Source organism: Pleurodeles waltl, chromosome 12 (genome assembly GCF_031143425.1).
Source record: "Pleurodeles waltl isolate 20211129_DDA chromosome 12, aPleWal1.hap1.20221129, whole genome shotgun sequence".
In the NCBI taxonomy this organism is placed as follows: domain Eukaryota; kingdom Metazoa; phylum Chordata; class Amphibia; order Caudata; family Salamandridae; genus Pleurodeles; species Pleurodeles waltl.
This window is the reverse complement of record NC_090451.1, coordinates 148228324-148472116: the sequence shown is the minus strand read 5'-3', so window position 1 is coordinate 148472116 and position 243793 is coordinate 148228324. Positions and strand designations below refer to the sequence as shown.

The following is a 243793-nucleotide window of genomic DNA, read 5'->3' as shown; positions in this document are numbered from 1 at the left end:
CGTTATACACAGTGTTGTTCTGAGTCCTTGGAACGCGCCTCCCAAGGAGCCTGTTTTCAATTTGGGGATGGTAAGCCTGTCTTGTTGCACCGTTTTTGACATGTTTTAAGACCCATCACATATATAATTCTCATACACACCTCTACAACCACAATTGGGGTATATTTTGGTGTATGTCCGTTTATTCTTTTTGTCTTCTAGGGCGACCTGACTTTGACCTAGCCAGTTTACTTCAATGTAAGTGACCGGTGTTTCTACTTTTATATTGAGATTTTTTCTTTAATTGGAGAAGAACTGATTATTCTTTAGATTTTGGTCCTGATGAAGCGTCATTGGATCCCTTTGGACCGCACGGTGCGAAACATGTCGACCCTATTCTAGAGGCACTATAATAGTTATAGACCTCTGACATTTGTTGCTATTGTAAGAGTAATTGAGCATCAACACTCAATTTGTTACTCTCCTTTTGTTTTTAATTTTGGTCTTCATCCAACCACATTGATTAAAATTATGATATATGTGGTGATGTATAACCAATTTTAGATTTCCCTCCTTTTTGTTCTCTCCTATGTGCGCTGGTGCCGGAATACAGGCATTTCTGTCCAGACAGTTTGAACCCACCAGTCACTATCAGAACAGCACAGCTTAGAGCCCCCTTACGGGGAGCCTGTCAGGCGTTGCAGCGCTGGCCTGACGAGGGGAATTTCCCGATGATGATACCAGTCATCCATTGTGATGCTTGAGGGCTCTTGCTCCTGAGACTTCAGGTCCCCTAGGCCATTATAGAACACGTGGAACAGTGTACCTTTACAAGTATCTCTATGGGTGAATGGTCAGACTTCGACAAGAGTGGTCCTGATGCAAGGGATACAGGATGCTGATGATGCTGTATGATGCTGAGAATGTTGTGTGGTCAACAGGGGGCTTCTTGGTCCATGGTCCAGGTGAGGTGACTTTGGCCAAAGGGGTCAATGCCCCTTGAAGTCCTCTTTGGTCCAGCAAATGTCCAATTGCCACTGAAGTACTGGTCTCCAGTCACAGCGAAACCAGTGGTTCCCTTTATGAAGGCTGGTGTCCATCTTAGGCAACCAAACTGCACTACAATGACTCTCAGCCTCCCAGGTCAATGACGATCAGGTGAGTATGCATACTGACTGGCCAGAACGGTGGCCCTGGAGCAGTAACAAGAAGCCATTTTACTGACTCTTTGAGTTCACAACTTCTGTCCGGGGCTCGGGAGTGACTTTTGTCATGAGCCAGACACCACTGGTACACTCCTTTCTTTGCTAGCCCAAGGATCAGCAGCTGCAGTCCACTGGTTGGTGCAACCTCTCTTGCCCAGAAAGTGCTATCAGGGAATGCAGTGGCTACAAGCCAATGGGCTGCTAGGACCTCTGCCACCTGATGATGACTTCCTGTAATGTATGGCATCCAGCTATTCCAGAGTGCACTATTCTGCCAAGTCTCATGATAGCAGAACCCCTTTCTTAGTGTGCGATCTTGGTAGTACACTGTAGGTGTGTGGCTACGTGAGAGCTACAAGCTCATGGAAAAAAAATGGTTTGGCAACTGCTCTCCCTTCTGTGTCCTAGATGCCAAACTGTCTACCTGAATAAAAGAGCAGCACCTCTTGTGTGTGACCACCTTTTGCCTCTCAAAGGTGACTTCCCCTTTGAAGCTCTCTTTTTGGGCTCACACCCTGTTTGCTTTCCTGCCAGGGAGAAGTATCACTTCTTGCATCAGCAGGCCGCTAATTTTCCCACTCCTGGTTGTCATCCACACTTCTCCCTAATAGGGCAGAATGCTATCTGGTGGGCAGTATCTGCAAATGTACACTGGAAAATTTAGGAAACAGAGTGGCAACGAGTTAAAAGTTGCATTTCTTTAAAAGTTACATTAAATTCGACTTGAGCATCAAGTCGGGTTACATTTAACAATTATTTTGATTCCTTGAAGGACAAAGCTTAGTAGTCTAATTCAGAAGTTAGCACAGCTGAGTTGTCACATTTACCCTGTGCTCGCCAATGGGGCTACTAGCTTTTCTGCAGTAAAAATAACAGTATGGGTTTTTACTGTTAGGACATCAATAACTACATGTCCTACTTTTTAATATACAAGTCCTGCCTGAGGTCTCGATAGGTCTGCTGTAGGGGTAACATATGTATTAATTAGGGAGGTTTAGGTTTTGCCATCAGTTTAAATGGCAAAGTCCTGCTAACAGTTTAAAACTGCTCTGCCAGTCTGCAGTGGCAGGCTAGGAGACATGTTTTTATGTTATTACATCCAGGGTGGCACAATAAATGCTGCAGCCTTGGAGGAATACTTTAACTTACAGGCTCTGGGTACCCTGATACCATCTTCTGGGAACTTACAAGTAAGTAAAGTTATACCAACTGGGTATAAGCCAATCATACATATACTTTTAAGGGTCAGAACACTGGCACTGAGGTCTGGTCAGCAGAGTTGAGAAAAACAGCAGCATTGGTCAATAACTTTGAGGGGTGGAGGGTTTTCATGCAAAAATGGCATTTCCTTACAATCCTCTAATTAACCTTTACATAAAAACTGTTGTAATTGTAAGTAGTGCTTTGTATGTGAGGCAATGTGGAAACACGCATGTCATGCATTTTGAATATAGTCCTGCGTGTAGAACAAGACAAAAGAAAAGGCAATTTATACAGTATAATGTTAGTATTAAATCCTTATTTTGGCTTCTATAAACACGTGAATGCTTTCTGGACAAGGATTATACCTCTATTTTACCACTTTAACACCCAAATAAAGAAATAAGCAACAGAAAGGTGACCAGTCATCCTTTGCAAAAGGCCATTCACTGCGCAGCAAAACGTGTTGCTGCGCTTTCACTTACTTTTGATCAGTTTGAGCTGAAACAAATTTATTTTGACTTTCTGTTATATATATAGATGGTGTTTGTGATTGGATTGTGACCACAAATGTCATATGTTTTCCAACTGTACACATTGTAATGAATTGTCTACATAACTTGAAACAGTAATTGCATAGTGGACTTTTTCCAGGATTGTTCTGTGATCTTCTAGTGGTTGTGTATAGCAGACTTCTTCAACAAGTTGCTTGTGAGCTACTGATAGGTCTTCAGGTACCTGTCAGTAGCTGGGCTGTGTGTAGACCAGCGCATACAATTAGAGGCTTTTGCTTGCTCGAATTAATATATGGATACCGCAGTTGAAACATATGGAGGCAAGATGAAAAAGTGTGCATTTTTAGAATTCCTAAGCTAATATTTGGAGAAAAATTGTTGTATTTCCAAATATAGTTAGAGATGATATTTGATCAATCATGCAGCATTGGAGTGACTGATCACTAATATTATTTCCTTGTTGTCACAGGCATTGCAGCTATGGCTGTTATGAATTACCCGTAATGCACTAAGTTGACCACAGGGGTAATTTTGCACATTACTAATGTAATCTTGTCTGATGTGGTCACAATTATAACACTAGCATTTATTTTATTTATTGTTTTGTACTGTTGTTGCATTTATATAGTACTTACTACCCCTGACAAGGCATTAATGGTGTTTTATGTCAGCAAGCAGGTGGCTCAAGAACCTCATGTTAGTGTTTATTCCAATGGTTATTCATCAGTTCATCATTGTTGGTTATTGGGATTAGGTATATGCTCTCAAGGAAAACCCTTCCATGCATTTACTTCATTTTTAGCAACATTATGTTAATAGTAGTTAGGTGTGTTGATTAGTGGGACCTATGTGAGTTCACGCAGATGCCTGCTGGGACTAATGAGCTAGAGGATATTGGGTATTAATAGGTTGCAAGGTTTGACTTTCAAAGGAGGAGGGTTGTGATCTTTGTAATGAGGTATTTAACAATTTGCAGATATAGAATAACAGAGATTAAGACCTACTTAAGGTAATATGGAGCGTTCTAGGTTGTGCTTGAAGGAAGCAATACGCTTGTGATCATAGCAATGCGAGAGGATATAGGGGGTAAATAATGTAAACATCGCAAAGGAGAGTCTGGGAATACTTCATGGAGATTGGAGAATAGCCTCACAAGTGCTTAAAGATTGGCAGGAGTATCTTTCCTTAGATAGGCTTGAAGGTGTAAGTTCAACAGTTCACAAAACATTTCTCCATCGCAGACATGCATTCAGAGTGTGTCTATGGCACCAATCTAACAAGGCGGTTCTTCATAACAACTCATGGAAGCTTATTTACTTAAGATGACAGCACTAAATGCTCCCTTGGGGATAGTTCAACCATAGAGAATGTCAGACAAGACAGAGTAGAGAAAAGCCAAGCAAAAGACCCTTGTCCGTGCAAAGTTTATAGTATTTCGAGTGGCACAGCTCTTGCATCTTGCATGAAGGTCTCTGCAAGGCTCTAATTCCAGTAATGTTTTGTTTATGTCTTCTATGACTGCCAAGATCAAGAGCTTAAGGTTTAAGCTTCTAGTATGCCAGTTTACTTTGTAGGCCACAATGTATTAAAACATAGCATGTTTCGTCCCTGTGTCCTTCCACATTTTTGGAAGGTAATCGAGTTGTTGGCACTCTTACCTGTGGTTCCTATGTCCGTGGCACATAGTGGATGTTAATGTCATTATCAAGTGATGTGTAAAGGACACAGAGTCCCTGGTAGAAGCTGTTGTATGACATATTTCACCCATTGGATGGGAAAGTGTCATCCTTGCCAAGTGTGAAATCCTACACCATCCTCATAAACTTAAATTGGATTGGGAAACATTCAAAATGGAGTGTCGGATATTGTGGATGAGTGGACTAATGCATTCACTGCAGATATGTGTCTTTCACCCCTACAAGGTCTATTGACCATTGAGCTGGGTGACAAAAACATCTGTTATTTGTCATTAGCACCAAGACAGACCTCTGGTGAATGTGCACTCCACAAATACTCCTGAGATATATTCAAATCTGAATAAATCACTGTAGTGAAATATGTGTTGAAAAAAGTGTTTTTGACCACTGACGTTTTGTTGCACCACTTTGCACCTGGATTAGCTGTCCAGTGTTCACCAGTTGCAGACTACATTTTGTATTCAGTTTAGCTGCCTATTGACTTTATCATAGCATCAGACGCTGTCATGTTAAAGCTGACCATACTTTTCCACATTGTAAACTGTGCTTGTTTTTGTGCTTTTTCTTACCAAGGGCTTTGGTTGATAAGGATGTACTCAGACGGCAGGGAAAGGCCTTGTTTTGATTTGACATCTTGGGATTGTGGCCAAACCCCAGCGTGTTATTTTCAAAGCAGACCTAAACCAGCCAGCATGTTTGGATTGCTAAATGAGGGGAGTTTTCCAGAAAGCTCCTTTTGGTTCTTTAAGATATAAAAAGACGAGGTCCATATTTATACTTTTTTAGCGCCCCATTTGCGCCGTTTTTTGATGTAAAAGCGGCGCAAACTTACAAAATACAATTGTATTTTGCAAGTTTGTGCCATTTTTGCGTCAAAAAATGATGCAAATGCAGCGCTAAAAAAGTATAAATATGGGCCCAAGTGCGAAAGTGAGAGTGGCCTCAATCAGAATTCTTGACGTCAGATGCCTGATATCTGCCCCCTGAGGGTGGAAATCGCTTTCTCGCAGTCGAACGGGGTTCTTTTTACTGGCATGAGAAAGATGAAGATCTTGGCAGACCCTACGGTGATTAATTTTTACTTCATTATTTGCTTTGCATAATATCATATAAATACATATATTTGCTGTGTACATTGCAGTGGAGAGTCATTTTGGTATGTTTTCCTTTCATTGCTGTGACTATTTTTAAACGTGTGCTTTCAACATGCTAATCTCCTTTTAGGAACCTTGTGGTGAAATAATAATAAATGTCTTCTTTGAAGCGAGAAGTGCATTCCAGAGATTTTTGTCAGCTCAGTCATTAGTGGAAAGCAACACATTTAGGCGTAGATCGGACAGTCTAAAAAAGAGAGGGTGGAGGTTGAAAGTGCAAGATTTGAAAATGTAAATATGTTTTTATTCAGAGAGTTAAAGGAAGCACCGCAGACCATGTTTGAAAATGCATGTGAAACTAAAATGCCTAATGATGTCTTGGCAAATGTGTTTTCTTGTTTATCAGCACTTTCTAAATTTTGTGATGGGCGCTTGGATAAAAGAAGAGTACTAAATGTGTTTTCATGTTTAGAAAAGGTGCTTTTTGAATGGGATGATGCCCCTTTTGTTCTTGACAGGAAGGTTTTAATACTTTTGTCTGCTTACAGAAAAATGCATGAGAGATGTAAACAGTTAGCTTTTTGTCAGCTCGGTCATTAGTGGAAAGCAAAACAATCAACTTATTTGATTTCCCTACAGTGCCAACAACATCAGCCCCCTTACCTGGGAGGAAACCACAAACTTCCTCAAATAATCCTCCTCCTCCAAGCTGACAGCAGTACCAATTACAGCACCCCATGGTCTGCTTAAGCCTTCCACCTTGAGGATCTTACAGTCTTTCAGCACATGGTGAGTACCACTATGTACAGCCCCTAATCGATTTTTGTTCAGGAGAATGACACCACCCGATCAGTCCACTTTGGGAGGTATGATTGTGTGCTACTTCACATTGGACTTCCTGTAAAGCTTCCTTCCAGTATCTCATTTATGGTCACACATGAGCATTTGGTGTCTACCATTTATTCTAAGAAACGATTTGACTGGTACTCATGCAACCACGCAGCTCTGCATGCCTCGCACATCTCTTCTTTTGTCTGTGGGTATGGTGCATTTACCAAAAACACCTATGGAAAATCAAGATCGGCCCCATCCCTTCTGCCATTACTCTTGTTCCCTCATATCACCATCTCGGTCATTTCTTGAAACACCCAATCATAAAACATGTCCATGCTCAACACAAGTGCAGTGTGGTTCAGGTATGTCAATTGTACGATCTTGTGAAACACAGCTCTCTACAAAACCACGATCTTCTGTTTTTTACAACTTGCTCTCTCCACTAGTGCCTTCACTTAACTCCTTGGTCTCTCTTTTCCTACCCATGTCTTATGTGCTGTTGTCGTGGGCATCATTGGTGACTTTCAGCTGACTCTATTACTCCTGGACACCAGCAACTTCAAATCATCCCTTGCAGTGCCCATGTCACATTTATTGCAATGTCAACAAATTGCAGAGTCTGTGGCAGAAATCTCCAGGATTAGGCAATCGTGCCAGCCAGTAGCTTTTTTTTGTCTCCCAGTTTGTTACGTTGCAACTGAGAATTATGGGATAAATTATAATAAAATAATTTATTGCACCTATGGATTCCCCCCCCCCCCCTTTTTATATATATCTTACCTTTTTCTATAACTTTTTTCCAATGTGCAAAGAAGTGAACATGTATTGGCACTGGTTGTTTTCCCTTCATCAGACTTAAGGCAGATTGGCCTGTGCAACCTTTCTACTTTGCAACATCTGTAATGCATGTCTACAGTGTGTCATTAAGAAGATGAGAGTCCAACAGTATCCCAATTATAATAATATTGTTTTGCTGATCACCTTTTAGGTCACAGCCTATCAGACAGTGCAGTTCTCTGGTTTGCTAAAGACATAAAGATATATTGACAGACATTCAGAAAGAACTTTACCTAGGAATGAATTCTGCTCATTGCTTATCATTGGCTCTGTTGTTTGCAAGTCACATTTTCTTGCTTTCCATTAGCTTGCTTTATTTGTTTTAGTCTGTCAAGCTTGAGTTTGTACCTTCCCTTCCCAAAACCTTATTTACAGTATCCTTCTGAGTGCTCCCTTTCTGTAAACAGGTATTTAAATCGTGTCCTTATCTTGTAACATTTGCTGTGCATTCAAAGGCTTAGTTCAAATGTTAGGTGCTGTCTTCTGGGCACGCTTGTTTACATTTCTTTCTCTGACTTCAAGGCGAGTGGATTTATGTGACAATCTTGCTTGATACTGAGGATAGGAAAAAGGTTTTTTCTAGCACATGACAACATTTTAATGAACTGAAGTATTACAGAATATATCAGAAGTGTGTTCAAAACAAATACTTTAATATGATCACATCTGATCTACATATTTTTATCTGTGCACTGTATAGTTTTGTTAGTAAAACTGTTTATCTGTGCAAATGTGATGGTCATTTCAATTGAAAATGTGTTGTTGTAATGGTAGTGTGCTACCACACCATGAATACTCAACGTTACACCTCTCCACTGCACTTTGCACCACTCCACTCTACGCCACTGCACTCAATGCTACTTCACGCAATGCCACACTACTCTATGCCAATACACTCTTCACCACTCTACTCTACACCACTGCAGTCTAGGCAAAACCAATTTACTCAGCACAACTCTACTCTCTCCCACTGTACTCTATGCCACTGCACTCTATATGCCAATACACTCTACACCAATGCCCTTTGCTCTGCAACACTCATCTATATGACCCTGCACTCTAGGCCAATCCACTGTACACCACTCTAATCTGTTCTGCACCACTGCACACTACACCACTTTACTCTATCGCCATTACACTCTATTCAACTACCCTCTACCCTGCACCACTCCATTTTACGCCACTTCACTCTTCTCTGAAATAATGAAGTCTACACCACAACACTCTAAGCCACTCTACTCCACACCACCCCCTCTATGCCACTGCTCTCTGTGCCACTCTGCTACTAACCACTGCATTCTATACCAATGTATTCTACACAACTACACTCTGTCACTGCACTCTGTGCCACTGCTCTCTACTCTGCATCACTGTAGTCTGTGCCACTGCTCTCTAAGCCACTCTACACCACTGCACTCTGGAACTCTACTCTGCAACACTGCACTGTCTGCCACTGAACTCTCCACCACTCTACTTTGCACTACTGTACTCTATGCAACTCCACTCTACGGCACTATATTCTACTCTGCACCACTCTATGCCACTGCACTGTTTACCACTCGTATACTCTGCACTCTATACCCCTGTAGTCCAAGCCACTCAACTCTGTTCTGCACCGCTGCCCTCTGCATCACTCAACTCTATGCCACTCCACTATCCAAAACTCTATGGCACTCTACTCTACGCCACTGCACTGTATGCCACTGCACTGTACACCACTGCACTCTATGCTAATCTACTCTGCACCACTCCACTCTGCATCACTCTGCTCTGTGCCACTGCACTCTAGTATGCACCACTCTAATCTACACCACTGCATTATACAATACTGCATTGCACGCCACTGAATTCAATGTCACGGTCCTCAATGCCACTGCACTCAGTGTCACTATACTCTGCAGTACTCTATGTCAATGCACTCTACACGAGTCCACTCTATTTTATGCCACTCCAGTATATGCCACTCTATGCAACTCCACACTATGCCACTTCAATATATAACACTCTCTGTCACTCCACTCTACAACACTCTACTCCAATCTTCACCATTCCACTCTGCGACAGTCCACACCACTCTCCTATACGCTACTAACTTTTAGACATGCTGAACAGCAGCCACGCTGGTGTACAACATGGCTAAAACACATTGGCAAAGCAAATAGCTCTTGCATAGGCGAGGCCTATTGGCTTTGCGAATGCTTGCTTCCAAATCTTTCTTGGTTCAGTGGAATAATGTGTCAGGGAAGTCTGCGCGGCCAGTGGGCAAAAGACAAATGGTTGGTCCTTCAAGGACTGAGTAGAAAAATCCAGTCATTCTTTTGGAATTGTCAAAATGAATGTTTATAAAGACAATTTTCATGTAATTGATTTCAGTGTATGTTGTGGGTCTTAATGATAACCACAATACATCTTACTATTGCATGGTTTGATGAATCCAGACCTGCAAAAAAATGTCACTTTGCCTAGAGCCGCACAATCCTTTGTATCAGACGCAGGATCCACATATCATTGTGCAATCAGTGCATGATCACATTTCCGGGGCAACAGCATCAACACATTGGTTGGAAGATCACCTGATGAAGGATTGTCTTAAAAGTGCTCCAAAGTGAAAGTCAAACAAGAATCTAAAAAATTGAGTGCCTGAGCAATAACTTAATTTAAATACAGGTTCTGGTCATCTTATTTTCTAATCCCAAGTTTGACAAGTGACTGATCTGTCCAAAGACATGAAGTATTTGCAGGAAAAGATCAGAGACGACTCAGAGGTGTGAGTTAAAGATGTGCTATATGCAGAGGCATCCTATTGGGGAGGTGTGTAGAAGATGTATATAAAATTTATCTGAGGACCAGCCCATGTCAAAAGGCCCCAGATGACCAAATTCTGTTAGGTGGAGAAAATGACTGACCCAAATTCACACAAAACAGAAATGCGTACAACAGTGCAGCCCATATTTATACTTTTATTACGCCTCATTTGCAAACTTACAAAATATAATTGTATTTTGTATGTTTGTGCAGCTTTTGCATCAAAAAGTGATGCAAATGTGGCGCAAAAAAGTATAAATATAGGCTTAAATCACATATACAGGCTGTGAAAAAATGAACAAGTTCAGAGCTAGTAAAAATCTAAACTGAGCAGATGAAGGGATAACATTGGATTAACGTCATTGGGAGAAACCTGAGATTTTACCTGGTAAAATAAATGCCAGGGACCTCTTACAATATGTCGCCCAGTGAGCTACATAGACAAGCAAATTCAACAGAGAGGAAGACAAAATGATCCACTGTATGGAGAACATAACTGTAATGACAATAATCTATAAATACAAGACTACAGTAAATATGCCATGCAGTGTACATGCAGCAATGACTTTAGCAAAGCTACATCATAGTGACAGTAACAGAAGATATACCTGGAACACACATGCATACAGCATCACTAAAGAGTGCAGAGTCAGACATGCCTGTAGCACAGATGACCTGGCAAGCCTCCCGCACACATGCACTGTGCTGAGAGATGCACACACACAGCACAGAGTCACAGTGCTGACAGACGTGTGCATGCTATACTTTCATTGCATATCTAGATAGTACAGACTGTGACTCAGACACAGGTCTCGTGGGGTTGTAACAGTTTTATTGGACTATGCAGAAACATCACAAATCAGGGCCTGTCCATACCTGAGGCTGAACATGTACAGCGTTTACAGAAAAGATCACAAGACTGCCTTTAGAGATAGGAAGGCGGCTGGGTGAAATGGGGACTAGGAGGAGAAACTCCAGGGAATCAGCAGAGACCGAAGAGGTAGAAAACACCCTGGGGTCAGCAGACAATGAGGGGAAGGACAAACATCAGAGTAGAGGGTGACGATGCAAGGGAACGCCAGAAGATTAGTGGACTTTAAATAAATGCAATGGCACTAGAGGATCATCAGAGGAAAGGAGAAACACAAGCAGATCAGAAATGTGTGAAGAGGCAGAGAAAGAAGTGGATCTGAAGAAAATCAAATGGCAGAGAAATAGAGTGTGAGCAGAGAGTAAGGGGGCAAACCCTAAATGATTACTAGAAAGTGAAAATACAAACACAAGGGGATCAGTAAAGAGGGGCCAAACACCAAACGATCGCAAAAAATGCACTAACAGAGAGTAAGAGGTCAAACACAAGATGCCATCAGAAGATGAAAAGACAAAGAACAGAGGATGTGTAGAAAGTAAGGGAACAAACACCAGCTGAAAATAAGAGGATAAATGTTAGGAGATCACCTCAAGAATGATCAGCAGAGAGTAGGAGGACACCAGAAGGTCATCAGAAGATGAAGACAATAGAGGATCGGCAAGGAGTTAGGACAGGAAAAGCAACAAAAGAAAGGGGAAAACACCAGATGATCAATAGAAGGTGGAAAGACAAACATCAGAGGATCAACAGAGAGTAAGAGGACAAACACCAGAAGATCATCACAAGAAAAATAAGAGAGTAAGATGACAAACACCAGAAGATCAGAAGATGAAAATACAAACAACTGAGGAAGAACAGAGAGCAAAGAGAGGAAAAACAACAGAGGATTAGCACAAGGCGAGGAGCAAGAAAAAATAAAGAGGCCGACAAACACAAGGGTCAGCAGAGCGTGAAGCGAGAAGAATGGAAGAAGGAACATCAGAAAATCACAAATGTACTGAGTGGCAGAAAAAAACACAAAAGAAACAGCAGACAGTCAGGGAAAGAAAAACAATGTAGTATGATCAGAGAAGGGAAGAAAGGAGAAACGCCAGAGTATCAGCAGGAGGAAAGAAGCAAGGTAAAACTAGATGCTCAGCAGGTGGTGGGAAAGGGCTGAAAAGAACACCAGAGAATCAAAGAGAATGAAGAAAGAGAGATAAAGATGTACCAGAGAATCCGCGGGGAATCGAGAAAACAGAGGAGTAAAGAATCAGAAAACAATCGATCAGTGAAAGGCCACTGGAGTATCACAGAAGAAGCGAAAACACACACATATCAGAGGCTCAGCAACAAATGAATCAAAGTGCTTTAGCTTAGAATGAAGACCCGGTGAAAAAACAAATATTCAGAAAAGAATGGAGGTGGTAGGGACACAGAGAATCAGCATAGAAGGAAGAAGCAGAAAAACACCAGCAAATCAGAAGAAAGGTGAGGGAAGTAAAGCATATTAGAGTTTCAGCAGAGGGTACATGGAAGGGAAGACAGCAGAGATGAATGGGGTAGGAAAACAACAAAGAATCAGGAGTCTAGCAAGAGAACACAATCAGCAGAGAATGAAGGGGTGGAGAAAGAGAAGAAGATCCTCAAATAATAAGACAACAAAGAAACACTCAAGCATCAATAAGAGTAGCGGGTCGGGAAACACTAGAATACCAACAATGAGCTAAAACACAGAGAAGCTCCAGACAGCCTGCTGAGAGAGGGAACACAGAAACAGAAGAGTGACAGCACAAATCAAGAGGCTGAAGAAACATCAGAGAAACAGATGCATTTTATTACAGATTAAGGACACAGAGAAAGACGTAAGAAAATCATCATAATGTGAAAAAAACAGACAAAGATTAGTAGGTAAGCAGAAAGTGAGGGGAAAGAAAGTTAAGAGGATTAACAGATAGGTAGAGGAAAACATCAGAGGAGCGGATGAGAGCGGGTGGCTTCCAAACACCATATCACCAGATGAGGGGACAGATAAACACCAGAGGACTAACTTAGATTGAGGTGACAGGCAAACACCAAATAATCAATAGCAAATAAATGAAACCACCAGATGATTGTAAGAGTGAGAGCGAACCGACGGACACCAGAGGATCTACAGAAAGTGAGGGTCAAACAACCAGAGGAACCAGCAGACACTAAGGTGACAGATGAACACCAGGGGATTGAGAGAGAGAAAGAGAGCAAGCGCTGCGATAGGACAGACATACATATGCAAATCCACAGAGACAGTGGAAGCAGACAAACACTAAAATCTGAAGAAGGGTGAGGCGATAGATAGAGCAGGACAATCACTATCCGGAAGATCGTCAGAGAGTGATAGAACGTAAAAATCAAAGGACTGGTTGAGATGGCGAAGGAGAAAAACAAAAAAGGACAGACTAATGGTAGTGGCCTGATTCACAAAGGTAACATACACTTTTGAATACATTTACTACTTTTCTGTAGTCAGAATCACTGGGTGTAAATTTACTTCACAAGTGTAAGTTACATGTCGCCAACAATTTCCTTACGCTTGTCTGTGTGGGTGATGTCCCTCCTTAAACTGCTCCCCGGCCATTTCCAAACCCCTCTTATTCCTCCCTAATACTATCCATGTCCCTTTTTTAAGTCACTTCTGTGTCCCTTCTACATTCACTACTAAAAGAAACTAGGTGTGTGGGGACACAGCTGTCAACGTGTAAAGCTGGGGAGACATAAGTATAGGTAATGTTAAGGTGTAAACTCCACACGTAGTTTGTGAATAGCACTTTGCTGCACGTATTGCAGTACTACAAAAGTACGACAAAGTGCAGTTTGTGAATCAGGCCCACAGGTTTTAACAGAGATCAACAAATGGAGATCATCAGAGAGGTATACGAGGGAAGAATACTAGAAGAACACAGAAAGTGGGAAGAAGACACACGAGAGGTTAGCAAGGAATGGCAGGGGAGGAGGGGGAGGAGAAACAATATAGGACAGCACAAGAACATAGAAAGAACTGAGGATCCCCCCCGACGAAGGCATGGAAGATCACAAAATAATGGAGAAGAGAGTGTTAAAACACAGAAGGTACAGCCAAGACTACTGGAAGGGAGAATACCAAAAGATCATCAGAAACATAGCAGCCATAGAAAAACTAAGGGGCCCTCAGAAACTATGAGGACAGCCGAAACAAAGGATCAACAGAGACTGTCGAGTTACGCAAACACCAAGGGATCAGCAGAGAGCAGATGTCATAGGAAACAAATGATCAAAAGAACTGAGGGGTGGGTTAATACCAAGGGGTCCGAATTCATTGAGGAGACAGAGAAACAACAAAGGATCAATAGAAACTGAGGAGTTAAATAAAGCCCAAATAATCAATAGAGACTGGGGATCAGAAGAACCCAAAACCATGATCAGAGATTGAGGAGGGTAAGAAATACTAAGGAATCAGCAGAGATTTAGAGGTGAGAGACTCACCAAAGTATCAGCAGGGACTGAGCAGTTAAATAAATCATCAACATAGACTGAGGGATCAGAGAAAAAATGAAGGATTATCAGAGACGGTGGAAAGCATAAAACACCAAAGGGTCAGCAGAGAGTGAGGGATCACAGAAACACTAAAAGATAAGCAAGGACTGTAGGAAGCAGGGAACACCAAAAGATCAGCATCGACTGAGGGATCAGAGAAACAGTAAAGGATTAACAGAGACGGAAAGGTCATAGAAACATCAATGGATCAGCATGGACTGTACAAAAGATGCACTGAACAATCTGTACAACAGAGGGGTGGAGTAACACCAAAGGAAAGACAGAGGCTCAGGTTGGGGTTAGCCACAAAATGATCAGAGAGGGCAGGGAAAATGCGACACCCGATGCTAAAGAGAGAAAACATTTAGATCAGTACAAGGGGAGGAGCAGGAAGGCGCCAGATCAGTGTAAGAGAACATATTAGGACCATCCCAGATAAATAAGAGGGAAACCCCCCTGAGGCTTGTGTGTGTAGTGCATCCTGCGTGCAGAAGATGAGCATCCACACAAAAAAACGAGAGAAAGAGAGAGGTGTAGAAGAAAAAGAGTGAGAGAAAGTAAGGAAGAAAGAGACAGAACAAGTGGGAAGTTAGAGAAAGAGAGGAATAGAAGAGTAGCGAGGACTACAAAGAGAGAGAGAGAAAAGGAGTGAGAAGGGGTGCAGATGAAAGACAGAGGATGGAGGAGAGAGGGAAAGAGTGAGGTAGACAGAAAACAGACAGAAAAATCAAGGCACATGAAGAAAGGCAGAGTGAAAGAAATCAATGGAGAGAAAAACAGAAGGGGAAAGGAAAGCAGGGAAGAAAAAGAGAGGGGGGAAGAGGGAGAGCAAGAGAGAGGAAAGAAGAGAGAAAGTGAGGTAGGTGGAGATGGCACACAGGGAACTGCCTAAAGTACAGAGCAACAAATGGTTACTAAGAGAGGATCGAAGTCATGGAGTTGTGAAGGGTATCAAATGGAGATCATAAGATACATCATGCAGGGAAGCATTCCGGACATCAGGATTCAGGGTCCAGGGGGTTGAGGGAAAAATGAATTGGTCCAAGGATATCTGTAGCGAAGCAATGGCGAAATCAGAGAAAAACCAATGGGATCGACGTTAGGAATTAAAAAGATTTTGAGTGGGCTGGAGCCAGGCAAGTGCACAACAGGGGGATGTGGAGCATGGAAGGTGGAAATCAAGGAATGCATAGTGTCAAGAAGAAGGTGAGGGCCCGGGGCACTCAGAGAAATGGGATGAGGCAGTATGAGGGACAAAAAAGCCCTGGGATTGGGGAGAAGTGGGATGCCACTGAAGTTTAGAGAGAGGGTCTGGGTGTTCTGGGGTGCAGTGACTACTCACGGGCAGGAAGGAAGGTCAAGGTAACATGCATGGGTAACAAGCATGGGGCAAGACTGGATAATAGTGAGAGGATGGGAAGGTGTGGCTTGGAGAAGCACCCATTTTGGCGGAGGAACTACATCTGTAGAGAGGCACCATCACTGGACGTGAGCCTAATGGAACCCTGGCCCTACTTCCACCACCAGTGGTGAAGATGTAGGCATCATGACCTTCAGTCTGAGCAGGTGCTACGGTCACAGTGGGGTACGTGTGCAAGCCACCATCTGCAGTGTGTTTGCAAAAGTGACTCCTGTGTAAATAAGGGCCAGTCCATGAGGAACCTCTCTGCAGAGGATGTCAACTTCAAAGAAATCTTAAAAACTTCTCAAACAAAATACACAAATAAATCCATCCTAGGAAAGACCAATGAGAACAGCATAAACAGTCAATTAAAGATCCCCAAATAAATACACAGATATTTGGAGCTCCTCCATTTTATATATATATAATATATATTTATATAATTTCTCACACATCTTTTAAATCAACAGTATATACAAATAACCGTGCAAAGGGAAATAAAGAGTGCGATTGGCACCTCCAACATTTGGCGACACTGATAGCAACATGAGACAAGAGGAACCATTACATCTGGTGACAGTGAAGACAGCAAGAGGGAGTACAATAGTCAACCCTTGAAGGGACTAGTGTACTGAAAGGTGGGAGTCACCTGAACATACACAGAGTGCACAGTGTGCTGAGATCTACTAAGAACCCACATACTGAGACCACAGCATAAAGAGAACCAGGCAGCACCCCCCTACGGCAGGTCCAGAGCATTAGAACAAGAAACTACCACACTAGGTGCTGGAGTTGGTGCTAGAGTTGGGTAGGGCAAGAAACCAGGATGCATCGCAACATGAGTGTGGAGGGATTCAGATGGAACCACACCATCTGCAGACTCTTAACAAAACCTACATCATGAAAAGCTTTTGTGTATTTTGAAACCAAGCTAAAGAAGAAAATGATGAAATCCAACATTCATTTGAGTTTGATCAACAAAGTGAAAGGATCTGCACATGGTCTTCTGAGGCCATGCCCTAGATAGGAGCCAAACAACAATGTACTTACTGAGGCTCTATTGAAACTCGACACAAAGATGAAAGGGGAACCTACAGTATAGCCAAAAGAACTCTGTTATGCCTTCTTAGTAGGAGAAAACATTGGCATCTAGTAGGTTTTTATAAACCATTGGATAGTTGATTCTCACCATGGCTTACTAACTGAACATAGATGAACTTATAAAGGCAGAGGTTGGTGCTTGGAAGCCTCCTGCTGCTGACCACCCCTTACATTTGAAGGGCGATATACTGGAAGGCATGGAATCTCGAGGTATCCACTGCCCCAAAGTTATCAGATAAAATAACCCAAATAATGATAGTAAGAGGGCCCATGACTGAGTTGAGTAAGGTTGCCTGCTCTTACCTATATTACCACAGTGCAGGTAGGACACATGGATAATGCATGGGTCCTATCAGAGAGAAACCAGCGTCTGGAATGATTGCACTTCTCCCATCCATAATACCACAGATCACCTACAGAGATGGTAATAGATAAATTGCACATCCACAGTTATAAATGAGTCTGGGATGGGAGACCTTCTAAACCATATTTGTTCTACCACAGAGATACCAGAACCTGCAATAAGTAACCCTTCATAATTACACATAGTGCCGCTGAGTATGATAGTGCATCCTTCTACCACAGAATAAACCGAGTCTACAGCAAGAGCTACCACCATCCCAGTCAATATTGCACTGATTTTAGGAACATTGCTAGAGCACATACTTAGCTGAGTATGGGGTGAAGGCCACCTCTTTCACAGCCAGCATACCACACAACAATTAGGAGGGTGGCAGTGGTGAGGTTGTTATTCCGCAGATACAACAGAGTCCAAATGCATGCCTCACAGCTCTAGTACCACAGGAAATATAGAACAGTGATGGTAGTGAAACTACAGTGCCACAGAGTAAACTAGTAAGCCAAGCCTGAATGCACACTTCCTACCTTTAATACTACAGAACATGCGTAAGGGGTGGTATTCAATCATCTACCACAGAAAAAATGATGTTGGGGTGAGTGCGTCCATCAGCATCATAGCTTATGCACTATCTTTGTGCAGATCTGCCAAACTGAACTCACCCGGTGTCCCAGTAAGAAAACCATTTTTCTGAAAGCACAAAAAATCCTTTAAAACACACACACAACTTTGGCATTTTCAAACAAATGGATCAACACAAAAATGTAAACAAGTTAAAAATACAAAGATGTTAAAACAAATCAATAAACAAGTGCAACATACATTTTCCTACTTCCTCTGGATGTTTTAGTGTATCTGCCTCATTCAAGTAGGCGCTTGGCCCATGAATGAAGTATTAGCTTAGACATGATTTGGAGCTAGAGGTCTGTCCAATACTCATCACAAATCCAAATGTGTGTGGTATTTATATACTCAGAATCCTTTCAGTCCCATGATTGTAACACAGAATGGTGAGTTCTACAATAGTACCTATGTCTCCTGGTGATGTGATTTTGACCCTCAAGATATTATCAGCAGATTGGTTGGCTATTCATATCAAAAGTTGGACAAAGACACAATTTCAGACTTATTCGAGAGAATGAGCTAGCCCAGTCCTCAGGGCCAGGGTTCTTGCAGACAAGCTATGGCCTTCGAAGTAAATAATAGCAGGATCGCAAAGCCTCAGAGTATTCAATATTTGGGCAGGGATGAGGTTCAAGGCCATGGGGCCAGCCTTGGAGACCTTAAAGGGTGAAGGAATGGCTGGTAACAAGGATGTAGACATTGACCAATAATTGGGCCCAAGACCATGCAAAGAAGCTTAACATAGTAAGGTTACCAGTTACTAGGGTTTAATTATTAGGCGCAATAGTAATAGCTGTTGGAAATTCATTGGGCTTGATGCCTTGAGAAGTAGTTTAGGAAACCTCTAAGGTTAATACAATGTATGTATGTATATGGTATATCTATACTGCTAACCTAGCCAAAAGGCAGCAGAAGACTTTACATGGTCATAGGCAAGCTTAAAGCTGGTGGGCAAGCTTACTTGAGTATTATGACCACCGTTTTAAGTGGTCGGTGATCATTAGGGTCAAGACCATGAAAAGAAGTTTGGGAACCCCTATGATTAATTCAAGCACTTACCAGGACATTATTACCATCAGTACTAAATGGCGGACAATTAGCAACTTCAAGTCCATGGAAGAAGTTTTGGAACTTGCTACAGTCAATACTATCCCTAACTGGTGTATTATTATCTTGCACTTGGGTAAGGCTCAAGGTAATGGGGAAAAGCTATGGAACCCATTTGGTCAATATTCCCCACACTGTGATAGATACTGGCCAATATTGAGGCTCAAGACCTTGAGAAGGAGCTTGGGCTTCCCCTACAGTCAACAGTATCACTTACTGAGGTGTTGTTACCAGTAATGCTAGATCTTGCACAATCATCAGGCTCAAGTTTATGAGAAGAAGCTTTGACGTCCTCTATGTTCAAAGTTATCACTTACTAGGGAATTATCAGGTGTTATCCACTATGTAGCAGGTGGTACTAGATAGTGGAACTGTGATCATTACTAGATATAGGATGATTCTGAGTGATCAGGGGAGCACATGTGACGGTCAGTTGACAGAATTTTCCAGGTAATTGGGAAATGCTGGGTAGTGTCCCAAAACTGTGGCTCAGACTTAGAACATTCTGGCTTAGAAGGGGTGTTGTCCTGCAAGGTATAAGTGCTCTTTGAGATAACTGTGGATTTGCTGGACAGCTGCAGGAATGGGTGACCACTTGGCCACTGTGAAAGTGATGAGAGGAACCCGATGATGGTTCTACTCCAGCTGAGTGTTGAGCAGTTTCTCAAAATGGCCTGCTTGCTCGAGAGATGCTCCTGGTTTCTTTGAAGACCTTCGTTGACTGAGTGTGAGCGCTGATAGTTTGCACCTCCTCCAGGGCTGAAGGTACACTTTGCTATGAGGGCTGCCACCAGGGAAACAGAAGGTAAAGAGGTTACCTGAGATCTGTGTGTGAGTTGGAATGGGAGGGGTTTGACCTGGGGAGGGGTATTGGAGCTTTGACCAGAATAGCTGTGAGAGGTCACGGGGTCTCCTCACAGATCGGAACATTTCTCTTGCTTGTAGTGATCAAATTGGTTCTTCCAGTGCATCATGTAGGCGCTCCAGCGGTGGAATTCCAGCTTCCACTGGCGCTCCGCCTCGTCAATGTTATCTAGGGAGGCAGAGAGAGAAAGAACGGGTTCAAGAGGAAGAGAGGGAGAGGCAGGGACATGAGCGCGAGATGGGACAAGGTGTGGAAGGCAAGACCAGGAGCGGTTGTGAGTGGAACAAAGATGGAATATAGCGGGAAAGACAAATTGGCACGAGTCAGAGAAGGAACAAATCAGGGGGATGCAGAACCAAAGAGGGTGCGAGTGGGTCAAAGAGATGAAATAAGGAGGGGAAGAGGAAATGAGTGAGAGGATGAAAGAGGGGGAGACAGGGTCAGGAGAGGGGGTTAGAGGGACATTTAGAATGGATGGAATAAAGTGTGTGTGGGGGGGGTGAATAAGAGACAAATAGAGGAAGCACGACCAGGAGAGGGTAAGACAAAGCGATGGAATAAAGAGGGGGAGATATGATAAATGAGTATGTGAAGAAACAAAGAGAAGGAGACAGGATCAGGAGAGGGAGTGAGTGGGAAAAAGAGATGGAATAATGAGGGACGGGGGGAAATTAGTGAGAGATGGAACAAATAGGTTGAAGCAGGCCCAGGAGAGATCGAGTGTGAGACAAAGATGGAATAAGAGGGGGAAATAGGTCAAATGAGTGACACAAGGAAAAAAGAGGAGGAGGCACCACAAGGCAGAGTGAGTGTGAAAACATTAAATAAAGAGGTTATGAAAGGGGAATTGAGAACAAGAAAGAACAAACGGGGAAGCGGGCGCAAGTGAAGGAGCGACAAAGGGATGGAATAGAAAAGGAATAAATATACAGGTGTAGGAGAGAGAAACAACGAGGGGATAAAAATTGAGAAACAGCCAATGTGCATGGGAGGACACAAAGCAAAAATAAGGAACAATGGCAGAGATGGGAGATTGACGAAGAGGGAGTATTGAGGGGAGATAAGGAGATGGAGGAATATCATGGAGAGACGAGAAATATGGCAATGGAATCAGAAAGATGAAGAAAAAAGGAATCAATGTGGGTGAGGATGAGAGGGCAGGTGCGGGCGAGCAGGTGTTTAGGTCAGATAGGAGGGATGCATGAATGAGTGGAAGGATGAGTGGGCGTTTGAGGTGAGATGAGAGGGCAGTTATGAGTGAGAGAGGAGGTGGGTTTTGGATTATGATAAAAACCAGTTAGTGTAATTCACTTACAACTATTAGTCCAACATACAGCACAACACAGCAACCAAATAAAGCTGACTTTAGAAAAATGCATGAAAATAAACACTTTTATTAACTCTTTAAATCTTTATAGTACAAACAGAAAGTAACTCACATGAGGAAATCAATCAATAAATAAATACTGACAACAAAAATATATCTGAGGAGGGGAAAGAGGCAAGATGGATACAGAAAACCCAGGAAAGAAGGGAGCGTAAAAGTGTGAAAAGTCAAGGACAGAGTGAATTAAATCCTGTGGCAATAAGCACATCAGAAGGGAGGGAATAAAGGGTGTAAAGCCAAGGATAGAGGGACTTACATCCTGTTAAGGAGGAATATAGCGGAAGGGGAAGGGGCTAAGGCCTTAGGTAAAGGGGCATTCAGGAAGGGGCGGGGCCATGCAGCCTAAGTGCTTCCCACGGAAATGGGAGGGACATATATGAAGAATAGGGACACACAGCATATGAAAGAGAGAGAGGAAGCAAAACCTGTAAAGGGGTGTGTGTTGTGGGTAGACAATGGATGGGGTGGTATCACCACTTGGGAAAGAAACAATGGAAGCAGGAAATGGGAAGGTACCACAGGCTAGGAAAGCAGGGTCTGGGAAATGGAGCAGTATATAGGGTGAGAAGACGGGGACTGCGGGAAACAGTGGTATCACAGGTTGGGAAGAAGGTGCCACAGGAACATGAGTGGTATTACAGGCCGCACAGAAGAAGAATCCTGCAGGAAATTGAGCCGTATCACATGCAGCGAAGGAGGGTCCTGCATTAAAAGGAGTGGAATTACAGGGTGGGAAGGGCAGTCCTGCAGGAAATGACACAATCGTGTAGAAAGAGGGGGCGTGGTATTACGCTGTGGCGAACAGGGAGATGCAGGAAGTAGAGTGCTGCCCCTAGCTGTGGGCAATGGCCCTGCAGGAAATGGAGTGAGACCACAGGCTATGAAGGAGTTGTCTGCAGGAAATGACATGCTGGAGCCACCCATCAAAGTTAGGCACCAGAACAGGGAATAGGCGAATCATTGCAGCAGAGGTTGTAGGGAGAATGCAGTGATGGAAGGGTTAGCGTGGGAGAGAGCGATTAGGCATGAAATGGATAAATGATGAGATGAACAATGTTCTCAGTGCAAATGGAACAGAGCCTGTCTACCTGAGGTTCCTTGTGTCACATTATGAAGTACATTAGTGATACAAACACAGAGGACACTCTGCTGGTGCCCTTGTGCTAACTAATCGGCACTAGTGACAGAAGCACAGAATCACATCATTGGAATCTCCTCCCAATCCTTGCACTACTGACAGCGTCACAGAGTTCACATTACTGAGATCAGAACCTACCTAAGCACGCCCACTAGTGGTAGAGTCACAGAAGTCACATTATCGCTATGAGGATCTCCTCACTGATGGGCACGGGCAAAGTGAACATTACATTGGCACTGGTGACGATATCAGAGTTCATGTTATCGGTGTCAGAATCTCCCTAGTCACTGGCCCTAGTGATACAATCACATAACTCACATTATTGCTATAATAATCTACCCACTTATGGTCACTAGTGATACTTTTATACAGATTACACTGGCACTAGTGAGAACATCACAGAGTTTGTATTATTGATGTAAGAATCTCCCTACTCACTGGCACTAGCGGCAGAATCACGGAAGTCACATTATTGCTAAAAGGCCCTCCTCGCTTATAGGCACTAGTGACAGCGTTACACGGATCACATTGGCACTAGTGTTAGAATCATACACACACATCATTAATAGAAGAATCTCCTCACTCATGGGCAGTTCTGATAGTATTAAACTGATTACATTGCACTGGTGATAATATCATAGAGTTCACGTTACTGATGTCAGATTCTCCCTACTCACTGGCACTAGTGATAGAATCACAGAAATCACATTATTGCCATAATAATCTATTTACATATGGTCACTAGTGGTATTTTTATACATATGACACTGGCACTAGTGATAATATCATAGAGTTCACGTTATTGATGTCAGATTCTCCCTACTCACTGGCACTAGTGATAGAATCACATAAGTCACATTATTGCCATAATAATCTATTTACATACGGTCACTAGTGGTATTTTTATACATATGACACTGGCACTAGTGATAATATCATAGAGTTCACGTTACTGATGTCAGATTCTCCCTACTCACTGGCACTAGTGATAGAATCACATACATCACATTACTGCCATAATAATCTATTCACCTATGGTCTCTAGTGATAATTTTATACAGATAATATCATAGAGTTCACGTTATTGATGTCAGACTCTCCCTTCTGATTAGCACTAGTGATAGAATCACACGTCACATTATTGATATCCCCATCTCCTCACGTATGAACTCTGTAGTCTGCTTTCCTGGATCCCAAGAAAGAACACAACCCCCCTGTTTATACTGAAAGGTGTTCTACAGACTCTGCAAATTCTTTCTTGTACACTCACCCCTGTCACCAGACCGGATGAACTGCTCAGCTTATTGTGACTCTATTCATCACTTCCTCAACACTTAATCAAGGTGTCAGCAACACTGCCTGGGTGTCCTTATAAAAACCTGATGCATTATGGGATTTGAGGTTCTGTGGTATTAAAGCAATTGGACTGAAAGTGCAAATGGCAATGAGATGTAGAAGAAAACATTGGACTGGGACACCGTGAGTGACGGCTTAATTCACAGTGGCTAGACAGAAGCATTTCATGGGTGATTAACTGTAATTACTTATGTCCCCAATCCATTAGCCACAATTGCTTGCATGTTCACTTAGCCAGGTTATCCATCAGCGTTGTCTGAGGGCACTCAAAGATAGATACTGGGGAGGGAGCAGAATGGGACAGCGCGAGCTCGGGCCACGAGGCGCGTGAGGCCGTCTCCACACGGTGGAAAAGAGGAGTGAGTTCAGGGGCTTGTGCTTTGCACACTCTGATTCCTATGGCGTCGGGCAATGTATCTGGGCACTGAATTGACACACTACATAACTAGTTAGTCATTGGCGCCATGGCACGTCTCACACCTCCAGCTAGTCCTGCCTTTTACCCCTACAAGCACTGCATTGTGGGACTTGTAGTTTAACTTTAATACTGAAATAATTGACTCACAAATCCCAGCTTGAAGAGTTCTACTGCAGGAAAGTCCAGTTCTTGTGAGTTGGGGGCTCTAGGCAGCTTTAAACACGCCTAGAAGACCTCGGTTTGATCCATCGTTCTAGAGCATGGAGACAGCGTGGTATAAACGTGAAATCTGAAGAGAGATTCTCGATCATATCTTGCTGCTCGAAAAACAACTTTCTGTGACCCCAGGATGGCAGGCCATCCCCGGTTCAAGAAAGGAAAAAACCTTTACAGCTGCTCTGTTCCCTCATTGATTGCTTGGTATTTTATTGGTATGTTTTAATTCTCGGACAGTGCCACTTATCGGACTTTCCTTGCTATAAGGATTAAAGCATATAACATAGAAGTTTAAGAATACAACGATCCCTTTACACGGGGCGGGCTAAAGTTATCACCCACTGGGCAGATTTTAAGCCACATCTTGAACATGTTCCTCTGTTTTTAGCGCAAGAGTTGAATTTCTGGAACTATTGGAAGAAATAAAATAACGTCAGACAAAAAATAGTAAACGCCAGTATATAAACTGTACTAAATTGAGCAGTGGAGTGATGCAAATGAGTTCCACCTGTGCATAGACGGTGAACGTGCGCCCTCTAGTGTTACTGTAACAGACGGCAGTGCCAGAAGTTCTGCTCTCAGTAGGATGTCAATAGGGCACCATGTCACGGGATCGCTACTTGCTTTTACTATCCGAAGATTTATTTTAACAAGCAAGTGCATCCAAAGGAGATGTAGCCTTAGTTGCTTTCAATTCAACCAATTAGAATTAGGTTTGCTCATGGAAACTCCACAACTCGTAAAGTGGTTTCTCAGAGAAATAAAGTCATGCTCGAAGTGAGATCAGGCCAGGCAGCTTTTACGACTCCATTGTACATTTTAGTAAAAGCTCACAAATCCTTGCCATGTCCTCGATATCCGGTGAAAAAAATACAGAGGAAAGATGTAGGATGCTAAAGTTCTGAAGGGTCTATAAAGGCTCTCGGTAAAGTGACAAATAAAAGACAAGAACTCTGCCAACAAATGTTTATCCGACTGAACTTTAAAATCTTCCATAATTTCTCCCCAATGGCCAATTCCTTTGTGCATAAAGGGCTTTTGATTCATAGTGTTTGTAATGACATTTAGTAACAAGCATTTAAAATGCAATGGGTCTCGCGTTTGCTCGAGTTAGAGTTATTACCATTGTAAATTCCTAACTTTCATTTTCTTGCCACATAAATTGAAAATGAAAAGTAAAACAGTTGAGCTAAGCATGTCACTTCAAAGCGCCACGGCCGCCATGAGTGTGAGCGCCAGATTTACTGGCTCCCAGTGTGAATGTCTAGGAAGGATCATGGCTGAGATGAAAGGGAAACCAAAACTGGAGGAGGGGCCATCACACGCAGTAACAGGAGCGTGACGTAGTGTAATAGCCAACAAAAATGTTCACTTAGTGAAATCACCTGAGGGGGAACTCAGCCCACAAAGGAGGGACATTTCACAAAATGCACCAATAAAAATGAAGCATTTAAGACAAGCACAATAAAGAATGAATAGCAGTAGTGGGCGTTCTTAAAAGCCCACAGAGAGATTACAACTAGCCAGAGCTTGTGCACTCCACCCTAAAAAACATGGGGGGTATGACTATCAAAGGGGTCACATCAAACTCGAAACCAAGTGATGAAGCATTCCTTAACCGGTCAGGTTCCATCAATCGTGTCTCGGGAGTTAGGTGCCAGACACCAGTGAATCGAGTCTGGGATAGGCATATGAGCTGCTTAACTTTAAAGCAGATGCACCTACCTGCCACTACAGCTTTGCTGCTTGGAGGGCTTCTGGATTCACATGCTTTGCATTATTCCGCCACACAGTGGTTGGGTCCATAAATATCCTCAGTGAATAAAGTTTTTTCTTTTGGATGTGATCCATAGGCAGAATCTATGATATCTATCATAAGCTCCTGTGCATTTCCTCCACCTTTAAATTCTTTGTTCTGTATATAATTCAGTTCTTCAGTTATCTTTCTTGTCACCCTCTTCATTTATTTGGTATTCACACTCCACTCGCCAAGGAGGCGGGAGGGGTGCATGTGAATCTAGAAGAATTCCAGGCTGAAAAACTGTTATTACAGGTGAATAATTAGCTTCACATGCAGTGCCAGAGTCTTCTAGATTCGCATTGATTATTTAGCAGTTTCCCTTCTTTAATGGTGAAACGTGGGAAGGGAATCACTGAATATGTGTTTTGGTTGTCAGTAATGCGTGACGATGATGTTGCTGCCGTACATTTAGTCACATACAGAGACACATTACGCACAAACGCTAGGGTTTCTCCCCCTCCCCTTTCCTTGTAGATTGTCATTAAAGTTTGAATTCTAGTATTTTCCTGCATTTGAATAGCTCTTTGGATAGTTTACATTGTGGGAGCGTGATGCCACTTTTGGGATACATTCTGAGTTAGTCCTTACTTCTTCTGTATCTAAATTCATTTGAAAATTATGGTTCCTTTATAGAAAGTGCTTGGAGTTCAATTACCGTGCGTAGTGATGTGACTGCTATATAAGACTGTCTTTATGTTTGTGTGGCCTTAGCCATAGGCTCAAGGGAGGGGCAGATGTTCAGTGGGTGTGTTAGAACTGTGCTTGGGTTGAAGATGGGTGGTGGATTCAATCTTAATAAAATATTTGTTTAGCCCCTTGAAAGAATCATTTGATTGCTAGCAGTTCTCTGTTATTGTGTCTGCTGGCATATGCCACGATTGTGTCAACTTTACTCAGTGTGATGCCTTTGCCATCCAACAAGCACATTAGGATTGTACTATTGGCTTTATTGGTTATGGCATTCCTAGACCCATATTGCCTGTTCCAAAATAGAAAACACAACCACTTTGCAGTATAACATTTGCTTGTGTCTGGGCGTCTGGCCTCCTGTATTACTGCTAAGCACCTTTCAGGGAGATATTGTTGTTCAGATTCCTTGTCTTCAGGAGCTAGGCCACTAGAGCTAGTTGGCTTTGTCTCATCAGTAGGTTGGTGAGGTTTGGCATCTTCCTTACCTCTCCCCTGCACACTGTCATTAGGCGGGTGTAACACAGCTTTCTTACCCACAACAGTGCTACTGGAATCATCTGAATTGTCGATGCTTCACACTTGTTGGCTACTGCTGATAAAACTGTAATTAGGTTAATACAATAGGCAAGTGTCCCTTGAGAGAGTGGGTGAGGATATCTGGATGAAACGCTTCGGAGTCCTGCATTTCCTGCTGTTGTGAGAAAGTCTATTTTGGGGACTGCACAGCTTTGTCCTCTAGGATTTTGCTTTTGAGGTCTATTTGTGAGAGAGGCCTTCCTAACTGTTTAGACTCTCTGTCGCTATGCTTGCTAGGTGGACCACTGTGATTGCGACATGGTTTAATATTGCCCAGTTCCACATTTTCTGAGCCAGTTTTATTGGGTGTATGAGTTTGTCCACTCTGTTTGTTTAGGTAAAACTTGCTGTAGCGTTGTGCTTCACTATTAGTCCTACAGTCCTGCTAGACTGTGACCCGACTGCCTTCAGTGCCATGGGGAACAGTTTTTAACTCTAAAACGTGTTTGTGCTTTACAGCCCTCTCTATTGTCCAGTCCCCTTATTTGTAGCTTTCCCAGCATAATGCACCCAGGGTCCTGGTCGCAGAAGGAAGAGGTGTTTTGCATGGTCCACCATGTTTCTTTTGTCCACCATTTTTTCTTCTTTTTTAATTAGTCTAGTAGCAGCCATTAGTTTATTATACTTGCCTTGGTATGTGACCATTCTCTCATTATTCACTCCTGTATTGGTGTCGTGTGGAGTGTTGCACGTGGCATGACTGGTATACAAGGGTACAAATATGTATTAAAACTCTTTAATTAAAATAATTGCATTTAAAATCAGCTTACCTTACCATGGCGAGAGTTATTTATAGCAAACACAGGTCAAAAGGTATTTGGTTAAAAGCCCTTTTCAGACTTGTTATCCCATCTCCTTTTCAATTTCTTTTCAGCAACAATTAGGAGTTTCAGAAAGCGGGCGCTAAGCATGGCGTTAGTTCCGTGCATGGATACCACCACTGCCTTTCTACAGGAACGAGCGCCCAACGTGATAAACAGCTGTTTCAACCAGCGCCTTCTTTCATGTAGCAATCCTGGACAAGTGCATACTAAGGGCCTGATTACGACCTTGGCGGATGGGATACTCCATCACAAACGTGACGGATATCCCGCCTGCCATTTTACAAGTTCCATAGAATATAATGGAACTTGTAATACCGCGGACCTGATATCCGTCACGTTTGTGACAGAGTATCCCACCTGCCAAGGTCGCAATCAGGCCCTAAGTGTTCAATGGATTCCCTTGCATAATCACAAAGCCTGCATAGCTATCCAGGGTTGCTGTTTAAACATTTTGGTAAGAAATTAATGGATGGAAGCCCTCCAAATCGAAACTGCATAAACTTCATTTTTACGGCCTTGGAAGAGTTTAAGCCTGCACTGCGACTGCACTGTGTACGAACAGTAATCCCATTCGAAGCATCGCCCACTTTGCTAATTTAATTTTCTCTTCCAGGAAGGAGAGAGCACACACATTCCTTCTGTGGAGGTTCTTGAAACTCCCAAAGCCCACCGGTGTTTCCCAAAGGCTCCTTAAATCAAAGTAGACATGGTTTGCTCCAGGAACTGCCGAACCGCAGTCTTCTTGCATGTAAATGTTATTTCCAGCACAACAGGTGGCCTAGAGTATCTGGCTGGGCTTGCCGTATTTTGAAACACATCCTCAGAAAACGCCCTGCTGAGCAATGGCTTGATTGACCAGTCCAAATTCAAGGTGTATCTGAGCAAGGGAGATGTGGCGCGGGAGGTGCGATATCCTCCTATGTGTTTGAAATTATGGTATCTAAATATTTAGGGCCTGATTACGACATTGGCGGATGGGATACTCCGTCTCAAACGTGACGGATATCCCGCCCGTCGTTTTACAAATTCAATAGAATATAATGGAACTTGTAATACGGCGGATGTTATATCTGTCACATTTGTGACATAGTATCCCATCCTCCAAGGGTGTAATCAGGCCCTTAGTGTCTCTGCCCAGTAGAATTTCAGAGCTGTAAGCAACAGTTGGAATTAGTTTTGCTCGATTTTTGGTATATCGCTTCTGGGGGAATAAAAACAGCAGTGATTGTGTGTCAAGACTCCTTGATGTTTACACACCAGTTTGCTCTTAATGTGGTTGTCATTCAAACACCAAACACCATCTTCTTTGGTTTTGTTGCCCTTGATTAAGATTTTGTTTTTTTTAAAGATTCACTTGAAGGTTATTGGAATGTGCATACTGGACAAGTGCATTCGGCATGCACTAATTTCTGTTTGGCTTATTAGTAAGATGCCATCCACGCAGAAAGGGCTAGAGATTACATATCTCCCCTATATTTGGGGGATGAGTGGAATCAGGATTTTTTGATGTTGACAGATCTGCCCAAAAAGTTTTGAACAAAGACGGAGATAGGATGCATTCTGGTTTTAATCGCGAAGTGGTCGGGATGTTTCTTGAGACTGTACTTCCATCCCTGATCTTACCTTTTAGCCATGCATTGGGATGTAAACGGACTTCGCCTCTTCATAAGGGTGATGGAATGCTCAGTCTTGATACCGTGGCCCACAGTGCTGTTCGGGGATCAGGTTGAAAGCGGATTTAAAATCCACTAAACACAAGAAAAGTAAGGAACAGTTGGTTTTATTTTTGTTGATTGAAATTGAAAGGGCCAATAAGTTGGATACATAGATCATGCCTTCTCTAAATCCAGTTTGATTCATAGGAACTATTTTGTTATCAATTGTCCATTTCTTCAGGTCCAGGGAGATGGAGACCTCCAAAATATTTGGCTTTCATGTTGAGAGAGGAGATCAGTCCATAGTTTACCGGATCTGCACTATCCTACCCTCAAATACAGGGTGAATTATCACTCCAAGCCATGAATCTCACAGCTGCTCATTTGTTAGTGCACTGTTATACAGTGGGGTTAACTGATTCATCCAGAACCTATGGTTTTGTTTGAGCAGAGCTTGAGGGAGGCAATTTGGACCTAGAGCACCTTCACACATGATTTTCTCCACCTGCGACTCAGGTTAGGGATGGATGGCTATTGACTCATCATTAGCTTAATCGCCTGGGGTCCCTGCAACAGAGCTAGGTGCATTCATTCCTTTCAACTGCGCCCCCACACAATGTTTACATATAATTAACGTGCCAATGACCGGGCCTCCCTGAAATCCTGGCCCAGAGTATAGTACATTAACTAAGAAACCATAGACACAGAATAGAGTGTTGGCCTCGTCAGAGTTCTTTCGATTGATAGAAGTGGTGAAGAAAGGGAACCCTTCACTTTGACTAATATCTGAGTTATTTGCTGCTAAATTGCCCTTCTGCAAGTTATTTACTATTGACTGGTATACTTGAGGCCATCAAATCCAACTACCGCCTCACTAGGCTCACTGCCGGAGACTGATATCTGGGACTGACAAATTTGTGACTGTAGTGACAGAATTCCTTTCTCTATCCGTAGCGCTAGAGGCAATTTGGGATCTGCGGGACGCCCTCAGGAATGTTTCCTGCTGGGTCAGCACATGGGAAGACATTTAATATACTGACTGTAGGAAAGAAATCTCCTTTCCTAACTAAGTTTCTTGATGGTTATACATGGATCAACTGCATCCTCAGATAGACAGCTATCGTCGCAAGACACTTTCTGAATACTTGTGGGCTGATTTTATCCCAAAAGGTAACACTTTTAATTGATAATGTGTTCCCCCCATTACAGCCTTAGGTAATCGAGGTGATGATGATTCAATAGGCATCTTTTAAGTCAATTGTTGCTAGAGAGTCTCTTTCTAGCAGCAAAATTACTGACAGCAGCGCTGTCATCTTGAAAGTTTACGTCTTTACAAAAAGGTTCAGGAATCTGAGTTCCAGTATGTGTCTAAGTGTTAAATCTTGCTTTGACATGAAGAAATAGAGTATACTCCTGAGTTTCTTTGTGAAGGGGATACAGTCTATATAGCATCCTTCTCTACGTGTTATTGCTCTTTCACAGCCTTTTGTGAGTATTGTAGGCTTGTCATTTCAGAATACATTGTTTTGATTTGCTTGCTATTTCTATGCAGAATCCATGTTTGATGACATTTAAAACCAATTTGCTTGTTATGATTTCTCTCCACTTTGGGAGGGAATACTGAATTCTGCCTCTCTCATATCTCATGCTGTCAAAAGGCAATTTGATAAGTCACTCGTCTTAGACACCTTTGCTTGATGGCTGACATCTTCCTCTGGCACTTCCCCATTGGGAGCAGCTGGTTATGCTGCCATTGTGAGGTTACCTGCAACATACTCTGTGCTTGAACTGTGTTTGGGTTTGTATAAATAAGTGTGTCTCACCATTGCCCCCCTAGTGATTTCTACTCCCTGATGAAAGTTTACCCTAGTCTGTAATGAGGGCCACTGGAATTATACAATTCTGCAGCTTTTTTTCGCAGTTAAGGATGTGCCACATAAACTATCACCTGTTGCATAATCTGCACATTTTAACAAAAAATAAGTTTCTAGCTCAAATGGATCAAAAGTTACTAAAAATAAGGCAATATGTGTTTGTGTACATTGAAGGGCCCTTCAGAAAGGTTAACTGGCCATCTTTCAGTTGCTAAGTTATGTATTTGGTTTTTAAACTGGTACTAATAAGGTAAAATCTTTGCCCAGACACTACTACCATGTGTAAAAATTACAAACTAATGAAGGAGTGCTAAAAAAAAAGTGGAGCATTACGCCACATAATTTGCCTTTTCTTGCCACGTAATTTAATCAACTATACCACATAATTTGGCACTCCCCTGCTGCATATTTCCAGTGGCCCTATTGTAAAAGACATGGGATGTACTGGGAAATTGATTTTGCGTTTCAAAGAATAGAGAGACTCTATAAAGAACATGATTCATCCTCTTCTTCCCCAGCATGATTCCTTCTCTTCTTCACCAGCTGTACTCCAAGGGCACTGGGTTGCAAGTGGCATGTACGCCTGCTTTACGCACCCCAGGCACACTTTGGGATTAGAGAAGGGGCAACAGTCACTTGTGCAGTCTCTTCTGTAATATTGATAGAGCTGGTGCACATGTAGATCCAACACTATTGTAAGAGGGTGAACCCTCCACTGCATTGGGGGGCAGCCCCATGCACATGATGGCATTACTTTGTGGTCTGTGCTCCACAAAAAGGAAGAGCATTCTTAGTGCACCCACTGAGGGCAGCCCTCTGGGCTCCTCAGACTTCCCCTTGAAGATAAGTCAGTCACGCACTGCACCCCTGCAGGGGGATCTCTAGCCCCTCGAAAGTGCAGGCGGGTTGCCACCTGCACACAGAAACACGAAGCGGCTTGGAAGCAAACACTCCGTATTTCAGTGAAAGAGCTGCCCTCACAGCAGAGCAAGCTTGCGGCTTCTCTGGGGGCAGTGCGTTCATAGTAATAGGGTGCACCATCCCATCTGCACCAGGTTCACCTTTTGAAAGGCGCGCCCAGGTACAAGCAGGGGAAGTGCACCCGATGCATAGCGCAGTCACTGCCTGAATGCAGATATCAACAGCAGAGGAAGGGCCGGATGGAAAGGTCTTTCTCCTATTGAAGAAATGGGGTCTTCTTGGACCCAGATGTCATTACCCGGGTCTTGGGTATTTTCAAGTAGTAATCTGTGTTTGCCTGTATATTGTAACTGAGGATCATGGGTGAGTATTACTGGTTTTGGAGCAGAAGATCTATCTAATTCTTCCCATTTTATTTTAACCTTTCTATGCTGTTCCCTGCCAGTCTTTGTTGTTATTTGAAAGGAAACCAGTATGGCATAAACAAAATGTCTTTTGAAGAAGAGCTGCCATTTCGCTTTCGAGTCCAGAACTCTTTTTTTTTTTTTTTTGGTATCAACATCGGTTCTGATTTTGTTGTCAATGGGTTTTGGACCTTTCTATTTATGGTGGGGTAAGTCAGGCACTTTATACTGCCCTTTCCACTATCCCCATCCTCTTTTTTAGCGTATCAGTATCTTTTATTTTCTATCTGTGTGCTGAATCATTTTGCTTTTTGGTCATCATTTGTTTTAAATGTCGAAAGGCACTGGTTTGCCCTGAAGTCTGATATTTTGACTGTGAGGACTATGACTGGGAGGCCTTGTTGGCTTTAGCTTTTTCAGCATAAAAAATATTTCAGTAATGTTTTGTGTGTCTCCATGTATATTAGTTTGGAAGTTATGCCTTTAATATCCAACCTATGGATTTATTCGGTTTGTTCCTCCTCTGTACCCTCCAGAATGAGCGAGCCTTCATCACCGGACAGAATGTATTCAGTCAAACTCTGGTGCATGCCTGGGCCAGAGTGCCTTGTGCCTACTGCTGTTTTTCTCTTTTCCTTAAAGTATTCGGTTTTAAGTGAGTGCAGGCTCTACAGGCCTCAGTCTTATGGCCCTTAGGAAGACTGAGATCACAGATCTTCTAACCATCAGTTTCAGCAGATTATCAATTGCAATTTGGGCAAAGATTAAATGGAGTGTTTTATATGTCCCTTAGATTGAAGGTGTTGAACTGTCCCAAAGATCACCAGAACCCATGAAATGTACATTCTCTGATCCTGCTAACGTTGAAGCTCCATAGAAAACCTGCCTTCCTCATAGATTTTGTGGTGTTGTCTGCACTGTTCATGCACATATTTCTTCCTGGTTATGGCCTTCTTTCCTCAAACGTCTCCGTTAAATCCTGACTCCACCTGCACAAAAGGATCTTTTTTCTTCAAACACAATAGCGGAAACAAGAATCTGAAAATAGAGGTGCCACGCAGGGGCCTGTGGGCTTATGCTCAACGCTATAAACTCCACCCGTGGTCAACCCTAAAAAAAATAACTTTACTTACTCTTTAATTACTCTGGATATTTCTGGGTGCAAGCACTAGGTGGTGGAGTAATGCAAAACAAGTGAATTTAAAAGATGAACTGACAGAGTAACTATGCCAGCCTTGCACTAGGCCACATAGATCACATCATTATCTAGATGCTGTGATCATGATAACAAACTTTTGAAAGGGACTTCAAATCCTAGAGGTATGATGAGATGATTAGGATTTGATGAAAGACACATGGTTTCTCAACATGGTCTGTTTGCAGTAATTCGAAAATACTTCCAATTCAAGATGACCAACACAAAGACATGCTGCTATTAAGAATACTGTCATCCCATTTTTTTTGTGCATTAATGGCACCTTATATATAGAAATGTAAATCCTGTTGATATGGTCAAAGAGTAAGAATGCAGAGGTCCACCCCACAGAAGTATTTGCTATCATTGGACAGTGCCAGAGATATTGTGACTTGGACCAAACAAACACATCCTTTGATCCTCTTCATAGAGTTATTTGCCTCTATTTAACATTGCTATGGAGTGTACCTGTCTAGATCAAAGTATACAGCCACTGTGGCCTCCTTCCCCATGGAGGTCTTCACTTCTACGAACAAGTGTCACTGAGGCCTCCTGACAAAATGCAAAGGATGGCAGTCCTGTGATCGTGTCCACAGAGGACTTTACTACTATTGAACAATGCCACCATGCTCACCTAAGGTCAAAGGATAAAGGGGCAGATGTATCAAAGGGTTTTACCCATTCTATGCCTATGGGAAAATATGTTGGTACATATGGCCCATAGACCCCAGGGTCTTGCCTGTAAACCACTTTGGTACTATTAACAAAGCCACCAATATTACTGACTAAGGTCTGCAGATACAAGCCATGTAGTCTACCAACAGAGGCAGAACATTGCGACTGGGATGACTTAATTATGACTGAATCATATAAACATGTTTGTTTTCCCTATAGAGGGCTTTGTTATCACTGAAAATTGCCATCTACGTCAAGTGGCTAGAGGTAAATCATATGAGCCATGCAATATTCCCCTTAGAGGGCTTTGCTGTCCCTGGAGAGTGCTAATGAGAGCCGGATAAAGCGGCTTAAATGTATGAGCGCTGTAGTTTACTCTAGAAAGGTTTTTTCTAATACTGGATGGAGCACCAAGTACACAAATGTGTTTAGGAGTAGAGGAAACAAGTATACTGCTTTGATACAAAAGGGCACCAAAAATGTACAAGTACAGTCAAATATGGTGTATTATGGTTTCTATATTGAAAAGACAATCTTCTCTTCAATGGTGTTTTATCGGTTATAATCAATGTTAATGGAGTACCTGAAACCCTATGCATTATAAATGTCTATTGGAAAAGTGACTCAATTCAAAGGGTATGGGCCTTGTGGTCTACTACACAGAGGTCTTTGTTAACATTATATTGTGCTGGAAATCATGATGCTCATGTCACAAGACCTTTATCTGTGCCTTGCCGCATAGAGCTCTTTGCTTTATACCGACAGGCCCATATAGATCTTCAGATTGTGGTCACAGTGTACGAGCAATGTGGTCAGTCCCAAAGAGATTATTGCTATCACTGGGCTGTGCCACAGAGATCATTCAAGTGAGGTAAAAATGTAATCTATGTGGTTTGCCCTTCAGAGGTCTTTGTTACCATTGCACAACAAGGGATTTCAAGTTTCTGACACACCCTAGGGATTTTGCAGTTATTGTGGGACAGCAGTGTAGAAAACACAACTGTCCAAAGGGGACTGTCGAGTCCAAAGAAGTCAGTGGAGCTATGTGACACTTCTTTAGACACCACACAAAAAAGTAAAAAGGTATGAGACCCGTGAACTGCCCTATAAGGGCCTTTGCTACTGTTGTGCAAAGCCTGAGGTAATATGCTGAGAAATAAAAGGTATACATTATCTGGGCTGTTCAGTAAGAGTGTTTTCCACAAATGTGCACAACCATAAGTCAAAGTATTTCAGTCATGTGTTTTTAGTGGAGGTCATTGGTACTGTGTGACATTACTACAGAGACCATGTGAATGTAGTCAAAAGGTAATAAACAAATGATCTGCCCCATGTAGCAGTGTTAGCTACTATCCTGGGCTGTCTGTTACCCTATGCTGAATATTTTAAGGTGTAAATTCTGTGTTACATCCAATAAATGTCTTTTCTACCACTAGACATGACCATTAGTCAAAGTCTGCACCCAGAGAGGCCTCTGCTTCTAGTTAACAGAGCCACAAATGTGATAGAGGTAAGTGTGTTTCTCTTTGGACACCTTTGTTATAGCCATAGAGCACTTTGTGGGAACGTCTAAATGTCAACTTTTACTGCTGGTCGCGGCGCTGTTTGGGCTGATGAATTTTGGAGGAGACTGATATTTTTTTTTTACAGCCTGACATTTCAAAGGAGTGATACCAGAGAGGTGAAAGTGGTATTTGCTACTGTCACTCTGGGAAAGACCGCGCAGTTGCACCCAGGGAGCTGCACGGTGTCAGCCACACATCCCTGGGGACTCACTGGTCGAGCCAGGTGCCATTCAAGTTTTTTTGTTCATTTAAAAGTCTTCAGTGCATTGCGAGTCCATTTGGTTCTTAGAAGAGGAACCAAAGAAAGAGCAGCATGAGGAGAGAGGAGAGTGCCAGGCAGCTGCGCCCCGGGATGCAGTTCAGGCAATGCCTGTCAGTCTCTACAAAGGAGCAAGAAAGAAACAAAGGCATGTTACAAACCCGCCTGTGCACCACTGTCACAACAAGCCAAATAGCAGGAACCAGGTGTAGGTTGGTCTTGAGGGAGAGCCCGCTAACTGTGAGGGGAACTCAGGGCTGAGAATCAAGAACACGGGAACTTGACGGTAACCCAGGGGCCTGTACTGCAAGCCACAAGAAATGTGAGGGGCTCCCAAGGCTTTGAGGAGGAACGTTGAGGTGTGAGTAGGAAGGAATATTTACAAAGGGCGCAAACAACCTGATTTACAGGTGAGCAGTAATGGACCATCCTAAGGATTCTGCAGGAAGTGCTAGATCTGTAGGATATACACTTGTGGATTTTTCTCCCCATGAGCCTAATACTCACCTCTGGATTAGCACACCGTTCACGAACCTTTTCCACTGCAAACCAACTTTGAACCAGGTTTTACATTTGAATTATGAAGTCTGTTAAAGAGCTCATGTCTACTCTTGTCATCTGTTGGTTGGATAGGGAATAGTTTGAAAAGTTTTGTAAAACAATCTTTTAAGCCATCAGGATCCCAGGTGCAGTTGAACCAAAGCCTAGTATTCCCTCTGAATCAACAACATCCTCAGGACGATTCTGGTGTCTTTGAATAAGGTGAGTAAAGGCTTTGTTTTACTGTAGCATCCCGCATACAGGGGCCGCGTGGAGGGTGGGGGGAGGGAGGTAGAATGATAGCCTTTGAATCAATAATAAAGCATTACACTACAAAACTGGAGTTACTTGTAACTAACTAACTTTTTTGCAGCATGAATTTACTATAGCTTTACTTGCAGGCAATAAGTAACAAGTACTATATCACAGAACTCACAGATTTCATGTATTGAGGCATGCACTCTGAAGTGTTTCTAAGAACACGTTTTCACTTAAAAACGGCGTTGGCATGACAATCGAAATAGTTGTGCTTACTAACCACATTTTTTATCTTCTAAACTTTTTATTAGGATTTTATGTATTGATGCGTATACAACAAAGGAGGGACTGAAAAGAAAAAGGGGAAAGTGCTATCATAGCAATCACGGCATGTACACTGCTAAGGAAGGTAAAGAGACCAGATTATACGCGAGAGATTATACTCAGGTATCAGTATCAGTGGATTACACATAAATGTTCCAGTGGATTCTGTTGAGATAAGTAAAATACATTTAGGGTCATAGAAAAGATTAGATAAGACTTAACTGTGAGGTAATTACAAAGGAAAGTGGGTCGCAGTGGGCACAAAGAGCCTGTGATGAGGGTCGAGAATTATTGACCTAGAGTTTAGGTTCAGTGTTTACTATCAGTTTTGTACACGTCTCTGGGTTGGAGATATGGCCTGTACATGTCGTGGTGAAAATGGCTCCAATGTGGGTTTCAAAGCAGAGTGGGGGTTGGGGGAATAGGGAATGGGGAGGGTACTGGAGGAGGAGTCATGCGCTAAATATCAGAAAGCCGTGCTATAAATTCAGGGGGTGAGGATTATAGCTAAATGTTGGGAATCAGCAGCGTGTCCTATCATGCGGGTTGATTGCAGATGTACAGGTCTAGTGTGTCTCATGTGCACTGTGAGGTTATGTGGTGGCCTCTGGCGAGGGATTGTGTGACATGTGCTTCTCTGGTAAGTGACCCAGGCCCACCAAGCATTGAATGAAACGTTGTTATTAGACTTCCAGTCTAACAAAGTCAGTTTGAGGGCAATGGGGAGCAGAAGGTCAAGTAAATTGAGGTCTGACGCAGAGAGATCGGGGGGAGGGTCTGCGATATGCGGTCCCAGGATGATAAGTAGGTTCTTTAGTGGAATGGAGGACTTGAAAATGTAATGTAATTGGTGAGGTGTTTCACAGCAGCAGGAAGCAGGAAAAGAACATATGTTTTTCACTGCCAGGTGACAAGTTACTGGTCAAACAGGCGTCTAATCTTCAAGTTTTAGCTCGAACAGTTTAGCGGGGGTCCAATATAGAGAGTGGGCAGCGAAGAATCTAGTTTGCTTTAACAAAGGGATTCATTTCTTCTGGTTTACGTTTAAGCCTATTTTGACCATGTCTCTTCATTGGGGAGGGTGTTAGGAAAAGGAAGACCATTTGTATGTTAGTGGGGGGCAGCGTGGAGTCGTAGCAGAAAAAGTAGTTTGTAGAGTTTAAAGGAGGCATGACCTCTTGAGAGTATCATTTGCAGGTTTTGAATTAGTGATGGGTTGACTAAATGCCCCAGTGTTGCCACTAGCTAGACGCCATTTAATGACGCCCTTTAATGAACCCAGATTGGGTAAGGTGGATAAGTGTAGGAATTAGGGGGGCAAGACAATTGGCAATAATTGTGGCATGTATTTTTGCATCCATACTTATGAGAGAAATGGGTCTGAAGTTTTTAGGGTCGGTGTGGTCTTTGCCATCTTTAGGTATAACCACTATAGTAGCTTCTGAGGCCGTCCCTGATACTGAGTCAGAGGTTGAAAAGTGAGTTAAGGCCGGGTTTAGAGTATCTATGATTGTGTTTGAAAAGATTTTATAAAACTCAATAGACATAGTGTCGGGCCCGGGGCTTTATCAGGTGGGACACTCTTAATGGCGTTGTTGATTTCCTCTGTAGTGATTGGGATGGAGATAATTTGGTCACTGTTAGACAATTGTTTAATCAGTAAGGTTTGTAGAAATCATAGGCATTGCTGCAGTTGATATTTGTGATTTGCCCTGTTCATCTTTATTCGCTTGGATAAGGGTGGAGTTGCAATAAAATTTCAGGTAAACTGCTATGAATTTGTGGTTTTATTTAAATTGAATAATTTCTTGTTCCTGTTGTGTGTGAGCCCATAGGTGTGCAATCTTACTAATTGTGGAGTTACATTCACATGTAAGGCGTTTAAGGGAGGTCATAATGAAAGGGTCATTGGATCTCCTGTAGGTTGTTTCTATACATTCAATTTTAGCTGTTAGTTGGTCCAAGGTTGATTTTATTTTTCTAAGCTATTCAGCTTATGGCAAGTCCTCTAAAGTGACATTGCAAAGAGTCCCATGATTGTATTGGGGATGAGACAGATTCTTTATTTATTCTAATAAATTGGGATACATCTTTGTGAAGTTCTTCTGTTGAGTTTGGGTTCTCCAGAATTTCTAGGTTCAAGCACCAAGATTTCACTTTTGGGGGAACAGGTAAGATTTTGAGGATGATGGAGATGGCTGCATGATCTGAAATTATGATGGGTTCTATGGAGGAAGAACATGTGTGATGGAGATTGGTCAACTAAAATGTAGTCACCTCTGGAGGAGGAGTTGTGTGGGCAGGAGAAGAGTGTGAATGTGTAGCCAGTAGGACTGTGAAGTTTCCATACATCCAATAGTTTATGAGATGTGCACAAGGTGTACATTGCTCTATGTGATTTGGGGGTTCTGTATTTAAAGGGAGATTGTCTATCTAGTAGTTGGTCCATTGAGATTGAAATCACCGCCATGTATAATCCAGGTGTCAGGGGGGGGAAGAAAGCAATTTTTAGTGGATAAGTTGCACCAGAATTTGGGGTCATCGGATGTCAGGGCACATATGTTCACCGCATAAAGTTCAGAGTTATTACACTGTAAGCAAGTTATTATCTACCTACCGTTATCATCTGGCTCTGCTGAGATAATTGAGACACCAGCATTTTTAGAGACCTTTGCAATCACTCCATTTTTGTTGTTGATTGCAGCAGAAGAGGTAATGTCTGATACCCATCCAATGCATAGGGGACGAGGCTCTTTATAGCCAATTTTATGTCTACTATAGGAAAAGTAAGTTTCCTTTAAGGGAGTGCCAGTAGTCTTAAAAAATTCCTCCTTTTGACTGGGTGGTTAAGACCTTTAGCATTCAGGGAAACCACTTCAAATGTATTCATATTTTGGTCAGGCATTTATAGATAATATGTACATGGTGATAATACCATTATGAGTGCGTATCCGAGACGATTTAGTCAGCGAGTGTGAACGAGATTTACATGACTCAGTGTGAGGGGGGCGCAGTATCACATGAGAGGGGATTAGGAGAAGGGAGGGGATCATTAAGAGAAGGAGGCTTTCCATTGCTAAAATAAGTCTAAAAAAGACGAGGTGTGAAATACAGGGCATTGGGTGTCGCTAACAAGAAGCAATGAGTAGAACAGTAAAACAGGTGCGAGCCCATCGCATAAATAACTACTGCTAACGATTAGTGTAGGCCTTACGGGTCAATGATAATGTTATGGGGAGCTTCAAGAGCCAACTATAGAGAATGTGGTTCGAGAGGTAAACTTGCTTAGTGCCACAAGGGTTCTAGAAGTCACTCATGAACCAGTAGACTTGTACTGGGGAGAGAAAGGGCTATAATAAGAAGCCGGCGAGGCTGCAGGATGTTCTAGTGTCAATTCTGTCAAAGGGTGTAGCTATGAGCACAATGCATACTTGGGGTCCAGGGGCTCTCATCATAACATAATGTTCATAGTTCAGAATGATCAGATGGGTCATGAGTGAGAGTTGACATGCAGGTTAATAGTGTGAGTCTGATGCAGTGGTAAGTATTGAGTAGTGTAGGGAGCCGAACAGTGGGAGAAGTTGTCATGAGCATAGTACAGGATAACAATAGACTTTGCGTGTTACGCACCGCGTCTCACATTCAATCCATGTTGGCTGGTGAAATTGTGAGTCAAGACTTACATAGGTTAGGTCTGGTATGCTTGTTAGTGTGGTAAAACGTGGGACTGAGGAGCATATACCTGTATGGGTATATTCTGTTTATGGGTTGAAATTGTGGGGTAGACGACATTAATATATTGGACAATGGGATATGCATGTCATAAATGCAGCAGGGGGATGGTACCAGCCTTGCTCATTTTGTGAGTCTTCCATTTGTGATTCTGTGTTGTGGTCCAGAAAGTTTCTTAGATCATCTCGGTCTGTGAGTACATGAGTCTTGCCTTGGTAGTAAATTCTAAACTTAGATGGGTGAATAAGGAGTGCTGAATCATTCTGTCAATTAGAGATTTTCTCAGGCCTAGGAAGCCCTTTCTTTTCTTGACTGTGTCCCTGGCATAGTCTTGAAAAATGTTGATTTTGGCTCCTTGCTAGGAAATTGATCTGACTTTTGTTATGTGGGGTAAGATAATTTCAGTATGCTGGTATCACAGGGGTCGGAGGATGAGAGGACGTGGTGGGGACGAATTCTTTGGTTTATAGGTTGGGACCCTCTGTGTGCCCTCAAGTTCAAAGTCTTTGTTGCACGTGAATCCTAGGGTGGCTGGAATCCATAGGTCCAGGATGGCAGTAACGTGATGGAGATTTATTTTCTGTCTCTTCTGTTAGTTGAAAAAACCTTAGGTTTCCCCTCATGTTGTGATCTTTCAATTCTGTACTTTCGCGCTTGAGCGGAGATTGTGTGGTCGTTTTTGAGAAGATTGGGCTGAGAGTAGGTCTTCAGCCATACTTAAACGGCTTTCGGCATTTGAGACTCGTAGGTTAAGTTCTTTGAAATCTCTTCTAATTGCAGCCATCTCAGTTTGTAGGAGATCAGTGTTAGTTTTGGTGCTCTGGGCGATATCATGGACATCGTTTAGCTTTTTGAGAATCACTTCGAGGGTAGAATGATTTTCTTGTTTGTCTTTGGTAGGAGATTCTAGAAGCAAAGCCTTGTGCTTAGTTCTTCTCAATCCAGTTTTTTTGTTCTTTCTCCGTAAGGGGTTTGTGATCCTTTTGGTCTCCCATGGCTCTGGTAAGGAGGTAGTTGGTAGACGGTGTTTGAATTACCATATAGCAGGAGCACTTTAGAGTGTGGCGGAGACTGGCAGTGCGTCCGTATGCACTATTAGGTGACTGAGTTGAGGGCTTTTTGGTTGTTGGGGTAGGAATCAGGAGGCACTGATTGTACACTTAATGCACCACTTTGGCACTGGTTTGACACCGGTGCTGCACCCAGAGGCACTGACTGCACTGTTTTGGCGCTCATTCAGCACTGATGTGCACTTTGAAGTGGACTGCTGTGATCGCTTGTCATTGATGGGCCACCCGGGGGATTTCGAGATGCAGGACAGGTTTGGCACCGGTTTGGTACTGGTCTGGCACCGGTTCGGCACCCACAGGCCCTGACTGGGCTGATTGCGCTTTCTGCACTGATTCGGCGTTGATTCGGTACTGACGTGCACTTTAAGGTGGACGGTATGATCGGTCATCAGTTGAAAGGACAATCAGGGGATTTTGAGATGCAGGGTGCATTATAATGAGTGCACACTGATGCGAGGGAAGAGTACTTGAGAGTGTGCTAAAAGTGTGTTCGCGCCCGCGCGTCAGCTCCGCTCTGAAGAACTGGGTGAAGAGCCGTGCATAGATGTCAGCAGTGCATAGATGTTAATTCTGCATGGATGTTAACAGTAGGCCTGCACAGCTATCAGTGGACATGCACTAGTAGACTTGTGTCACATGGATCACAAGAAAGTCAATAAAGCTTTCCTTTCCCATTCAGATATTAGTGCAGGTTTTAGTTACCATTTATTTCATTTTATTTTGTTTTTTACTTTCCTTTTATTTCATTTAAGTCCCCTCTATGTGGTGTTTAACAGGTCAGGTGCTCCCTGTGGGCTAGTTGATATGCGAGAGACGTAGGGTACGATGGGGAGGGTCTGGGGGCCTTCCTTCGGGCAGAGGAGACACTGGAACCTTAGCACCTTGTGAGGTTAGCTCGTTGTGTTAAATATACTGAAAATAACACTCACCAGAGTTGGGCACTGCAGATGCCATGATTGCCAGGTAAAGCGTCTTCTCCATATCTGTCAAGTTTTGAGATGGGGAGTTGTGAGCGTACCTATTCAATTGCACTGTAGGGCAGTCAGACAACTTTTCAGGAGCTTCTGCTGGGTATAAAGTGAGCACGCTGTAGGCACCTGTCGAATGGCAGTAATAATCGGTAGAGGGCCTGTTGGTAGGGTTCATAAAGCAATGGTCTCCGAGGACCTCATAAAGAAGCCGCCATCTTGCGCAGTCACAAGCCACGCCCCCTCACTGAAAGCATTGATTGGTGACCCTGTTGGTGCTCTGCATATCTCTGTGATTGACATGTTTGCTAGGAATACAGCTGCAGTTGTCTTTTCTTTTTCGATATAAAGTACATACGTTCAATATCTTAGAGAAACTGACCAACTACACATAGCTTTCATCACTTGACCTTTAAACAGGAAGAAGTCAGGAAACCAACCAGCATCACCCATGTAGGAAGTGCGAGGATACTGACTCCTAAGACCCGGATTGCAAAGCCCGAAGAAAGCGGAAGGAAGACCTACATGACTTCTGGTCTGGACTGTTTACCTGCAGTTCTGTCATTAAAAGAAACACTAATGTCCCTAACCCTTTTCTACCGTGAATAACTTTCACCCCTCCCACCTTGTTCCCCCTCTTTTCCCCACAAATGGTTACACAGGCACATTAACCATAGCATTACCCAGATCAGTACCCTCTCACCGCCATATAGAGAATCAACCTGTGCAAAGGTGTTTTAAGGAACACTGCGTGTGTTCCATTTTCAGAGTTTAAGGCAAAGCTTGAGTGATACTAATGGTCCACTCACATAAGTTAACTGTGGTTAATTAGGAAGGAGTGCATCACTTTCAAGGCAGTCTTAGTTACTCCTGGCCAGCCTTTCTGGTTTTTATTACAGGAATAATATGGCCCGCAGTATAAAAGGCTGATGAAAGGTCAAAGAGAATGAGCGCGGTTTGCTTGTCTTTACCCAGGGTGGAACGGCATTCCTCTCCGGTATCCACCAGAATGATTTCAGTATCCCTTTCTTGAAGCCCGACCCATGCTTCTGTTGCCTTTTCACTTCATTTTCTACAATTTTGAGACCAGCCAGTAATTTACAATGTCGGCGATCGGCTTTGGTGGAGTTATGATTGCATGTCTGAGAGTGCTTGGGTCACACATCTGCAAGAGAAGCACTGACCATGCTTGTGATATCAGCTGCAACAGCTACAAAAAGTACTAAATCAGGCTGCAATGTACCGTGCTTTGGTGTTCTAAAGTCTTTGTTTTTTAGAGCGTGCCTATTAACATATTTTGTTTCACTGGCATGAAAATGGGAAGACTTGCAAGTATACATGACGAAGGAATAGGGCAAAACAATGATAGGTCTGAGTTAGACCTACAGCATTGGATGTTTGGGAAGGAGACCCTTACTTTGCTGATAGATTGAGGTGGGATATTCTCTGATGATGCTTGAGTTGGTAATTTCTCAGAAGATATTAGTTTTTCTTTTGTTCGATTAGAGCACTCAATGCTATTTCTGCTCTATTGGGAGCCCGTTTGTCACAGGTTTGCATCTGCTGGGTGAGTGGGAGGGACAGAGTTGTGCCTCTTCTGGAAAGTGGCTTTCTTTGTGGGTCTGAAGGAGTTGGGTTTAGTAGTTTAGATCTTCACAGGCTGTAGCTTGCGTCACATTGATTATGAGTATGATTAAGGTTTGAGCGTAGACCACCACATTGATTTAGCTGATGCTGAATTTGATGTTCAGGATACAGCTCAGGGCCAGCACTTGCCTAGTGGATGATGTGTTTTATGCCTTAGACATAAGACAGGTAAAAGTTTGGTTCAGACCCACTCTGCTCTTACCCACGTTCCCAAATTCACATTCGTTTCAGCAAGACTGATCTTTTTCTTTTCGCAAAATTTGAAGACAATGTTGATAAATTAGCTGAAAGATTTCTTTCTTCCTTTGCCCACTACTTTGCAACTCGCAGTTCATGCTCCTCCCTTGCTCCCCTTATTCTGCAACCAAATTTGTGTTCCCTACTAATATGAACATTTTGTTTAGAAAGTATTTCAGTTTGACACATAGAAAGGAAGGGGGCAACAGTTTTTCAAAGAAACCCCAGAGTCTTTATTAGTGAGTTAAACCCCAGATTGTCCAGCTTTTCTCTCACTGGCAAGGCCTATCTTTTGTCCTCCTTGCTCAGCCATGAGCTATGTGTTAGGCCGCTTTGTATCCTGTAGGTGTAATCTTCTTAGCACAGCAAATTGCTTGTTTATGAAAACTGCTTGCAGTTCGCTGAACGAAGGCGGAGATGACTGCAGCAACGGATGCCATTTTCATATAAGTTGACTGCAATCAGGCTTGAGAATGGTCGCAGAGGGAGGATCAGCGGGCAATATATCAGTGAGCTAAGCTCTTGAACTGGAGCAGGATATTCTGGTGCAGGAAGCTCCTCAATAAACCCTTCTAAAAGGTTTGCAATTCTGTCTCTCTGAATAACGAGAAGTGCCAGGTAATTTCCTGTGGTGGGCTGATGTTTTTAGGTGTGATCTACTGAATGGGAGCACAAAGCCCCGATTGTGTTAAATGAAGCCCATGCAACCACGCAATGCTGATCCCATTTGTTGTGTGACATTGTCTATGTACATGCCTTCTGCCTCCATCAGGACTGCCATACACTGCTATAATGTCTGGAGCTAGATGAAAGTGTAACTCTGGGACCTCTGGGGAAGCATCCTGCCATCCACCTCGAATGGGGCATGTCGTGAAGGATGCTGTTTATGGACAGAGAGGATGAGCAGACGTGCATGGTGTCTGAGAGCAATGGTTGTCTCATCCATGCTGAAGCAATGTGGATCAGCAACAGGTCACTTTTAGAGGCACACAGCAGCACTGTGTCTGCTTCTCATGCCCATCAAATTGATTGCCTTCCACCACGCGGGGGCGCCACATGAAGTATAAGTAGCAATCACAGTGCAGCTTACAGCAAGTGATTTTGGCTTATAAGCTGTTTCTTTAGTGTTTTTTTAACTCTCCGACGGACAGCATCTTTCATCACTGAAGCTATTCCATGGTTAACACGTTTGCCAAACAGCCTTTCCACGTGAAATTGGATGTTTAAGTAATGTACCTGCACCCATGGAATAAACTCTGATTCTCTTAGCCAAGAATGTCTGTGTAGTGTGACACCCGTGATAAGAGGTAGTGCGTGGCATTGGCGCCCATGGCTAATGTGGCTCTGAAACAGTCATTTGAGGTGCACCCTTTCTGTAAGAGAGCCTCAGCCGTTCTTGCTTTCCATCTGCCTGGAACTTTATTGGCCACGAAATGTTGTCCTTGGCAAGGGTCTTGGCTGTTTCTAAGGTGGGAGAGGCTGAGCTGTTGATTTTCTTTCTTGCATTTTTCATTTCCTCTTTCTTAGGCAGCAGTAGATACAGAGCTAGGGTTTAAATATCTTCTACATGCATTGAACTCTATTACAGAATTACATTCCTGCATGTCCTTTATCATACTGCAACCTTTTCGCTGTAAATGTCCATGTCTTGCCAGGTTTTATGCCAGTGCTTTGGCATCAGAAAGTGCATGGCAATCGCTCATTGTCGGTTCAGTGAAATTCCCAAGCACCGCAAAGCTGATGCGATTGAAGGCATAACATTCTCTAAAGACCTTATGAGGAAGCTCTTCTGTAGTGGAGCATTGGCTAAAACAATGCTAAGTGTCTCTGTTGAACCCTCTATGAATATGCCTTATTGCCATTGGTCAGCAGTGGTCTCAGATAGACCCTCCAGGATTTTGTGGCATTGATCTGAAAATTTCCAGCATCAAATTGTAGGTACTGTGGAACACGATTGTAATTATTTTGGGGGACATATAGTGAATGCAATTTCTATTTTTTTCTTGTTTTCTTCTTTGTGAAATAGCTCAGTGAGTTAATCAGTACCAAAGGACCCTTTCCGGGCATCCTGCATCCCAAACACTTTCCAGATGATGTACGCGGCATTCTGCCTTTTCTCACCCCTCATGACACAGCCACTTTTAGAGACAACGGTGTGCATTGCTTAAAAAGATAGCACCGCCAAGTCTAATCTGTTATTTTATTTATTGTATCTAGCTCTGGGTTTCCCTCCAACAAGCGGAGTTAGAAATGTCCAGCCTTCGTGGACTTCCTGCAATGGCAACCATACCCTGGACCACCACATTAGTCACAAGCCCTGTGATGTCATTTCATGCAAGGCCCTCGGGATGAGGGATGTCACCTCTGCTACCCGGAGATTGTGGTGAAATGGCATCACGGACGTTTTCAAGGGTTGGCAAGCATGGCATCTGTCCTCTTCCAGGGTACAGTGGACTCTGCTCTTGGAGGTAACATTGAGAGGCAAGTTTCTAGCTGGTGGGCCTTCGCCTGCAGCAGACAGTGCGCCGTCTCCGTGGCCCTCTGCGAACCTCTCAGCCTTCTGCAGCGCACTGGCTCTTGTGGGTCTCAGTCCTTGAGTGTGCAACGGGGGGGCGGAGGGGGGTCAGCTGCTCGTTGCAATAACTCGAGTCTGAAGTCTGCAGCGCATCTTTTTATTATATGTATAATGCTTGCAAGGACCTTGTAAAAATGGGCTTGCCACTAAAGCCACAGCCGTCCTCTTAGAACACACAAAAAAAGCATTTTACAGGAACTGCCACCAGAGAAGTTAAAAAAAAAACACAGGGAATGGATAAGAAGTTTGGAACGTCACAATACGTGCTATGTACTTCCGGGACTGCTCTGTTCCGAGACCTGTGAATCTTCGAAGCCGGCATAAGCCGTGCATCATTAAACCTGCATTCTTGCAACTTCTGTTGGCCCTTGGTACTGGGGGGGGAAGTCCCCTATATGGGGCGGCAGGGAGGGACTATTTTCCTATGCGCAGTACGGAATAGGCTCTTACTGCAGATACAGTGTTTTCATATTGACACAAGTAACACAGCAGACCGCGCCTGTGACAGCTGAACAAGTATTGGAGAACTCTGAGGGTATTCCGAACTCTTAACACTCAGGCTAACAATGTTTGGTGCCAGTGAAAATACCTCTTGCAACGGGGGCCTTTAATCCGGGGGCGCAAGACCTGCAGGGAGTCTGCGGATCATCACAGGGTCCCCTTCTGCAACCTGTGGGTTACAATCTCCCAATAAAAGCCAAACACCCGAGAAACCGAAAAAAAATGCTTTAAAAATACCGTAATAGCTGATGCCATGGTGCCATATTGTGTGCCCGGAACAAACATGGATGGCCAGGTTGCTTCGCCTCTGAAGTGTTTCGCCTCACTCGTGTCCTTGCCAATCCTAAGGGAAGTTCTTTTTTATTTCTTAAATTAGCATCTAAAAGTTGGCGTGTGTATAGCTCTTTTCGCTGTCTTTTGCCTTCATGTGAGTAAACTGAGCGCCTGCACTAAGTTCCGGTTTCTGTCACACGTATTTCCTTTTGGTGTTTTAGTGCAAAATGTACATAGGTTGGCGATGTAAGGGGGGCGAGCAGCATTAGACGCTTAACTGCTGTGAGAGATAATCTGATGCTTTGCATAGCATTAGCCCGTTTTGCTGAATAAATATGTTCAGACTTCAAGTAAGCTGGAGAGCAAATTGTCTTTAACACACACATCGGGAAGTATATTTATTGTCTGAACGCACAATATGGTGCGCAGATAAACACAAGCTTGGCAGGTGGTTGGGTTCCTCTTCACAGCTTATCCTAGCAAGTCTCTGAGATATTCTGCGTAATTAAGGAAAACGAGACCGGGATGACATCCAAAGACAGGCCTGGCAACCTCACTCTTCCCACTCACAAACGCTCTGCTCTCCCTTCCCACTCAGACGCTCTCTCTTCCCACTCACAAACTCACTCTTCCCACTCACATGCTTCAGGGAGGTGGGGAAAGGACAAGTGCAGCTGTCAGCCCTGCCGAGACCATACTTGCAGGCAGTGCTTAATTTGTAAAAGAATGAGGGCTGGTGCCCAGGGCTCAGCAGAGAAGCCTGGGGCTGGTGCAACTGAATGTCCGTGCATCGAATCCACCTTATACCTGGTTAATCCACTACCAGACACTCCCTGTCCCTTCATCTCTCTCTTGCAGGCCCCTCCTTTCTCCCCTTGTGGTGGTTGTCCCGTCATTCTCTTCCTACGTCTTTCCGTCTTGTTTTCACCTCTCTTGCTATCGGTAAATGTCTGATGTGGAAAAATAAGCGCCAATCCCCAAAAATGAGTTCTTGTGGCCCCCACTGGCTTAAATTAGGCACTTCTTGCAGAGAAGACCAACCCTGTCTTTTGGAAGACTGGTGCAACATAAGGTAATGCAGAGCAGAGATGTACAGATAAGAGTGTTGGACCTGTGATTGGCTACTTTGGCAGCACGCACAGCACGTTATGACGCACTGTGCACAGACCCAATAGTCAGTCAGTGAATGCACGTGCAATGGAATGTGGGGCATCATGAATCTCGGCCAATTTCACAGAAAAACAGCGTTTCACACAATGGCTAAGATCTGCGGGCGTCTGCGTGGAGGCGCTTGACCTACATCATATGGGCCAACTGTTCTTTGAAGTCCGTGAGCAGGATCTGGATCCAGGTCATCATGATGTATTTCGTCAGATGAACCTCCTCCGCTTCCATGAGAACCATTAAAATGAGGTTTTTCTACACCGCAGAAGTAGTTTTTTGATGCTGAAGTGTGTGGTATAAATAGTTCTGAACTCTAATACTTTCGAAGTCAAGAAAGTATGTCTTCAGTGCTCTCGGTTCATGCGCTGCTCTTTCGACTTTGACAATGATGTTTGGATGGAAAAGTTGCAGCAAATGCTGAGTCTGAAAGTACTGACAGATTGGTCCATTTCCTCTGGGAAGGGTCAAAAAATGTTCAGCTTTGGGTGTGGTCGAGGAGGGGCCTCGGTACACTGATGGGAGTGAGACAAAGTCACTGCTGGCCTCATTTTACTCCATATCCAGAAAGTTGGCCCTCTTGCATGTGCACCCGATTTCAGAATCGCCAAAGAAGTCTCCATGGCAGACTTGTGCATATCAAGCTGGTTCTTGAGATCCTTGTCAATGGCAATTCCTCACTGAGGTACAAATGCCACTCTATCCTTCAAGCCCGGCAGAGCCAGCCTTTGCTAAGACAGCACCCTGGGTATGGGCGGAGAGAAAGTTGGCACCCTTGCTGATGGTAGTGAATTAAATGAGGTAGCAGGGGGTCCCTTTTGTGTTCACTGGTCAGAACCTGGATGAGCAGTGACTGGCCCCTGAACACACACATCCCCGGACCTCCCCAGCTCACCTAAATCACCCATAGCTGAGCTGCTTCAGGCAGATGATGGTTTTGTTGATGTGTGTCAGCTGGGACCAGAGCATGAAGGGAGGGCAAGGAATGAGATTAAAGGGGTGTTAAAAACATTGCTGCGCTATGAAAATGAAGGACTAAAACCCTCTTTAAACTGGCAAATAAGACAGAAATGAACAAGTGGAGCAAGGACAAGGCTGGAGCAAGATGAGAAGGGTACTGCTGTTGGCATAACCATAATGAACATAGATCCATGCGCCCCTCGGAATATTGGCGTCCTGGGCCAGCTCATCGATGCTAAAGGCCGGCCCTCAAGCCTGCATTTCTTTGTGTCAAAATGATTCCTTTCCACTTAGAGTATCGATTGGGAACCTATCCTAAGTGTCGACATGCTCACCGTGATCTGAGGACAAAGCGCGGGCACTCCAGCTGACGTCAACGCTGATCTCATGCTTCTAACGGCGGCCATGACACACCGTGAAAGGTGTGCTCTCTGGCTCAACGCCCAGGCATAATCAGTAAAGAGAAAATAAACCCCAAAACGGCACTAGACTGAAAACCAAAATCAGCCCTAGCAAAAAAAGAAGAAAACCAGCCACAACACGGCAGGAGCCTGTGACTAGGAGGCCACAGTGTGTGGTTACGTTATGGTGACCTACCCTTCTATGAGAGCAGCTTCCAAGCCTGCCGGTCACTGCCAAGATGCTGGAGTGGCAGAACGGCCAGGTCACCTCTGATCAGAACATCATATACAATGGTACAGCCTATATCTGCCTTCAATGCAAGTGCAGTCTCTGTGGCCAATTCACACAGGCCTCGGTGTACGTGAACTGGTACTACAGGAGTTCTGCTGCACATAAAAGTGTTTGTGAATCGGCCCCAAAACATCCAACTATTAGTACAACTGCAGGGAGGGCGCAGACTTTTCTGTTTGTACTAATTGTATATGAATGTTCTCTGAATACTCTCGTTTTAGATGTTTAGGGGCCAATTACGAAGGCACATAAGAGCAATTGACGCAGTACTACGGACGTGCTACGTAACATACTCATGAATGTCTCTGTGAATCGCCCCCTCTGCACTCCTTTCAAAATTACATGTTGTTGTATAGGTAGTTTCAAAAGTCCAGTAGAAAACAATGACTTTTTGGAGTTGAAGACTCCTGGACTGAGAGGAACGGCGAACTAAGAACATGAGGATGCTTTTGAATCAGAGGGTGTTCTGGAGTTTCCATCAATTCTGCCGGGGCCAATGGTAGTTTTAGAGGAGCTTTTTGGCCTCTTCTTCACCCAGCCACTAGATGTCAGGAGTGCGTAAAGTATGTGAATCTGTAAAGAATGTGTGTGCAAAACTATGGCTGGTGCTAAAAACGTCCACAGTCGCTCTAAGGAAACCCCCTGGTAACTGTAAAAAAATAACCTAAAAGTACTATCAAGAGTTGACCATAGGATTTTTTGGGGAAACCGTGAACTGCTGAGAGGAAATATCCTATCAGGAAGCAGAGAAAATAAGGAGCCCGCAGTGCCAGAATCAGATCGTACACACTTAGTGCTGCAGGCAGTGTGCTATCCCATGAAGCACCTGTTCGGATACAGACACATTGAACATTATGTGTGATGCTCCAGGTAGCAGCTGTGTTCCCGTGTGTCTATCACAGAGCATTCACTCTGTCAGTCAGTGCCATGTTACCCAAAGATTATAGGCTCGACTCGGCCTCCTTTATAATGCACCCCTTTGCCCTTCACAGATCTCTCTTGTGCTTTCTTTATAGCAGCCGTCTCTCCTGCACTCAATGACTAGCGCTCTCCTGCACGCCTACTCCCTTGTAGCACTCTTCCTCTTGCGCTCAGCTATCCTACACCCTCTGACACCGGCCCCTTCTGTACTTCTTCCTCCTCCATTCCACGAATACATCGGTCCACATCCCTCGCTCTCACCTCTGCTGTCTAATCGTCTTCTCCCTGGCTCTTCTCTCTCCTGCACTCTGGCTCGCAGTCCTTTGTCTGCACTGCTCCATCCTGCACGCCTCTGCATCCTATGTCCTGCACGTCTGCCCTCCACTGCTCTAACGCGCACTGCCCGCTCCTGCACTGTTCAACCGCTCGACAGTCACTGTCTCACCCCGCTGCGCTGACCTATCTACCACTCACCGGTCATTGTCTCACCCGCACTGCACTGACCTACCTACTGCTCGCCGGTCATTGTCTCACCTGACCTGCACTGACCTATCTACTGGTCATTGTCTCACCTGTGCTGAACTGATCTATCCACCACTCACACGTCATTGTCCCACTGGCGCTACACTGATCTATCTACCGCTCACCGGTCACTGTCTCACCCGCGCTGCACTGACCTATCTACCGCTCACCGGTCATTGTCTCACCCGCGCTGCACTGACCTACCTACTGCTCGCCGGTCATTGTCTCACCTGACCTGCACTGACCTATCTACCAATCACCGGTCATTGTCTCACCCGCGCTGCACTGACCTACCTACTGCTCGCCGGTCATTGTCTCACCTGACCTGCACTGACCTATCTACCAATCACAGGTCATTGTCTCACCATGCTGCACTGACTTATCTACCGCTCACCGGTCATTGTCTCACCCGCGTTGCACTGACCTATCTACCACTCACCGGTCATTGTCTCACCCGCGCTGCACTGACCTATCTACCGCTCACCGGTCATTGTCTCACCCGCGCTGCACTGACCTACCTACTGCTCGCCGGTCATTGTCTCACCCGCGCTGCACTGACCTACCTACTGCTCGCCGGTCATTGTCTCACCTGTGCTGAACTGATCTATCCACCACTCACACGTCATTGTCCCACTGGCGCTACACTGATCTATCTACCGCTCACCGGTCACTGTCTCACCAGCGCTGCCCTGACCTATCTACCAATCACCGGTCTTTGTCTCACCTGCGCTGCATTGACCTATCTACCGCTCACCGGTCATTGTCTCACCTGCAGTGCACTGACCTATCTACTGATCATCTGTCATTGTTTCACCCGCGCTGCACTGACCTATCTACCGCTCATTGTCTCACCCGCGCTGCACTGGACCTATCTACCGCTCACCGGTCATTGTCTCACTTGCGCTACACTGACCTATCTACTGCTCACCGGTCATTGTCTAAACCACACTGCACCGATCTATCTACCAAACACCGATTACTGTCTCATCCGCGCTGCACTGACCTATCTACCACTCACCGGTCATTGTCTCACCCCGCTGCACTGACCTATCTACCGCTCACCGGTCTTTGTCTCACCTGACCTGCACTGACCTATCTACTGGTCATTGTCTCACCTGTGCTGAACTGATCTATCCACCACTCACACGTCATTGTCCCACTGGCGCTACACTGATCTATCTACCGCTCACCGGTCATTGTCTCACCAGCGCTGCACTGATCTATCTACCAATCACCGGTCATTGTCTCACCCGCGCTGCACTGACCTATCCACCGCTCACCGGTCATTGTCTCACCTGCAGTGCACTAACCTATCTACTGATCATCTGTCATTGTTTCACCCGCGCTGCACTGACCTATCTACCGCTCATTGTCTCACCCGCGCTGCACTGGACCTATCTACCGCTCACCGGTCATTGTCTCACTTGCGCTACACTGACCTATCTACTGCTCACCGGTCATTGTCTAAACCGCGCTGCACTGATCTATCTACCAAACACCGATTACTGTCTCATCCGCGCTGCACTGACCTATCTACCACTCACCGGTCATTGTCTCACCCCGCTGCACTGACCTATCTACCGCTCACCGGTCATTGTCTCACCTGCACTGCACTGATCTATCCACCACTCATAGGTCATTGTCCCACCCGCGCTACACTGATCCATCTACCGCTCACCGGTCATTGTCTCACCCGCGCTGCACTGACCTCTATTCCGCTCACCGGTCATTGTCTCACCCGCGCTGCACTGACCTTTCTACCGCTCATTGTCTCACCCGCGCTGCACTGATCTATCTACCAATCACTGGTCATTGTCTCAACCGCGCTGCACTGACCTATCTACTGCTCACCAGTCATTGTCTCATCCGCGCTGCACTGACCTATCTACCAATCACCGGTCATTGTCTCACCCACGCTGCACTGACCTATCTACCGCTCACCGGTCATTGTCTCACCCGCGCTGCACTGATCTATCTACCAATCACAGGTCAGTGTCTCACCATGCTGCACTGACTTATCTACCAATCACCGGTCATTGTCTCACCTGCGCTGCACGGACCTATCTACCACTCACCGGTCATTGTCCCACCCGCGCTGCACTGACCTATCTACCGCTCACCGGTCATTGTCTCACTCGCGCTGCACTGATCTATCCACCATCACAGGTCATTGTCCCACCTGCTCTGCACTGACCTATCTACCAATCACCGGTCATTGTCTCACCCGCGCTGCACTGACCTATCTACCGCTCACCGGTCATTGTCTCACCTGCGCTGCACTGATCTATCTACCAATCACAGGTCATTGTCTCACCATGCTGCACTGACTTATCTACCGCTCACCGGTCATTGTCTCACCCGCGTTGCACTGACCTATCTACCACTCACCGGTCATTGTCTCACCCGCGCTGCACTGACCTACCTACCAATCACCGGTCATTGACTCACCCGCGCTGCACTGACCTATCTACCGCTCACCGGTCATTGTCTCACCCGCGCTGCACTGATCTATCTACCAATCACAGGTCATTGTCTCACCATGCTGCACTGACTTATCTACCGCTCACCGGTCATTGTCTCACCCGCGTTGCACTGACCTATCTACCACTCACCGGTCATTGTCTCACCCGCGCTGCACTGACCTATCTACCGCTCACCGGTCATTGTCTCACTCGCGCTGCACTGATCTATCTACCAACCACCGGTCATTGTCTCACCCCCGCTGCACTGACCTATCTACAGCTCACCGGTCATTGTCTCACCCGCGCTTCACTGACCTAACTACCGCTCACCGGTCATTGTCTTACCCGCGCTGCACTGATCTATCTACCGCTCACCGGTCATTGACTCACCTGCGCTGCACTGACCTATCTACCGCTCACCGGTCATTGTCTCACCCGCGCTGCACTGATCTATCTACCAATCACAGGTCATTGTCTCACCATGCTGCACTGACTTATCTACCGCTCACCGGTCATTGTCTCACCCGCGTTGCACTGACCTATCTACCACTCACCGGTCATTGTCTCACCCGCGCTGCACTGACCTATCTACCGCTCACCGGTCATTGTCTCACTCGCGCTGCACTGATCTATCTACCAACCACCGGTCATTGTCTCACCCCCGCTGCACTGACCTATCTACAGCTCACCGGTCATTGTCTCACCCGCGCTGCACTGACCTAACTACCGCTCACCGGTCATTGTCTTACCCGCGCTGCACTGATCTATCTACCGCTCACCGGTCATTGACTCACCTGCGCTGCACTGACCTATCTACCGCTCACCGGTCATTGTCTCACCCGAGCTGCACTGACCTATCTACCAATCACCGTGCTGCACTGACTTATCTACTGCTCACCGGTCATTGTCTTGCATGCACTGCACTGACCTATCTACCGCTCACCGGTCATTGTCTCACCTGCACTGCACTGATCTATCCACCACTCACAGGTCATTGTCCCACCCGCGCTAAACTGATCCATCTAGCGCTCACCGGTCATTGTCTCACCTGCGCTGCACTGACCTATCTACCAATCACTGGTCATTGTCTCACCCGCGCTGCACTGACCTATCTACCGCTCACCGGTCATTGTCTCACCTGGGCTGCAGTAATCTATCTACCAATCACCGGTCATTGTCTCACCCGCGCTGCATTGACCTATCTACCGCTCACCGGTCATTGTCTCACCCGCGTTGCACTGACCTATCTACCACTCACCGGTCATTGTCTCACCCTCGATGCACTGACCTACCTACCAATCACCGGTCATCGTCTCACCCGCGCAGCACTGACCTATCTACCGCTCACCGGTCATTGTCTCACTCGTGCTGCACTGATCTATCTACCGCTCACCGGTCATTGTCTCACCCGCGCTGCACTGACCTAACTACCGCTCACCGGTCATTGTCTCACCTGCGCTGCACTGACCTATCTACCGCTCACCGGTCATTGTCTCACCTGCACTGCACTGATCTATCCACCACTCACAGGTCATTGTCCTACCCGCGCTGCACTGACCTATCTACCGCTCACCGGTCATTGTCTCACCCGCGCTGCACTGATCTATCTACCAATCACAGGTGATTGTCTCACCATGCTGCACTGACTTATCTACCGCTCACCGGTCATTGTCTCACCCGCGTTGCACTGACCTATCTACCACTCACCGGTCATTGTCTCACTCGCGCTGCACTGCCCTATCTACCGCTCACCGGTCATTCTCTCACTCGCGCTGCACTGATCTATCTACCAACCACCGGTCATTGTCTCACCCCCGCTGCACTGATCTATCTACAGCTCACCGGTCATTGTCTCACCCGCGCTGCACTGACCTAACTACCGCTCACCGGTCATTGTCTTACCCGCGCTGCACTGATCTATCTACCGCTCACCGGTCATTGACTCACCTGCGCTGCACTGACCTATCTACCGCTCACCGGTCATTGTCTCACCCGCGCTGCACTGATCTATCTACCAATCACAGGTCATTGTCTCACCATGCTGCACTGACTTATCTACCGCTCACCGGTCATTGTCTCACCCGCGTTGCACTGACCTATCTACCACTCACCGGTCATTGTCTCACCCGCGCTGCACTGACCTATCTACCGCTCACCGGTCATTGTCTCACTCGCGCTGCACTGATCTATCTACCAACCACCGGTCATTGTCTCACTCCCGCTGCACTGACCTATCTACAGCTCACCGGTCATTGTCTCACCCGCGCTGCACTGACCTAACTACCGCTCACCGGTCATTGTCTTACCCGTGCTGCACTGATCTATCTACCGCTCACCGGTCATTGACTCACCTGCGCTGCACTGACCTATCTACCGCTCACCGGTCATTGTCTCACCCGAGCTGCACTGACCTATCTACCAATCACCGTGCTGCACTGACTTATCTACTGCTCACCGGTCATTGTCTTGCATGCACTGCACTGACCTATCTACCGCTCACCGGTCATTGTCTCACCTGCACTGCACTGATCTATCCACCACTCACAGGTCATTGTCCCACCCGCGCTAAACTGATCCATCTAGCGCTCACCGGTCATTGTCTCACCTGCGCTGCACTGACCTATCTACCAATCACTGGTCATTGTCTCACCCGCGCTGCACTGACCTATCTACCGCTCACCGGTCATTGTCTCACTCGCGCTGCACTGATCTATCTACCAACCACCGGTCATTGTCTCACCCCCGCTGCACTGACCTATCTACAGCTCACCGGTCATTGTCTCACCCGCGCTGCACTGACCTAACTACCGCTCACCGGTCATTGTCTTACCCGCGCTGCACTGATCTATCTACCGCTCACCGGTCATTGACTCACCTGCGCTGCACTGACCTATCTACCGCTCACCGGTCATTGTCTCACCCGAGCTGCACTGACCTATCTACCAATCACCGTGCTGCACTGACTTATCTACTGCTCACCGGTCATTGTCTTGCATGCACTGCACTGACCTATCTACCGCTCACCGGTCATTGTCTCACCTGCACTGCACTGATCTATCCACCACTCACAGGTCATTGTCCCACCCGCGCTAAACTGATCCATCTAGCGCTCACCGGTCATTGTCTCACCTGCGCTGCACTGACCTATCTACCAATCACTGGTCATTGTCTCACCCGCGCTGCACTGACCTATCTACCGCTCACCGGTCATTGTCTCACCTGGGCTGCAGTGATCTATCTACCAATCACCGGTCATTGTCTCACTAGCGCTGCATTGACCTATCTACCGCTCACCGGTCATTGTCTCACCCGCGTTGCACTGACCTATCTACCACTCACCGGTCATTGTCTCACCCTCGATGCACTGACCTACCTACCATTCACCGGTCATCGTCTCACCCGCGCAGCACTGACCTATCTACCGCTCACCGGTCATTGTCTCACTCGTGCTGCACTGATCTATCTACCGCTCACCGGTCATTGTCTCACCCGCGCTGCACTGACCTAACTCCCGCTCACCGGTCATTGTCTCACCTGCGCTGCACTGACCTATCTACCGCTCACCGGTCATTGTCTCACCTGCACTGCACTGATCTATCCACCACTCACAGGTCATTGTCCTACCCGCGCTGCACTGACCTATCTACCGCTCACTGGTCATTGTCTCACCCGCGCTGCACTGATCTATCTACCAATCACAGGTGATTGTCTCACCATGCTGCACTGACTTATCTACCGCTCACCGGTCATTGTCTCACCCGCGTTGCACTGACCTATCTACCACTCACCGGTCATTGTCTCACCCGCGCTGCACTGACCTATCTACCGCTCACCGGTCATTGTCTCACTCGCGCTGCACTGATCTATCTACCAACCACCGGTCATTGTCTCACCCCCGCTGCACTGATCTATCTACAGCTCACCGGTCATTGTCTCACCCGCGCTGCACTGACCTAACTACCGCTCACCGGTCATTGTCTTACCCGCGCTGCACTGATCTATCTACCGCTCACTGGTCATTGACTCACCTGCGCTGCACTGACCTATCTACCGCTCACCGGTCATTGTCTCACCCGCGCTGCACTGATCTATCTACCAATCACAGGTCATTGTCTCACCATGCTGCACTGACTTATCTACCGCTCACCGGTCATTGTCTCACCCGCGTTGCACTGACCTATCTACCACTCACCGGTCATTGTCTCACCCGCGCTGCACTGACCTATCTACCGCTCACCGGTCATTGTCTCACTCGCGCTGCACTGATCTATCTACCAACCACCGGTCATTGTCTCACTCCCGCTGCACTGACCTATCTACCGCTCACCGGTCATTGTCTCACTCGCGCTGCACTGATCTATCTACCAACCACCGGTCATTGTCTCACTCCCGCTGCACTGACCTATCTACAGCTCACCGGTCATTGTCTCACCCGCGCTGCACTGACCTAACTACCGCTCACCGGTCATTGTCTTACCTGTGCTGCACTGATCTATCTACCGCTCACCGGTCATTGACTCACCTGCGCTGCACTGACCTATCTACCGCTCACCGGTCATTGTCTCACCCGAGCTGCACTGACCTATCTACCAATCACCGTGCTGCACTGACTTATCTACTGCTCACCGGTCATTGTCTTGCATGCACTGCACTGACCTATCTACCGCTCACCGGTCATTGTCTCACCTGCACTGCACTGATCTATCCACCACTCACAGGTCATTGTCCCACCCGCGCTAAACTGATCCATCTAGCGCTCACCGGTCATTGTCTCACCTGCGCTGCACTGACCTATCTACCAATCACTGGTCATTGTCTCACCCGCGCTGCACTGACCTATCTACCGCTCACCGGTCATTGTCTCACCTGGGCTGCAGTGATCTATCTACCAATCACCGGTCATGGTCTCACCCGCGCTGCATTGACCTATCTACCGCTCATTGTCTCACCCGCGTTGCACTGACCTATCTACCACTCACCGGTCATTGTCTCACCCTCGATGCACTGACCTACCTACCAATCACCGGTCATCGTCTCACCCGCGCAGCACTGACCTATCTACCGCTCACCGGTCATTGTCTCACTCGTGCTGCACTGATCTATCTACCGCTCACCGGTCATTGTCTCACCCGCGCTGCACTGACCTAACTACCGCTCACCGGTCATTGTCTCACCTGCGCTGCACTGACCTATCTACCGCTCACCGGTCATTGTCTCACCTGCACTGATCTATCCACCACTCACAGGTCATTGTCCTACCCACGCTACACTGATCCATCTAGCGCTCACCGGTCATTGTCTCACTTGCGCTGCACTGACCTATCTACCAATCACCGGTCATTGTCTCACCTGCGCTGCACTGACCTATCTACTGCTTACCGGTCATTGTCTCACCCGCGCTGCAGTGATCTATCTACCAATCACCGGTCATTGTCTCACCCGCGCTGCATTGACCTATCTACCGCTCACCGGTCATTGTCTCACCCGCGTTGCACTGACCTATCTACCACTCACCGGTCATTGTCTCACCCTCGATGCACTGACCTACCTACCAATCACCGGACATTGTCTCACCCGCGCTGCACTGACCTATCTACCGCTCACCGGTCATTGTCTCACCTGCGCTGCACTGACCTATCTACCGCTCACCGGTCGTCTCACCTGCACTGCACTGATCTATCCACCACTCACAGGTCATTGTCCTACCCGCGCTACACTGATCCATCTAGCGCTCACCGGTCATTGTCTCACTGGCGCTGCACTGACCCATCTACCAATCACCGGTCTTTGTCTCACCCGCGCTGCACTGACCTCTCTACCGCTCATCGGTCATTGTCTCACCCGCGCTGACCTTTCTACCGCTCACCGGTCATTGTTTCACCCCCGCTGCACTGATCTATCTATTAATCAGTGGTCATTGTCTCACCCGCGCTGCACTGACCTATCTACCGCTCATCAGTCATTGTCTCACCAGCGCTGCACTGATCTAGCTTCTGTTTACCAGTCATGGTCTCACCCGCGCTGCACTGACCTATCTACCGCTCACCAGTCATTGTCTCACCTGGGCTGCAGTGATCTATCTACCAATCACCGGTCATTGTCTCACCCGCGCTGCATTGACCTATCTACCGCTCACCGGTCATTGTCTCACCCGCGTTGCACTGACCTATCTACCACTCACCGGTCATTGTCTCACCCTCGAGGCACTGACCTACCTACCAATCACCGGTCATCGTCTCACCCGCGCAGCACTGACCTATCTACCGCTCACCGGTCATTGTCTCACTCGTGCTGCACTGACCTAACTACCGCTCACCGGTCATTGTCTCACCTGCGCTGCACTGACCTATCTACCGCTCACCGGTCATTGTCTCACCTGCACTGCACTGATCTATCCACCACTCACAGGTCATTGTCCTACCCACGCTACACTGATCCATCTAGCGCTCACCGGTCATTGTCTCACTTGCGCTGCACTGACCTATCTACCAATCACCGGTCATTGTCTCACCTGCGCGGCACTGACCTATCTACTGCTTACCGGTCATTGTCTCACCCGCGCTGCAGTGATCTATCTACCAATCACCGGTCATTGTCTCACCCGCGCTGCATTGACCTATCTACCGCTCACCGGTCATTGTCTCACCCGCGTTGCACTGACCTATCTACCACTCACCGGTCATTGTCTCACCCTCGATGCACTGACCTACCTACCAATCACCGGTCATTGTCTCACCCGCGCTGCACTGACCTATCTACCGCTCACCGGTCGTCTCACCTGCACTGCACTGATCTATCCACCACTCACAGGTCATTGTCCTACCCGCGCTACACTGATCCATCTAGCGCTCACCGGTCATTGTCTCACTGGCGCTGCACTGACCCATCTACCAATCACCGGTCTTTGTCTCACCCGCGCTGCACTGACCTCTCTACCGCTCATCGGTCATTGTCTCACTCGCGCTGACCTTTCTACCGCTCACCGGTCATTGTCTCACCCCCGCTGCACTGATCTATCTATTAATCAGTGGTCATTGTCTCACCCGCGCTGCACTGACCTATCTACCGCTCATCAGTCATTGTCTCACGAGCGCTGCACTGACCTATCTATCGCTCACCGGTCATTGTCTCAACCGCGCTGCACTGATCTACCAATCACCGGTCATGGTCTCACCCGCGCTGCACTGATCCATCTACCGCTCACCGGTCATTGTCTCACCCATGCTGCACTGATCTAGCTTCTGTTTACCAGTCATGGTCTCACCCGCGCTGCACTGACCTATCTACCAATCACTGGTCTTGTCTCACCTGCGCTGCACTGACCTAACTACCATACTGACCTATCTACCAATCACCGGTCATTGTCTCACTGTGCTGCACTGTCCTGTCTACTGCTTAACAGTCACTGTCTCACCTGCGCTGCACTGACCTATCAACTCCTCACCGGTCATTGTCTCACCTGCTCTACACTGACCTATCTACCAATCACCAGTCATTGTCTCACCCGCGCTGCACTGATCTATCTACCAATCACCGGTCATTGTCTCACCCGTGCTGTACTGACCTATCTACTGCTCATCGGTTTTTGTCCCACCCAAGCTGCAGTGATCTATCTACCAATCACCGGTCATTGTCTCACCCGCGCTGCACTGATCTATCTACCGCTCACCGGTCATTGTCTCACCCATGCTGCACTGACCTATCTCCCAATCACCGGTCTTTGTCTCACCTGCACTGCACTGTCCTTTCTACCGCTCACCGGTAATTGTCTCACCCGCGCTGCACTGATCTATCTACCAATCACTGGATATTGTCTCACCTGCGCTGCACTGACCTTTCTACCGCTCACTGGTCATTGTCTCACCCGCGATGCACTGATCTATCTACTAATCACTGGACATTGTCTCACCCGCGCTGCACTGACCTATCTACTGCCCACCAGTCATTGTCTCACCCATGCTGCACTGACCTATCTACCAATCACCGGTCTTTGTCCCACCTGCGCTGCACTGACCTTTCTACCGCTCACCGGTGATTGTCTCACCCGTGCTGCACGAATCTATCTATCAATCACTGGACATTGTCTCACCCGTGCTGCACCGACCTATCTACCGCTCAACAGTCATTGTCTCACCCGCGCTGCACTGACCTATCTACCGCTCACCGGTCATTGTCTCACCCACGCTGCACTGATCTATCTACCAATCACAGGTCAGTGTCTCACCGTGCTGCACTGACCTACCTACCAATCACCGGTCATTGTCTCACCTGCGCTGCACTGACCTATCTACTGCTTACCGGTCATTGTCTCACCCGCGCTGCAGTGATCTATCTACCAATCACCGGTCATTGTCTCACCCGCGCTGCATTGACCTATCTACCGCTCACCGGTCATTGTCTCACCCGCGTTGCACTGACCTATCTACCACTCACCGGTCATTGTCTCACCCTCGCTGCACTGACCTACCTACCAATCACCGGTCATTGTCTCACCCGCGTTGCACTGACCTATCTACCACTCACCGGTCATTGTCTCACCCGCGCTGCACTGACCTAACTACCGCTCACTGGTTATTGTCTTACCCGCGCTGCACTGATCTATCTACAGCTCACCGGTCATTGTCTCACCTGCGCTGCACTGATCTATCCACTACTCACAGGTCATTGTCCTACCCACGCTACACTGATCCACCTAGCGCTCACCGGTCATTGTCTCACCCGCGCTGCACTGTCCTCTCTACCGCTCATTGGTCATTGTCTCACCCGCGCTGCACTGACCTTTCTACCACTCGCCGGTCATTGTCTCACCCCCGCTGCACTGATCTACCAATCACCGGTCATGGTCTCACCAGCGCTGCACTTACCTATCTATTGCTCGCCGGTCACTGTCTCACCTGCGCTGCACTGACCTATCTACCAGTCACCGGTCATTGTCTCACTCGTGCTGCACTGATCTAGCTTCTGTTTACCAGTCATGGTCTCACCCGCGCTGCACTGACCTATCTACCAATCACCGGTCATTGTCTCACCCGCGCTGCACTGACCTATCTACTGTCACCAGTCATTGTTTCACCAGCGCTGCACTGACCTATCTATCGCTCACCGGTCATTGTCTCACCCGCGCTGCACTGATCTACCAATCACCGGTCATGGTCTCACCCGCGCTGCACTGATCCCTCTACCGCTCACCGGTCATTGTCTCACCCATGCTGCACTGATCTAGCTTCTGTTTACCAGTTATGGTCTCACCCGCGCTGCATTGACCTATCTACCAATCACTGGTCTTGTCTCACCTGCGCTGCACTGACCTAACTACCGCACTGACCTATCTACCAATCACCGGTCATTGTCTCACTGTGCTGCACTGCCCTGTCTACTGCTTAACAGTCACTGTCTCAGCTGCGCTGCACTGACCTATCAACTCCTCACCGGTCATTGTCTCACCTGCTCTACACTGACCTATCTACCAATCACCAGTCATTGTCTCACCCGCGCTGCACTGATCTATCTACCAATCACCGGTCATTGTCTCACCCGTGCTGCACTGACCTATCTACTGCTCACCGGTTATTGTCCCACCCACGATGCAGTGATCTATCTACCAATCACCGGTCATTGTCTGACCCGCGCTGCACTGATCTATCTACCGCTCACCGGTCATTGTCTCACCCATGCTGCACTGACATATCTACCAATCACCGGTCTTTGTCTCACCTGCACTGCACTGTCCTTTCTACCGCTCACCGGTCATTGTCTCACCCGCGCTGCACTGATCTATCTACCAATCACTGGACATTGTCTCACCTGTGCTGCACTGACCTATCTACCACTCACCGGTCATTGTCTCACCCGCGCTGCACTGGCCTATCTACCGCTCACCGGTCATTGTCTCACCCATGCTGCACTGACATATCTACCAATCACCGGTCTTTGTCTCACCTGCACTGCACTGTCCTTTCTACCGCTCACCGGTCATTGTCTCACCCGCGCTACACTGATCTATCTACCAATCACTGGACATTGTCTCACCTGCGCTGCACTGACCTATCTACCACTCACCGGTCATTGTCTCACCCGCGCTGCACTTACCTATCTATTGCTCGCCGGTCATTGTCTCACCCGCGCTGCACTGGCCTATCTACCGCTCACCGGTCACTGTCTCACCTGCGCTGCACTGACCTATCTACCAGTCACCGGTCATTGTCTCACTCGTGCTGCACTGATCTATCTAGCACTCACCGGTCATTGTCTCACCCGCGCTGCACTGATCTATCCACCACTCAGAGGTCATTGTCCCACCCGCGCTGCACTGATCTATCTACCGCTCACTGGTCATTGTCTCATTCGCGCTGCACTGATCTATCTAGCACTCACCGGTCATTGTCTCACCCGCGCTGCACTGACCTATCTACCAATCACCGGTCATTGTCTCACCCGCGCTGCACTGATCTATCTACCAATCACCAGTCATTGTCTCACCTGTGCTGCACTGACCTATCCACCGCTCACGGTCATTGTCTCACCCGCGCTGCACTGACCTATCTACCAATCACCTGTCATTTTCTCACCCGCGCTGCACTAACCTATCTACCGCTCATCAGTCATTGTCTCACCCGCGCTGCACTGACAAATCTACCGCTCACCGGTCATTGTCTCACCCGTGCTGCACTAACCTATCTACCGCTCATCAGTCATTGTCTCACCCGCGCTGCACTGACCTATCTACCGCTCACCAGTCATTGTCCCACCTGCGCTGCACTAACCTATCTACCGCTCATCAGTCATTGTCTCACCCGCGCTGCACTGACCTATCCACCGCTCACGGTCATTGTCTCACCCGCGCTGCACTGACCTATCTACCAATCACCGGTCTTTGTCTCACCTGCACTGCACTGTCCTTTCTACCGCTCACCGGTCATTGTCTCACCCGCGCTGCACTGATCTATCTACCAATCACTGGACATTGTCTCACCTGTGCTGCACTGACCTATCTACCACTCACCGGTCATTGTCTCACCCGCGCTGCACTGGCCTATCTACCGCTCACCGGTCATTGTCTCACCCATGCTGCACTGACATATCTACCAATCACCGGTCTTTGTCTCACCTGCACTGCACTGTCCTTTCTACCGCTCACCGGTCATTGTCTCACCCGCGCTACACTGATCTATCTACCAATCACTGGACATTGTCTCACCTGCGCTGCACTGACCTATCTACCACTCACCGGTCATTGTCTCACCCGCGCTGCACTTACCTATCTATTGCTCGCCGGTCATTGTCTCACCCGCGCTGCACTGGCCTATCTACCGCTCACCGGTCACTGTCTCACCTGCGCTGCACTGACCTATCTACCAGTCACCGGTCATTGTCTCACTCGTGCTGCACTGATCTATCTAGCACTCACCGGTCATTGTCTCACCCGCGCTGCACTGATCTATCCACCACTCAGAGGTCATTGTCCCACCCGCGCTGCACTGATCTATCTACCGCTCACTGGTCATTGTCTCATTCGCGCTGCACTGATCTATCTAGCACTCACCGGTCATTGTCTCACCCGCGCTGCACTGACCTATCTACCAATCACCGGTCATTGTCTCACCCGCGCTGCACTGATCTATCTACCAATCACCAGTCATTGTCTCACCTGTGCTGCACTGACCTATCCACCGCTCACGGTCATTGTCTCACCCGCGCTGCACTGACCTATCTACCAATCACCTGTCATTTTCTCACCCGCGCTGCACTAACCTATCTACCGCTCATCAGTCATTGTCTCACCCGCGCTGCACTGACAAATCTACCGCTCACCGGTCATTGTCTCACCCGTGCTGCACTAACCTATCTACCGCTCATCAGTCATTGTCTCACCCGCGCTGCACTGACCTATCTACCGCTCACCAGTCATTGTCCCACCTGCGCTGCACTAACCTATCTACCGCTCATCAGTCATTGTCTCACCCGCGCTGCACTGACCTATCTACCGCTCACCGGTCACTGTCTCACCCGTGCTGCACTAACCTATCTACCGCTCATCAGTCATTGTCTCACCCTCCCTGCACTGACCTATCTACCGCTCACCGGTCATTGTCTAACCCGCGCTGCACTGACCTATCTACCGCTCATCAGTCATTGTCTCACCAGTGCTGCACTGACCTATCTACCGCTCACCGGTCATTATCCCACCCGCGCTGCACTGACCTATCTACTGCTCACCGGACATTGTCTCACCCATGCTGCACTGACCTATCTACCAATCACCGGTCATTGTCTCACCATGCTGCACTGCCCTGTCTACCGCTCATCAGTCATTGTCTCACCTGCGCTGCACTGACCTATCTACCATTCACCGGTCATTGTCTCACCTGCTCTACACTGACCTATCTACTAATCACCGGTCATTGTCCCACCCGCGCTGCACTGACCTAACTACCGCTCACCGGTCATTGTCTTACCCGCGCTGCACTGATCTATCTACAGCTCACCGGTCATTGTCTCACCTGCGCTGCACTGACCTATCTACCGCACACCGGTCATTGTCTCACCTGCACTGCACTGATCTATCCACCACTCACAGGTCATTGTCCTACCCGCGCTACACTGATCCATCTAGCGCTCACCGGTCATTGTCTCACTCGCGCTGCACTGACCTATCTACCAATCACCGGTCTTTGTCTCACCCGCGCTGCACTGACCTCTCTACCGCTCATCGGCCATTGTCTCACCCGCGCTGCACTGACCTTTCTACCGCTCACCGGTTTTGTCTCACCCCAGCTGCACTGATCTATCTATCAATCAGTGGTCATTGTCTCACCCACGCTGCACTGACCTATCTACCGCTCACCGGTCATTGTCTCACCCGTGCTGCACTGATCTACCAATCACCGGTCATGGTCTCACCCGCGCTGCACTGATCCATCTACCGCTCACCGGTCATTGTCTCACCCATGCTGCACTGATCTAGCTTCTGTTTACCAGTCATGGTCTCACCCGCGCTGCACTGACCTATCTACCAATCACTGGTCTTGTCTCACCTGCGCTGCACTGACCTAACTACCGCACTGACCTATCTACCAATCACCGGTCATTGTCTCACTGTGCTGCACTGCCCTGTCTACTGCTTAACAGTCACTGTCTCACCTGCGCTGCACTGACCTATCAACTCCTCACCGGTCATTGTCTCACCTGCTCTACACTGAACTATCTACCAATCACCAGTCATTGTCTCACCCGCGCTGCACTGATCTATCTACCAATCACCGGTCATTGTCTCACCCGTGCTGCACTGACCTATCTACTGCTCACCGGTTATTGTCCCACCCACGCTGCAGTGATCTATCTACCAATCACCGGTCATTGTCTCACACGCGCTGCACTGATCTATCTACCGCTCATTGTCTCACCCACGCTGCACTGACCTATCTACCAATCACCGGTCATTGTCTCACCTGCACTGCACTGACCTTTCTACCGCTCACCGGTCATGGTCTCATCCGTGCTGCACTGATCTATCTACCAATCACTGGACATTGTCTCACCCGTGCTGCACCGACCTATCTACCGCTCACCAGTCATTGTCTCACCCGCGCTGCACTGACCTATCTATTGCTCACCGGTCATTGTCTCACCCGAGCTGCACTGATCTATCCACCACTCACAGGTCATTGTCCCACCCGCGCTGCACTGATCTATCTACCGCTCACTGGTCATTGTCTCATTCGTGCTGCACTGATCTATCTAGCGCTCACCGGTCATTGTCTCACCCTTGCTGCACTGACCTATCTACCAATCACCGGTCTTTGTCTCACCTGCGCTGCACTGACCTTTCTACCGCTCACCGGTCATTGTCTCACCCACGCTGCACTGATCTATCTACCAATCACCAGTCATTGTCTCACCTGTGCTGCACTGACCTATCCACCGCTCACAGTCATTGTCTCACCACGCTGCACTGACCTATCTACCGCACTGACCTATCTACCAATCACCGGTCATTGTCTCACCATGCTGCACTGCCCTGTCTACCGCTCATCAGTCATTGTCTCACCTGCGCTGCACTGACCTATCTACCATTCACCGGTCATTGTCTCACCTGCTCTACACTGACCTATCTACTAATCACTGGTCATTGTCTCACCCGCGCTGCACTGATCTATCTACCAATCACCGGTCATTGTCTCACCTGCGCTGCACTGACCTATCTACCACTCACTGGCCATTGTCTCACCCGGGCTGCACTGACCTTTCTATTGCTCGCGGTCATTGTCTCACCCGCGCTGCACTGGCCTATTTACCGCTCACCGGTCATTGTCTCACCTGCGCTGCACTGAACTATCTACCGGTCATTGTGTCACCCGCGCTGCACTGATCTATCCACCACTCACAGGTCATTGTCCCACCCGCGCTGCACTGATCTATCTACCGCTCGCCGGTCATTGTCTCACTCGCGCTGCACTGATCTATCTACCGCTCACCGGCCATTGTCTCACCCGCGCTGCAGTGACCTATCTACCAATCACCGGTCTTTGTCTCACCTGCGCTGCACTGACCTTTCTACCGCTCACCGGTCATTGTCTCACCCGCGCTGCACTGATCTATCTACCAATCACCGGTCTTTGTCTCACCTGTGCTGCACTGACCTATGCACCGCTCACCGGTCATTGTCTCACCCGCGCTGCATTGTCCTATCTACCAATCACCGGTCATTGTCTCACTTGCGCTGCAATAACCTATCTACTGCTCATCAGTCATTGTCTCACCCGCGCTGCACTGATCTATCTACCGCTCACCGGTCATTGTCTCACCCGCGCTGCACTGACCTATCTACTGCTCACCGGACATTGTCTCACCCGCGCTGCACTGACCTATCTACTGCTCACCGGTCATTTTCTCACCTGCGCTGCACTGATCTATCTACCGCTCACCGGTCATTGTCTCACTAGCGCTGCACTGATCGATCCACCAACCACCGGTCATTGTCTCACCCCCGCTGCACTGACCTATCTACCGCTCACAGGTCATTGTCTCACCCGCGCTGCACTGATGTATCTACCAATCACTGGTCATTGTCTGAACCGCGCTGCACTGATCTATCTACTGCTCACCGGTCATTGTTTTACCCACGCTGCACTGACCTATCTACCAATCACTGGTCTTTGTCTCACCTGTGCTGCACTGACCTATCTACTGCACTGACCTATCTACCAATCATCGGTCATTGTCTCACCGTGCTGCACTGACTTATCTACCAATCACCGGTCATTGTCTCACCCGCGCTGCACTGCCCTGTCTACCGCTCATCAGTCATTGTCTCACCTGCCCTGCACTGACCTATCTACCACTCACCGGTCATTGTCTCACCTGCGCTGCACTGACCTATCGACAGCTCACCAGTTGTTGTCTCACCTCTGCTGCACTGGCCTATCTACCGCTCACAGGTCATTGTCTCACCTGCGCTGCACCGACCTATTTACGGTTCACCAGTCATTGGTTCACCTGCGCTGCACTGACCTATCTACTGCTCACCGGTCATTGTGTCACCTGCGCTACACTGACCTATCTACTGGTCATTGTCTCTCCCGCACTGCACTAACCTATCTACCGTTCACCGGTCATCGTCTCACCTGCGCTGCACTGACCTATCTACCGCTCACCGGTCATTGTCATTCCCGCGCTGCACTGACCTATGTACTGCTCACCAGTCATTGTCTCACCCACGCTGCACTGACCTATCTACCGATCACCGGTCATTACCTCACCTGCACTGCACTGACCTATCTACTGGTCATTGTGTCACCTGCTCTGCTCTGATCTACCTACCGATCACCGGTCATTGTCTCAGCCACGCAGCAGTGACCTATCTACCGCTCACCGGTAACTGTCTCACCTGCGCTGCATTGATCTATCTACCGCTCACCGTTCATTGTCTTACTCGCGCTGTACTGACCTATCTACCACTCACCGGTCATTGTCTCACCTGCACTGCACTGACCGATCTACCGCTCACTGGTCATTGTCTCACCTGCACTGCACTGACCTATCTACCGGTCATTGTCTCACCTGCGCTGCACTGACCTATCTACAGATCACCGGTTATTGTCTCACCTGCGCTGCACTGACCTATCCACCGCTCACAGGTCATTGTCTCACCTGCACTGCACCGACCTATTTACGGCTTACCAGTCATTGTCTCACCTGCGCTGCACTGATCTACCGCTCACCGGTCATTGTCTCACCGGCACTGCACTGACCTATCTACCGCTCACCGGTCATTGTGTTACCTGCGCTACACTGACCTATCTACCGCTCACCGGTCATTGTCTCTCCCGCGCTTCATTGATCTATCTAACGCTCACCGGTCATTGTCTTGCTCGCGCTGCACTGACCTATCTACCGCTCACTGGTCATTGTCTCACCTGCGCTGCACTGACCTATCTACCGCTCACTGGTCATTGTCTCACCTGCACTGCACTGACCTATCTACCGCTCACCGGTCATTGTCTCACAGGCGCTGCACTGACCTATCTACAGCTCACCGGTTATTGTCTCACCTGCGCTGCACTGACCTATCTACTGCTCACCGGTCATTGTCTCACCTGTGCTGCACTGATCTATCTACTGCTCGACAGTCATTCTCTCACCTGCGCTGCACTGATCTAACACTCACCAGTCATTCTCTCACCTGCCATGCACTGATCTATCTACCACTCGCCAGTCACTCTCACCTGCGCTGCACTGATCGATGTACCACTCGCCATTCTCTCACCTGCGCTGCACTTATCGATCTATCTCTCACCAGTCACTTTCTCAACTGTGCTGCACTAATCTATCACTGCTCACCTGTACACCACTGCTCTAGCACTAACCAGTCATTCGCTCTTGAGTGCTGCACTGCTCTACCTATCATTTGCCAGTCATGCACTCACCTATGCTGCACAACTCTATCACTCATCAGTAACTCTCACACATGTGCTGCACTGCTATATCACTCACCAGTCATGCACTGCTCTATCACTCACCAGTTACTCTTCGAGATGTGCTCCGCTGCTCTATTTATCACTCATCATTTACTCTCTATGATGTGCTACACTGCTCTATCACTCACCAGTTATTCTCTATGATGTGCTGCACTGCTCTATCACTCACAAGTTACTCTCTCACAAGTACTGCACTGCTCTATCACTCACCAGTTACTCTCTCACGTGTGATGCACTGCTCTATCACTCACCAGTTACTCTCTCACAAGTGCGGCACTGCTCTATCACTCACCAGTTACTCTCTCACGTGTGCTACACTGCTCTATCACTCACCAGTTACTCTCTCACGTGTGCTGCACTGCTCTGTCACTCACCAGTTACTCTCTCACGTGTCGCACTGCTCCATCACTCACCAGCTACTCTCTCACGTGTGCTGCACTGCTCTATCACTCACCAGTTACTCTCTCACGTGTGCTGCACTGGTCTGTCACTCACCAGTTACTCTCTCACGTGTGTTGCACTGCTCTATCACTCACCAGTTACTCTCTCACGTGTGCTGCACTGCTCTATCACTCACCAGTTAATCTCTCATGTGTGATGCACTGCTCTATCACTCACCGTTACTCTCTATGATGTGCTGCACTGCTCTATCACTCACCAGTTACTCACTCACCTGTGCTTCACTGCTCTACCCACCACTCACCATTCACTCTCTCATAAGTGATGCACTGCTGATCACTCAGTAGTCTGCATTGATCTATCTGTGCTGCACTACGTTCCCTGTACCCTGACCTGGTTTTCGTCACCTGCCTCTGCGGTCCACTACTTGCGCCTGCCCACTGGGCCTCTCCTCTTTAGCCACTGAATCCTTCTTTAGTCCCAGCCTCTACACCACACCTCTCCTCTCCTCTCTCTACAGGCTCCTTTCCTTCCATTCCTTTGGTGACCTCTGGGCCATCTCAATCTGAGACACGATTGATGGCTGTGATGATGTCATGAGGTATGCACCAAGCGATGAGATTAGGTGCAGGGCATGGACCTGCCGGGCAGGTTTTGGGGGTGTTTACCTGTCATGTTCAGAAGTTTGGGGAGGAACCGGTTCCAGAAGGTGCACATTTGCACACGCAGTCCGCTTTGTATTTTGAACGGCTCGTTGTTGAGTTCAAGAAACTGCTGGTCATTCAGATTGTACAAGGGCCACCTGTTGTCCTGCTCGGTCACATCATTGGGATCCCTGTAGGGGTATGAAGCAAGTGGGTTCTCATAAGATTGATTCATGCCATAATATTCTATCTGCATCACAGTCTCCCTGGCCCTTAGCATATCCCCTCTACCTTAAGCCCCCACTTCCAAATCTTCTCAACCTTTTGTAAAGACAGCCTCTTCTGCCATCATCTGCCTCTGGCCCCAGCTTCATCCTGCACCAACATATCACAACATTGTTGTTTTGGTTTTATTTCTGTATTTCTAAAGAACTCTATTTCCTGAAGGTGCCCTGGAGCAAGTCAGGTTATTCACATTAGGCTGAGAAGAAAAAGTTACATACCTTTAATAACATATCTTCCAATAGATTCCTCACCTTATGAAGGTCCTAGAGGGCCCAGACTGATTCCCAGAAATCTTATCCCTAACAATAGCTCTCCATCACCACCAGGTGGTGCTATGCAACTCCACTCACAGCTTTGTCTGCCCCACATGAGATGACATCAAGCTATGTGTGGCATCAGCTCCTGTTTTTCCAATGCTTTATGGATGTGGGACCTAGTCATTGACTGCATGGTGAGAACAGAAACATTTTTGGTCTCTAGGGACAGGAAATGATCTGTCCTTTTGTTTTGCTTTCTCATTTAGAGGTTGGCCAAGGAGCATTTCCCTTCAGATATAAATGGATCTGTCAAGCAGTACAAATACAATTTTTCTGAATATATTTAGATTCTGTTGCATATACTGCCTGATGAACAATGCAGGATCTTTTAAAAAAGGGCCAAAGGAATTATGCAATTCTGCAGCTTTTTTTTCTCACAATTATGGATTTGCCGAATTTGCCATATAATCCATCATCTGCTGCATAATCTGCCCATTTAAAGAAAAAAAAAATGTTTCTAGCTCAAACTTATCAAACGTTACTAAAAACGCGGAGACAAATGTTCACCTGCAGTGTAAGGCCCTTCGCAAAGGTTAACCATTCGTCTTTCAGCTGTTTTTTTTCTGTATTTGATTGTTAAATTGTACAAATAGGGCAAACTCTTTACCCACACAGTATTACCATGTGTAAAAATGATACAATAATTAAGTAATACTATCAAAACATGTGCTGCATTATGCCGCATAGTTTGCATTTTCCTGTTGCACAATTTAGTCAACCCTGCAGCATAATTTGGTGCTCCCCGTCCAATAATTCCAATGGCCCTGTTTAAAAGCAATGCATTTGCCCACCATCGGCCAATGTTGGGGGGGGGGGGGCAGATGGAAATTTACAGGATCATGTTCCCTTAAATCTAGTAAGAGTTTTGCTGCCATATTTTAAATAATCTCAATTCTACCTATCGACTATATGGAAGACATTTCCAATCTGGGCAAAATTAATCCCAGACTAACCATTTTTTCTCTTCTTACTTTAGGAAAGGAAAGATTTCCCTTATATATTTTAATAGTATAGAACGGGAGGCAGTAACTTTATTAACATAGGCACAAAAGACAGCGCTGAACCAAAAATGAGTTGAGGCAGAATATACTGGTACCGGAATTGTCCCTAATTCAGAAGGGCATTAGTCAAAGTCACTTGAAGACAAAGAAATGCCTTTAAAGGATTCCTCTCTGTCTTGTTGAACGAAGTCTAAGTGAGTTTTCAAGCAATCTTGGCCTTCGCTGAGAGCACTTTTAGAAAATCAGAGGAAGCCATGGCAGTAGAGTTGTCCAATCATTCCAGAATCTGGTTATTGTCCGCATAAGCAAACACTCAAGACAGAAATATTGTATGAACATAGTTAACAATGCTGCATATGGGTCTAAGAGCACAGACCTCAGTGCAGATCCCTGGAGGGCGCCACATTGCAGGGCCTGATACTCCGGTTGGGATGGGGAAGGGAAGTGGCATGCTATCGGGTACCGAGACAGGAATGTATCCACTTTTGTACATTAGTTGTGATGCTCATAGAATCAAGCCTTGACAATGGTATGCACCCTGAATATCGACCCCAGAATATCGTTGGGACACAAATTTGAGGGAAAAATATGGAAAAAAAATATAGACAGGTAAGTAAGTCTAGATTTTCTATGGCTTACACTACATATATATATGTGCCCGGTACATAAATCTTCAAGGCACGTAGATGTAGAGTTATGATAGTAAATCTATACTGTCTTGTAAGCACTTCCCTTTTGAGATTTTGTCCCTCAGTATTTTGTCCTTAATAATTTGTGACACGATATTCTAGTGGTCGATATTCATGAGTACAATCCTTGACAATGGAGTGGGGTGGATGAAGGGCTTAAATGCTGTTGAGACATCTACCCTAAATTTTCCAGAACCCACCTTGAACAATATAAAGTACTAATCATTCTTTAAAAATGCTGCAAGTTGCTTGTTAGCACACTTTTAACATTTGAGAACCTAAAGGAAGATGAGAGATGGGCTTGCAATTCTGTAAGTCAGAGATCTCAGCTTTCGGCTTTTCTAAAAGAGGTCTGGCCATGTCTTTCTTAAATGCCTGAGGAAGTGTTGCTCTAGAAATTGACATAGTGAGAAGAGATGAGGCAGACAGCCAACTCCTCAATAGTTCTTTCCATTAGAAGACCGAGGAGCTCATTCAGTTGTAATATCGAATAAATCTGTGGCACTATTTGAGGTTTGGCATGTCCTATTCCGGCAGAATCAACTGCATGCCACAAAAACGGTCTTTTATATTACAGAATTAACTTGATTATTTAATTTAGTCAGTAAGATGGTACTGTTCCTCAATGTTTGTTTTAACTTTTTACATTGTTTTTTTTAATTTGGACCGCTAACTCACTTACTGAGGATTTGAGGGGAAGGCATGTCTATATAATAACCGCTTAAGAGGAAAAACAGAATGTAACCCTGATTGCTCTCGATATTCACATATTCTGTTGTGATATTAGGGTTGTCACAGAGTTGCAGTCAAAAAGTAGCTAAAAAATATTGGAATTTATCTGTCAATCTAGGTAGCATTGTTCAGAGCTGTTTGAGGGTTGCGGTCAGGAATCAGTTAAAATAGATTGGAATTTATCTGCGAGTCCAGGAACTCATGTTTTGTAGCAATATAAGGGTTGTCTGAGAGTTGTGACTAGGAATCGGCTCAAATGGCTTGGAATTTAGACCAAGCTCATTTGAAGAACTTAGGCTGTAGATCAGTTGACTGTGGAATCTCCACTCTGAAATATTCCATCAAAGCAACTGGTTCAGGTTTAGAAACTTTACAGGTCTAGTGGCATGATACAACATATTAGGAGGAATGTCAAGGGAACCAAACAATGATTTTAACTCCGGGTGTTCTGCTTTATCAGGTCAGTCATTACAATGTTCTTTGAGCAGGAATTCAGCTCTACATGGCCATAAAATGATAGAAACTATGGTAGTCAACTCTCTTCCAGCAAGATTTAATATGAAGTCTTCAAAACCTTCTTTGGCCTACAGGTCCATCAAGGACACGTTAGTAACTCTTACCACCATACCCATGACTTTCTCATATTTTCTCCAACACAACTGGTGTCTCAGGAGAAATACACCATTCTGTTCCTCTTTCCAACCAAATTTGTACCTCACTTCCTTCTCCATCCCTACCCAACCCACAACCTGAAGTTCTTGAATTCACAACCTCCCACAGAAAAAAGAGATCGTGTTCTTACCCACTTCTGGCAAAGTTGGCCCAGTAGCGCATCATCTTCCGGCTCAGAGTCTCCTCTTCTTCCGTGTAGTTAAGTGTCCTATCCAGTGGCAGGCCAAACACAAACTCGATCTCATAGCCATGAAGAACTCCCATCCACTTGGGCCACATCAGGTTAGATGCTTGATGAGAAAACAGGTATGTGTACACTTTATTGCCGTGCTCCGCATACTTTGATGCTAGTTGTACTACAGGACAGATGACATTATGGTCTCCTACAATGTCGTCCATGGCTTTGCGGTTCTTTAAGCCATTGTTCTCGTCTGTCCAGTCTGTATACTGGAGGACCACAGCTTCTGTAGCAATTTCATTAGCATGGGGAACACTCATTTTAACACCTCCTAAAAATTCCTCTCTTGTGATGAGGCTGTCATTGTCCTTGCTGAAGCCTGGAGCACCGTACACAAGGAAGTAAGAACCTTCATTCTGATTTACACCCACAAGGATATCCGTCTCCTTGAAGTTACCCAAGTTCAGCATTGAATCTATAGGCTCTGGAAAGAAATCCCCATCCACAACGGGGACAAATGCAAAACGGAAGACGCTTGGATGAGGTAGGACAGACCACTCTTCATCAATGAGCTCTTGGGGGTGTTTGCTCCTTAGGCAGTTCACTAAGTCAGTGTCATTGTTCCTCTCACACCCAACCAGCTTGGCTAGCAGTTTCGTTCTCCGCCGAATTTCAGTTGGAGTGAGAGTGGCCCAAGGAGCATTGGGGGCCCCGCTCTGCAAGATCGCCCGTTGGAACAAAGACCTGCTGTTGGGCGAAAGAAGGTGCATTCCCACCGATGCTGCCCCTGCACTCTCTCCGAAAATGGTGACTGATTTTGGGTTTCCTCCGAAAAACTGGATATTGTTTTGAACCCACTGCATCGCCATCCGCTGGTCCATCAGCCCGGCGTTCCCTGGTGCATCATGGCTTCCCGGAAGGGCCAGAAAGCCCAACGGTCCAACACGGTAGTTCATTGACACCACCACCACCTTTTCCGTAAAACTGAGGTACTTTAGATCATACACATCTAATGATGTGGTGCCACTGTAGAAGCCACCGCCATAAATCCAGACCATCACAGATGCATTCTTAGGTCTAGGAGAGGGTACCCAGACATTAAGGTACAGGCAGTCCTCACTCAGGTTTCTGTTGGGGTTCCACATTTCAGCACCAGAAAACCCCGGAAATAGGTTGTCAACGTACTGATAGCATGCATTGGAATATTGCGTCGTATCCAGTATCCCACTCCATTGCTTCTTTGGCTCAGCCGGGCGGAATCTCATCTTACCAATGGGTGGTTCCGCGAAAGGGATTCCCAGAAAGACAGAGAGGTGGCCATTAAGCAGAGGAACTCTGGCACCTCTCACTCTGCCAGATCTGGTGCTGACCACAAGCTCGCTGTCGGCCTGTGCCACAACCAGGGTGGTCGAGGTGGCTAGCAGGCAGAGCCAAAGCAGAGAAAAGGAGTAGTGTTCGGAGGCCACCATTGCTGCTCGTCCGTGGATTATCTGAAATGTACAGTGAGACCAGACGTTAGGGGTGAAGTGAAAGAAAAAACTGAGTACACCAAGAAAAATAGAGAACAACAAAGAAAAAAGAAAAAACCCAGAGACAAGAAGGGAAAGAAACAACGTTGTGTGTAGCAAAGGAGGGATGAAAGAGTATCAGAATAAAACACGAGGTGAAAGCACACATTACACTTACATCTGGGTTCCGCGAACAGCAGCATTACATGACACCAAGACTAAGCTGAATTTGCATGTGACGAATCAAACGGCAGGGCTAAGCATATGGTGCCACGAGATTAGACGAGAGAAGTTCTTCCATGCCTGCATTTAACCTTTTATGATTAGACAGCAGCCCTCAACGAGATCTCAAGGACCAAGATCTCAGGCCGGATTCGCAGAAGTTAGGGATCGTCTGAGAACACTCTAACTCCGCCCTATGTAACAAGAACTGGCAAAGCTAATAAGGCTGCTTTCTAACTAAAAGCGCCTGGATGTTTCCATCCATGCTGTAACTCGTTCATTCATTCATCCATTCATACATCCATCCACCTACACATCCACTTATCATACATGCACTCAGCCACTCATCTGTGAACTCATGCACCTATTCACCGGCTCGTTAACTCGTTTTTGCATTCACCCACTCACCCATCCATGATGCTATAAACACAAACACCCCAACCAATGAAGAGGCACTTTCAACTACCAGCCAGATGTACTGGCCTTGCTGCTAGAGTGTAAGGGGGTTGAAAGTGCTTCTGGGAGTATGTGACTGTAGTCTGTGAGAGTGCTTTGGGTGGTGTGTGACTACTAGGCTGTGCGAAGCATGAAAGTACCTCCAGTAGTGTGTGTGACTACTAGGCTGTGAGAAGCATGAGAGTACCTCCAGTAGTGTGTGTGACTACTAGGCTGTGAGAAGCATGAGAGTACCTCCAGTAGTGTGTGTCACTACTGCTCTGTGAGGGTGCCTGCAGTAGTGTGTGTGACTGCTGATCTGCGAGGGTTGTGAGAGTGCCTCCAGTAGTGTGTGACTGCTAGTCTACGAGGGTTGTGAGAGTGCCTCCAGTAGTGTGTGACTGCTAGTCTGCGAGGGTTGTGAGAGTGCCTCCAGTAGTGTGTGACTGCTGGTCTGAGAGGGTTGTGAGTGCGCTTCCAGTAGTGTGTGACTGCTAGTCTGCGAGGGTTGTGAGAGTGCCTCCAGTAGTGTGTGACTGCTGGTCTGCAAGGGTTGTGAGAGTGCCTCCAGTAATGTGTGTGACTGCTGGTCTGCGAGGGTTGTGGGAGTGCTTCTAGTAGTGTGTGTGACTGCTGGTCTGCAAGCGTTGTGAGAGTGCCTCCAGTAATGTATGTGACTGCTGGTCTGCGAGGGTTGTGAGAGTGCTTCCAGTAGTATGTGACTGCTGATCTGCGAGGGTTGTGAGAGTGCCTCCTGTAGTGTGTGTGAGACTGCTGATCTGCGAGGGTTGTGAGAGTGCCTCCAGTAGTGTGTGTGAGACTGCTGGTCTGCGAGGGTTGTGGGAGTGCTTCTAGTAGTGTGTGTGACTGCTGGTCTGCAAGCGTTGTGAGAGTGCCTCCAGTAATGTATGACTGCTGGTCTGCGAGGGTTGTGAGAGTGCTTCCAGTAGTATGTGACTGCTGATCTGCGAGGGTTGTGAGAGTGCCTCCTGTAGTGTATGTGAGACTGCTGATCTGCGAGGGTTGTGAGAGTGCCTCCAGTAGTGTGTGACTGCTAGTCTACGAGGGTTGTGAGAGTTCCTCCAGTAGTGTGTGACTGCTAGTCTGCGAGGGTTGTGAGAGTGCCTCCAGTAGTGTGTGACTGCTAGTCTACGAGGGTTGTGAGAGTGCCTCCAGTAGTGTGTGACTGCTGGTCTGAGAGGGTTGTGAGTGTGCTTCCAGTAGTATGTGTGACTGCTGGTCTGTGAGGTTTGTGAGAGTGCCTCCAGTAGTGTGTGACTGCTAGTCTGTGTCAGCTGTGAGAGTGCCGCAGCACTGTAACTCAGATAGGGGTGTGAGTGCTGTCGATAGTGGGGGATGACTAGTGCCTGAGGGGTGTGAGAGTCCTGAAAGCATGCGACTCTTACTGTGATGGGTGTGAGAGTGGTCTCAATAGTGGAAGATGACAGTGTAGGAATGCTGCTGTTAGTGGTACTCTGAGGAGTGTGAGATTGCTTCTGGCAGTGTGTCCACTTGTTTGAGAGACGCGAGAGAGCAGCCAGTGTTTAGTGTATTTTGCTTTTCCACTATAAGGGCTTTAAAAGTTCCCATGTTTTGGTAGAGGCCTTGGCAGAAGACAATACGGACGAAACTTACTCTCCACATAATGCTGCAAAACCCAGTCGTCTCCCTCTGCTTGTGAGCACTGATGGCATGTTTTACTAACGAGGCTTGTGAAAGATTGAGGTTTGGAAAGAGCCACAATACTCCAGTCTCTCAATGTATTTAGTTTTGAGGCTCATTTCTCAATGATCACTGGCAGACTCTGCCTCACCCACCAACCCCACAGATGGATCACTGACACAAGTACACAAGCACGTGTGTTTCCTGGCGTCTCCATGCACCAGTTACACCAGTAAACATAGCTGTGACCCCCTTCTCCCTGTGTGTGTTAGCAGGCACTCAGCCTCTGCTCCAGGACTCTGCCGCCAGCCTCACATGGTCCTCTTTTCGGTAGTTTCTAGCAGCTGCTCTCCATAGCTGATGCTGGTCCCAGTGCGCCGGCCGGAAGCCACTCCAGTTCCCTGAGTGTGCACATATAGGCCACAATCAGGCTGCTAGTCTCATTTTGGGTGAGGACTCCGGTTTAAACCAAAAAGATGATTACATTATTTCAGGTATTTGGTCGGGCAATTTGCAGCAGATGAAACCTGATGCAAATCACTGGGCTCATGCACGTGTGCATGTAGGACTGGGGAAGACCATGCGCTATTAGAGACATACTCCTCATTCCAAGGTGTCAAAAAAATAATTGGGTACAGATTGTGCACTCACTAATTTTCAAAAACTGCACAATCCGAAATCAGAGGGCGTAGATTTTCCATCCAATTTTAGTTAGACAACTGTGGACAGTGGTGTAATGAAACTTGAGGGGGGCCCTCTATAAACTCACTCAGGAGCTCTCAGGCCAGGGTACTGTGCCGAGCGGGGCCACCTGGGGCTCATTCCTCCCCTGCCACGGGGGATGCAGGGGCCTTTGTTATGCCTTTGATTGTGGTTGGACCCTACGTATCCAGATGCAACAAAGGAGGATTCACGTGCAGGGTACATGTGTAATACAGTGAGAGCTTGTTTAGAGTAGGTGGTTTACCTCCAGACAGGATACCTAAATACTCATTAACTGAAGAGCAAGTTCTTGTGTGTGTACCTAAGAGCACAATACTCGAGCACTAGATAAACAGGCGTAGCACAGAACAGACCCATTAGAGCGGCTACGAGGGAAGCTCAACAGAGTTTAAAACAGTACCTCACGCAATCACTTCTGGGGAAGAGTGGGGTAGCACACCATAGTTGTTTGGCTATTTGGTTACTGCAACATGCATTGCCCATTCCATGTACTGCTTAATCAATATGTTTCCATGCAAAGGACATCATAGGAGTAGGGAATCCGCATCACGTCAAGTATTATTGTACTGTCACTGGTGAAGCTTGCCAACAGGTCACCAGCAGGGCAGCTGCTGGAGCTTGTGGTACTAAAGCTGAGGGTGCCAGACAGTAGGAGGTCTGGTTACTTCAGGAGCAATAAGCAATAACAATGCATCTCCATTGCAGATCATGTAGGAATGTGAGAAGTGGTTCCAGGGGAGGAGAGGAGGTTTTCTGGTGTGATCAGGGTTTAATGTGTGCTAGACCTGTCAGCCTTAGGGTGGTCTTCCCCCAAACCTTTTGCCTGCTTGCCTTCAACTTTGCCGAGTTTGTTTTTGTTGGCCTTAGGACCTTTATGCACGTTACCACAGCTAACTAGTGCTAAAGTGCTTATGCTCGCTCCCTAAAACATGGTACCCAATTGGCATATTTGATTTAAAGGTCCTTAGTAAAGTGCACTACATGTACCCAGGGTCTGTAAATTGAATGCTCTAGTGGGCTTGCAGCATTGATTGTGCCACCCACTTACATAGCCCTTTAAACATGCCTCAGGCCTGACATTGCAGAGACAGTGTGTGCAGTTTATACTGCTAAGTGGACCAGGCAAAACAAACCTTTTGCCAGGCATAAAGCTTCTATTTTTATACATATATGTCACCCCTAGGGTAGGCCCTATACAACTCAAATGGCAGGGTGCAATGTATTTAAAAGGTAGGACATGTACTTTTACATTTTATATGTCCCGAAAGTGAAAAATACCCAAACTTGTTTTTCGCTACTGCAAGGCCTATCTCTCCCATAGGTTAACATTGGGATTATCTTATTACATGTTATAAGTGAAATTCACAATCTGGAAGAGATAAGTTTTTTGAGTTTGGTGTCTCTGGAATCCCAATTTAAAGTCACATCTTATGGTGAAGTGGATTTTAAATTGTAATCCTGAAAATGCCACTTTTCGAACGTTGACATTTTCTTACTTTAACCTTTTGGTGCCTGCTGCCTGTCTCTGCTTGCATGTCTGGGTTGAGGTGACAGCTGGGCATTGTGTATTTCCCCTAGACAGCCACATACAGGGGGAGCTTAGGTGTGACTTGATGGCCACCCTGACAGGATGGAAGGGAGGCGTTGGGCACAGCCTCACACTTACCCCTGAATAGGCTGTGTACTGTACACACACAAAGGGCTGCATTACCTCCTGTTTTGAGTCTGGAGCCAGGCAGGAAAGGCAGAATCTGTGTGCACTTCAGAGGTTTGTCTTTGAAGTCTCCCCCACTTCAAAGGCCAAACTGGGTATAAGTATTGGACCTCTGACACCACCAGCGTAGTACACTTCTAGACCTGTAACCACTCTGCCAGGAAGAAGAACTGCTGTGCTGAAGGACTGTACTCTATTGGAAGGCTGCCCTGGATGAACTGCTGCCTTACTGTGTTGTCCTGCTGCTCTCTTTTGCCTGGGTGATAAAGACTGGACCGACACCACCTGAACCCAGAGCGACTCCAAGGGCCAGCTGACTGATCTCCTGAACTGAAGTCTCTGGGACATAATCGACTTCCAATCACCCTGCTCCTGGACTATTAGAAGTGGACCTAAAGTGTTTGATCCAGCTGAAAGGACGCATCCTCTGCTGGGAGAGTAGAATCAACACATTGCTGCTGTTGCCAGAGCAGACTCAGTGCATCGCCTTCAGAACCAGGTCATTGCCCCGGAGCTGCCACTTCGGAACCAACACATCGCCACTGCTGCGTGGAGAAAAACCAACGCATCACCTCTTTTGCATGGAGGAACCCGGCACATCACCTTCAGAATTGCTGCACCTTGGAATCAGTGCATCAACTTCAGAGCTAACGCATCACCGCTGCTGCATGGAGAAAAGTGACACATCCCCTCTACTGTGGGATCAACAATGACGCATCGCTCGGCTGTGCCCTGCATCTTCATTGACGCAACCAGGATTAAGGTACTTTTTTCAGCGGGCCTCACTGGGTTCTTGTATCTGTCCTGCACTCCACCGTGGTCAGCCTAAACTTTTGACTTTGTCCCGATCTGGCACAACCAGATATCCCAAGTAAGCTCTTATTGCTTCTAGGTGCTATTTTACAGTTTATTCTTTAAAAATGTATATCTCACATTCTACTTATTTGATTTTTGTTGTTTTGATCTTGCTATATTTATTAAATTATGTTATGTTTTTCTAACTAGATATGGTTTATTTTTGTGTGGTGTTTCACTGTTTTAGCAACTGGACTATTCAATAACTGACTTATAAAACTGCTGCCCAATCAAATGCTCATAAAGGACATCAACATATTGGTGAGTCAAAGTACCTCTTTCTATACTGATTTTTTGTGATTATGTGGGCTTTGTTAGATGGCTAAAGCTGTTTTTACCCAGAGGTAAAAAGCAGCAGAAAAACACCCTTTAGCGGTGGAACAAAGAGGGGCATAAAACCATGCCTTGCACAGGAGACTCTGGCAAAAACACAAAGTGGCTCAGGAGCAATACGGAAAGCTTTCACCCAAATATAGGCTATCCAAAACCATCCAAGCAGACAGTAAATATATGAGAACAAGCGAACGCCAAACTGAGTAAAAGGAACCAGAAAAAACACCCAGGAGGGATAGGAAAAACTAAAAGAACCTAATGGGCTTCCAACCAGAAAGTGGGGTAAAAGGAGAAAAGGAGATTGCAAGGACCCAAAACTGTACTAAATGCATTAGAAAACCATCCAGTCTGCTAAGGCTCAAATTTGAACATGGTGCCCCCAAACTGAAAAGAAAACCAAAAGCACGACTACCTCAGCGGAGGAGGGAAAACACTGGTATAATGGTATAGGAGATTACGCTGGATTAAACTGCACAGAAGCACCTGAAAAACCTTACGAGCAATTAAGGAACAAATTAGAACAGGCTGGACCCAAAACTAAATATAAGACACCAGCAAAACCACCCGAGAGAAGGAGGAACAACTACATGCACAATGGTGATGTAAAAATCAGGGACTAAGGAGAAAATGAGCCAAAGTGTATAAAAGTTACCTATAACCACCAAACCTTCTAAGGAAAAAAAGAAAACATGCTGACCCCAAACTAACCAAAGGCACTATCAAACCACCTGGGCAAAGAAGAAATAATCAACAGATTAAGGAATCATAATGCACCATGGGCAACTGCAAAGTAGAAAGTGGATGAAGAAAAAAATATTATTATGTTGCTTTGAATTGTTAAAAAAGATATCACCAAAACCACCAAAGCATTTGATAGTGAACCAATCCCGCCCATAAGGCGCCAGTAAAATGCTAGCAGCTGAAAAACACATGAAGCTATCATTTGTCAAATTTACGTCAACTGAAAACCATAGAACTATACAATTTAAAGAACATATTGAATTTAAAAACAGGCAATGTATTCACTCGTGAAAAGAAACAAGGTCCATTGATCTGTACATTGTCGCACTTGTGTCCAATTATTACATGTGTAATGTTGCTCTAGTAAATTAGAATACAATGTAGATGGCACCTGTAATATATGCGAACATAATTTGGTAAATATATGAATTGCCACTGCGCTGACAGCACAGGTAGAAATACAATTCAATGAGAATTATTACTACAAAGAGCAATCTTCGGCAGGATCTCCAGGAGTATTTTATAAAAGTACAAACTGCATGGAGTAATAAGAAGGATGGTGCCAGTGTCAAAAAATCCAGGTCTTCTTATAGTCTGTAATTATAGTCAGTTTGACCATTGGTATTAGCCAGCATATTCGATAATTTTAACAATTGAAAAAAGGTGAGGCAAAATAGGAAATAGTGTAGAATGGGTTCTACCCAATTAAAAATTGGCAGAGATCAGAGAGTGAGTCCCACCATATGAATATTTTTGTTTTGAGTCAATCAATCCATCATGCAACATCAAAATCCTAGGAATGAATGGATGGATGAATGAACAGTGCAATTAGATATAGCAGAGATGTCACAGAGCTACACAGGCACAGGTCCGGTGACACAGCAGCTGGCAGCTACCAAGAGAATGTAAGTATTGAATAACAATCTTTTAATATCTTTCTGAATTTAGGAAGAAAATTACAAATTTTAGGGGCAAGAAACCAAAATGATCTACCACCACGTCGAGAAAACGCTGTGAAACAAGGAGTTAGCCAAAGAAATGTCAGACCAGCTGATGGACACAGAATATGCCAACTAATGGATTTGCAATAGCTGGGCTGGTTTTTGGCTGAACATCAGAGCAGCAGTGAGACTGGTTGCTGGGCACAAAGAATGGAAGCTTCAAAACTCGTTCTTTGTAGAGATTGACAGTTCTTATTTTGGGGATGAATGAAAACAACACCAATGTAAGTGAAAAGGAAGGCTACGAGTAGACCTGCTGTTGGTAAAGATGACTGACCACCTTAACCATGCTGCTGAGCAAAAATAACTATAGGTGTGCAGCCAACTATTGAGTGTGGAAGATGTGTCTTTTAGACTGATATCTAAGTATAAAGAGTGGTGGGTGAGTGACTGGCTCTTGGACATATAAGATTGTAGTTGTGTCATTGGAGACTGATTGCAGAGGATGGCTATTTTCCCATTGGTTCCGGAGCATGGCAACTGTGAGAATGGCTGATGGCCACAGAGGATGGCAGAGGAAAGGCTAACCGTTGGGCGCCGACGGTGGCAGCTGTAAACCTTGATGTTGGGCATGCATGCCCGTAGTCTTGTGGTTGGCTATTGGGTACGAGCGTTGGTATCATCTAGAATAGCTACTGGATATGTGCAGTGGCATTCAAGAGGATGCCTGTTAGGCATGGTGGGCATCAGTACTGGGAGTGGGTGTTGGATACAAAGAACGGCAAACCGCTAGAGTTCTAGGTAGTCACAGAAGATGGCAGCACTGCGACTTTGCTGTTATTCAAGAGGATGGCAGACATTGGACTGCCTGCTGTGCATGTGGGATGTAAGCCATGTGAAAGTCTGTTGGCAAGGAAGATGGTAGAGTGTAAAATTTCTGTTGGGGGGGTGATGAAATCTGGTACATCAGTCGCAAGGCTGGATGGTGGGCATAAAGTTTGGGAGAGGTAAGATGGATGATGGGACGGGGCAGTAGCTGCCACAATGGTGCAGAGATTGGCAGCTCTGCATCTCAGGGAAGGGCACAAAAGAAGACCAATGTTAAGGTGGCTCCTGGTCACAGCTGATGCTAGTGTGAATCAGGATGCTGCGTGCAGAGGATGGGAGCTGTGAACTGGGCAAAAGGAAAATGACAGCCTTGAGACTGGCTGTTCGCGGAAACCAAATGTGTCACTTCCTGTTCTTCATAGGAGTCAGCTAGGAGTTTACAGACATGGACTGAAAAGAAAATGTATAGAAAGTGTTGGAAACTGGATTAGAAGTAAGGAAACAGCGAATGTGGTTGATGAATGAACAGAGGGTGCTAAGAGGGCCTCCAGAGAGAGTGGTGAGTGTGTGTCGGGGCTCACATATTGGTCTCTGTTTTCTGCACCCTGCCAAGGGTAAGGAGACTGCTGCAAACTGCAGACTGCGGCCAGAGAGAGACGCACGCAAGAACTGGGCTGCAGAATAGTTGTTAAGCTGCTGTTGGACACAACCGATGGCTGCTGGGAATCCGGCTGTTTGGTGTGGATTACTGACATGGGTACATTTTACTATGGTGCAGAAGGAGCACAACAGACTGGTTGTTCTGCACTATAGAAAGCTGCAGTGAGACTGCGGGATGGCAGCGCTAATACTGGCTGTTGGGCATACCTGAAGGCATTTGAGAGACCAGCGGTAGGACACCGAAGATGATAACTGTGCAGCTGTCTGTTGGGATACAGTGGTCACTTCTGTCAGACTCGCTGACGGACGGGTGGAGTGCAGCTCTGAGAGGGACTGTGGGGATGGGGGATGCGATCACTGAGCCTGGCTGTAGGGCACAGACGATGGTAGCTGTGAGAGTGGCACAGAGCATGGCAGCGGCTAGACAGGCTATTTGGCACAGAGATAGCCAATTGTCAGTGTGGCTTCTGCTTGCTGGAGAAGGGGTCTGGTAGCTTTAAGACAGCTGTAGGGCACAGAGGATGGCATGTGTGAGAATTTCTGTAGCAAGGCACAAAGGAAGACTACTGTTAGACTGGCTGTTGGGCACAGAGATGCTAAATGTTACTCTCCATGAGTGCTAGAAGGTGAAAGCTATGAAGAGACGGCTATTAGGCACAGCGACTGCAGTAGTTAGACTGGTTCCTGTTTGACTGGCTACTGGGCACTGCAGATGGCACAGAGGATGCCAACTGCTCCGCTGGCACTCTGACGTGGAGGATGCTACCTGCTAGACTGGCCTTTGAACACAGGGGATGCAGCTGCTAGACTACTCGACAGTAAAGAGGGTGGCATCTGTTAGATTGGCTCTTGGCCATGAAGAATGACAGCTAGACTAGTTGGGCACAGAGGGTGGCACCCGAGAAACCGACTGTTGGGTACAGTCCAGGGCAGCTGTTTGCTTGTTAACATAAAGGGTGGCACAACATAGCGTGGGACGGGTTTTGGCCACTGGTCTTGACAGCAATACTGGATGTTGGGCACGAGGTTGGCAGCTGCTGGACTGGCAACTTCTTTAGTGGAACTGGACTTGGAAGATACTACTTGCTAGCCCGGCATCTGGGCGTAGAGTATGACAGCTGTTAAACCGGTTGTTGGGCACGTGGAGTGGCAGAGTCGACTGCAGGAGAGGCAGTGTGCGGTTTAGTTTGTGAAGGATATGAATGGAGTGTGGGCACCAAAGTAACCCAGGAGCAGCAGCTGTCCGCGGCTATTTATGGCACGGAAGACATGCCATATACATGGCCGCAGTTGTTCCACTATCAAAATACACAAGGACCAAAAGCTAAGCGTCTGGGGATATTAATATGCCTGAATCGGAAAGAATACATGTCGACCCGACATCCTAGCCACGCCGAAAATAACCCCTCCTCGCGCCCCTCGGCGCCTGCGCACTATCTGCGGGAGGAACAGCACGAGGAATCACTTTGACCCCTGACCTCAGACGTCTCGTGCTGATCCAGCAGCCGTGGGAATCCGTGTGTTATTACCTGCAGCCACGAGGAGTGGGGGCACAATAGGTACCCCCTGCAACAGGCCCGGGGCCTCTAACCTCGGGTGTAAGGCAGAGCTTTTAAATGGAAATGTCAAAGTGCGGGTGCCTTTGTGGCAGTGCTTAATTTGTAAATAAAAACGTGCCGGTACCCAGAGTTCTCCTCTTAAACACGCGGCTGCTGCTTTTAAATGTGCGAGCACGGAATACTGAGGCAGTGTAATCCCGAAGCCATCCGGGCCCCTTTAATTCATTTACAGCCACCCACTGCCCACTTCAGCTCACTCTTGCAGCTTTCTGCTTTCTCCCATTGTGACGCTTTTTCGTTTGTGTCTTCCTCTGTCTTTCCCATATGTGTCTTTTGCTCGGAGGCAGAAGATTAAGCGCCAGCCCTGAAAAATAAGTGCCAGTGCTCCGCACCAGAAACAACAAGCACAAATTAAGCACTGCTTTCTGACCTAAGGTCTGTAACCTCAGTTGTCCGCAATCTGTATCTTTCACTGGGGTGGAGGTAGAGGGGTCCTTCTGTAGGAGGGGCAGAGCTTCCATACTCTAAAGGAGGCTAATGAGTCTGTATCCACCTTTGGAGGCTCAGTATCCATAACCTCAACTGGTGGGAGTGCTGTCTGTATTGATGTATCACTAAGGTCGGATGGTAAATCATTTCAAAGTAATCTTCATTTGGCCCATCCATAGCTGCCAAGGTTTCATATTGCTATGTGTGACATTTTCATAATTTTAGTGTGATTATGAGTGACACTTTCCTGCACGCAAAATCAAGCGATGAAAACAAGGGAACCATATTGAAAATCCTATACATCCCGTTCTACACCACTGCCACCTTGTGGTATTTGATAAACACTACTCAGAGCTTACCTAGCAAAGTGAGAAACTGTAACAAGGTTTTACCGTACTTCAGGACTCGCGTGACAATCTTAGGCATTGCGGTAATGCGGGAAAATGGCCGGAAATGCGTTATTCTAATGCAAGATGCGTGGCACTTGGCAGGGTTGCCCATCATCAGTGGCCATTATCCCACTGAGAGGCCACAGTTTGTCACCTCTATTAAGAGCCCAGAGTCTGTAACCTTCAGTGGACGTCCATGGTCCGCAGCCTAGACTGACGATAGGTTCTGTGCCATCTGCTGATTTTTGAAAGCAGGGGTTGAAATGGTGGGCTCAGTCTTTAATCTCTTTTACAGGGACAGCTGTTACCGCTGGTTTTTGGGGGGGGGGTGCAGGCCAATAAAAAAACGTTTGGGCCTACTCACACCACTACTGCCCCCAACCCTGTCTTCAAATGCCACCTGCTCCCAAGACACAAACTGTTAAGGTTGTGACACTGGGACAATTAAGAAAATCACAATTGTGAACATCAAGGATTCACACATGGTCTGTCATCTTCCAGACTGGCTTTAAGTGTACCAAACACAGCAGGCGAGAAGAATACTACCAGGTTTGGTCTGAGGGGCTTAAAGATGCCGCCAGGCAGGTTTTCGCTCAAATGGCGCAATGGTTTAAATCAAATTTAGCATCCCCGCCGCACTTCAAATACCCCAGCATCATGTGTTGGGACATCAGGGGCGGACATAAGTGCGCCCCTTCTGAAAGACAGCACCCCGGGTATGGGCCCAGGTCTCCAAGCCAAAGTCTGGTCCAGCACAGTCCTCTGAGAACTTCTATAGGGTGACAGCTGAGGGGCTGAAGCAACTAGTGCTCCCAACACAAGACCTGCAGTGGAAGGTGGGCTTCGCTAAGGCCATTTACTCTCCAGGGATATGTCAACAAGTCAGGTCCTCAATCAAAAGAGCTGTATGGTGCAAGTCTACGTTGAATAGCCCACAATTATCACAGATGCACTACAGATGTGAATGTCCAGCCAGAGTTATGTGAAAACAGAAGGCACCAATAATATCTTAACACAGTAGTTTCGAAAAATGTAGATTACACAAAAAAACAGTCCACAAGACAATTCTCAAGGAACATAGGGATAAAGAAATACTGCAAAGAAAACCAGACAACTGGCTAAACACGGTCTTAGATTTAAAAAGTTCTAATGCTCAGGATAAACGTGGAACAGAAAGACAGAGAACCAAAAAAGAGCCATATAGAACCTGTAGCACAGACACACAGGGTTCACTAAAGGCTCCAGTTTGTGGGTCATGAATAATAACAACACAGACTAGTGAAGCAAAGGGACCATTACAGCCTTCGAACCAAATTGTTACTTTGTTACAAGTGTTTAACATTTAAGGTTTGCAAACCTGGGGACTAGGAAGCATTTAACTAGCACAAAGCGTACAGAAAAGTCACAATAATCCTTGTTACAACACTACACCTAGTACCTACAAAGTAAGTGGTCACTGTCTTGGACTCAGTGTGGACACCAGGGATGTATGCCAACTTTTGGGTGTAAGAATGAACAAAGGGTTGCAAGTCCAACGACACACAGGGCTTGTAGCCGGGTGCTGAACCACCACAAACAGCCAAGTAGAACACAAACATGAAACCTATATGAAAGTGTAGAACTTGCTCACCAGGTTGAGTCGCCACCCATTGAACCTGCAGTTTGCAGTGGTAAGTTTCTCTAGCAGCTTGCCTTTGGTACTGGTGACGGGCCTGGTGGCTGTCTGCGTACTCCAGCAGTTGTCGAGTTTGCCTATTCAACTGCATGCCTCTGGTCTCTTGGGCAGGCTTCAGCCTACGGTCAGCATCTCATGGCCTCTTGAAATCCCTCGGGGCTTCCACACAGTTTTGGTTAGCAGAAGCAGACTTTCCGGCTTAGTCCTGGTCAGGACGTAGTGGGCAGCCTGCATCTCCACACTCTGGATGCACCAAAAGCAAAAAGTTTCACATATCCGAGTACGAAATGACATGGACGGACTGCAAGTCAGCTACAGCTTTCATCAAGTTAGACAGGCAATTCGGCAGATGCCCATTTCCAATCAGGGTCTAGTGCATTCCTATAGAATAAAATTGCAGACAACCAAGCCGGATCAGAGTCTCGCTCCTTAGGCAGGAGACTGGGAAGGTCCATGTCCCAGAATGCAATGCGGTGGTATCCTCTCACAATGTACCGATACAATTAGAACTCCTACAGGGCTGTTCAGGAGTGTGTGTGGATTCCCCCAGGAAAGGCACACAAACAAACAGCACCAGGGGCCAAGAAGAAGCAGGAATGACATCCATTATCCTGTAAGCCACAATTTTAACTCAAGTATGTGACCAGGTAGGGGTAGCCCTCAGGACAGACGCACTCGTAGCCTTTGCAAATCATTTACTTTGTACATTTTATCTAACGTTTGCTAACAATTGCAATATTCCCAAGCATTATCGCCGAGGAATATAAAGATGTAGGGCTTCTCACCTGTCTAAAGCATATGTACTTAATTTACAGACAGGGGCCAGTAAGCAACTCCCTTACTTGGCACCAGGCACCGCAAAAAGCAATATTAAGCTGCCAACAGCTGGTGCTTGCGCCGGGCTTCTCAACACAGGGTACTCCTAGAGATCACAAGATAGGGAGATCTATTCAAGGGATCCTGTATCGGGGCGCACCTACCCTGAGGAGCACCGGTGTGCAGTTTGAGGGGTCCATGGGCTTTGATTCTGCATAAACATTCCCCTGTCCAGTGTGTCCTTTTCCCACTGACCTAGTGTGTCACTCCCAGTGCGGTTCATTTCACAATGGTGTGCTTGGTGACCGCGCACACCTTAAGTAGATGAGGTGAAGGTGCCAGTGGTTGCAGGTGCTGTGCAGATGTCAGATGGTGCCAGTGAACCTGCCAGGCAGAACCGGTGCCAATGCAGTGCAAATGCTAACAATGGCACTTTCAGTGTTGGTGCACAAGGGTGGAGGTGTGGGCGTTGATGTATGTGAAGTACAGGTAGAGGCCCACAAGAGGCCACTTGTGAAGTCAGCTGTAGTTGTTGAAGTTGGTGTTACGTCAAATGACACCCATCTGTCAGTGCCCTATAATGTGTTGTGGCCACGCAAACGCACTGCACGCAGGTACACTGACAGGCTCGCATTTTTACTGTCCCGACTTGCCAAATACAGTATTAGTACACTTTCTCAGATTTGAGGACTGGAGTACGGATTGTAAAGGTTCATCTTCTCGAATATGTGTGCAAATTTCTGTCTCTTTTATTTCCTGGCACGCGTAGAACTATGATCACTTATAGGAGGGACAGGAGATGGGGCGTTGGAAGTTAGAAACCCAGTCTCAGGTCAGAGGAGCTGTGGAAATGGTCAGTGTGGTTCTGTTGACTGCATAAGAGGAAGGCAGCAATGAGTAAATGCAGGTGTTAGGTGTACAGAAATAACGTCCCCTGCTTTGAGCTGTGTGAGGAAGGGGTAGAATGCACTCCCACCTACTCAAGGGGTGTGGGGGGTATGGATGGCAAACCTGATGGGCTCAGGACCTGTACAGCTTTACCAGCCCTGCCAAGTTTCCCAGATCCATGAGAGATGTGCTACTCTATTCTATGATTTTACTGTAATTCTGGGACTTGTAGTCTTGTGTATCCCATTATAAATCATGACTTCAAGTCCCATAATTCAAAGGAGAAAACACAAACTGGAGCAGCACATCATGCATGGACCTTGGCAGGTATGCTTTACGAGTGGGCCGGGTGAGGATTTCTTTTTATGCCAGCACACCAGATTTAGATGAAAAGATCCCATAATTTAAGGCAAACATTATTTTACCTTTTTCCCCTGTAAAACCTCCCATACCTCAAATGTACAGTAACAATGAAAATAAAGTCCCACAATTTTTCTCCAAATTTAACCCCATAGATGTTCCCTGGAGTTGCCATTCATAATCGGTAACCACACATGCCAGCAACAGTGATTTAGGAAGGAAACTCACTAAGTTTAGTTTACCTTTTATTCTGCTTAAAAAGTAATCTAACGTCATTGAATGTTAACGGACCAACTAAAGACCCCTATATTTACCATAAAGAGAATTTGACTGGTCCTAAATGTTGACAGCGGGATTCTATACTTTTCCGGGTTCGTGCACGATTGCTTCAACCACGCTTTGCATCGTGGGGCACGAAGTCCTGAAGTCATGATATAATCAATAAGACTATAGTTCCCACAATGCACAAAAAATACCAGGGCAGCGTCGGTTTATTACGCATGAAACGGGGAATTTTGTGAGATCCGAGCATGAATGTAACCACCCGTGGGACAAGTCCCCTGACCTGTAAAGGTCACACGCTTTTGCTCGATTGGGGTTGGAGGTCTGAAAGCTGAAATACCTCGCTTATGTATCCAGAGGCCCTGTTAGCTACTCGGGCCTAGGCCGCTTATCTGCTTCATCCATGCAGGGCCTTCGTGGAAGGCAAAGCCGCAGATCTGAGGCTCCTATTGGCGCAGACTGACGCACGCGCTGGCCGCCCCCTCGCCCACCCTCCCCTCGTGCCGGAGGAGATATGAGCCTTCAGGGTGGCGGCTAATGGCCCTGCGCGCGCGCGCTGGAGCTGCTCGTGGCACAGCACGCTCTCTCTCTCCTAATGAAATCCACTCAGATTGAAACAAATGATTGCTGGCAGTCGGCGGCTTTCCCAGAAAAGGCTTTGGTCTCCCTCGAAGTCCATAGAAAGACTGGGAGGTCTAAATGCAAGAGGCTTCCAAGGAGCCGGGCCACCCCCTCAGCGCTGCAGTCCCCCGGGGGGGTCTGTGCCACGGCCATGTACCATCAGAACCCAAAGATCCGCCATTGGACGAACGCAAGAGTTGGAACAAACCATAACCATATGCGCTTGAAAAAGTACCCTTTGAGCTGGCACAAACCATTGTAGCTGGCACGAGCCCCAAGGGCTTATTTACACGCCCCTTGCGCCGCCGGTGCGTCACTCGCATATAAAAAGATACGCACCGGCGGCGCAAGGGGTTTGTAAAAAGCCCCATAGTGTTTAGCGTTCATCTTATGAACTGGCATGAACCCCAGCAGCTGGCGTGGCCCTGGAAGTTGGACGAAACCTTACGAGCTTGGCAGAACCTCTGAACTGATACAAAACCTATTAGCTATAATAACTTGTTTTTAAGTAGCAATTAATACCAGGCTGCTTTACGTTTCTAATCGCTATAATTAATACACGTCACTATCACCCAATATAGCTTACCGTAATTGATGGAAGACTGACTGCCAAGCGGAGTGGCAAACTCCGCAGGCGGAGCGGAGTTTACCGCCCATCCTTAACCATTTGGTGTAGCATGCATCATAGGAATTGATACAAACCCTTGAACTTCACAAGAACCCAAGAAGGCGGCCCAGATCCCAGTTGGAGTGGTCATATTCACCCTGTGTGATTCACAAAACCCTGAGTTCTTAAATCAATTGGTTTTTCCCTTTTGAGCAACAATACATCTGGTAGGCAAAAAAAAACAAAAAACTTTGACACTGGCACTGTGTCTTAGGTGACTGTTTTTTTCTGATCCAACCTACCTAATATTTATTTTAGCTACCATGCAACATCACTATACCTGTTTCAGAATCTGTACTTTCCATGAACCTTGCACCCATCCATAAAGTGTTTCCGGAAAGCTGATGTTCAGGGTCTCCTGACTGTTCGCGGTCAGTCAAATCTCCTAAAGATTTTCAGTGAGTTCCATATGACTACATCCATAGATAATCATTCTCTGTCTGGCCTGCCCTCAGGCTCTGTGATGTCTACAATTTAGGGTACACACTGGCAGAAAAACCATAAAAACTGCAACATTATATACAAGAAAATCAAAGACATTCCTTAACCTGTTACTCAATATTAGCTACTGGTGCTCCATCATTTTTTGTTCTGAGCACAATGAGGAATTTGGTCATTCGCAGGTTATCTAGATCTCCACAGTACAAACAAACAAGCACTGACAAACCCTATGGTTTTCCTTTCATACAATGAAAAGGTGTTGACAAGCAAAGCAGTGGGGCAAGCTTCCATCACACAAAGAGCACCGGACGGACGCACGCATGCGCACACACTCTCTCTTGTTCTGATGGCTGTCTCTGTCAGATTGTGTTTAATTCTGGAGGCTACATTTGAAGTCATATTTTCAGTTCGACCCATTTCACCTGGGGTATTGCTGCAATTGTTAGAACCCATGTGTTTTTTTTGGTCTGGTTCTTAAAAAAATGACACATCAGGAATATTCTTATCAGTTTATGGCGGTACTAACTGCAGTACTGTCTCTTTCAGACACAGCTTCTGGGACTGTCTTGCATAAGGTGCCCCAGGGGTTTAATGGGCTTGACGCCTGCTTTCTGCACCCCCAGGGCACTTTAGTACTACAAAAGGAACCGCAGATGCTTGTGCAGCCTCTTCTGTAATACAAATCACACCAGGGCATGTTTAGCACCAACTTGAGTGGAAGGGTGTATTCCCACATTTGCATGGGTCATGGCTACATACAAATGAGGAAAACAATTCACCTGCACTGGCCCCCTAATATGGAATAGGCACAGAGGCAAAAAGACTGCCAGGAGGCGTACTGAGTGTGCACCATACAGAAATCATGCACAATCAGTGCACCACCCCCCAAGGGAGACCCTTGCAAGAGGGGGAAAGGGCCTCCCCAATACATCCACCTCTAAGTCAGTCGCCTGCAGTCTCTCACCAATCCCACCTGCAGGCAGATCTTTGCCCTTCTTTCAAAGAAGGCACGGATGGGGCATAAACTGTGAAAGATGGAGCAGCTGCTCCAAACAGCGGCTCTCCCTTTCACTGATGCACTGCCATGAGTTTACTTCGGCCCGGAGGGCTGCACGTTGTCTGTAATAGGGTGCACTTTCACTGTTCGAGCCCCAAGCACAGTTAAAGGTGTATCGCAGCACAAAAGCAGGCCTTTACATAATGTGGCCCCTGGAGTGTTGTTTTCATTCTCGATGCCTCTCCTGGAGTATTGCTGCTACTACTAAAATAGACAATTGACGCCTTGTGCCCAATTCTAGATGCAGCACTCTTGAGGACAACAAATTACACGCTTGCATAGAAGTGACTGCATTAGTAGTAGCACTTATTCTCTAGTTGTCTGTGTGATTTAGTCTAAATAGAATTCACTGAAATGTTTGTCTTGTTTACTGATTGAATTACATTTTCACACTTTGTCTCTACGCCAAATGTGAGTGCTGTAGCGCACAAAGTTCCAATGCCAACCAGAGCTGAAGCCATCTATGATGCCATCATTGTTTAGATGAAGGGGAATGTTAGTTGAGAGTTGCAGGCAGAGAGAGTTGTAGTCAGGAGCTAACCAAAGAAGACACGGAGGACAAGATTTGTAGTTTTTATGTATATAACCTCAAAGAAGCCTAAGCACAGATACCACCAGGATATCGCTAACATTTGGAGAGTCACGCTGGGTTTTCTCAGGCATATCCGGATAGAGGTTCCTGCAGTTGCGGCTCGCGGGAGAAAGAAGGGGCTGGGCGGGGCGGCAAGACACAAGTGGTGGGGTATAATGGGTGGGTGCGACCAAAAAAAATTAGTACCCGTTTCACCGCGCCACCTCCGAACCGCTCCTCATCTGCAGGGACAGGCTCAGGCTCCGAGCCTGCACTGCGTCCAATCCTACAGCTGCTTTCATGTTCTGGCAGCATGAAAGCAGCGGTGGGATTGGACAGAGCAGCCTGGCTGGGCGCTCCGAGACCTCTGCCTGCTCTCTCCAATCCGGGACTGGGTTGCAGGGTTGGACAGAACCTACTGCGCATGTATGTTTGTCCGGCCCGAGACAGCCGGCCAAACATACATGCAAACCAAGTGGAGCCCTCTGTCCCTGTCACACCAGTGGCCCCGCCCATTTTGCATGTCATTGTTTTCCAGCTGCTGCTGCGGGCTGGGGGCGACGCTCCTCTGCCGTGGCAAAGGAGCTGCCCCAGGGTTTCTGTGACATCACGCAGTGTTTCAGTGAACCAGACTGTACACCTCAGAGTGCTATTGCATGGGACATGGACACTGAGGTAAACAGAGCTCATGTGAACAGCCCAGTCATCCATAGTTTAGCAGCACTGAGGTAAGAGAATTGTTTCCTCTTTATCATGACTGTTTCAGAGAACTGTCAGAAAGTGCAGAGCGAGTGTCCGAGAGAGGATGGATGCAGAACGGGGTGCAGAATGCCCCTTTGCAGGTACCAATTCTTTCATGGAAAGAAGAGATAGTGTAGGAAACCTATGGCAGAAATCTAGGTCTTTAAAAGATGTGGGAGGACATTAACACTACTATGATCATTGGAGTCATAGGGAAAACATTTATTTACAGTGAGTGAGTTATTTACATCCAGAACTGGGGAGCTGGAGGGTTTAGGATGAACTAAGACATTGCATTTATTCAAACTGAGTTGTGATACACAATCCAATTATTACATGTAATCAAAGTATGTGTCATGACATGGTTTACTTTGTGATGTTGTTCTTAAATGCGGGAAGAGAAAGGTTTATAAGTTGGATCAAGTAGGGTTTTCGACCTCAGTAATACAGTTTCCTGTTAAACATATTTAATATACATGTATATAAACATATACAGTAATGTGAAACAAAAAGAACACCTTGTTATGATTCTGTGCTTCCTCACATTAACCCATATCTGACGTTCCCCTACTCCTAAACAACTCCTAACAATTCATAAATACAACCTTGTGACAAACACAGGTTTCACTCTCTCAACTTATTAAACAAAAGTGTCCGACAACATTGGATTGCCAATGTCTGCTGTGATTGCTCTTGTCCTCGTTTATAATAATAACCCCTTTCCCTTGTTCATGTCCCTGTTTGCCCAGACATCTCCCTCCATGGCCAGTTTTATTCTCACCCTACCTGGAGCTGGACGGACGGTCATTGCATCACAAACATAGAAGTTTAAGAGGTGGCAGCAGCTCAGCCACCACCTTAGTATAAATTCAGCCTGCAGTCAGGGAACCTTCACTCATACAATCTGCAGTGCAGTCCTCTTTGAACTACAACCAAAGACTGCCATCTTACCTGACAACTGGAAGCAGGAGCACTTCCTTTGCGAGGCAAAGAACACATCGAAGGACTGCAATTATTTGTGTTTTTGAGAGTCAACATTTCACACAATACTTCAGCCACCGCAACCGAACATTTTACCGATCTCCCATTCATCTATATCATCATAAACCAACATATTATTTCACTCACATCTCCATAGGCTCACACATACACCTGCCACATCCAATCTTTTATGTGGCATTCCTACTTATAAACTCAGCCCTTGAATTATCTATTTCTCCGCTAAATCACTGATTAACCTTCACTCATCCATCCACCCCCACACACATTCATGCATGGTCCTGTATGCTCATCCACCTATTTACAAGGTCTTTCTCACATGTGCAAACACACACCTATTTGTCTCACTTATCAAGAAGCAAACACAGAAAGGAGATATTCTGCTGCTGACCCGCGCTACACCACTTTCCCCACTTCCTGTGGATGGCCCAATGGCCATGGAATCACATCTTCCCTTATGGACTCACTGAGGAATCCCGGGATGTTCTGTGACAACAGGCTCTCTTGCAACCCCTGGGATGTAGCAGCAGTGCATTTCCATCTCTACTCGTTTTCCACAATGTATACATTACTCTACCATAGGAGCCAAAGCTGTTGCTTTAGGCCGTTTTGTTATTGTGCCTGCTGTACTGCTTGGCAGGGGACCTGAATATTGCAATTCCTCTGGCTTTCCAGAACAGGCTTGGTAGGATCTTTTATGGTCTAGAAAGGTGCAACAATCTTCCACCATGGTGGAAAGAACCAGGTTCATTGTTCCTGGAGTTCATAATCAACTCTTATTTTCTGATCGTGATAGATACATTGATCAATGGTTCTTCTTTGTTAAATCCTTTATTAATTGTATTTTGTATTATTCTATGTTTGTATTATATCTTTTGTTGGCTACTTTGAGTGTATACCAATCTTCTTGAAGACCTGTTCAGTAACTGTATCTCAGTAGAACAGGAACTATACCCAGTAGCTTTTATGAACAACTATAGGCATATGGTGGGTAGATTCCTTTACAAAATACACAATTCAGATTTTAGCCAATAAATCCGAGCACTTCAGAGCTGACTGGAGTATTACTTCAAGAAATCATCAGGCCACATGAAGTGTCATCTAACATTTTAAAAATGATTCTCGCTTTACTTCTGATTTCTGGGTCACACTAATGCAATTAATGGACATGGAATCTCATAAATCATCTACTATCCACAAAGAAAAAGAATCAGAAATCATTGAGTACTTAGTCTCACAAACCGTCTACTATCCACAATCAAAAAGACAATCAGAACGAGTTAATGGATGGTGAATTTCACAAACAATCTAGTATTCACAATCAAAAAGACAATCAATGAGGTAATTAAACCATAAAACAACATTTTCAGTTTTTCATTTCACAACATCAGCACTGCTAAGTCTCAGTAGCCACCCCAGCTAGGTTTGTTTACTAATGATGTAGTGGAAACACCACTCCATGTAAGTCATTTTTTGTGACTCTGAGAATCACTGTTAAATGTCTATCATCAATCAGCTCACTGTGACGCTTCTGTGAGTACAACAGTTGCTACTATGTTTTAAGGACATTTAGGTCCCTGCTATAAAAAATGTGGAAGAAGTCAAAGCAGTCCAGGATAATAGGAGTGTGTTGTATATAGCAGGTTCCTATATTCAATGTCTTATTGTAATTGTATTTATATAGTGCTTACTACTCCTGATGAGGCGTCAAAGCACTTTTTGACGAGTAGCACGCTACTCCGGAACCCAAGAGGAATTAGTTGTGGATAATTATAGGGAAAAATTAGTACAGTATTAGTATTATTATGATTTACTTTGAGCAGAGGATATGTGCGTTTGTTAGTTGGATCAACTAGAGCAGGGTTCTGCAAAGTCGGTCTTGGATAGCTGGGTCCATGCCAGATTCTTAGCATATCCACATTTAGAAAAATGTAGATTTCTGAAACATCTTTTTCCTAAATGTGGATATGCTAAAAACCTGGCATGGACCCGGCTCTCCAGGACAGACTTTGCAGAACCCTGAACTAGAGTAATGGAGGGATAGAGGAGGGAAGAATGCAGAAGTGTTAATTGGTAGTTTATAGTAATAGAGTTAGCCTTGGGATGAGTAAAGGAGAGATGGAGGACGGAAGAGTCTGTTGAAAGGGTTAGGGGGATCACAACAGAAGAAGGGGTTTTGGATGAGTCAAAAGTTAGTTAAATGAGGGAGAATTCAGTAGAGTTGTTTGGGAGATCATGGTTGTAAACTGAGGTTTGGGGTGAGCTATATGTGGTAGAGGAGGGAAGAGCTTAGGCAGGGATACTTTGGAGAATAAAGAAGTAGAATGGGTTTGGGATGAGTAAGATCTGGCTCTACAAAACAGCTTCCTGTAGTTCATTTTCAGGAAAACATTGTTTTTTTCAGCAAGAACTGGTCCCAAACTATCAATTATGTTACCCATTGTAAATTCTTAGTAAAAAGTGTAAAATCAAAATGCACCTGTCACTATTTAGCACTCCTTGAGTCAGCTAGTTATTGCTAAGAACGCAGGAACACCTCTGTTCTGGCATGGCAAATTTATTATGGGATCCTGCATCCTCTTTGAATGCACTGTTGCTGCATGGCGTTACCTTGCCTACTTCTTAAGGAACCTGGGACCAGGGCCAGTGTCATGTACTGTCAGCTCAGTGGCAGTTGTGTGATTCACTCTGAAATGCCTTAGGATGAAGGAGGATGGCAGCACCAGAGTAGGCTGTGTGAGTGAGATAGCAATTGAACTGATTTCAAGTTAAAGCACGTATTGGGTTTAAGGTGTTATCCTCAACTCTTCAAACATTAACAGCACTTCACCAGACTATCTAAAGAGGCGCACCAAGTTTAACAAGCCTCACACACATAACAGATGATTGGAAAATACAATCTTGAACTTGGCCTTTTGGTAAGAAGGATGAGCACAGGTGGGCGACGTCCCTTCAAAAACACTGTGGAAAATCTTTCTGACTTGATTACAAAAATAAACAATTAAGCCTTGTAAGATGTTAGACTTCTTTAGTGAAAACGCCATCTGTTATTTCATACCAGTACAGGAGTGTTAAGCGCCCAGATTTCCTTGTGGGTGTTGAATACAGTACCAGCCTGATTAATCTGAATGTGTGCAAGAAATAGGGCACTGGAAATCAAGACCTAAAATCCTTGATTTAAAAAACCTGTGGACTCGGAGGAACAAACTAGAGTAACTGGAAGCAGTGAACCATCAACTCCAACGGATATACACCTTCCTAGCAGTGAGCGTCTTACAAGAAACCGCAGCCCAATGGAAAGTTGCATTGGCCTTGGAAATACCTTCCTGCGGCTACTCTCTAACAACCACATTAATGCTGGAAGACACAATGGCCTCTGGGAGCAAGAACTGCCTCCTGACATGTACTATTCTCTTGCTGCAACTCTTCCTACCACTTTCACAGACACCAGGAACCACCGCCATACGCAACCACAGGGTGTAGCCATCAGGTTATAAGTTGAGGGTGTACGTGGGTGGAGTCCCTCCACTTATTTTAGAAAGCAGACGCGCCGCCCACTTGTCCCTCCTTCCCAAGGTAGGCTTGAGAATGCCCCTTCCGTTGAGGAGCTGCAGGGTGCCTGTGCTCTGGTGCAGCAAATAGGTTTGTCCCTTTAGAAAATTTGCTGTTCGAAATATCCTAATTACAGAAGGGCCACAGTATTTAGGTGGTGCTATGTGCAAAGCGAGGAACCCCTATCTTTACTCTTTTCATCATCCATTAAGACAACCATTTAAAATACCCATAATTTTGCTATGTGAATGATGAGAGTACTTTCAGGTTTCATTAACCCCAGTGCAAGCTTCCCTTGCATAAAAATAGGTACAGAATAGGTATCAGCCGTAGGAGATCTTAAATCACAAGTGTTCTCAACTGGGAAGCCATCGGTTTTTTGCATACAAAATGGTCAAATCATTCACCTGCTTGCTAAATGCGTTCTGATATGTTGATTACATGATTTATTTTGCACTGTGCCAAGACATGTGGAATGGAACATAGATGGAGTTCTTTAGTTTCTTTATTATTTTATTGCACAACATTTTTTCTCAAAATATACCAGCCTAAGTAGAACTCGGAGTTATGTATGAAGTTTCATATAGGTTCTTGTATACATATATATACAAGCAAAACACATGTATGTTTTAACTGCGTCCACATTGTTAGAGGGAGGGATTCTTTCTGTTTTGGCTAATGAGAGTCTGTGTTTGATAAGTCATATTTGACCTCCTCTAGAGTAGTTGACGTCTTTCAACCCGTATGTCATTCCTGGATCACCCTAGCATAGAGAGTGGTCCATTGTTACGGCTATGAGGTAATCGCTATTCTAACATTCCATTAAAGTGGGTCACGTATGTTTTTGATTTCCCCCCACTCAAAAGTCCGGGATAAGGACACTTAGAAATAAACAGTATCTAACACACTACTTTGTGCAAGGCAAAGAGTTTAAAACGCCAAGTAGTTCACAGCTGCGGCTATCAACAAAGCTGCCATTGACTTAGACTATGGATTTGCCTCCTATGATCTAAAAAGATGACCCTGGGAGAGATGGAGTAGAGCTTCGGATTCAAGGGGGCTTTTAATATGCAGCTGGTGGAGAAGCATAATCTTATGTCATGCACAACAGGAACACTGCAGCAACAGTGCCAGCTTCTCTTTGTCACAAGAAGTTCCCATCAAGAAAATCTCCCTTCCGCAAATCCTTCTGTGGCCAATGAGTCCATCGCCCTTGCTGCAACTTCCATTGTAGGAATATCCTGCTGTCTTGCCACAGGTAATGAATCTGCTGCTGGTTTACTTATGGATCTGTAACCAAATAGTTCATTGTTATTTGGATGTCATTGTTTTGATGTGAGTGTGCTATTTTTTTGTGCGTGCCCAAAGAGGTAACTCTGAAATTCATATGTAATCATTCTTTTGCATATCAGCATGGTCACCCGCATTCTGTGAACCCCAAGTGAAACTACAAGTATGCCTCCAGTAGTGACTCCCTAACCCAGATACATGCACCAATCCCCATCACCTTGAATAAAAGAGGGCAAACCTGGGCGAACAATAAGAGAATCTACCTTTCTATCTACCTCTGGCCCTTTTTTAGGCCTCTCCTCCGTACTACGTTTAGCTATCTATTGTTGAAAGAAATCTTGTGGACCAGACCAAAAATGTACTGTGAGTGTTGTGGCAGACCATTGTTTATCATTGGTTGGGTTTCTTGTTACTTTTACTTGCTTTCTTCTTATTCTATAGGTTTTCTTCCTCTTCTTGTGTTTGTCCCTCCCCTGAAGCATAGTTTCTTTATCATTATTTTTTACTGGATGACTAGTATCCTTCCACTGCTCACAATCAAGGAACTATTTTTTCTTTTTCATTCAGCACTTCATGGGAATGCATGTGACTTTTTGCTCTGTCCCTTGTGTGGACACAAAACCAAATACGCCAACACCATCTGTGCTCTCAGAGTTGGTCCTCACCAATCTGTCTGTAAAAGCACAGCAACAGGAATTTTTGCCAGGGTAAGGGTGAAACGCAGACCTTAAGGTCTCTTCTTGCTTTATTTCCTTCATTCTAGGTATTGCACAAAAGCCTAGGCAGTGGTATACAAAGGCTTAAGGCAGAGGGGAAGGGGCCGGCTGCATCTTACAGCGCTGGGTTTTGATGCAGAAGGTGCAATTTGCATAATTGAAAAGGAGATGTCTCTTATCCTGAAGGCCAAATAAATCTGCTCCTTCAGCTGCTGCGCAGGACCAAATGGCCAGAGTATGTTTCATTTCTCAGTGCTGTGGATAGTAAATTAGGCATTGGCAAATGTTCTCCTATAGGCTTCCTCAATCTTTTTTAATTCAGTTCAGAATTTGCCAGAGTGAAAACGATTTGAAAAATAACATGGGTAAAAACTGAAAATATAAAATTCAGTGTACAGTTATGAGACGCCTTAAAATGTGTGTTTGCTTTTCCTCCAGTATTTTGAGTTTATTTGTTTTTCAAACCATTCTTACAAACATGCATTGGCAAAGGAAAGAGCTTGGCACGCTCATTATAAAAGCAACACATATTGACTTTGTCAATACTTGTTGTTTACCTCCATTTGCAACTGTCCTGCATTTTGTGGCGGGCTGATGCAGCGCCCCAGGCCTGCGTGAACTTAACCTGATCCTCCATAACACCCTCTTTCGATTTGGCCCCATGGGTCTTCGCTTCACTTTCACTCTGCCTTCTCCAAGTTTGCACTCTCGCCTAATTTCCTCCAATCTGCCTTATCTCTCCCCTTCTACTCCTCTCTCCTTCCCTACCCCTTGGACTCCATTTTTTCTCTCCTCCTGTGCCACAGGATCCTCCACTCTCAGGTACCGCACAACAGGCAGCAGTGCAGGCTTCCCCGGCAGAAAAAATAGCTGCAGGATAGATGTCAGCAGCAGAAGTTCTTAAAATGCAGGAGACCATCAGCTTTTTGTGTACAAAATAGTGATATCAATCACTGCCCACCCTGGCCTTCTCTTGTCTGCTCTGCCCCTCTCTGCTCCACCCGGCCCTCTCTTCTTTGTTCTGTCTGCCCTCCCCCGCATTGTGCACATCTCTCCTGCATTGTACATCTCTCTCCACTCTGACCCTTTTAGTGTCTCTTGTTTGAATATCCTCAGCTCTATCTCTCTTTCTTCACGGTCTCTCTCTCTCCTTCTGTCGACTACACGCTCTCCTCCATTCTGCCCCTCTCTACGCCACACTTGCCCCCTTTCTTCACGTTTATCCCACTCTCCTTCCCGCTGTTGCTCTCATTCGTCCCCGTTTCCCTCCACTCTATCCTGCACTCTCCCCCGCGTGCATCTCTACGTTGTCCCTGTCTCTCCATGTTGTTTCTCTTGGCTGCCCTCTCCACGCAGTTCCTATTTTCTTTACCTCCCTCTTTCGCTCCTGCTCTCTCCCTCCCTCCTTCACCACGCCTTCTCCCTTTCCTCTGTCCCTCCCTCCTCCATTCCGCCTCTCTCTCTCCTTCCATTCCATATCCCTCCGCCCCCCCCCCCCCCCATGCTTATTGCGTCACTGGGCCGCGGCCTTCCAGCTTGAATTAGCTGCTCTATTTGGGGGAGCAGAAGGGGTGGGCGTGGGGGAGATTTAAGACCCCTCCACAAACACACAGCTGTTTACTCGGTTACCCCACCCTCCCTCCAGCTACCCTACATCAAAGAGATTCCACGTGAGACGGCAGCCAAGAGGGAGCCTGCGGGAGGTAAATGAGATGGAGCCGAGGGGGTGGGGGCCTCTCCTGTCCTAGGTTTCACCACCTTCAGAGGCGCAGGGACTCTCCACGGCTTAGAATATCTGCCTACTCCGCAGAGCGCCCTTCACACCCCGGGTGACCCTGCTCTCCGCATCCGCCTTCAAGGAAGCCCCTTCCTGTTGCAGATACTTGTCCACCCTCATGTCATCGCGGCTTCTGCCGACCTAAATCATCCGCAAATAAAGCACTACGGCCTTGTGTGCGGGCTCATTCCTCGCTAAATAAGGGCTTCCCGAGCCTTGCGGATAACACTCACAGGCAGCCGCAGAGACCGGCGCGGAGTGACACTGCAGTCAGGCCCCACCTCAAAAAAAGGCCGGGTCAGAGACAAGGGGCTCTTCAAATTCATACCTGTTTGCTCCTCCCTTTCACGCCCCTACTTCCTTCCGTCGGCACCTCTCATCTCCCACCACCAACTTCCCGTCACCCCATTCCTTCCATCCGCTCTGTCAGATGCTCCCATCCTCCCGCACCCCCCCTGCTTCTCGCCTTACTCTGCCACCATTACTCCCTTCCTGCCTCCCCTCCCACCCTCAGATACAGCCTTCCTCACCTCAGCCCCGTTTGCAGCATCTTCTTAGCTCCCAATACGTCCCTCTCTCCCTACCCCTAGCTCCACCATTCCTCCCTATCTTCATCTCCATCCTTTATCCGCTACCCCATACCCACCCTTAGCTGTAGCCCCAGTCTCCTCCCTTTCCTAATGTGCATACAGTCTCTATTATCTGACCATCATCAACTTCCCTACTCAATCCCCCCTTCTATCTGCCTGTACCCCTACTCCCTCTCTCTGCACTCCCTCAAGCTGCCTCCTCTTTCTGCATCTCCTTCTTCAGTCAACCCCCAACCAGCAGAAAAACATCTATAAAGCGCATAAGATTGAGACACTTGTTAGTGGAAGATAAGTAACAAGGCCTGATACACAATAAAGGAAACCTAACCCAGCAAACAACCTCCAACAAACCTAGGGCTGTAGACCCAGAAGCAAATGTCTTCACCTGAATAACACAGAAGATGCACACACATAAAGGTAGTGGAAGAACACAAAACCTGGCCCCACTACAGTGACCTTGTTTAGGGAAACCCACATACACAGAGTGGTCTGCGCACCAAGGATTGAAGGCACCAACTATGGTTAGTAGGTGGTCACAAGACTTGACCCTTCTTCAAAAACCCACATATTCAACCGACAGCAGGCCATACACCGAGACACCCAACACCATCTAGAGGCCAAGGAGCTGACAAACCATGATCCATACAAAATGTTTGTACCATAACATAGCGTTATGTAACATAACATAACAAATGCCAAGAGTTAACAGTAACAGACAATTTATTACAGAATGGGGGCTCATCAGTCGTGCACGACCATCAGCCTTACCCTTGCATCCTAATACTGGGGCTTCTATGTGGCGTCTACCAGAAGTAGTCTCACATTCACTACCCTTTCTATGAACAAAAATGTGCTCTAATCTTTACTTCTCCGTTGAGTACCAGCACTGGTCTTTGGTCTGGGAGCACATATCTTTGGTTGGAAAATTCTGCCTCAAGTACAACATTTATTCTGTTTGGAAATGTTAATGACTCCACCATTGTACACGCCTTAGAGCCTTGATACAAGATCCCTCTATATGATGTGATTATGCAGCTGCTGAAATATCGCATGACCACAGATTGTGGTATTTAGCCACTATCATAGTATCACACCTTTCAAAGTTCACATCTCTCGATGCAGAATAACAGTAATACCATGTATTTGCTCATTGCAAAGTGCAAATCATAGAATGCTTAGTTTTTCCCTGCAGAAATTAAATCAGAATTTTCCTGGTGAATATTGAACAGTGTAAAAATAGCTGGGCGGGGACTCTTTCGGACAGGGCCCATCGAAGACACCCCACACAACCATTTTGTGCTGTCTGGGTTCTGCTGTAGCTATCAGCCTGCTGGGAAAAAACAAGCAAATATATGCTGGAAGGAAAGCCTTCCCTGCTTTGACCAGCCTACACTCCCCACCCCCAGCCAATGCGTCACCTCCTCCCAATTTTGCATTAAAATGCACCTTCTGAATAGTTCAGCTACATTTATGACGATGCCTTTTGGCTTTTTATTGCACTGGTGTTTTGCCAGTAATTTTGGCCACCTTTTTGGCCCACAGCCTAAACAGGTGCAGTCATGATGACTCTTGTGCTGGGTCATGTCTGCATTAGCACCCTTACTGGTCAGCCTGAGTTGAAAACCTAGACGTCATTCTGTGCCAATGGCCCTAATGAAAGTAAAGAAATTACCCCCTTATAATAGTTTAGTGAAAAACACTCACAATTAAGCTGCGTGGACCCTTCAGACCTCTGAGCACTGGTGCCACTGCACCTATAGCACTAATGATAGCCAAGTTCTTAACTACACTGCAGGGTTGGAGAGACTTGGCTTGACCTTGATGCAAGGAATTGTGAAATTTAGGCCCATATTTATGGAAGGTTAGTGTCACCTTAGCGTCATTAATTTTGACACCAAAGTGGTGCTAACTTAACTCCATATTTATATTTGAACGCTTGACCCGTCTAGCATCAAAATATTGGAGTTAGCGCCATTTCTAGGAAGCGACAACCCACCTTACGTCAATGAGATTCAAGGTAGGCGTTCCCTTCCTAAAAACGACACTAGCCCCCCAGGCGCCATATTTAACTCCCGATGCTGAAACAACGCGCAAGTAGGAGGCGAACCGTAATAATGGCGCTAAGTCCGCTTAGCGCCATTGTTTAACGCCCGGTCAGACCAGGGCGTTATCTGTTAAATAATATTAACAGATTTAGGTCCCAGCAGTCAGTGGAGGGGGTCCCCAGATTCTAATAATGATTCAATGGATGTCCCCAGGTTCCAGTAATGATAATGTGGGGTCCACAGAAGTCAAAAGGGTGGGAACTACTGTTCTAGAGACAACATTGCTATACTGCCTTAACTGCCACATTTGGATTTGCCTGCCGACCACGATCATGAATTATTTAATTTTAGGATGTTCAGTCATTTGGCTGACACCTGCGGATATTTTCAAAGTCTCACCTTGAGCAGCTGTGGCGAGGGGCACAAAAAACACGGCGAAACAACCCCTAACAGGTGAAAGTGGCAGCCCAAGCAGGGTGAAAAGAAATGGCAGGGCTGCAATAATGTGGCCAATATGCATGTGAAATTACAGTTGGTACCTATAAGCACTTTGGTACTGCTATTTGGGACTGAACAGCATAATGTCACACAGACATAACGGCACAGAAATGGGACAATGAGCGTAGGATGGCTGCAGTCCTCTCTCTTTGGCTACAATTCAATCCTCCAATGGGAGAGATGTAACTGACTTTTAAACAAACGTAACATTGTGTGTCAATTTCATTTAATCTACATGCATTGATAAAGGCATTCTCCCGAAATACATCTGCTTTGAATAAAGATATTGGATGATACCCCGATAGTGCTCCATAATTTTTGGGAGGATATAATTATTTTATAGGTAAACAAACACAAAAGCTTTCATAAAAAGTGCCTTTAAACTTATCTAACTCTCCCAAACGAGTTGCTACATATGTCATAAATGAAGGATATGCTTTACACATCAAAGTGAAAAACAAGCATTGTTAAATTGTGTAACAATGTGGCTGGCTCTTTTGTGTAAAAAGATCTTATCCTGTGCTTGACAGTGAATGGGCCATAAACAGTGTAAATTGCCCAAGATCATGGTAAATTAGGCTGACGCTAAGACTGAATTGCAGTTTTAATCTTTGTTACTAAGAAGGCAGTTTCACAAAATAAATGGACTCAAAGAAGAAGAATTTTGCAATAAACGTGCAAATGTTTTGTGCAGATGAAGAACAAGATAACTTTTGAGATGGCTATGTCTTAAATAATATTTTTTTTAAATAACTTTGAAGTCAGCAGAAAGCAAAATAACAAGGATCCTAGGAAAACACAACTTGACATTTGACCTCGGTCTTTGAATGCCCAGCAAATGTGACAGATAAGAATAAGATTTGAAGACCTGTTGACAGAAAAGGAGTTTGTGGAAATATTCAGTGAACATAGCTTTCTCTTTGGGCAGGACGAAGTGAATCTGGTCAGCCTAAAACAAATAAAGCCAGCAAACTGGAAGCAAGAAAACATTAGTGACAAACCACAAAGCCAATGGCAAGCGACAGGCAGAATGCATCCCCAGGTCAACTTTCTGAAACTGGCTAGCTGACTGCCTGTTGCTGTGTAGCATCCCGAAGGGTCACTCTCCAAGGGCAGGTTGGCTTGCCCCCTGTTCTCTGAGAAGGTCTCAGGGACATCAAAGACCTCCTGAGAGGGACTTACATCGATGACCGGTAATATCTGGAGAGTGGTGCCCTCTGCTGTGTCAACACTGTATGCTGGACTTCATTTGGCAGCAGCGACCTTAGCGTGGCCTAAGTTTTGTCTGGAGACCGGAATTGCCTGGTGTGGAGCTTGTTAAGGACTGCCCGTACTTCAGGTGAGTGGCCCTTCATCGTGGGGACCTCTAGACACCAAAATGTCTTGTTGGTGTGAACAGGGTCACCCGGTGCAGGACCACGCGGGGTCCGCTATTGTTGAGTGTGTTGCATTTCTCTCATATGAGCCTCAGGGCATGCTCATTGTGTGTGTGGTGCCCAGTTGATCGGTTGTGAGCCTCGTATGGCACAACAAAACTTGCATCGAAGTGTGTGACCGAGGAGTCTGGTGCAACTACAAGTCATTGTGTACTAGACTGTGTGCCTCATTCCAGGGAGGTACGGAAACCAAGTTTTGAGTGTGACCGGATAGTCTAGTGTGCCTCAAGTCATTGTGTGCTAGACGTTGTGCCTCCCAGAGGGCTGCAGGATTTACATCCTTTGTGGAAGAGTCAGGGAGGGTCTGGTGCGATTCAAGTCATCATGCACCAGACGGGTGCCTCTGTCCGCGGAGGTACCATCTTGGGAATTGGCTGGTGAATGATCATACAGTCAAGGTGCCTCAAATCAGTGGACTCCTGCCGTTGTGCCTCCTTGTTGCGCACGCACAGCACAGCATTTTCACATGGAATCATAACCATTCAGGATCACTCAAGTCTTCGTGCCCCTGACATGACATCTCATGGTACAGGAGGTGATGGCCTAGTAACTTGTCATGTACGACTCACATCAACAAGCCCCGATGGCGCCTCTCCATTCCGGAGGTGCTGAAATTGGTAACTATTTGGTAACTTTGAACTGTCTAGCTGGGTGACTCATTGTTTAATGGTGGCCCCCAGAGACCCTCCACCTGTGTTTTGCAGACCTCTGAGTGAACCTCCTGTGGGGAGCCTGAACATATTCTACTTAATTGTTTACTGACTGTTGTCTTTCCTTTCTCCTACATTGACCCCGGAACCCTGAGACTTGTGACATAGGCACGAGCAACCCAGTAACCAGGAAAAGGTTGATGCAATCTTTGGCTCGTGGAGGGGCGGTATAGCCGAAGCTGGTTGGTGGATGAGGTGCGGTTTGGGACCCAGGGTGCTTGCAAACACAGTTGCATCCACCATAAGGATATCAGGGCACCCTATTTGGATGCCAGGAGTGAGTGCGTATAGGTGTGTGCACGCGCCAGCTAATACCCGTTGCGACGCACGGCAGTGCAGAGTGGATGTGCGAGAGTGAGTGCAGGTGATTGCAAAGGCAGTACAATGGTGGTGCTGGTCATGTTTATTCTGGTCAGGAAGTTCTAGCAGTGGGCATGATGACTTATTAGTGCAGCGTGAGCTGCAATGCTACACAAACGTATTGTAAACCCTGTATGTAAATTTTGCTACTAACGTTGGGAACTGGGGTGTACCCTGAATTTATGTGTTACACGAATTATGGGGATGTAGTAGGTTCTTTATCTCCGGTGGGAGAGATATTGGAATAATTTGATAGGCGCCGGTTTGGGGGGGATAAGTGCTTTATTTAAATTCAATTAAGGTTGAATGTTATCTTTCTCTATTTTCACAGGGTATCTTCCTGTTAGGGTCGTTCAAGTCCTTGTTCTCTCTTTCAGGGTTCTTGTCACGGCCCCACTGGGGAAGGATCCTGATTTGGAAAAGGTCCGGTCTTTCCAGTATGGATGTCGCCCAGATTCCCAGAAATAAAAAGGAGAACGGAAAAACAGGTAAGTGGATTTGTAAAGTAAGAACTATATAAGGTTAATAGGGGACGTGAGGATAGGTATACGTGAGGGATGTGTTGGGATAATTTTCACTCTAATGGTGAGCGTCGCCTTCCCGTGAGCTGTCTAGTCTCTCTCTCCAGTTGTGTTTTCTCTTTCTCTCTCTCTCTTTTCTCCCTTTACTGGGTTTCCCCGTGAGGTTAGGGAAAAGTATGGTTAATAGGGTTTGTTTGTATTATAGGGTTTCCCCTTCCCGACAGGACCTTCCCGCTATTCTCCCCGTATCCCTTCCTAGTTCCCTCATTCCCCTTAACCACTCTGGTAGGAATCTCCAGTCTCGGTACAAACGTACCTGTAGGGGCCACGCCCCTCCGGGGACGTGGCCGGCTGCTCTGCGGTCTCCCGACTTCACTTCGGTGGGGGCGGGAGGCGCCCTCTGGTTTCTCTCCTTCTCCCGCGTTGTGGTCCTCGCGTCGGACTTGGTTTCGTCCGGCCTCGTCTCCTCGTTTCCGTCTTTTCTGCTCCGCGTTTCGCTTGTCTCCTCGCGCTCTTCAGGGTCGCTCTGGTCGTTGGTTTCTCGACTGCACAAGATGCCTTCTGCGTCTGACGTCACGCCTCCGGGGCTCCCTCGAGTGCCCCGGGGGTATGCCCTTACGGCCCCTGGGGCCGTGCTTGGTCCGGCGTCGATGTACGTCCGGCTACACATCCCCTCCCTCGAATGGGGCTGTTCAAGACCCAAAGGGCCCGGGAACCGGGACAGAGAGTCAGCCTGACCCATAAGACCACCAGGGAGATGGCAGACCTGGAAGGAGAAAGGTTGAAGCTCTATGAACCATCTCAGAATTCTGACGTTAGTATCTTTATATCTCGAGAGCAAGGTAAGAGGAGCGTGGTCCGTATACAATAGGAAAGACCTTCCTAGGAGGTAATATTGTAAGCTTTCGATCGCCCACTTGATGGCGAGACACTCCCGTTCAATTATTGGATATTTCTGTTCCCGGGGAAAAAGTTTGCGACTAATAAAAACTACTGGGTGGCTTATGTCCTTCCTATCCTTCTGAAAGAGCACGGCCCCCAGACCCACGTCTGAGGCATCCGTTTGTAGGTGGAACGGGAGATCAAACTCAGGACACTTTAAAACCGGTTGGGTAGTAAGACACCTCTGTAAGGTGTGGTAACTATGGGACTGTGCTGGGTTTAGACTTGCAATATTTTTGGGCTGACCTTTCTTCAGGAGATCTGTCAGGGGAGCGGCCAAGGTGGAGTAGTGCGGTATAAATCTCCGATAGTACCCTACTAGGCCTAAAAATGAACTGATCTCTTTTTTTGTAGTGGGTGTTTTTATGCGTAGAATGGCCTCTACCTTATTCATTTGGGGTTTAATGATACCTCTCCCTATATAATATCCCAGGTAGGAGATCTCATTAAACGCTAATCGGCTTTTGGAGGGATTGGCTGTCAACCCCGCCGTTTGTAGGGCTGTAAGTATCTTGGTTAAATGAGACAGATGGTCATCCCAAGTTTCGCTATAGATAACGATGTCATCCAGATAGGCGGCTGCATATCTGGTATGAGGTCGTAGGATGGTATCTATGAGACGCTGGAAGGTGGCGTGTGCCCCATGTAACCCGAAAGGGAGAACATTAAAATGGTACAGGCCTGAGGGAGTAGAGAAGGCCTTTTTTTCTTTATCCTCTTGTGCCAAAGGAATCTGCCAGTACCCCTTTGTCAAATCTAGGGTAGACATGTATTTAGCTTTTCCCAATTTCTCTAGGAGTTCGTCTACCCTTGGAAGGGGATACGTGTCAAACTGGGATACGGTATTGACTTGTCTGAAATCGATACAAACGCCTATAGACCCATCCGGCTTTGGCACTAATACCACCGGAGAACACCAGGGGCTTTGGGAAGGCTCTATGATACCCAGGTCTAACATCTTCTCTATTTCATTTTCCACCAGAACCTTCCTAGCTTCAGGGATACGATAGGGCCGTAACCGGACTATCTTACCAGGTTGAGTTATGATTTGATGTTGTACCAACTTGGCTCTACCCGGTATTGGGGAAAACACATGGGTATGACCGTTGAGGTATCGGGTTAACTGTCTGTTCTGTTGAACCGAAATTTCTGTATTTATCTGAGGCACATCGTTTTCGATAGGGCTGTCAGTGGGACACCATCCTATCTCCAGTTCCTTAACCGTATTAACTAGACATCCAATGGTCTGACCCCCCCAGAGGTTCTTCCCATTTTTTTAGCAGATTGACATGAAAGATATGCGACCTTTTGTGATTAGCCGTGAGTTGTACCTTATAGGTAACAGGTGTTATCACTCCTATCACTTTATATGGTCCCTGCCATTTTGCCAACAGTTTATTGTCGGAACTGGGGAGAAGCACTAACACCTTGTCTCCTTCTGTAAAGGTCCGCATTTGAGTATTCCTATCGTAATATCGTTTTTGCTTATCTTGGGCCCTCTCCATATGTTCCCTTCTGTTTTCCCATACTGTTTGTATACGGGATTTTAAGTCACGGGTATATTCCAAGAGGGACTTTTCCCCATCTTCCTCCTCCTCCCATAATTCCGCTGCCATGTCTAATAATGTCCTAGGCTGTCGGCCGAACAACAATTCAAATGGACTATGGCCCGTAGAAGCTTGTTCATGTGTCCTGATGGCATATAACATTAACGGGAGTTTCCTATCCCAGTCCTTACCTGACTCTGAAATCGATTTCTTTAAGAGAGTTTTCAGAGTGCGGTTATATCTCTCCACCAAACCATCCGTCTGTGGATGATAAACCGCAGTCCTCAACTGTTTGATCCCCAGAAGTTGACATATCTGCGCCATCAAATTGGACATGAACTGAGTACCTTGGTCTGTTAAAATCTCTCGGGGGAAACCTATTCGGGAAAAGAACCCTATCATGGCATGGGCAACACTCTTGGTGTTAATACTGGTGATGGGGATGGCCTCGGGGTATCTGGTGGCGTAATCTACCAATACTAGTATATAACGGTCGCCTTTAGATGAAGGTAGGAGAGGACCTACAATGTCCATTCCTATTCTTGAAAAAGGTATGCCAATAATGGGAAGGGGCTGCAAGGGGGCTTTTCTCTTTGGACCAGGATCGATCATTTGACATTTAGGGCACTGCTGACAGAATTTCCTAATCTGTGAAAAGACCCCGGGCCAGTAGAACTTCCTCAACAGGTACTCTTACGTTTTCTCCCGCCCATAGTGACCCCCCCCCCCCCCCGGCTGGCTGTGGGCTAGGTGTAGGACCTGCTGCCTATACAGTTCGGGAACTAGTAGCTGTTTCTTTTCTTCTCTATTATTGCCAGTGATTCGATACAATAGATTTTTAACTATCGTAAAAGACGGACCCTTGTTGTTGAGGGTTCGGGGTCGGGCACTTTTCCAAGCATTGATCAAACTCTGATCTTCTCTTTGACAACTGCGGAATGGGGGAAGGCCAGTAAGGGCAAGGACCTGTGTAATTACCCTATCGGGGCTCGGGCTTCCTTGCACGTAGGATTTCCTTGTTTCTCTTTTTTCCTTTCGAGTAGGTTTGTATCGAACAACCGGAGGTTGTATTTGTAGGTTAGAGAAGGGAGCGCTCCTCCACCAGGCACTTATATCCTCTGTGTTTCTTGTACTATCCAGAAGTACCGAAAAGTCTTTGAAATCTGTTCCTATGATGGCTTCTTCAACCAGTCGTTCAACCACCCCCATCCTTATGGGGGTCTCTTTTCCTTCCCAGGAAAGGGTAGCCCAGATTAGGGGATATTCTCTTGTTTCCCCATGTATACAACAAATGGATACAGTAAGTCCCGGAGTAAAGGTATGGCTACCTAGTAAATCTGCCCTAATTACGGACTGACTACAACCGGAGTCGATGAGGGCCACTGTTGCTCTCCCATTGATAAAAAGTTCTCTCTCCGGTTGTGTTTTCTCTTTCTCTCTCTCTCTTTTCTCCCTTTACTGGGTTTCCCCGTGAGGTTAGGGAAGAGTATGGTTAATAGGGTTTGTTTGTATTATAGGGTTTCCCCTTCCCGACAGGACCTTCCCGCTATTCTCCCCGTATCCCTTCCTAGTTCCCTCATTCCCCTTAACCACTCTGGTAGGAATCTCCAGTCTCTGTACAAACGTACCTGTAGGGGCCACGCCCCTCCGGGGACCTGGCCGGCTGCTCTGCGGTCTCCCGACTTCACTTCGGTGGGGGCGGGAGGCACCCTCTGGTTTCTCTCCTTCTCCCGCGTTGTGGTCCTCACGTCGGACTTGGTTTCGTCCGGCCTCGTCTCCTCGTTTCCGTCTTTTCTGCTCCGCGTTTCGCTGGTCTCCCCGCGCTCTTCAGGGTCGCTCTGGTTGTTGGTTTCTCGACTGCACAAGACGCCTTCTGCGTCTGACGTCACGCCTCCGGGGCTCCCTCGAGTGCCCCGGGGGTATGCCCTTACGGCCCCTGGGGCCGTGCTTGGTCCGGCGTCGATGTACGTCCGGCTACAGGGGAGTTCTAGGGTGGGTCTCGTGCTGACAATGTTTGGCACTTTATGTGGTGTGGGGAGGGAATATACTATGTTCCTCATGTGTACCTACAGTAGTAGTGCTTAACACAGCTGGGCTTCATATCATGACTTCCATTGCCAATTGGGGGCATGGGCCCAGAGTTACATGATAATCCTATTGTGTGGACAATGTGCGTGTTGAATAAAATCTTTTTATACATACACTGAGTGTGAAGTCTTGTTTGTGCCATGCAGCGCGGTTGTGGCGGGGAAATGCTGTGGCATTACTTTACTCAAAGCCTCTGTGATAAGCCTGGTTGCTGTGTGCCAAGCTACCCAAGGGGGAGCACAGGTTATACAATAAGTGTAATCACCCACCCCTGACGGGAGTGGCGGGTTCTGCCTGGCTAGGGTCTTGCCCCAGCCAACCAGAACGTGCGGCCTCCAACAACAACAGTGTGACTAAACCTTACTGACCTACAATCCTTTACTCAAGATTATTCTTCACATTGTTCTCCTGGTTATGTCTATTATTGCACCATCTCTTACTCTATTATGTACTGTATGTATACCTGCTGTCAACACCTTAGATGTTAACTTGCCTGGCATTCTTTTCCTTCCTCGAATAATGTCAATCTGTTTTCATATTTTACTTATGTTATCTTACTTTAGGCTTGTACATAGGCTATTTATTATTTTTATGCAATTGTTTATATTTTTCCATATCTCTGTTTAATGTGCATATGGCAGTTCCTAATGTCTAATATCTAATGTTTTTATGCTATTTTACAATTTTATTTTTCTGTATCTATTTTTTTTTTAATATACGTACGCCAATGCCTAATATCTAATGTAAACATTAGTATCTATAAAGTGCTCCTTGGATTGTGTACGTGATATATAAAATGGCAAAATATATAAATAAACCAATTGATCCAAGAGATGAGTTTGCTGAAAATCATTCAAAATATGTGGGAGGAGTGCGCCAGACAAAACTGCCTAAAACTCCACCTAACCTATGATTCTAATTTTGGCCAAAGGAAAGCTGATATACTGCAGCAAAATATTATTTCCTGACCTTGCTCAGAGTATAATCACATTTGTCCTACCACAGATTTCTCTAAAAGGAACTTTTCAATTGCTATTCGAAAATGATTAAATTTAGTTTATTTCCCAAAGGGGGTTAAATCACAAACACAAAGTGAGGGTGAGAGCACACCTCAGAGGCAGGCAGGGCACAAATAGTCATGACTATTATGGTGAGCGGGAAAACCAGCCCCCGCCTTCACTAGGAAAACTATGGAGGATTGAGGAAGACCTAAAACAGGCTTTCCAGACTCCTTAGCTCACTGTGCATCAACTGAGGTGGATTTGCACATTCCCATCATATTTATCTTAGTACTCCTGCTTTTCCTCACTCATTTAAAAGGTGAGTTGGAGAAAGAATTTCAGGTCGAACCTGTGGGAAACCTCTTTTACTAACTAAGGAATATGTGCCACAGTCCCAGGGGCCAGCCCTTGCAGATGCATTGATCCTGTCATCGCTCAGAACAAAGTCCTCCTACAATATATTTGAAAGTCAAATTAAGGGTCTTGCACTCCCGGAAAACGAATGACTTGGTACATAACCTACATGAATAACAATGACAAGGACAACCAAATGTCATCAATCTGACCGTGGCCCATCTCAACAAGGACCGCAGCCTAGATGAGTTTTTCCTTCCTGTTACCAGGAAATCTTGCATCTATTTTGTTTATACCAGTGGTTCCCAACCTTTTGATTTCTGTGGACCCCCACCTTAACATTAATGGAACCCAGGGACCCCCACTGAGTCATCATTGGAATCCGGGGACCTCCGCCTGAGTCATTACTGGAAGCTGGGGGACCTAATTTGTCAATATTTTTTATTTTCTAGGCTCTCGCGGACCCCCTGAGAAGGCTTCGCGGACCCCCAGGGGTCCCCGGACCACAGGTTGGGAACCACTGGTTTATACCATATAAGTTATGTTGTACTCTTTTGGCAGGTTGGTGTATGTAGTACAGTGTAAATTCCCCCCTCCCCCCAAACTGCCCTCCTAAAACGTGCCTCACTTTGCTCTCTGGAATATCATATCTGCCTGTAAATATTTAACTCATTCTATCAGTGTGGCAGGGTAACTGCTCGTGTTTTCATATTAACTGTTTCAACCCTGCATTTCTATGTGCAAACCTAGTTGTGAAGCACCAGAACAGTGCACATGTGATGATAGAAGGGGAGACAATTATAGATTGGGTACATCAAGTGGGGATTACACAAATATATTTTACACACATTGAGGGAGCGGATTTGCCCAGAATCACACAATGTTGGGTCTAGTGGCACCGAGGCCAGGATTCGAACCTCGGTCTCTAGGCGCCAGAGGAAGCATCTCAAGCCACTAGGCCCATCTCTTCTTCTATAAATCTTTCTGCCACCATCAGGTCATATCAACACAGTGTAAAGCCACAAATAACATAAAGTGTTGCTTGATCTACTACTGATTAAAGTGTAGGGGTGCCCAGGCACAGAGTACCACATTCCAGGGTACACACCCATGGGTCTGTTCCCTTTTGGGCAGAGGTTAGTGTTCGCTCCTACAAGGGACGGTGAGGCATCAATATTAAGCAGACGATCACCACACACTCCAGACCACATGGTCTGGATCAGGCGTAGGCAAAATGGCGTTTTTTCCACCCATACTATATTCAATTCTCAAGAGGATTACCGGTTTAGTACATGTTACCGGTGGACAGTCATTTGTGGGGAAACTGTACACGAGGTACCCCCTCAAGGGCGCGTCAGATACCAAATCAAAGTGTTTCCCATTCAGTTTCTAAAGTCACGCGTGGACACTGGTGGCGCGGCGCACGTGGCCCTGGCCCATATCCGCTTTCACACTTCCTGCAAGACATGTATTTCCTTCTTACACTAGGCCAATAAAATTACACAATCACGGTGGACGAAAATAAAACAGAAATGACCCATTACACGCATAGTCCAATAATCGGGGTTTCCCGAGGTCACACTCACCTAGGCACTGGGCTAGGAGGACATCCAGGGTGCTTCTCAGACCGAGGAGGTCCAGGGATCCACTGCAGTCTCTGGTGTGGCCCGCTCAGCCCGGCCTGGGGAGGCGGAGAGAGAGCAGCAGTCCCTTAGATCAGTCCTGTTGGCTGCTTTTCCCATCACTTGACAGACGATCTCTCTCACCGGAAATGCTCGACGCCCTGAGAATAAACTCCCTGACACTCGAGCCCAGCCCGGCTTATTTATAAGCAGTGTTTGAAGTAAAGTTTCCTGGTAAGTCATGTGACCAAACTTCCACCGAACAGTGAGGTAACCAGGGGTCACGAGCGTGCCCCCCGCTTTCGGCGCTCACTCTGCCTACACTGTGCACGAGTCTGTGCACCGACGGTCCCGCCTCCACTGCACCCCAGCACCCTGCACAGTACAGCTGGAATGTTTCCACTTTGTGGACCTGCCCCAGGCACGCGCCCGCACTGCGTCCCTGCACCAGCAGCACATTCCGTGGCCTGCACAGGAACCGGTCGCCCTGTCCTAGCACTGAAAGCCGCACGTTCACGGTGTGCACGCTGCCTGCACCCTGTACCCTGCCTCCCTTCACTGCGCACCACGGCTCGCACTTTATTTCTTATCTATTGTAATGCACACCTTTAGTATTTCCTACTGCACGAAGACTTCTCTATGCACAATGCGCACTTTTAAGGCTCATACTGGCCGTATTGCATTTGTTGGCACTGCAAAGCACAAATTACGTCACTGACACCTGCGCACATGCCGCTGCCCCTCTGCCCGCCCCCGTCCTTGTGCCCACCGTGCACCGTCCCACTTTGCAATGTTTTCACTGCTTCACTGCACACCTTATATTCTTTCACTGCACACCCTGCCTGCTGGCCATGCTCAGTCCGACTATTCGGACTCTATATTCTCCTTATTTTGACTGCACAGCCTGCATGTATTCACTATACACTCTACCCGTTTTAGCTGCACATTCTATTTTCACTGTCCCAGCCACCTGTTTCCATGGGTGGATGTTAATTTAATTTATGACGTCCCCCCCCCCCACACCCCCTCCCCCAACAATCTCCATTCACCAGTTGATTTCAGAAAGTCAATTTACATATTTACATACATAAATACCCGTCCTACAGTACGAGAGACATTTTTACTTTAGGGAAAGGTGTGTCAGTCAAGTGGGAGGGGAGGGCAGTGGCAAGTGAAAACGGATGATCTGCCAGTACTCTGGATACCCTCACTCTGACCCTCCTTTCCGCACAGGGCCACGTGCTGGACCGAAGAGGCGCCCAGGCCCCGCTCTCGCAGCGCCCCACACCGTCCAGCGCGCAAGGAGAGGTGATGCGGCAACCTGAGGCTGGCACTCAGTGACCCCTTGCCAAGAAACCAAAGTCAGTATCGGACCAGCTTTTGCTACTAAGGTAAGCTGGGCCGTTCCACCCACGAGGGGACCTCAGAACTGCTGCTCAAGCCCTTGCAATCCCTCAGCAGGACGGTGGCAACGCCCTGGCTCCACACTGGCACCCCTGAGAGCATCCTCTACGCTGTAGCACGTCTCACCGGGGCCTGAAAATATAAGATCACATCATCCCACCCTGATGGGGCTCTACCTGCTGCTTTCTGCAGCCCACGCCCTCATCAGCACCACCAGTGCATCTACAAACACGGCTCAACAGGCTCCCCACCTCTCTGGCTGACAAACACCATCTCCAGTGGATCCCAGAAATCCCCACAGTAAGGACCCATTAAACTAGAGACAAGGAAGATTGAAGAAAGAAAAAAAAACCAAGGCAACATGGTTTTCCCCCTCCAAACCGAGGATCTTTAACAACATCCCTGTATCCGACCAGAGCCCACACCCCGTAACTCCGCTCCATTGTAAAAGAGAGTCGGGGACACAGCTCTTTAAAGAGCACATCACAGCGCAGCGCTTTCCACTTCTGCCCCAAAGACCAGCTACTTCTCCATCCACTTGCTGCCTGCGTCCTGCCCTTGACCATGTAAGACTGGGCCACCCTTCCGCTAAATGTGCTCTATGCATGTAACAACATACCATATACATTCAAATCCTAACCCTGCTTTGTACCCTAAAAACCCACCACCCTCTAACTGTTCACAGTATGTGGAGAACACCTTTCTTTTTGGCCCAGGTGGTACTCCTTCCGCCTGTGCTTTCGCCCTGCTGCCACCCTAAGGCCCAGGACAGGTCCCTGGTCCTAAACCCACTAACTGTTGCCACTGAAACGCAGAATCATGAGTCAGAGAATGGAGGGGCGGCTGGTAAGTAGAAGAATTAGGGTCAGTTGTGAGAGTCGGGTACAGAAGTGATCGGCATTCACTGGTGCACATCTGTGTGTTTGTGCAGGCACATATGTGCATATTTATGTGTCTGTCTACCTGCAAGGTTTGTGTGTGTGAGATTATGTGCATGCACGTCTGCCTGAGTGCCTTCATGCAAGAGTGCTGGATACGTGATCAATACACCTAAAATGCTGCTGATTTCTGCCATATCATAGCAATATATTGCATATGATTTAAACATCGCATATTAAAACAATGTGGGGTGCGTGATAGCAATCTCAGGCGTATGAAGACAACTTGAAAAACACACAATTATTCCAGAGTCTATGAAGGTAACCCCTGGTTTGCAAATGCAATCGCTGACAGGGAATGGCAACATTTGATAGATATTTGCAATCCCAGTCATCTGGAGACAATACCAAGCAGATGGATAGTTTCGGCTTATGAAGACAATTCCTTTCCTGTTGTTTTTGGCTTGTATACAACTTTTTTGCCAACTTTCCTAAGTTTGTCTTTCCATTTCTCACTGTTTATTTTAGAGAATTCTACCCTCTGTGGATGAGATGTTCTAATAGCTTTATAGCCCTTCTGGTTCAAGCTATATTGGTTGTTAAAGGCCTTATCCCTTGATATAGGTTTCCACCTGCAACTCTGACATGCAACTCAGCTAGAAGGCCTTTTACAACTCCAATAGCTCTTGGCATAAGCCAAAATGTTATAAGAGAGAATCCCATGCATACTCTATCATACGACTGAGACCCTTCACAAATGCTGGCTGTTCCTTACAATGGAGATCAATACCCATCATGTGATGTTCATCCTTGATATACAGTTTTGATCTTCGGCATATGATGCCAATCCCTTGCATATGGTGGTGTTCCTTAATTTATGATTTCAATCCATGGCATATGATTGGGATCCACGGCACATGCTGGCAGTACATGTCCATTTTTGGGAATATGTGTAGGATGAACTGTGGCATATAATGTTGTTCCTGACAAGTGATGGAACTACCTTGGCGTAAAAGGCAGTACAAGGATTGTTCATCGGCACATGAGACTTTATTTGGAAATATGAGGATGTATTTGTCAATGTGAGTATTAAATGAGAATAAGTCATTAACATGACAAGCCGATATTTGAGAACAAAACAGTACTTATTAAAATTGATTGCTGGGATTTCTGAAAAAAATCTGGGTTTATTCAGAAAATAATAAGTTGTGTATTTGAGGCACAAATTTGCACCTAACTTAAAAAGAAAAACTAATATTTGTGCAAAAAACACGCATTTTCAGAAAATGGTAAGTTAATGAGTGTGGACACAATGAGCATTTAATGAAAAAGACAAAGTGATACTTTAGGATATAATGTGCACGTTTCCAAAATGGTTCAGTGTCAGATTCGAGGTGACCCATGTTGATCTGGGGACACTTATTGCTGATGCTATAGCATTGTTCCTTTGACACAAACGGTCCCTTCTGGCTGCTGCGGAGGGTGTTTTGTGACTCACGGATGGAGATTTCATGGCCTGTATGGAGAGGTCTTATGTCCTATGACCATCTACACCTCTCCTCTGCAGCTAGCCTGGGTGCAATGGGCCCTGGTGCAAGCGAGGAAACGAGGCTCTTTGTCGTCTGTTGGGATAGTAATGCACAGCAATGATCAAGACTCAATGGGCCCTTCAGGCATTTGTACCCGACGCCACTGCACCTGCCGCACCAGTGCGAGCTACGGAGCTGCCTCCCCTGTTAATGCCGGGTCTGTTGTAAGAACCTGTGTAAACTTGCAGTACCTGTGATATTGTATGTGCTAACGTTACATGGGAACCCATAGCTTTGACTCATTTCTTTAAAATGGTTCCTGTAAAATGCACTATTTGGCCTCATTCTCCCAAATATGTCTTTATTGATGAGGGAGAAGACTGCTTAGTTCAGTCACTTCAAATCAATTCTTTCACCGTGTATCAAAGTTGTATTGTGCACTTTGCATGCTTTCACTGTGTAGCATGCCTGTAGTGTGCACTGTGCGTGCTTTCACTGTGTATCATACCTGTAGTGTGCACTTTGCGTGCTTTCACTGTGTATCATACCTGTAGTGTGCACTTTGCGTGCTTTCACTGTGTGTCATATGCCTATAGTGTACACTTTGCGTGCTTTCACTGTGTATCATATGCCTGTAGTGTGCACTTTGTGTGCTTTCACTGTGTAGCATACCTGTAGTGTGCGCTCTGCGTGCTTTCACTGTGTAGCATACCTGTAGTGTGCACTTTGCGTGCTTTCACTGTGTATCATACCTGTAGTGTGCACTTTGCGTGCTTTCACTGTGTATCATATGCCTGTAGTGTGCACTTTGTGTGCTTTCACTGTGTAGCATACCTGTAGTGTGCGCTCTGCGTGCTTTCACTGTGTAGCATACCTGTAGTGTGCACTTTGCATGCTTTCACTGTGTATCATACATGTAGTGTGTGCTCTGTGTGCTTTCACTGTGTATCATATGCCTGTAGTGTGCACTCTACGTGCTTTTACTGTGTAGCAAGCCTGCAGTGTGCACTTTGCGTCCTTTCACTGTGTAGCAAGCCTGCAGTGTGCACTTTGCGTGCTTTCACTGTGTAGCATACCTGCAGTGTGCACTTTGCATGCTTACACTGTGTAGCATACCTGTAGTGTGCGCTCTGCGTGCTTTCACTGTGTAGCATACCTGCAGTGTGCACTTTGCGTGCTTTCACTGTGTATCATACCTCTAGTGTGCACTTTGTGTGCTTACACTGTGTAGCATACCTGTAGTGTGCGCTCTGCGTGCTTTCACTGTGTATCATACCTCTAGTGTGCACTTTGTGTGCTTTCACTGTGTATCATAACTGTAGTGTGCACTTTGCATGCTTTAACTGTGTATCATACCTGTAGTGAGCTCTCCGTGTGCTTTCACTGTGTATCACATGCCTGTAGTGTGCGCTCTGTGTGCTTTCACTGTGTATCATACCTCTAGTATGCACTTTGTGTGCTTTCACTGTGTATCATACCTGTAGTGTGCACTTTGCATGCTTTCACTGTGTATCATACCTGTAGTGTGCTCTGTGTGTGCTTTCACTGTGTATCATACCTGTAGTGTGCGCTCTGCGTGCTTTCACTGTGTAGCATACCTGTAGTGTGCACTTTGCATGCTTTCACTGTGTATCATACCTGTAGTGTGCTCTCTGTGTGCTTTCACTGTATATCATATGCCTGTAGTGTGCACTTTGCGTGCTTTCACTGTGTAGCATACCTGTAGTGTGCACTTTACATGCTTTCACTGTGTAGCATACCTGCGGTGTGCACTTTGCATGATTTCTCTGTGTATCATACCTCTAGTGTGCACTCTGCATGCTTTCACTGTGCATCATGCCCGTCGTGTGCACCCTGCGTGCTTTCACTGTGTAGCATACCTGTAGTGTTCACCCTGCGTGTTTTCACTGTGCATCATGCCTGCTGTCACTGTATATCATACCTGTAGTGTGCGCTATGCATGCTTTCACTGTGTATCATACCTCTATAGTGTGCACTCTGCATGCTTTCACTGTGTAGCATACCTGTAGTGTGCGCTCTGCATGCTTTCACTGTGTAGCATACCTGTAGTGTGCGCTCTGCATGCTTTCACTGTGTAGCATACCTGTAGAGTGCACTCTGCATGCGTTCACTGTGCATCATGCCTGTCGTGTGCACCCTGCGTGCTTTCACTGTGTATCATACCTGTAGAGTATGCACTGCTTGGTTTCACTGTGTATCATACCTGGTAGTGTGCTCTCTGCGTGCTTTCACTGTGAATCACATGCCTATTGTATGCACTCTGCGTGCTTTCACTGTGCATCATACCTGTAGTGTGCGGTCTGCGTGCTTTTACTGTGCATCATACCTGTAGTGTTCACTCTACGTGCTTTCACTGTGCATCATGCCTGCTGTGTGCCCCTGCATGCCTTCACTGTGTATCATACCTGCATTGGGCGCTCTGCCTGCTTTCACTGTGTATCATACCTGGTAGTGTGCTCTCTGTGTGCTTTCATTGTGTATCACATGCCTGTAGTGTGCGCTCTGAATGCTTTCACTGTGTATCATATGCCTATAGTGTGCACTGTGCATGCTTTCACTGTGTATCATATGCCTGTAGTGTCCACTGCGCGTGCTTTCACTGTGTATCATACCTGTAGTGTGCACTCTGCGTGCTTTCACTGTGCATCATACCTGTAGTGTTCACTCTGCGTGCTTTCACTGTGCATCATGCTTGTCGTGTGCACCCTGCGTGCTTTCACTGTATATCATACCTCTGGTGTGCGCTCTGCGTGCTTTCACTGTGTATTACATGCCTGTAGTGTGCGCTCTTCGTGCTTTCACTGTGTATCATATGCCTGTAGTATGCGCTCTGTGTGCTTTCACTGTGTATCATATGCCTGTAGTGTGCACTCTACGTGCTTTCACTGTGTATCATATGCCTGTAGTGTGCACTTTGTGTGCTTTCACTGTGTATCATACATGTAGTGTGCGCTCTGCATGCTTTCACTGTGTATCATACCTGCACTTTCAGTGCTTTCTCTGTGTATCATACCTGTATTGTGCACTTAGCACATTTTCACTGTGTATCTCATACCTCTACAGTGCACCGTGTGCTTTCATTGTGTATTGTACCTGTATTGTGCATTCAGCGTGTTTTCACTGTATATCTCATAACAGTAACCTGTGCTTCCACTGTGTATCATACCTGTACTGTGGAGTCTGCATGCTTCTACAGTGCATCATACCTGTACTGTGGGGTCTGCATGCTTCTACTGTGTATCATACCTGTACTGTGGAGTCTGCATGCTTCTACTGTGTATCATACCTGTACTGTGGAGTCTGCATGCTTCTACTGTGTATCATACCTGTACTGTGGAGTCTGCATGCTTCTACTGTGTATCATACCTGTACTGTGGGGTCTGCATGCTTCTACTGTGTATCATACCTGTACTGTGGGGTCTGCATGCTTCTACTGTGTATCATACCTGTACTGTGGAGTCTGCATGCTTCTACTGTGTATCATACTGGTACTGTGGGGTCTGCATGCTTCCACTGTGTATCATACCTGTATTGTGGAGTCTGCATGCTTCTACAGTGCATCATACCTGTACTGTGGGGTCTGCATGCTTCTACTGTGTATCATACCTGTACTGTGGAGTCTGCATGCTTCCACTGTGTATCATACCTGCACTGTGGGGTCTGTTTGCTTCCACTGTGTAACATACCCACTCTGTGCACTCTAAGCATGACATTAAGAATAGAGATTTGGGGTCGCAGTCACTGCGGTGGTCTCCTTCTCTCACTGTTGCATACATTATGAAGCACTGGCCCCATTTACTGAGTCACAAGTGGGGTGCTTGAGACCGACGAGCAACCGCAGTGAAGAAAGGGGTGAGTGAAAAGAGCAGGCGCGTCTTTTACCTAGCAGCCCTCATAGCATCTTGTATTCCAGAGGTGGCCAGGCTGGTGATGTGCTCTCCGTTTCCATGGGAACTTCCCATGCCCCCTGCAGCATGTGGACAGCATTTCGTGATGCTCTTGCCCCATCTGTCATCGCAGACCTCACCTCTGGAATAAGGAATGAGAGTCGGGAGTGGCTGGGTCCCGGGCTGCTCCAGGCCCCACGTGGCACCGACAGCGCTGGCTGGTTTAGGCCCCACCTGGCACCCACAAGGCTGCCTGCTTCAGGCTCCACCTGGCGTCCACAGGGCTGTCTGGTCTAGGCCTCACCTGCCACCCACAGGGCTAGCTGCTCCAGGCTCCACCTCGCGTCCACGGGGCTGCCTGTCATAGGCACCACATGGCACTTCAGGGAGACGAAATGGTGTGGTTTCATTCTGGGGTGGGACTTAAGCCCTTATAGAGGGGAAACAGACATGTTCACGCGAGCACTTTATGCGTTTCCATCCTCACAGTTGGGTAACAGTTTAGCCACAACATCACACCTCTCTAATCAGGCGCCATATACACAACTTGGGGCTCACAATACGACTCTCCACCAGAAGACACCTTGCACTATCTTAGAACCAAACACATTAAGAAAGAACTCCTAACGTACACCCAACAGAGCCCAAACAGGACACAAATTAGTTGTTACGGCACACAACCGACTACACCAGCACCAACTGTCACTGCAACACACATACACCTGTATGTCCACATGCATGTGTTCTCTCCTAGAAGATACATAAGGGGTTTTGTGCAGCCCCCTAGTCCCACCCATCAAGCACCAAGGACATTCTCTACAACTTACTGAAGGTGACACTAATTTAGCGTAGAAACAAGCTCACTCACACCAGCGATAGCACATCCTCGCCTGCTGAACCAGACTCTGGTTGATGATGGAAGCCCCATGACCACAGGAAAGGTCACCTTCAGCCTACCCAAGGAGCTGCATTGCCATTCCAGCGGCAGATTGTGTGCTTTACAAGTACTCACAACCTAACACCCCTTTGCCCTTCGGTTACAAGCAAACCATGAGCCATACAAATATCTATTGGATTGTAGAAAAGCCTGATATCCATTTTGGAGGGCATTCAGGCCACACCAGGGAGACAAGTGCTGCTTGCCCCGGACTGCTCTCAGTTTCTGATGCTATGAACTGGTGTACAGTACCTGGAAACTGACCTCTAAAATGTTTGCTCAGCTCATAGTAATTGAGGAACCCATGACCTTGGTCCTGCACTTGGGTAAGAGGTACACACTGTTTTCAGCAGTAAAGCAAGTCACAGAGAAAAGATGACATTGACTGTAAAAGAATTTGCTGGTCCTGCTACACTAGGGAGCCCATGTTCTTTCCCCCGGAGATAATCTAGCCGTCCCATGTACCATACCCAAGCATTGTCCAAGTCTAGCTGGGAGCCCTGATGGATCTTGCTGAAATTTCGGGACCATTGCCATGGATGGCTTGTAGTCTCCTGACCTGAAATGATCCATCATCTTCCTGTTCATCAGCTGCCCTGTCCTCCTGTATTAGTAGGATGTGCAAGATGGAAACAGGGTCCCAGAGATGCCCAATGCCACGTCACATACCAGCGACTGTGTGTTAATTTACTGATCATCGGGGCTGCCCAATTCCCATGCACTAGAGCCCACGCCACCATCTTGGAGCTTTAGAAGGAGCAGTAGGACTGGCATGGCTGGGATGCTTAAAGGAGCCATGTCAAGCTCTGTGGTTGCTTTCGCCTTAAATGGCCTACAGGACACAGTGGTGTCCCTAGAAGTGATTGTTTGGAGCGGGGACACACAATGGATCGCAGATTGGGGGGGGGGGGGGGGGGTGACACATTGGATCACACATAAAACGGGCTTAAAGAGTTTACTTATGATTTTGTATATAAGTGTCTGTATATATCTATAGATGTGTAGTTAGATACAGATATATACACAGATGGACACAAAGTCACATTTAAACATTTTAGCCACTACACTGCTTTTCAATGAAAGATGGTTAGACAAATTGATGTGTGGCAAGGTACACTGTCTGTTTGTTTTTTCTGTGTTGCATCCTGGCACATTCAGCTGCTGTTGTGGTGGGGCACAAGGGGATGGGGCAAGACGAATACAGCTGGGGCACATCTGGCCTCTCTCAAGAGACACCACTGACAGGAAAGACAAAGCTGACGCAGGCACCCCTGATCACGGGAATACACAGGTTACTGGCCTGCAATGACGCACCTTCTCCACATGATGCTCTGAGCGATAGCTGTGTGTGCAGCACTGTACATTTACCCATATGAGGCAGGGTCTTCTAGGAAATCAGGAGTGTGTGTTAAGGTGTTGTGTTCCCTCTTTTTCCCTCCTTTCATTTGTTCATTCAGTAGAAAATGTATAAATGATGCCTCAAAATCAATGATGACAACTTACCTTTGGCATTCTTTCCACACCTAAACAAAACAGTAAAGGGGGTGTTGTATTGTGTGCGATTTCCATCATGTTACTGTGGGACATTCCCTGACTCTGGTTTCTGTGTGAGACACTTCTGTTTCCGCTCATATTTTGAGGCCTTCTGTCATGTACTCGTCTCTGTGCAACACTGTAACATTTCCCTCGTGCTGTGACACTTTGTTGTGCTGTACGACGACCATTACATCTTCCGCATCTTGTTTTTGGGTCTTCTGTTAAGTGATTGCCTGTGTGCAACATTTCTTTCCCCCTATGCCGTGGGACTCATTTAAGTATCGTGTGTATGTTGTACTAGGTCTTCCCCTCATGTTTTGGGGTATTCCATGAGCCTTCGGTCTGTGAGCAACTTTGTATGCCTCGGTTCATGCTGTTGAAGCATTCTCTGACGCTACAGAGTGTGTAACATAGTGCCTTTCTCATCATGTTTTGGGCCTTCTGGGAGGTGATTGTCTAAAACATTGTATCTTTCTCTCATGCTGTGAGATATTCTCTTGGGGTATGTGTAACAGTGTAATTTTCTTTTGTGTATTCAGTGAGGTACTTGTTAGTGTGGAACATTGTAACTTGTCTCTCATAATGTGAAACTTCTTTTAGTGTACTCATAGCTGTCTCTTCATGTTTCGAAGCATTCATTGAGGTGCTTGCTTGAACGTAACACTGTCACTTTTCCTAGATTATGTCAATCCTTCCTCGGCGTTCGCATTTCTTTCTTCTGTGAGGTGCCTGTCTGTGAGGGACATTGGCCCTGTCTGTGAGGGACATTGGGCCTGTCTATGAGTGACATTGGGCCTGTCTATGAGTGACATTGGCCCTGTCTGTGAGTGACATTGGCCCTGTCTGTGAGTGACATTGGCCCTGTCTGTGAGTGACATTGAGCCTGTCTGTGAGTGACATTGAGCCTGTCTATGAGGGACATTGGTCCTGTCTATGAGGGACATTGGTCCTGTCTATGAGGGACATTGGTCCTGTCTGTGAGTGACATTGGCTCTGTCTGTGAGTGACATTGGGCCTGTGACATTGGGCCTGTGACATTGGCCCGGTCTGTGAGTGACATTGGGCCTGTCTATGAGTGACATTGGGCCTGTCTATGAGTGACACTGTGAGACAGATTTACAAATACGCCACACAAAGCAGCGCAGCAATGCAGGGTAATACACTGCATTGCTTGAATGGGAGCGAGCTGAACTGTGACATATTTACAAAGTGGCACATTCCTGGCTACTAAGCACCAATGTAGTTGCGCCATGGTGCAAGGGTGCCTGCGTTGTGGGCAGGATAGTTTTTACAGGCGTATTTCTCTTCGTATATGTGCTGCTGATGCAGAGAGGAATTAACACGGAGAAATAAAGATATTTCTTCTCGTTAAGCCTGTCTTGGGTACGTACACCATTTTGGTGCAAACTCAGGTTCACAGACTTTAGTACATCCGAGTTTGCGCCAAAATACCTAGGCTGGTGCACAGGAATGCTACAAACATTGGTGCACCCATGACGCAAAATGTAAGTCTGGTCTTGTATCTTTTTTCTGTTGTGCGTCCTTCATGAGGTGGATGCTTGCATGCAACAGCATAGCTTTATTTCACATACTGTGAAGCTCCTGATATATGGATTTCTGTGTCCTCATGTGTTTGAGTCTTCTGTGGGGCGCTTGTTTGTAATATTGTACCAGTTCCCTCTTGATGTGGGACATTATTTGAGTCTGGTGAACATGTATCACTGTATTTCCCTTCACATTTGAAGTCTCCTAGGAGTTGACCCTCTATGTGCAACAATACATGTTTCCCCTAGACCTGTTTGATCTTCTGTGCTGCTGGTGACTTGCTGTAACTTTGTGTCTTCCCCTCATGCTGCTTGGTCTTCTGTGAGTTGCTTGTGTTTTTCTGTAGCTTTGTATATGAAGTTGTGTGCTGCTGGTCGTTATGTGAATGTTTTGGGTGTGACATTCTATCTCATCACTCATGTTGTGGGGCATGCCATGAGTTGCTTTGTATCTTCACCCTCATGTTGCCGGGTCTTCTGAAAGCTGTGGTGTGCTTCTGTAACTTTGTATCTTCATGCTTCACCTTCAGGCTGCTGCAGCCTCTGAAAGTTGCTGGTGTATTTCTGTAAATTTGTATCTTCACCGTCATGTGGCAGGATCCTCTGAAGGCTGCTGGTGTGTTGTGTAACTTTGTATCTTCACCTTCTTGCTGCAAAATGTTCTGAAATTTGCTGGTGTGTTTCTATAAGTTTGTATCGCCACCCTCATGCTGCCAGTCCTCAAAAAAGTTGCTGGTGTGTTGTGTAACTCTGTATCTTCACCCTCATGCAGCAGGGTGTCCTGTAAGTTGCTGCTGGGTTTCTGTTACTTTGTATCTTCACCCTCATGCTGCGGGTCTTCTGAAAGTTGCTGGTGTGTTTCTATAATGTTATATCTTCACCCTAATGCCGCGGGTCCTCTGAAAGTTGCCAGTGTGTTGTGTAACTATGTATCTTCATCCTCAAGTTGTGGGGTCTTTTGAAAGTTGCCAGTGTGTTTCTGTAACTGTGTATCTTCACCCTCATTCTCTGGGGTCTTTGGAAAGTTGCCTATGTGTTGTGTAACTTTGTATCGTCACCCTCATGCTGCCGGTTGTTTTGTATGCTGCTGGTGTGTTGTGTAACTCTGTATCTTCACCCTCATGCTGCCGGGTGTTCAGTAAGTTGCTGCTGTATTTCTGTAGCTTTGTATATTCAAGCGCATGCTGCAGGGTGTTCTGTAAGTTGCTGCTGTGTTTCTGTAACTTTGTATCTTCACCCTCATGCCGTTCTGTACGTTGCTACTATGTTTCTGTAACTTTGTATCTTCACCGTCATGATGCAGGCTGTTCTGTACGTTGCTAATATGTTTTTGTAACTTTGTATATTCACCCTCATGCAGCAGGGTGTTCTGTAAGTTGCTGCTGTGTTTCTGTAACTTTGTTTCTTCACCCTCATGCTGCAGGATGTTCTATACGTTGCTGCTGTGTTTCTGTAACTTTGTATCTTCACCGTAATGCGGCAGGGTGTTCTGTATGTTGCTGCTGTGTTTCTGTAACTTTGTATCTTCACCCTCATGCCACAGGGTATTCTGTTTTACTGCTGTGTTTCTGTAACTTTGTATCTTTATCCTCGTGCTGCAGGATGTTCTGTACGTTTCTGTTGTGTTTCTGTGACTTTGTATCTTTATCCTCATGCTGCAGGGTGTTCTGTACGTTGCTGCTGTGTTTCTGTAACTTAGTATCTTCACTGTAATGCGGCAGGGTGTTCTGTTTTACTGCTGTGTTTCTGTAACTTTGTATCCTTATCCTCATGCTGCAGGGTGTTGTGTAAGTTGCCGTTGTGTTTCTGTAACTTCTATTCTTCACCTTCATGCAGCAGGGTGTTCTGTAAGTTGCTACCTTGTTTCTGTAACGTTGTATCTTCATCCTCATGCTGCAGGGTGTTCTGTACTTGCTGCTGTGTTTCTGTAACTTTGTATCTTCACCATAATGTGGCAGGGTGTTCTGTTTTACTGCTGTGTTTCTGTAACTTTGTATCTTTATCCTCATGCTGCAGGGTGTTCTGTAAGATGCTGTTGTGTTTCTGTAACTTCTATTCTTCACCTTCATGCAGCAGGGTGTTCGCTACTTGCTGCTGTGTTTCTGTAACTTTGTATCTTCACCCTCATGCTGTAGGGTCTTATGTACATTGCTGCTGTGTTTCTGTGACTTTGTATCTTTATCCTCATGCTGCAGGGTGTTCAGTAAGTTGCTGTTGTGTTTCTGTAACTTTGTATCGTTATCCTCATGCTGCAGGGTGTTCTGTAAGTTGCTGCTGTGTTTCTGTAACTTTGTATTGTTATCCTCATGCTGCATGGTGTTCGCTACTTGCTGCTGTGTTTCTGTGACTTTGTATCGTTATCCTCATGCTGCAGGGTGTTCTGTAAGTTGCTGCTGTGTTTGTGACTTTGCATCGTTATCCTCATGCTGCAGGGTGTTCTGTAAGTTGCTGCTGTGTTTGTGACTTTGCATCGTTATCCTCATGCTGCATGGTGTTCGCTACTTGCTGCTGTGTTTCTGTGACTTTGTATCTTTATCCTCATGCTGCAGGATATTCTGTACGTTTATGTTGTGTTTCTGTGAGTTTGTATCTTCATCCACATGATGTGAGATTCTCAGGGCAGCTGCTCTGTGCACACCAGTGTATTTTTTTCCTGACATGTTTCTTTTCCTGTGTCCTGTGTGCACCAGACATGTGGAGCGCCTTTTCTTGTAAATGTGCCAAGTGACTCTCTGGTAAAATAAACTCTTTGTTTATAAATACAACAGGCTGGACCTCTTTTTTATACAGTTAAGTAATCATTCTCGTCCAGGGAGCCCTCTGTTTCTGTACACATGAAACCCTCCGAGAGTTGTGAAACATTCGTTTTTGTTTATCTTGCAGTTTTGTTTCTAAGAGCTGCGGAAGAGGAGTGATGCTTATTTTGTTTTTATTTTTACAGATTTACTGGGTTGGAGTCGGACCAGCCCAGGTTCTGGAGTTCTATAAAATGTCCCGTCCCGTGAGCCTCACACAAAGCTTTATTTATTTGAGGTTTGTAAATGGCTACAAACCACACTGTGGCAGAATCAGAGTGCTTACGTCATCCTAGCTGCTACCACTGATTGGGTGAACAGACATCCCGGATTTCCCGCGACAGTTGCAGTTTCCTAGCACCTGTCCCGGCAAATTTCGGCAAATTATCAGATGTCCCGGCTTTCAGAGAGGATTAACTGAGCACAGGAGGAGGCAGGTTTTCATGTGTTCCAGTGCAGGCTTAGCTAGGGCCCCCAGCGGAAAGCATGTTAGATTTTAGTTCACGCTACTGACGCATTATAAGGGTTTTCTGTGTTCACAAGGACTGTCAATCAAGTCATCCCGTGACCCTCGATCCAGGACAAATTGTAGTCCTATTTCTCTGTTTGTGGAATTTCACAATTTGCAGTGTTCATTATTTAGTCACCCTAGTTACTGTACAATATAAGTGCATAATATGTAACCATGATCTGGTGTATAAAGCTTGCACGTGGCCCCTGGCAGGGCAGGGCAATGTGCACACCAAACCCTACATATTACATGCACATAAGTGAACATCTGGGGTTATCCTGAGTGAGTAATTGCATCTCTCTGAGTCGCAACTCAGAAGGAGCACTGAAAGAGCATTGACTCAGCAACGCAATCTTTGAGGTTCCTCGTTAACAGAGGCAATGCAAGGAAGGTTCCTCATTTCCATGGAGTCGCTATTAGACTAGTCGAACAGACGCCTGGGTGTGGGTCTGTCTGGGACGGAAGCTTGCACCAGGCTGTGAATTACCCTATGTAGATTTATCGTTGGCCGCTGTAGTCCTGGGCGGAAGTGGGTATGTCTACGCAGCCATGCATTTATATTTTGCAAAGGAACAATGAGGTACTGCTTGGTAAGGCCCCTTCGCGAGTGGCTTCAGGCTGTGCAGTGTGCTATGGTTTGAGGGAAAGATGTTGTGTACTTACATACCAGACAAGTCACTTCACATTGTGTGTTAAGGTTTAAGCCTCAGCTCAGATGCTCCCGAGGTCCAAGGGGCCCCTTCGCCAACCCAAGAGCAAGGGTTGAGGAGTTGACCTCTGACGCGAGGTGACAGGTGCAGAAGGCATTGAAAGCGTCTGACGTCAGCGCATTTGCCGTAGAAAACCTTCGGGCTTCAGAGCTCAGGCGCCTCTGCATGAAGGCTGGACAGGCCAGGATTGGCTAACACAGTTCTAGCACTGAGTCTGTGCAACCTGAAAGTCCAGGAGGTCAAACCTCTAACTTCAGAAAACAAATAATAGTGTCATAACCATTACCTCCCGTCCCTCCCTCGCCTTCCTTTAAACCAATGAGGCTTCCTGCCTCCCACTAGACCCTCCCCTTCCCTTTTAAACCCCCCCCCCCACCCCTACCCCCTCCTGTTCTTTTTGTCTAGCCCTCGCTAGACTTTCCCTTTTCACTTACCTTCACGGCGGGGCCTGGAGGTCATCGTTGGATGCACTCCTCGGGAAGCGGAGCTCCGCGAGGTGTGCTTCGGCCGGGCGCGTCTTTTCTGAGCAGGCGGGGCTGCTCGTAAGACGCGTCCTGGGAGGCGGCTGACGGGGTCAGCCGGCTCTTGGTGGCTGGGGCGTTCAGTTCCGGTTTTTCTTCGCCGCGGAGCCGCAGAGGGATGCCGAAGAGTGTTTTTGGGTTTCTGTGCGGGTAAGACGGGCGTTCTGCCCGCATTTTGACTGATATTCTTGTTTTATCCTTTATTTGGATTGGTTCTGGGATATGGTTCCTGGGCCCTGTATATTTTATCTGTGGATGTGATCGTGCCTACAGATTCAGTTGATGGCCGGAATCCAGGTGCTAGAGCTCAGTGGCGAGGTCAAGTACCTTTGGTGCGGCAGGTTACCTGTGTACAGTGGTACGACTCCCGCCTACACCCTTAAAATGTCTTAGGAGGATTATTTCTTCTTCCTCCTCAAAGGAGGGAGGTGCTGATGGCATTTCCACTCCTGGGAGCCCCCAGATTCAGGGTGGTGGTGCTGCGCCCATCATGTCCAGGGAGGAGGGGCAGGAGGCTGTTTCCAGAGCTCTTCATGCGGGGATGGCCTGGCCTAGTGGGGCTAGGGCTACCCATTCTCCTGCAATTGCAGGGAAGTCCTCCTCTGAGAGTGTGGGAGGGGATGCTCCATCTACGTCCTCTGGGGGGTGATTTTGGCTCCTGGAAGGTGATGTGGGTTGTGATGGCACATGTACGGGACAATTTGGGGTTTCCTGTGTTTAGTCCCGCCAACGCTGGCTCTCACTTATTTCCACGATATCAGACGCTGTCTGTATTTTCCATGCCTTTTCGGGGACCTGTGAAGGATATGGTGTTTTGGGAGTGGGGATGTGGATATGGCTCAGGTTCCACGGTTCATTCAGATACGTTCTTTACTTTAGGGTAAGGAAGTATGGCCTCCCTCGGTCCTCCTGGTTTCACGTTTGGCTCCCCTGATTGGCAAAACAGCTGTCAATCCGGAGGATTGTGTGCCTGCTGATGCCACGGCCCGTAGGGTGGACTCAGGGCTTAAGAGGGCTTTTGCGGCTGAGACTCTGGCTCTGAGGGCAGGTATTTCTTCTGCTTATGCGGCCCAGTCATTGGTGCAGGACTTGGATGACCTGGCAGTGGCTGTTCAGGATGGGGCAGAGTGTTCGGAGCTCCTGGCTGGTATGGGGCAGCGGCCTGGTTGTTGGCAGATGTGTCTTCAGATGTGGTCCGTACTTCGGCTCTGGCTTCTGGGGCTTTGATTGGGGCTCGTAGGTCCCTCTGGTTGCGTTCCTGGAAGGCTGATCCAGGGGAGAAGGCGGCCTTGTGGAGACTGCCGTTTGAAGGCCGTAACCTATTTGGTGGGCATTTGCCGTCCATGCTTTCCAAGGCGTTTAAGGAGAGGAAGCATGCCTTACCTTATAAAGGGGGTTCTTCTTCGGGTAATGGGTGGAATAATCATTCCAGATCTTCTCCTACTAGGGATGCTAAATCCTTTTCATTCGGGAAACGACGTTTTCTGCCGCGTTTTTCGCCTAAGGAGTCTGCTCCTGCCGCCCGGGGTGGTTTCGAGTAGGGGTCCTGACAATCACTGTGGGCCTGGCAGAGGGCCGGTTGGGGGAAGACTGTGTCACTTTCTGTCAGCTTGGGAGGACAGTGTAGACGATCATTGGGTAATAGACATTGTGACCGATGGTTATGTCATAGATTTTGTTGTGGTTCCTCCAGATTCAGGGGTACGTCCCACACCTCTGCCTTCAGGGGGGTCACGGAGAGGAGCATTGTTGAACGGAGTGCGAGACTTACTGGTCAAAGGGGCCATTTCCCGCGTTCCGCTAGACGAACGGGGTCAGGGCACTTATTCGGTCTTGTTTCTTGTACTGAAAGTTTCAGGGGGATTTCGGCCTGTGCTCAATCTAAAGGAGGTGAATACCTGGATCGGGACAGTGCATTTCCGCATGCTGTCCATTCAGACTATTTTTCCATTGGTCAGACGTGGGGACTTTCTGGTGTCACTGGATCTGCAGGATGCTTACCTACACGTGCCTGTGGCAAGATTCTCTCAAAAGTTCCTGAGGTTTGCTGTGGATCGGGTGCACTGTCCGTTTTGTGTTCTGCCGTTCGGCCGCAAGACTTCTCCTCAGATTTTTTCGACGGTACTGGCCCCCCTGGTGGCTTTGCTACATTCAGAAGGGGTGTTTACTCATCCATATCTGGATGACATTTGCTCCATTTTACCTCGCAGGCCCTATTTCGGAAGCAGGTTGCCCAAGTTCTGGTGTCCGGCAGAACCACGGGTTTTTTTTTTTTTTTTTTAATCAACGGGGGCTATCGGTTTAGTCCCATCCCTGGATCTGAGTTTTCTGGGGTCTCAGTTTCGGACTCTTCTTGGCTTGGTGGCAGTGTCAGTGAAGAAGTTGGTGGTGCTCCGGTCCATAGTGTGGATGGTTGTGGTACAGACGGCCCTCCGTGCTTTTCTATGATTGCGGCTGCGAGGTCATTTGGTGGTTCTGCGGTGCTTGTTCGGGCAACGTAGTGGCCAGGGCTTATGTCATACTTCAAGGGGGGTCCTGGTCTAGGGCTTTGTTCGGTCTGGCCTGGTAGATTTTTGTGTGGGCTCAGGAGTGGGTTTCTGCTCTCAGGGCTGCATACGTTCGGGCATTGTGTTACTTCCTCTCAACTTTTCTCCATCCAGAGTTCGCTGTTTCTTCATCTGGTTCGGCTCTGGGGTCTTCCAGTGCTGGATGTGTTCGCGTCCGAGAAAAACGCGTAGCTCGGTCGCTTCGGCTCCCGGTTTTCGGTGTCCCCAAGCCTGGGAGGTGGACGGGATGTCGTGTCCTTGGCCGAGGGGCCTTTTGTAGGCGTTCCCGCCGTTTCAGCTACTCAGGCCTTTGCTGTTAGGGGTGCGGCTTCTGGGGGCTAGGGTTGTCCGGATTGCTCCCCATTGGCCTAGGGCGAATTGGTTCCCATTGCTGCGGCTGAGGGCATCCGGTCGGATGTGGCCTCTTCCTCTGTGTCCGTCTCCCCTGGGGTTTCCCGGCCTCTCGTTGAGGTCTTAGGGGAGGTTACACTTGACGGCCTGGGAATGGCCCGCCGAGGTTTGACGGGTCTGGGGGTGCCTGTGGCTTTAAGTTCTACTTTACTGGGTTCCAGGCGGCGTTCCACTTTACTTCCTTAGGGTAGGCTGTGGAAGGTTTTTTTCTTCTTGATGCTTGAGGCATGTATTGGATCCTACCGGCACGTCTCTCTTTGATGTGATGCAGGTCTTGCAGGACGGTGCACAGTTGTGGTTGTCTGGGGTGTCTCTGCTGGTACAGTGGGCGGCTATTCAGGCATTTTGAGGTCCGTGGCGCAGCCTTCCGGTTAAGGGTCGTTTGTTGCCGGGATTTTTTCAGGGGCTTCTTCATTTGTTTCCTCGCCCTGTACGTTCTTTTCCTTCAGGGGATCTTTCTTTGGTATTGGAGGTTTTAACGGATTAACCTTTTGAACCTCTGGGGGACTGTGTTTACGTCTTCTTTCCTTAAGGACGTTCTTTTTGGTGGCCATTGCTTCGGCTCGCCGTTTAGTTGTATTGGGGGCCTTGGCCTGTTCCTTTCCTTTTTGGGAAGTTTTTCCGGATCGGGTGGTTCTGGTTCCGGTACCTTCTTTTATCCCGAAAGTCAATTCTTCTTTTCATGCTCGCCAGGAGGTCATCCTTCCTTCCTTTTGTCCGAATCCCGCTTTGGTGGAGGTGGTTCGTTTGCATTTGTTGGATGTACGCAGGGCTTTGTTGGAGTGCCTGAGGGTGGTGGCTCCTTTCCGTAAGGGTGATTCGCTTTTTGTGAATTTTGGGCCGGCCCGTAGCGGAGATGCCTTCCACGGCTTCCTTGAGTCGGGGGGTGAGATCATTGATTCTGTTTGTTTTTTTCCTTGATAGGGGTTGTTCCTCATCAAGGGGTTTGGGGTCGTTCTACCAGGGGTATGGCGGCTTGGGTGGCAGAGTCTCAGGGGATTTCAGTGGTGGTAATTTGCAGGGCCGCCACTTGGGCCTCTCCTTTGGCGTTTGTTCGGCATTCTGGCCGGTCGGACTTGGGTAGTTTGGAGTCTGTATTGGTTCTCCGGGTCTTATCCTCTATGAAGTCTTAGGGGTGGGGTTTTGGTGGCCTTTGTGCATGATATTGAACTTCTTGCAACTCAGTGTCCGTCTCCTGTGTGCTTCTTGCTATGTCTCATTGGTTTAAAGGAAGGCGAGGGAGGGACGGGAGGTAATGCGTCCATTTTCTTGCGATAATGGCATTACTCCTAGTCCTACTCCCTCGCCTTCCTTTCCGTTCCCTCCCGCCCTCCCGGTACGGACTGTCTGAGTTGCTGCTTGGGCTTGGTTTTTGTACAGGAGGGGGTAGGGGTGGGGGGGGGTTTTAAAAGGGAAGGGGAGGGTCTAGTGGGAGGCAGGAAGCCTCATTGGTTTAAAGGAAGGCGAGGGAGTAGGACTAGGAGTAATGCCATTATCGCAAGAAAATGGACGCATGTCTCACTCTTTTGGAATTCACCCTGCAGCCTTCCAGATTGGTGATTAAAGACATTAAAATGCTGACAGACGGGATTACAAGAGCCGTGATCGTGGTTCAAGGTCTCGGTGTTCAGAGACTGCTGCCTACTCACCACCACGCCTGTGTAGGGAGACCCAGCTCATACTCACTAGCACGTCTGTGATGGGAGGTGGCCCAAAGGTGGAAGATGATTAAATCCTGTCCGATGCCCTTAACAACTTGTAGGGACCTTCACGGGAGAGGTCCCTGCGACAGGCAAAGGGCGTCATGCTCTGCAACTGCAAGCTCTCCTGAAACACCCTCACCTCCTCCCTAGGGTACCACATTCTCAGCTCCCACCTGCCCGCACCACACATTTCACCTGCCCGCGCAGAGCCCCTAACACAGCACTATGTACCCCAACTCAACCACAACTGCATGGTAAGGTTGCCACATGGTTCAATGTCACCAAGGGTGTAAGGCTCCAGCCCTGGGCACTTCTTTTAGAAATCACTGTTTTCAGGTATGTTACTTCAACTGAAGTGCACCAGAACTACAACTCCCAGAATTCTTTAGGCTTTTACGTGAAAACCCAAAACTGATTACTCTGTATTTGATGCCATGGAGTCATCTCGAAACTTTAGTGCACGGGCAGTACTGATGTCTTTTAGAGTGATGTAACTCAGGCTGCGCAAAAAGTGCTAATCTATTCTTGTATAATCATAAACAATTCCTGAAAATTACATGAAATACAGATATGGATTTAACACTATATTTTAGCGTGAAATTAATCACAAAAATGGTGCAAAAAATGCAAGAACTGTGAACTACAGCGCTTGCACTCGTTCGCACTGCTCCCGCACGGTTATTTTGCCGCCATAATTACCCATGTGGTATAATGAATAACTTTGTGAGTTTCGCATAACAGACATAACTCAAAATCCACAGATTTACACAAAATACATCATTACAATTGAAATTCCACCTGCGCTTAGGTATAACAGCACCTGTGAAGTGGGGGTGACCTGATTGCTCCTTGACACCACTGTTCTGTTCTTGGACTTTGCTTTCACATATCATTCATTATCAGGTCTGCTGGTCCAATTAGCCCAATTAAAATGAAACAAAACCACAACTCTCCGAATGACTTGTTAAATCAAAACCCAGATCTGGAAAAGTTCTGTGCAGGGGACATGTAGTCATCTGTGCACTCTATGTGGAGAGTGCATCAGAGGTTATGAGGGGATACAGCTCACTCTGAGGTATGCGGAAGAGCCTCATGCCCACCACCCCCAGACTGTGAGGTTCCAGGAACCAGGTACATAAATACTTAGCAGGCTGTGAGATGATGGGAGCCCCCCTTTTAGGCATACTACAGATGGTCTTTGCCTCGCATTTTGGGATTTACAGTCTCATCTCTTCCTTAGAAAACCAGAACCAAATGTCCCACCATGGGAATCAAAAACTTGGATTGGAATCAATCCACAGATACATCAAATATTGTGAAGAGGCACTTCTAAGCACATGCACCTTACAAACTGTGACATAAATAATGCTTGAGTGCACTATTAACGCACAGGCTGGGAGTGAAGAAACAAATCCTTGTAAAAGATTGCGATAACCTGCCGAGAATCAAACACGTGAGAGCTGGGTGAAGCACGGAACACTCAGTGCTTAATTTGTGCTTATTGTTTTCAGTGCTGAGCACCGGCCCTTATTTTTGAGGGCCGGTGCTTATTCTTCTGCCTCAAGCATCTGCTGTGAGCAAAAGACACATATGGGAAAGACAGAGGAAGAGAAAAACGAAAAAGTGTCACAAAGGGAGAAAGCTGAAACAGTGAGCTGAAGGGGCAGGGAGTGGCTGTAAATGGATTGAAGAGGCCTGAGCTGGCTTCAGGATTACGCTGCCTCAGCATTCCATGCTCGCGCATTAAAATGCAGCAGCTGCGTGTTTAAGAGGAGGGCTTTGGGCACCGGCACATTTTTATTTACAAATTAAGCACTGGGAACACTACAGTCGATGTGTTAGTCTTCTGAGCTACCACAACCCAGTCTTGCAGGCAGCAAGGTCCATAAAAGCCCTGGTGCACCGACATGTTACTGACAGTGAGGTGGGTATAAGGTGCAAATACCTACCTTGTGATCTGTGCGGTGACTGAAAACTCATCCCAAGGTATGACTATCTCACTGTCTGTGATGCTTAGGCGGATGTGCATTAACAAAAGTGTGGGAACTGTGATCCTGAGTGCAATAGTGGTGGGGTCAGTGAGGAGTGTGGGGAAGGGCTAGAAAGAACAAAATATTATATTTTTTGCTTTGGACCTTCAGGTAAATACATATCAAATATAATGCACATACATTAAATGAAAAATAAAAGTTCAAGCAATATGTGAGAAATGGACTCTACACTATGGAAAGCTCAGGTGGTTAATGTGCTTACTGCAGATGTGCGTAACTAGACAGTGCTTAATTTGAGCCTGTGATTGCAGGTGGGGTCCACTGGCACTCATTTTAGAGAATCATTTTTCATCAACAGACTTTGACCCAGATCAAGAGAGAGATAAATATACGAGGAAAGAATGAGCATAAAGAAGGAACAAACAGTGGCAAAGAAAGACAGCAGGGATGAAAAAGAGTGAAATAAAGGGGGCGGGAGTATCTGGTGCTGGAGGAAAAAGACTCATGCCAACGCAGCCTTTGTATTTTGCACCCACGACATTCAAAAGCGCCAGTGATGATCTTCTAAGCAACTCAGTGGGTGCATGCACTTAGTTTTTTACAAATTAAACACAACCCACAGATGCGCAAGTCATTATTTTAAAGTTGTACTGCATACATTATAAGAAACTCTGCCACAAAATGCGAAGAAATGCAATGTTTAATATAAAACAAGTGTTTTCAAAATTGACAGACTTAGTAGCACGCAGACTGGACCTAATGCAAGTGTTTTTTTCTGTGTAATTTCCATTGAAATGACTCATTCCAAAGCTCAGCACTAATATCGCCTCTCAAATAGAATAAATAGTTGCCACCATGAAGCCTCTAAATATTCCATCAGTTAAAGCCCTAAACTGACTCCTATGCACCCTAGATCTAACCAATTCCACACATTTACATTGTGTGTGGTTAGCAGGTGTCCTATCAGAAGGCGCGTCTTCTGTCACTGTCTGCCTCTCCCTTGGCTCCACAGTACTCAAGGACCCTACCTTCTCTTTCAGCCAGAGGTACCTCAAGGTCTGCGTCATCTGCTCATGAAAGGTTGTTTTTTGACAAACATTAAGGAAAGTGTGCTTGTAAAATTAAAACACCGGTTTGGAAGCATCGTTCCCGTTAGATCGTGCCCATTTCGACCACTGCTGTGACGTGGAAAGACGTCTCACTGCATGGACATCTCATAGTCTTTGAGGTGAGGGAAAGGCTCATTCCACAGCCATGTTAGACGCAGTGAGGCAAACAGAGGACAGGGTGCAAGCAGCTTTGGTATTCGGTACCCTGACCTTCAATAGCGCTGGCAGTGAGCTTCTGAGCAAAATTTCAGGCCCAGCACTTATTCTTTTCTTTTGTGGGATAAAGCAAATTCTCTGACTGAAGGAGGAGATTAAGGTACTTAGAAACGCAGTGAGAATAATGGAGAGAGAAAGATGTAGAAAGGAGAAGAAGAAGGAGCATAATACATTGAGAGAAGCAAGAGACAACGGGGAAGAGGGTAAACGAGAAGGGTGTGAACGCGTGATGGAAGGAGAGAAGGAGTATGAGGGGTGGCAAAGAAGGGAGACTGCAGACACAAAAGGGATCAAAAGAGGGATCAAAACAATGATTTGGAGAAAGAGAGGTAGAGAGTAGTTAGAGAGAGAAAGTCCTTAGAGCTGGGTGGTAAAGGAAAATGTTCTGGTGCGCAGCATTACTTGTTCAAGGACAAGCAACAGTTGGTCCAGACCTCGCTCAGTGACATGAGTGTGGATGTAACTGAACCACAACTTTCACCTCATCGTCAAGAAACACATTGCCAATAAAACGAGAAGACCTGGTACCAGTTATCTCTACTAAAGACCGTGAAACCATCCATCCCAGGAGGTGACTTCAGAACCACTATTTATGCCTCTGTCCTCTTGCATCTGTTCAGTAGCAATAACTTGTACCACGGTCACCCAGACTCCTCACTGGTCCTCCAAAGGACACAGTATATGGCACAGTACACCTTGCCAATGCCCGAAGAAATATGACACCTTCACCATTATCCTGATGGAACTCCGCTGGCTCCCACTTCCGGCCCGCACCGTTTCCAATACCAGCTACATCATCTACCAACATCAACCTGCATGTCTAGTTGACAAGCTCACCTTCTCTGGTGGTTCTCGGATCCCCCAGCCAGGACACCATCTAAATAGAGAACAAGAAGTGCAAAAAAACAAAAAAGGGAACGGCTACAGTGGTGTCCATGATGCCAACCCTCTGTGAGGTGGGACCAGCCGGTTTACAATCTCCTTCTGTCTTTCAGTCATGATCGCCGGTGTCACCCCTTTTCGGGGCAGCTTAGTGCCACTGCCGACACTTTTGCCTTGCCGCTCTTCATTGCCAGCTCTTCATCCCTGACCCTGCGTGTCTCTTTTCCACCCTCATCCCACCATACCCCGTTCCTTGCCTTTCCATCACACCCCTTCGCGGTCATTGGCTGCCCTGTGTTTCTATGTTCTTCCATTCCGGAACCCACCTTTGACCTGTGCGCTCTTGTCTCCGGGAGGAAGCCTTGCTGTCCGTCCTCTCTTTCTAACGGCGAAGGCCCTAGCCCCTGCTCCGAGGCGCGCCATCTTGTGGCCAGTCTAGAACCCCACGGAAATCTGGGCACGAACTACCTATAACAACTGCGCACGTCACCTGCGTGGCGTAACTAAAATAACTGGTCAAATATAATGTTTTATTTTTACAGTAGTGCAGAATGCGTTAGTTTAAACAGTGGAGAGAGGCTGTTGCAGAGGCAGCCCTTTCCAATGTATACACACTTTCTGTTGTACACATGCTCGCTCTCCCTTCTGCACAAACTGGCTCTTGCGCACTTTAAACAAGTGTCTCCAGAAGCTGCACCTTTATTTGTACACAACTGACCTTACACAACAACGGCCTTTCTCATCACCGAATGAGGCGACCCATTAAATACAGGCTTGTGCGCCCTCCGTTAATTGTAAATTAATTTATATAATGGTTACTACCTCTGGAGAGGCATTGAAGCGCTTTTTCGGCGAGCAGAGCGCTACTCCGAAACCCAAGAAACAGGCTGTTTTTTTTTCTTTTACATGCTCTTCCATGTATAGATGCAGGGTGTCTCGTGTACACAGAGTGAACCTGTTTATAAGTCGTTTCATATGTACACAAGGCTGTCTTTGGTGTAATGACTGTCCCTACCTCGTCCGGGCAGCTGGTGTCTGCCCCTATGCTTGACCATGCACCCCTGTTCTCAGACTGTGACAAGGCCCTTGTAGTGGACACGAAGCTGCGGATCCCAGGAAGGACCCGGTTAACAATAAGCAAACGAACAGGCCAATAAATATTGATATTTTATGGTGTTCTTACAGCCTCTTGACGCGGACGGCTGGCTCTTTGTTACTCCTCTGAGTGCACCCCAACAATTGTGGGTTTCGTTGGTGCGGGAGAGAGGGGAGTCTTACAAAAGACCGGTGTGTGGAGAAGGGCGGCAGGTGAACAGTGAGCGTCAATCTAGACTTGTGGTGACATCACCCTTGTGCACAGGCTGTCTCTTGTACACAGCCAGACCATGACCGTGGTGTTGCTGGTCGGTGACGCAACCGACCATCCGACACCTCTTCTGTAACGGGGGAGTACCCAGGCGTGTTCAGCCTGGATAAGTCCCCTCTGTATTGTGACCCTCATGGTTTCCCCGCGGCCTCCAGCCTGGGGGTATAAAATAAACAAGGACGTGGTTTGGGGTCAGAGGAGTTAGAGGAACCCGCTGAAACACTGCTGCGGACCCTGAGGCCCAAAGACCATGCTGCTTCCATAACTACCAACGACCGGTGTCGGCTCAATTATTTCAGCAAGCGCCGCTTCGCATCACTGTCGGACGGCCGTCAGCCGTCCGACATTACATTGGCGACGAGCGGAACGGCTCCACGCCAAGAGGATTGCCCCGCAGCGGCCGCAAGTCACGCGGTGCTCGTGTGGCGGAGGCAATCCCTCTTCCAGATACGAAACAAAAAAAAACTTCAAAGGCGGTGGCCGCCTCTCACGCGGTGCTCGTGCCGCTTTTGAAGGCAAAGAAGTGCTGCAACCTGCTGGTCCACTATCTGGGGCACCTCAACGTTGAGAAAAAATAGAAAATCCTACGCTGGGTAAAACTTGGAACTCCTGGAACCACAGGACCCCAGCTACATGGCCAGCACCCACCCTTGCAGCCGACGCCCGCTACTCACAGAGAGGTCGTCCCACCACAACAGGGAACAGGGAGTACATTAATGACCCTGCACCAGTACCCATGATATAAGACCCGTCAACACCGCCCCACAGCATGGCCAATACCTCTGAGACGTACCAGTCTATCCAGCCACCATGTCTGCCATAGCCCCGGTTGAGCCATTCATTGTAGAGGGGGCCCCGTCTGCTCAAGCCCCCAGATGGAAGGAATGGGTGGAAAGAGTACTCTTTTTCTTCGAAGCCACCAAGGTGGCGAATGACCAGAAGCGCGCCATGCTCATCCACATAGGAGGGAGAGACATATATAAAATATCAAAAAATCTGGTGGAGGACGCCCCAAAAATACACACGACGCTAATAGCTGCATTGAACAGACACTTTGAGCCCATGGTAAACATCGACTACGAGAGATTTATATTTAGGCAGGCCAGACAAAATATAGAAGAATCACTGGACGCATTCCATATGAGGCTGAGGGAATTAGCCAGCACCTGCAGGTTCAATGATGAAACAGAAGAAGTACGAGGACAACTCATTCAGGGGTGTGCCTCCTTAAAACTCAGAGAGCGCATCCTAGAAGAATCCGGAAAGTCTCTACCAGATATCCTGCAGTTAGGACGCACGAAAGAGCTGTCACGGGCCCGCGCATCTCACATGGAGACGGCCCTGCAGCGACCCATAAAAGAAGAGACGGCCAACACGGTCACGGTACCCACTAGCAAACCCAGACAACGACCGAACAGGACTCAAGCTAGGCAATGCGGATATTGCGGGGGAGTCCCACACAAATCATCGGAGTGCCCAGCGAGAGGCAGAGTATGCTCCAACTGTGGGAAGATAAACCACTTCGCAAAAGTCTGCAGATCCAAAAGAACCAAAACTGGAAATGCATCAGGAAAACACCGCGTCAAGCAAATCAGAGCATGGGAGTGACATGGACAAGGACGAGGCCACGGTACACGTAGTCCACTCCCTATTCATGGTCAAAAACGCACACCCTCGTCAAGCAACACTGCCAAGGTGTCAGATCCAAATGGGTACGCACGAGACAATGACAGTGGTGGACACAGGAGCATCCATCAACCTCCTAGCAGCAGAGGAGCACTGCAGGATGGTGCCAGTCCCAACGCTAACCAAGGCAAAGGTGAAGGTGTACGTGTATGGGCAGAACACTCAGCTAGCCCTGAAGGGCATGTTCCGAACAACCCTAACTCATGGATCACGATCCACTCCAGCGAAGGTATGCGTAACCGAAGATGGACGAGGGATGCTACTGGGCTGCAAAGCAGCCAAAGAACTAGCAATAGTCACTTTTGCTTTCAACATCCACCAAGAGTCCGTAACGGACCTGCTAGCAAAGTATGATGGAATATTTGAAGGGATAGGCTGCCTCCGAGACCGCGAGATCAAACTCCACATTGACAAGACAGTACAACCAGTTGCCCTCCGGCACCGGAGAGTCACATTTCACCTCCGGCCCCAAGTGGAAAAGAACTAGACCACCTCGAAAAGGCAGGTATTATCGAACGGGTCTCCGAACCCACACCGTGGGTCTCACCCATCGTGGTAGCACGTAAACCGAAACAACCAGGGGAGGTCCGCATATGTGTGGACATGCGGCTCCCCAATGCAGCCATCAAACGAGAGAGACATCTGACTCCCACAATTGACGACATCTTGGGAGAGCTTAGTGAATCTCTGTGGTTTTCAAAGTTAGACCTCCGGTCCGGATATCACCAGTTGGTGCTAGCGGAAGACTCGCAATACATCACAACCTTCTCCACACGTCGGACTAAGGAGGTACAAGCGGTTAAACTTTGGGATATCGAGTGCCGCAGAGGTGTTCCAAAACGTCATCTAAGAACTGCTAGCCGACCTGCCCGGAACCATTAATGTCAGCAATGACATCCTCGTCCACGCACCCACTATTGCAGAACACCACTCTCGCCTCCAAAGTGTCCTACAGCGCATCCAGGATCCGGGACTCACCCTGCACCGGCGGAAGTGCGAGTTCCTCAAGGACAAGATACAATTCTTCAGCTACACATTCTCAGCAGGTGGCATTGCCCCAGATCCAGCCAAAGTGGACGATATCAAAAGTGCACCCCCACCCACCAGCACCACTGATGTACGAAGCTTCCTCGGAATGGTCAACTACTGCGGCTGCTTCATCAAGGACTTGTCCAACCTCACCCAACCGCTCCGGAGGTTAACAAAGGCCCCCGAGCCATGGAAGTGGGAATCCGAGGAACAAGCGGCCTTTGAAGCCATAAAAGAGGCTCTGTCCAGCGAGACCATTCTGAAATATTTCGACCCAAAGAAGAGCACAAAGATTGCTGTCGACGCCGGACCGAAGGGGTTAGGCGCCGTGCTACTACAAGAACAAGCAGAGGGGATGTGGTCCCCAGTTGCCTACGCGAGCCGGTCACTCACGGACACTGAGCAGAGATACTCTTAGATAGAAAAGGAAGCCATTGCAGTACACTGGGGATGCAAGCACTATCACATCTACATCTATGGACGCCCGTTCACTGTGACCACCGACCACAAGCCTTTACTCCCTCTTTTCAACGGCACCGCCTCAAAGCCTCCACCGAGAATCAAGAAATGGATTTTGCAATTGCAGGACTATCACTGCCAACTGGAGTACCGTCCGGGGTCCGAGAACCCTGCAGATTACTTGTCAAGACATCCACGGGCGGCTTCGGATACAGAGGTCGATGAGGCTCGGGAGACCGAAGAGTATGTCCGGTACGTCACGGATCGGTCCAGACCGATGCCCATGTCAAAGGACGAAATTGTGCAAGCTACCCGTGAGGATGAGTGTTTACAAAAGGTCCTGGTGGCGTTGAGGTACAACCACTGGCACATTTTAAAGAAACAACTGCCACTGTTGACCTCAGAGTCTCAGCACATCATCAGGAGTCTATACCATGTCAGAGATGAGCTCACAACGGATTCGGAGGGGTGTCTTCTGAGAGGGAATCGGCTGGTTCTCCCATCCTCCCTTACCACCCGAGTCGTGGAGCTGGCGCACAATGGTCACCAAGGGATGGTCAAGATAAAGGGGCACCTGCGATCGAAAGTATGGTTTCTCCTCATGGACGAACAAGTTGAGGACCTAGTGAGATCGTGCGTGTGGTGTCAAGTCACTGGAGAGCCCAGCAAGCTGACTCCGGTCGAGACTGAGCCCTCCCCAGAAGGGCCTTGGAAGTCTGCCAGCCTTGATTTCGGGTGTCTACCGGATGGCCGCCACACCATGGTTCTGATCGACGATTTCTCCAAGTACCCCGAAGAGGAAATCATCCCGACCCTCACGGCGGACATGGTAATATCCGGGTTGGAGAAAGTCATGGCCACTCATGGGTTGATATCCGAAATAACAACTGACAATGGGCCACCATTCCAAACCGAGAGTTAGCGGAATACCTGAAAGTCACTGGCACTCGTCATCGACAGATCACGCCCCGGTGGCCTCAAGCCAACGGTGAGGTCGAGAGGTTCATGCATACGCTGAACAAGGTAATTTGCATTGCTGTTGCAGGAGGTCAGGCAGTTGACTATGCCATTTTCTCGTTCCTACGCAATTATCGCCAGACGCCCCACTCCACTACGAACAGGGTACCTAGTCACATTGCATTTGGGAGGGCATCCATGGATACCATTCCCCATCACTCCTCGTGGACCCCTCTAGCCCTGAGTCAGGACCAAGCTCAAGCGAAGCGACGTACAGTCAATCAACGAGCCAGCCAGAGCAGGCGTGCTACCCTGTCTGACCTCACCGTGGGAGATCAAGTGCTGCTGAAGCATGCATTGCCCGGGACAACTACCCCTTGGAAGATTGTTCGCCGAACAGGGTCTGCTGTTGTCGCTCAGCGTGGGGCCGAGACTGTCACCCGGAACATTTAATTTGTCAAGAGGTTCTACCAGCCAGGCGATAGTCGTGCAGGAGAACTTGGTGGCAATGAAGATGACAACTCATTTTCCCTATTGGTTGAGGATAACAACCCTAGCTTGTCATCCATGAATCGACAAGGAGCGACGTCAGCCCAAGTGCCAGTTGAAGTGCTGAGTGTGTTGTCAAGCCCGGGCTCCACTCTGAGCCGATCCGGAGTCACCAAATACAATTTGCGTGCCAAACCCTGCCCTTCCACGCATTTGCGTGATCACCTTTGTGTTGTGTGAAGTTTATTGATACACTGTGTATTTGTTTTGTTGTTTATAAATTTTTGAAGGAATGTGGTGTCTCTGGTCGGTGACGCAACCGACCATCCAACACCTCTTCTGTAACGGGGGAGTACCCATGCGTGTTCAGTCTTGATAACTCCCCTCTGTATTGTGACCCTCCTGGTTTCCCCCGCGGCCTCCGGCCCGGGGGTATAAAATAAACGAGGGCGTGGTCTGGGGTCAGAGGACGCGGCACAGCGGCGTTAGAGGAACCCGCTGAAACACTGCTACGGACCCTGAGGCCCAAAGACCACGCGGCCTCCATAACTACCAACGACCGGTGTCGGCTCAATTATTTCAGCAAGAGCAGCTTCACATCACTGTCGGACGCCGTCAGCCATCCGACATTACACACGACCACGGACTGTCCATTCTACCAAAGCTGTCCCTCTGAGGCAGGCTGCCCCGGGTAAACTGGCCACTTGCTAAGAGGTTGCGCTTTTGCACAGACTGTTGCGTGCGCACAGGAGGCGCTTGGGATGCGAGGGCAACTGTATATAGACTGCCCGATGTCCACAAGCTTCCCCGTGAACACAGACCGACCTATGAACACAAGCTATCGCTGAGATGGATGGTGTCCCTTGTGGGAAGACCGCGCCAAGTATACTATATGGGATAGATTCGAAAATAAATACATAAATCACATGGTCAACACCCTTCTGCCCTCACCTTACATGACGTATGTACGCAAGTGCTTCGGTGCCCCATGCAGTCATAGTAAGTGCTATATGTATCTTACAGCCCTGCCAAGTTTCCTAGGTCCTTGCGTGATGTGCTACTCTAGTCCAAGATTTTTCTTGGAATTCTGGGACTTGTAGTCTTGGTAATCCCATTATAAAACATGACTCAAAGTCCCAGAATTCAAATGAAATAACCTGGACTGGAGCAGCACATCACTCATGGAACTGGGAAACATGGCAGCTGCTATGTGTATATGTAAATGATGCAATAAAATACACAAGCTGTCCTGTGGGCAGACATAGGTTGTCCTTGTGCAAGAGTCTTGCACGCAGCTTGTCCCATGCACACAGGCTGCTCTTGCACCAAGGCAATCCCTTTTACACAGGCCGTATCTTGTACTCAGACTGTCCTCCCCATCAACCCCCCTGCTCATACTGCGCTCAGGCGCGTGCTGGTTACAGGAGAGCTGCACACCACCCCTCAGAAGGGCTCCGCCCCAACTCATACCCAAAGCAAGCAAACAGACCAAAGAGCGAATGATATATTCTAAAGCAACATCACAAATACACAGCGATTGAAGGGTGAACATTTGAGCAGGAGCCCCCCCAACTCTCACCCTCCGCGCCCCAGGCTATAAACTGCCCTTCGTGGGATCGCCTCAGCCTAGGAAGGTCGTCGCGCAATCTGCAGCCCATGTTATGCCACATCATGCTCGCATCTCCCACAAGGTACACTTGGGATGCTTTCTGCACCCCTAAAGTGCTCCGGTGTACTCCCTCAATCTATAAAATGCCACGCACGCTTCATTTCTCCCCAAAATGTAATTGCGCTCTTGTTTTACCCGCATCATGTGCACAGACTCTCCCAAGTGGCAGGTTCAGCATCTTATGGGTGACTCGCCCACTGCTTCTGCACGCACACAGGGGCGTGGCAGGGTGCCACGGGAGTAACGCAAGGAGAGAATTGACGCCTCAGCCCATGGCCTCATAGTGCAGAACCGTCACTGCACTGACTACGCTACCGAGGGCTACGCCTCTGCACTCACCATCGGCAACCCACCCAATATGTGTACCAGGCCACCCATAGAGTGCACCCGCAGAGTGCCACCCACATTCCCAGTGCTCCCAACTGCATTGCCCCTTTATACCCTCTTCCTCATTCCCCCAACCAGTGCCCCCCTGCTTAGTGCCCCCTGAGGTACTCACAGTCTTCCGCCCTACTGTACCCTAGAGTGCCTACAGCACGTGCAGCCAAGGTCCCTCCGATGCAGTGTTCCCTGCATCCAATGTATTGCCCTCTCTGGCCCCTGCAGTGCCCGAGGTGCCCCCTACTTGCCCCGTCCTCACTTAGCACCCAGCATTGCCACCTGCAGTGCCCCTTACCTCCAGCACCTCGGCTGCCCCAGTGTGCATTAACTGGCGCCTCCCGTGCAGGGCAGCTCCCTCCCGCTCCATGCAGTGTAATCGTGCCCTCTGCAATGCCCCTCCAGTGACAAATATAGCAACCATGCAGTGCACCGTCTGCCTACACTAGCCCCGTTTACCCGGGGGACAGCAGGCAGTGCCCCTAACTCTCAGCAGTACATTGCAATCAGTACCCCCACTCCCTGCAGCGCGCCCGTCAATGTGCCAATCCCCACTCTTGCCAGAGGCCGCCCGTCCCTCGTGGGACTACCCCAGCGGTTCCTTTAGCAGTGGTAATTTCTGTGGTTCCCCTGGCAGTGTTGCCCTCTCCCCGACTTTGCAGTGACCCTACCTCGGTCTGAAGCTATGCAGAGTCCTGCAGCTCCCAGTGAGGCACCGAGAGCAGTGCCACATACACCCCACGCGGCGCCCCACCCCCTGCCAGCCACCTGCAGTGCGCAGTGCCCGCGGCTCACCTGGCAGTGCTGCCCCTCACGCCGCTGACAGCTCCTCCAGTGCCTCTGGGTCTGTCTCCTGCTTCCTCAGCTGCTGCCGCTGCTCAGGGCTCTCCTCCCCGCCCCCTCCCCACTCGGCCCCGCAGATCTCGCGAGCGCCCTCCCTGCAGCGCTCACCCCGTTAAGAAGCACGGGGCGGGGTGGATTGGTACAGGGAGAACTGCACAATCCGAGTCGCCCGAGGTGGACGAGGGGGATGGAGATAGGAGAAAGGGAGAGACTTGGGAAGGCGGGGCACGAGAGGGAGGAGGGGGCAGAGACAGGAGGAGGACTGGAGAGACACGATGGAGACGGGGGAGACATGATGGAGACGAGAGACTTGATGGAGACGGGAGAGGCAGGAGGCGTGAGGCATAGACCTCGTGGTTAGGAGGTACAGGAGGATTCGGAGAGTGTCGTGGAGGGGAAGGGGGAATAATTGAGAGACCCTGGCAGGTGGGCTGGAGAGGGCGGAGACGACAGGAGTGCAGAGGGAGAGCTAGAAAGGCATGGGCACCTGGAGATGTAGGAAGCGACGTAGAGACGGGAAATTAGGGAGACCGTGACAGACAGGGAGGTGAGGGGAGGGAGACTCACAGCGGGTGGGAAGGCTGAAGGAGAACAGGAGAGACAGGGTATGGTAAGAGAGAGAGAGAGGAAGATGAGTAGAGAGGGGTTGAGAAACAGGAGGCAGGGTAGTGGAGACCGAGTTAGGCCAAGGGAATAGCTGACAGGGAGGGGCAGGGGGACCAAGAAGGGATAGCCCAGAAGAGATGGAGAGACAGGACTCGAGGGAGGGAGATGTGCTGGTGAGGGCCCTACAGGGGTGAGGCATGACTTGACACGAAACAGCGGGGCTGCCATTCCAAACACATTCTGTCTGCAACATTTTCGTTTTCAGCGTGTAATTATTAATTGTGAGGAATTCCAAGATGGCTGAGAGGTACACCGTATGGCATTCTGGACTCTCGAAATACACCTTGGCCCAATATATGCTTAGGCCGGCCTTTTCGTTGGGACCAGCATATCTGCATGGCACTCTACATGTCATTCGTTTTGTAGAAGAAAACCCAGGCCCTGGTTTAGAGTTTGTCAGAGAGGGTGCTCGGTTGCAGCAGGGACAGAACTCTCCAAACTGAGGTCCCGTCGGCCTCATTTGGAGTCGGGTGGCACTTCAGTATGTCATTGACAGATACCACTCTATCTCTGCTGCTGACATACACCTACGACGGCCTGACGTGGTAAGGGTAGCCAGATCTGGCCATTTTCAAATCCTGTTTATGGTCCAACACACTCATCAGCTGCTAATACCTGTATTGTTTCTCACGAGTACTTATTTATAGGGTGTTTTGCACACTCAGACGAGGGTTGGGCCAACAACTCCCTAAATAATCCTTATTTTTTTCCCCAACGATGAGAGTGTATATACCCCCCAGTAGGTACTGTTCTCTCAGATATGTTATTAACAAAATAATTAAATAATTTGGAGCCAAAGAAAAGTATTGACATTCCAAAAAAGTTTCAGGTTTACACATTTATTCAAATAACAAAACACATGATTTTTCTATTATATTGTGCCTTTATGATGCCTACAGTAGATTACCCAAGGTTATCACATACGAATTTAATCACAGAAGTTAAGTTCTTAGTGATTTAATACATCGTGATATATTTTGCCAGAGTCATGAGATTAGTTGGTGATTGATTTCAAAGTATCCGATCATCCAAGGATATCATATATGGATTAAATGATAGATAAGGTTCTTAGTCCTTTAGTCTATTTGACCGCCCACCTGATTTAGACTGATCGTCATCGCCATGTAAAACCTGGCAAAAAAGGGCAGTGAACACTTTAAAATGAACCCTATGCAACATGGGAGACAACTCCCATGGTGAGGGGGTTCATTCGTTTAAAAATATATATATATATATTTTAAAACAAAATCCTACTTTGGGATTTTCTTTTTGAAAATATAAAAACAGATTAAAAGTTTGATGGATGGTCTTCTTGAATTAGCTGTATGCCAGACTTTTAACATATTGACAGGAACCTTGATAACAGTGGTTCCTGTCAATGTAAAAGATATCCAGTGGACTTCTAGATTTCAAGGATGGGTAATCTGTCAGGGTGATGGAGTATTTAGCTCCGTATTCCGGACGGAGTAAAAATCATCCTCAGTGGTCTAAATCGGCCCCTCTGACTTCACGTTTTGGGATGAGTCTGAAAAGTACTGCAAAATGAGATCTGTGCATCACAGAATAAACCGACAAGGGCATCCAACTAACACTTGCGGTGGGGTCCAGCTCCCTGAGCCAAGGCAGAAGTTTCTTGTGTAGGTCACTTGACTGACGCCTTACTAAGATAGAGGCGGCTACATGGGTGATATTAAGGGAGAGAGGCAAGTGTCCTCCAGAAAGTAAAGCTTTGCTTGAGCAAGCTGGATTAAAAAACCTCACCTTGGAGATTTATACATCCAGTGAACAGAGTTAGCATGAGCAGAAAACATGGCAGGTACGGCTGTAATAGTCTAGGATTTTACAAAATAGTGCATTTAGTTCCACACTTTCCTCAACCATTTGATGTTTTTCTGCATCTTGGGACACCAGGGAGCCATGCTTAACTGCCCCTCCCAAAGAGCTTGCTGTGCTAATGTTAATATCCATATGACACTCACAGGAATTACTTTTTACACTTAGAGTACAGGAAAGGCATGATTAGATAAGGTTAACTCAAAGATCATGCTTAGTAACACTGACATCAGTGAAGACCCCCCACACCCCCATTTTAGGTTGAAGCTGTCTGGTTTACTAAAGACACCCTGAAGGCATTTGGAAAGCTTCCCTTGGAATACATTCCACCTGTTGCTTACCATTGACTTTATGGTCTGTAACTTACATTTTCTGCTTTCTATTTGCTGGCTTTTTATGTTTTAGGTTGTCCAGGTTCAGTTCTTTCCTCCCAAGGAGCAAAGCCTTTTCACACTACCTCTCCTTGTATTTTTCCACCAGTGCTCCTTTCAGTCAACAGTCCTGTAAATCTTGTTCTTATCTTATCACATTTGGGGTGAATTCAAAGACAGAGGTCAAATGTCAGGCTCTGTCTTCTGGAGCTTGGTGTTTACTTTTCTTTGTCTGACTTCAAAGTGAGAGAATTTATGTGATAATCTTTCTGGATACTGGTGGTAGAGAAATATGTTTTTTTCTTGCACACAACATCATTTAAATGAACTGTTCAAGTATTTCAGAATTAGCAAAGCACAAATGAAGCACATTTTTTGTTAATACTGAAGTGTTTTGGAAACAAATATTTTAAAATGATCAAAATAAATCAATAGACCATGTGATTCAACTTCCACAGATTATTTGTGTGCTGTGTAGTTTTATTACTAAAACCATATGTCTGAGCAAATGCAATGGTCATTTCAACTGAAAATGTGTTGTCTGTAATGGCAGTGCGCTACAACACCATGCATACTTCACTATATGCCACTTCACTCCACAACACCGTAGCCCTCTCTATGCCCCTCCACTCTATGACACTCAATGCAAATGCACTCTACACCACTTCACTCTACTCTGCACCACTCCATGCCAGTGCATTCTACTCTGCACCACTCCACTTTACATCCCACCATTGCACTCTGCGCCCCTCCACTCTAGTCCACTCTGCACCACTCTACTGTATGCCAAGGCACTCTATGCCACTCTACTCTACCCAACTGCACTCTTCACCCCTGCACTCTACACCACTCCTGTCATGACACTCCACTCTATTCTGCACAACTCCACTCTATGCCACTCCACTCTACGCCACTCTGCAACACTGCACTCTACTGTTCTGTGCGAGCCACTCACCTGAATTCCAAGTGTTCCGATGGGGCGATGACAATTCCCCAATCCCGATGAGGCCTAACATGACCGCAATGAAAAGCACGTTGCCCTCTTGCAAGTCCTCAAGGGGAAGATGGGTTTGAGAAGAGAAAAAGAGAAAATACCAACTTCTGCTTCGTGGGCTGTAGGTCGCCAGAACTCGACTGGTGGCAGTCCGGAGGACGAAAAATGCTGGAACTCGACTAGAAGCTGGTCAGAGAACGAGGAACACTGGAACTTGACTGGAGAACAAGGAACTTGAGTTGCACTGGAACTTGACTGAAGGCAGGCTGGAGGACAAGGAACTTGACTTAACTGGATACATGTGAGCAGAGCAATAGGGTACAAAGCCAAGCAAGGCCTCAGACTCACAAGCATCCTTTAAAAATCAAATGTGCACATGTGCCTTTTGGCAGTTGATTGCTTGTTAAGGCAATGAGCAATTATCCTCCTGATTGTGGCACATGTTCAATACTTATCACTTTGTGAAGACTACATGTTTTGGCAGTTACAGTTTGAGCAGGTGGAAAGGCAGTTGGTTGCTTGTTAAGGAAATGAGCAATTAATCTCCTGCTTGTGGCACATGTTCAATACAGATCACATTGTGAAGAGCACATGTTTTGGCAGTTACAGTTGGCACAAGTTTAGCAGTTGGGATACAGTGTGCATAATCAACAAGCATTGGTTATAATAAATGAGACATTTAACAAGCATTGGTTATTGTAAACTTGATATTTAAGGATATCATGAATACAACCAAATAAGTCTGAATGTTTCAAGCAACTGCATCTTACTGTAATCAAACTCTTAGATGTGCTAGTGTACCCACAACATCTATACCACTATATGCCAATACACTCTACACTACCCTAATCTATTCTGCTGCACCAATGCACTTTACACCACTGTTAGACCTGACAGCCTTAGGGTGGTTTTCCCCCAATGTTTTGCCTGCCTCCATCAATTTTTCTGATCTAATTTTTGAAGGTTTTAGGACTCAATGCACTTTACCACTGCTGACCAGTGCTAAAGTTCTTGTGCTCTCTCTCCTAAACATGGTAACATTGGCTCATACCCAATTGGCATATTTAATTTACCTATAAGTCCCAAGTAAGGTGCACTAGATGTGCCCAGGGCCTGTAAATCACTACTAGTGGGCCTGCAGCACTGATCATGCCACCCATATAAGTAGCCCCCTAACCATGACTCCGGTCTGCCATTGTTAGGCCTGAGTGTGCAGATTCCCTGCCACTTTGACATGGCATTTAAAACTGCTTTCTAAGCCTTAAATTCCCCTCTTCCTCCATATAGTCACCCTTATGGTAGGCCCAAAGTAACCCATAGGGCAGGGTGTTATGTGAGTAAAAGGCAGGACATGTACTTATACGATTTGCATGTCCTGGTAATGAAACAAACCCAGAGTCATTGTTCACTACTGTGAAGCCTGCTCCTCTCATAGGCAAGTATGAGAGAATCCCTTATATGCTTTTAAGTGGTAATATCTGATCTGAGAGGAATAGACTTGTCATATTTGGTATAGTTGGAATGGTAGTAAGAAATCCTACTTACTGGTGAAGTTGGACTTTACATTACTATTCCAGAAATGCCACTTTTAGAAAGTAGGCATTTCCCTGCACTTATTGCCATCTGTGCCTTACAGCCTGTCTCTAATCCATGTCTGGTCTGTGCTGGTTGGCAGCCCCCTTGTGCATTCCACCCAGATAGCCATAAACACAGGACACTCAGCTGCAAGTGAATTCATCTACATACAGATGGGTTTCCCTAGGCAGGAAGGGTGGAGGGGCTCTCACTTACACTTCAAAGGTCAGTGGCCTACACTCACACAAATGACTGATATCCCCCCATAGGGCTCCTGGCAGACAGGGTTGGGTTAAAAGGAGAACGTGTGCACTTCAAAACTACTCTTTGAAGTTTCCTCCACCTCAAAGGCACTTTTGGGTATATATATTGGGTCTGTGACCCCACCAAATCAGACACTTCTGGACCTGCAACTTGACTCTGTCAGATGGACTGCCTGCCTGGCTGCACAAATGAGTAATCTGGACTGCTTTGCTGAAAAGATTGCTCTCCTGCTTGTTGCCATGTTGCCTGCTGACCCCTGACCCTGCTGGAAAGACTCTGCCTTCCTCCGTAAGTGCTCTCCAAGGGTGTGGACTGAGCCTGTCCCTGTTCTGAAGTCTCAGGGCCAACAAAGTCTTCACCAAAGAGAAGAAATCCCTGTGCGTCAAAAAATCAACACAACGCCTGCAGAAATCGATGGAGCACCTTTCCCACGGCTGGAAAATCACTGCATCACCTACCGGATCGACGCAGCACCTGCTCCTTCCTACCAGCGCATTCTGGATTTTCAACCCATCGTCCTAGGGTATCAAAATGTCCCTGCATTGCAGTGAAGGACCAAGACTGCGCTCTGGAAAATCGACACATCACCTTTCAGTGTGGAAAGAAATGACGCATCGCATTTGCCACGCCAGAAAATCTGACGCATCGCCTTACTTTTCAACGCATTTCCTCCTGTGCAGCCCCTTTGCGTTGTTATTATTGACACATTCCAGGCACTGTCTGTTAAAAGGATACAGCCACTAATTTTTAAGGATTGAGGTTCATTTAAAACTTTAAAAAGTGATATCTTGACTTGTGTATATTGGATTTTTGTCGTTTTGGTCTTATTATATTCAGTTAAATATTATCTATTTACCTAAACTGGTGTGGAGTACTTTTTGTGGTGTTATCACTGTGTTACTGTATGAGTTATTGCACAAATATTTTACACATTGCCTTCTAAGTTAAGCCTGCTTGCTCTGTGCCAAGCTACCAGAGGGTGAGCACAGGATAATCTACTCTTCGCCACTGCACTATATACCACTCAACTGTACTCTGCACCACTCAACTGTATGCCACTGCACTCTACACCACTCTGCTCTAAATCACTGCACTCTACATCAATGCAAACTACGCAGCTGCACTCCATGCCACTTCACTCTACTTCACACCACTGTCGTCTATGCCACTGTTCTCTATGTCACTCTAAACCACTGCACTCTATGACATTCTACCCTACAGCACTGCATTCCATGCCGCTGCACTCTGCATCACTCCACTCTATGCCACTGCACCCTACGCCACTCCACTCTACAACTCTCTACTCTACTCTACTCTGCACCTCTGTACTCTATGCCATGCTACTCTGCACCACTCCAATCTGCACCACACATTCAACAATCATTCAAGGTGACTGTTTGTTTTTAGTGTCCAGTGACCTTTTGGCCATGTGGGGCTGCTTTTTATGAATGGTTACTATTGAGCCTTCAATACAGTTTAAAGACGTTTGCTGTATAATGTTTTTTGTCTAAATGTTCTTTAAATCCTGAAGCGTTTTTTTTAATCTACTGAGTACGCGCTTGTTATTTGTGGCACGTCGATTATACACAATAACCTTTTCAGTTTAGCCTTGCTGCTCAAGTCATGTTATTGACAGTGATCCAACCTCACCCTCCAGGAAAACTAGTTTGGCTGTGTAGGACTGGATTGTGAGAATAGTCTAGCAAGTCAGCTCCTTAGACATTGTTTGAATAAGAGAAAGAGATGACAAATTACAGGAGACTCCTATGCCATCAAATGTCACAGGAGGTGAGTAATGAGGCTTGGTTCCTGGCAACAGCACCAACCCTGGGATGTAGGTAAGGGATTACACGAGGGGACACTTAAAGACTCTTGTAATAAATAACTTCTAGAGCAAAACACTATAAATTGTGTTCTACAACTTCCTAATATCACAGGAACATACAGTAAACTTTTTCTAATAGTTTATTCCTAAGTCAGTGAATATAATTTTGCCTAAAGTCAGTCTCTCGGCCAAATATTTATGTCAATGATAATTAGTCAATATTCTATGTTTATTTGCAATTGTGCAGACTCACTCTTGCACCTTTATTTATGAGCGAGGATTGTTCAGCAGAGTAAACTTCTAAACTTTTAGTGACACAATAAGGATCTGGTTATGGCAACTAGCAAAACGTGCTTGTTACTCCTAAATGGAGGCTGAAACCAGGGTCTGAACCAGTTGTTGAAACAGTCCTTAGCTTAAAGTAGATCACTGTCTACCATTAGCCACACAAGGCCAGATGCTAGGTCAGACCAGACCTGTGACAAAGAGCTGCAAGAGAAAGGTAAAAATCCCAAAGGTCTTTAGGCCTACCAAATACCCACAGGGAGGTTCAGCAATCACAGGCTTTAGAAGAGGCCATTCAGAAGTTGCTGGAAGCAGGCTTTGTACAAGACTGAGAGTTCCAACTCTAACCCCAGGTTGGAGCAGGTGGGAGAACAGGGCTGAGAGTTCCAACTCTAACCCCAGGTTGGAGCAGGTGGGAGAACAGGACTGAGAGTTCCAACTCTAACCCCAGGTTGGAGCAGGTGGGAGCAGGTGGGAGAACAGGACTGAGAGTTTAAACTCTAACCCCAGGGTGGAGCAGGTGGAAGAACAAGTAGAAGATGACCAAAAGCACCACCATCTATATGGAGTACGTCAAGGGAGTGGACAGCGCTGCCCACAGATATCTTTGAGTTTAACAGAGTGAGATAGTAGGATTTCTACTGGCCAAGTTTCATATTAGGCCCAGTGCCTTATCAGCTAATTGTGGTGACAGGAATCCAGTGCCTGAGTTGTAAATAGATAAATAATTGCCAGTGCCCAAATTCTTTACCAGGTGGCTCTTGCTACGGTTCTTTTTGGTGAAACCTAGATCCACTGTTGGCACCATGTCCTACACAACTAGTGCCCGAGCAGCACAGAGCATCTCTTACCACCTGGGCTTGCACAGGCCATGTCAGCGAAGGCAATGGCATGCTTTCCGTTCAAGAAAGAGGTAATATATGCCGTCTCACATCATATGTTTGGTAATGTAGGATGTGACTGAGAATTCCATGTTCTCATTACGACATCTCACGGAAACTGGCAATAGATATTTGTAGCTGGAATTTGATACTTCCAATCACTTTAGTATGGCTAATTTTTAAAAGTATTGTTACTCTTTTTCTCAAGCTAAGAAAGCGGAGAAGCAGTGGTGCTCCATCCTTTACGACACCATCAGACACTATTGTGAGTCCACTGTCTGTGCAGTGCAGTTTCCTTCTGCCCCTGCCCCAGTTTTAAACTATCTACTTCAGACCCATGTGTTCTTTCGACTGCCTTGATTTACTGTAGGCATATCAGCAAAGGTGGAACAATGCCATCAGCATAAAAGTACCAGTGTCCCAGCCACGACAATGAAGGCACAGGCAGTCCACTAGAGATTCAGTTAGGTCCAGGTGCTCATAGACATCTCTGGGTTCAGCACATACAAAATCACATCAAAACTGAGTACAGCATAAATCTAACTAGCACAAGAGAGGAGCCAGCGTAGTCCAGACAAGAGAAATGTCTCCTTCACATGATCCCAACTTTGAACTTCAGAGAACTCCGTCCACCCCAAACCTCACGAAATAAACAAGCATTTGCGAGTCCATAGGTTTTCGCCTGTGTTTTGATTCCTGGCTAAACCATTAAAAAGCCTGCCGCAGGGGGAAAAAAACAAGAAAATAATTTGTATATACAATTTACTATGGAGTTGCAAATAGTTCCATATGCATTGCAATAGAGACACCGCAAAGAGGTGGAATGGAACACCAAACAGACATTACATGTGGTGAGAGAGTATGTTTCTCTGGGTGCAGCCAAAGCCAACTCAGTATAGTTTGAAGAATTGGCAACAATAGCCACTGCAGGCAGGTGCACTGTCAAGCCAAACCTAAAAACATGAATAGCTACAGTAGGATTTTCTGCCTCTCTCTTGTTTCACTGCACAACCCACGTAGATGTGCAAAGGTTGATATGGAAATCCACCTTGCATTATAATGGGAGTGAAACCCTCAGAAAAGGTACCGATTATATGATTGGTCCACTTTTACCTTAAAGTACCCCTTGCACGAGTTTTAATCTGGTTTATTAAGTTTTGTCATTTTATGCTACTTGTATTTTGTAGTACACGTTCACACATCAGTGATGCCTCGTAGTGCTGTAGGCTGTCAGGTGAAGTAGTGGGGTGGGAGGTGGAAGTGTGTTGTCTTATGGTTTCCATCACAGAATGGAGTCTGACTTTGTGTGTGGTGATATCTTTCGGGTATTCTGGTTATCACTAGAACCACAGGTGCATGATTTTGCTTTTTGGTGAGGCGTGGCCAGCCTTGCTATGCATTCATCTGTTTGGAAGGTGAACCGCTGTACTGTGTGTACACATCACAGCAGATTCAAGGCTGTCTGCACTCAGCAGGGTAGACCATGTGCTCTAGTGGTAGCTGATCTTGGGTAACAAATCCTGGGAAGCCTTATGCACACTGGTGGGGGATAACTAGCTTTCATGCGATATCACCCACAAGCAAACTGCCATCGAAAGTTAATACCTCGAGGAGCGTGTTGCACCTCTTGATGAAGAAGGAGGCAGCACTGTGAAAGAATTCTCCGCTCTCGCTATTCACCTATGGGAAAGCACAAAGTTTAGTCTGAGTTTTTACATGGCAGGCATCCAAGTGGCACTTTGGCTCAGACTGCAATGACATGCATCCTGGCTTTCAGGCATCACTTAGAAGCATTAATGCGGATCTCTATTGAGCACCTGGAGGCTGCTAGATGGAAACATCACAATTGCTAAGATGGAAATGGAAGGCAGTCCATTTTTGGAGAGAAACTTGAGGTCCAATTTTTGGTGGTAGCAAAGGAAGACATAGGCTAGTTGGTTGAATGCGAAGACTGGGAGACAGATATGGTGCTGGGTCCACCACTACAGATAGACTTGAGCCAGTTTGTAACGCTGAAGGTCAGTACATGAAGCACGCTATGAGCGAGGCAACCTGATGCCCATAAAGACCAGGAGTAAAACCCTCACTAAATGACACTGACGTGTGACTGAGACTTAGGTGAGGGCGTTCGAAGGCAGACCCTGACAGTGGCACCCATCTACACTGGGCTGTAGCATCCTACTTGGTCCTTCAATGGACTTGTTAATGAAACGAACAGCAGATCAGGCGTTACCTATGCTTTAATTCAAGACATCAGAACATCGCTCAAAATGGCACAGATAAATAGGATGAGGTAGGTATAGTAATGGTATAATGACAATTTTTTAATACCAATAGACCATGAAGTCATCAGACAGCTGGTCCGATGAGGCCTCATAACCACTCTTTTTAGGCCTATGACCATCCACAATCCAGTCAGCGTTTTCCTTGGCCTTGCACCACCAGATGCCGCGGTCTATTTAATTCCTGCCCTCGCCACTGCTTTCTTCAGCGATACATTGTGTGGATTAAAGGGAAGTAGGTGAGAGGCCCCAGGGATTGTTGTGCACGTGTAGGATACACATGACCTGCGGGTGTTACCCATGAAATGTCTACTCATATTATTCTCGTTGTAAGGAATATCGCTGCTCGTGCCCCACCGCGAGGTGAAAGAGACTAGAAGGTTATGGAGGGAATCCCTATGCGAAGGGTCTTGGGGACTAAAATCCCTTGGAGTGTTGTTTTGCTATTTATTGACTACTTCAATCTGCCAGTTTCCGGTGTGTCTTTTCCTCACACACTCCTCTTGCGGGAAGTGTCCCTTGGCACACCCTCTGTGCATTTGCTGCCACCCCAGTCTCCCAGTTTTCATCCTTTTGCCTCTTCTGCCCCCCCCCCCCCCACTCACCCAGGGTTGGTTTGATCTTTGTTGCCCTCCCCACCTCTCCCTAATTCCCCACCCCCCGTATCCCCGTATTAATTTTTCCCTGCTTCGTCATTGACACCTGAGGGCCTCGCTCTTCTCTCCCCACAGTATGCCTTGTCCCTCCATTCTGCCAGTCTTGCTCTGCGTGTCTCTCCCGCCTTCCCAGTCCGCTCCCTCCACGCCCCGACTTCTCCTTTGCAAACTCCCTCGCCCCCCACTGTGAAGTCTTCCACATCCCCGTCTCCGCTCCCTCCTCAGCAGCACTCCGTCTCTGCCGCCCATCTCCTTCCCTCAGCAGTTTCTTGCCTCCAATCAGCAGCTTCTTGGCAGCTGACAGTTATTTTAACGGACGGCTCCAGCGCCTGCCGCCGCGCAAACCAATCTGCCAAATGCACCGATCAATAAACCGGGCTCGGAGCCGCCCGTGCCCGCCCCGCTTATTAAGGCGCCGGGGAAGGGGACTTCCCCACCCCCCAACACAGAGATCACCCCTAGGACGGGCACAGGGAGAGGATGCACCGCCCCGGGGGTCTCTATTTAAAGCAGGCCGGACTTGCACGGGCCAGGCCGGCAGGAGAACCTTTTAATAACCAAGGGCAGGAAGTGTCTGCGGGGGTGTGCAGGGGGCAGCCTTCGGCCTCTCTCTTGTCACCATCAATGAAGTGGGCGACAGGCCCTCGCTCACCATCCTCCCACAGGCGGAGGCCTCCAGGCACTACCACACCATCAATGTGGGGGGGGGCAGCCTTCAGCCTCTTCTTCATCACCATCTCCGCAGAGGCCAGTGTCCAGCCTCTCTCATCAGCTCACCACAGGGGATGCAGTCTCGCGCTCATCACCACTGCACTGCACGCTATGCGCAGGGCCACAGCAATCATACGCCAAATCACGCAGCAGGTACCCCACGGTACCCGTGAGCTGTGTTGAACGTCCCTGCATTGCCCTGACCAGTGTGTTCTGCTGAATGTTGTATTATAAATACTGCAGTTGGTGCTGATGTGAGCTCAGTGATGCCCCTCTGGAGTGTCCTAGCTGTGCTCAGTGTCCTGCCCAGTGGGTTCTGCTGGTGCAGATTCTTGTATCGATCTGAAGGTGACGCTGCACGCACAGTGACATCCGAGGACCTCTCACATCTGCTTGGCGATGATGTGAATATTGGTCATTATCCTGCAGGCAGTTGTGAGCTCGTTGATACCAGACTGATGAATCTGCCTGTGCTGGGTGCATGCATGATGCTCCATCAAATGTTTCATGTTGTATAGTTCGTCTGGATGACTACATGATCTACTTATCCTAAACTGTTGGATGCAAAGCTATCCCATGTAGGAAAATGACATGACTGGCATGGCAAGGTACACACTTCCAGACGTACAGACAGATCCTCCAGGCCAGACTAAAGACATCAACAAACAAACACAGGGGCATAGCTTCAGGGATGTATTTGGGGATTATACACCCCTAATAAATGCATTTTCTGATACATAGCTATAGGTGCTTTCAGTCGGGTATTGTGAGATGTCTGTTGGATTTCACCAGGAATTTTTACACACACAGAGATAAATGCACTCACACACTATCTTGCTCTCTCTTTTGAAAATTCCTCAAAAATATTGGTTATTTTACAAACATTGTGTTTTCTCTCTTAGTACTCCTATCAATCCACATTCCTCTCCCTTTCCACTGTACCTTAGGCCCCTCTCATGCACCCTGCTTGTCGTATAATATATTTAAACACTATGGCGGTCATTCTGACCGCGGCGGTCGGCGCCCGCCAAACAGTTCCCGCCGAAAGACCGCACTGCGGTCAAAAGACCGCAGCGGTCATTCCGTCTTTCCCGCTGGGCTGGCGGGCGACCGCCAGAAGACCGCCGGCCGGCCCGGCGGGAAAGCCCCTTCAACAATGAAGCCGGCTCGGAATGGAGCCGGCGGAGTTGAAGGGGTGCGACGGGTGCAGTGGCACCCGTCGCGATTTTCACTGTCTGCTAAGCAGACAGTGTAAATCTTTGTGGGGCCCTGTTAGGGGGCCCCTGCACTGCCCATGCCAGTGGCATGGGCAGTGCAGGGGCCCTGTTAGGGGGCCCCACGGCACCCGTTCCCGCCATCCTGGTTCCGGCGGTGGACACCGCCAGAAACAGGCTGGTGGTAAGGGGGTTGGAATCCCCATGGCGGTGCTGCAAGCAGCGCCGCCATGGCGGGTTCCCTGGGTCAGCGGGAAACTGGCAGGAAACCGCCGGCTCCCCTTTTCCGACCGCGGCTTTACCGCCGCGGTCAGAATCGCCAAGGAAGCACCGCCAGCCTGTTGGCGGTGCTTCCGCCGCACTCCGCCATGGCGGTCATGGACCGCCAAGGTCAGAATGACCCCCTATATGCCAGCCTGATTATCAGCAAATCTGTGGCTCAAAATCCCCCAATCTTATTGATCAAGCCACACCCCTGAATACAGATCATGCATCTCCCCACCATGGCACACTCAAGGCAAGGTAACCCAGAGTGGAGGGCCAGCGGGACTTCTGATATTTAATCCCTGCCCATCACCCTCCCTCAGCTTCACCATCACTGGAGCAAGTGGCCTTCAGCCTGTGCCTCATCACCATCACTGCCGGAGGCAATCTCCAGCACCTCTTTTATCACAACAGGAGGCTTCTTTCAGCCTCATGCTCATCTCAAGCACCGCAGCAGGCAGCCTTCACCACCATTCTCTTCACCATCACTGAAAACTCAGCCTTCAGCCTCTGCCCTTCAGCCTCCCTCTCATCACATCAGTGAAGGTCTCCCCTTCACAGTAGGTTAGACATCCTCCAAATTTCCCCCATCACCATTACTGAAGATTCGGCCTTTGGTCTTTTCCCTTTGCTGTAGGAAAGAAGTGTTAAGCCTCTCCCTCATCATCATCAATCAACGCACAGCCTCGGCCTCTATCTCATCACCATCACCAAAGACTCTCCCCTTTACTGTAGGGAAGGTAGCCATCAGCCTGTCCTTCATCACCACCATTAAAGATACGGCCTTCGGGCTCTCCCCATCAATGTGGGGAAGCCAGCCTTCTTCCTCATCACATCACTGAAGATCCGGCCTTCAGTCTCACCCTCTTTGCTGTGGAGGAAGAAGCCTCCCGCCTCTCTCTCTCATCACCATCACTGAAGACACAGCCTCGGTCTATCTCCTTCATTGCCGAGAAGGTAGCCTTCAGGCTTTCCCTCATCACATCACTGAGGAGCCAGCCTTCAGGCACACCCTCCTCACCATCACTACTGTGCCTGCAGCATTGATTCCCTGTCGGAGCAGATAAAAAATACATCTTCAGTTCTGGCCAAGTGCACAGGGAGTGGTGGGGGTTGATATCCCCCATGCGTTTACTTAATTAAGTAGAGTAGACATGAAGTATTGCCTGTGATCACACACTGCTTCAAGAGCAGGACTGCTGCCAGATTTACATCCCTCCCTTATGGGAGAGCAGAGGCAAACATGTGCATAAGGCATTTAGTGGGTCCTCCTGCAGTGTTGAAGTGTGTAGAGAGGTATGCGGAACTAACCCTCCAGGATTAGTTAGCCACATGAGAGAGAGAGAGATGTGAGAGAGAGAGAGAGAGAGAGAGAGATTGTGTGTGTGTTTGTGTGTGTGCGTGTGTGCACATGCGCATTGGTAATAGGCTATGTAAGAGTGCACACCATAATGGGTCTGCAGTTAGGGGCCCTATATTCTCAATCCTCGAACATCCTAGAAGTGGGTGCCCAGCTCCCCAAAATTTGATTGGGAGCTGAGATTGTGGCGCTCATTAAAGATGGCTAGTGTGTTGATTCAGGTAATGTGTCACTTCAGCCTTACCGGTATACTGCATAACGTCTAAGGTTATCTTCTGCTCTATAAATCAGAAGAATAGATTAAGTTAGATTATATAATTTCTAAATTCCAAGAAGGATTCCAAGACAAGTGGAATACTGTGGACCAGGTGTTTTACCTGAAGTTTATTATCCCTTAGAAAAAACACTCCTTTGTAGTGGCACTTGTAGGCCCAAAGTGTTTGATAGCGTGATCCCTGGGCTGTGCAGGAAGGATTAGGTATCCCTAGTTAAGTATTCCTAGTTTCCTCTTTATAGCTATTAAATCATTCCATACCAACAACTTTTATTAGATATTGTGCCCAAGAGAAGTTAGAGCAAGAACTCGGTGTCCTCAGTGGGGTTTGGCAAGACTATTTTCGCTTCTGCGTTGTTTACTTTATATATCAATACCATCCCTGCTTATCCCTGCCAAAAATCCTGCAGATGTTCTAATACTGCTGTGCAAAGATATAGCCACTCTTATTATTTGCAGATGATGCAGCTTTTTGGATGTATCCAAGATCCCAATGTGGTTTTCTTACTTACTTTCTGGACCTAAGAATTCTGCAGAGATAGAAGTTGCACCATAAGTAGAAGCAAAACCAAGTATTCAGCGCTCAAGCCCCACAGATCATTCTGTCCCACATTAGATCAAATTATGTTAGAGAGGTATGGAAATTTGCTAGTAGCGGGATAGGTGCCGATGACAGGTGGCTAAATAAATGTAAGAAGACTATGGTGGTCATTACAACCCTGGCGGTCGGTGCTAAAGCGGCGGTAAAACCGCCAACAGGCCAGCGGGAAAAAAAATGGAATCACTACCGTGGCGGAAACCGCCAACAAAGACAGCCACTTTAACACTCCGACCGCCACGGCGGTGCAAACAAACAGCGCGGCGGTCACCGCCAACAGACAGGCGGGAGTCAAAGTACCGCCCACAGTATCACAACACTCCAATCCGCACCCTTTTCCGGGGCGGATTCACCGCTGATAAAAACACGGCGGAAACAGGCATTTCGAAGGGAAAACGCTCACCTCTACACACCCCACGAGGAACGAGGACACCATGGACCCGGAACTCCAAATCCTCCCAGCTATAGTCTTCCTGCTCCTCTACCAGGAGCACGTACGCCGGCGCAGAAGACAACGGTGAGTACTGCACCTACGACACAGGGAAGGGGGGAGGGAAAAAACAGTGACACACACACGCAACACCCCCACCCCCACCCTCACCCACTACACCACACACACGAATACATATCTATACATCACAGTTACACCCCCCAGACCCCCTGGAAGAATGCAAAGACAAAAGGAAATGACTGTAACCATTGAAATATATTGAAATTCAGCAATCAAAAATATATACACAGTAAAAACTATTATATACACCAAATTTACAAGTCCAGGCATTGTACCAGGCATTGTCCGTGGACCACTGGGCCCAAAAAACATGGGCAAAGCCCACACCGGATACCTGACCTAAACGGAGAGAACACTGCAGGGGCATCAGGCAGCAAAACTACAGGCATCTGAGGGGGAAGGGAAGGGGGGGCACCTCAGCTGGATGAGTGCACGACGCCAGATCCACAAGGGGGCTCCATGCCCACTGTTCCATCCTGGGGAGTGCAAAGCCACAGTCTCTCAAGTCTCTACAGTGGGTGGGTTTCCCACTGTTCCATCCTGGGGAGTGCAAAGCCACAGTCTCTCAAGTCTCTGCAGTGGGTGGGTTTCCCACTGTTCCATCCTGGGGAGTGCAAAGCCACAGTCTCTCAAGTCTCTGCAGTGGGTGGGTTTCCCACTGTTCCATCCTGGGGAGTGCAAAGCCACAGTCTCTCAAGTCTCTACAGTGGGTGGGTTTCCAACTGTTCCATCCTGGGGAGTGCAAAGCCACAGTCTCTCAAGTCCCTACAGTGGGTGGGTTTCCCACTGTTCCATCCTGGGGAGTGCAAAGCCGCAGTCTCTCAAGTGGATAACAGTCTCCACTGGTTCTGGAGGGTGCCTGTTGGCCAGAGTGCTTCTTCCTGTGCAGGAATGAGGTAGTGGATGCATGTCTCCACTGGTTCTGGGGGGGGGGGCCTAGTGCCCAGAGTGCATCGTGCAGCCCTGTCCGACACAGATGCGGCACTGCCCCTGCCGCTCATGGGCCAGCGGTGCGTGACATGACAGTCCCCTGTTCAGCGATGCTTGAGATGGCGGTCCCCTGTTCAGCGGTGCTTGAGATAGCCGTGCCCTGTTCAGCGGTGCTTGAGATGGCGGTCCCCAGTTCAGCGGTGCTTGGGATAGCCGTGCCCTGTTCAGCGGTGCTTCAGATGGCAGTCCCCTGTTCAGCGGTGCTTGGGATAGCCGTGCCCTGTTCAGCGGTGCTTCAGATGGCGGTCCCCTGTTCAGCGGTGCTTGGGATAGCCGTGCCCTGTTCAGCGGTGCTTCAGATGGCGGTACCCTGTTCAGCGGTGCTTGAGATGGCGGTCCCCTGTTCAGCGGTGCTTCAGATAGCCGTTCCCTGTTCAGCGGTGCTTGGGATAGCCGTGCCCTGTTCAGCGGTGCTTGAGATGGTGGTCCCCTGTTCAGCGGTGCTTGAGATGGCGGTCCCCTGTTCAGCGGTGCTTGAGATAGCAGTGCCCTGTTCAGCGGTGCTTGAGATAGCCGTGCCCTGTTCAGCGGTGCTTCAGATGGCGGTCCCCTGTTCAGCGGTGCTTGAGATAGCCGTGCCCTGTTCAGCGGTGCTTCAGATGGCGGTCCCCTGTTCAGCGGTGCTTGGGATAGCCGTGCCCTGTTCAGCGGTGCTTCAGATGGCGGTCCCCTGTTCAGCGGTGCTTCAGATGGCGGTCCCCTGTTCAGCGGTGCTTGAGATGGCGGTCCCCTGTTCAGCGGTGCTTGAGATGGCGGTCCCCTGTTCAGCGGTGCTTGGGATAGCCGTGCCCTGTTCAGCGGTGCTTCAGATGGCGGTCCCCTGTTCAGCGGTGCTTGAGATGGCAGTCCCCTGTTCAGCGGTGCTTGAGATGGCGGTGCCCTGTTCAGCGGTGCTTGAGATGGCGGTCCCCTGTTCAGCGGTGCTTGAGATGGCGGTCCCCTGTTCAGCGGTGCTTGGGATAGCCGTGCCCTGTTCAGCGGTGCTTGAGATGGCGGTCCCCTGTTCAGCGGTGCTTGGGATAGCCGTGCCCTGTTCAGCGGTGCTTCAGATGGCGGTCCCCTGTTCAGCGGTGCTTGAGATGGCAGTCCCCTGTTCAGCGGTGCTTCAGATGGCGGTCCCCTGTTCAGCGGTGCTGGCCATGCCGGGGTGCTCATGTGCCATCTGGCCTGGGCCTGGCGGGGCCCTCCTGCCCACCTGTCCTGTGGGTGCCGGGGCCCTCCTGGGCAGCTGTGCTGGGGCTTTTGGTGGCCTCCTGGCCAGCTGGGCTGATGGCGGTGTTGTCGGGCGTGCTGCCCTTCCCAGCCTTTCCTGCTCTGCTGTGGCCCTTCCCCACCTTGGCCGGTGTCCCAGCTGCCTCGACACTCCCGCCGAGAGCCCTGGTAGGGGTTTTTGTCCCTGGTGTCTTGACCCTCTGCCGCCGTGCACTGGCAATTTTGGGATGTTTCTGAGGGGGGTGCTGGCTGTGCTGTGGCTCCGTACCAGACTGGCTGCCCTGGTGGGCGGTGCACTCCAGTGACCATGTACGACATGCACCACCGGGCCCCGTGATGTAGTGGCTGAGGTGCTAGCTCTGGGCCTAAGACATGGACGGGGTGGGGGAGTTGAGGGAAAGAGGTTAAGTTTGGACAGGAAAAAATTTTGGGGAGCAGTGGGACGGGTAGGTGTAGTGGGTATGGGAGTGGAGGAAGAGGTTGTGGTTGTAGGAGGTGTAAGTGGTGTGGCTTTGGTTGCAGGTGCCTGGGCTGTAGGCTGTCATGAGGTGGATGGCTGTTGGGTGGGTGGCTGCCTGCGTTTGTGTATCTTGGGAGGGGGCGGCACAGACACACTGGGAGAGGACACAGGGGACGTGTAAATGGCAGTGGGGGTGGTGAGTGCACGTGTGCGGGGTGTTCTGGTGTGTGTGCTGCTGAGGGACTTAGTGGCTGAAGATGCTATGCATGCAGGTGTGAGTGGAGACAAAACTGGCAGGGAGGAGGGAGACGTGGAGGAGGGGGACACAGTGGAGGCAGTGAATGTTGGTATGTCTGTATGTGGATGTTGCTTGTGTGACTGCCTGTGGGATGTGTGGTGCTTATGTCTGCGTGAGCTGCCCTTGGGTGTTGAGGTGTGTGCAGGCTGGTCTGATGGTGTGCTTGGGATAGGCAGAGGTACAGGGGATTGGGTCTGGGTGTAGGAAGTTGGAGGGGGTAGGCTAGACACAGGGACAATGCCTGCCATCAGTGCTGAGGCCAGAGTCTGAAAGGCTCACTGAAGGGCCGCCTGACCAGAATGAATGCCCTCCAGGTATGCATTACTTTGGTGCACTTCCCTTTCTACACCCTGGATGGCATTCAAAATGGTAGACTGCCCAACAGTGAGCAACCTGAGGAGGTCAATGACCTCCTCACTGAGGGCAGCAGGGGTGACTGGGGCAGGGCCTGAGGTGCCTGGGGCGAAGGAGATGCCCACCTTCCTGGGTGAGCGGGCATAGGGCAAACACTGAGGGGCTGCTGGGAGGGCGGTGCTGGTGCGGGGGTGGCGGCTGTACCTGTTATTGCGGGGGGCAGAGATGTTGCCGCCACCACAAGGGAGCTCCCATCAGAGGACGAGTCCGATCCACTAATGTCCGCTCGTGTCCCTGCCGTGGAGTTCCCCTCGCCCTCCGTCCCACTGGCGATTTCAGAGTCGGTAGTGTGGCCCTCCATGGCCATGTGGGATGCAGCTCCCTCGTGCTCCGGTGCCACTGCTCCTCCGCCTCATGATGCTAATGCACACATGAACAGGAAGACCACAAAAAGGGGGGGGGGGGGCGGGGAAACAGAAGAAAGACATGTTGAGTGCATGCATTCCCGCTACCGTTGGCGGACAGCACAGACACAGAAGCCCCCTGCACTACGCCGTGCACTTGGGGTCCACTTTGCAATCCCTGGGACATGGCCTACAAGGCTATGGACGATATCTGCACACATAGGTGACACAGGGCCATGAATAGCTGTACTTGGCACCCTACAGAGGTGGGGAGCGGGGGCACAGGGCCGTGCCTTACGGAGGGGCCTAGCCTACGGAACTCGCCTTGGCCTAGGGATACCCACAGCCCTCCTCCCCCACCCAGACACCTCCACAGCGCGCAAAGTTGGCAGAATGTGAGTGCACTCACCCCCTTGTGTCTGCTGTGATGCCCTCACGCGCACATCCAACTCGGGGTAGGCCACCGCCAGGATCCGGAACATCATGGGGGTCAAGGTCCGACGGGCACCCCTCCCACGTTGGGAGGCCATCCCCAGCTAAGCCTCCGCCGTCTTCCTGCTCCAGCGGCGAATGTCCTCCCATCTCTTCCGGCAGTGGGTGCCCCGTCTGTGGTGGACCCCCAGAGTCAGGACGTCCTTGGCGATGGCACGCCATATATCCGTCTTCTGGTGGGCGCTGACCTATATGAAATGTACAGGGGGAGAAGAAAAGTAATTACCTTCTGCACCATCAATGTGAGTGGCCCCCCATCCCTACCCTTGCCATGTGGCACATGCACTCACCGTCGTTTCAAGCATGCCTCAATATCTCCCCCCCCCCCCATCTTTCATCCACCCCACTCAACACAGGCATAGCCCATACAGCATGCTCCCAGTGTATTCACCTGTTTGTCTGGAGGACCGTAGAGTAGCGCGTACTGGGGGAGGACCCAATCCTCAAGCTTCTCCAACTCCTCCGATGTGAAGGCAGGGGCCCTTTCCCCAGTCGCATGAGCCATTGTCCCTTCCAGACCGAGGTCACAGCAGCACTTGCAGTGTAGGTCCTCTCCTGTCGAAGATCAGGTATCGAGTGAATTAACAGAGAGAAAATGGCGGTCACGTCCGCGGCGGTGCGTACCGCGATCGCCGGCGCACATCGTCATTGGCTCGTGAGACCCATAGGGTCCAATGTTAACCAATGCAGCATTGCGCCGCGGTCTTCGACCGCCTACCGCCACAGTGTGCAACGCCAGCGCAGTTACCTCACATCCCATTGTCACACTTTACAGGTCACATTAATACAAAAAAGGTGGCAGGTAGAGACAAATTTCATCTTAAATTATAATAACAGTCCTATATACTGTTACTTCTGAATTTATTTCTTTTTAACATTTATTTGCTTAATCAATTAAATAGCCAAAAAGGACTTAAGGTGATCTAACACTTGTAACTATTAACACGGTAACAATACACCAAATGACATTTAACAAGACATACAGGATAGCTAACATTGCAGAATTACCATAAAATTATCTTTAAAATAATGCCCTATCTATTTGCATAGTGGTCACTTGTTATCACTCCACATGTGATCCACTTTTTTATGCTGAGGTATTAGGTTTGTTTTGCATCATCAAAATGTTGTGTATTTCTTTTCAACAAGTATAATACAATGCGTCTTAAATTTTTCAAACTAGTTCATTATTTACCCAACCCAATACACTTGCAAAAACAAAAAGGTCGACGCGTTTCGGCCTGCTGATTTAAGGCCTCATCAGGACTGAAACAAGGGCAATCATAGCTCTAGAAAAGACAAAAGAAAAAACATAGAAAGGACTTACGACTATACATTCATCCATATAATAAAATAAATCAATTTAAAGGTGTATAATACATGCCTCCAGAATATATGATTACATCGAACTAAAATATATTTGGACCCTTTATTCTCTAAATTTCATAGTGTAAAAATCTATGTCAATCAGCATAAACCAATTTGATAACTCGCTATAAATAACTGCTTCACTACTTCTAAAATAGATTAAGTTATTTAGCCAAATATATTTTTAATTTTAAATATGCCTAATCTAGCTAGCTGATATATTTACCTTAAATCCAACCAAAGAGACACGTGTCTCAGATCTTGTTTTTGGTGAACATAAGCGCTGAGCCCAGCTGCTTATGTGTGTCGATCAGGAAAGAATCACCAAAGTACTGCTACCATTGGCGCCCTACCAGAGAACATAGAGGCTTCAATCAACTTAAAAAGTCTTATTTTAAACTAGCTGCTTTAAATAACTTCCATGCCGTTGTCCCTACCGTGTTCAGCGCGTTAGTCACTGCGTCTGGCTCTCCGGCGTGTAGCCTGGACAATGCCAGTCTTCCGTATTCAGATCGTTGCTAGGATACTCAACGTGCTCGCGGCGTATGGCTTCTCTAACAGAGAGAGCCGTTCGAGGCCTCATGGGTATTCTTAAAAACGAGATGGCTCGCGTAAGCAAAGGCGGCGGCCATCTTAAAACTAAAGAAACAAATTCTCTCTGCCAATATTGAAGCCAGTCTTTCCGAAATTCTTTAATCTGGCTTTGAAGTTAAAGTAGGTCATAATTCAAAGATATATGTCCCCTTGCCTTGGGACAGCTAAAATTAATCATTTGTTCCAATTAGGAATCCTGACCCGGTTGAAAGTAAAACAGAAATGTTGAAATTTCTCCGCAAAGTAAGATTGAGAGCTTTCTTTAATACATTTCCAACACAAGATGGCGATAAGGATAGTGTCCTTACACCTAAATCTACTTTTTTACCAGACAGAAATGCTTTACCAGAAGAAATCAAAATATTTGAAAATCTAGTGTTGAAGGAATTAGATGCACTTAACGCGAAAAGAATTCACTTCAATGAAAATTGCTCCAAAATTGAGAAAGAAGCGATCGACCTTTTGGCTGAAAATCAAGAGATTATTATAAAACCGGCAGACAAAGGAGGTGGGATCGTGCTATGGGGCAAAGAACAGTACAATTTGGAAGCAATGAGGTAGTTGAGTAATCCACTCCACTATCGAGAAATAAACAGAGATACACCTAAACAGGTTAAGAACAAAATTGAAACACTTACAACAAGAGCAAAAGAACAGGGGTGGATAAGTAAAAATGAATATAATTTCTTAAATCAATCTGATGAAAGAATCCCTTGTTTCTACATTTTACCTAAGATTCATAAAAACTTAGAATACCCACCCGGTAGACCAATAGTATCAGCGTGTGGCTCCATTCTAGAACCTCTAGAACAATTGGTTGATGTATTCATCAAACCAGCTGTAGCCAAAACATCGGCTTATGTTAGAGATTCTATGGATATTATTAATAAGTTGGAAAATCTAATATACGAAGAAAATAGTCAAATGTTGGTCACCTTTGACGTTGAGTCACTTTATACCAATATCCCACAAGATGAAGCCATTGAAATTATTAGGCAAACTTTAAATAACAACACTCAATCTCAGACTCCACCAACAGAATTCCTAGTGGAATTAGCGACAATGTGTTTGAAAAACAATTTTTTCAAATATAATGACCAACTTTACTGCCAAGTGAAAGGCGTGGCAATGGGTTGCAGTTTTGCCCCAGAAATTGCCAACTTGGTAATGGATAATTTCGAACAGAAATGGGTCTACTCTCAAACCAATCCGTTCAGGCAACATATTGATCATTGGTTTCGTTACATTGATGATATTCTGATGATCTGGCAAGGAACAGAGGAAACTTTAGAGGCATTCCATGAGTAGCTAAACCATCGCACAATAGATTTCACTTTCACTATGAGTAAAGACAAAGCTAAAATAAATTTCCTTGACTTATGGATATTGAATAAAGATGGCCATTTAGAGGTCAGTCTTTATAAAAAACCTACAGACCGTAACACCCTGCTACATTTCTCAAGTGGCCATCCACGCACACTCAAACAAAATTTACCATATGGCCAATTCTTAAGAATCAGGAGGAACTGTACTGAAAAAACAGACTATTTTAATAATGCAGAGGAATTAACTAAGAAATTTATCGAGAGAGGATACCCAAGAAAATTGATTAAAAACGCAGCTAAAAGAGCATGGTTTACCCCCAGAGAAACATTGTTGGTTCCAAAATAAAAAATAAAAAAGGTCCCCCTTACTTGTGTCATCACATTCAGCCCCAAGGCGAATAAAATACGATCTATCATTGAACGAAATTGGAAAATCATTAGTGAGCTAAATATAGATAAACCATTGTTCTCATTTAAAAAGGCCACGCAGCCTGAAAAATCAATGGGTTAAGGCAGCCCAGACACAGACCGTAAAAAAGAAAGATCTGAGTACTCTATTACAATTGCCAGCAATTCAAGGCCACTATAGATGTGGAAAGTGTGTGGCATGTCAATACTCACAAGACACCAAAGAGGTTAAAATAAATGGTAAAATACATACACAAAAGGAGTTCACTAATTGTAATACAAAAAATGTGATATACTGCATCAAGTGTCCTTGCGACAAAGCTTATATTGGACAGACTGCTCAACCAATTAAAACCAGGATTTTGCAACACCGGTCAAGAATTAAATATGGAGTCAAAGGAGCCCCATTAGTCGAGCATTTTCAGGAATATATGCATACAACAGAAGACATCTGGTGGACAGTTCTACTAGCAATACAACCCAAAGCGGATGGATTACCAATGACAAAAAAACTATTGAAAATGGAAGCAAGATTTATTGAGAGATTTCAAACAGCGAGAAACGGGTTGAATGACGTTGACGAAATGTGGTCATTAATTCAGTAAGATGAGCTATTTGCCTCAAGAAACTATGATACCCTGTTAATATGTATAGAATGATAATGTATCGTGCATAATATGTTATATTACTTGAGTTACAATTGAGCTGCAGAAATTGATATATTTGTGGCAGCACTATGCTGCGAAGATAAGGCATGTGTACTTTTCTATGACCTTTGTTTTTTTTTTTTTTTTAATTGACTAAGTACTATAAAGAAATAAGCTGTTAAAAAATCTTTTCAAGAAGATAGCTATATGCAAAGGCCTTTAAGATGTTAATATTGGCAACAATTGAAGTAGTTTTGCCTTAGTGAAAAAAGTTTAATATAACAGATAAACCGGGCAGATGCAAATTTTCTTTCAGGTTATGTTCGCCAAATGTGATTAATTTTAGCTGTCACGAGGCAAGGGGACATATATCTTTGAATTATGACCTACTTTAACTTCAAAGCCAGATTAAAGAATTTCGGAAAGACTGGCTTCAATATTGGCAGAGAGAATTCGTTTCTTTAGTTTTAAGATGGCCGCCGCCTTTGCTTACACGAGCCATCTCGTTTTTAAGAATACCCATGAGGCCTCGAACGGCTCTCTCTGTTAGAGAAGCCGTACGCCGTGAGCACGTTGAGTATCCTAGCAACGATCTGAATACGGAAGACCGGCATTGTCCAGGCTACACGCCGGAGAGCCAGACGCAGTGACTAACGCGCTGAACACGGTAGGGACAACAACGGCATGGAAGTTATTTAAAGCAGCTAGTTTAAAATAAGACTTTTTAAGTTGATTGAAGCCTCTATGTTCTCTGGTAGGGCGCCGATGGTAGCAGTACTTTGGTGATTCTTTCCTGATCGACACACATAAGCAGCTGGGCTCAGCGCTTACGTTCACCAAAAACAAGATCTGAGACATGTGTCTCTTTGGTTGGATTTAAGGTAAATATATCAGCTAGCTAGATCAGGCATATTTAAAATTAAAAATATATTTGGCTAAATAACTTAATCTATTTTAGAAGTAGTGAAGCAGTTATTTATAGCGAGTCATCAAATTGATTATTGCTGATTGACATAGATTTTTACACTACGAAATTTAGAGAATAAAGGGTCCAAATATATTTTAGTTCGATGTAATCATATATTCTGGAGGCATGTATTATACACCTTTAAATTGATTTATTTTATTATATGGATGAATGTATAGTCGTAAGTCCTTTCTATGTTTTTTCTTTTGTCTTTTCTAGAGCTATGATTGCCCTTGTTTCAGTCCTGATGAGGCCTTAAATCAGCAGGCCGAAACGCGTCGACCTTTTTGTTTTTGCAAGTGTATTGGGTTGGGTAAATAATGAACTAGTTTGAAAAATTTAAGACACATTGTATTATACTTGTTGAAAAGAAATACACAACATTTTGATGATGCAAAACAAACCTAATACCTCAGCATAAAAAAGTGGATCACATGTGGAGTGATAACAAGTGACCACTATGCAAATAGATAGGGCATTATTTTTAAGATAATTTTATGGTAATTCTGCAATGTTAGCTATCCTGTATGTCTTGTTAAATGTCATTTGGTGTATTGTTACCGTGTTAATAGTTACAAGTGTTAGATCACCTTAAGTCCTTTTTGGCTATTTAATTGATTAAGCAAATAAATGTTAAAAAGAAATAAATTCAGAAGTAACAGTATATAGGACTGTTATTATAATTTAAGATGAAATTTGTCTCTACCTGCCACCTTTTTTGTATTAATGTCATATTGACCCTAGGCAAAGTAGAGTTATAGGGTGCCCCCTTGACACTTTACAGGTCAGGCAGCAGCCATTTCAGGGGCCCACATGCCTTACTTTTTGTACTGCGTCACACATACCTAGGCCTTGCATCCACACTCATACAAGCCATTCGATGGGTTAAGATCCGTGTTTTTTTAAAGCTGGGGTTACGTACCTCTGGGATGTTTGACTCTGTGCTCGCTGTTGTCCTTCATAGGCACTGTCCGCTAGGACATGTGAGGAGATGGCGGCATCCTCCGGTGTACAGACCGCTGGTGGACCTGTCGACAATGGAGGAGAGACATCTCATCCTGACATACAGGCTTGACCGTGCCACTATTCTGGAACTGTGTGCCCAGGTGGAGCCAGACCTGATGTCACCTATCCGCCATCCCACAGGAATCCCCCCTCAAGTGCAGGTGCTGTCAGTACTCCATTTCCTAGCAAGTGGGTCATTTCAAACAACAGTGGCCATAGCATCAGGGATGTCCCAGCCTATGTTTTCCAACGTGTTGTCCAGAGTGTTGTCTGCCCTGCTGAAACACATGCGGAGCTACATCGTTTTCCCTGAGGTGGAGGATTTGGCTACAGTGAAAGGTGACTCCTATGCCCTTGGATATATCCCCAACATCATAGGTGCCACTGATGGGACCCTTGTGGCTTTGGTCCCCCCCCACAGGAGTGAACAGGTGTACAGAAACCGGAAGAATTATCATTCCATGAATGTCCAGATGGTATGTTTGGCAGACCAGTACATCTGCCATGTGAATGCCATGTTCCCTGGCTCAGTGCATGACGCCTACATCCTGCGGAATAGCAGCATCCCTTACGAGATGGGGCAGCTCCAGAGGCACCGTGTGTGGCTAATTGGTGACTCTGGGTACCCCAACCTGTCATGGCTACTGACCCCAGTGAGGAATCCCAGGACTAGGGCAGAGGAACACTACAATGAGGCCCATGGGTGAACTAGGAGGGTGATCGAGCGGACCTTCGGCCTCCTGAAGGCCAGTTTCAGGTGCCTCCATATGACAGGTGGATCCCTATTCTACTCACCAAAGAAGGTGTGCCAGATCATCGTGGCCTGCTGTATGCTTCACAACCTGGCTTTGCGTCGCCAGGTGCCTTTTCTGCAGGAGGATGGTCCAGATGGTGGTGTTGTAGCAGCTGTGGAGCCTGTGGAGAGTGAAGAGGAGGAAGACGAAGAAGACGACATAGACAACAGGAACACGGTGATACTGCAATATTCTCAATGAACAGAGGTAAGAATACAAACCGGCCTACTACATGTACTTAAACACTACTACCTCTGTACTGCCTGTCCTTTTCACCCAGTGTATGGTAACTGAGTTGTCACTTTCCCTTACGATTTCAGAGATCTGGGTCCCACAGTGTGACATCTGCTTTGTTTCCCCATGGACTACAGCTGTGTGACATTGGTATGTTGGCATCACAATGTAAATAAGCATTTTGGCAGTGTAATTACAGATAAATATATTCACATTCACAGACAGACTCCTGATTGTTTTGTGCAATAACGGTGTTTATTAAGGTGCTAATTATTGGAGGGGGGTTGTAAATTGGTGAGGGGTGATGGTGGAGGAATGTCCATGGCAGAGTCCAGTCTATTAGTCTCACAGGTGCATTGTCCAAATGGGTCTGGGAAGTGGAGCTGGGGCAGTTTAAGGATGGACAGGGTGACAAAGTGGGACAGTGGGATGACTATCAGGGTGGTATCCTTTCTTGGCGGGGGTCTTGGCATCTTACTCTGTCCTTCCTGGATCTCTGGGAACGCTTGCGGGGTGGTTCTCCTTCTGCACCCCTTCGGGGTGGGGTGCTGGTGGCCTGTTGGTCCTGTGGCGGTGCCTCCTGTCCACTAGCGCCGGCGGAGGTGGTGTGCAGTTCTTGGTCCATGCTAGTGTCAGGGGCCCTTTGTGGTGCCACAGTGTCCCTCAAAGTGGTCACTACCAGATTCAGCACCCCTACGATGGTGCCCAGGGCGAAGCTGATGGTTCTGAGTTCCTCCCTGAAGCCCAAATACTGTTCCTCCTGCATGCGCTGGGTCTCCTGAAACTTGGCCAGTACCGTAGCCATCGTCTCCTGGGAGTGGTGGTATGCTCCCAAGATGGAGGAGAGGGCCTCGTGGAGAGTGGGTTCCCTGGGCCTGTCCCCACCCTGTCGCACAGCAGCCCTCCCAGTTCCCCTGTTTCCCTGGGCCTCTGTCCCCTGGACCGTGTGCCCACTGCCACTGCCCCCAGGCCCCTGTTGTTGTTGGGGTGGTGGGTTAACCTGGGTGCCCTGTAGTGGTGAACACACTGCTGCTTGACGTGTCCTGGAGACAGAGGTGTGGGCCCACTGGGTGGGTGCTGTGCTGGTGTTTCCAGAGTGGGGTAGGTCTGCAGTGGCCTGTGGCTGTGTGAGGGGAACCGACTGTCCCGGGCTGGTCATCTAGATCCAGGTCGACAGAGCTGCAGTCATCACTGTGGGCCTCTTCTGGGGGGGGGTGGACATTTGTGGACCCTCCTGTGCGGTGACGTTGCGTATGGGTCCTGCAGGGGTATAAAAGCATGATTATTGCATCTGTGTGTGGAATGGTGTGCAATGTGTGGGTGCCCGTGTCCCCCAGTGCTTGCATTCCTGTGTGGGGGCTTTTGTGTCGGTGGTTTGGGGGGGTATGGGTATGTGCAGTGGGCATGCTTTGGTGATGGGTGTCCATGCTTTGTGGTCGCATGCAGGGCTTGGTGTTGGGATGGGTGGGTTGTGATGGTGGGACATTTGCAAGGAGTAGGAGTGATGGGGGTGAGGCTGAGGGTGGGGGTATGTGTTGGCATGCAGGTGGGGTGGGGGGGATGAAGTAGTGAAGATGTGACTTACCAGAGTCCATTCCTCCAGATACTCCGCCGAGGCCCTCAGGATGCAGGATCGCCAAGACCTGCTCCTCCCATGTCGTAAATTCTGGGGGAGGAGGTGGGGGTCCGCCGCCAGTCTTCTGCACTGCAATCCGGTGTCTGGATACCACGGAACGCACCTTCCCCCGTAGGTCGTTCCACCTCTTCCTGATATCATCCCGATTTCTTGGGTGCTGTCCCACTGCGTTGACCCTGTTGACTATTCTGCTCCATAGCTCCATGTTCCTTTCAATGGACGTCTGCTGCACCTGTGCTCCGAATAGCTGTGGCTGTACCCGGATGATTTCCTCCACCATGACCCTGAGTTCCTCCTCCGAAAACCTGGGGTGTCTTTGCGGTGCCATGGGGTGGTGTAGGTGATGTGTGGTGTGGAATGTGTGGTGATAAGTGTGGTGATGTGTATTGGTGTGTTGTGTGAAGTGCGTGGTATTTGTGTGGGTGATGTTAATATGTGCGTCTGGGTGCTTGATTCTTCTATATGGTCTCTCTCTCTGTGCGTCGTCCCGATTTTTTTGTGGTGGGGGTTTGTGGGTGATGTGGGTGTGTGTTTTATATTGTATTGGGTGTGTGGGAGTGGTGTTTGTATGTGTATCAGGTGTGTGTATTTGGATTTGTCCAATGTGGCTGTGTTTTGTAGGAGTGTGTGTATTTTGAGCGCGGCGGTGTGTACCGCCAATGGGATACCACGGTTGAAAGACCGCCGCGTGGATTCATGTGTCGTGATAGTGTGGGCGTATTTCTGTTGGCGTGACGGTGTCGGTTTGGTTATCGCCAGTTTATCGCTGGCCTTTGGTGTGGCGGACTTCTGTGGGTGTCTGTATTTTGGCGGTTTCCGAGTTGTGGGTCATAATGACCGTGGCGGTTTACCGCGGCCGCAGCGGTGTGTTGGCAGTCTTCTGCACGGCGGTAAGCGGCTTTTACCGCCAATGTTGTAATGACCCCCTATGTCTGCCTGCTGCCTTAGAATGGGTCTAGTTTAAAGATTGTCTCTACATTTTCATGGTGGAGCTACATTTCAGTCCCTCAAGGTTTACTATGCTGAAGCCATATAGTACAGAGGAATGAGACATGTAATGTCTCTAAAATATTAACTTCAGAAAATGAATTTTTTGAACAGCCACTTGGCCTTCGTCGCCTACCCTACTTCCTGCGTATACAGATTTGAGGCATGATCAAACTCAGTGCAGGGTTGGGGTAAAATTCTGCTGTAGGGGCTTAAAATCTGGTCTTCTTCTGTACATATCTATAGAGCTGGTCTAATCAAATTATTGGAGGATTTCAAGTGAAGGCATCTACCCTGGCTTTTGTACGTTTGCACCTCAAAATAGCTTACTCTGACTTATGGCATAAGCACAACTTGAGTCCCAAAAGTTTAACATCCAAACTAAAAGAAGAGCTTTGTTGGTGGCATACTGTCAGGTATTGTGAGATTACAAAGGTACATTTTTCCTGAATCAATTTTTAGCTAATATGATTCACTGGGAATGCAATTCATATTTGAACTGGATATGCCATAAAAACATAAATATGGCTGCGTTATGGATTAGTCCCACGTAAACAGCTCAAAATGTGGTGGATTGTTCCCCTTTTCTCCTGTTTGGTTAGCTGAGCTGATCCTAAAACGTGTACAACTGTCTTAAAGTTTTTTTATGTCAGCATCACCCAGAGCCCTATTTGTACATGGCATCCAGGTTTATTTTTCTTGCAAAGAGAGTGCAGTCCCACTTGATGAAACATAATTTAGGGTGGAGGCTCAGATTATTGCCATTGCCACAATAAGTCACAATAAAGGATACTTGTAATTTTGTTGCACTAAGATGTCTATAAAATATAGTTAATAACTGTATGCAATTTTAATTAGAACCATCACAAATTATAGAAGTTGTAATAGAATACATTTGACTTTAATGTGATGTCTATTTGATGATGGCACATATGAATGATTCTCTCATGCCATACATTTATTGATTGGCATTTCTATACTGTAATTTAATTATCACATGTTTTTATGAGATTGTTATGGTTTTTATAACCGAAATAAAACTTTTGATTTATTGAAGACCTCTTTGACCTTCTTTTGGTTAGAGCACATTCTTAAAGCTTGTCAGTTAGATTTGAGACAGTATCTTGCTGACACCCAGGTGACTCATCTGAAGTCACTGGCTTTAGTAGCAAACAGAGTGTTGTTACCAGTGTGTCTTCAGAAGGGATTGAAACCTGGCACTATTCAAAGGTCAGATGAACATTGATAAGAGTCAGCCAAGAAATCTTCCAATCATCCTCCCATATCCAAAGATCAGGACTATGGAAGAGCCCTCATCCTTTGGCCTCATGCCTCAGGTTCAAAAAGCATTAGCGTCCCAGCCAGGGAACAAGTACCAAGATGGATTCGGGGACTGTGGGAACAAGGCCTATGGGAGGATTCACTCATAGTCATCCTGGCATTTGATATTGAACAAGCACCAGTAGGTGGGTCGTCTGAAGTGATCATGGTGTCCCCGAATATATGGATGAGGACCGCAATGTTATCACTCAAGTGCTCAGCAGTGCCCATCAACACCCACATAGATTATAAAAGGGTGGCTGTCTTGAGAAACTTGTGAGCTACACTAGCCACAGTAGATGACGCATGCATTCATTTTAATATGATTTTAGGGGGTCAATATGGTTACTGCTGTGCCAACCTTCACCTGAAGTAGCCAAATAGGAAAATTCACTAGGCCCTTGCCACCTTGCATATTATGGACAACACCAAACATGTAACAGTGGCTACCAGAGACTATCTTTTTATGGATTGTGCCCCAGGCAATGACCTAATAGAGGATGGTGGCAGCTGTCTTGGCAAAGGATTGAGGCGTAGGCTGTTTCTGTTAATCCAGATAATTGGGGAAGACAACCAAAAACAAGAAAGTACCCTCAAGGGTAACAATTGTGAAATTATTTAAGGTGTTTGTTTGTTATTATCAATGCCCTGTGAAAACATACACAAGCAAAAAAATATTCGTAAATTGAGTATATCAGTACTGCAAAGAAAGGTATGTCAAAAATATTAAATCATTCATAAAAATAATACAGAGAAGCAAACTCATTTGGGTCATTGTACACCAATTAGCATTAAAAAGCTTCAAAATAAGGCTATAAATGCCCTTACAGTACATTTCAGAAAAAGTCCATGCTCGTCAATGGAGCCAATTCACTATGAAGCGGCCAAACAATTCAATGGGGACAAATCAAAAGGGATAAACCATCTCCAATTGAAGAAGAAATCAAAAGGGACACATTTTCTTCTTCCCACCTCTGAGGTCTAGGGTTTTGCTATAATCATCCCTATGCTAGATTATGTACAGGGACAGTAGTCCATTGCTCACATGAGGGCATGCCTGGTCACATGTCCTGGACCTCGCATTGTCATGGACAGGCCTAGTCCTCTGCACACACACTAGACTAGTGAGACACCAGGGTCAAAATAAAAACTGAAGGCCAAATTCACAGGCGGCTGAGGAACATTCCAGTATACCATGCAGGGGACATTTCCATCCCAACAGACCCCCACCTATCATGTGGGACAGGAGAGACCTTAAACAGGCCGTCCTACTTCACAGTATTGAGCTAATGCACCCCCGCCGGACCTCATTCTAGTGCTTGCTTGCGGTGACTTAGGTTAGGATGGCAAATATCGGAAGGTGTGCTAGTAAAGAGATTACAATAATTTCTTGTAGACCTATCGTTAGGATTGGCAAACAGCTCTTTCTTTAAAGCTTAAGACGGAAGATGGATGCTTGCATAGTAATTATAAGGACAGATCATTCCCTAACAGAGGAGACTTCAGGCAAATTTCTGAAAAAGGACTAAGCTGCAGGGCACAAGCCTTGAACTGTGTGGCATCAGAGCGGAAGTGAAGGGTTGAGAGACAGTGGGTGCACTGAAAGGGGGGGCGAGGATATTGTGAGAAAGAGTGTTGTAGGAACACACTGCCAGGGGGGAAAGGGCGGACAATGCACCTTAAGAAAGGGCTAAAAGGGTCAATGTCAGAGATGCAAAGTTGTGAGGTGATTACAAGTCAGCCAGGCATAATTAAGATTTGGGATATTGAAAGGATGGTCACATAATTTTTCCATATCTATCACCTTTGCATTGGTGAATAACCACTTGGTTTGCTATTTATGGCGCTCCTGAGACTCATAGCTCCCAAAATCTTGTCCAGTTTTACGCCAGGTGTCCGAGGGATGGCTTTAAGTTCTTCCTTGACGCACCCAGAAAGGAGGCATGACAATCCCACTGGCAGTAAATGCAACATCATCGGAACTGAGATGGATATGTTACTTCTTTAGTTGATAGATTAGCTGGAGTGTTACTGGCTAAACACTTCACTGGTGTGTTATCAACAAATTACAGCCGTAATCCATGGGTACAATGCGTCTTTGATGAATTATGGCCTCTGACACCACTACTGAACAAAATAATTTAGATAATAAACTACCAAGGCTGCAAAGCACCCCCTCTCCTCTCATCTTGTCTGAGAAAAAAGCAGCACAAAGAGGCAGGCCTGGTGGCCCACAGTGCAAAGCGTGGCTGGAATTGCTTAATTTGAGCCGGAGGTTGCATGCGGGGCCCACAGGACCCTTACTTTTTTTTCCTCATCAGATTTTGACCCCGAGAAAAACACAAAAGGGGCAAATGAGAACAGGCATAAAAAATGACTACTAAGAAAGAAAGCAACAATGAAAAAATCTAAAACAGTGCGCTAAGGGGGCAGCCGGTGCTTGGTGGGGCATGAAAGAGGCAGGAGGTAGAACTAAGACTCCGCAGCCTGGGCATCCGTCACACGCCACGTTCAGTAGCACCCCTGGCAGATTTCTGAGCAAAACTTTGGGCGCGAAGATCAGTCACTTTGCGAGCCTGGCTGTGACACACAAGGATTCCTACCAAAGCAGCCCCTTTGGGCTATTCTTTTATATGATGTCACACGAACATTAACATGTGTAGTGCACAGTGGGAGAAAAACACACCTTTTTGAGTAGGGAAGCCGTGGACTCTAGCAATTCGAAGAGGCAGGTCGATCCAGACACGTAAGATCCTTGCTGTGGTGCTTTGTAAATGTGGAGCTGAGAGCCTCCCATTTCCTCCTGCCCTGCTGATGTTAATGCCCGCCGTGCCAGTGCTTAATTTGTAAATTAAAACATGCTGGTGATGAAGCCCTCCTTTTAAACACGCAGCTGCTGCAAAGGGGGGCCCTGTGGAGAGCAGACGTAGTCTAGTCTCTCCACGGGGACTTTCGGGAGGGAAGTGATGAAGGGAGGGCAGGATTGGACAAGGGATACGTGGGGGTGGCACATGGGCGGGATATTTAAGGTATGGGGGCGTGGAGACCGGCCTCTTCCGTGCCAACCGTCAGCGCGGTGTGGAAGTTTCCGATTGTTGAGTGGAGCAGTTTCAGGGCGGCATGGCTGATTGGGGAAGCAGGTGTTTTTAGCCATGCGGGTGGTAAAAAGCTCACGATGTTTCAGTTGCTGGCGGTGTTGCGTATGGCACTGAGAAGAGTGGGGCGATAAGCGCCGTGTTATGGGACTCATTCTTTTAGGATTGGGGCAGCCACTGCAGGGGTGCATCTGGGTTGGGACTGGTAGGCTATCAGGCGTATAGGCAGGTGGAGGTCACGGTGCTGTGAACGTTATGACAGGACTTGAGTGGTTGTGGTATAATGCAAGGGTAGTGGGGAATGGTATTCTGTTTCTAATATTTGTTTTCTTTACAGTTTGTGTGGCTGGTCCCAGCAAAGGGAAGATGGTTACTTGGTTTGTCGGTCATTCCTTCATCCATTGGGCGGCAAAATATGCAGAAAGGCAGATATATGGACGTTTTTTGGGATTGCCAAGTGGATGACATGAAGTTTTGTGGTGGGGAAAGAGTGGCATGATGTGGGGCAATTTGCTTCCTTTTCTAATATTAATGATACCCAATTGGGGTTGTCCAGATATGCTGTGTTTGCACTTGGGGGAAAATGAGTTAGTGAAACTTTCTGGGCTCACCCTACTGCAACATATGCAACGAGACCTCAAGTTGCTCTGCCAAAGGATGCGTGGCACCTGCATAACATGGAACAAGTTTGTACCTCCGAGGAAATTGAGAGGGGCTTTGAAGCATGGGGCCAGTGAGAGAGCTCGGAGGAAGCTAAACATAGCCATGAGGGTTTTCTGCGGGGTGCATGGGATCAAGGTGTTAAAACATGAGGACATCAAAGAGGAAATGGTTGAACTGTTTAGGTCGGATGGTGTGCACCTCTCCGAACTGGGGAATGCTTATTAACTAATGGAGCTGAGATTAATGTTGGGAGATTTGTGGGGAGAAAGGATGTGGCTCAGAGATAGTGCTTGAGCAGGCAATGTTGCAGCCGGTACGCTGGTGGGGCAGCAAAACGCCTATCGGGTTTGTGCTGAGTGGCAGTAGATGGGGGAGGATGGAGAGTCAGATGCGTGGGGACCGGCCTCTTCTGCGCCAACTGTCAGCGTGGTGTGGAAGTTTGTGGCCACCCACCCGCCCTGCATTTAGAGATGACTGTGGGGTGTGCTTGAAGTGTCTTCTTGGTTTGAGTTGGGGGATGCAAGTTAGGGCAGGTTTGCTGATAGGGGTGTGACAGTAGATGGGGGAAGGTGGAGAGTCCTATGCGGGCTTGGCCACCATTTCAGGGGGAAAAAGAAAACAGGTGAAGGAGTGGGGGATGCCCGAAGTAGGCAGGGACTGGATGAGAAAGGAGGATGTGGGGGTCAAACTGAAGTGAAAGATGGATGAACGGAAGCTATTGGAGGGATGAGTGAAAAGAAGACTGGAGAGGTTTTATAAGATGGGGGATGTTTTTTTTTTAATTTGGTTAAAAGTTTGATGAGAATGTTATTGTATACAAGGCAATCCTGTCCTAAATAAATGGCCTTTTACACTTTAAGAACTCTGTGTCACTGACTATGTCCCGATTAAATGTGCAAACACGGAATACTGAGGCAGCGTAATCCTGAAGCCATATTGGACCTCTATAGTCCATTTATGGCCACTCCCTGCCCCTTCAGTTCACTCTTGCAGCTTTCTCCTTTCTCCCTTTGTAGTGCTTTTTCGTTTTTCTCTTCCTCCGTCTTTCCATACGAGTCTTTCCGTCACAATAAATGCTTGAGGCAGAAAAATAAGCCCTGGTCCTCAAAAATAAGTGCTGATGCTCCGCACTGAAATCAACAAGCACACATTAAGCACTGCGCCGTGCCCTACTGATGCTTATTTGGCCTACCCTGCTGCTAATTAAGCTTCCATAGAAACCAGCCGAAGGCGTCCAGATGTACTGACCTATAGTAGAAACATGCCTCTCTACTCCTCATCTAAGGTAAGCGGAGGGCTGTCCAAAGTCAATTAACAAATGAAGGGGAGCTAAGGCCTCACTGTGCCACATTCCACTTTTTTTACACTTCTAGATGATTGGGTTTTTATCGCAGTGAGTAATCACTGAGGCCACACAGCGCTCTATATGAGAATTCAGAGACTCTAAGAATCAGTATCCAAGGTGTTCAGACCACAACCAAAAATGAGGGTCACTGTATCTATCCATTCATTCATCCAGCCCCCCCAACACACATACACTATCCAGTGGTGGTCAAAACTGTGTAGTTATATTTAGGACCATAGTTATGTAGGAAAAGCATTTTTTTGGTTTTGCTTATGACTTTAGCACCATTTGAGGGATCTTCAAGAAACTTTGCAAAAAAACATCTCATCCACCTCAGTTCCTTTCTGGAACATTATGGGGTGATCTGTCAAGTGGCGACTGGAATAAAAGGGCGGGAGTTCCCAAAACACGTTTACCAATTGATTTTTATATAGGAATATTAGACACAGTCAGAGCCAAAATGACTGAATTCGGGATGAGTGCTGGCTGGGGAGCTGTGTAGCTGTGGGGGCCTTAGGTACCCCTGCAACATCACCTGCAGCTCCCACTGTATAAAATGCAGTGGGGTGCCCTGGGTGGACACTTTATTTTTTTTCAAACATGGCCCATTTTGTCTCTTGTCAGGAACCAACGCGTCCATGAGGCCCTTAGGCTCCCCTCCCAGCCAATAAAATGTAAAGATGTGGGTGTCCCCTCTCATGAATTGTTCAATGCTCCTGCATGGAGTGCCCCATAATGCCCTGCGAGAGGTTGGTCTTTAGATTATTTTTCACCTTTTATTTCTCAAAAACTACTGAACAGATTAACACTTTGGGGGTCATTCCAATATTGGCGGGTGGCGGGCGCCGCCCGCCAAGCGGAAACCGCCAATTGGCCGCTCTGCGGTCAAAAGACCGCGGAGGCCATTCTGGCTTTCCCGCTGGGCCGGCGGGCACCCGCCAAGGGAGTGCACGCCGGCCCAGCGGGAAAGGCCCTGCAACCCAGAAGCCGGCTCCGAATGGAGCCGGCGGTGTTGCAGGGGTGCGACAGGTGCAGTTGCACCCGTCACGATTTTCACTGTCTGCTAAGCAGACAGTGAAAATCATGCTGGGGCCCTGTTAGGGGGCCCCTGCACTGCCCATGCCAGTGGCATGGGCAGTGCAGGGGCCCCCAGGGGCCCCACGACACCCGTTCCCGCCATCCTGTTCCTGGCGGTAAAAACCGCCAGGAACAGGGTGGCGGGAAGGGGGTCGGAATCTCAGAGATTCAGCCCAGACAGGGGAAATCCGCCGGGAAACCGCCGGATCCCCTTTTCTGACTGCGGCTTTACCGCCGCGATCAGAATGGGCAGGGAAGTACCGCCAGCCTGTTGGCGGTGCTTCCGTGGTCATCCACCCTGGCGGTCGATGACCGCCAGGGTTGGAATGACCCCCTAAGTCACTGCGGACCAAGATCTAGCTTCCTGCCGAATTTGGTGAAATTCCTTTCAGCAGTTTTTGCTGTAGCCGTGCCTACCCCTGACGGATCATCTCAAAACTTTCCAGGAAGGAGCTGAGGTAGATGAACTTCTTTTTTGAAATTTCCGGGAAGATTCATCAAAGTTATTAGCAAACCAAAAAACGCTCCATAGATGGGAAAGCAGACCTAACTATAACTACCTACTGGTGACCACCATGCACAATGCATTCCGGATATTGTAGTTTACACAACTTAAATACAATCTTGTTTCCATTTTAAAACACAAAAACCTAATCTCTTCTATTTTTCAGTAATCCTTCAATTCTTTATGGCTATATACATTCATTATTCTTCGCACTATTTCTCATTATTATTTAGAATATTTCAATTGTTCCACTTCACGGTCAGAGGCATAACTTATTAACCATTTACTCACAAACCACTGGCTTCTTTGTATATAGTTGTACAGCCGTATTTGGACTTGAATCATGTACTGTCAATCAAATACTTTTCTTATGGTGTGATCCTTAATTCTTAAACCTTTTTTTCAACAATTATGTTACATATTTTTTCAAACCCAACAAAAGTATCAATGAACCTTTATTCCAAGTTGATTGGTCAATGCCACCATTGAGCCTCAATACTACCACAATAAATGTCAGCTGTGCAACTATAATACAGGGAGTGCAGAATTATTAGGCAAGTTGTATTTTTGAGGATTAATTTTATTATTGAACAACAACCATGTTCTCAATGAACCCAAAAAACTCATTAATATCAAAACTGAATATTTTTGGAAGTAGTTTTTAGTTTGTTTTTAGTTTTAGCTATGTTAGAGGGATATCTGTGTGTGCAGGTGACTATCACTGTGCATAATTATTAGGCAACTTAACAAAAAAAAATATATACCCATTTCAATTATTTATCATTACCAGTGAAACCAATATAACATCTCAACAGTCACAAATATACATTTCTGACATTCAAAAACAAAACAAAAACAAATCAGTGACCAATATAGCCACCTTTCTTTGCAAGGACACTCAAAAGCCTGCCATCCATGGATTCTGTCAGTGTTTTGATCTGTTCACCATCAACATTGCGTGCAGCAGCAACCACAGCCTCCCAGACACTGTTCAGAGAGGTGTACTGTTTTCCCTCCTTGTAAATCTCACATTTGATGATGGACCACAGGTTCTCAATGGGGTTCAGATCAGGTGAACAAGGAGGCCATGTCATTAGATTTCCTTCTTTTATACCCTTTCTTGCCAGCCACGCTGTGGAGTACTTGGACGCGTGTGATGGAGCATTGTCCTGCATGAAAATCATGTTTTTCTTGAAGGATGAAGACTTCTTCCTGTACCACTGCTTGAAGAAGGTGTCTTCCAGGAACTGGCAGTAGGACTGGGAGTTGAGCTTGACTCCATCCTTAACCCGAAAAGGCCCCACAAGCTCATCTTTGATGATACCAGCCCAAACCAGTACTCCACCTCCACCTTGCTGGCGTCTGAGTCGGACTGGAGCTCTCTGCCCTTTACCAATCCAGCCACGGGCCCATCCATCTGGCCCATCAAGACTCACTCTCATTTCATCAGTCCATAAAACCTTATAAAAATCAGTCTTGAGATATTTCTTGGCCCAGTCTTGACGTTTCAGCTTGTGTGTCTTGTTCAGTGGTGGTCGTCTTTCAGCCTTTCTTACCTTGGCCATGTCTCTGAGTATTGCACACCTTGTGCTTTTGGGCACTCCAGTGATGTTGCAGCTCTGAAATATGGCCAAACTGGTGGCAAGTGGCATCGTGGCAGCTGCACGCTTGACTTTTCTCAGTTCATGGGCAGTTATTTTGCGCCTTGGTTTTTCCACACGCTTCTTGCGACCCTGTTGACTATTTTGAATGAAACGCTTGATTGTTCGATGATCTCGCTTCAGAAGCTTTGCAATTTTAAGAGTGCTGCATCCCTCTGCAAGATATCTCACTATTTTTGACTTTTCTGAGCCTGTCAAGTCCTTCTTTTGACCCATTTTGCCAAAGGAAAGGAAGTTGCCTAATAATTATGCACACCTGATATAGGGTGTTGATGTCATTAGACCACACCCCTTCTCATTACAGAGATGCACATCACCTAATATGCTTAATTGGTAGTAGGCTTTCGAGCCTATACAGCTTGGAGTAAGACAACATGCATAAAGAGGATGATGTGGTCAAAATACTCATTTGCCTAATAATTCTGCACTCCCTGTATATGCCCATACATGATATATTTTAATTTCATTGAAGAATGCCTTACCACCTTTTTAATCATTCTAAATCCTAAATGAACATGCAATTCTTCGTCCATGTTCAATCCATATGGTATTTTGGTACGGAGCTGGATAATGTATCTACTCTCCAATTGCCAGAGCTTTGGGATTCTATCACCCCCTCTCTCACTCTTGTTGATTTGTGCTATTCCCACAAACCTTAATCGTCTCCAATCCTTTGTATGTGTTTTAGAGAAATGTTTTGCCACTGTATAGCTCAAGTCTTGGTTTGTAATAGCTTTAGTGTGTTCTAAAATCCTTTTCTTTAGTGGACATATTGTGCTCCCAACATATCTCAACCCACATTCATACTCAAGCATTTACACCACATATTGGCTATTACAGGTAATTCTCTGCGAGATATGTATGACCTTCCCTTTATAATCTGTGAATTTTCTTATATTTCTCGCAATTTGACATACTTTACATCTGTTGCATTTATAAAAGCCCACAGCCTCATTATTCAGCCAATTTTTTGTTATTGGTGCTACATAATGGCTATTCAACAATATGTCTCTCAATGAGCGTGACTTTCTATATGTTATTTGTGGTTTGGGGCCTATCTTCTGCACTAGATCTTGATCACTTCTTAATATTTTCCAATGCTTTCTAAATATTTGTTCTATGTTCTTACTTTTCTTACTATATGTAAGAATTGAACGAGGAAACACTTCCTCCTTGTTCATTTATTTTTTCACAAATTTATCTATCAGCGTATCCTGTTGAGGTATCTTTTTTGCTCTTTTTTCACCAAGATCAATATTTGCTAGTGGATACCCACGGTGCATAAATCGTTTTCACACCTTAACACATTGTTTTTCCATTTCCTTTTCATTAGAGGAGTTTCGTCTAGTTCTTAGAAATTCACCAAACAGAATACTTTTCAACAGTGGCTTCGGATGAAAACTATTCCCATGCAAAATGTTATTAGTAGATGTTACTTTCCTAAACATAGTCGTATTTATCTGATCATTTTCTATGTACACTCTAATATCCAAAAAGTCAATTTGTTTTTTTGTTGATGTTATATGTAAAGTTCAAACCACAATCATTTTCATTTAAGATTTTAAAATATACATCAAATTCCCCTTTGGTACCATCCCAGATCAGGAACAAATCGTCTATGTAACGTAGCCATAATACTACCTTATCCAAATGTTCTGAGTATTTGTCTTGCCATGCTATTTCTCTCTCCCACCAGCCCAGCGTTAAATTCGCGTAGCTGGGAGAGAGAGAGATTCCCATGGCAGTTCCCCGCACTTGTTTGTACACAATTTTATCAAAGATAAAAATGTTGTTTAAACACAGTTTTACCATTTCTACAATCATTTCAGAATGTTTTTTCTCTTCAATATTCCTTTGTCGTAAAAAGAAATTCAATGCATTTAGCCCTGTTCATGTCTAATCGATGTATATAGTGATACTGCACCCACCGTCACTAGATTGTAACTTTCATGCCATTCAATACCATCTATAGTCCTCAAAAAATCCCCTGTATCCTTGATATAGGAACTAAGAGAGGAGACCAATGGAGCAATATAGTGATCAACATATTTTGATATATTTTCAAACAAAGTTCCACACCCTGAGATAATTGGTCTCGCAGGAGGCTTATTTAACGTTTTGTGAATCTTTGGAAGAAAAGATATCGTGGGCAAAATCGGATGATTCAGTTTTAGATATTTAAATTCTTCTTCATTAATCAACAATTCATTTCACCATTCCTCCAACCTTTTTATAATTAACTCTTGTATGTGATTAGTAGGATTATTGCTTAATTTCTCATAGCTATCTTCATCCTTTAGTTGTCTCATTGCCTCATTTACATAGTCATTCTGATTTAAGATCACACTATTGCCCCCCTTGTCTACAGGTTTGATGATAATATTGTCATTATCAGCAAGTCGTTGTAGGGCTTTCCGTTCTATCACAGTTAGATTTTCACCTTTTTGAGTTGGTTTCACATATTGTAATTTCTCCCAATCATTGATGACCATCTCATAGAATAAATCCACTTTATTGCCTGGTGTTAATATGGGACAAAATTTTGAGTTTGGTTTAAAATGACTATATTTATGATCATTTGTTCGAATCCCCATTGTTTCCAATATTTGAGTGGATGTCATCTCATCATCTTCCAAGTCATTCATTAAATCATGGCACACTTTAATATCTTGTATTTGGTCAATCATTAAGCCTGTATTTTTCTGTATATCTTGTGTCTCCCTAAGTCCCTAAGGAGAGTTGAAATGCGTAGGTGGTTGTTGACTGCACTAAAGTATACGTTTATTTATACCTCGTGGAGTGCAGTGAAATTCTTCGGCATTATATAACTTCGAGATTGGTCTTCTCTGTCACTGGGCACTGGCAGTGGAGTGCACCGCCCAGCAACCCTTTGACCATTTTGTTTTTACATATATATATATATATATATATATATATATATATATATATATATATATATATATATATATATATATATCAACAATCCAATGAAATAGTAAGGCACACTCAGGGCACAGTCTAGGTGCAGTACGTAGTGTTTTAATGCAAAATCTCACAACTTGTTTCGACTGACAGTCTTGATCACATGAGATGTAGACAAATTGTGTAGAAGTTTATACAGTTGAACAACAAACATAAACGAAGGACAATGCATATGAGACCTTCTCTGAACTGATCAATGTTGGCAGCCCTACTCGAGTGGCCATCTATTACCCGTGACTTGAAATGTTGTACACAAAAACGTGTAAGAGACATACTTGTAGATGACATGTTTGTACCCTTGTACACGGTTACCACTGCTAATCAAATAACTGCCTGGCAGAAAAATACCAACTCAAATCAGGCACAAACAACATCATTTGGACTCCACCGTTATAAAAATTCTAAGTAAAAACATAGTGCAACCAGATACTTATAACGTCTGTAAGATAACCTGCTTTCAGGATACGAATGATACTGTCAGACAATGTAGTCCCAGTGGACCATCACCCATAATTTCAATAAATTGATGCAGCAAAACAGGAATGTAATCCAACGTAACCAGGCAGGCTACTTGGATGATGAAGGGAAGGGAAAGCATGAGGAGGGAAAAGCAAAGAGAAGAAAATCAAATCATCAAATATTAAGAGGCGTCCCAGTGCAACAAAAAGTATCACAAAGTGTGTATCAGGTATACAAGGGTAAAGAAATCTAGTTGTACAAATAAGGTGCATGAAAATACTATGCATCGCACACAATGTGGCCACACCTGGAGACCTATGGTGTCGGATTACAGGCGTGCCAAGGGTACAGAAAAAGAACTCTACAGGCTCATCAATCACCCAACATGGGTAAAAGATTGCCAGTTCAGTATGGCTGTTGGCATTGATCAGTTTTGAGAAGGTATCATATGCATTGTCCTACACTTATGTTTGTTGTCCAGCTGTATACACTTGTACACAATTTGTCCACATCTCATGTGATCAAGACTGTTTGTCAGTCAAAACATGTTAAATCACTCAGTACTGCACCTAGACTGTGCCCTGAGTGTGCGTTACTGTTTTGTTGGATTGTTGGAGTTTACCAGCCGGCCTCCTTCACTGGCATTCACACTACCCCTCTTGGGCCCTTGGTCCGGGAAGGAGCGACTTGTGTTTGGGATTGTATAGAGGCACCAACTTTACTGGCTGCAACCGTCACTGCGACTGTCCATGCAGAGCCAGAAGACTCGAGTGACTCGACGCTGGACAACTGTCACAGAGGTAAGTGCACTGCTTTTTGAGGTTGTTGGGGGGGGTGGGGGTGGGAGACATACGTGGCGTGTTGGATGATGTGTCACATGGCTTACTCCGGTGATTCTGGAGGAAGGGGTGCTTATGTCTCTGGTTGGTGTCTAGCTGTCACATCAATCTTGTGCCCGATGAGGACATAACTATGAGTATTTCCTCTTTGGGAAACTATTTTTTTTAAATCTTTAAATCAAATGTATTCTGTGGCGGCAAAGGAGAACCTGATACTGGTCTATAGGGGGACACAGTCACCTTGGCAGCACCTCCTTAATGTGCATTTAACCCAATTTTTAGGGTCACTATACAACAAGGATAAAGATCAAGACACAGAAGGAAGGGCAGCAGCACAAGCCATGTTTTCTAGGGTACTCACAAGAGGCAACGATTAACATAAAGACACTAAAAAAGAATATGAAATGAACAATAGACTCAAGAAACTTGAAAAATTGAGTAGACCAGAAGTTTCCAAATGGTGGGAGTCAATTTCCCTGCAAAACTACACAGACTAAAAATATGGTCCCAATGGGACTATGTATCTACACAATACCTTTGCATGATTCACCCAATCCCAGGATGCTTGAAGAATGGGCAGACAACTCAGCAGCCAGTTCTAAACACATGCTTGAAATCCTAATAAAATATTAATGGACAGATAGTGAAGCTCTGTTGCTTGAAATCAGGGCTATCAAAGAAGAGCTGAATCAGAGAACAGAGAAAAACACTATTGACAAATGTATTGAAGCAATGAAAATTCGCCTGAATAAACACAAGGAAGCCATAAAAGCAAGAAAACAGAGGATTAAGAGAGTGGAAGGATTTTGACGTTCAGCCACAAGTTCGATTATGTATTCAAATCCCAAAAGCCAGGACTAACTGCTTCAACCACAGCACCAGAACCCTCTCCGTCTGAATCCGGGACAGCAAGTGACAATGACACAGATGCCTCCAGAACGTCTTGGAGCATCACATCAGCTGACAGAAATATGATGTGAATGACTGTGAGAGTCTCTGGGTGTGAGATTACGTGCATCAGTATCTTAGTGGGTCCATCAGTGTCGGCGCAGGTCTGGAGTGAGTGCATGAGGGTGTCATTGGGTCTGTGAGTGAGTGTGTGAGAGTCTGAGGGGGTCTGTGAGTGGGTGCGTGAGTGCGTCTGTGAGTGGGTGCACAAGGGTCTGAGTGGGTCTGTGAGTGGGATCGTGAGTGTCTGAGTGGGTCTGTGAGTGGGTACATAAGGGTGTGAGTGGGAGAAATATATTGAAGATGAGAGAGAAAGAGAGGGAGAGGGAGGGAGAAAGTTTTTTATGCTTTGATTGATGAAATTCTCAGAATGAGATATTATCGAGCAAATTGAGAAGAAAAATGTATTTGTCAATTAAAAAGAGTAAGATCACGTTTCAGAATGAGCTTTAAAAAATTGCAGTTGAAAAGAAATTAAAAGGGGGAAATGACTACCGATACACCTGGAATCGAACCCTCAACTCTCAGTGTGAATGTCTGTGACGTTCACCATTAGGATATGTATATATATCCTGGTTTGAAGTGTTGGCAGACAATCAGAGCTGTACTTGCACAAACTCGTCATTGTTAGCCAAGTCTTCACAATCAAAGATATACAAATTTGGACTTCCTTTAATATCTCAAAACCTACTGAATGGATTTACACCAAATAAGCGAAAGCAAAATCTACTTACCGAAAGCTAGCTTTCTGCCATATTTGGTGTAATTCCGTCCAATGGTTTGGGCAGTGGTCGAGTCTAAAGGTCCTATGGGAATTAACATGGGAAACATAACTTTTTTGATCCCCCCTTTCCCTCGGCTCCTGCTCAATGGATCACCCCAGAACTTTCTGTGTGCAACAAGAATCAACAGGGGACTTTTTGGGAAAATTTTGTGAAGATTTGCCAAACAGTGCCAAAGATATAGGCAAATCAAAAAGTGCTTTATTTAAATTAGAAACATGGTCCTAACTAGTGGTAGTATATATATATATATATAAAAAAACGAGGTCGTTCTATTTAGTACCTATTTTCTATAGAAAAATTGTTTTTTGTTTTGCTAATAACTTTGGCGCCGTTTGATGAATCTTCATGATATTTTCCAAAAAACAACAGACATCACTTCAATTGCTGTCTGGAAACTTTTGGGGGTGATCTGTCAAGCGCAGGCAGAGAAACTTGTGCCCTCGCCATGCATTGCTAATTACCCCACAAATTATGGCACTCATGACATCTTTGATAACATAATTGATAATATCAATGTAGCATGTGCAGTAAAAGTTTTGATGAAAAAATTGTGCATGGTGGGGATGCAAGTTACAGTTACCTTAGGGCATGAATTATAGTTACTTGACGTAACTCTAACTAAAACTGGTGAATTTCTATGGTTTTGTGCATTTAAAATATGACCCTAACTGCCACGTCCCCATAACCTTTGTTTTTTTCAGTGAAAAAAATTATATATATATATATATATATGCATATATATATATTAATTGGAAACAAGGTTACAGGGACATTGTAGTTATGTTCTGAATTTACTCATACAAAACCACAGAAATTCAGCAGTTATAGTTAGAGTTATTTCAAGTAACTATAACTCGTGCCCTAAGGTAACTATACCTCATGCCCTCCAATCATGAGGCTAGCGCCATATCATGGAGACAGCTCTCAGTAGACCAGACCATGCTTACAATCTTGCTCTGCATATGGACCGCAGCTATGGGGACACCTCTCTTTGCACATTAGTCTTGCTTCTTCTTTGAGGCAATTCAGAACTCACGTCTTCTAAATCGTCCTACCATCTTAGACTGTGGGCCTGATTATGACCTTGGTGAATGGGAAACTCCGTTGTCACGTGACGGATATTTCATTCGGCGTATTACAAGTTCCATTATACCCTATGGAATTGTAAAACGGCAGCCGGGATATCCATCACGTTTGTGATGGAGTATCCCGTCTGCCACAGCCGTAATCAGGTCCTATATCTTTTCCAACGTGGCTTCAATCCGCTATGAGACTGCGTTTCTGATCTCTTCTGTATTTGTAAGGATTGTTGTCAGTTCACATTGCAAACGTCAATTTACGCTAATACAATAAAAATAAAGTATGTGGAAACCTCGAGAAAGGTTCATTTAAGGGGACAGCTGAGTATAGTACCACAAGGTTCTCTGCAAAGTACCCGTCACATGGACAGCCCTTCATATCATCATTCAAAGGCATGGTTTAATATAACGCAGTTCAGAAGAACGGCTTCTGAGTGAAGCACCACTCAAGGGGTCAGCTCCCTATATAGGCTTTTACTGGTAAATTTAATTAAAGAGCCAATGTTGGGAACAGTGCCATATAGTGTCCGACAGGTTTAAGGGTGGGCTCAGCATTTCAATTTTCAATGGTCGATAAAGGGAGTATCAGTGTGAAGAGTAATAAATGTCGCCTGTTATTAAGTGTCAGTGCAGTTTGCATCGTGCGCTACTTAAGGAGTCAAAATTATCGTATTCATGCTATATTCTGCTCAAATGTACGTTTAGTGCTTTGAAACATGCTTAGCGCTTTAAAGTATCCTTTGAGGATGCATCTTGCCACGCTGAATATGTGGCAGGCATACAAAAACATAAAATTCACGTGCGACCTTTTTTAAATCACTTGACTGTATTTACTCCTCAACGCCTCCAGTTATCCCATTCACCCCACATCTTGGTGTGGTCCCAGTTTCAAAGCTATGTTTTTTTAATCTTCTGCAGCCTTGACCCGTAAGTACCCGTGACATATAATCATGAATCTACAGATGAAAAGCAAAGTTACAGCAACGGAGATCTGAAGTTTCATGCATTATTAGCTCTCCCAGTCCTATGTTGCCCGTTGAATTCTGGGACTCATAGTTCTAAATTCATGATGGGCTAAACAGGTCTACAAATACCTGAATGGAGACTAGAAACTTCGACTGGGTGAGCTATATCTGTGTCGCATAGAAAAGCACGAAGTTCTGTGACACTGCAAATTTTTAAAAAAAGAACAGGACTTGGTGAACTATTCACTTAATCAACATGAAACTCTAAAATACCATAATCTTCAGACCTCCCCTCCACACAGATGGGGAAAAAATCATCAAAACTCAATAGAACACCAACCTCCACTATAGCACACCCATCCTCTACTGCAGCCTTGAACAAGATGCCTGCAAGCTGTCAGAATGGATCCACAACAGCTCCAATTAAGTTGTTCCCTCCAGGAACTCCACCACCAAAAGAGCCAGCTAACCGTAAGTTGATACGCCTACGAACTCCGCTTATTCAAGAGGGAATGCAAATGGCTAGAAAGGTGCTGGCGCAGCAGTAGATACCAAGCTGACCGCGCCACCTTCAAAGAATTTCTAAACTCATACCATCTTTGCCTCAGAGAAGCCAAAATGACTACCCTACTCAGCCGCATTGAGGAAAGCTATAACTGCCCGGAGGAACCCTTAAAAAATCGTCAAGGAGTTCTCCCACGCTTCTGCTACCAAAACCACAATCCAACCCTCTCAGGCCCTCTATGACTCACAAGTCGACTACGCCCATGACAAAATCAAAGACACCTACAGAAACTTTCAACCCCAACTCACCAACATCGACCACCTCCTCACCCTGTCGACCGACCCCCCCCCCCTCGCTACTAGATCACTGACTGGAAGCCTCTTTCTGTCCAGGGCACAGCAGCCCTCATAAGTACAAACCGCTCTGGCTCTCCCAGAGAACCATGCCCCCACTACATCTTCAACCTGGGCCAGAAGGAAATCTGCTGCATCCTCATCCTCCATGAGGACAGCCACAGAAGCATGGAAACAAGCAGAGATCTAGTCACTCCTTAAGAAACCTTCAGTCGACCCGTGTGAACTCAAAAACTACTGTCCTATTTCCCTGCTTCCTATCCCAGCCAAGGTCCTGGAAAGAGGCATCAATCAACTGCTCTCCAAACACCTGGAAAGGCACAACCTTCTGGACTCCTCCTAATGCAGCTCCCGAACCAACTACAACACTGAGACCACCCTCATCATCGCTACAGATGACATCAGGACCTTCCTCGACCATAGAGAGAAGGCTGCCCTCATCCTCTTCGATCTCTCGGCCACATTCAACACCATCTCCCACTACACCCTCACCCCCAGACTTCACCATGTCGGGATCCGAAACAACACTTTCAAATGAATCCATGCATTCCTCATTTGACGCACCCAGAGAGTCCTCCTCCCACTCTTCACATCGGAACCCAAGAGCACCATATGCAGCATCCCCCAAGGGTCCTCTCTTAGCCTCACATTTTTCAACACCTATGTGATTCCATTAGCAGAGACTGTTCGATGCCACGGACTCCACATCATCTCAAATGCATACGATCACTCCATCCTCAGAGATATCTTCTGCAACATGATGTCTCATGTTGCTGAATGGATGAGATCTAACGGCCTCAAACTGAACTCATACAAGACAGAGATGATCATCTTTGGAAACAACACCTCCCCATGGGATTATTCCTGGTGGCCATGCACACTCAGACAACCCTCCAGCCTGACTGACCACGGCTGCAACGTTGGCGTCATCATCAACAGCAAATTCACCTTCAAACAAAAGATAAAGACAGTGGCCTACACAAGGTTTCACAGCCTCTGCTTACTATGTGAAATATTTAAATGGATCCCCAACAAAACCAGAAAGACAGTAACAAAAGCCATCATCACCAGCAGACTAGACTACGGACTTCCCGCCCAGCTCCTCTACTGCTTCCAGACCATCCAGAACACAGCAGTAAGACTCATCCTGGACCTTTCCAGGTGGACCCCCATCACCTCCAACCTCAGATGTCTCCACTGATTAAGTAGAGCCTGAGGGAGGGATTGGGTGAAACCATGGGAGTGGGAAATGGTAAAGGAGAAGTCTTCAGCCGAACATATGGAAAGACGCTTGATAAAGTTAAATAGAGTACCTGTGGATGGACACTGGCCACTCGAAGCAGTACTTGGTCCAAGCTCCACGTCTTGGATTAAGATTCTGAAGTATAGGAGGAAGTCAGAGGGCAGGAGGAGTCACTGACCAATAGAAAGACAGGAAATGAGACTGAAGTGGGAGTGAGACTGAAGTGGGTGCCAGCCAAAGGTAAGTAAAGGTAAGTAAAGGGTGGGCCCTCAGCATTTTAAAGATTTATTTTAATTACAAGCGATTTCTCAAGCACAGCACAAACAGTGTGCAGGCCAAACCTAAAAAAATAGGATGGGGTGCAGCCCACTCCACAAGCTGTTGTTTGGCCCCAGGACCCCACCGAATAGGGACACATTTCATAAAAAGGGGGGAGGAGCTCCCCATGCAAGTATGCGCCCCAGACTTCCTATCCCCAGGGGCAGGCTGCAGACACTGTCCCAAGTATGGAATTCAACTTTGCTCCTGCTAGGCTTGAACATAAAAAATGCTGCTCCTGCCTTGGTGGGAGCAAAGGTTAGACTGGGTGACAGTTCACACTAGCACTCAATATAGTGCTGGCTGCAGAGTCGGCTGGGACCGCAGGGGCCATGGGTCTCCTCCCACCGCCCCCAACAACCATTTACATTGTGGGTGCCCAAGGTAGGCACTGCGACACCCTCCATGAAAAACAAAAAGTGACAGGCTCCCACAAGGGGAGCCAGCTTGGGCCACAGGGACCCTGGGGTTCATCCCAAAGGATCTGGAAGACTACCATTTTTAGTGCCCTGGGCGGGAACTAAGGTGTTCACTTGATTAAAAAAATGCTGTCTCCCACCACACATGTTGTGCACTGCCAAATAAAATAAAACACGTGGGTATCCCAGGTTGGCCCTTAAAAAAAGTAAACAAAAATAAATAAATAAATAAATAAATAGAAAATAAAAATAAATAATATATAATAAATGAGCGGCACAAGCCACTCATTTATTATTCACTGCACCATGAAGGAGTCCTCCATAATGCCTTGCAAGGGTCATTTATATTTTTATTTTAGTTTGATGGTGTACCAACAAGGGGCAGGGGCACTGCCAAGCAGTCTTTTAATATTATGGGGAGCTGCAGGGAGTGTAGCAGTTACCCCAGCAACATTAAAAAGGAGAACTTTCCATATTTTTTTTAAAGCACTCCTGGCTGGAGCTCCACTCTCTTCCAATGGAGTGCAAAGCCCTCTTGTGGATGTTTTTATTACTGCATTTTGTGGGCTGAAATGTGTTTAATGATAGACTCAGAGACATGCTGTTTTTATTTGGAGAAATATGTCTCTGGGTTTTTCTTTTAAGTATGTTCAGCCCATGAAATACAATATCAAAAGCTATGTTAAAAGAAAAACCCACAGACATGTTTTTTTAAATTAAAATGTTAATAAACATTTTTAAAATAATCACTATCATTAACCATTGCATTGTGTGAATTGCTGAAGTATACATTAAATAAAAAATATTGGTGTCTTTTGGACAAAGATGGTAGGTCTGCTTTATATATATCAATGTGTTCACCCCTTGAGAAAGTCAATAAGCTCACATTTATATTTTGGTGTTGTGACTTTATGACGAAAGCAGTAAGTCTGCCGGAGTGTGGACAGGATCTGTGAGACCATCCCCATGCTGCACATGCCAGAAGGGCGTGCATGGTATGGGGTTGGCTGCTTACAAGGGGTAGGACGCATACTCTGGCCATCTCCACACCTTGCAGAGGCAATGGCCATACATGGAGGGGTTAGCTACCCTGTGGCCAATCCCACGCCACACACAGGTGAAGGCCATGCATGGCAGATGGTTGGGGGTTAGTATGGCAATAAAATCTAATTTTACCTTACACATCCCTGGAAAAACCCTGGAAATTAAGTGAAAAAGTTTAAAGTGATTCTATAATTCATGCCCTAAAGTAACTATAACTATAACTCCTGCCTTTGCCATGCACTGCTAATTACCCTACATATCACATCACTCATGACATGATCTATGACATCACTGATAACATCACAGCAGAATATAAAATGACATATTTGATGACAAGAATGTGCATGGCAGTCCTCTAAGGCATGAGTTATAGTTTCTGTAACATTACTCCAACCTTTGTTTGCTTTGTTTTATAAGTATCTCTCTCTCTCTCTCTCTCTCTCTATATATATATATACATATATATATATATATATATATATCACAAGAAACTGGCCTTTGATAGCGACGCGCCTCTCTGCCGGTGCAGGTGTTAGGGTTCAGGCCAAGGACCCTCAATAGTAACATTAAGGAAAACAACACTGCACTCCCGGAGATTGAAATCCATTCTTTATTCACCAGATGAAAGCTTCCAAGCAAACCCCACAACGCGTTTTGACAAACAAGTCTTCTTCCAGGTGGTTTGGTCTACTTTCTTGATTTCTCTCCTGCCATCTAAGTAAACACTTAAGCATTCTGGGAAATTTCGTCCACATATGCCTCGCACCTGAAACCAATAATGTCATTTTGTTCTTGCTTCGGCACGAACCTTTCAAAACGAAAGTGTGGGAATATATAAATTAATTTCCTGATGTGATTACACATTTGTGGAGGTACGTGCCTGCAAAGATAGTGTTCATTTTATTTGCGACCATTTACACATTCCACAAGTGTCTTTCTGGCACTTATCTCTCCCCTCCCAATACAAAAGGAAATTGTCTAACCACTATCAATAACATAGATGTTAGTTTGTGCCTATGAATCGATGTTGAAATTATTTCATAATGTGCAAGCAACAGTTGCTCACTTCTTTTTTATATATATATATATATATATATATATATATATATATATATATATATATATATATATATTATATATATATAAAAGAAGTGTCTAGTTATAGTTATGATTACCTGTACATAGGAAATGGCTTATTTTTGTTTGCTAATAACTTTCCCAAAAGAGTGTTATTTACTTCCTTGAAAGTTTCAGTGTGTCCCAAAATGCTATTTCGATTTCCATAGTTCATTTTGGAGTGTGTTACAGCTAAAACGGCTGAACATAATTACACCAAATTTGGCAAGAGGCCAGATCTTAATATTAAAAAGCATGCTTTTTAGTGGTTCAAATCCGTTCAGTGGTTTATTGTGAAAGTAAGGTTAAAAAATATTTGTGTATCTGGACGGCTGAGTTCGCAGGGACACTTGTGAGAGTCTTGTAAACACGAATTGAAAAAAAAAATAGAGCGTACTGATTGGCTGACGGGGCCTTTCTTCCCTTCAGCCACCTCTCTCCTGTGGGAGTGAGGGTCCTATAGGAGTGAACAGTCCTACTGGCTGACTGCAGCAAAATTAGAAATGTTGTGGCGGCCATTACAGGACTCAGGGACTTAGTATGCTGTCCTGAAAAAGTTAAAAAAGAACAACTATATAGGGCAGGGTAGGAATACTCTGCTCTCCTAGCCCTTGTTGGGGGGGAGGTCCTTGCAGTTCTCCACTATTTTATTTCATTCTTGCCTTCCGTCTTCTGATTTTTTTTTGTTACCTCTCAAACAGATTACTTACAGTTAGCTTTTACCCTCGATGACCGTGATATCACTCTATTGCCCCTACCTTGTGTTTAGTTTCTCTCCTAGGTCAGTGATAGAAATTGTTAGAACCTCTAGTTGGCAGCGGTATGCACCCTATCCAAGTAGGGACCACAATCCTAATCAGGGTAACTCAAATACACACCCCAAATTAACCTGTGCTCACCCTCTGGTAGCTTTGCACAGAGCAGGCAGGCTTAAGTTAGAAGGAAATGTGCAAATTATTTGAGCAACCCCCCCTTATAGTAGTCACAATGAGAACACCACAAAAAGACTCTACACATTATTAGGAAAATATACACTCTTTACCTGTTTATAAGATAAGACCAAAGTGACAAAAATCCAATTAAGAATTCTCACATTTCAAAGTTAAAAAAAAGCAGTGCTTGTAGCAGGTTGTATGACAAATGATAATGCAGTGCACTCTACGACTCAAGTGCGCTTTGTTTAAGCAGATTACAGGAATATTCCAGATGTGCTCTTCCCCGAGAGCAGCCAATCATTAAGTGCTAGATTTACAAGGCCCTAACTCCACTGGAGCGTCACTTTTAGTAATTCTCCAGGGGTGCTGTGCAATGCACCACATTTACTTTTTATGGCTTAACACTGTCTTGTAAATGTGGGCCACTTCGATTATGTTTTCTGCGTCAGAGGGACGTGCATGTGGGTGCACCACTACAACACCCATTGCTTTTTGTGCTGCCACAGATTTACTAATAAATCTGTGGCAACACCAACAACTAACCCCACCCCAGGCCTGGCATTAGCAAGGCACAATGAGGAGGAATACTTTTATTTCTCCTTGTTTTTTGATTTGTCAATGTGGGCTGCATTCTGCAGCACACATAGAAAGAGCAAAAGGCCAAGACTGGTTGTTTGTTTTTAGGAAGGTGTCCCTTCCTGCGCATAAACAATCATTCACAAATGTAGATTTCTGAATTCTGCAGCACACATTGAAGTGTCAAATCGCCATTGTAAATTGTTTATTTGCAGGAAGGGACACCTTCCTGCACATAAACAATCACTTCTCTCAACTCAGACACCCTTGCACTATGGTGCAAGGATGCCTGCATTGGTACAGGCTGCTTAAGTTAGTGTCGGCACAGGGGGATATGCAGGGGTGCACCGTATTTTTGCAAATATGACGCATTTGAGAGTTTCAAAACTGGTGCAGCGTGACACTGCTAATTTTGGTGCAGCACCGTGCTGTGACAGTTTCTTGTAGATCTGAACCAAAGTTCTCAGGTACCCCTCTCCCCAGCGTGGTAGCTAGGAAACTGTTAAGGGGGCCAGTGGCACGAGGGGTAAACACTGCCACGACCATGGGTTTGAGAGTTAAGGAGAGAGTGCGGCATTTGGTCGAGCTGAAGACGCCCTGCAGTCCTTCATAAAGCGGTCATTGACAAAGCAGGTGGCTAGCGGCAGGGAAGCCGCTCCGCGATCCTTGACAAAGTGGGCGTCAAGCAGCAGGGAAGCAGCTAGGAGGAATTTAATAAAAGAGGGTAGCAGATTGCAAGGAAGCCGTTCGGGGTCTTTGATGTCCCGTAGACCCTTAGTAGAAACAGAAGCAGGCCAGCAAGGCCTTGGAGTGACTCTGGGGTTAGCTGTTGATTCTTAGGCTGCAGGGCAGAGATCAGCAGGGCAGCACACCAAGGCTTTTCATTACCAGGAAATGTAAAACTTAAAAGTATATGCCCTGCTTTTCACGTGCATGGCACCTTACCATGGGCTACTTTGGGCCTACCTTAGGGGTGACATATGTAAGAAAAGGGGAGTTTAAGGTATGGCAAGAGATTTTAAATGCCAAGTATAGGTGGCAGTGAAACTGCACACACAGGCTCTGCAGTGGCAGGCCTGGGTCATGTTTACAGAGCTACTAAAGTGAGTGGCACAATCAGTGCTACAGGCCCACTAGTAGCATTTAATTTAAAGGCCCTGGGCAATGTTTCCAGGTTTAGAGGAGAAGCACATGCACCTTACTGGTCAGCTGTAGTAAAGCGCTCAGAGTCCCAAGGCCAACAAAAGATACAGCAACAAAACAGGAGGTGAAAGGCAACCCCTAAGAACCCCAAGTCTAACAGTCAGGCTCTGAACTCCTATCTTTCCATAATCATAATAAAACTACCCAAATACATATTTAAGCTTCTTCATCTTTCTATTTTGTCTGGTTCAGATATGCCACAAATCTACCATTTCTTAAAACAAATATCCTCAGTATCTTTGTGCCCTATGAAATTTGCTTTGTGACCTTTCCACCTCCCTTTCTTTTTCAAATTTTGGAATGCATTTTGCATCATCATCTATCAGCTTCTCTGGTTCACACTCTTTTCCCACATTTGCAATTTGGTTTCTGCCCTCCACTTTCGATGAAACTGCCCTGTTTGTCCTGAACTTGTAATCAGTGCCAACATTTCATTTTCAATTTCATATTAACATTCACTCAAGATTTTTCTCATAGTCTCTTGCACCTGCTGTTTCCAGCTAGATAGTATACAAGATCCACGACCTCACTTTTGACGCCACTGAAGTCCTCTTCCTATCACAGTTTTCTTTCATCTTGACTAGAGGTGCGCAAAGTTTTGGCCATCTGAGCACAGTCTTTTGAACAACCTTTATTTCACTTAATTATAGGTTGCAGATTTTGTAGCTATTCAAACAAATATGGCTTTAATTATATGTCCAATTCAAACTAGCAACACTTGATTAATTATTGCCAAGTCAGTGTTTTTTCTTTTTTCTTTTTTTACATTGCTGAGGCCTCATGCCCTGTGTTAGAAATGGGGTCTCTAGATGGCAGTTGGTTTGCACCCTGTTCAAGTAGGGACCCTCACTCTAGTCAGGAAGAGGGGAATACCCTCTCAGATAACCCCTGCTTACCCCCTTGGTAGCTTGTCATGAGCAGTCAGGCTTATCCCAGAAGCAATGTGTAAAGCACTTGCACATAACACACAGTAATAAGTGAAAACACCACAAAAGGACACCACACCAGTTTTAGAAAAATAGCCAATATTTATCTATATAAAACAAGACCAAATACGATAAGAATCAAACATACAGTAAGAAAAATATGAATTATGCAAGATTTACTCACAACTACAGTTCCTTGAAGTCGATAGCTCCACCTGGGGCTATCATGGCGTTGTGATCAACAAAAACAACAGTTCAGGCCGGCCGCGGCGTTGCGGGCCAGCTACGGTGTCCAGAAGACCTGCAAACAGTACCTTGGATTTGCAAGGCGTCGTGATCCTCGCGGTGAGCTCCGGAGGGCGGCGTCACTGACATCATGGTGTCGGATCGTGAGTCGGTGCAGGAGTCGTCGGGCCCTTGAGGTCACATGCATTGCAGATCGAACTCCAGGCTGATGAAGCCAGGTGCGCCGGTGTGGATGGCGTTGGGGCTGCTGTGCGAAGTGGGATGATGCGACGTGCGGTGCCCACAGGTCACGGTGCAGGCAGCGGCTTCATAGTTGCTGAAGTGCTGTCGTTGGTAGGCCCAAGCCAGCAGTGCGGGACAGGACAGTGCTTTGTGACCCTCACGAGTGGTGTCCACAGGCCACAGTGCAGGCAGGATGCCTGGTGACGACACCGGAGTCGATGGTGCTGGCATCGGTGGACCGGGGTTGCAGCGCGGGACGGAACGGTACTTCATGTACCTCACCAGTGGTGTCCACAGGCCACGGTGCAGGCAGCGGCGCCAGTGTCAGCAGGAGCGGCGACATCGGGGATGCCCAGGCTGCGGTGTGAGCAGGCGATGCCGGAGTGCAAGGCCCACAGGTCGCGGTGCGAGCAGGGCTCAGTGAAGTCGTCTGATGACAGCGTCGGGGAGACCTGGGTCGCGGTGCGAAGCGGGGCAATGCGACTCGGTGTGGCGTCGGCAGGTCACGTGCAGGTCAGCGGCATCGTTGGCGGCGTCACCGTGGTTTCTCCTCTTGAACAGCACAAAACACACAGTTCCCAGTGCTGCAGGTCAAGGAAACTGAAGTCTTTGGTGTCCCTGAGACTTCCAACAGGAGGCAAGCTCTACTCCAAGCCCTTGGAGAATTTTCTCAAGCAGGACACACTGCAAAGTTCACCCTTTGCACTCTTTTCAGGCAGAAGCAGCAACTGCAGCCAAGTCCAACAAAGCAATACAGCAAAGGGACAGTACTCCTCCTTCAGCTCTTCAGCTCTTCTCCTTGCAGAGGTTCCTTTTGATTCCAGAAAGATTCTAACAGTCTGGAGTTTTGGGTCTGCTTCTTATACCCAGTTCTGCCTATGAAGTTTGCAAACTTCAAATCAAAGTCTCAAGTGTTTGCAAGATCCTTCCTTGTCCGGGCCAGGTCCCAGACATTCACCTGGGGGTCGGAGATGGCATTGTGTGAGGGCAGGCACAGTCCTTTCAGGTGTGAGTGACCTCTCCTCCCCTCCCCTCCAGCACAGATGGATAATCAAGATATGCAGGCCACACCCCAGCCCCCTTTGTGTCACTGTCTAGAGGAGAGGTGTGAACAGCCCAACTGTCAAACTGACCCAGTCAGGGAATCCACAAAAAGGCAGAGTCACAGAATGGATTAAACAAGAAAATGCCTACTTTCTAAAAGTGGCATTTTCAAACGCACAATCTTAAAATCAACTTTACTAAAATATGTATTTTTAAATTGTGAGCTCAGACACCCCAAACTCCACATGTCCATCCGCTCCCAAAGGGAATCTACATTTTAATCAGATTTAAAGGTAGCCCCCATGTTAACCTATGAGAGGGACAGGCCTTGCAACAGTGAAAAACAAATTTAGCAATATTTCACTGTCAGGACATATAAAACACATTACTATATGTCCTACCTTAACCATACACTGCGCCCTGCCCTTGGGGGTACCTAGGGCCTACTTTAGGGGTGCCTTACATGTAAGAAAAGGGAAGGTTTAGGCCTGTCATGTGGGTGCACTTGCCAAGTCGAAGTTACAGTCAAAACTGCAGACCCAGACACTGCAGTGGCAGGTCTGAGACATGATTACATAGCTACTTATGTGGGTGGCACAACCAGTGCTGCAGGCCCACTAGTAGCATTTGATTTACAGACCCTGGGTACCTTTAGTGCACTTTACTAGGGACTTACCAGTGAATCAAATATGCCAATCATGGATAAATCAATCAACAGTACAATTTCTATAGGCAGCAGTTGCACTTTAGCACTGATTAACAGTGGCAAAGTGTGCAGAGACAATAAACCAGCAAAAACAAACCTGAAAAAATAGGAGGAAGAAGGCAAAAAGTTTGGGGATAACCCTGCAAAAAGGGCTATTTCCAACTCCCTGCTGCTGTTGGAGCCAGGTGACCCTGTCCCTTTGATGAGGCACCTTGCTTGCATCTTTGGTTGGGGCCATGGGGGGTCCACTGCCATGTGGCCCTACTGGCTCCCACTGCAGCACCGCTGATATGTACTGCATGGAGCCGGCACATCCTCTTTGGTCCAACCTCGTGGAGAGCAGATTTGATGGTTCTTGACTCATTATCTGAGGTGGGAGCAGTTTTGTCATCTGCTGTCTTTTTTCTTTGTCCGTTGAGGTTCCGGGACATCTATGCTGGGGCCAGCCCTGAGGGATGGGATTCACAGGGGCAAAAGAGCATCTGGGGAAGGGGCCTGAGGCATGCTCCTTCTCCACTTGAAAATAATAAATGGATTTATGTTGACTCACGGTGTTTGACCCTCCCCACGGCAAAATGAAGAATGTACCACAAAGAGCCACACCACTGCCACATAGGAATACTTGGTGAGTTCCCCTCCTACATAAAGTGTATAAAATCTGTTGGTAGTTCATCAAATTATGATTAAAGATACTTTTACTATCTGGATTTCGAACAAAGTCAGTTACTATAGCTTTAGAGCCTGCCGAAGTGGGCTATCCCGGCCATTAAAGGCCCTCTCCAGCGTTAAAGGCCCTCGCCAAAGGCGAGGGCCTTTAGCAAGGGAGCGGCACTTTAATTGCTGGTATAGCCCAGCGATGAAGGGTTATAAGGTTATTAGAACATTCTGCCACTATAGGGCAGAATGTTATAATAAATACAACAAAGTCCTCATGGACCCTGAGGGAATTAAAATCCCAAAGCTGTTGCTGTGAACAAAGAACATTGCAATGTTCACGCTCTGGGCTTTTACCAGCCATTAGAAGCCCGGAGCACTCCATTGTCTCCAATGGAGCTCCCAACATTCTAATGTTCTAATTTTAGCTTAAACTAGTGGTGTACAACATAGGCCCAGGAGGGATGGATCCATGGTAGACTATTAGGATATAACAATAATAATGATGATAATGATAGCGATAATAGTAATAATAATAATTCTATATATGTATATATGATATTATTGGTATTATATTATATATTAAATTAGGGAAAGAGGATATTATTAGTAGCAATAATATATATATATATATATATATATATATATATATAAAATTCAAAAAGCAGTGAAAGGTTTTTTAATCACTGAACGGATGCACAATATCCCAAGGATCGTGTGTAATTGACAGAAAAATATCCAAAATAATTTATATATAAAGTTTGTCGACAATAACAATATATGATTATGTTTTGGGATATTATTATTAGGGTAATAGTAGGATAATGGAATGGATGTTCCCTTCCATTTAGATTTCTTATATGAAAATGTTTCTGGTGAGCATATGCTAAAACAGAATGTATGATAGAACAACGAATGCTGGGACCACACATGCCTTGTTCCAACCGCGTTGTTACCACAATTGCCTTGACTGCGCATGCCTTTACAACGATTTTTTGTTGTAAAAGCATGCCTAGTAAAGGCATGTGTGGGAACGGCATGCGTGGTTCTAGCATGCGACCCCCCGCCTGTCCTAAGTCCCAGAAGTACCCCACTCCTAATGCCAAAATTACCTGACCTCCCACCCCTAAAACAAAACTAACCCGGATACCTCCCACCCACCCTGAGCCCTAAACCCTATCCCGACCTCCCCACCCGACCTAAAAACAAATGACCCCCACCCCTCCCTTAAAAAAAAACTACCTTGATCCCCCGACCCGCAAAAAACAAACTACCCCGATTGCCCCACCCCAACCCTAAAAATCTAACTACCTCAATCACCCACCCCCAAAAACCAAACTACCCCACCCCACCCCAAAAACAAAAGTACCCTGACCCCCCTATACCTCAAAAACCTAACTACCCTGACTCCCCACCCCCAAAAACCTAACTACCCCAATCCCCCACCCCCAAAAAACACACTACCCTGCCCCACCCCCAAAAGGAAAAAGTACCCCCATTCCCCCACCCCCAAAAACCAAAGTACCCCACCCCAACCCAAAAACAAAACTACCCCGACCCCCCCACACCCCCTCAAAAACAAAAGTAACCCCAACCCCCACCCTAAAGCAAAACTAGCCTAACCCCCACCCCACCCCTAAAAACAGAACTGCCCGATCCCTTGCCCCTAAAAACCAGAACTACTCCGAACCCCCAACCCTGCCGCTAAAAAAAAAAAAAAAAACGACGCCCCACCCCAATCCCTTAATCCACCCACCCCTGAAAACTACCCCCAACCTATCCCAGCCCCACTTACCTGACTAAGTCCTCTCCTGAGGAACTCTCACTTTTCTCTGCCTTAACCATGCATGCGCGCTGTTGAGCACATCCGTGGTTAAGGCAGAGAAAAAGGGAGTCGTCGTTAATGCAAGCGTCGTTCCACTTGCATTAACAATGTAATCGTTGTTCCGGAGTCTTGTTACGGATGTTTCCCGCTAAAACAATATAGCATAAATCTGTAGAAACCCCAACTCTAAGCAATTTCAAAAATAATGTTTTGGGTGAATTCACTTGGTCCATGATCTTTTTTAGGGCAAAATTCTAATTATTTGACCAGAGACTTAAAAGACCACCAGTGATGTCTTCTGCTGTAATGCTACTTTTGTCTTTGGCATGTGCTGTAAGGTGCAGTAACCATTTTTATGAAGAACACTGCTTTACTGGAGTTGGAGGTCCCTCTATTTGCAAGTGATCATTATCTGTAAAGTTGGAAGAAAAACAGTAGGTGTTCTTGTGATGTATATTTAATTACGACAGTGGCATGATAATTAAAAAAAACTCACGGTTTTGTGAATTTCTTTCAATAAACTTCATTTTAGCTAATAGTGCCCTTGATCATCTGTTGTCTTCATCAGTGGACTCGTTTCGCTCTCCACTGATGGATGCACTTTGAGCTTTCTCAAGGCAAAGGTGTTGATGAATGGTCTGCAAAAATGTTTTTGTTCATGGCTATATCATTCTAAGTCAGATGACAATAAATAAAAGCAAAATAAACGTGGTGGGCAAAAATTGTATAAATACAAATACTTATTAAGGTATTTTAAAATATCAACCACAGTGCTAAACTCACCCAAATCCCTATGTGAATGAATTATGTATAATTCACAAACGTGTTTCTTTCTAAAGTCTATTCTAGCACACTGTCCACTCTACTTACATTTCACTCCTATTCTGGTGGAGAATATCTGATGAGGTTATTTCCACTAACAGTGTCAAAAATGTAAGTCATTTTTTTTTGTTTTGCAGAGACATCATCCAAACTTGGAAGCTCTTTCTGCAGAACATAAAAAAATAATATCTTTGAAACAAAGGGAGTTTTTTCTGTATGTGTGAGAGGTGTGGGGTGTCAATGATGAATGTCCCTGCCTAGGTCTGCCAAGGCTCTCATGCTGTAAGTGAACAGTAACAACATGTGTTACAAGGTCCGACCTAAATTGCAATCCAAAACCTGGCAGTTCCTCCACCTTTAAATGAAGCAAGGAAACCTTAGGTTTGGTGGAACTGGGAAACTTCTGAATTAAAGTAATTTTAATAAATGCTAAATAATCACATAGCCTGCAAAATACTACTTCAAACAAGAGGCTTGCGTAGCTTTTCGCAGGCTGTACTCTGTACAGCCAGGGGAGCGGATGATGCACTCTGTTGCCCTAGGGGAATATAACCCGGCACATTTACATAGCTTTCCTTGCCTGGTGGAGCTATCTGCACCATGCAGGCAGTTTCCCTAAAGGCACTGAGGGTTTGCTGTCTAGACACCATGGTCAGTGCACCCACACAGCAAAGTTTTTTTTATTTTTAAAAACCAAGCTGGAGTCTATTTTTGAAAAACAGAAAAAAATGTCTTTAAGACTCTGGGAGCTTTCTCCCAGTGGGTGGTGATCTTTCATTTCATTTTCTGTTTGGGACCACCAAGAAAAAAGGTACGCTGGAATGCCTGCCCTAAACAGAGTGGACAGTCTGAAGTACAATGTCTGTCGGTTGAAATCGATAAAGCCAGAGGAGTCTCTACACCTGTTATGCCAGGTTCAACAAAAAAGTCACCAGATGGCTACAGACCATTCAGAACGCAGGGGCCAGAATCATCCTCAACCTCTTTCCTCACAATCACATTACAGCTCATCTGAGGGAGCTCCACTGGCTCCCCATCCAGAAATTCAAAGTCCTAACCACACTTCCAGGCACTACATAACACTAGCACAACATACCTCAGCAATTGCATCTGCTTTCACAAAGTGTTGAGACACCTCTGCTCGTTCAGGCTCCTACTTGCACATATCACATGCATACAGAAAAATAGCTCCCGCAGTCAAACCTTCTATATCACTCCTAAAGCAAGTAATGGCTTTCAGCCACTTTTAAGAGCCTCCTCCTCTCTTCTTGAATTCTGCAAGAAGCTGAAGGCCTGGATTTTCAAGTGGTGCCACTAGGTCCTAGGTATGGCTACACTCACCTGTCAGCCCCATGCCAACATAACATAATAACATAACATAAAATAACACAACACGTGATGGTTGAAATTACTCTAAATAGAGCAGGCAAACTGAAAGTTTGGCAGAAAGGGTACTCTGCAAGGTTTATCCGCAAAACTCAAAATCCACAACAGCTTCAACGCCACTCCCACGCCAGACCCCACCCCCGAACACTCCACCTGTGCAAACCATCTGACCTCCTGGACCAACGTGAATGACACAGAGACACGCAAGATCATGAACTCCATCCACTCAGGATCTCCGTCAGACCCCTGCTCCCACCACGTATACAACAAAGCTGACTCCACCATCGCCCCCCAACTACGGAAGGTCATCAACATTTCCTTCGAAACAGCGACATTCCCTGAAAAATTGAAACACGCCGAAATCCGCGCCCTCCTCAAGAAGCCCAAAGCAGACCCCAACAACCTCAAGAACTTCTGACCCATCTCCCTGCTCCCTTTCACAGCAAAGGTGATTGAAAAAATCGTCAACACACAACTAACCAGCCACCTCGAAGACAACGGCATCCTAGACCCTTCCCAGTCCGGCTTCAGACTAAACCACAGCACTAAAACCGCCCTTCTCGCCGCCACAGACGACATCAGACGCCAAATGGACAACGGCAAAACATCAGCCCTCATCCTCCTGAACCTATCTGCCGCCTTTGACACAGTCTGCCACCGCACCGCACCCTGAAATCACGCCTCCACGAAACCAGAATTCAAGGAAAATCCCTCGACTGGATCGTCTCATTCCTCTCCGGCAGAACCCAGAGAGTCCGCCTCCCCCCATTCCGCTCCGAAGCCACCGACACCATCTGCGGCGTCCCCCGAGGATCATCCCTCAGCCCGACGCTGTTCAACATTTACATGGCCCCCCTCGCACAAGTGGCCAAACAACACAACCTCAACATTCTCACCTACGCCGATGACACCCAGCTCATCTTCTCACTCACCAAAGACCCGCACACCGCCAAAACCAACCTCCACGAGGGAATGAAATCCATCGCCGAATGGATGAAAAACAGCCGTCTGAAACTGAACTCGGACAAGACGGAGGTCCTCATCCTCGGACCCACCCCCTCCGCCTGGGACGACTCCTGGTGGCCCACCGCACTAGGAACCCCACCGACACCGTCCGACCACGCTCACAACCTGGGCTTCATCCTTGACTTCTCCCTCACCTTGTCTAAACAGGTCAACGCAGTTTCCTCCTCCTGCTACAACCCACTCCGCATGCTCCGCGGAATCTACAAGTGGATCCCGACAGAAACAAGAAGAACAGTGACACAGGCCCTCATCAGCAGCAGGCTGGACTACGGCAACGCACTCTACACAGGCATCCCAGCAAAAGACCTACTATGCCTCCAACGCCTCCGCCCGTCTGATCCTCAATGTACCCCGCCACAGCCACATCTCCCACCACCGGAGAAACCTTCACTAGCTCCCCGTGGACAAAAGGATCACTTTCAAGCTTCTTACCCAGGCTCACAAAGCGCTCCACGACACCGGACCAGCCTACCTAAACAACAGACTCAGCTTCTACACCCCCACCTGTCAGCTCCGCTCCTCTAACCTCGCCCTCGCCGTCATCCCCGCATCCGAAGAAAGACCTCCGGCGGCAGATCCTTCTCATACCTCGCCGCCAAGACCTGGAACACCCTCCCCACCAACCTGCGACAGACTCAAGACCTACTCACCTTCAGAAGACTCCTCAAGACCTGGCTCTTCGACCAGTAACACCAGCTCTCCTCCCCCCCGCCCAGCGCCTTGAAACCCTCACGGGTACGTAGTGCACTTTATAAATCCAATGATTGATTGATTGATTGAAAATAAGGCCCAAAGACACTGAAAATAATCTTTTTGCATAAATAAAAAGACTTTTAACATAGGGTATCAAATTACTTTCAACAATGTCAATCTTTATTTAATAAGTCAATCACCAAAGCTTATTTCCCTCGTACTTTACGAATGTGGTACTTTACTAATGCTCTTCTATATCCAGTCCCAGTGTGTTTCATGGTAAGTAGTACAAGTGCTTGATCGGGAGATTAGACACAGTTGAACATTTCTGAAGGGATACATTTATGTAAGCTCAAGATTTTGTTGGAATATTTTTTGGTGTCCATATTTTTGTTGAATAAGTTCATGCATTCTATGCGTTGCCATGTTCTTTGGTTTCACAGAACTTTCTTGTTCCAGAGCATTTAGAATAATAGTGCAACCTGCCTGTGCCAGAAGCACTTAGCAGCCGGGACTAAACGAGAAAACATGCAATCAGGTTATCATTTATTTTGCTTGAATTCATATGAGGTAAATAATTGTGAGGCTAATTAACAAAGAGTACGTAATAAATGTGCAACCATGAAAGCCATTCCACATGGAGACAGATTAAGTACTGTTTCAGTTCGGGCACATTCCGAGTTGTACCACTGGAAAGTGAATGCCACGTGAAATGCATAGGTAATAGGGGAAATGCCATGTGCCATCTCCTTTGACCTTTTTGGGTAATTCTCCATTACATATAATTAGGCACAGGGGGTTGGAGTCCACTGTGCAAACGCACACTTTTTTAATGTATTTTTTCCTCCGTGGAAAACACATTTTAGCCTGTGGAGAAAGCCCTTCCACACATCTCCATAAAATCTCGCGGTATCTGCTCCACTTCCCATCATGGAAGGGCAGTTACTCCAGTCCTGAGTCCAAGTACATCTCTCACCGTTTACTAGGTGGAGGAGGGTCGGACGTGAGTCCATGGGTGTTCTCAAACTTACATGGCTAACCACACTTTACTCAGCACACTTTCTACCCCTTGCTTGGGATTTACCACTGCAGATTTGTCTTTACTTGTGGTGGAGGAATTCTGGAGTAGTAAAATCATTTTCACCTGCCAGGAATCTCTTTCTGAACTCTTGGTTGCCATAAAAGGAGGTATTTTCTGCTGTAAACGTGTGCACGTTTACAGCCAACAATACCTTGCTGATTTGCCTTTCAGTGGAAGTTGTCTTGCTAGATGAACTCATTCAGTTAATGCTCAGTTGGCCAGGGGACCGTGCAGGTTGCTGTGCTGTCGATCCGGCCTGCGGTGTAAATCCATACTATTTCATTAAGTTTACAAGTGGGCGTGGCCACTCTTAGCGCAGTGCAGCAGCACTCACCATTCCACAGACCTCATTTGTGCAGAGTGGCTAGTTCTCTGCATCACCCTGCATTTGTTTTGTGTTTGATCTGTCTTCTGATAATCCTAATTTACGCAGAACCTGTCTCACTATTCCGCAGTTCTTGTTCAAGCTTATACATCCCCGACGTAACTTCCAATGGTGCAGCAGGCGCAGTAGCACCGGGGCCCACTGAAGCCAGATTATTGCTGTAGGCCACGGTTCAAACACCAGCCCTGGTGCTTCCGTGTTCTAGGACCTATGACACAGTAGCTACGCAACTGCCCCAGCGCAATGAGCACCAAGGACAAACTTTCTAACTCACAGAAAGACAGGAAAAGCAAGTCGTTTCCAAATCCTTTGTCTTGGTCAGATGTTTCTGTACGTGGACTGAAGGGGGCCCTTGGGCTGCTCATTCAGGCCCATATTTATACTTTTTTAGCGCCACATTTGCGTCATTTTGTGACGCAAAAGCAGCGCAAACTTACAAAATACAATTGTATTTTGTAAGTTTGCGCCGATTTTGCGTCAAAAAACGACGCAAATGCGGCGCTAAAAAAGTATAAATATGGGCCTCAGTGTGTTAGGCCTGGTGTCTTTAAGGCTTTCGGTGTTGCAAAACCTGCACCGTGCAGTGATGCCTTCTTTGCGAGGATGAACAATCAGACTGCAATGTGTCAACATGATTTAGCGATTTGCAAATGTCGTCTAGTATATATTGCCTAAGTGTATGGATATGGTATAGCGTCTTTTGCGAGATTGTGTTTGTTAAGGTGCGTAGTATGTGTGAGTGCCCGTCTGCATGTACATCCCTCAATGACGAAGTATGTCTGTTAGCATAGAAGTACATATCAATAATATATTCAAAGTCAGCTTCACTTAACAATGTTAAGTTCCTCTGAAGAACTTTGAACAGACTGAAAAAGGAACAGAGCGATGTAAGGACCACATCTTCCACAATGCTCCTGGGCCTTACAGTAGCCACACCTGTGAAAAGTTCTCTGCTACTTAGAGTACTACCCCAATCTGAGAGTATATCAGTTCATATATCAGTGTGTGCAGCTGTTAAGGTCAAGTAATGTTTAACATTTAGTAGTGCCAGTGAGGTCATTGACATGTGCCTGTAAGTGGGCACTGGTATGTTAAAGTGTGTGTCACTGTATGTTTGCTTTATTCAGCATATCTTAGGCTGCCCGTGTAAAGTGTATGTTAGAGTGTACAACTAGGAAAAATGTTGTTTGTTTAGCGTATGTCTCATAGCAAAGGGTGTATACAATTACAAAATCATTTGCCTGACCACTTTTCAATTTTTTAATAGCAAAGCTAACAAAGTAACATAAATACATAAAAATGGCTCCTCCATAGCAGTGGTATATTGTTCCCCCATCGCAAGGTAGCACAGGGCAGGGTTCCCTTTGACTGCGGCTCTACAGGAACTGCCCCCTAGACAGATGCCCTCTATTCACTACTTGCAACCCTCGTGGCCCCCCAAACACCCGACATCTAGAGCTCGTACTTATGTAGTGTGACTGCAGTGAGCAGGTGCATGACAATTCCATTCCTTATGGTCTTCACACTGTAGGCATCTACAATGATCCGGGATCTGAGCTAATTCTCACTCCACCGAATATAGGTACCTGTTCTCAGCCTAGATGCAGCCTAGTACACTCCTCCTATTATCCAATTTCTAAAACTATTTGGTGTGACTTCTCCATCTAATGGTCCCACATCGTAGGCCTCATGAGACCTCAACAATTCAAACGAGGTCTAAACGTTGTGGACAAAATACTACAGACAAGCTTATTGAACTGATGTTCTTAAATTAGGCCTCAAGCAAATAGAAGTCTTAGTAAAATACTAACCTGAAGATGTGTGTTTTGTTCACATACACTATGGCCCTCATTTCAACCTTGGCGGGCGGCAGAGGCCGCCCACCAAGGTTGAACCGACAACGGCTGCCTATGCGGCCGCAAACCCACCGGCCATATTTCAACATCCCCGCTGGGCCAGCGGGCGGAAACAGAGTTTCTGCCCGCCAGCCCAGCGGGGATGTGGGCCGTAACATTGCAGCCGGCTCCTAATGGAGCCGGCGGCAATGTGGCAGACAATGTGGCAGACAGTGGAAATCGCGATGGGGCTGTGCCTGGACGCCCCTGCACTGCCCATGCCAAGTGCATGGGTAGTGCAGGGACCCCCAAGGGCCCCGCGAATCCCCTTACCGCCAGCCTTTCCATGGTGGTGTCTACCGCCATGGACAGGCTGGCGGTAAGGGGAGTCAAGCAGCGCTGCCCTGGCGGATTGCGACCGCTGGGACCTCCATGGTGGTAAACCGCCGGTCCCGGCAATGTGACCGCGGCGGTACCGCTGCGGTGAAAATGTGGCATTTTGGACGGCCAGCCTGTTGGTGGTACGAACGCCAGCCTGTTGGCGGTACAAATGCCACTTTAACCCTGGTGGTCGGTGACCGCCAGGGTTGAAATGAGGCCCTATATGTCCCTTATGCGCATTCTTTTCTCTTTTCTGTGTTTCATCCCTTGAGCACAATACACAAATGACTGCTGTTGCCACTTTTTCTGTGCTAAATATGAAATGTATTATATGAGAATAAAACCCATTTGTAGTTTATGGAACTGTGCTATTATTGAGATTCCAAGGTTAGATAGTAGAAGTTTTGCCATATTTAAGATGCTCAGTGGTTGATTAAACTGATAAAGGCAATTGTACTGTAACTGAGTCCAAGGTGAACCACTGCCTAATACATCAACTTTTACCCAGATTCCCACTGGCAGGTAGGTCACTATTGTATGTCTTTTAGGCAGTGCTGGATTACAAAATAGTCAAAGTATGCACTGGCCTACGGGCCCCACTCCTTTTAGGGGGCCACACAACAACGGATCAAAATAATCTTGATTTGATCCTGAAAGAAAATTACAATCAAGCTTTCTTAAATTGTTTCCAAAAGATAGAAAAAGTTGAATAAACCCAAATAATCAAAAACTTTACATTAAGGACTCTATAGACAAAATACTGTATTAATGCAATGTACCCATTAACAACTTTAGGTACATAAACCATAGACATCAGATTCACATAACAGTTTGCGCTTAAAAATCGTCTTCTGTCAGCTTGTATTAAAATTCGATGCAAACTACATATGTCTAATGTTTAAGTTTGTGTAATAAAATTGGTTTAGTAAAAATGTTGGGTGGTAAAATTAAAAATGTATGAGGAGATAATTTGTGAGTGGGGGCCCAAAATTTCGACTGCCTAGGGGACTCAACAGGGTTTAATCCAGCACTGCTTTTAGGTCACTGTTGTATGACTTAATCCGAGAACGTGCAATGAGGATCTGAAACCACTCTCCTGTTTTTCTCTTCCTTTGGGTCTCTTAAATTTCAGTTCTGATTGATATTAATGGCATATTGTGAGCACCAAATATATATATACTTTACTCTTTTCTGCTCTAGACCCTATTGACAATTAGCACAGTAGGGACACTTTAGAAACTGTTGCTTTAAACTGCACTCGAGTTATGCTCGTGAATTCTTAGACCATCTTTACATGTTGAGTGGAATATGGTGAGGCACTTATCCCCTGTGGTAAATATCTCCTTTTCTGAGTTTTCTTCATTAAAAGGAAAGATAACATGCAGAACATGCAGAGAAATATTTAACACACTGAGGCCCTCATTACAACCATGGCAGTCGGTGTTAAAGCTGCGGAAACCGCCAAAACACACAGCCACTTTAACACTCCGACCGCCGCGGCGGTAGCAACAAACACTGCGGCGGTAACCGCCAACAGCCAGGCGGAAGTCAATGTACCGCTCACCCCATCACAACCTGCCCATCCGCCAGCTTTTCTGGGGCAGTACCAACACCATCAAAAGCACGGCAGAAACAGTACTTAGAAGGGAAACCTCTCACCTCTCGACACTCAACGAAGAACCAGGACGCCATGGAGCCCGGGCTGCAGGTCCTTCCCATGCTGGTCTACCTCCTCATCTACCAGGAGTACCAGCGGCGGCGACGACCAAGGTGAGTACTGCACCTACGAGACAGGGGAGGGGGGAGGAAAAGGAGAGTGACACACACACGCAACACCCCCACCCACAACACCATACGCACAAACACATGCATGAACATTACATTTACACCCTGTAACCCCCAGGAAGAATGCAAGGTTAAAAGGAATTGAGTCAAATCAGTGGTATATTAGAAATAGTCAGATATACGTAATAATTAGAAAAACAGTATTTACAAAAATATACAATATGTACATAAGGCGGTACATTGTCCACTCAAAATGTCCGTGGGCCACTGGGCCAAAACTCATAGGCCAAGCCCACACTTGACTCCTGCCTCAATACGGAGAGAACACTGCAGGGGCATCAGGTCGAAAACACACAGGTGCCTCAGGGGGCGGGTGAAGGGGGGTGCAACTCAGCCGGAAGATGGTACAACGCCACTGCTCCTGGAGGGAGCTCCATGCCCACAGCGATGTTCTGGGGAGTGCAAGGCCACAGTCTCTCAAGTGGGTGGGTTGGCCACTGCTTGGTCCTAGGGAGTGCAAAGCCACAGTCTCTCTAGTGGCTGGTTTGCCCACTGCTTGGTCCTGGGGAGCACAAAGCCACAGTCTCTCTAGTGGTTGGTCTGCCCACTGCCTTGTCCTGGGGAGTGCAAAGCCACAGTCTCTCAAGTGGGTGGTCTGCCCACTGCTTGGTCCTGGGGAGTGCAAGGCCACAGTCTCTCAAGTGGATGGCTTCTTCCACTGGTCCTGGAGGGGGCTTTGTGCCCAGTGTGCTTCATCCTGCCAAGGATAGGGTGAGTGGATGCTTTCTTCCAGTGGTTCTGGAGGGGGCTTTCTGCCCAGTGTGATCCATCCTTCCAAGGATAGGGTGAGTGGATGCCTTCTTCCACTGGTTATGGAGGGGGCTTTGTGCCCAGTGTGCTTCATCCTGCCATGGATAGGGTGAGTGGATGGCTTCTTCCACTGGTCCTGGAGGGGGCTTTGTGCCCAGTGTGCTTTATCCTGCCAAGAATAGGGTGAGTGGATGCCTTCTTCCACTGGTTCTGGAGGGGGCTTTGTGCCCAGTGTACTTCATCCTGCCATGGATAGGGTGAGTGGATGCATATATCCACTGGTTCTGGAGGGGGCTTTGTGCCCAGTGTGCTTCATCCTGCCAAATATAGGGTGAGTAGATGCCTTCTTCCACTGGTTCTGGAGGGGGCTTTCTGCCCAGTGTGATCCATCCTTCCAAGGATAGGGTGAGTGGATGCCTTCTTCCACTGGTTATGGAGGGGGCTTTGTGCCCAGTGTGCTTCATCCTGCCATGGATAGGGTGAGTGGATGGCTTCTTCCACTGGTCCTGGAGGGGGCTTTGTGCCCAGTGTGCTTCATCCTGCGAAGAATAGGGTGAGTGGATGCCTTCTTCCACTGGTTCTGGAGGGGGCTTTGTGCCCAGTGTACTTCATCCTGCCATGGATAGGGTGCGTGGATGCATATATCCACTGGTTCTGGAGGGGGCTTTGTGCCCAGTGTGCTTCATCCTGCCAAATATAGGGTGAGTAGATGCCTTCTTCCACTGGTTCTGGAGAGGGCTTTGTGCCCAGTGTGCTTCATCCTGCCAAGGATAGGGTGAGTGGATGCCTTCTTCCACTGGTTCTGGAGGGGGCTTTCTGCCCAGTGTGCTTCATCCTGCCAAGGATTGGGTGAGTGGATGCCTTCTTCCACTGGTTCTGGAGGTGGCTTTGTGCCCAGTGTGCTTCATTCTGCCAAGGATTGTGAGTGGATGCCTTCTTCCACTGGTTCTGGAGGGGGCTTTGTGCCCAGTGTGCTTCATCCTACCATGGATAGGGTGAGTGGATGCATATATCCACTGGTTCTGGAGGTGGCTTTGTGCCCAGTGATGCAACACTTTGGGTGTGGCAGTTCACAGTCCCTCACCTAAGTGTCTGAGGCACGAGATTTGCAGGAACCAGGTTGCATGATAATCCATGGAAGCAGGGCTAGACTCCATCCGGCGATGGCTACGGCTGCAAACTGGTGGTGGTGCCGGGGCTCGTGGGGGTGCAGCCAGTGGTGGAGGGAGGCTCCAGCCCTTCTCCTGCAGCCTTGGATGGCTGCCCACTGGGGCTGCTGCTGCTGCCAGTGGTGCTACTATCAGCGGTGTAGGTGGTGGTGCTTGCGGCGGTGCTGGCCATGGTGCAGGTGCCGATGCTGCCAGTGGTGGAGGGAGGCTCCAGCCCTTCTCCTGCAGCCTCGGACAGCTGCCCACTGGGGCTGCTGCTGCTGACAGTAGTGGTGCTTGCCACGGTGCAGGTGGCAGAGTTTGCGGCGGTGCTAACGGCGGAGCTACTGGCAGGTCTGGCCACGGTGCAGGTGGCGGTGCTGGCGGTTGTGCTGGTACACACCAGGCCTTCACCTGCAGCCTTGGACACCTGAAGTACCTTGGCTGGTGTTTTCTGCCCCTTCCTCAACTTGGCAGATGGTGGTGTGATCTTGGGTCTGGCAGCTGGAGTCTATGAGGTGGCCTTGCTGGGTGGTTGTGGCTCCTTCCCCTTGCTGGATCCTGTATCCCTCTTCACCTTGCCAGGTGGCGGAATGGTTTTGGCCTTGGCAGGGGTTGGTGGCACACTGGCTGGGCTGATGGGTGCCCCATTTGAGCCTTTGATAGCTGCAGGAACCACAGGCAGATGACGATTTGGTGGCTGAGGTGCTGGGCTGGGTTCTGGCCACCCTGGCCCCAGGGGAATGACGGGGGGTTAGGGGTAGGAAAGAGGTCAATGTTTGCCAGGAAAAGCTTATTAGGGACACTGGGGCAGGAAGAGGGAGAGGGCTTGGGAGTGGAGGAAGAGAGAGTGGTTGTAGGAGGTGTCTGTCTGCTGAGTTTGGGTGCAGGTGCATGGGCAGGATGCTGTTGTGAGGTGGATGGCTGTTGGGTGGGTGGGTGCCTGCGTTTGTGTTCTTTGGGAGGAGGGGTCACAGACACACTGGGAGAGGACACAGGGGACGTGTGCATGGATGTGTGGGTGGTGACTGCCAGTGAGGGGTGTGTTGTGATGGGCGTGCTGGTGATTGAGGTAGTGGATGAGGATGTAGTGCATGCAGGTGTGAGTGGAGACACTACTGGGAGGGAGGTGGACGAAGAGGAGGAGGGGGACACAGAGGAGGCAGTGGATGTTGGTGTGTCTGCATGGGGATGGTGCTTGTGTGAGTGCCTGTGAGATGAAGTTTGGTGCTTGTGTTTGCCTGAGCCACTTTTGTGTGGTGATTTGGGTGAATGCTGGTCTGAAGGTGTGCTTGGGATAGGTTGAGGGGATTGGGACTGGGTAGAGGAAGTTGGGGGAGGGAGGCTAGACACAGGGGCAATGGCTGCCCTCAGTGCTGAGGCCAGAGCCTAAAATGCTCTCTGTTGGATTGCTACGCCAGAGTGAATGCCCTCCAGGTATGCATTTGTTTGTTGCGAATGCCTCTCGACACCCTGGATGGCATTCAGTATGGTTGACTGCCCAACAGTGAGGGATCTCAGGAGGTCCATAGCCTCCTCACTGGGGGCAGCAGGGTTGACTGGGGCAGGGCCTGAGGTGCCTGGGGCGAAGGAGATGCCCACCCTCCTGAGTGAGCGGGTACGGGAAGCAAGCTGAGGGGCTGCTGGGAGGGCGGTGCTGGTGGGGGTGGTGGCGGCTGTACCTGTTGTTGGGTTGGGCACAGAGGTGTCCGCCACCACCAGGGAACTTCCATCGGAGGAGGAGTCGCTGTCTGTGGTGTCCCCTCCTGTCCCCGTCGTGGTGCTCCCCTCACCCTCCGTCCCACTGGTGCCCTCACCATCGGTGGATTCGGCCTCCAGGCCCATGTGGGATGCAGCTCCCTCCATCACCGGCGCCTCTGCTCCTCCGCCAGATGATGCTAATGCACACAAGGACAGGGTGACAAAACAAAAAGGGGGGGAGACAGAGGATACACTTGGTCAATGCCAGCAACAACACTACCGTTGGTGTACACAACTCACAGGGAGCAGCCCTATGCACTAGGCCATGCACTACCAGTTACTAAGATAGTCACCAGCCCATGGGGTACAATGCCTAACGTCATTAGCTGCACACCTGAAACCCACAGGACCCTGCCCAGTAGTAGATGCCCACTAACACTATTGGGGCTGGAGTGCTTCAGAGCCTGCCCAACAAGGGACCTATCCTGCCATGTTCACTCTGGCCTTGGGGCAACCACAGTCCACATGCCCCACCCAGGTAAACCTTAACGCGCACACAGTCATGAATCTGAATCTGTATTCACCCACTTGTGGCTGCTGTGATGCCTTCAAGTGCCCATCCAACTCCGGATAGGCCACAGCCAGGATGCGGAACATCAGGGGGGTCAGGGTCCGTCAGGCACCCCTTCCTCGTTGGGAGGCCAGCCCCAGCTGGGCCTCCGCTGTCTTCCTTGCCCAGTTGCGCAGGTCCTCCCACCATTTGCAGCAGTGGGTGCTCCGCCTGTCAAAGACCCCCAGGGTCTGCACTTCCTTGGCGATGGCACGCCTAATAGCATTTTTCTGATGGGCGCTGACCTGCATGGAAAAGACAGCAGAAAAGGGAATTAGTTAACAGTCCAGACCGTCACACTCATGGGCCACCAGATTCCTCCCATTCCCTGACACACATACATTGACCACCATCCATGCAGCACCCTGGCCAGGACACCTCAGCCCCCCGTACATGTGGCTTACACACACAGCAATCCATACATTCATGGCCCACGCATCATGCTCACAGTGTACTCACCTGTTTGTCTGGAGGACCGAAGAGTAATGAGTACTGGGGTAGGACCCCATCCACCAGTTTCTCCAACTTCTCTGCAGTGAAGGCAGGGGCCCTTTCCCCAGACACATGAGCCATTATCGCTTCCAGACACAGGTCACAGAAGCACTTGCAGTGTAGGTCCTCTCCTGTTGAAGGTCAGGTAGCAAGTGAGTGCCAAGATAGAAAATGGCAGTCACGTCCGCGGCGGTTCGTACTGTCACCGCCGGCGTACATCGCCATTGGCTCCTGGAACCCATAGGGCCCAGTGATAACCAATGCAAAGTTGCGCGGTGGTCATCGACCGCCTACCGCAACAGCTCACAACGCCAGCGGAATTACCTAATTTCCACTTGTCCCTCCTCACAGGTCAGGCAGCCGCCATTTCAGGGGGGCAAAGGCCATGGCACCTAACTGCGTCACAGCAGACATTGGCACAGCAACTGACTCTCAGATTCACAAACAGGTTCTGTAAAGTAAAAGATGCATCATTATTTCAATTGATGTGTGAATAAGACCCTTTGCTCACTGTTTTCCTCCATAGGCTTCTGCCGCTGTGGATGAATAAGAGATGGAAACATCCTCCGGTGTACAGACCTCTGGTGGACCTTGCAACTATGGAGGACAGACACATTATCCTAACCTACAGACTTGATCGGGCCACAATCCAAGAACTGTGTGCCCAATTGGAGCCAGACCTGATGTCAGCTATCCGCCAGCCCACAGGTATCCTCCCCCTAGTGCAGGTCCTGTCAGTGCTCCATTTCCTGCAAGTGGTTCCTTCCAAACAACAGTGGCCATGGCATCAGGGATGTCTCAGCCAATGTTCTCCAACGTGTTGACCAGAGTGTTGTCAGCCCTGCTGAAACATATGCGCAGCTACATCGTATTCCCCCAGGTGGGGAATTTGGCCACAGTGAAAGCTGACTTTTATGCCCTGGGACATATCCCTAACATCATTGGTGCCATTGATGGTACACATGTAGCATTTGTCCCAACCCAGAGAAATGAACAAGCGTTCAGGAATAGAAAAAACTATCACTCTATGAATGTGCAGATGGTGTGTTTGGTAGACCAGTACATCTCCCATGTGAATGCCAAGTTTCCTGGCTCTATGCATGATGCCTTTATCTTGAGGAATAGCAGCATCCCATATGTGATGGGCCAACTCCAGAGGCACTGGGTGTGGCTAATAGGTGAGCCCAAGGTCACCACACAGTATAAGTTGATGTCTGAGTATGTGGTTGTCTCTAAGGGTTAGTGTGTGTCTAACAGGTATCCCTCGATATTTGCAGGTGACTCTGGTTACCCCAACATCTCATGGCTACTGACCCCAGTGAGGAATGCCAGGACAAGAGCAGAGGAACGTTACAATGAGGCACATGGGCGAACAATAAGGATAATTGAAAGAACCTTTGGTCTCCTGAAGGCCAGGTTCCGGTGCCTCCATCTGACAGGTGGATCCCTTTACTACTCACCCAAGAAGGTGTGCCAGATCATCGTTGCATGTTGCATGTTGCACAACCTGGCCTTGAGACACCAGGTGCTATTTCTGCAGGAGGGTGAGCCTAGAGATGGTCTTGTGGCAGCGGTAGAGCCTGTGGACAGTGACGAAGATGAGGCAGAGGAAGAAGATATGGACAACAGAAGTAGTATAATTCAGCAGTACTTCCAGTGACACACAGGTAAGACACTGTAACTTCACTTTACATTTCAGTTTTCTGTTGGACATTGTACACTGCAGCCTGATTTCCCTATATCTATGGCCACTTACTGTACCCTTTGGCTTCTCTATTTTCAGATCTCTGTGGCCCACTCTGGCTCCTGGTATGTTTACTGCTGCCCACTAAAGGTCATGGCAATGTATAAATGACTGTATATATGACTTGCAATGTTTTCAGAATGTTGTACTAATACATGATTCACGCATTTGACAGACTCAAGATTAGTATTTGTTCCAAGGGTGTTTATTTAAGTTCTCATACGTAGAGGGGGATGTGCAATGGGCTGGGGTGATGGTGGAGGAATGTCCAGTTAGAGTCCAGTCTCTTTGTATCACAGGTGCATTGTCCATTGGGGCATGGGAAGGGGAGTAATGGCAGTTCAAGGTGGACATGGTGACAGAGTGGGGCAGAAGGGTGACAATCAGGAGAGTCTTATTTCCTGGCAGGGTCTTGGCAATGTTCTCTGCCTTCTGCCTGGATCGCAGGGACCGTTTGCGGGGTGGTTCTCCTTCTGCAGGAGGTGGGGTGCTGGTGGCCTGTTGGTCCTGTGGCGGGGCCTCCTGTCCACTAGCGATGGCTGAGGTGGAGGGCTGTTCTTTGGTGTGGCTAGTGTCAGGGGCCCGTTGGTGTGCCACTGCCTCCCTCATGGTCTTGACCATGTCTGCCAGCACCCCTGCAATGGTGACCAGGATGGTGTAGATGTTTTTGAGGTCCTCCCTGATCCCCTGATACTGTCCCTTCTGCAACCGCTGGGTCTCCTGCAACTTGTACAGTATCTCGCCCATGGTCTCCTGGGAATGGTGGTATGCTCCCAGGATTTTGGAGAGCGCCTCGTGGAAAGTGGGTTTCCTGGGCCTGTCCTCCCCCTGTCGCACAGCAGTCCTCCCAGCATCCCTGTTGTCCTGTGCCTCTGTCCCCTGAACCGTGTGCACACTGCCACTGACCCCAGGTCCCTGATTCTCCTGTGTTTGTGGGGTTGCCTGGGGTCCCTGTGGTGGTGGACACACTGCTGATTGACGTGTCCTGGGGACAATGGCATGGGTCCGCTGGGTGGGTGCTGTGTGGTGGGTTGGGACTGTGACAGGGTAACTGACTGTCCAGAGGTCCCTGATGGGCCAGGTTGGTCATCTTGATCCAGGCGTGCAGAGCTGCTGTCATCACTGTGTGCCTCCTCTGGGGGGAACTGGATGTTTGTGGCAACTGCTCTCCGGTAACATTGAGTATGGGTCCTGTAGGGATGAAAATGCAGTGTTATTGTATTTGTATGTGCCATCTTGTGCATGGGTTTGTTTCCCTGTATGGTTGGGATAGCTCTGTTAGCTTTGCCTTGTGTGCGTGGTGATTTTGTGGGCTAGGTGATTCTCTCTAATAGGCATGCTGTGGTGATGGGTGTCCATGCAGGTCTGTGATGGGGGTCCATGCATTGGTGTGTCATGCAGGGCTTGGTATTGGGATGGGTGGGTTGTGATAGTGGGGTATATGTGAGGTGGTGGAGTGATGGGGGTGAGAGTAGGAGTTTGTGATGGCATGCAGGTAGGGTGGGGGCTATAGTAGTAAATATTTGACTTACCAGAGTCCAGTCCTTCTGCTACTCCTGCGAGGCCCTCAGGATGCATTATCACCAAGACTTGCTCCTCCCATGTTGTTAGTTGTGGGGGAGGAGGTGGAGGTCCACCGCCAGTCCTCTGTACGGCTACCTGGTGTCTTGCAACCATGGAACGCACCTTCCCCGGTAGGTCGTTCCACCTCTTCCTGATGTCATCCCTTGTTGTTGGATGCTGTCCCACGGCGTTGACCCTGTCCACGATCCTCTGCCATAGCTCCATCTTCCTTGCAATGGACGTCTGCTGCACCTGTGATCCGAATAGCTGTGGCTCTACCCAGATGATTTCCTCCACCATGACCCTTAGCTCCTCCTCTGAAAACCTGGGGTATTTTTGGGGTGCCATGGATGTGGTGTGAGTGATATGTGTGAGGGTGTGTGGGGTGAAGTGTGGGGTGATGTGTTGTGGTGTGTGGTGTGAGGTGCGTGGAAAGTATATGGGTGATGGTGTTCTGTGGCTCAGACTGAGTGGGCGCTCCTGGCTTGTGTCTCTCTCTGTTGGCAATCTTTTTTTGACGAAAGGGTTGTGGGTAATGTGGGTGTGTGTTTTATAGTGGTCTGAGTGTGTGGGTGTTCTGTGTGTATGTGTGTCAGGTGTGTGTAGTTTGAATTGTCCAATGTGGTGTAGTTTTGTATGTGTGTGTATATTTTGAGCGCAGCGGTGTGTACCGCCAATGATTTGCCGTGGTTGAAAGACCGCTGCGGTGATTCGTGGCTCCTGATACTGTGGGCATATTCCTGTTGGCGTAACGGTGTGGGTTTTGGTGCCGCCAATTTATCACTGACCTTTGGTCTGGCGGACTTGTGTGGGTGTCTGTATTGTGGCAGATTTCTCAGTGTGGGTTATAATACCCGTAGCGGAATACTGCTGTGGTCACGGCATGTTGGCAGCCGTCAGCACGGCGGTAGGCAGCATTTACCGCCAGGGTTGTAATGATGGCCTGAATTCCATGTCTTGCCTCTTTTTCTGGGCCTTTTCACTGATACATTTTGGCAGGTTTCATCTGCTTGAATCTATTAGGGTACAAACTATCACAATTATCGCACAGCCCCTGATTCCAGTCACTATGCACACTCTTGTTTGCACAGGGATCCGAATTCAGCCCTTAACATGTAATGACATTTATTTCAGGTCAGAGATGTAAAAAGTGCTTGTACACTTTCTGAAAAACATCTGTTTGTGGTATTTTTAATGCTGAATGAGTTGGACATGTGCCTCTGATTTTGCAGGATGCCAAACACTAACACATACTGTGAACTTCAAGCAGGGGTAGGAATAGCCAAGAGTGTGTAGGGATGTGTTGTCATGCTTCAGAGTCAGCTGTCGACAGTTCATGATCACCTTCTTAACCAAAGTCCTGCTGCCTCAAGAGAGTTGCTGGGAGATTGAGACTACTACATGTGTCACCAACAATGGGCTCAAAATATGATTCTCTTCAGAAATCCCAAAGAAACCAGCCAGGAAGGACCACTTTGTTGTTGGATCCAATCACGTATGTTTTTTTGGTGAGATGCTGCCAAATTCCGAAAAGCTATTTGATATGCTTGCTCCATATGGTAAGCAACCAGCTGGTATTTTTTTCTAGATTTTTTATGAAGTCTGAATATTTTGTGGTCAAGCACAGAAATGTGAGAATATATTAAAGCACTCCCGATCCACATTGCAGATTACTGCCCAAACCCCTGCTGCAGATACGATATGTGTCCACTGGGAATCAAGTGGAAACAGAACTGAGAAAAGAGGAATGAAAACGAAAACCAGAATCCAAAGAGTTAGAAATGCCAAACTCAGCGGTTCCTCGGGACACTCTCTAAAGTTTCAGATCTGTTTTTTGTAGTGATAGCTTTAATGTCAGGATTTCCAGCCAGAACAACCAGGGAAAGGCATATTGAGCTCAAACTGAGGATTTCTCCTGTTCTACCAAAGGAATCTCAATAATGCCATGATACGTCCTGTAACAACCACAGACTAATTCAATACAGAGGGGAAAGGGACTGGAAACTGTGCAATGGAACTTGGGAAAGACTTGAGTTAATAGTTCTCCCTTTCCCTGCGCTGTTTTCTCCTTTCTCATGTGCGTTACTCAAATACTTGATACTGTCAGAGATAATTCGGGGTGATCTGGATTGTTAGAATCAGCCACATCTGCAGCTTTGTCAATGCTCGTAACCACTGTTTAACTGCATACACAAAAGGAAAATACATGATTTCCTGGCAATTTTGTTCAGCATCTGTATACAAAATCCAAAAAAAAGAGATTTCATGGCAATTCTGTTCAGCATCTGTATACAAAATCCAAAAAGAAATGATTTCCTGGCAATTTTGTTCAGCATCTGTATACAAAATCCGAAAAGCAGCCCCAACCATCATCATGCATGGACGTGTCAAGAACACTGAGGGCAGCCATTTTTTAATTTACAGTTTCATGATGGCAGGTGCTCATGTTAGAGGGGTAAATTAAGAATTAAAGAGATGCACACACATTGTCACGAAAGAAGCAGACCAATTAGCAAAATAGACTTACCTAAAAAAGTAAAAAAATAACTAAAAATAACATAGCTGGGAGGGATGGGGAGCAAGGATGGAGGAAGGCAGGGGAAGGAAGTAGATGCTTCTCGGTGACTGGGGCATCAGAGAGCAGGGAAAGGTAGGAGAGAAATGGAAGAGCTGGGAGGAGGTTGGGATGTTTAAAATAGACAAAGGGGATGGGAATAGGTATGGAAGCTACAGACTAGCTGGGCAACCTAGAGAATGTGTGTAAGGAGGGAAGGTTGTGAAGGGGAACCAGTGCATGGAGAAAAGAGCGGGAAAACACATGCACTTCCACATTGTCCTGAAAGTAAAAGTAAAAAGTGGTTCCCAGAGCTGGCACTATAATGTGCCCCTGACCAGGTAACTACTGATACCATCACAATGATGGTATAGAAGACATGCTTTGGGGAGGGATCAATACAAGAAGAGCAAGACAAGTCATTGAATAAGAAGTAAGCAAAGGAGGCTGGCAAGAAAGCCAACCAGTGGTTAGCAACTGCTGACCCAAAGGCCAGTCTAAGCATTTGCATTGTGCACAATAAGTCTTCTACAATGCACAGCTAAGAGCTGTCTGTAGAGGGTACCCAATGAGATGTCCAGCAGTGTTCTGTTTGTGCTCAAGCAAAAGCTTTTCACATTAAACCAGCCGGGTTACTTCAAATACTGCCCCTATCTTTACAACTGATACACGCATTTTCTTTCTTTCTTTCTTTTTTTGTTGAACTACCAAATTCACAAGGATGTATAGCTCTCTCTTTGGTGGTCAGTTACTAAGTTTCTAAACTTGGGAGCTTTATTCCTGTAAAGAAAGTACCCACAGAAGTAGGATTAGCTTGGGTTTTTTTACATCATGGCCTTCCTGGTACAGTGATTACTGACAGAGGATCCCCAGTCATTACACTTTGCTAGACTGAACAGATGAAAAAGGTAGGAAAAATAAATTTTACGTTCACTGATTATCACCCCCAGACACGAGTTAAGAGAGGGGATGCGCCAATCGAACAGTACCACAGTTGTCGTCTTATAAGCCATCCTGAATGGTGCCGATGAATATCTCTTGCAAAATTAATTTACAATAATTTGTTACACTGCTTTTTAGGAACAACCCATGTTTACTGCAATTTTGGAATTCATCCTCATAGTGTCTGTCTCTCCTTTTAAAACAACATCGGTGCCTTGCTTGTTGCACCAGAATAAAATCATCCAACATACTGTGCAGTAACACTCACTGAAGGCCAAGTGAGATTGGAAGTGCCATGCTGGTATACACTGTCAAGCCTCTCCTTCCTATCACCATGAGGATATGGTATGGCTGTCCACAAATTGGTTTCTTACCCCGGTGTTCCATCCAAAGATACCTCCTGGGTATGTAGGTCCCTTTCTGATTTCAGAAATAGTTGAGAAATCAGCAATGGAATTAAAACTTCAAGTTAAATGGAAAGTACGCCTTGTAGTGCATATATCCCAGGTCGATCCTGCCAACACTCAAACAAAGGTTCCTCCAGATGCTACTTTGACTAACAATTGGAAATGATTCCAGTTACATTTGCTGCCGCTCCCACTTAGTACCCGTCACATGCCTTGCATTTCCCACATGAGATGTTTTCTCACTTTTCAAATTTGGTGCTTTAACTGAGGAATTTACTTGTTGGAATGCCCTTGTTTGTTTGGATGTTATTTCTCCAGTTATCTGTCTTGCCTGCTGCTGTTCACAGAGTGGCCTGCACTATGGCATTCTGGGGATCTGTGCTGGTATCTTGGCCGATGTCTGATCTCATTACTGTCTTCTCCGCCATGGACTGGGGTTGGTCCATAATATCTTGCAATGCTTACTGCACACACCTCGTATCAGAAACATTCATAGACCCAACCTGCTAAACTGACACCAGTTCAGTCCGAGTACTCCAGAGATTGCACTAGAATGATAAGCTGCTTCAGTGGTCCTGTGCTTTCAGTGGCACAGAGGTTTTTGTGTGTGTTTGATGTGGCACCCTAACAGGCAAGAGTATTCCCAGACATGGGTCCTGTGTTCACTGTGCCAATGGAACCAAGCTTCACCCAACTGAAGAGCCCCAATCAGGACGAAAACGCTCTAGGGTTGCTTTTGTTCTAGATCTGGAAGGACCTAGCCTAGCAGTTCAGACTTGACTGTTCCTACTGGAGCAGGACCATGACTGATGGCATGTGCTGGGTCCAAACGGAGATAGCAAGGTGTACAAAAGAATGATGGGTAGCAATGCTACCACGAGCAACTGTCAGTGGTTAGACAAATTGCAAGCACTGCTCCATCACCTTTCATGTGTTTGATTTTTTTGTGTCTTTCATAGGATAATATCGCCTTTGACCACACAGTAAAAAGGTTAGAGGGCCTGAATTTGAGTGTGTCAGAGAATTGTGGCCCCTTTTCCAGCCCTTGTTTGTTCAGGGAATGGAATACTGAGTTATGAAGACCTTTTGTACACTTTTTATGCTCTTTGTTCAAACTGGTAGAGATAAAGTCTGCAACACCAATTACATTTTGGAAGGTCAACCTACCAGACTTTTGTTCTCGCTTTGTTCTTGTTTTGAAAAAAAGACCAGCAATTTCTGTGATATGTGGCTTTTGGTGCAGCAAACACCAAAATCTGCATGCTATTTCCCAGAAAGAATTGATTCTATCCCAGCCAATAAATGCTGTGGCCTTGAGTGTTGGATTTTACAGGGTGCTATAAATACACACTGCTTCTCTGGAACACTTTTAATCAAGGCAATTATGTCTTGCAGCTAAATACAGAATGCAGATTCACCCCCAGAAGATCCTAGTATATATATTTTTTGTCGATTTCTATTTATTTTAACTGCTTGACTGATTTAATATGTAAATCAAGACCTATGTGTGAGTGCAGTTCTGACAAAGGTCGGGTAAACTGAAAAAATGTACCTCACTAAAGGCAATTCGGCAGGTGAGGGCTACATCAAAACCCCTCTAAACCTGACAAGATGCTAAGCTATTATGGCTCTGAATACGAGTGGGCTTGGTGAGGGTGGTGCACTTACAGTAGCATTTAAACACCATTACCCCGGAGCAAGGTATTAACAGTGTGATGTAAATGCCTGTTTTCCACTGTCTTTCCAGAATCGATATTTATATTTTGCCTGGTTTTTAAGCTATCCACCCAAAAGGTTTGGTAGGTTTGACATGTGGATACTTTTTAGGGGAAATTGACGACTGAGTCAAATACACATATAAAGATGAGCTACATTTTAATGTCTCTACTGGTTTCCCCTGACCCATTATCATTTATCACCCCCCTCGATATTCGGACGAACAACCACCCACCATATTACTCCTAAAATTACTGCTTGGGCCAAAGTAGTGCATGAATAGCATCTTGAAAACTGGCGGTCTGTGATCAGATCCAGATGCCCAACATTGTTCGCAACATATCCTATGGCCTCTTTTGGTCCTCAATGTTTATAATAGTCTCAGTTCCCTTTGTTGTAGGAAACCTTTTCTCTGTTACAAAACTGCGTGAAGAAAATTATTAAAGCATATAGGTGGAAAGGGACCAGGTTTTGCAAGAAAATTCAATGCCTCTGGTACTAGCAGAGCTGTGAAAGGAAAGGGCGCATGGATGGTCACCCCTTTCTTATTGTCACTGGACCTGATTATAAGTGAGACAATACCTTTCAATACATGTGGAAATACCTGTTTTCAGTCATTACCGCCCCCTTACAATTTTCCCCACTTAAAGGTGCCAATATTTACTGTGGGAAAAATGCCCTGTAAATACGGATACACGAGTAATCGGTTGCAGTGGGCACCGAAATCCATATGTTATCCCCCTTTAACTCACTGCCAACTTGGAATACCGCACTCTGTAAATACCTCATCCCGCATGCCAGTAGTTACCGTGTGCTATTAAAACTTCACCCGCATCAAGGGCACTCGTGATGGGGGCCTGAGTGTTTTCTACCCTGCTCATGTCTTCTTCATAGGAACAACTCAGTACTAGAAAGTGCAAGATTTACCACACTTTTCAGTTTAACAAGGTATGAACCTTTTCGCAATCCATAAAAGCGCAAACAAATGGACAATATCTGAATCTACCTCAGACTGTTGGGATCTCCACGCCTTTGTCATGAGAAATACCAGTTTCTGTTAACAAGCTTTAAACTCCACAAACCATAAGGGATATTTGACCTTTTATGAAGATTCTCTTATAATCTACATTGATCAAACAGCTGCAAGAAAATGAAAGCATTTATTTAAATACGATACCGTTTGATTTGCTAGTATGTGTAGGAATGTAGGAATGTCGGGATTTAAATGACGGCCTACAGGCATGATCAGTTAAAAGCTGAATATATTAACTGAATAATCCTTCTGCAAAAAGTTTCAAGTTTCAATCATTTATCTACTGGCGATAAAATGATGTTGGAACAGTAATGAGTGAAGCATGTAGGTTTTACAGCCTTCCTTGGAAACCATTAGAGTGAGCACCAGATTCAAAATCCATGTATGCACCTTTTTCCTCTGCTGTGACGTCACGGGGAACTTGTCACTTCCCTAAGATTCCCTTGCATCGCCCTGGCCTCCAGAGGCCCAAGCAAAACTGTGGAATGGCCGAAGATGGCCATCCATCTCCCCTACTTGCCCACATCTCTCGCGGGTACCTGGAAGGAGACCCCGAGATGGTGGCGGAAGGGGTGGTACTCTGACGCTGCCACCTGCAGCTATCCCTGACTACCGCAGTTCTGCGCACACCGGCACCAGACTTGGTACCGATCCCCATCTATACTTCTGCATATTGGTGGCAATGACCTTCCATGCATTTCTGCTTTGGCCCCAGCTGGCAGCCAGTCATGTCTGATGGTGGTCTACATTTGTATCTTGCTGAGGCACTGCTGTTCCTAACCTCCTTTGTTTCTATTTTCTAGCTCCTTATTGTTGGTAGGCTTTGTTTTAAATGGGCAGGTGCTATTGGGTACTGAGTACTTGCACTGTTTTCATTTTAAAGGGAGAGTTCCTCCACTTCTCAACTGAGATGCAATACTTGGAATGCGAGAGTACCAGCTCTCCTCAGTAGCAAACAGTTACTCAGGGAAGTGAGGACCTGTAACTCTGTATTCCTGTTTCAAGTACTGTTGGTGGGACTTTGTATCTGTACCTCACACACTGCTATGGGCATGCGTATGAGTACTGGGCTTCCCTAAAAGTGGTATTTGTTACATGCATATCTGTACAGGACATCTCGTCAACTTTCACGGAACTGGAAACCCAATGCTTTGGGAAAAACATTTTTCATGTCCAGTATAGATCATGTTATGAGTCAAGGTAAGATATTGGCCATCCACATCAGGGCTGCACAGGCTTTTTAATCCACTGGGCCTTTCCTTGGTGGGCTGGAGCCCTTGGAGGCTGCTTCTAAAAGCACAGGGCCACTCCTGGTGCCTCTGTCACTTTCACCAGCTCCCTGAGGTCAACCGATGCAGGCACAGAGAGGCTTAAAGAAAGAGAGAGATAATGGGAGGGAGGGGAAAGTAGAGAGAAAGCAATCTCAGAAGGAGAGAAGAGAGAGAGAGTGGATGGATGGAAAAAGAGACATGCAAGGAGATTAAGTGAGTGCGGCTGGTTTCAGCATTTTTTCCAAGACTGCCTTTTGTTCCCCAGCCTGGCTGTGATCCCCATACAGATATCCTACCCATCACAAAGCAAGTCTATTACATTATCAGAGAATACATTCTTCATAGCAACAGCTACTACTATTGGCAAGCAGTGATTATTTAAAAAAAAAAAAAAAAACAGTTCATCTCAAGCAGAAAAGAACAGAGTGCATGTGGAAATCTAGCACAGGCTAAAAATGCTATTCTGACAACTTTGCACGAATGACACAAGGAACTCCTTAATTTCTAGGCTTCTTCTTGAGTTCTAACGCAAACTCATGCTAAATGAAGTACTCAATACACAGACTGTCTCTACATAGGTCAGGGCTTGCAATACATGCCAGTACCACCGTAACACACATAGGAGACGGCTGCATGCCACAGTCCATTCTGTTCTTTCTTATTAGGTGGATGTGAGTGTATAGACCAGTGTTTTTCAAACTTTTTAATGCCACGCCCCGCAGTGGGAAAAAACATCATCGGGCCCTCGCTCATATTTTCTCACAATTATTCTATAAGCGGGCAATGTTTAAATATGTCTAGACCTATTTAAGCATTGCAGTTAAGTTCTGTTAACTTTTATAAATGAATTTTTTCTGCTTAAAACAAAGCCTTGTTATCTGCATAATGCTTCTTTTGGCAGAGCTGTTAGGACCATTCAAGTAATGTACACATGTCCTATATGGTTATATGTCCTGTGAAGAGCTTTACCTTCAAGATAGGTTGCCCTGTCTCTCGACTGGAGCGCAAGGGACCATTGTGATAAATCGGTCACGTACACGTGTTTCAAGTGATTTCCCAAAACTGCCCCCTTGTCTTCTATTTTCTGAGTTATGAGGGCTCACAAGATAAGTCCCTGGCTTTCTAACAACTGCTGACATTTATTCCGTTGTCTATTTAGGGTTACAGGACCCGTAAAACGGCACAGGAAGGCACTGTCCATTATCCCCTAACTATTAGGAGCTCAAGTCATTTAATCCCTGCAGGAATCTCATTCGCCACAGGGAAAGTGGGAGGGGCTCTTTTGCTTGCGTCAAACTCGGCAGCGAAAATAACATGCAGCTGCATATCCCATTTCACTACAACATGGCGGACGGCGTGCCAATGTCAGTCACCTGCCTCGGGCTTGGAAAGGAGCATAAAGATGGCCGCTGGAAACTGTGTATTAATGAGTTCATCCAGTGCTTCAGCAGGGCAATGCCAAGGGGAGGCGACAAGAGAGATATGCTAGAGTGACATCATCAAAGAATTTGAACCACAAACGCCTTCTGCAGGTGTTGAAGCCATGAAGTTATGGAGCCTGCGAGGGACACTAACACAAAGGAGAAGCGAAAGAACAAAATTGCACCGTGTAGGGGTGAAAGTCCTCTGAATGACTTTGGTTAAGTGTTGCTGCCCTGCACT

General features: G+C 46.7%; 1 protein-coding gene across 3 annotated transcripts; it reads right to left on the bottom strand.

The window, feature by feature from the left end:
• Positions 1-10646: 10646 nt before the first annotated feature.
• On the bottom strand, positions 10647-155105 carry LOC138267408 (acetylcholinesterase-like). 3 transcript variants are annotated; one of them, XM_069216323.1, is made up of 4 exons: positions 154902-155105; positions 77669-79206; positions 73867-74033; positions 10647-20193 (listed from the first exon to the last, which is right to left on the bottom strand). In XM_069216323.1, the coding sequence occupies exons 2-4, from the start codon at positions 79183-79185 to the stop codon at positions 20075-20077; spliced, it is 1803 nt and encodes a 600-aa protein (XP_069072424.1). In that variant the 5' UTR covers positions 79186-79206; positions 154902-155105; the 3' UTR covers positions 10647-20074. The 3 variants fall into 3 exon arrangements, with proteins under 3 accessions (XP_069072424.1, XP_069072426.1, XP_069072425.1); XM_069216325.1 differs by lacking the exon at positions 154902-155105 and adding an exon at positions 120907-121167; XM_069216324.1 differs by lacking the exon at positions 154902-155105 and having other exon boundaries at positions 77669-79289.
• Between the last annotated feature and the right edge of the window lie 88688 nt (positions 155106-243793).

Coding starts and splice junctions, on each gene's coding strand:
- LOC138267408 (XM_069216323.1), bottom strand. CDS start 79,185: ATGGTGGCCTCCGAACACTACTCCTTTTCTCTGCTTTGGCTCTGCCTG. Junction 74,034..77,668: donor GCCAACTTTGCCAGAAGTGG/GTAAGAACACGA, acceptor ATACCCCTACAG/GGATCCCAATGATGTGACCG. Junction 20,194..73,866: donor CAAACTTCTGAACATGACAG/GTAAACACCCCC, acceptor CTGCCTCCCTAG/ATAACATTGACGAGGCGGAG.